General features: G+C 41.0%; 8 protein-coding genes and 1 non-coding gene across 9 annotated transcripts in view; 2 read left to right on the top strand and 7 right to left on the bottom strand.

Moving 5' to 3' along the window:
• Window positions 1-25,194: 25,194 nt before the first annotated feature.
• On the bottom strand, window positions 25,195-39,810 carry hs3st3b1b (heparan sulfate (glucosamine) 3-O-sulfotransferase 3B1b). Its single transcript, XM_088439350.1, has 2 exons — window positions 39,042-39,810; window positions 25,195-28,014 (listed from the first exon to the last, which is right to left on the bottom strand). The coding sequence occupies exons 1-2, from the start codon at window positions 39,542-39,544 to the stop codon at window positions 27,396-27,398; spliced, it is 1,122 nt and encodes a 373-aa protein (XP_088295476.1). The 5' UTR covers window positions 39,545-39,810; the 3' UTR covers window positions 25,195-27,395.
• Window positions 39,811-42,118: 2,308 nt separating this feature from the next.
• On the bottom strand, window positions 42,119-57,913 carry cox10 (cytochrome c oxidase assembly factor heme A:farnesyltransferase COX10). The gene is made up of 7 exons (XM_088439349.1): window positions 57,803-57,913; window positions 57,106-57,248; window positions 56,297-56,621; window positions 56,070-56,194; window positions 45,209-45,279; window positions 44,116-44,348; window positions 42,119-43,462 (listed from the first exon to the last, which is right to left on the bottom strand). Exons 1-7 carry the CDS (start codon window positions 57,831-57,833, stop codon window positions 43,065-43,067), a joined length of 1,326 nt encoding a protein of 441 aa, XP_088295475.1. The 5' UTR covers window positions 57,834-57,913; the 3' UTR covers window positions 42,119-43,064.
• A 27,003-nt stretch (window positions 57,914-84,916) lies between these two features.
• Window positions 84,917-112,629, top strand: LOC148409782 (heparan sulfate glucosamine 3-O-sulfotransferase 3B1-like). The gene is made up of 2 exons (XM_088438912.1): window positions 84,917-85,612; window positions 111,389-112,629. The coding sequence occupies exons 1-2, from the start codon at window positions 85,101-85,103 to the stop codon at window positions 112,008-112,010; spliced, it is 1,134 nt and encodes a 377-aa protein (XP_088295038.1). The 5' UTR covers window positions 84,917-85,100; the 3' UTR covers window positions 112,011-112,629.
• Window positions 112,630-146,343: 33,714 nt separating this feature from the next.
• Window positions 146,344-153,690, bottom strand: fbxw10 (F-box and WD repeat domain containing 10). The gene is made up of 12 exons (XM_088439298.1): window positions 153,167-153,690; window positions 152,268-152,435; window positions 151,322-151,452; window positions 151,143-151,244; window positions 150,545-150,651; window positions 150,242-150,445; window positions 150,048-150,169; window positions 149,651-149,805; window positions 149,450-149,592; window positions 148,576-148,737; window positions 148,334-148,500; window positions 146,344-148,268 (listed from the first exon to the last, which is right to left on the bottom strand). Exons 1-12 carry the CDS (start codon window positions 153,645-153,647, stop codon window positions 147,982-147,984), a joined length of 2,229 nt encoding a protein of 742 aa, XP_088295424.1. The 5' UTR covers window positions 153,648-153,690; the 3' UTR covers window positions 146,344-147,981.
• A 254-nt stretch (window positions 153,691-153,944) lies between these two features.
• trnag-ccc (transfer RNA glycine (anticodon CCC)) lies at window positions 153,945-154,015 on the bottom strand. The gene has a single exon. It is a non-coding gene; the product is annotated as a tRNA-Gly (tRNA).
• Window positions 154,016-170,415: 16,400 nt separating this feature from the next.
• LOC148409779 (glutamate receptor ionotropic, NMDA 2C-like) lies at window positions 170,416-203,797 on the bottom strand. The gene is made up of 16 exons (XM_088439505.1): window positions 203,456-203,797; window positions 203,074-203,172; window positions 201,530-201,583; window positions 192,681-192,746; window positions 192,364-192,552; window positions 191,335-191,675; window positions 190,627-190,741; window positions 189,161-189,372; window positions 184,358-184,526; window positions 181,816-181,969; window positions 181,483-181,608; window positions 179,972-180,201; window positions 178,398-178,558; window positions 177,376-177,563; window positions 175,578-175,810; window positions 170,416-174,059 (listed from the first exon to the last, which is right to left on the bottom strand). The coding sequence occupies exons 1-16, from the start codon at window positions 203,795-203,797 to the stop codon at window positions 172,536-172,538; spliced, it is 4,203 nt and encodes a 1,400-aa protein (XP_088295631.1). The 3' UTR covers window positions 170,416-172,535.
• Window positions 203,798-224,652: 20,855 nt separating this feature from the next.
• Window positions 224,653-228,306, top strand: bhlha15 (basic helix-loop-helix family, member a15). Its single transcript, XM_088439384.1, has 2 exons — window positions 224,653-224,826; window positions 226,462-228,306. Exon 2 carries the CDS (start codon window positions 226,510-226,512, stop codon window positions 227,071-227,073), a length of 564 nt encoding a protein of 187 aa, XP_088295510.1. The 5' UTR covers window positions 224,653-224,826; window positions 226,462-226,509; the 3' UTR covers window positions 227,074-228,306.
• Window positions 227,859-237,862, bottom strand: tecpr1a (tectonin beta-propeller repeat containing 1a). The gene is made up of 24 exons (XM_088439383.1): window positions 237,720-237,862; window positions 236,654-236,908; window positions 236,400-236,582; window positions 236,207-236,329; window positions 235,409-235,528; window positions 235,169-235,343; window positions 235,006-235,106; window positions 234,121-234,222; window positions 233,892-234,034; window positions 233,315-233,820; window positions 233,080-233,225; window positions 232,858-233,013; window positions 232,442-232,591; window positions 232,187-232,344; window positions 231,863-232,075; window positions 231,682-231,778; window positions 231,528-231,607; window positions 231,398-231,454; window positions 230,887-231,061; window positions 230,679-230,814; window positions 230,479-230,571; window positions 230,286-230,392; window positions 229,995-230,114; window positions 227,859-229,547 (listed from the first exon to the last, which is right to left on the bottom strand). Exons 2-24 carry the CDS (start codon window positions 236,897-236,899, stop codon window positions 229,455-229,457), a joined length of 3,480 nt encoding a protein of 1,159 aa, XP_088295509.1. The 5' UTR covers window positions 236,900-236,908; window positions 237,720-237,862; the 3' UTR covers window positions 227,859-229,454.
• Window positions 237,863-238,456: 594 nt separating this feature from the next.
• baiap2l1a (BAR/IMD domain containing adaptor protein 2 like 1a) overlaps window positions 238,457-247,500 on the bottom strand; it is a 26,215-nt gene continuing 17,171 nt past the window's right edge. The window contains exons 9-14 of the mRNA XM_088439606.1: window positions 246,613-246,736; window positions 245,412-245,625; window positions 244,372-244,431; window positions 243,784-243,922; window positions 239,756-239,796; window positions 238,457-239,671 (exon numbers count right to left, since the gene is read on the bottom strand). Of these exons, the coding sequence (XP_088295732.1) occupies window positions 239,599-239,671; window positions 239,756-239,796; window positions 243,784-243,922; window positions 244,372-244,431; window positions 245,412-245,625; window positions 246,613-246,736 (651 nt within the window). The 3' untranslated portion in view covers window positions 238,457-239,598. The remainder of the gene's footprint in view (window positions 239,672-239,755; window positions 239,797-243,783; window positions 243,923-244,371; window positions 244,432-245,411; window positions 245,626-246,612; window positions 246,737-247,500) is intronic.

Here is a 247,500-nt window from a genome sequence, read left to right as displayed (position 1 = left end):
AACCCCTTGAGCACTAATTTAAGACGCCAAAAAGTGTCACTATATTCGACCCATTTTTCTTTTTTACTCCATCTTGACTGGCAGGAGGAAAATAGAACAAAAGCAAAGGCGGCTTGCACAAATAACCTTAACATCTGGACACGTACGACAAGGCGGTCAGCTTGTTTGACACCAGCAAGCCCCGAACTGTAAAACGCCAAGTCTCTTATTCCGCAAAATGCCAGTTAGGGGGCAAAACGGGGGGGTGACAGGCGGTTGGCCATTCCCAACTCGATGCTTGCCGCCAGCTTCACGCGCAAACACGCTGACATGCCTGAGCCATGTCAACACTTGGTATAAAAAGCAACACTCAGAATACATTAAGACCGGAGTTATTGTTCTTAAATCCGCGTCTTTAAGAAGGCAACTGTGAGGATATTTAGGGCACCGGAATTCCCCAGATAAAAGAAACAAGTCCAAGAGTAAAGGTGTGTCCTATGTTCTAATGGTAGCTTTTTTTTAAGTGCCTGTTGCAGCTAATACTAGCTTGTGTTAGCTGAGGTTCTTATGGCATCATTTCCAATAAAAGAAGCGAGCAGACTGAACCACCGTCCGAGTCCATTCTTCAGCACAGACAGGTATGTTACAAAAATGTAGAGGATCATGTGAAAGTTATGGTCTGCTGATTCAACTAAGAGACGCACGATGTGCAACCGAGTGCTCCAGCTAACACGAAAAGATATGATTTGAGTTTGTTAAGTAAAGGTGCGTCTTATGTCCTAATGGTAGATTAAATATTAGATTTTTTTTTCCATGTGCCTGTTGCGGCTAATAGTAGCTTGAGCTAGCTGAGGTTCTTATGGCATTATTTGCAATAAAAGAAGCGAGCAGACTGAACCACCGTCCGAGTTCATTCTTCATCACATACAGGTATATTACAAATATGGAGAGGATCATGTGAAAGTTATGATTGACAGATCAACCAACTTCCTCATTTTTATTAGGCCTGTGCCTGACAAAACTTATCTGGGCCAAAACTGACGACATTGAAGGACAACTATTATAATATAGAGGACAACTATTGATCTAAAATTCAAGTTGTTTAATAATTTAAAAAATAAACTGGCACGGTACCTACTAAATCTCAGATATTTTGTAGAAATAAGTGTCTAGGCCAAAATCTAATTTGGAAGCACCTCCAAAAGGGTTCAAATGAATTGAAAATGTCCTTTTCTTCCCAAATTGGCAGACTTGAAACTTTTAGAGCTTGAATTTTTCCTATATTTTAGTGGGTCTACTCATAAGAGACCCCCCCCCCTCCCAACACACACGCCCGAATGTCTTACAAGACGGCGTATGTGTGTGTACGTGTAACGAGGGTCTGCAGGGAAACAGATTACAACATCAGCGCCAATATTTATTCTGCGCACTTCAAAAAGGACGATGCGGTTTTCACTTCCCGTCTGCCAGATGTTCAGTGTCTCATCACCTGCTTTAGCTTGTCTTCTCCTCCCTGATCCCCCCCCCCCCCCCCCCAATAATATACTTGGTAACAGAGACAACTGCTTGTGTGTGAGTGCATGTGTAAGCAAGCAGCCAATTAAAAGATAAGTGTACAATTAAAAGAGGGTGCTAAAGCTTCTAGAAGTTGTCCTTTATCGCCGTTTGTGTTAATTGTGAGTCTCGCTGGCTGGATTAAAAGGTCATGAGATATGCAAGGGAGGGGTGATGGAGGGCCGCGCTCGGATACAGTTGGGCGTTAGCCAAGTGTCCTCCAGAGATCCGATCGCTGTGGAGATGCTAGGATGGATGGGGGGAGGAGAACGGGAGCAAGGCAGAGATAAGAAACTCGACCTGATTCAGACAATTAGCCCGTGTTTACTTCAGGAAGCTCGTAGCGAGGCATCAAAGAGGGTCTGTTTGTGGGGGGTGCCATCAATTCTTCCAGACCTTCTAACGCGGAGGTCTTAAACGTACGGTCCACGTGCCGGATCCAGCCCTTGGGAGGTTTGATGCGGCCCGCGAGGTTATCTCATGAAGTACCGTTATTCCACAAATACTTTTAAGATGCACATGTGTATAAGACACACCCTTAATTCTGGAGTCAAATTCTGGTATTTTTTTATGTATTCAAGATGCACTAATACTTTGACAGCAATGTAAAAACAATAGCAAAACAGAATAAATCTCGTCTTCCTGAACCCTTCATATTTTTAAGAATGTTTCAGATTTCCCACATTGTGAGCGGTCAGTGAACGCAGCACTAGTGTAGCTGAATGCGCTCAAAGCAGTTTTTTTTAATCCTTCTTCTCGGGTCGAGCACAAGTTCATATTACCACAAATATCCGGTTACGCAGTATCCGTGGTCCATTGAATTTATGATTGTGGGTATATGCCAAAAGACCGCGATTGATAAACAACTTAAATGGAATACCTTTCCGTGTTCTCGAACCGGTGCATACCTTGCCAGTCTTAATTGAATCAGATGTAGACATCATAACTTGTACTGGATCGTCTATGTTTTTGTAAGATTCCTGTGCGTGAACCAGATGGACTCGGACGGTGGTTCAGTCTGCTTGGATCTTTTATTGAAACAACCTCAGCTAACTCGAGCTGCTGTTAGCTGCAACAGCCAACTGACTTCCACCCTCTAGCTTATCCCGGCAATTTCTATGAGTAAGTTATGTTTCTTAAGATACATATGGTATGATTTTACCGGGTCGGCCCGGTTGAAGACTGTAGATTCTCCGTCATGTGACCTATTGACTAAAACGAGTTTGACACCCCTGTTTTAACGTATAAGCAGGAAAAGGACCCGTTCTGGATATTCTTTTGCGTCATCCTATAAACATAGATTTCTAGTGAATATTATCCGCCTTTTTTCGATAAAGGTGGGGAAACACCGCAGTCGTATTCTTGAAAACACAGAAACGGACTTCTACGGTATCCTTATTTCTTAAGTTGCCCCTTGGGAAGTGCGTCTTTTTTTTGTTTTTTCCTAAGCGCGCGTTTAACGCATGCACGAACGCAGCCATGGATCTGTTTGGCAAACGACTCAGACGGGTGACATAAAAGGTCTGCGAAGGGTTATGGGCGTAGGGTGAGCTCGGAGATCAGACGCGAGGGCCGCTTCTGCTCTGTGTATCTTATCTCTAGTCTCTCCGCTCCCGGGGGTCTGCTGAAAGACACCCCCACCATATTCCTGGGCGTCTCCCGTAAAGCAGTATATCGGATAATTAAACGAATTAATCAGCGTAACTGTTATGCAATTGACTCTTGATTGGTTAGTGGACTTGATTTGAATAATTCCCCTTTAAATTAAACAACACATGGTCATTCACACGCGTTCCCAGAAGCGCAGCGCCCCCGCCACTCCCACCCAGACGCGCGCATGATGGTTTTTCCGACACCCCCCATATCCTAGCGTTGGCCTCGAGGCTATTTCATCGGTAGCTGGGGATGACAGAAGAATAGAAACCACAGAAGAAGACGCTCGTTTCCAATTTGTCAGTAGGCATGACAACGCGGTAATTGGGCCATCGTGACATCCTTCGTCGGTCAGTATCCGTGTCGAATTTTGCAAGCGGCGCTGGCGATTGGTTGTTTGTCATATATGTTTAACCTTCAGATCGGAAGCACGACGCCGTCAACTCTAATTCCTGATCCGAGCTCCAACCTTGAGTTGGATTGGAGTCGGGCTACGTTTTGGGACCGGAGGTCCTTTGAGGGCGTCGGCCCCAGGTTGAGTGAGGGACCTGGCCTCGATGACCCCTTAAGCAAACGCGGCTCGGGGGTCAATGTGGGGTGAGGGTCCTGCGGTGCGGAGGAGTCGAGGGGCAAGAGGAGTTCAAGCCGAACACCTTTTAGGCAAGCAAAAGTATCAAGCTTCAAAGTCGCCGTCGACCTCCCGGTCTTTGGATGGTGGGCGTGGAACTTGATATTTTAATTGATGGTCGTCTTTACGAGTCGGCGAAGAAGAATGATGGCGTTCGATGTTGATGGGAAGCACAAGGAGCGCGGGGATGGCGCACACACACACAAAAAAGGCAAAATACTGGTCACTTCCAAATTTGTGACAGTGATGAGTAATGTTGCCCCTGCTCTCTGGCTGACCCGAGAGCGGAACCCTGCCAGCGTACATGTGTGCAGCTGGCGGCCAATTTGAGAGGAGCCATCTAGAAACGGGGGCTGCACGCTGGAGTTACCATTACCTGATGAGGACTGGCAGTAATTAGCATGATGAGTGCCGCATGGAGCTCAAACACAAAGCGCCACGCACCTCTGATATTGTCCCATAACCTGGTGTTAAAATTAACCAGAAGGAAATAGTGTTCGAATTATGAATTTTTGACAGTAAATTCATTGAAGCTTCCTATCCAGGGATAGAGTTATTTCTTTTACTTATGCAAAAGGTTAAAAAAACAAAATCAGGCTTGGAAGTCTACGCTCTTACAACACTTGTTACCCAGTTTATTGGGTTGAGGATTTGCCCCAAGATGTTGGATCAAGATTAAGCCATTGAGGTACAATCTACCCGTACTAATGTTGGAAGTGACTACAAAGTGGATTACTCGATGATCGGTATTTCTATGTGAGCAATCTGCCCTACAGGGATTTGAACAATATTATTACCGTATTTTTCGGGCTATAAGTCACGACTTTTTCCTCATGTTTTGAGCCCTGCGGCTTATAGTCCAGTGCGGCTTATCTGTGTTTTTTTTTTTTTTTGCTAGCTACCAGCAATCAAATGTGTGTATCTGTTCAAGGTGAAAATTTATGGAACAACCATGAAATAGAACTGTTGCTGTTGGCAGACAATTCGAAAAAAAATTAACTAAAAAAAAAAAAAGATAAACTTCATGTACCATCATTTGGCGTAAAGATCTGATGTTATCACCTGCGTTTTGTAATCCAGTGTGCCTTATCCGTGACAAAAATCTTATTTTTTTGCTCATATTTTGCTGCTGCGGCTTATACACCAGTGCGCCTTATATTCCGGAAATACGGTAATCATAATTAGCATGAGTGAAGTCTTACTTTTCTACCTGATCAATCTACATGTTAATTATTACATGATGCAACAGTCATCGGTCAGAATCTACGTCAATCTTGATAAATATCTCTTTGAATGCTGGCATTTTTTGTGAACAAAGACTACGCGGAGGCGAGTTTCTTTCAAAGGTAAATCCTGGTTTTTAAACGCGATATAAGACGGAACCACAAAGTGTATAACATGTCATTTTTGCGGCTTTCGCTTTCTGTTCACCTTTTGTCTCAGCTGCCATGAATAATTTCACCCCCTGCACGTTTGCTTGTCAGTGACTTTAAGGCTGTTTGCCTAATAAGTCTCATTTCACTTCATTAACTTCTGGCTCGGGGGGCCGTTCCAGCACTGATGATATATTACCAGATGACACAAACACATCCATGCACACGCTGCCGGGTAGCCTGAGGTTCCGCGGCGCACCCAGCTTGTAGGAGAGCAAGGGAGCAGGGGGGGGGGGGGGGGGGGGTAGTGCTGGTAATTGATGCTGTGAGTTCTTACATAGGCTCAAATGCAGCCCTCAAAATTAGAGGAAAGATTCCTTCACAACAAATGCACAGAATGTACGACAAAAAAATATATATATATATAAAAAACTGCTCCATTTTAACATGTATTTCAGAGCGCATACTTCATCTAACCAAAATAGGCCTTCATTCAACTTTAAGAAATAAACAATTGTCCGAAAGTTCTGCGTGGGCTTCTTATCCAAACAACCGCTATTTTTTGTAGTGTCGCGTCGATCGCTGACTTGGAAAAAAAACAAGGCGACCGGCAAAGTCCCTCAAGGCGGCCGTTGCCAAAATTCCTGAGATGCTCCAGTTGCACGCGTATAATTTTGCAGCAGAATAAGAAATGGGAGCTTGCGCCGATGACAGCTTTATTACGGCGCGTTCGTTGAGCGGAGTCTTTTGCGCCTGCTCTGAGAACGCTTCTCTCGAAAAATACTGGCTTTTTGATGCGAGTTGGCCCATTAGGAGAATACGATCACTTACATGAGCCAGTTAGTTAGTTTGACTGCAGTTAAATTAAAGCCATAAAGCACCGGCAACAAAGCTCATAATGGGCTTGAGCCTGTGAAATGTTTGTTTGCTCGCATCACGTTCAACATTTTGTTTGGTCTGAGTCACTTTCCTCCCTCTTCTTATTGGCTCAAGTCAGGGATTGCCAAAGCTTTCACAATAAGATTTAATAAAAGCATCCCCCGTGCAAATTTGTAAAATACAACTCTTCGATGCAAGATGCTGGTCCGGCACATTATTTCCTGTTAAGTTGTCAATTAAACTTTTATGATGGCGGCGCTGCAGCGAGCATCTTTTATTCATCTGGCCTACTTTGAGAGCCACATCTCTGCGCTCGTATTTTTTAACTGGCTGCAGTAATATCTTAATGTGCGCTGATTGGATGGCGTCTTTAAAGAAAGGTGTAACGTCACAGTCACCTTGCATTAGGGCACATATATATATATATATATATATATATATATATGTATGAGTGCACATATTTTTTCCATGGGATACTCAGGGCTTCAATTATGGTTCTGGAACCATTTTAATTAGTCCAAAGAAGTCAGAGGTAAATTCTACGTCATCTTTTAAGAATGATACTCAGTCCAGACAGCCATTCCAAGCCGCTTCAGTAAACAAACAAATCACCTCAGAATAGGAAGATGTGAAACATGCATGCTTGGCTTTTTCAAAGGCAAGGGGAAAACTATCATAGAGCTTGCGTTGTTTGTGTAGTTTGATTAGCTATTGCTTCTCGGTTAGCTTGTGTGCTAGCCCGAAAAAGCACATTGCCCAAAAAAAAAAAACCTTCTGGCTAACTGGAAACGCTTGAACTTCCTTAAGAATATTATGTAATATTTCTGGTTAAAGATGTTTCAAATCAAATCTGTGAATGTTTTTCAAATAGGGATTGGTTTTTTCGGGGCTGTGTGGCGGCTTCGTCAAAGTTCTCCACTGGGCCGCATCAGAAAGATGCTCTAAATCTTCGCAGGTCAACTTCAGTGCACCGCGCTGTAAATTACCCCGGCTGCAGGCTCAGCGCTAGCGCGCGTCCAAAATCGCACGTGTATCGCGGTAGTCCCGTTCGCCGAGCTACGTCCCGGCCACCCAGCAGAAAACTTTTTGGACGACGGCGCTGGAAAAGCTTTGATACAGTCCAGTCCACTGTGTCGTCCCCTAAAAATTCCCATTTGGTTTTAATGGAAACCAGTCACTTCACGGCGGCAAAAGAGGCCGAGAAGTGACATGCGGTTCAAGCAATGAGGGAGAACGGGTTTCGGAGCGATGAGGCGCCGGGACCAGGGTCAGAAACGGGGACGCGACTGTGATTGTGAGCAGACATAAATGCCGGATGCGATTCCATTTTTTTTTTTTTTCCGAGAATCTCCCATTCAATGTTTTAATGAACCAGATGGTAACCACGCATGTTCAACATCAGAGGGTGCCCATATTTGGCAGATACTTCCTGTTTCCTCAACGGAGGCCTGTACCAGTTCTTAAACTTAGTCGGTTATTGTTCATTCAACTTTTAACACCCTTACTCGGTTACAAAATGATTCATCAGATCGGCGGGGGTCTTTTAAAGTACATTTTTACACACTACGGTCTTTTAAATGTCTTCCAAAAAGAAAAGCAAAAACTTCATGTCAGAGGTCAGAACAGAACTATTCGGGTCCCCTAACCACATTTTGACAGAGCTGGTCAACATCAGATGAGTTGGTTTCATTAAGCAAACTTCCTTGAGCTGGGAATAACAAGAATTTGATAACAGATATAAAACCGAGAGAGCAGATATACTGCAAAACGTCAGAAAAGTTTCAAAACAAATGGCAGAATGGTACAAGTTCACAGTGAGGTCTCTACTGACCACAAGAGGCTCAGTGTTGATTGGTCAGAAATGGGTGAAAGAAAGAACACTATGGATTCAGAAAAATGTCAGATCAGGACCAACATCTTGATCAGGAAAACCCGATTGAGCTCTCAAGTGACTGGCGTTTTTCTTCGCGAGTCCAATGACAAGTCTCGACCCACTAATTTTATTTTGGAAGGTCCCGAATCGATCAACGTTTCTCTCACACTTCCTCATTGAGAAGTTTTGTCACCGGATGTCAAATCAAGTACCCTAATCATTTTCAATCATCTCATACATAAACCGAGCTGAGAGTTTGTATCACTTGATACCCGAAGCCAGCCTGGACTTTCACTGCGATAAAGCAAAATTTCCCAATAGAGTTCTATTAACAATAAGCACGAGTTCCAGGAATAAATGCGCAGGCGAGAACCGCGCCAAAGTCGAACGGTGAAAAATCAAGATAAATATTTTTTCATCTGAAATAAAACCTTCGGGGTGATGAATACAAACACTCGGCGGAGTCGATAGCCTGATATGTTACTCTAATAATACGTGGAAGGATTTAATCAAGACATAAAATTTTGGTGGAGGAAAGAGACTACGCTAAGTGCGCTGCGGGAGACCCTCGGCGCAAAAGTTACAAATCCAGCGTGGCTCCTGCAGACAAACCCAAACATGGAGATGGGCAGATAGCCTTTTAGTCCATCTGAGGTTTCGCATGCGGGGAAAACTAAAGATTATTTCTATCCGCGCTGATCGGGAGATTACGGCGAGACGACGTTTGGTTTTGAAGCCCTGGTGGAAATACCTACATGCAAAACAATCTGCTATTTTGTTGATTTGTCATATCCGAAAGTTTCAGTTGAGCGTGGCTCTAAAAGCTCTGATGGAATTCTTGAGGACCCGGTGAGGAAGTTAATACAGAGTATGGGTCAAAGGTTTCAAATATAGGTTTAAATTACAATGAGTTCAAGTTGGAGATTCTAAACAGGGTTAGGGTTTCCAAGAAGGGTTCTAGGATGCACTTGGCAAAGGTTATGAGGTCCATTTGGGTCAACGCTGCGGTCTTGTGCAGATTCCGGGTTTAAGAGGCCTGTGACATGACTTTGGCGGCGGCAGGTGGAAACAGAAGAACGCACTTAGTTTCTGCCACCGCGTTTAAAAGCATCTCACTGCCACAATGCTAATAGATGTTAAACATTGCGCATCCATTTTACACTTGCGCTTGGCTGTCTCCTACGACAAATCTAAAGGACTACTACTTTGGCGAGACCGACAGCCTATTTTCGTCGGCCCTTTCTATTCTCGTTCCCAGAGTCCTGAAGACACCTGCTCCTGTGAGAGCTTATCAGACTATTAATGAAGCTTCTTTTCAACGTTGGCAGTGGATGGCGAAAGATCCTGAATGTTTCTGCCCTCCTAAGGAAAGGCTTATCTCAGATTTGTACCCTGAGACACTGGCAGAACACCAAGAGTATCTAGTGAGCACTTGGCTGGTCTTACCTTCTTTGTATCTCTAAGGGGCAGAAAGCGGACATTATATTATTATATGTAATGTAAATCACAGCCCCAGAGGTTGCGTTTTTAGGGATGACTTTCAATTCGACATCAAAGTGCTTCATTAGTGATTATCTTGTGCGCGGGGACAAAGATGTTTGTGATTTAGTCTATTTAGGCTGCTTCGAAGAGAGTTGTCAGGAAAAAAAAAAACATTTACAGGAAGAGGAAACGTCAACACCAGAAATCAGTAGGGTCATTAATGGTAAATTTGAGTTGGGGGAAAAAAAATGATTGGGGTTACGAAAACACATCATAGTTGAATTTCATGAGTACTTAAGCATGGGGAAAACAATGAAATAGCCCTTATTTGTATACAGGAAGTGTGTAATAGGGACTGCATACTACATATGGGTTTGAAAGGGGCAACGTCGTCAAGAAATACCGCAGACGTGTACAAACCGCAAAAGAGAAGCAGAATCAAACTTACTGTATTCAGTTTCTGACAACGACGTCAAATCTGTGTTCCGTGGCATCTTTATCGACTATAACAAGTACTTGGGTCCCTCTGTGTGACGTGGGGCTGAAAAAAAAGCACATTGAGGTGACATTAGTGAGCAGCTAAGCAAATATGGCGGTGCGTCCTTTGGCCGAACCAGGTGAGCAGACACCCGCTTGACCCGGACGGAGCCGTCACTTTTGGTGTGCGGTGATGTTTTGAAATGTGTGTGGTAAAAGTGTGCGTCTGGGGGGGTTGAGGAGACAGGTGGCCTTTGCCTCCCTACCCTCATTTACCCCCACCGCACCACACCCATAAAAGGAATAACATGCACCCAACTCCCCCTTAATATGCTGCAGGATATCTAAAAACAAATTCCTGCCTTTTCTTATTAAGACAGATGTGTTTTTTGTAAAGGCCAACGTAAACACCGAGCGCAAACATTCCAAGTCTATCGAGATGCTGACCTTTATACCCGCCGCACTCCGCGGTGTCACGGAGAGGGCCAAAGTGGCAAATAATGAACCACTATTTAAACATTAGGTTCTTAGGAGTACTAAGACATTTTCTTTGGTTACTCAAAACGTGTGGAGGGGATTTACGTATTTTTCCGGACACCGGAGTTCAGACTAAAGCTATAATTTTCTTTGGATTTTCTGTGGGAAGACACACTTTAGGGTTAGGGTTGTAGTCAAGTCTCCAAATACGCTATTTCGATTCCTTTGTATGTTAAGCACATGTGAAGTAATTGACAATAAACTTGACTTTGACTTTGACTTAATAAAATGTATAAAATAAATATTGCCTACTCTTCTTCCCCGTTCCCTCTGATCTCCATAATACGGGAGCTGAACAGACATGTGTGTACAGAACAACTTTTCTTTGACAACACGCAACATAATACGGAGGGCAGTGAGCGGCCGTTAACTCTCCTCGAGTCTGCGCAGCCCCACACCCGCCACCGTAATGAAAAGCAACGCGTATTCGCCACAATGGAAGGATTAACAAAACATTGAAACCGTCTCGCAGATTTAACTTTTGAAGAAATTTACTCAAAGATGGAGGCTCTCCATCTGTGTGCGTCTGTAATATAATTCAGGGTGAGGTCACTGGAGAGTCGCCTTGAGTGGCGTTCCTCAGACCTTTGGCCAATAGAAGGTCAGGCGAGAGCATTGAGAGCAGACGCCACGCGCCCGTCACATCGCCCGCGATCCAGATTCTTGATGGATGGCGAATGTTGTACAGGGCCAACACAAGAGATGTCCATGAAGAGAAAATGAAGGGGGAGCCAGAGTGCACAAGAGGGGGATGTCAGTCAACTGCCCCACAACAATTGTCCTATCTCTGTTGGGACTGGAAAAAAAATTATTTAAATTTATAATGTCTTGAATGGTCACAGGGTTGTGCACAAATCAAGATTTGAATTGGAAACATCGTGGAAACGTTGTCCGGATCAGGGTTTTATGCTGTCGCTTCTGAGACGATCACCAATTAGTGAGATAAATTGATACTTATGCTGTTAGAATTATTGTACATAAGTTAACACATATTTACTCTTATTGTATTGCAAAGCAACTTGTTTCAATCATAGAAGAGAAAGTTGTGAAACGAAACACAAGAAGGCAGGTGACTCATGCAACTTCAAGAAGAGGGGAGCCACTGTGACCTAACTACAGGACGGAAGGGTCAGTGGAGGACTGTTATGGAAAAAGAAAAAAAATGCACTTGTATGAACTGAGAACTGATAGCACACACCTACACACACACTCCACTATCATTTGATAGTTGTCACGTTACTTAACCTTCAAGGCGGTAACGTTTGTAAATGCGGGCTACTCTAATCAATTAAAAAGAGGACTCGAATTGTGTGGGAGATCTGTGAATGCAAACAAATCTCTATCTATTCGCCTAATGAGCAAAAAAAAAAATCTAAAGTCTCTTGTCTTCCTTTCTTGTGTGTTAATTAAATCTTCTAGTGTGACCAAACCTGACAATTGTGTTAGGACTTAGCTGCATATGTCTCAATTTTTCAGTTCACATCCTGGGATCAGCCCCTTTTATTTTGAAGGACATAAAGCTTTATGTGACATTCTTTGTAACGCATTGTTTTTGCATCCCTGTTTTAGTGATGACTCTTACTTTTTACATGTTCACAATCTAAACTCAGAGGATTCTTATTGTGCTGTTCCTGCTAACGCAAACCATGGGGAGCATCCTTTGCAAGTCGGGAGGAACGATACATTTATCCCCTCGGCGAGAGACCCATGGCAACTCTGGTTTATTTCTTGAAGTGTTTCCCAGATGTATGACAGGGTGTGAAAATGAGAAGATGCCGGCTGAAAGTCCCGGGGCGGAGATGACAGGGCATTGGAGGTAGCCCCGTCATCCACAGGCACGGCAAGAGGGTGTTATCGCCCAGAGAACAAGCCGTGAGCAGACGCCGCCGCCGCCTCTTGGGAAGCGCGGTGACACGCGGTACGAGATAGGATATGACGGGAGAGCTTCCTTTAAAAGTATTTCCTTGGGGTGGGAGGATAAGACTGAGGGGAAATTCACAAGGAAGTTACATTTCATCTCCCCGCCAGCCCCCGACCGCTCCAAAAAAACTTCCTTTAGATAAAAGCGTCCCCTCAGAACACCGTGAGGGGTGGAAGCTGAGATGTTCACAAAAAATGAAAAGGATGGTGAAAAAATGATTATGGATAACGCATTAAAGCTGCAAGCGGGCATGATGAGGTTCCTGGTGTTACTATGGCACCAAGGTTCGCCTCTAACAATACCATATATGAACATTTCCCCAAAATATACCTGTTCTTTGACGGGGTGCCTTATAGTCCAGTGCGCCTTTTAGTCTGAAAACATCTAATTCTACTTTCTAATCAGTTATTTTTAACATGCATTGGTTCGCCTGTAGGGAACTGACATGTTGCAGTCAGTTCTTTTGGTATATATTGTTTTTTTTAATCATTATTTTCAGACTATCAGAGTCTCAATAAACAGCTCTAGTTTTGGGAATTTCGATAAATAGAGTTTACTGGATTATAAGGCAGGTAAGTGCTTATTAAGAGAAAAACAAACTAGTAAAGGAAATAAGTCAACTTTCATGTTGATCTCATGAGAAAAATAAATATATATTATATAAATAAATAAATATATTTTTGGTTTTCATATTTGTAGTTTTTTGTTACTTTTTGACTTCTTCCTTTCACTTTTGTCTTTTTGTTTTGTTTTTGCATTCGAACGACGACCCAGAAGCGAATCAGATTCAAGTAGGCCAAAGTTGCGCTAATGATTGTCAAAGGGTGAAAATAAATCGACCCCCCCCCCTCAAGTCATTCCTCCTCGTCGCTCTCATCCTTCTTTAGGACATACAAGAACAATTGAGTTTGGACACTTCAAGTAACAAATTCATGCTAATTGCATCCAGAGTCGCTAGGAGCTGGCCAGTCCGGGGGGGGGGGGGGGGGGGGGGTCAGTCAGGCCGGCATCAATCACAAGGGGAGGAGGACGGCCACACAAATCCCTCTCACAATGGGGTGGGGGCACAATAGGTTGCTGACCCGGAGGGGTGGGCGTCGGCGGGGGTCACGGCATCCTGAAAGGACGGCGGCCCGCATTGACCCACGCTTTTTTGCGAGGCAGAACCGCGGCCACTGGCGGGCGCGGTGGAACCAGGAGCTTTTCCTTGGGGGAAAATATTTAGCTTCGCTTTTCAAATGAAAGTCAGTCGGACAAGCCCATCTGATTTGCGAGTGATAGTTTGCAATTCAAGGTTGATTTTATTGTGCCGGCTGGCGGTAAAGGAGACGCGGTTTCATGTTTTCACAATCTAAAAAGAAAGTTGAAAACATTTCCAGTGACAATAATGTAGCGGCTGGTTTTGCATTATGTATCCACTAGGTCACAGGTGTCGAATTCCAGTCCTCGAGGGCCGGTATCCTACATGTTTTCAAACCTTTTCCCTCAAAAACACCTGATTCAAATGATTGGGATCATTTCGAAGCTCCCGCAGAGCTTGCTCATGAGCTAATTATTTGAATCAGGTGTGTTGGGGAAAGAAAACCGGAAAACATGCAGGATGCCGGCCCTCGAGGACTGGAGTTCCACACCTATGCACTAGGTGGAGCTGCGCTGAAGGGACTGTCAACTTTTTTTGTCTTTTGAAGCACTAAATGTACTGTGCACCAAAATTTTCGCATCATCAGTACGTCAGGCGATTCAAGGGGGTTAGGACCCAGATGGAAAGGGGGAATTAAGGTTCATTTTTTATATATGTCTCTTTCAAAGTGCCATGGTCAACGAGCTCGATTGCCCCCGAACAAATATTTAGCTTTAAAAAAAAAAAAAAAGCTTCTGGTTTTCCACCCCATTTGGCAAGTGGGAGCCCACCGAGCAAGCGGTTCATCTTCAAGGCGAGATTTATCTTTGCGACGACGGACGGAGCCCAACTTTGATCTCTTCCCAAAGCTCTAGTGGCTTTCAAGTCATTTCCAAAGGGGCTCCTTGCGGAGCTTGTTTATCTTGCGCAGCTCATGGCGGCGGCTCTCCGGAGGAGTAATACTAGATTTCTATTTGGATTGTTTTCTCTCTGTAAAGCGTTCCAAAAAATTGGACCCGATGATTTCATTTGACGCCGTCGACGTTTAATCGCCTCTCCGGCGCCTGACATGATTGAGGCGGTTAAAGCGGAAGGCCGTCCTGGTGCTCAAACCCGTGGAGCTACCTCGACGTCGTCGGGAGCACCTTTGATTGGGGCTAATGTAAAACACAGGCTGCGAGTACCCGGGGGCTCTTCCAAATGAGATTAGAGACCCTCACATATGGCTCCTAATCCGCTTGATTTCAAGGGGGGCTCGGTTAAAGCGTTTCCCATGTTCCCACTTCCTGTCAACATAAAACGCCGTTGCATGTGTCTTGATAAATCCAGTTAGCGATTCTGCTGGAATTTGCTCTCGGAATTCAAAAAGAAAACAATAGCTTTTTAAGATTGTCGTTAAAAGATTTTCACAATTAAGATTGTATTACGGTTATATTTTTATCTTCTGCAATAATCATGTCAGGTTTTGATTTGATCCTTAGCTATTTGCGGCAAAAAAACTCACCTAGTCGCAAACTCTGCACATTCTGGGCTCTATGTGTAATGAATAATCAATTGAATCCCCGCTATAGAAAAGCATCGACACAAAGCAACATTTAGATACGTTTTTGGCCATGCCTCAAACAGAGGGCGCGGCTAAAGTCTGGAAAAAAAAATCCCTGCACATGTGACAACAAAAATTCAGTTGAAATTTTGCTTATTGGACTTAACATTTTTCATAAAGAGTGAGTTATTATCTTGAGGTTGTAGCTTCTGTTCACACGAGGGATTTTTTTAACTTTTTGGATGACTTTTTCTTTAATCAAAATAGCACTGTGATGCGTTGCGGTTGTTAACGCCATTAATAACTCATTTGTGCAAGTAAATAGCAGTAAACAAACAAGTAGATTTGTTTTCTTTAAAAAAAAGGAAGAAGCAGCTTTGGAGGCAGCTTTTGTATTGGATTCTACAATTAAAAAAATCAAAAATCAAAGATGCCTCAGGCAATACGAGTGTAATTTATTTGTGTAGTTTCAGACTCTCTGATCATGTACCTCCCTCTTCACCTTTTACAAACATTCCCACTCCCAGTTCACGTTGACATTCCAACTGTCTCCGTTCTGTCCGGCCAGCGTTTATCCAGTCCCAACGTCGTCTCCGCTAGCTGTGCCGTCCCCAGACTCTGAGCTCAGCTCTCCTGGCAGGCGTGATTTGAACCCATGCGGGGGGTTTATGACTTTATGGGCATTGGAGAGACGTGTGTGGGGGGCGTGCAGTCAAGTTTTATTGTTTCATGTTGAAAACCTGGAAGAAGTCATTGGGAATGACTTGTGAATTTCCAACTGACGTTTGCGTACATGTTGCAAGTCGGGAGGAAGATCCGATTTAACTGCGCCCGAGGGGTTGTGGGTCGGAAGTGAAAGGGTTGACTCTGGGAATGCGGGGATTCCCAGACTTGGCTTTTAGGGGGCAGGAAGGTCGTCCCGAGGCTTACAGGTGGGATGAATCAAGCCACCAACACGAGATGTTTCCGACGTCTGACTCAAAACGGGGATTCTGGCTAAAAGTCCCATCGGGGCCACTTTTTCTTTCATCGCCGGGGATATCGGGACGGCTATGTTGTTAAACGGCGACGACAGGTGTAGCGGCGCTTCCTTTCGGAAAGTCCCAGACATACCCGGCGGTGAACGCCGACTCCTTCATATGTTTTTATTATGCTCTTTTTGATCTTTAATCCTTTGATGCTGATTGAACTTATGTCAGAATGGTTTGTGAGGCCCATTTTACCAGATTTTTTTTCCGAATTCTGAATTCTATCACTGCGGATGGCAATTAATCAGCTTGATTAATCATTAGCGCCTGTGTATGCAGACGGCAATTTGAAGTTGTTTCGCCTTCATTATTACTGTAGGAGCCATTGTTTCTTTATATAATTATTATTGCATAAGTGGTCACCATGTGGCGGTATAGGTGGGCGGGGTAGGGTTGAGGAGATAATCGGAACATATTTAAGGACGGTTTTTACCGCAAACAACGCCAAGAACGCAAGGAAAACGCCACACAAGTCAAGCGCTCAATGCTATGCATAACAAATAAATAAACTGGAAATATCATAAGCATAAAGTCTGAATTCGAGCACATCATGAGTTTTTCATTGGAGGGGGTGTGTAAAACTACATTAATGCAATCATATACATGTTTGATTCACAAATTCTACAACTGGCCGACAGGTCTATCAAGACACTAGCTATGCTTGAAAAAAAAAAAAAAAAAACATCATCCAAAACGGCTGCTTCAACACCAAATGCCAATTTCTTGTTTAAGCGATCTAGTCCTGAAGCAAATGTGAACCATGTGAAGAGTTTCACAGACAGCCCCGTTGAAACATCCCTTCTATCTTAAAGCCGCTCCGCACTTTAATTAGCCCCTGCGCTCATAATTAATCAATCACGCAGATGCAACATTTACAACACTTTAGCAAACGTAACTGTCGTTTTGCTAACGACGCCGTTAAGCTGTCGGTCCTCGCGAGTCCTCCCGTTAGCTTCAATGTGCCGTTCGTCCTTGCTCTTATGAGGCCACGGCGCCCGCTCATCTCCATCTTGGCTCGGGCGCCGCCCATAACGTGCGACGTGAGCACGCCGGGAGTAAATTAGTAATGGAGTGATGAATCGGGGCGCGTTGGGTTTGAGCGGCCCTCTTCGGCCGGGCAGAGCGACCGTTATTATCTGCGATGAGATCCCGAGGCGAGAGAGGCCAATTACACAGCGCGCAATCCTCTAAACCAGTGGCCAGGAAAGAAAACTGATTGCGAGTGTGTGAAACCGACACAAAACAAATCCAGCCTTATGTCGGATCAAATGAAAACACGCTTGCCATTTCACGCAGAGTATTAGTCGCCGCGGGCAATGTTAAGATGTGGCGTCTCGCCATGGCTGCCATTTTTGGATCCGGGCCAAAACAATCTAGAGAATCCCAACGCTCGCTCGATTCAGGGTCGTTTTTAGCTAGTTGAGTTCGTCAGCTCGTGTGGAAAAAAAAAGGCAGGTTGTGTGTTGTAACTGGTTAAAAAAATAAATAAAAAAATCCACATTTCACCGCCCTTCAAGTCTGACCATTCAGTGTAAATGTGGACAAGCTGTCACCACGTTACGCACATGTGAACTCCGCACTTCTCTCGTAGATCACTATCACTCTGACGTCCCCTCTGATTCAAAACACCACCATGCCACCATTTTGCGTCTTTGAACCCCAACACCCTCTGATTCGTCACAGCCGCTGCGGCTGTTTTTTCCCCTCTTCTCCCATCATGACCAAGTAACTCTAGTCCACTTGTTGCCGTCATCCCTGTCTGCACCTGTCCATCAAAACCCCGTTGAGTTTCGTGGCACATACCCTCACCCTCCCAAAAAAATGCTATGAATGCTCTTTTTATGAAGCTCTGCTATGGATTAGAATATGCAAATAAATGATGGAATCCTAGCTTTCATGCATTGTAAATTCAATTTAACAAATTTCATGACATTGTTCTAAAGCCTAAAGAAACATCAACAACAAAAAAGCTCAGTAATGGGAGTCAGAGGCGGAGTAAATGACAGAGCGAAAAACGGGCTTTCGACTGACATTGAAATGAGCCGGAGTGGCCCACAAAGCAAAAGACGTGTCAAGAGATCACACGTTCCTCTTCACAAATTGGTCTTCTCGGGAAACATCTCATAAAAAGTGTTGCTTGTGAAAGAATGATTAACTGTAACATTGATTACACATTTTCTAAAATAAACTACTAAATGAAACGTTGCTGTTTATAGGTTTCGAGAAAGAAAACAAAAGTAAAAAATTCCTTGGATAAGGTAGGCGTGTATTTACTCTTGCACAGGCGGTACGGGGTCTGCGAAGTATCAAGTTGACATGACCGTTATTATCTGCCCGGGTGGGGCCAGTGCTGAGAGCGAAAAATAAGCAAGGAATTCTTTGAAATGCACCACTAAAGGAAAATAACATGCAACATGTTATACATCTCCAAAAGTTTGATTTTCACCAAACAAATCCCATTCTAATAAAACATCTCCTCCTTTATGGATAAAACAAATTAACATTATGGTATACGAGTTGGAGAAAATCATATAAAATAAAGGGAGAAAATCACTCCACTAACGTCTGGTAGCGTTCTTCGCCCCGTGAAAATAGTCACAAAGAGGTTTCTAGTTATAACAACAAAGCCACCACTGAAATTCGGAAATACCGACTTACATTTTAAACGCTATCCCACGAAATAATCAATAACAGCAATTCATCTCACAGTCCTACCACCTATTCAAAACCACCTGGAGAAGCGGGTAACGAGTTGTTTACACACAAAATGGCGACCTTTATTGACCAGGTGTATTTGCTTTCACCCGATCCATTTATTTCTCCCTGCATGTGGCAGACGTGGGCTCGGCGGTGGCGGGATCTCTCTCCCGCCTGAATCATTGATGAGCGTTCAGGCCGCCGGCGTAATCCCGACCGACACTAAAAGTCTGTCTAGATTTAGCGTCATCAAATTTTCATCGGTAAAAGTGCGGCAGTGGAACTCGGGCCTATTCCCCTCTCAAGACGCATTCTGGCTTTTACCCAAATTCTGCTCGGTTCATGCGCTATATGGAGCTACGCTAGCTCAGGTAAAGTAATGCTGCATTCAAGACCATACCAAACTGCACCGTATTTTCCACACTATAAGGCAGTCCGGATCGTAAGGTGCATCTTCAATGAATGGCCTATTTTAAAACTGTTTTCTTAAATAAGACACACCGCATTATAAGGCACACAGAATGGAAGCTACAGTAGTGGCTGGGTTTTATGCGTCCACTAGATGGAGCTAAAAGACTGTTTAGATGAATACCAAGACGAATTATGATTCAATTAGATATTAACCTTTTTTTTAAGCAAATTGCAGCCAAAAACCTTAATATATTGTTTTGTTGATAGCAGCTTCTAGATTTGATAAAATCACGCTTTATTGTACAAAAAACTCAGTTTTTGCGCATTGTCCCCATATTATTTATTTATTTATTTTAAATTGGAGCATATATAGCATATCAAAATAAAGATAAATGAAAGAAAAAAAATAATTTAAAACTGAAACGCAGAGGTAAAAATAGAAGAATTTTCATGGCGATTATTTAAAATTTTTCATCCCTCAAAAATGAAAACCCACAGTTTGTGCGATGTATAAGGCTCACTGGATTACAAAGCACACTGTCACTTTTGGAGAAAATGAAAGGCTTTTAGGTGCGCCTTATAGTGCGAAAAAATCCATAAAATCAAGACCAAGACTTTGAGGTTGATACAGCACAAAGATTGCACATATAGAATTAAAAAATTCATTACGCAAACAACACGTTTTCTTTACCTTTACAACCAATAAAAATCACTGTGATTCATTCCATTTTTTTTAAACCTAAAAACCCAATCGAAGTACAAGCGTGACTCTTAAAATACGACCAAATTCTTGTCGATTATTTATTTATTGTCTCTACGGGAGCTCGAGGAATAGATGCGATGAAGGTGAATGGCAGCTAGCTCCGAGCCGCTAATAACACCAGGCCTCTTATCGGCCAGGCCATTAATTGGCTGGCGGGGTGCAACTTGTCAGCATCAAAAGAACGGTGCGACGGGCAGATAACCCCCGACATGGAGCTAATATTTCTAATTACCACCCACTTGTGCCGCCGCCTCTTCCATTTTATTCTCTATAACCCCCATCTCCCCCCCCGGGCACTCACGGTAATGGACGGAATACGGCCGAGTCGCGCGTCTGATTCCCTCGTCTTTTTTTTCGGCACTTTTTGCCTAAATTGGACTTCTTTAGTCAAGCACTCTACACTTCTTAGAGGGAAGTTGGGCTGCGGCCTCTTTACGGCCACTCGCACCTTGTACGAGCGCCGCGTCATAAAATATGCATGGCGACACATTTTCAGGCAGCCCGCTGACTCTTAGCTAACTGGAAAAAAAAACAGTATAATTAAAGGAGAAAAATATAAGTGTGTCGTCTAAACCTGCAGGTGGACATATAGTAGCTTTTAAAAAGAAATGATAGCGTCACTTGTTTGAAAAATAAAACGAAAATACCAGCCGGGGGAAAACTATAAGAACACGGCCATAGCGTTCACGTTAGCATTAGCATCGAGCTCAGCACAGGTGAAATACTTCCATCGCCGCAAAGAAATCCACGTGGCGGGTTTCGCCATCTAGGCCGTTACCAAACATTCACATTTGCTCCGTGTTATATTATAAACATTCAAGTCTTGTATTTATTTTCAGATTTACTTCATTGACGTTTGTTTTTGACGTGACATCATGGCTTCTTTGCTCATTTTTAGACTTCTTCTGTCACGTATGTCATCACGTGGGTGCCTCCCGGTGTCCAAAATGAGACACTACAGCACCATTTTATTCGGCTTCATTTTCTTTGCACTTTACTGCACTCCTTGAAAAAAAACAAAAAAACTTTTTGCCATTCATTTTAAGCAATTCAAGGAACATTTTTATTTTATGCTAAAAGGGACCAAAAAGGAAGTCGAAATCGCTGTGAATTGGGAACAGACTGCCGTGCAATAATCTACATAAGGGATACAAATTGTTTTTAGGTTATATACCGTGATTTTACCAGTCCAGCCAATTTGGGAATAGAACCCGAATATTGTAAACTTCTTGTCTCAATAAATCTAACCGGGCTTGCTCTCCATTCTCACATGGTTAATGAACTCAAATCAGAAAAATAATATCAGACATCGCGGACAATTGTGTCAAACTCCCAAACGATGTTAAGCTAGCTCACTTGCTAGCACAGCGAGACTGTTTTACTCTTCCATCCCTTCCTCTCCCAAGAAGAAATTGCCGCCATCCGTCTGCGGATACGGCGGCCTCCGGCGTAGCCGATGATTCCCCCCGTTGATAGCATTGGCCCGATGCTCTGGCCGCGTGCATTATTGATGACCGCACGCCGCCACCATTTTAGCGTCTCAGCAGGGGAGCGGCGGGGGCGTTCCAGATAGCGAGCGCCATGGATCAAGTCCATCAAGGAACATTTAAAGTGGCACGTGTAAACAAACACACCCGAGGATTGCGTGGTAAGTGTTGTTGACGCGCTCTTATGTAAGCGGTAGCCATATTGAAGACAAGATTCTTATTTGTATTGCGTTTCTTGCGACGCCTTCGCCAACAAGAATGCTTGTCGCCGCCAGCTGTAATGCAACAAACATCTGGCCTGCTTTTTAAACGTATTCTCTTTCATCCATGCGGAGCACCTGGCGGCCACCTTGAGGGTAACGGAGAGCGAGGGGGCGCACGTGTGTGAAACTTGCTCATCACATGTGCTGACTTCTTAGCATATGAACATTTTTTTTTTTTTGGCTACAAAAGGGCATAGCATGTTTTTCATGAGAATTGAACATTATATACAATTATATACAATTGAACACAATTGAACATTACACCTATCCAGATGACACGCTACGCTTTTATAGCATTTTTATAGCTTTTTTTGTTTTTTTATATATATATATATATATATATATATACACACACACATACACACACATACATACACTATTTTTTTAGAATTTATTCCTATTTTTTTTTAATATGACTGATACAAAATTAATCAAGAACTATGATACTTTAGTAAAATAAGTACTAAAGTAGTCACATACTAAGTACTTAATTCCCTAAAGTAAATGATTATGTAGGTACATAATTAAATAGAGCAATTGATGAATTCAGTACTTGATTATTTAAAAAAAAAAGCACAAAGTAATCAATTACACTTGGCAAGTAAGTACAAAATAATTGATGACTGTAATTCTTTTACTTTTTACTTTTACTTTAGTACTTTAACACTTAACCGATTCGCATTTTAGTACCTTATGTAAACACGTTTTGAGCAAATAGTAATTAATTACATTAGCTTGATTTTTGTAGCAGCTATTATTAGAATCTCCTTTCGCCAAACTCTTACAAAAATAGTTTTAAAAGACAAAAAATAAGAAGAAATGTCAGTTATATAGGATCCTATGCTTCCTTAACCATTTTGTAACCCAAGCAAGCTTGCGTGTCTAGCGCCCGCTGCCTCTGCTATTTTCTAAAAGAATACCGAGCGTAGATGTGTAAATTATTAAAGCCCCCTCCCACCCCCACCCCGACAACAACCCGTCGCCCTTCTGCCATGTTTCCCGCCCTTACGACAAGAGAATGTTGTGCGATTTTGCGTGGCGGCGGCTTGAAGCTAATGCGATCAAACGTGCCACATAGCGAGCTGCTCCAGAGGGACGTGGGGGGGGGGGGCACACATGAATCGGTGGGCTTGCGTGCCAAGTGCTGCCAGGTGACTGTCGGCGTTCCTAAAGCGCTTGTATCCATAACAGCCCTGAAGGCATACCGGATGACGGCGCGTCATCACCTGCAGAAGCTACACATTGCCATTGTGCTAAGCCGCCATGTTTTTTTTTTTGTTTTGCTTAAGAAAAACATTTCCCGCCATCGCTTGGCAGTGTGCCCAGACCCCCACGTCGCTACCGTATCGCCTCAAATCAAGCGGCCAGATGATCGGGTTAGCCGGCAGTTAGCACAGGTGCAAGTCAAGCGCTTCCTGTTTGTTTTTCCTCTTTCGGCGCTGCAGCTGAGCAATTATCTCGAGCTGTAAACATCTAGGATGCTTGCTGAAGTGAAGGTCTCCCTTTGCTTCTCCTGTTGCGTTTTGCATATTTACAGGCGGCTAAGATCGCAAATATCGGGTTTTTAACGTAGCTTTAGCATTAGCCAATCTGGTGTGGTTTAGCCGGGTTTAAGGTTTTCAGTTGTTTTTTTCAATATGGTTTCATACATGGGTTTTGGCAGTGCGTCTAAATTTTTTGCAAAGCAACCTCCAGAAAGAAAAAACCTTTAACATTAACAAAGGAAAAACAACAATATCAATCAACTTTCAGCTGATATTAAACTTTTTTTAAACAGTTTTTATACAGGTTACATGTTAGTCTGAAACAGAAAAAAAGTGCATCAAAGTGCCTGAATTTTTTTTTTTTTTTAAATGTCCATCCTTATTTCAATGATAGAAACATCCATAACAATACAAAAAAATGTCTGCGGGATTAAATAAAATTAATAGGTAGGTATATTTAAATGAGTACTTACAGAAGCAATCTCTTATTTAGTACTTAATTAAATGAAGTAATTATTGTGATGTTTATTTTCTACCCAATATCTTTGGTGACCTTTTGCTCATTACTTGAAAAAAAATGGAAGACATCTAAATAAATACTGTACCTGGGATTGAAAGTCTTGACTCAAAAAAAACAAAAACAAAAAAAAAAAAACAATGACAAGTTTCATTGCAGTTCAAGTGTTTAAAGTGACCGAATTTATGACTGCAAACCTGATTAGTTTCAAGCTACTACTGTTGTTGCTCGTCACATTACGGAAACACTGTTGCCAGAAAATGACAATTCATTTAAAAAAAACAAAAAACAAAAATAAAAAACAACAACACCTTTACTGCTTCCGCTTTGACTCGACCGCACAGGACGAATACAGGAAGTAATAATCACCGAAACATAAACGTCACAAACCGTCACTAATTATTTTATAGTTCACGACACAACTATTAATAAGTCAACCCATTTTTTCTATACATAAAAAAAGTAAAACCAGTTTACCTTATGGGTGCAGGACGGTGTCTCCATTTTGTGGGTGGGAGTGTTCCACAGCTGCAACGTTATTCATCAACGTCCATCAGCAAATCGTCACCGAACATTTATCTCCAGATGGCCGCTCTGTTTTAGTTAAAAATAAGCACGAGACTGCAGGAAAACAAATAAACAAACAAAAACGTCAAAAACGGCATTTTAGATGACCAAGCGGTTTCATTTTAGGTTTTGCTTTGTTTACAGGGGGTGGCCAAACCCGGTCGTCAAAATCCATAATCCAGCCTGTTTTCCGTGTTTTCGCTCAACCGACACACCTGACTGAAATCAGCTTGCTGATTGAATAAGGTGTGTTGAGGGGAAAATCGAAAACAGGCTGGATTTCAGCTCTCGAGGACCGGAGTTGGCCAATCCCATTTAGTTTATACATTTATAAGCGTTAGGGTTTAATTTAATATATGAATGAATAATGTGAGTTCATCTACTGTATATTCATGCTAACATCAAACGAGAAGCATGACTTTAATTAACAACACAAGTGAATTAAATACAAGGATAAATTTTATACTTTTTTCTGCTTTCTTTTGAACATATAAAGCTCACAATAGTACGACATATTTTGACAATTGCTTTTACTTGCTTTTTTTGTTCGCAAATTTTGGAATGTGTTTATATGGTCGATAAAATAATAAATCGAAATGTTACAGTAAAAAGTACAGCGCATAGAAGAAGTCAAAGAAACACAGCAGTTTGGTAAAATATATACTTATTTATTTCTTCATACAAAGAAATAATATGAACGTTTAGTATTTAATTATCTAGAAACGGATGCTGCATTTTGCTTGCTTTGCATTGTGTGTACCCCCCCCCCCAAAAAAAAAAAAAAAAAGCCTCCGTCACACGTTTCCTTGTAATTCAAACAAAAATGGCCAGGTTGAATAAAACTCAACCGCATAAAAACAATGCAGCTGCTCACTTTTATTTAATCTCATTTCGCATGATTGCGGCGGTCCCGTTTAGCCCCCCCCCCCCCCCCCCCCCCACTCAAAACCTTAAAAATCTTCCTACGCAAATTACGACGACATGTAAATGCTTCTTCAAACATTGCACAAGATGTGAACACTCAAATCGGAATACAGAAAAAAAGAGCAACTAAAGATCGCCAACAAGCAGACAAAATGAGTGGAATTGTAAAAAATGAAGAGGCACCAAATCAGAGCTTTTTTTTTTTTTTTTGCTACATTCAGGCCTCGCGTTTTTATAACGCGACGTCTGCTAATGTACGATCAAACAAAAAACGCGCAACGAAAACCGTGCGCGAGCTCCCTTCTTGCATATCAACAATTCAAGTAGAAAACAAACAGCGAAAAGATAAGGCAGTGGCTTATGCGTAAATGTGATTTTTTTTTTTTTCGCAAAAAAAAATAAGTTGAGTTGGGGTTCGTGAGAGGCGTGAAGTTTGTTAATAAGGCGTAAAACATGTCGGTTGGATGCTAAAACAGTCGCTTAGCCTCCGCAATTCTGCGTACGAGACCATTTTTAGGGGAAACGTTTCAGATTATTTAAAAAAAAATGAGATCAATTCACACTAGTTACAAAGCATTAGCATAACAAAAAACGTTGGACGGATGGCTCATTTTTTAGCATAAGTAGATGGAAGTTAAAAAAAAAAAAAAAGTCAGAAAAATGCAATTTTGCGGATCAATGAGCCCAATTGATCCAAATGTTGGAATTTGGGAAGGTTAAGTTAGTGGTTAACTAAAAAAGAAATAAATGCAGTAGTCACATACTAGCGATCATAACGATAGTAGCTTCACTGATGACATTATATAACCCTTATGGCATTATGTTACAAATTATGGGAATTCTTTTGATTTCTTTAAATAATCTATAGGAAAAATAACACTAAGGGCCTGAAATTTCCAGCAGATGATTATACATGTAAAATTTCAAAATGCAATGATTCTGACATTTCTATAAGATTGCAGCTGGACGTGCGAGATTTTGTGTACAAACATAATCATTGTCCAAATTTTGTACCATATAATCCCATTCTAATAACAATTTTTGAGATGCATTTTAATAGGATTTATGCCATTGATTTTCCTGCGATTTTTGCAACATTACATTGAGGGGCGGTGATGTCAGCAACTAGAAAAATCTTTGTTAACTTGTGTTTCACCTCAAGACAGTAGGTGGCGGCAGAGAGCTGTGAAAGACAGCCCATACCATTTTTCAATTTCTTGTGGGTGTTATTAATAATGCTAATTGTGTGCACAAAGGTTGAAGTAAAGATACTGCCGATACAATCGTTAGATGTGATATTAGCTCTATTAGCGACACTAGCATTATTGAAACAAGTTCTAATAGTTAAACAGTATTATCTATGGTAATAATCACAATACTAGAGATTGTAACAATAGTGGCGATACTAGCAAACGTAACGATAGAAGCAATACTAGTATTAGTAGTGAAACTAGCGATACCAGTGCTAGTGACTGCATATACTTGTAGTGGCGGTACTAATGACCGATACTACCTATAGCAGCGATATCCGTTCCTATCCACAATAGCGAGACTAGCAACATTAGCAATGTTAGCAAATGTTGCAACCTAACTAGTTGGAAAACTAGCGATACTATTGTTAATATCTGAACCAGCGATACTATCATTAGTAGTACAGTACTAACGGTAATTGTGATAGTAGCAAAGCTAGCATCACCAATAGCGGTAGTATCTTTGGTCGCACTGCTAGCAAGTGTAGCAGCATTGATACTAATGTAGTATCAATGCTAGTGACAGTGACAAAACTAGTCACTGGCAATAGCAACAGCGCAAGTAGCGATACGAACCAAAAGTAACGATGGTAACAATAGTAGCGGAAGAATTAGTTTAGGCTGCTGCGAGCAAGGAGCTCTGTCTTCAATCCTTGGAAAATTGCTAAACGGAAAACCAGCGCAGGACCGTGTGGGCTGGAATCGGTCGCCGAATGGACAAGAGGAATGTTCATTAAAACCAAAGCAAACCGAGAACAAAAAAAAAAACGAGTGAGCTGGAGGTTATGAACAAATATGGTTAGGCAGCTTAGTGAATTAATTGCTTAGAAATAAAAATAAATTATTATAAAATAGATTTCTGTACATTTTACATATATATAGCAATATCTCCACATTTTGCCATTTCATTACCAGGGGTCTGACAATAATAATAATAATAGGAATAAAAAATACAGAAGTAGTCTTTTTTTTTTCTGTCCCCGCGTCAATCCCAACCAAAGTTGTGCGCGGTCATCTGATAAAACTTCATGTTGAAGGGCCGGTAGAAGTCTCTGAGGCGGCGCACCACCTCGGGTCGGATGTCGGGGTGGGTGCGGCCTTTGGTTTTGCCCAGGCAGTGGGGCTTGCTGCTCCCCTCGGCCTTCTTGAGGCACGGGAAGCCCTTGGTCTGGTTAAAGTAGAAGTGTTTGTCGGTGATGATGCGTTTGAGGCCCAGGAAGTCCTGCACGCGTCCCAGCTCGCCGGCCGGGTCGCTGATGAGCCTCTCGCCGCTCACAAACAGGATCTGCTCCATGGGGAAATACTGCAACCAGTTGTCCAGGTGCTTGGCGTAGATGCCGATCTGGATGGCGCTCCACGACGTGTCGATGAGTCCCGTAGTCCTGTTCTTGAAGGCCAGGCTCTCGAAGGACGGGATGTCCGGTTTCTTGGACAGCGTCTGGGTGTAGTCCGAGATGGCCCGGGTGACCGGATCCCGCACCACCACGATCAGCTTGGTGGCCCGCGACATGGCCGAGATCCGGGCCGGCGCCTCTTTGGTCACGAAGTAACTTGGGGTCTTCTCCATGGTGATCTGGCCTTCCAGGGTCTTGGGCATCAGATCCCTGCCGGGACGAGAGATGGGAATTTAACCATGTTATGTCATGGAATTAAGTAGATTGGGTGCGCGTCTGATCGATAACTCACAGAGCCCCACTTAGCGTTATTGGAGGTCAAAAAGAAATTAGTTAAGGTAAACCGATTAGCTAAGCACGATGGCTCACTCGGAAGACGTTTCTCGTTGCGAGGACTGACCGAGGAATTTATAAATGACCTTCAACTAAGGAAATTCGGTTGACAGTGAAGGCCGGAGGGCTTTTACCGCTAACCCAGACTAACTACCGCACACCGATTGGTTGTACCTCTCGACCTCCCGTTTGTAAGCATTTAGAAGTTGGCATGTTTTGACAATCGATGCATTATTTTAGCCTCCTATCTTTTTTTTTTTTGGTATGCTTTATTTTTTAATTACAAGTCAAATCAAGTACTTTGTCATCCTACCACCAGGGGGCAGTTTTTTCCACATTTCCAAGACAAAAGCTTTCCTCACTACATGTATATTATTTACCAGTGTGTGATGGCATTGAGTTTCTCACCTGATTCCTAATCTATACAGTGCTAGCTGTCAAATGAGACCCATTTAAAAAAAAATGGAAATAAATTGAGTTTGAAATGACAGAAAATGACATTTTGACTACTAATGAATTAAAATTTGCTTAAAAGTAAATAACGTGATTGGTTCTAAGTAGGCTTATTTTTTTCATTGGTTCGCTCACACCAAGTAAGCTAACAGTGTGTGCCGTTTGTTTGAATGATTATTTACTTTATAACTATCAAACTTTGACGCTTTGTTTATATACACTGTTAAAATTTTGCTGTGATTTCACAGTAAATTTAAACTTTCCCAGAAATGACTACAGTTATATCCTGTGAATGCTTTTACAATAAGATACTGATAAATTGATTTGACTGTAGAATAACAGGTAAATACTGTAAAATCCCAGTATTTTAAACAGGTATTCATTGTAGTATTACAGAGTAACTTACATACAACAAAACACAGTAAATTAATACAGGTAATTATTGTGAAAAGCTGGTAATTTTTAACAGTGTACTGCTTGGGGCCTAAATATACATGAATAATTGTGATTTCAATTTTGATCAAAATAATCGTGACTATTATTTTGGCCATAGTCGCGCAGCCCTACTTTGTGTGATTTTATGTTTTCTGGGTATGCTTTGCATGTCATTTCCGAAAAAAAAAGTGTAATCCTACTCAACAGCGTAGACTGCGGGGTTAGCGATTATGTCGATCGGAGCGGCACGAATCCCTCAAAGCCTTTGCGATCGCGGGAGCGTCAAACGAGAGGACGCTTGGATGGCGAAACAGTAAAAAAGTGGCGAATTCCTCAAGTGGAGGCCCCCGAATTGTTTAAAAAAAAAATTCTTCACCTCTGACTTTTTTGTGTCGCTAGAAAAGTGGAGAAAAGAGAGCGGGTGGAGTTGGGCTCTTGGGGAAAACAATGGCCATTCTCCTCCCTTGTGATTTATGAGCTGATGCTCTTAAAAGACGCTGTCAGCAAGCTCTTGTGTTTCTTTAGCGCCTTTTTAAAGCGGGGCCCATTGTACGCCGCGCAAGGTCCGAAGCGCGCACAAGAGGCGCTTATCGAGGGCCCGGAGAACTCTTTCCAGGGGCGCGCGCTTCAAGCGGAACACTCGCAAACATCCCGACGCTAAAAAACGAGAAACCGATCACGCCTTCTCTTTTGGGGACGTTGTTAAAAAAAAAAAAGGACAAAAAAGTCAAAAGCGGCGATAAGACACAAAGCGGAGGCGCTTGTCACATGACGCCATCAAACGGACCTGCACCTCCCCCGCTACCACCCACCGGTTCCCAGCTGAGATAAACACAGAGGAAGTGGGTTATTTCTGTCTGATGTGTCCGTCTTCCTCCGGTCGCGTTTGATTGGACGATAATGGCCCACCGCAGGCTGGTTTGTGTTTTGATACAAAAGCTTGTCGCTTGGGTTTGGATTCTGAATGCATTTGAATGTCAAATCGGGGCGGTTTTTGTTGGATTTGAATGCAGGCAAATAAGCGGGCGGGCTTGTGTAGCTTCGAGAAGGCGCGGTGATACTTTTGTCTTGATTTTTTTTTTTTTTTTGAGGACGCCACACTTGAATTCAAATGAAAACGACGACCGCTCGTGCCCACGAGCGCCATCGACGCTTGAGTGGGATCAAAAAGCCCGCCGATTGAGCCACTTGAGCGCCGCTATACATTCCCGCATCCCATTAGCGCTTTTCTGACCTTGCAAATAAAATCCGCTTTTTCAGAACTGATACTAGTTTTGGAGAAGTTAATAGCAAACTTCTGACACAGACTAAAATGTATTTCATCTTCAAAAGGGACGGTCAGCAAAAAAAAATCATATAAACTTCATTAAATCATTCAATGCCAGGGGCGTATTTTCACGTTTTTTTAAGAGTCCACACATTAAACCCAAGATATTTAAGTATTAAATCAATACACTTAAATATTAAATCGATACAGTTGGCTGTTAGCAGCCGGTGTCCATTGCAGCTAACAGCAGCTTGTGTTAGCTGAGGTTGTTAGGGCATTATTTTCAATAGAAGAAGCAAGCAGACTGAACCGACGTCCGAGTGCATCCTTCTTCACGCATGGGAATATTATTAAAACTGAGAGGATCATGATTCAAGTAAGAGTACACCAGTTGGAGAACACGGAAAGGTATTTCATTTGATTCGTTTATTAATTATGTTTTTTTTGGCATATAGACATAAACTTAGTTGAACACGAATGATGTCAAACTTGGGTATTCGTGGCAAAACGAACTCGAGCTGCGTCGCGAGGAAAAGGAAAAACAACTGCTTCGAGCGCATTCAACGTTCGTCTGGCGCTGCTGCGTTCACTGACCGCTCACAATGTGGGAAATCGGAAACACGCTTAACTTAACCTGCAACAAATATGTAACTTAGGGATATTAACACAAGAAAATATGAAGAGTTTCATAAGATGAGATTTATTTTGCTATGGTTTTTTATCATTTTAGAAATTTACCCGAAAATTAAGGTTGAATTTTAAACACAAGTGCATCCTATATTTGTAGAATGACGGTTTTTGGATTCTGCATATTTGTACTTTGCGTAAGTGGCAGAAAGCTGCTGAAAAAACAAAAGGTATCTGCATTCGTGTCATTTTTGGGCGCGGAAGGAATCAGGAGGAACAGCCTAGCGCCCGCAAGCGCCGTCAACACTTGAGCGTGATCCAAAAGCCACTCGAGCGCCACTCGGCATTCATTCCCTCCTCCATTGATCCCCGACATTTCCCGGCAGGCACCATTGGTCCGACGGCAAAGTGACATCTCTCAAGAGAGGAAGGAGGAAACCGGCACTGAAAGGCCCCCTTTCTTCTCCGGAGAGCCTCTCAACCTTATCCAGATCCTTCACATCAACGTCGAGCGGTGGACACAAAGACCTTTTTTGCTTCAAGGATCCAATAAGGATCTTAAACGCCACTCCATTGCTCGCATCAAACATCTCGCGCACGCTTTTAGAAGCAGACGCCCGTACTGTATGCGGTATCTTTAATGCGCGCGTTCATCATCGGAACGCCGCCGCCGAGGGCTTCTGTTGTATATTTTATAAAGTGGCACTTAAGCGCAAACGGAAGCCGGGCGTCGTGAAATAAAAGTCCGCGCCGACACGGAGTTTAACCGCCGAGAGCGGCGTCGCTCGTAAATCCGAAGCGTAGGAGACCACGCGCTTTGGATTCGCGCCCGTTGCGTAGCTACAAATGGCCGTCCCCTCATAAATTGCATTCGAATCGAAATGCCGAAGGAAGAGGACGTATAACGCTAACCCTCGGAAGCTTTGGACCTTCGCGGTATGGGGATGACGCAGGAGCGATTTCTATCGGTGAAGGTACTTCTTATGAAATGTATTTTCAGCCAAGTACCTTCTAACGAGGTCAAAGAATTTTGGAATGAGAGCGGGAGAAAAAGATTTATAACAGAATGCTGAGCTATTAGCGTTTAATTTATTAAACTTTAGCTCAAACGTACATTTCAGACTACAATCAGCACGGTAGTTACGATATACACGATAATAAATAAATACATTTTTTTATGGAAGGTAGCCGACACCCTTGGCTAATGCGTACCTAATATAAGCCAATTGAGCACTGTAGTGATAAATGTGACCATTGGATGGCAGTGTTTCCACACTTACAACACAGCTATTGCCTACATCAATTCTAACTGAAGAATGGAAGTCAATCTTTTCATATGATACATATTTACATAGACAGAACCCACAATATTTTGTCGGCCTTGAAAGATGAGTGAAAATGCTAAAGATACTGGCCCTCTAGAAGTTTCCTTTTCCGGCACTAAAAGAGTTAAAAAAAAAAATACAGATAAGCCGAACTAGACTATAAAACGCAGGGATCAAATTATAAATTGCGGATTATAGTCCGAAATTTAGGGTGGATTTGTAATAGCAAATCTGCTGATCTGGTTGACAAATGCAATGCTCCCAAACGGCGGCACGGTGTCAGAGCGGCCTGGGAACACGTTGACCCTCCGCTACAAGCCCAACCCGAGTCGACCCCGAGCGCCGCAACCCGTCCCATTCATCATCTGGCAGCAAAAAAAAACGACTGGAATAAAAAACTCCCCAGTCCGCACCATGTCTCGGAGGCGGCATCGCAAAGTAGCGAAGACATAAATAGAGAGCAATTGCACTTTTTTCAGTTTTAGACTAACCTGTAACCTGTATAAACGCTGTAAAAAGATGATTTATTTTGTTTTTTTGTTTTGTTTGCATTTTTCGGTATACAGTGATCAATCCTACTTCGCAGTCTCAGATATCACGGTCTCAGTACTTTGCGGGTTTTTCCAGGAAAAATTAAAAATATTTCAAAATAAAAAATAATTTTAAAAATGCGCAAAAATCGAAAAAAATGGAAAAAAAGCAAAAAATTACATTATACAGTACTGTATTTATCAAACAACTACATAATATTAGTTAATAACTATGTTAATAATTCTTCAAGCGTTAGAGTTTGTGATGATATCTTATTTTGAAATGCATGCTTTTAATTTGTCGGGTCAGGTTGCATTTCCGTTTCCTGTTTTACGTTCTCTGCGCGTCATTCGGCTCGTTACGGTGACGTAGTGAATGACAACGTAAGCTCATATTTATAGTTTATTATCATTTACTTTGACAACGCACCTCTTAGAAGGCAAACGATTATTTTTTTCTTTTTCTCCTCAGGAAATCGGTTCTAAAATTTTTTCACAAGTCATGGAACCTGTGACTTGCTAAGAAAAATTAAAACCAAAGAACAAAATGTGTATTTAAACATAACAAGTACACGTTTCTTCATATACCAAAAATTCATGATTGAAATTGAAAATAAAATGTATTTAATTAATGGCGCATTTTTTGCACAGTCGCCATACTGTCAGAAGCGAATATGGGCCCAGACCTGTTGCTTTCAGACAAATATTTACCGTAACACCCCGTGATAAACTGTAACGATTGTGTCATCTAAATATTTGGATGCGGTGTCGCTCTGCAAATTTCGCAGGGTCTCTGCGTGAAAAGAAGAGTAGTGTGCGTCAGCTGGGGAGGGGTTCACGGAGTGTTAACTGTGCGGATGCGACAAAATCGGTGAGCTGTGCAGTGGAGCTGCAGGTGAAGTGTGTGTGTGTGTGTGTTTTGAGTGTGTGTGCGTTTTCTGACAGATGACATGCACCATGAGACACACGGCGCCTTGATCTCACTGCAGCGAAGATGAATAAAAGATGAAAAAGCACATAGCACCTCAATCCCTCTCCCCGCACAGGAAGTGTGTGGGGGGTAGGAAATGGGGGGGGGGGGTGCTTTGTTTTGCATCACCCGTAAATGGCAGTGAAGCCAGGTGAGCAACAATGGATTTTTCCGTCATATTCTAGCTTCCACTTTGTTCCCGCCTATTTTATTTAAAAAAAAAAAAAAAGGCTTTTAAAAAAGTTTAAAGGGACAATGTGTAAAATTGAGAGGGTTTTTCATTAAAAAGGAATAAATGATCATAAACTTCAAAAACTTGCGAATAAATGCGTTTTTCAGGACCAACGGTACACTTTAAATAATCGTAAATCTAGTTATTGTGAAATGATATCACATGGGGGGGTGGCACCCCTCCGGAGACTGCCACGTCTGATACTAATATTGGCCCCTCACAGTTTTAAAATAACGAACTTACAAATTTGAAGAATAGGAAATGGTAGATTGAATCAAATATCACCCAAGACTAATTCCAGACGGTGTGTGTATTAAATTTACAGCTGTATGTATTCTCCATTGTACACAATTCGTTTTACTTTTTAAATATTTTTTTGGAATAAACACTAAGAAATGCGCGCCAATGGCGTCTCCTTGGTGAATGCTAGCTAGCCAAATGTTTCGACACTAAAGCAGCCACCGGTTGGTTCAAATACAAGTGAGCTGCTGCCGGCGTTGGGGTGCTGCGCATATTTGAGGGAGCGCATACGGACATTGGAGAGCAAGTCAGGGCTTCTAATGAGCTCTGCGCTTTTACTGCCAGGCTAATGGAAACCTCAGGAGACCTCAGTCACGTGTCTCCCGGAGGCGCTCGCCCTTCTTCCGCAACCTAATGGTCACCTCTGGGACTTAGTACCTGGGACAAGAAGTGCGGCTTTGCAGGTTGACTGTCATCCTTGACTGTTTGGTCTTTGGAGAAGGAGACCAGTCGTTGTCCTCACGTAATAATTATTAAATTGTGTGTCATGACTGTAAATTTCAGACTGTAAGCCGCTACTTTTTTCTCATGCGTTGAATCCTTTGCCTTATAAAGCATTGAAGCATATCTGCATTTTTTTTTAACCAGCCACGAGAGGGCAAGCTCTCGGTAAACAAAGCGAGACAAAAAAAGATACCATCGAAGTTTTAATTTTGAGTTTGAACTTAGTTCGCTCGCACCCAATCGCACCTAAGGACAATTTAGTATGCCAACTCGTAAACACGATCGGCCGTATTACTGTTGTGTTGGTGCTGTATTCTAAAACTATGAGTGCATCAGTGTTAGTTTGAAAATATGTTGTTCTCAAGATGCAGCCATGTTCAATCTGTTTTGAAGGCCTGATGTCACCAGGTAGTTTGGAAATAAACGAATGAAATAAAAAACATTGAAACTACCATGCGTAAATATCTGATGCTACATGATAATGCAGTCGGAAAAATACGGTATCATAATAATAGTGCAACGCCTGGGAAAAGCGGCAATTTAACGCGCTAACGTATGTTTATTTAGCAGCGGTGAATGACCGTTTACTAGAGTGTGGTTTCGGGAAAAGGGGGGGGGGGGGGGTGCACTGGCGTCTGAATTATCACCTCGTTAAAAATGAGACTAATTTGCAAGGGGACACACAGGGAGGGTTTGTGTTTTTTATTGTGGATTGTGTTAACACAAACGCCGATGTGTGTACGTGTGTGCGCAGCGGACATATTGTCCCGATCGGTGTGGGCTGGGGGGGGTCCCCCCACTTTCACAATTAACCACTTGTAATGGCAGCTTAGGCAGCAGGAGTGGAGGGGTGGGGGGGGGGGCATACATGCTGACCAAAGGGGACTTTGGGGGCACACTTGTGGTCAGCGAAGCCTGCAGGAAGAGTCACCCCTATGTTGGAGGGGTCAAGCGTGACGCACACACTGGAGGACTGTGAATGAGGGGGGAAAGGTGTGTGTGTGTGTGTGTGTGTGTGTGTGTGGAATGGGGGAAGGGACAACCTGTGGAACAATCCCACATAAAAGCAACTCGTATGGGGAGTAAAGATGAGACGGAAGCCCGTTCGGCTGAGTCGGGAACCTGCTGCTTGCGTCGCCCGACATTCTGGAGTCAGGAAGCCGACAGAAAGAACGGATGAAAAGATTGATCAAGCGGTTAAATCGCTTCTAATCGGGGAGGGGGGGGGGGGGGTATTTGGAGTGGACATAAATGATGAAGTCAAAGGGGGAATATTGTAGAATATTGTAGTGTATGATTATGTAGACTTATAAAAAATTGGATTCCATTCTTTAGCTAGAAAAGAAAGTAACATTCTCTCTTATTCCGTTCTTTAGTAATTCCTGTTGAAAATATGTCATTTCAGGGACACCAAGACATTTTGGACAAGACAAAATGAGCTTGTTTGTGTTTCAAATACTATCAACTGCTAATAACTGCTATTGGAAATACCGATACTTTGAAAAAAAATGCTAGATATCGGGTTGATACTAGATATTGGTTCTAACCCAACCCTCATTTAATACTTTTCCGATACTTCATCCAATTCTTTGACCTTTGAAAGCATTAAAAAAAAACACGAGGGAGCTGAAATTTCACTCAGACACTGACAACATTTCAAGTTTCAACATGGCACCACCACTTAGTTACCGCACAACCAGGAGTGTGTCATCTCTTGGCTAAAATACAGCGAAAATGATGTGGAAGAAAATGACCCAAAATGGGCAAAATACCGCTTGAGGGTTAAAAAAAAAAAAAAAAAAAAGACTCCCTGAAGTTAACACATTTTTAAGTGATCATTATAGGCTATTAAAAGCCATCAAAAAAAGGCCGGGGCGGTCTACGCGCTACATAAACGATGTGATATCAGGTCAATTGGAATTTGGAACGTAAAATTGTAACCTTGGTGCGTGCAACCAAAATAAAACAATAATGTGTTTTTGACACTCCGATTTGATTTGGAAATATTCTGATAGGTTTCGTGGCCCCCGATCCACTTGTCGCCCGTTACGTCCGGCGGTCAGATGGTCACCAGATGGCAGTGTGACCCCGCACACCCTCCAATCAGGCCAGGGCAGTCGATAGCTACGAAAAGCGTTCCGCACCAACGACGATGCAAAAACTCGGCGTTGGCAAAACGGCGCCACGGGGAGGAAGCGCGACGGTTTGATGCTTTTGCGAGAAACTTAACAAAAGGAGCAGGTGGCCTCTTTTTTTTTTGGGAGGGGGGGGGGCAAAGGAAGGAAGGTCACGGGCGACAGACAGTGGACGGGGGTCACCTGCCAGGAAACACTCAAGCGCACCCCGCCGAGGATGAATAAAAGAGCGAGCAGCCATCCAGGACTGTCCCGGATGTGTCACGAGGGGACGGGAAAATAGGAGTGGGGGTTTTCGGGATTTTGGGGGAAAAAAAAAAAAAAAAAACTTCCCGACAAGTCTACTCGAATCGCGAAACCGGTGACATTTGTTTAAAGCCGGCAGCGATTAAAAACATTGCTTCGTTTCACTGGGTGCACTCATACGTGGCGTCATTTTGCCATTTGTTCGCCACTGAGAATGACATCACAGCTGCTCAGGAGCCAATCACGGCTCAGCTAGTGAAAGTCACGTGACCAAACTCGGAAGAAAGGTTTTTATACCTACAAAAGGATTTTTATCATAATATCCCAGATCTCGACGATCAGTAGGCGGGCTACACGCTCAACTGTTTGCCAGCCAATCACAGAGCTCATACAGACAAACAACCAATCACACTCACCAACACACCTAGGGACAATTTGGAGTGTCTAAGTACTGTACATACCACAAATGATTTGGGGAATGAGGGAGGAAACCAGAGTATCCAGAGAAAACCCACACAGGCACAGGGAGCACATGCAAACTCAGCCAAATCAAAACCATGACCTCCACATGAGGCAGACATGCTTACGATCCACCATTCCAAGTTATCCATTTAAATAACTTTGAATACAAGAATTATAAGAATAATACGTGTACCAATTACGATCATGACATAAGGGGAGGGCTTAGCGTCTGCAGCCAATCAGATGTAGACACCAACCATTCAAACCAATGTACAATTTTGAGGTTTCAATAAACCCAAAATGTCTTGAGATTTGAACCTCAATCTACAGACCTGTGAGGCAGACATGCCACAATGTGATAAAGTGTCACGCAATAAATACACACTTGTAATACTCAATTTTAAGCTAATTATTGTTTTTTTTAGTTTCAATTGCCATCCCTTTGAAGTAAAAGTTAGTTACTCGTTTGCTCCATAATCTGTCCGAAAAAAGACTAAAATGTTGTTTGTTGTTTTCCAAAATAAAAGCAACGATGCTACATGATTATTTCAAGAAATTGCAGTGGAAATAAACATTTAAATCTACGTCGAAGCTCTACATATGAAACAAAACCTTCGAGATGTTTGTCAGTGTGTGTGAAATTTGGGCGAAAAAAAGGACAAGTAGCAAATTAAAACCCACCGACCCTGCACATCATTTTTCAGTGTAAATTCTGTTCAATAAAGTCAAGCTTAACTGTTTTCATTCGTCATTTTTTGTTTGTTGATCTAAATAAAATTGTTTTATAGTCACAGAAAATAAATGACTTACTTTAATATTCAACCGATCTTAAAAGAAAAAAAACGTAGGGAATGAATCGGGCTCAAATCGAGTGAACAGGAGCACAGTTGATTTATGATTTTAACTAATGAATTCTCGCGTTATTTTGCAGATGCATTTTTACTCCATCAGAAATTTACGGCCTTAAACCCAATCTGTTTGATACATGCAATAAAAGTGCCATTTTTTTCCCCAAAACCCAGAAATTTTCAAATAAAACGGCGTGAACCCAAATTTTTCATTTCATTCAAACGAAACACCGAAGAAAGTCTCACATAACTTCATGCAAAAGTGTTAAAAAAAAAACAACAACAACAAAAAAACCCAAGAGCTGCAGTGTTGCACCGCGTCCAATAGAGATCACTACATGCTGCACATTAAATGGAATGCACGAAAAAATAAAGTACCCCATCCGTGCCAACGTTCTTCTTTTTGCTTTACTCAAATCCTCTTGAAAGTTTACAGGGTGTTAAGATGTATTAAATTGATATGTTAAAAGATGCAAAAGTGTATTCCAAGCGTCAAATGCTCATTTTAAATTATTCCAAATTAAAACAAAGACCGAAAGATACTAAAATATTAATAGTGCCATCATTTTTTCTTTTTGCATTCAAGTGCGATTGAAAAGAAGGGTGTGCGTGTGGGGGGGTCCCCCTCACCTGTACCACTCCAGGCCGTTGTCGTAGTTGCGGTCGAAAAAGTGCGGCTCGGCCCCCACGGCCCTGATGTCCGGGTGCACCCGCAGAAACTCCAGCAGCGCCCGGGTGCCTCCTTTCTTCACCCCGATGATGATCGCCTGCGGGAGCTTCTTGCTCCCGGCGCCGTTGGAGAAGCTGGACAAGGCGCCGGGCTCCGGGACGCGGGTCTCGGGCTCGTAGCTGAGCAGCAAGTCCCGGGACGCGGCTCCGCGGGCGGCCGCCGGCTCCTCGTAGTAGTCCACGTCCTCCCAGCGGAGCCTGGAGAGCAGGTCGGCGCGCTCGCTCCTCTCGCCAGCCCCCGCCCCGTCCCGGTCCCTATCCCGGGGCGAGTCGAGAAGCACTCCCGTGGAGCAGGGACCCACGCAGGAGTAGAGCACGAAGATCCAGATGAAGAGCATGATGCTGAGGAGGAGCGCCTTCTTCTTGCGGCAACGCGGACTGGGACGCGGCGGGCTATATTCCATAAGCCTCCCCGGTCACGGGCACGTCCCAGCGGGGCATGTCGCCTCCGTCACTCCGGTGATACTCCTGGACGATTCGCGTTCATGGTTCACTTGGGCGCGTCTCGGATTTAGGCGACTTCAGGCTCGAGCGGATCGTTTAGAAGAATATATCCGACGGCTTGGACTCACTGGGGGAGATTTTAATCATTTTTACAAGAAGTTAAAAAATAAAAATAAAACAACAAAACTTAAGTTGGCAACGTATTGTTCCAAGCTGCCGATGCAGGTTCACCTCACATCGGAATCAGCAAAGCGCACGAGCGGAGCTTTATAAAGGAGCGGGGAGAATGATTGGCAGCCAAAGTAGCCAATCGCGTCTCTAGTTCATGGAGAGCACGCAGCTGTTTGTTGATAAAAGCCAGCCAATTAGGAAAGAGGAGGCGCGGCCGTAATGGTGCGAGTCATGTATGGGCGACAGACTAAGTCGAGTTTAGCAGGAGTTTGCAGACTATTTTGTGATCTATTAATTTAAAAACGGTACTTTAAAGCCTCATTTAATATTACAATGCATAAGGATTAAGACGGGTTGAAAGAAAATGGTAAAAATGTTATGAAATTTAAGTTGATCACAGTGTAAAGGCATTCTATATTAATTTTGATGCATGGCACATTATTGGAGCAGATGCGACCGTAATGTTAACGAACAAAGAAATGATCTTTAATATATTTTGACCCCTCATTAAAATATGAGCATCAATAATTTCATGGAAAAATGAACGACGCCTGCACATTAAAAAAAAAAGAAAAACTCCTCAGAGACTGCCATAATTAACTTTTAATTGCATTTAAACCCAAATCCCATAAAGATGACGAGGTAATAAACAACAGTATCAATAACAACAACAAAAAAGAAATAACAACAATTGAAAACAATCATTTTCCGTTATTTGAATTGCACTGGTTATTTGTGTGAAATGGCTGATGGTCATCCTCTTTTACTCCAAATGAAATTGGATGAGTTCATTTCTTTTTACATTTCTATATATCTATATATAAAATTGAATTTTATTACTAAATAATAGATGTGGTTTCACATATTTAAATAAGGTCAGTGATGCAAATTCATTGCCAAAAACAAAACATTACTGTATATACAATTAAAAATTCCAAGGTATGTAAAAAAAGATTATGCATTTTGTTATAAAACACACTGTGAATATGAAAAATTGATGAAAATCACAACAATCAAAATTGATTTGATATGAACACACACACACTATATATATATATATATATATATATATATATATATATATATATATATATATATATATATATATAATACAATAACACAATTTATACATTGACAAAAAAAAAAAGGTTGACATTTTAGCAACATTTTGCATGTACTCACCACGCAAACTTATTTTGGTCCAGCCATGAGTGATTTGGGGCGGAACTGCCGTTGGTTTTTCCAATCTAAATGTTCAAAGGACACATACACACAAAAGACATTGGCAACACATGACACTGATACCTGAATAGTTTTCTTTATCGGCTAGAGTAAAGAAACGGGCGGTGCTGCAACCCCTAAACACGGTCGCATCCACCTGTAAACACAAAAACAGAAATTCCCGACAAATCGCCTCAATCGATGAAATTGTCACAAAATGAAAAAAAGGAGTAAAATATTTATTGAATTTCATTTTTCTCCGTCATGCAATACTGCCTCAAAATGAGATTCCAAAATATAAGAGCGCAAAAAATACTGTCGAGATGTTTCAGTGATTTAAATTGTAATACCAAATTGTTTGTCAAACCTTTCAATTTTGCAAACAAAAACATTATGATAAAAATCACTTGAAACAGGATGCATAAAATACTATACAAAAAGGCATTTAGGCAAATCAGTTGAAAAATTCTCAGTTTTAAAAATATGTATGCTAGCATTACGTGTTAACAGCAGTCACATTCCACACTGCTGCAAAATTATGTAAAACAATGACAAAAACGTCCAAATCCGACTGACGTTCATCCTTGGATGTTGAGGGTAAAATAATACCACAATGTGACATTTTTACGCGATACATTATCGAGTACCATTCCTCATTTCTCCGCAGGATGCTGCCATCCCCGTATTAACTTCCAGTTAGCATGCGGCTAATAAAATCTGAGGAATAGTGTTGCTTTTCACACAAATAAAAAATAAAGCAAATACGTGTTCAGGCCGAGCTCGTTGACATCGGATCCCGGAGCAGGTCGGGTGTTTTTCCGCCGTCTTGTTCTTGGGATAAAAACAGCTGGCCCGCTCGATCCGCTTTCACCCTCTCGGATCTCCGGATACGATCGGGCACTTTACGAGGACGCCGCTGCTCTGGCGGCCTTGGATAAAATCCCTCGGACCACCCCTCGCATACCCCCAACTTCCCTTAACCAAATCCCAACCTTTTATGGCGGCGGGTTGGGCTGCGATCGCGATGTAACCAAACACCGAAAAGTTAGCCCGAAGGGTTGTAAAGGGCTCCTCGTGTCGACCGACAGGTGCCGGGGTGCTATTGTTAAATTAAGATTATTAAAACAGCAAAGTAGGGAAGGTCTTTTTGGCATTTTTTTGTTTAATGTGATGTCATTGAACATAAATTGCACAGAAACTCACAGCGGAGCTTCTTCAAAACACGATTTTTATCCAAGCTATATGGAAAAATTCCGCCCAGGATTCAGATATTCGGCTTTTAAGACATGATTGAACAGGTTTGCAGTTTAACACAATCAACGGGATTTGCATGAATTTTTCTTCAATCTGTATTGTGTATATGAGGTCCTTTTTGTGGACAGAAGCATTTAGTGAAGATGTGGAATGCAAGGCTAGCTTCTTGCTCTAGCTGTTAGCTAGTCTCGGTGATTCAAACCATCAAAAAAACATTGCGATCAAGTAAGACAGTTAAACATTGTATTTTTAACATCTGTTTGTGATTGAAGCACTGAGTAAAGATATAAACTGCTGTTAGCATTTTTATGCTATCCACTTGCTATTCACTGGTGTCTTCCCAATAACTCTTGAGCAAATGCCTATTTGGATCTTTACTCACCAGTTGAGCACTCGCGTCCATGTGTTTTAAAACAATACAAAACAAACAAGCATTTGTACTGTGTTTATAAATGCAGTAAACACCTATGCTAGCTTCTGGCGCTAGTTGCTACCTAGGCATCTCCCATATGCTTACCACTTGTAATAAAAAAATACAATTTCCTGTTTTACATTGGCGTGGTTTTATTGTTTTTACCATGATCATTATCAACTGATTAATGTCAGATGACTGTAAATCACGATTAAACGTTATTGAAACATTTCCTGTACAGTTAATAAAGGTTTCAAGATGGCCTAACTTTGATGTGGGTTGCCTTGAATTTTGAGACACCCACGCCTTGCAAGAGAGGTAGAGCTGGGTCCTCTTATAAATAAAGACATATTTACAGTGGAAACAAAAGCCTTTAAAACAATTTTGAGGGGAAAAAAATGAGTCTGTCACTCACGATTGTGTTAGCTTGCGCTAGCGGTGCCGTCGTCGCGCGGCTTCTTGCACGTTAGTGCTAGGAGCAGCAGCATGGGCAGATGCCAAAGGCTGCAGAAGAATAGCTTGCGGGCACTGGCGCGGTCGCCCCTCCGGTAAAATCGAAAGGCGAGCAGGGTGATGTACGCGTTGATAGGCAGTGAGACGAGTGGAAAAGTCCACGTGGTGACGCCCAACGCGGGCGCGGCGGCGGCGAGGCCGGCAAGCGCCGCGCTATGCCGCAGGGCCACGCGCCGGCACATTGCCGGGTGCGTGACCGACATCATGCGGTAGCCGCCGCGCGAATAGTCCTCCCTCAGGTTCCAGCTGAGAGCGTTGAAATGCGGGAATTGCCAGCTGTATAGGAAGCCGCCAAGCAGCAGCGCACCTGTAGTGAGGAAGAGGCGGGGCTTAGTATTTGACCGGCCGCTGCTAACTCCCCTAATTCCCCAAATAGAGGACACACTTTTTCCCCCCCAAAATGCAGGTCAAAAGCATGCGTATGTGCATTTTTTTTATTGGATGGTTTCTTACTTATCATATTTGCGGTAATGAGACAAGAGGGTGGAAGTAAGTTAGCAGCCAGTGGCGTGAGTTGCGGCTAACCGCAGGTCATGTTAGCTGAGTTTGTTAGCGCTTCATTTTCAATAAAAAAAGCGGGCAGACTGAAACAACGTCCGAGTCCATCCCCGACATTAGAGTAGCTCTCAAAAAGAAAGCAGAGCAGAGTGTTTACGAACATCTTATTGTGAAATACGGGCTTTTAATTTGAAAGGCCACACTGTAATTCCGTTTCCTGTTGTACGCTCGCCGCTGTCATTCAGCTCTTAGTGGCACTGCCGTCAACGACGATGTGCATGTACATTTCAAATTGTTCCAATTGCTATTGATGGTTTGCTGTCTTTGTTATTTTTGTTATTGCCAAATTGCTGGTGCGTCCTACACACGGTAACATAGAAAATATCAAAATTGGACCCTGAAATTTAGGTTGTGTCTACACTTCTTTCAACAGCAGAAATGAACCAATTGGATGGTAAGTACCTGGATCCAGGGAACCTGTGGCAGCCGTCCAGCCCATGATAGGTGGTATGGCGCCCACCACGGAGCCTGCCCACGTGTTGGCAATGGTGAGCCTCTTGAGCGGCGTGTAAAAACACGTGTACAAGAAAATGTTGAGGGCGCCCAGGAAGCCCGTTAGAGGGTTGACGGCGTAGGTCAGCAGCGCGACGCCGGGCACGCCGCACGTCAGCGCAAAAGCGACGGCGTGGAGGGGGCTGAACATGAGGATGACGATGGAGAAAAAGAGGAGAAACAGGTGAGTAAGTATGCGCACACACATATACAAAAGAGTCAGCAGAGCGTCTCCAAACAGGAGGTTTAAAAGAAGCTCATCTGATAAGAATTTTAGGCTGGAAACAGACAAACACGCCTTAGATCAAAACCAGAAGGGAGAAAAAAAGCCTTCAAACCGGACGAAGACTTCAGTGCCTCCTCTTCATCCACTTATCTCATATTCAAAGCAGCTTCACGTTTGCCGCTAGACACACCATAAATTAGAGAGCGCCGGGTTGACATTTTGACCAAACCAAGGCGCTTCAAAATCAAAAGCCAATTGCCTTTTTTCTTTTTAATTTTGGTGGTTGATGTATCAATGTAATTAGTGTCTTTTATGTGGCCAGAGTGGGCGATGGGGCAAAGGGGCTGTGGATCAGTGGGCTTTCAAGGAGAGGATGGGGTAATGCGTCACATGGCCTGTGGTGGCTTTGATGAAGATATCAGGTGGGTAATGTCAAAACAAACACATAAACACAATAAAAATCTGCATTTGTTATTTGATTTCCTCCCTAACAAACCAAAACATTTGAGCTAAAAGTGTGCTAACTTGTCTGAGTGCTAAACTGGAAGTGGTAACGAGCTATCAGTGTTAAATGGGTGCAGATAAACCAAAAAGATACTCACTTGTGCCCTTTCACACTCAGTTGGGTACTAAAGCCACAATTTGCACAGTTTTTTTTTTTTTTTTTTTTAAAATACAAAAGCATCCATTTGTAGCCATTTCACACTGTGCAGGTAATACGTTGTGCTGGCTTGGAACTAGAGCCACCAATTTGTAGACTGAAGCACTGGACTGTACCTGATCTGTCCTCGGACGAGAGGACGGTTCTTTGTTCGGTTCATGTTGGAGTCAAAAGGCACCTCAAAGTACTGCAGAGACAAAAAAAAAAGAAGGTGCTGATTGTTACATGAGACATACTAACACAAAAAGTGGGTGTATACATTCTAGTATGCATCTATCGCGGAAGTGGTACGACACTCCCTGTAAGTGACTGTCACTTATATTGACATAGTGCAGCCTTACTCTGCCTCTCCAAGCAACATTTATTTACATTCAAGCGACATGTCTTCAAGTGTTATTTTTAGTGCTGATAACCTCAGGAAGGGAGGACATGAAAGGTCAAGCTGCAAATTTGTGGCGCTGACTGGTTAAGATTTCCCGTTATATGACAAGTTGTCGAACATTGTTGCGAGACCTGACAAAATGTCAAATTTAACTTACCGGTGTGTAGCCACGCCCATCTATCATGCAAAGTCAGCTGCGAACTGACAAAATTTAGAAGTTGAGTTTATCTTAGACGGGCCCTTGTTTGAAACCGCTTGTTTTAACTGTACGACCATACCATGACGAGAAGAAAAATCCCTCATAATTGATCTCAATTTCATTAAAGGCTGTTTAAATCAATGCAAAGAGTTTAAGAGTATAATTATGATTGAATTAAATATGAAACTTAATTTTTTTCAGTCAAACGGCAACCAAAAACCTTAAAATATATATTGTTTTGTTGATTTTAAAACCTTTTTTGGGATCTATTTTCTGAAATCGTGCGTTACATATATGAATTGCTTCAAATTTGGAGCGCATATGGCATATCAAAATTTCAAACAGGCTGTGATGAAAAAGGACAAATCAAAAAAATAATTTCAAACTGAAAAATTGAAGAATTTTTTTCAAATTTTTCATCCCTCAAAAATGAAATTCATGCACTGTACAAGGCTCACTGGATTATAAGGCCCAGTTCCCATCTCAAAGACAAGTTCCTCTTTGAAGTACTATCAAAATATTTGATCCACAATGGTGGACTTCTGGTGTCCTTCCGGGTCCCAATTTTTTTTTCTTTTTCTGAGAATATTCTCATGTTGACAAGCCCGCCAAATTTTACACTACAAAGTGAAGCTAGCCTCAGGAAGAGCAAAAATTTCAAACAACTAAGCGGCATCGGGGTTCTTAGCGCTCAAGCTACACTCAAGTCTAAATGGCCTCAAGGTGGTAGGTGGAGGCGGCTGGGTGGGAGGTGATGCTGGTGAGTGTTGTGGGATACAACTCTGTGGAAAAACTACTTATAGTCCCGTTTTATGGTCTGCTCTGGAGAAGGCTTCAAAGTGCTCCCATGAGATTGGCAATGTGTGACTAAAACGCAAACACATGGGGTGCTTAAATACAGGAACTAGCTATTGTGCGCGTATGCGTGTTTGCTTTACTCATATTGGCCTTTGACTAATGAAGAAAACAGAATGCGAATGTGAAAAAAAAAAAAAAAAAAAACAAAAACAGCCAATCGACTAGTCTAAAAAGTTGCCTACTTGACCAAGCAGAAATTTTACCTGCGGCGATGACCATTCGACGATGTTCGGAATTTGGTAGAGCCACTAGTTATAGCGGAAATAGCGGGGGCACGAAACTACATCACACACCCACGATTGCTTTTAATGTTCCGTTCCGATCGCACAGCTGCGTACGCAGCCGTGGGATCTGGAGGTCGGGGCGGAGGTGTTAATTCTATTTCCTGGGTCAGGAAATGCGTAGGGAGAAAAACGTTGGAGCCGAGCGGCGCAGAAACAGGCCTCGCGCAGTACACTCGACAATTTGGATGTTTCGAAACAAAAGCGCCCACCCTACTATCGATCGTATAAGTGCGACGATAAAAACGACGACGTCTTCAGAATAATAGCAATAAACCATTTCTATTAACTGATTTCTATTGTTTGTAGATGACGAATTAAGCAGCAAAACAGGAAGTGGCTATTTTGCCACTTGCTGTTGAGGGAAAACTACATAAAAGTTGCTCAGGTAACGAAAACTCAGCTTGCAAATGACATGTTACCAAACTCAGGAAACAGGTGAAAGATGATTGGTCGTCAACTGAACCCTGAGCAATAGCGACGTCGCTTTCAGTAGACGGGAAGTGGCAAAATGGCCGCCCCTGGAGATGGTGGATTTCGCTGCTTAAATTCATATTCCACAAAAGCAATATTAATCAGGATACTGGGTTTCGACCTGTGGGTGTGCATAAAACATTCTAGTGTTAAAAGATAAGACTTTGATACTGGCTCTTTCAATTTATTAACGCTTTTGTAAACAATATCACACCCAAAATCTTATGTGCGTCAAAGCTAATATAGTACCTAAATGGTGAAGCACAGAAGGTGAAAAAAAAATATATTGAGGATGCCAAAAAAAAGTGTTTATGGTCGCTTGATTGAACACAATCAATGCGAAGCAAACGTCCAAGTCCATCCACCATCTTTTCTGCCGCCTCCACTATTTGTCCACTTTTGGTGTTTTATATGGTCTTTAAAGCCAACCAAGCCCATCTGGTTCGCATCATCAAGCCGCCCAGCCCATTTTCATTATTTCCGCCCGACACCCCCAGTGTGTTAAAGCGTTATTAGTGCAAAAGCGCCGGACTATTTGCTTCATTTGCATGTTGGCAATTTCAATTTCAGTGACTAATCTTGATATATATTACATAAAAATGATTTAGAAACAGTTTATTACCCCAGAAACTGCCGGTAAAAAAAAAGACTACAAAGGTGGTGCCTTACTACATATGTACACTATATTCTATGCACACTTTACTATAAATTCATATATGCACCTCACTCACAACCACTCAATTAGTCTTAAAACAAAAAAACAATGACGTAAGCAAAAATAAGCTTGAGTAAAGTCATAAACCCACACCCATACACGTACTACACAAGTTGTAATGACAATTACGCGACAGACACAGACAGAAAACAGGCGACGTGGGGAAGTTGAAAGAAGATCAGAAGATCCTTTGAGCTATTAGAGCTGAACGTGATCCAAGACCATGAAGCGGAGAGGTCCATTGATAACAGACTGCATGACAGTCTCTTCCTACACACACTCTTGACATAAACGCTTTGAAGATAATAAGGATGTTTGTGAAAGTTCTAAAATCTGGGATCGGAAAACTTAATTCAATGGTGTATTGCACTTTTGGAAATTTAATGGGAGTTGTTGCGAAGTCAAAATACCAAACAAAACACAGAATTAGTTAAGACTGTGTAACAAATAACCACTTATGAGTCAGCGCCTTTTGCAAAAGCAAAGATTTATCAGCCCACAGTATGATACGCTAATGATAGGAAACAAATTGCCGTAAAAATAATTTTTCAGAGCTAATTCTGGTATCAGGAGGGGAAAAAAAAGTCCCAGCAGGTAGCCTTGATTATAAGTGAAGGGGAAAACATCCATTAGAATCGCAAGCAAGCCAACATCTGGGACACTAAACTCCAAAACTGCCAATGACAAATATTTATTTCCCAGAAATCCAGACACTTAATACCAGGTACATATTTATCTACTTTTTTTTTTAATGGAAGACCCCCCCCCCCCCCCCCCCCCCCCCCAATGCCTTGCAGTCATTAACACCGTTGTTGATGTACAATAGTGTCAATGACGCAATAACAAATTTGAACAAAGTTTGTGTGCTTTTCTGTTTAACACCTTTTTTTATTTAAACCAGATTACTATTATAAAGTATTCTAACAATTAAACTGCCAACATTAAAGTCAGCATGTGCGCACAAAAAAAACAGACACACAGCTGAACAGCTGGAAGACTTTGGCTCCCAGAAACATCCGCCGGTCCAAACAGCGCCTTCCTCTGACTTGTTTGAAGCGAGCGCAGGTGTTGGGGCCAACAGTAAACAAGACAAAGGGACAGCGTCGACGCTTGTCAGGACATCACCTGTTTGACGAGCCAAACCTACCGGAGAAAAGCGGCGCCGCTCTCAAAGGGCCTCGTTCAAGGCTTGGAAGCGGCCCTCTGATCAGCCGCTCCACAAACAAACGCCAGAGATTTACTCAGATTAAGCTCGTCACAAGTCGCTTCAATGCTTCTGATGGGCGCGAAAACGATAAAACTAAACAGACACTCAATACGAACGGCAGAGTGCAAGGTTGCATGGAGGTGATTTTGAAAGGGCACTGCTGTTCCAATGAAACGCTTTGTAAGAGCAAACACTCGCATGTGGAAGATGTTTCAAGATAAATCAAATTTAGAGTATGAAGCTGGATAAACTGGTCCTCGTACCACCTTATCTTGGGGAAATCCTCTTAATCAGGGGTGCTCAATGTATCGCCCACGGTCTACCGGTCGAAATCTGAGAGAAAAGTGATAATCCTGCAAGCCTTTTTTCTTCCCTTCACAAACATTTCAGTATTTCATTTTGTAAAGTCATATAATACAGAGATTGATTAAACAAGGCAACAGTTTGCAGAGGTGAATTCCTGCCTAATTTATTTAAAAATGTTTTGTTAGTTTCAAGTAATCCTTTCACTTTGGGCGGGGGAATACATTTGGAGCTTTCATTTGCAGTAAGCTATAACTGCAAAAATATGCAAAATCAAGAACGTCTCTGCCAGGAGCACGTCTATAAAAATTATATGAGCTACACTGTTTGTATTGAAATCTGATGAAATCAAAGATTTTACAGAATAATTTGATAAGACGCACCTCTATAAATAAGATCCTTTTTGACTCTAACATCATGACTGCCATTCAGAACAAACCGTACAATAATACCACGGGAAAATGACTTTCTTGCTGTATTTTTGCGACTACTAACCCTATTGCCAAGAGTGTGATGCCCGTTGTCACTTGTAGCCATCCCAACAGAGTGGAAGTGCGGCCTTGATAAGAATTGTTTTTGACATGACGCTTGACAGCTCATTTCGAGCTGCCACCGGAAAACTAAACGCTCACCGCCGCCTCCCCGGTGGACATGCTAAAGAGACGCAGACGCCGCACCATCAACTTGCGTCAGCTTCGTTAAACATAAAACTCATGGATGCATTGTTGGGTTTGAGGACGGTCTAGTTCTGTATAAATTCCACAGGTGGATTTTCTGTGAAAGCAACCGTTTGAAAGCCGAAATTAAGATTGCCTGTTATGCTACTTAGTGGCACCACCCTGGCTCTTCTCTGCCCTACAATTAACCACCAGACTAAAGCAAAGTTCTGATAATAGCTATCTGTGTTCTGTGTTTCCTTACCCTGTCTTCTTCATATCTACAAGGAGCCGCCTGTGAGGCGTTTAGTGTTTACACTCCTCTTTGACATCCATATAGAGAGAGAGAGATGCAGCTGCATAGAGAACATCTAAACCCTCAGCTGCACCCAGAGACAGTTGAAAGCCTTTCAATACAGCCCGTCACATACACCCGTAAAGTTATCGGCGACTACTAAACACATGCGTTCCTCAACCATGCCTTCGAACGCGTTGGTGATACAGTACGGGTCAGGTCTAAAATCTGATCGCGGTTTAAAAAGGGCTTGGATTCGGCTTCCTGAAATCTGCAGATAGGTATGTTGTCATTGGGTAATTAAGTCATACGGCTGTAGCCTCGTTGCCTATGAACAGAAAGTGACACTGTATTAGCAGATCTTTAAAAAGGTCTTGATTAATCCTTTAAACCCTCAATGCAAGGGTCTTAAAATGCAAACAATGGCAGTAGTATTTGACAATAATTTTAAATATGGCATTAAATACCATATGTATAAAATATATTAAAATATCTTCTGTTGGAAGACAGATTAGTTTTTTTGTTTCCCTTATTTTGTTTAACTTCCTGAAGTTTGGCCTTTTTCATTACTCGCGCATCCTTTGTCAGGAACCCTCGCATCTGCTATTCATACATTTTATGAATTATGCAGAAACAATTCTTTGTTAAGTGAATTACAAAGATGTGTTTTGCATTTTAGCCTGGCAGCTGTCGGCTAGGATGGAACCATCAACAATCATTTCATAAGTCTACAATCTGATTGATTTAGCCTCAAAACATCTGAACCTTGGCTACAGGAACTTTGATACAATCTAACAAATAAAACTGATTTTACTAAAGTATCAATTAACATTGCATTCTTACAAACAGGTCCTTAAAGGTAATAACTGCCTTGGTCATACACTCCTTGTATTTCACAATTATGGCCTGAAATTTGCAGTTGATAGAATATAGTGAAAAAAAAAAAAAAAAAAAAAGGAACATTGTTAATCTGATGCTCCCCATGAACAATGAAGTCTTCATTCCCGGTATTTTCTGACCTTCCACTTCTACTCGCTATTATCAACTTTATACAAGTAGTAATACCCTAACAGTCAAGTACATAACCTGGTTGGACTTTTTTTTTTTCCCGACAGAAACAAACATAGACATATTGAAATTCAAGTTTACGTGTCATGCGCAAATACAAGAACTATTCTTAGTGCAATAGAACTGACAAATGTAATGATAAGAAACGCTTGGAATGCGTAATGAACTGCGACATAATTTATTCCCGGCGGTCGTCAGCATAACGCAAAAATAGAAATTCTATTATTTTAAGCTTGACGCCAAAAACTTTCCTTTATGTGATTGACTAGATATAAAACAAAGGTACCCTTAGATCAAATAGGGGAGGGTGTTCTAATTTTAGCTATTTTTTTTAACAAAATCTCCATGTCATGGCTGTATTTTTACACCAGTTAAGCAAGCAATCCTCAGTAGGGCTCGCATTAATTGTCTGACTAACACGAGGAGATGCAAGCACTTCACTGTGTCCTGTATAGTCTTGCGGTTAATCGTGAGCGAGCGAGCTGAACGCCTGCCAACGGCCTTTATGCCAATCGGAGCGTCGCGGTCGCTAACGGCGGCGGTCGGGAGGTCGGAGAAACTGCCTGGGCCCCATAGCAACTGTGTCGTATTTCGAGGGATTTCATTGGCCTGATCTCACTGGTATGTTAAGAAAAATCATTATTGCATTAATATGAAAGGACAAAATATATTGTGGAGCAAACGCTTTTAACGGAGCCACCATTTCAGTTCAAGGGGCTTCTTCTGCCCACTCAATCACTAAATTACAGGGCAACAATTCGGAGATAATCAGTGCGCACGAGCACGCTACAAATTAAAGTAAAATCTCAGAACTAACACGCACAGTGTAAATATTTCATCCTCAGAATTTGAATGAGTGCCACAAAGAAAAGTAAACCACACCCTCCTTTGTGGACACTTACACACCGGTCTTGCAAAAATGATTAAAGCTGAGTGGGAGTACAATAAACAACAAAAGCAACCAGTATGTGTTAAAAGCACTGGCGTGTAGGCAGGCAGGTACACTACGTGACCCTTCATTGTATCCAAATGGCTCTCCAAAGATGTCAGGTTATTTTTGCCCAGGAGAGAAGGTGAAAATTAATGCAACGTATGTAAACAAACAACACGGGCTAATTGTATAAATGGAGCGTGCCCAACAATCAGATGTGGTGACTGGTGCGGCGCGTTCTGATTTCCAGAAGTGAAACGCTTGAAATGAGCATGTGCCATTGTCTCGGGGGCATCGCTTGCACTGGCGGGTCTACTTTTCTCGATTATTCACACGTTTTAGCGTCGCCTCTTCCCTTAGGTCGAACCGCTTTCGAAAAGGGAGCCGGCCAAAGTTGAAGTACGACTGTATGCAAATGCATGCATAAAATCAAGATGACCTAAATGTGAGCCCTCGATAAAATTCAATCCTTATCTACTGTAAAATCCCAGTCTGTTTTTGTTTCTGTGTAACTGGCACAAACACACAAAAAATAGATTATATTTGAATGAAGAATCAATTGAGAATCTTTATAATTACCTTAGCGTTGAAACCTTAACTATGGTATAAATTCCAACACAAGTCATTTAAACTCATCTTAAACCAGGCACATGCATGTTATGTTTCTTCTCATGATAGGCTAAATTGTAAAACAAAAAATATTTGAGCCTAATAATGACTAAGTGAAGTCTTTTTCTGACTAAAAACCCTAAAAGACAAAAAAAAAAACAATTCCCTCCAAGGTCTGCACAGGACCTGCTAAGAACACCGACGGACTTGCAGTAAAATAATATGACAATCTATCAAACGTCAGCTTCGTTCTTTCATTACCTGATGAAAACACAGCAAAAATAACAAAACGCATCGCGGCGCGTAGCGCTTTGTTTCTGAACAGTTATTTACTCAGCTGTGGGCAAAAACAGCATCAGAGGTGCAGAAAGGTTCACCGTTCGGCTGGGCGGATCCCCCTTTCTGACTCAAGTCTGGCTTGTGTCGGCATTTCAGACGCGAGGCCTGTAATCACAGTGTTTTGTCCTCAACTAAAAGGCCAATCAGCGAGGCGGGACGCAGGGCCTCCACCTGTCCGTAAATCTTTTCAGTGGAAGGCAAGCGCATGGTGGTGACGCGTTTGCCCTGACGGGCTTGTGGCCAACTGAAATAATGTCAGGTTGAAGTCATCTTCAGTGACATAACCCTCGTCTTTGAAGGAGAGACAGGATTCCTACTTGTGTCAAAAACTCTGTGGTTAGCGACACCATCGCAAGCGTATCCAACACAAAGACATCAAGATGGAAATATCTTACTTAACATATACTAGTTAAATCATGTTAACTCATTAACATCTTGCCCATGTGGTCTAATTAGCAGCAGACTTGCTCGTATGCTAATGCGGCTAACCTTTTCACTCGCTGTAGGAGTTTTTTTTTTGTCTTTATCAGAGCGAAGCATCTGTCTACCATCTGAGGCGATTTGGGAGATTTGTACAGTTCAAATGGACACGAGACAAAAAAGGCTTTAAATAAATTAAGCCTAAAACAAGGCGGCCTCGTTAAAGATTCATCCGTGATGGGAGGGAGGCCGTCGAGGAGTCCTCTTTGCACGGCAATTAAAACAAAATAAAAGGACTCTCCGTGTGTCATCGACGAAGCCGCGAGCATCAAAAGCGCTCGAGTCAAAGATCAACGCGTTCTTTTGTTTTAGATAAACGCGAGGGAAACGACATCTTAAGCACGGCATCTGCGAGAGGAAGCGAACGCCTCGGAATTGACTCAAATATTTTTTGACATTTCAAGCTTAAAAACACCCCCACTTACGTCCACACGGGGAAAAATAGCCCTAAGCTATAAGACAAGATGGCCACCGCTGCAGGCAACGCTGAACAATAATGTGGTTATTTTGTACGTTCTGGAGGCCATTTTGAGAAATTGTATAAAACCAGTGATTAATCGCCCGTTGCTTTGTCAGTATCAAAAGCGGACGCAACAGGTTCCGGTCACCACAAAGACACTCTTTTGCAGTGACAATGCCATTGGCCATAATGGCGGGCGCTTTCAAAAGAAAACGGTGTCATTACATGACGGTGACAAAGTTGAAAACGAGAATACGAGCTGTTGAGAGTACCACAAGATTGCGTACACTGGCACGATTCTTATGAGATTAAAAAAAAAAAAAAAATCTGACATTACCAGGATAATGCAGTTTTCAGTAGTCAATGTATAGGGACTTGCATAGCAACATTTTTAGGACATTTTGTTGCAATGAATAACCAAAACGTTCATTTGGTAAATTGAATCCCAAAACGTTATACTCTAATGAAACGACTCCCTATACAAACAAGGCCCTGCCTAAAATGCAGACAGGCGGGAGGGTGAATAATGCATGCCTGAACAGGACACAATTTGGGGGCTTGCGGGGGCTCGCTCGTGCGTGCCAGACTCGCGGCGGGAGACGCGCAGACACAAAAGAAAACAGGAAAACAGAAATGACACAAAACGAGCTCGCTCCAACGCGCACCAAGGAAAACACGACGAGGCGGACTCGGTTTGGAATTACGCGGCAGGGGTGCCCATACATGTCGCCCCCCTCGAGGGTCTATTAGGCACCGGCGTGAAACTCTGGTCTAACTCAATTATCCAATTAGCTCACGTCATGGCCAGACTGCAAGGTGTTGACGGCCGGAACACCGGCAACAGCTAAACGCGCGTGTGGGGCCCCCACGCCACAGCAGCAAGATTTTTTCCACCCAGAAACAGAGAAGCTCTGTGGCAACACCAAGGTTTTACAGACGGATTCTTGATCACTACATTTGTCCTCAGAAAAGAAGCCATTAAAAAAAACAAAAAAAAACTTATTTTACAGCCTTTCAATAACAAAAACACTTTGACAAATTTAAATGAAAAACTTTTTTAAATTATGAAAATAATGTAAAGCTTCCTAAATATTATTTTTATTTTTAAACAAAATATATAATACATGTGTTGCGATAACAAATATTGACCATACTAAATTATGGTAAATACAAGAAAAACAAACCTTCAGTGAGCAACATGGGTTTTGCTCTCAAATAAATGTATCCGGGAATTCTTTCTCACTGAACACATGAAATTTTAACTGAAACGTGGGCAGAATATAAAATAACAATACTTTAAACATTCAAATTTTCAACGACTATCTGCATCAATTAATAGTACAGTGTGGATTATGTCATTTTACATTGATTACATACATTGTTCTGCTGATTGTGATTTGATGTAGGGTCCGACGATTATTTGGTTGAACACTGATCAAGTAGATAATTCATCATTATTTTGATGAGATTAACTGCTTAAATGCCATGTTTAGGTAATAATAATCCAACTAATAATAATTTGCAAATTTTCTATGCAATTCATGAAAACTATGTAGAGCTAGACGATTAGTCTATAGTAAATGATTTGTCAGGATGATTTGTTTTAAAATTGTTTTTAGCAGCTTCAGCAGAAGTGTTCATTTGATGTGCTTGTATCCATATTTTGACAATTATGGATATCTTTATATAAAATAAACTGATCATTATCATACAAGCCTACCTGGTTAATGGAATTAGCAGCACTGGAAGCAAGTCCTGTCCCCAGACATGTTGCCACGAAAACGATTGGATCAAAAGGCACCGGCGCCATGGCATAACCAGCCGCTGCAGTCGTGACCACAAGTGCTGAAATGGACCGAATTTTGATGGTACTTATCACTTATCACTTACAACTTATTCTTACTAAGTCACTGAATTTAATACTGTGTAATCTGTACGCATTTTTACCTGTAAGTTTGATTTTGGCGAGTCGGGCATAGACATCAGGCAGGTCAGCAACTTCCACTTTCAATTGTTTCCACTGTCGGTCCAGACGCTCCTCACGGGCCTCAGTCGTCTCCACCTGCACATGCGGTGGCTCGTCCGACGTCGTTGCGTTGCGGGCTGTTTCCTGAGCCGCATCCGAGGTGGATACGTCCACCTGTACGGGCTCGATAGCCGAGATTCTTTGGACCCGCCTCTCATCGTCAGCGTTCTCGTCCACATCCGCGAGCACTGCCGCCTGCTTGGGGACGGCTCGCTGCTGAAGCTCACTCGGGTTCTTTGACACATACTGACAGCAAAAAGGAAGAAAAATCAATTCATATAATTTTTTCATTTACTTTGAACTTTTACTATTTTAACAAAGTCAAACTTTGAGGACAGGTTCTTATTTACAAAGCCAAATAGACCTGACACCGAACAGCAATGACTAACTAATTACAAGTAATTAATAATTAACCAATGACAAGAGATGATACCTCGAAACTATGAACAATATAAACATGTAACAAATAATAATTCTATAACATTTTGTGAAAACTACAAGCTGAGACAGAGATAAGAGGGTTAAAGAACAGAAATAGTATAAAATCTGTAGAAATAATTAACTAAAAACAACAATATTACGCAATGTAATTTAGAAGTCAAGTCCTGAAATGTAAAAATAATTGCAAAAATAATAGCCCCTGTTTACGATAAGGAATAATTGGGAAAAAAAATGCACATATGCATCATTAAGGCGACAAAGTAAACACTGAATCTTGTGAACGAGTTACCTGCCGTTTGAGGAAGTTGAGATGCTGATATGTCATCCAGTGTGACGGATCTCTTCTGTGCAACAGAACGAGGCCACGCGCTGTCTGCTTGCATCTGGTACCACATCCCACAAGTTTTTGCTTTATGCTTACACCAAACAAACCTATCAGACAAAAAAAAACACACACACACAAAATACTTTCTTATGGTGTATATCGGCAAAATATAACAACATTTATACTGTACATATATTTTAAAGTGAGATACTTTCGGTAAAGGCTACAGGGATCAAGACTACACTTTTAATACAATCACTTGTGTCAACAATTGATGGTGGCAGTAAAGTCCACCAGTCAAAACGTGGACTTTAGAACAAAAGGCTTAAGACTTAGGTCACAATTAGTGTGAATTATCAAAATTGTAGCTGGAAAACAGGATAACCACAGTGCAAACTACTTTTAAACGCCACATATCAACGACGAACAGAAGTTAAAACCCCCGTCATTGTGACCAACCGCTGTGCATTTAATAAATACCAGTGGACGACCTCATTTGCGAGGTCAAGTCACAGACTAGCAAAACATTCTGCTATGGGTAACTGTATACGGCTAGCTTAGCTACCTAGCTAGCGTCCTCGTTGTTTTTAAGCGTGCGTAATTTTAAAACTACAAGGAGGAGTAACATGCAGCGGCGGATTGTGCGTTCAAGAGTTGTTACCTGTTAGCCGACTACATTGCGTGTTAAACATGTTCTTTGGTCAAAAAAGCCGGTTTCCTTTCGGATATCCTTCACATGCAGCGAGCCGCCATTTTGACCTCGGGATGTGGCGGTGACATGTGCTTCCGGGGCACGTGACGTCACGTGGCCAAAACAAAATCATTTGAAACGTGAAAAAATATGTCAAACGTATTGATCTTGTTGCTAATGAATACAATAAATTGATGAAAATTATTTTTTTTAAAAAAGCATCTTGGTTTTTACTGCCTTTTGTCTATGAGGTGGACATCAACAACAGATGGGCGTCATGGAGTGTGAAAACCCTAACAATGGAAAGTTTGTGGGGCCACTTTCACCCCTAATGGCCTTTTACATTTATCTAACCTCCTGGTGGTGCTTTTAGTGTGACAGCCCCCAGTTTTAGCACTTTCCCTGCTTGTCATAACAAAGCAGGTTGAGTTTTTGATATTGTTTATTTTTATTAGAAAAGTGACAACGTGCACTTCATCTTCTTAAAAACAAAATACATAAATGACGAGAATTTTTAATACTATACCAACTTAAAAACCCTAAACTTTCTTTGAAATCCTAACTTGCAACCAATTGTTGAAATCCTAATGCTTGCTATGTTCCCCCTTCATACTATATTTGATTTTGCATATTAGCAGCATATCCACTGGTACCTGTACCCCCCCCCCCCCCCCCCCCCCACACACACACACACACACACCACCACCACCACTCTAATAAACTGCCTTTATAGAATAACAGAGCCTCCTCCCTGCCCGTGTCTGTCATTGCCACATTTCATCCCCCCTGATTTACAAGTGGTCCCACAGGCTTGCAGTGCCATCTGTAATCCCAGAACGAGTGCCGGAATGGCGTCAGAGTAGCAAGCAGACAGCGCCGCATAACTCCCGAGCAGAAACAGATGCGCCGGTACTGTCCTGTTTGTAATTGATTTTCAATGGCGACGTTCTTTCCTCCGGCTGGCGCCCTGTTGCTAGTCAAGCTTCGGGTGTGTGAGTGGCTACAAACACATGTAGCGGCCCAGCCCCAAAGTGAAGGAACTTCTTCTTACCATCTTTTCTTCGGGACATGTGTCCACCAGATGAAACTGGACACATCCTATTCTCCCTGCAGCATTCCCGAGGCTCATTCATACTATTTATCGAGGAACATCGAAGAAAAAGCAACTCAAGCTGACTATCATTCAAACCTGAAGCCCAAATATTCCTGAGATTGTATAGAACTCCGGTAAAAACCATCCAAGGAAATTCAGCTGAAGCAAGGAGTACCAAAACTCCAGAAGGGACTTGAACCTTCAATCCCTGCCTTAGAAGGTCAGTGCCCTAACCATGATTAGGTCAAACTGGGGTATGAATGAATTTCATGAACACAGCTCACATGGATATTTTGGAGCCAATGAACCCTCAGCTGCCACGCCGACGCCGAGCCCCTCTCAATGGACATCAGGTATTCTGAGGCCCCTGACGTTCACCAGTGTTTATGCGTTGATCTCCGAGGCTAAGCTTCTAATTGGTCACGGCTCATCCATCACACGGGGGAGCCCCCTTTCACCCGAGACCTCATCCAAGCACAGGAGATGAGAGGGCCTCCAAAAAGGCCTGAAAGTCTGCTTTGAGACCGGATGTAAGTTTGTCTGCCATCTTTGGTTTGTAGGTCCACGCACAGTGCCTCGCTTTGCTGCGTCATAAACAAAAGTGTGTACATTCAAAAGAACCATATCCAATTCCCAGCAGCCACTGGGAATAATAAGTCGTGTCCCCCCTCCTGTCGTAAATCTCCCCAGTGCGGCGGCGGTAGCGTTCCGCCTAGGTGAGAGTAAATGCGCCTTGCTCAGTCGCACTTGCCTCCCGCTCGTAAATCCTGTGTTGTCTTTGCGGGATGTCTTTCCTCCCAGAAGTGGGGTGCACTATCTTGAAACGCTAGCTCCGACTTGAAACCCGAATTCCAAACAGGAGCTTGTCTCAATGTTCTCATTTACAACCCATATCCTTTGAAATAAACTCGAAAAACTCGGATGTAGAGTGCGAACAGTTAAGCGATTTATTCATTCTTTTAACGCTTTTGCAGTATTTGGACCATTTTGGGATCATTTTTGGGTCATATTTTTTAATATTGTCACGAAAATTTAGCCAGTAGTTGTACCATGTTGAATTTAGACATGTTGTCACCATCTGGGTGAAATTTCAGCTCCCTTGTCTCTTTTTTTTTTTAAACAAAGAGAAACTGCATCCAAGCTCTTTTTTCTCCCAAAAAAAAGAGCTTGGTTGCAGTTTTTTTCTCCAAAAAAAGAGCTTGGATGCAGTTTTTCTTTGTTAAAAAAAAGAAAAAGAGACAAGGGAGCTGAAATTTCACCCAGATGGTGACAACATATCTAAATTCAACATGGTACAACTACTGGCTAAATTTTCGTGAGAATATGAAGGAATATGACCCAAAAATGACCCCGAAATGGTCAAAATACTCTAACCCTAACCCTAACCCTTTGATCTATACATCAGAGGCATTTTCCACCAGGGAAAGCATTGAAAGAAGACAGCAGGGAGCTGAAATTTCACCCACATGGTGACATCATGTCAAAGTTAGAAATTTTATGACCAATATTATCACACATCCAGGAAAGTGCCATATCGTTGGCTAAAATACTGTAGGCAGAAAATAGATGAATTTGTCCAAAAAATGGACACAATACCACAAAAGTGTTTAAAATGATTTAAATCCCTAAATTAAAACCTTTCCTTGTGAAACTAACCCCAAATTGAGAGTGGTGGCCCCTAATCCCAAGGAGGAGGACACTGGTCTCCCCCTGACCTGCTAAAATCATGTCCGCCCTGCGAGCTTTTTTTTTTTTTTTTTTTTGATAGTCTTTGTAACCTAATCAATCATGACTTGACCATCTGAAATATTTATCCTGGGACTAAAAACTGAAAGGAAAATCTGCAAAGGCTCAAGTTCGGCAAGTCGTGTCCGTCAAAGGGGGCAAAAGAAATCCCAGTCCAGCTCCGGTGAATCAATGATTGCAAAAGCAGACATTAAGAGACAATTCCTGGTGAAGACTTCCCTCCGCTTCATCGGACGTTTATGGCTTCACAGGAGGAATAATGTCCCATTGACCTAATGATAACCCATAACCTAATCCGGCTGTGTACTTCTCAACCTGCTATAAATCCACTTTACATTGCCGGGAATCTGCGTCTCCACCGAGATTGAACCCAATTGACTTTTAAACTTTAGGAATGACAAGAAAACCGCAATCATAAAACCTCGTGAAATATTCGTACTTTGCTGCTGGTTTAACTGAAGAAGCATGTTTCTTTTTGCGCAATTCATTTTCTTCTCCTCTTGCATTTTCATGAAGGCGTTTTATTGTGATCGCTCTGCCATACAAACTGTCGGAAAGCTTAGCTATATTTGGATTTTTATATTTTATATCTTTCTGTTCAAGTGCTGGAAATGTTCGTCCGTGCACGTCCCTGCCAGAAATGTCAGAAAATGTAAAGGGGAAAAATCTCTTACTTAGGAGGTGGTACACACAACATACCGTAATTCCCCCAAATATAAAACATACAGGACACACGCGTAATTTTGGGGTCAAATTACGGTATTTTTCAGTTCATTTTGCCATAAATAGCCAACGTTATGCAGCTGTGTTCCACCAATTTATGAACATGCGTTATATACCAAAAGATCGCAATTAATAAACGAATCAAATGGAATTCCTTTCCGTGTTCTCTAACCGGTGCACTGTTGATGTCATAACTTTTACATAATCCTCTCCGTTTTAAAAATATTCCCGTGTGAGAACAAACATAGACTCGGACGGTGGTTCGGCCCGCTCGCTTCTTTCATTGAAAATAATGCCGTAATAACCTCAGCTAACGTCAGCTGCTGGCCGATATAAAAATGCACTTTTGTGCTTCAAAATTTTGCCTATGTGTCTGACATCAATCTTCCTTGAATGGTGTAAAATAAAAAAAATAATCTCGTTATCAAGTGACCGTTTATAGGGCGCGCAAATAATTTTTGCTTCTTTTTGGGGAAAAATTGCATCTTATACTTGAAAAATTACTGTATTATTGTCAAGACAATTTTTGGGTTGACTTCCCCTTTGACGTCAAGGATCAATTATGACTGAGCTGATATTTACTGTCTACAAATGCTGCGTGTTATAATTCAGTTTGTCCCAATGTACGTAAATTACATTGTAAAAACTCAATTTATTTTTATTTTTGTTTCAGTTTGCAAATTTTCAACCTATATAATTGGCGAAAATAGCGAATTTTGGAAAGTGTTGGTTTGTTCAAGGTTTCGATTTTTTGCCAAGCATTCATCAACAGTTTTAATATTTGTTCTGGTTGAACAGGATGAAATTTTCTTGCAACGAGACCTCTTTAACTTCCGTCTGATGAACATTTAGCAAACTCATGAACTTGAACGTTCCCCGAAGAGGTCAGGTGAAGGCACAGCAATCGTATAAAATCTCTCTTGGAAAAAGCCGATATGTCGCTAAAATTTCTGCTTCAATCCATTGCATTTTTGTCAATGAGTCCTTGAGACTTTGTTGTGAAGGTCCTCATGATAGACAAGTCTCTAAAATGTCAACGTACTAAATGAAACTTGCTTTTGATTACTTTCAAGAGACCTTGGAAGTTCTCTAGGGATAGACACAAAGCATTGTATCTTTAATGCTAAAATTATGCCGCGTGTTTACTCTCTTTGTCTTTCAGAAGACCTCTGGGTTCTTTACTGAAGCCAGAAAGTTTTCTTTGGGCGGAGTTCCATCGTTGTTTATGACAGCGCCAATTCTGACACCACTCCTCGTTACGGACATCCAGCGCATGGTTTTCTGTGTTGTGGCTTTGTGTGTAGCGTGTTTGTGCGTGGAGGGTGACCGGTTGGAAATTTGAGCCGGTTGGATTCATAAAGGACTTCTTTCATGTCCCCCCTTCTGGAATTGTGCTTTTTTTTTTTTTAAGACAAATGTTTTCTCCGGTAGTTGGGAATGTTCGATACTCTTTTCCGCAGGGTGTTTTTTTTTGTTGTTGTTTCACCCCATTTCTCTCCTCATTCAAAGTTCATCCAAACCAAAGCTCCGTTTATGGTATGACTGCTTCAAAACACCGCCCTTATTTTTTCCCTTTGGTCACAAGATTTTAGGACGTTGGTACCACATGGAAAAGTCATCATTGGGCACTTGCGGCACAATTCGCAGGGACGGAAGATGAAGGAGGCGGAAAAGATGGACATTCCGTACGCTCTGGAATGCTGGAATACTTTTTCAGGGCTGTTGTAATGGTCACCACACGTGTGGTGCGTTTTAACCACCGGCGCTCCCGTCAAAACAAAGGACCGGCTCTGTCTGTGTCGAGGTCGACGTGGAGACTTTTGGAAAAGATACAGAGTGTGTTTGTGTGAATGTGCGGTGTGGATTACGGATGCATTTCCAAAAGTCTGTATGTCAATAAATAACAGGAAGGGGGGGGGGGTCACGTATCGTGTTAACGTGCATCAGTGAGGACCTTGTGCGAGTAATGCAAATGTAGGAAATACAAACGCTTGGATTACGCCATTCCGAGGAAGGCCCGCGCTCTATGGCCTCAAAATGAAATCGAATTCTTTCACAGAAGCAAATTTTCGAGACTGTATTCGTTTTTTTACTTTATTATTGTGTGGAATATAAATCTGATAGGGGAAGTGAAGAGAATAAGAATTTTATGTGTAGTATTATGCGCATGACGATAAAACTCTCGAATCTTTTTTCCCTTTTCGTCATTGTTAAAAACAATCTCCTTTGGCGTGTGAACATTATCGCCGCACGATTTGTACAAAATAAACACGTCAGCAATCAAACGTGTTCAAACGGGATTCCGTGAGTGTGTATATTTTCTGCAGAAAATGAAAACGCAGATTTATGTTGGGATTGCCCTGAAAATGACAAGTAATAAGTGGCTTTGGAGAAGAAGAATGAAGCCCAATGTGTGCCGTAATAGATGCAGGAAATGGATAGTTAGAGTTGAAATTAGGGTACAGCTCACCAATATTTGGAGAGATTAGCCTCCTGACCGTCTGACGCTCTTTCATCGTTTTGAGACGTTGAGGAAATGAGGTAACAAGGAGTCAGTCCGGGACGTGTGCTGAAGGAGACATTGTACGTTTAAAAAAAATATAGAAAAAATACAAAACGATCCCTGACATCGAGGACTGGGCAATAGTAAATATTATCATTGGTTAGAATCCATCAAGACTACGAGAATATATTTTGTAACTTTTCTTTTTGTCTTACTAGGGCTGTAGCTAGTCAATATTTTGATATTTGGACAGCCCATTAAAAATTCTATTGAATAACAGGTATTCAGATAAAAATACAAATATATGTTTTTGCATAAATATACAAGACAATAAAGCTCAAAATTTCCAATTATTATACTGTCTGTTTTTCATTTGTGGTGTTTTTTTTCTTTTACTTAAATTTAAACCGCTTTGCATGGGAGTTGCATTTGTGAGGTATAAAACAAAAATCTTATTTGTTTTATGAAACAATGCGACATCAAAATCACAGTAGTTAATACAGTAGTGGATATCTAAAAAGTGATCAGTAAGAACGGGAACCAAGTGATTCACGTTTGGAAAGTAATTTTGACTGCTTTTACCAACCTATACAAAGCAGTTGTGTGCTATTAGATGCTAACACAGCTAGCATCTACAGCTTACTTCTGCTAGCTGCTAATGTTGGAGCCGCTACAAATCATTGGCGACAGCTGCCATGTAAAGTTTCAGCGCAATTAAATCTCTTGTAGGCATACTTCAATTAGCATACTTTGTGAGTGAACTTGGTTTAGTTGGCGAATGTCAAGTTAGCCATTACGCTGATTCCGATTCGGGATATACTATACTTCAAAATAAAAGTATCCCAAGCGCCATTGAAACACCCAAATATAAATCACTTGTGATTCGGAAAGTAATTGTATTCATTGTTGAGAAGCTCCCAAGATTTAAATAATTATTATAGGTAAATTATTATAATTTATTATTTATTATTATAGATTATTGATTTTTTTTGTTTTTGTGAAATTTGATGATTAATTTGAACTGTTGCCAATCCAATTTTTATTTTTTAAAAATTAGACCAAAAGAACCAATAATTCCTAAGTAGCACTAACAACTCTAATTCACCATGAACTCATCACATTTATTATTGTGATTAATATAATGAGGTGATCAATATTTTTATGCATACATAACAATATAGAACATCTGGCGGATTAAAATGGAGAGCTTTTCTTTGGCAAGCACCAAAATCAGCCATCTTGGAAGTAAGAATATGTCTTATACTTTCAGGTATCACGAAACGGTGGATTTTACCGGTTAAGCTAACAGCCGTGAACTAACAAGAAGATACGGACAAAATGGCCTCCGCGTTTGCTGCAGATATCGATCTCGCTGACCAGCATCAAGCGCTTTCCAACGCGCCTCATGAATAACTGGTCCGCTTTCCCTCATGTTTAATTCATCGGTGAGGAAGCCGTCCACGTGTGCGCTAACTGCCCACTGCACGTCGCTTTTATTGGACTTTTATCGCCGCTCAGAGATAAAAGCGCAGCGGTGTGTGTTCCCGCCGCCATCATTAAAAGGAAACAAGTGCGTCAGCAGGAGCCGGCCTGCAATTTCTCCATCGCGATCATCTTCGATTAGACTTAATTGGATTATGTCAACACGTTTGAATGTCGTTTTTAGGGTATGTTTATGCAACAGCGGTCTAGTAAAAGTGTTTTTGAGACGCTTCATGTTAGAATGACAATGTTGACCAACAGTTTTAGTGAAGGCAAAAAAAAAAAAAAAAAAACCTTGTACTTGTTTTTAGTGTTTATACGCAGATTCCATAATCCCCCAAATATAAGACGCACCAGTGTACAGGACGCACCCTTAATTTTAAGGTCAAATTCTAGTATGTTCTGCTTCCACATATAAGACTTTTTGGCAACATTTAAAAACCATAGCAAAACAGAATAAATCTCATCTTTTGTAAACTTTTTGTATTCATAAATTATATATTTGTTGCGGGTTAAGTGTGTTTCAGATTTCCCGCGTTGTGAGTGGTCAGTGAGTGCAGCGCCAGTGCAACGGCTTTTCCTCACGACGCAGCTCAAGTTCTCTTTTCCATAACTACACGAAAAATAGCAGAATCCGTGTTTCAACAAGTATAAGATTCTGCGTATATTTGCCAAAAAGACAGAGTAAAATGGATGATCTTTGCGTGTTCTCTAACCGGTGTATTTTTCATTTCATAACTTTTAAAATGATCCTCACCATTTTAGTAATATTCCTGCATGTGAACATGGATGGACTCGGATGGTGGTTCAGACTGCTTGGTTCTTTCATTGAAAACAATGCCGGAACAATCTCAGCTAACACAAGCTGCTGTTAGCTGCAATAAACACTTGCTCGTCTCTTTACAATAATTGGAAGTAAGATTAGGGGCGATATAAAAATGCACATCTGTGCATCAATCTTCCTCAAATTTCATCCAATAAAAAAAAAAAAAAACAAATTTTTAAGTCACCGTTTATAGGACTCACTCATATTTTTTACCTTCATTTTCAGGAAAAAAAAGAAAGTGTCCTCTATTTGCGGAATTTCATAATTTCCAGCATCTTGTTTTGGGGCTGCTTTGCTTCTTCAGGCCATCATCAAAGTCCTTCCCAGAATATTGTAGAACTGAAACAGTTTTGTGATGAGGAATGGTCCAAAATTCCTTCTAACCTTTGTGCAGACATGCTCTGAAACTACAGGGAATGTTTGTTTGAGATTATCCTTGCCAAAAGAGGCTAACCCAGTTATTAAATCCAAAGACTCATACACATATTCTATCCAACACTGGGATTTATGAGTCTAGCGCTGTCAAAACATGAAAACATATAATTGTTTGTGAAGCATTAGTTATAATTGAGCAAAAATAGCATTTGCCTACTGTGGTGAATTAGATCAGTGGCTCTTACTCCTGGAGGTATGTGAATGCACTCCAGGGGGTATCTATGGATTTAAAATATATTTTCAAAAGTATCATCGATGTGAAGATACTTCAAAATTAAGGACAAATATACTGTCAATTTATTAAAAAATACATTCCGTGGGCTATTTAAGTTTATAATCCCAAATCCCAGTCTACCCCATATTAAATGGTTTGACCCAAACTGTCATATGCAACCAAGCATCACCTGTCACTCACTTAAAATCTTATTAATTTTTTCTTTACTATAATCCCAACGCGGGACGTTTAGTGTTTTTAATCATTTTTAATGTGTTATTCTTTTTTAAAATGATCTTTTTCATTCCCAAATAGTTCAAGCGAGACCAAGTTTGATACATTAGGCATCTGTTTTTAAATTCCATCTAAAAATGGTTTGCGCTGTTTAGGAATAAATATTTCACAGGGGGTACATGCCAGACAAAGGAGGACTACACATCATATTTTATGAGTCATATTTACAGTCATTTAGCCTACTCCTGCGGGTTCACATATTTTTACTCGCAGCTGTATGTTTTTGCGTTCAAATTAAATCAACTCTGGACACCCAACACTCTGACTTGTCAGTTTTGCAGAGTCTCCGTGTGAAAGGGGCAGTTAATTACTCCTCGCGTTGGAAACATTTTTTCCTTATCTGTCCCTGAACCCATCCCAACCTCCACTGATTCTTTTCTGGGACATTTTCCACTCCTTCTCATTTCTCAATCAATCTAAAGCCCCTAATTGGCCACATGCTCTGGTGGGAAAGCACAGAAAGGGGAGAAAAGGGAGGAACGTGTGCAGACTGTCTCGGTAAACAGACGGCGGCGCGGGTGATAAAGTGCGTCCTTTTGGAGGGTGTCAGGGAAAAAGAATAACTCCAGCACATGAGGGAGGACTTTCCATATACTTAACACAACTCTTAGTACCCTGTGGAATTGCATGTAAATGCTGTATGATGCGAGAAGAAACGATTGAGGAATATTAAAATGGTGGATGCATGTCCACATATAGCAAGCCCTGCAGAATAAGGACAACATCAGAATGATTGGTTGAAACGTTTTGCTTTGATTTCTTTTGCTATTGTACTGATTTTTTGGCTTTCCCTAGTTATCGTAATTCATGTATATCGTATTTTTAATCCGGCGCACCTTACACAGTGCATAAACCACAAGTTTTTATTTTTAGCGGACGAAAAAATAATCGCTGTGTAAATTCTTCAATTTTTACCTCTGCATTTCAGTTACAATGTATTTCTAGCAATGAGTTGTCTCCACTTATTTTGTTTTTTTTTGCCACCATTTACACAAAAGTCACATGACAAAAGATCGGATCTGGATCGGTTTCAGGACCACATAACCCAAGTGGCCGAGGTTGCATTTGAACAAAATCAGATGTGTCATTCACGCCGTCGTTAAAATTTCAGATACAGGTGTCAAAGAGGAAAAAAAAATCGTAATTGGGTCATTTCAGACCGCTGTGAACTAAGAGTGGGACATGCTGACCGCTAGTTCTCGACGCATAAACAAACCGGTTCGGTAAGCAACGCTCGCGCAGTTGTCTAACGTGAGACGTCTTGTCGGAGACAAACATTGTCGCTTATAAACATTTCACGCAGCAGCAGCTGCGAGACGCGAAGCAGCTGCACCGCCGTTTGACGACCTCATTACAACTCTTCTATTTCGTCTTGCGAACTGGCGCCGCCGTCAGTCTGATGAGAATCCGCCACTTACCTTTATTAATGGTAACCCGCCCCCTCCCTCCCTCCCTCAACCCTGAGCTAATAAAAGTTAACACGGTCAAGACGAGCGCCCCGCTACGTTAGCATACGACACGCAAGTGTCGGTCATATTTCTAACAAGTCCAAACAAGATGAGTAAGTTGTCCTTGTCCAGATGCAGCCCGTATTAACGTGTCAGAGGAGAAGATTTATAGATTGTCCGTCCGGTGCTCAAGCTAAATGACGGGAGAAGGTTTAGCCCCCGTTCTCCCTCAAATGCCCTTCTTGCGGCGAAAACAAAAAGGACAAGCGGAATGAAGGCGATTGACAGGACAGACTGGACAGTGATACTAGGCAAAAATGAAGCCTAGTATGATTACGAAAAACAAAAAATCTACACTTATTGGGTGGCACGATTATATGCAATCAACCCTGAATTCCTTGAATTATTGTTGAATAAAACCTAATTTGTTCAATGTTATTAAAATTATTATTCAAGAAAACTGTTTTCACGACTGTTATTTAAATAAAACACACATATTATGAAATATATATTTGAGTTATTTTATTCATATTTTACTAAGGTTAGCTACTTCCCTTAGCTTAGTTAGCTTCTTCCCATGAATGTCAACAAAGTTTATTAAACACGATTCTGCAGAAACTACAGTCAGTTTATTCGTACATTATCATTATTATCATTATCATAATTAGAATAAATTACATTTCCATAATTAGGAAATTGTCATCATCGGCAAACTATATTTGGACGTTTGCAAAGCTTTGCTAGCACCATTTTGCAACAAACATACTGTCATAAGTTTGTTTGAATCTCAGCTCGATAAAGCAAAAACAAATCTCAGTAAGCTCGTTAGCAAGGTTTCGCAAAAACCACACAGACATTAGCTGCCACACAGAAACTCCGTGCCAAAGCAAATAAAAACCCCAACGCCAGGTCATTAGCGCTAGCAATGAAGCCTCTGTTCAATGAGCGGCGTCGCTCACGGCTAAGTCGAAAGTAAACTTTGTAATCCTGAGGAGATTTACGCCGCTGCTAATCCCCCGTTTTGACTCCCAAAGAACTTAAAGTGCCGTGCGCTAACCAAACAAGGATTAGCGCAGAAAAGACGCTTGAAAAAAGCGCTGCTTTAGAAAGTTGTATAAAAGTATTGACGAGGAGGCCCATTGAGTGGCCTCTTTGCAGGTACCACAGAGCGTTCTTTTGCACCCAAAATGACTCCCTCGAGTGCCCTTGATGCGCTCTAAGAGAACGAGCTAGCACAATAACATCTGCTTCTCCTGAAAATAACTCCTCCGAGGCAGCGAGGTGCCAAAGGGAGGACTTGTGAGGCTGCCAAGAGGAAGTGGCATCCACCCATAATTTACCAACCATAATATTGACAACGGAGTCGCTTGGGTATCATTTAAAAAAAAAGCATATATTTGCCTAATGTGTCCAATATCATTGAAATAATGAAACCTTCACAACTGTTAAAGAACAGTGAAAATCAGAGAAGAATTGGCAGCCCTTGTCGTTTCTTAAACTGAGTTGGGCAAAGAATTGCATGAATCAGAAAGACTATTACAGTGGACCCCCGGGTTACAACGTTATTTTCATGTTGCGTCGTGGAATACTGCGTTTTTTTATCCCCTCTTAATGGTATTTTCCCTTTTCCGCTTTGGCAACTGTCATGACCCTAGGGGCTTGGCTGTGTTGTTTCGTCTCCATCTGCAGGCGTTTTTAGGTAATTACACATATTTTCAGTTGCCGTCCCTGAACGCGTCACTACAATTCTGGTCTGCTATTGGTCGGCGTCTCCTCACGGAGATGATGGTCTGCTATTGGTCGGCCTCACTCGTTTCAAAATGGCGGAACGGGCGAGCTTTGTTTGATTGTGAGTGGTTACAAAACGCAACATCATTTTATGTGGCCCGCAAAATGCTGATTTGACTTCAATTTCTGGCTAAAATTGCACACTTGCAAGTTGCCTTAAAAAATTGAATGGTGAATGGTTTGTCTCTGTGTGCCCTGGCACCCAGCTCAGGGCGTCCCCCGCCTACTGGGATAGGCACCAGCAGGCCTGCGATCCTAATGGGGATAAGTGGGCACAGAAAATGAATGGATGGATGTTTGATACGTCTATAACATGCACATGCAATAAATTTATATTATTAGAACGACAAAACGGGACAAGTCTTGATTGATAAGACTAAGCAATTACAATCCGGCTCGTAGACCCACATGAAGAACAGCAGCTACCGCGTGACATTTTAATCTCGCCGCAGATTAATGGTACTCTGCGACAGTACGGAATATTTCCACTATTGATTTTTCCTCCCTGATGAATCAAACGCTTCCGTTCAAATGACAGCTTTAACATACATCCAGTGGCGGGGGGGGAGATTTATTTTTTCACTCTTCATTTAGTCCACTATAGCGCACCACGCTGACAGACGTTTATGATTTACGCAAGGGAATCAAAAAAGCACCTAGAAAGAAAAACAAATGTGCTGCTGGATTGTAGTCAGCGAGTTAGTTAGCGATATAGCCAGTTATCCAGTTAGTCAGTCGGTTTGTTTGTTAATTAGCCCCTGTGTGTTAATTTCAACCCGATTTGGGCAGTTGATCAGAAACATTGAACAAAGAATGAAATAAATAACACTAGGATGCTAAAATTAACGAAATTGTCAAAACATTGTTCAAAATGGCACCATTGCTAAATGCTTGCAAACAAAATTTATCTGATGGCAAAGTTTGACCGTATTTCTATTGCCACCGGGGGGTAAATTGGTCAAAAACTTGGTAGAATCATCAAACCAAATTGATGTATGTTTCTAAAGACGCATTTTTTACTTTTACTTTACTTTGCATTTTCTACTTTTTTACTTGCTTTGTTCATTTGCCAGCTCGCCCACGTGCTTCCTAACAAACATCACTGTATAAAGTAGTTAGATTGACGACCACATGGTTTGACGGTGGTTTTAATTAATTAGTGAGCGACCTTGCTTAACAAACACATACACACGTTTAAACAGCTATACTTGTGAGAACACCCTTTGACATAATGCATTTCCAAGCACTTAACCTTAACTCATTCAATGCCAGAGACGTATTTTTACGTTTTTAAGAGTCTGAACATTAAATCCCAGCTACTTAAGTATGAAATTGATACTTAAGTACATTAAGGACATTTATTTCCAAATACTTAAGTATTAAATCGATACTTAAGTATCTGGGATTGAAAGTCTGGACTCTTTAAAAATAAAAAGGTGAAAATACGTCCCTGGCATTGAATGAGTTAACTATTTATTGTCAAACCCTAACCTCAACCCTAACACAATACTCTAAAAGCAAGTCTCGACCCTCCATGTCCTCACTTGTCCAAAATGTCCTCACTATGTCAGTAGAAAAATCAGAGATTCTAAGTATAGGCTTACAGGAAGACACAAATAAAAAAACAACAATAACAAACACACAAAAAAGCGGCATGAACCAGCATGGGTGCGCTCCAGAATTAACCATCATAAATCACACTGTTTTTGTTGTGTTTTCATGCTGGTCAGACCAGTATCCTACAGCAGTCCCATTTTGGTCTACCACCATCCCAAACGGGTTCACCATCACTGCCATGCTGGTCTACCAGCATCAGATCAACACAAACCCTCTTGCACCAGTAAAGAATCCATGCTGGATTTTATTAAAAATGATTGCAAAATCTATTTTAGATTATTATCTCGCATCAACATGAAGAAAATGCAACTTTGTATTTCTGTTAATTTAACGGAAAATTGTCAGGGACAAGTGGGTCAGTGACCCTGCTGGTAATAAAAAAAAAAAAGGAGGTGGAACACCTCAACTAGTCTGTTAAGCATTGTGAAGGCAGTTTGTGTCACTCAAAAGTATTTATCAGCGCCGTTTACAGCGAAAAAAGACGTAAAAAGCGAGCTGTCGAAGAAGCCTCCCTGTGATTTACGGCACGCTTTTAATTGTCTTGTAAAAATCAAACCCGAGTTGTTTGAGGAATTCCAAAGCGCGACTCCCCTGGCTTGTTTACAGCAGGAGAGAGCCGCAGTCAAGGTCGGCCGGCAGATAGCGTACGGGAGAAAACGGAGGACAAAGAAGAGGCGAAGGAGAGGCCAACGCGATAGCAAAAAAGTCAGATAAAGAAGTCGTTACCGCCACAAAGTTAAGACCGGAGACAGACTGACTGGTTTGGAACGTTGCGGACAATCCAGGTATCTTCACTGCAGTCCTCTGTAGGATTTCATTTTAATTAGTCCAAGATAAAGCTTTATTAGATAGATAACATTATTACGTGAGAGATGAATTCATCGTTTTGTTTTACTATAAGCCGCAGCAGCAAATATTGAGGAAAAAATAACAGTTTTTGTCACGATAAGCCACCCTAGACCATAAGCCGCAGGACATTTATGCAGAAAGGTGGTACAAGGCAGGAGTTCTCAAACTTTTTGGAGTCGGGGACCCGTTTCAGAAAGCAAATTTTGCTAGCTTGTTAGCAAACAATTGTAGACGCAAAACGCTTTTTGATAAATTTACTTTACTTCATGAATACTTTCGCAATTTAATATTAAATAAAGTGAAATTAACACGAATATATACATATATTTTTGATGAATAACTCAAATTATTTCAAAGATCCCCTGGGGGTCCGCGGAACCCATTTTGGGAACCACTGGTACAGATTTTTTTCTTTTCTATTTCATAGTGGTTCCATAAATTGATACCTGGAACAAATACACATATTTGCTTTTTGTTGTGTCTTGTCTCCTGGTGGCTACGCCCCTCACCCCCAAAAAATATAGACAAAAAAAAAATACTATAAGCTGCAGGGCTCAAATCATGAGAAAAAAGTTGTGGTTTATAGGCCGTAAAATACGTTAGTTAGTTGAGGTATGGTAAAAAACGAGAAAGATGAAGCATATTTAGTAAATACGTAAGTTAGGTTTTAGCTAGCTCGCGCAAATATGCCCCCCCCCAAAAAAAAAATAAAAATAATAAAGACTATAAAGACTATAAGCTGCAGGGCTCAAATCATGAGAAAAAAGTTGTGGCTTATTGACCGAAAAATACGGAAGTTAGTTGAGGTATGGTAGAAAACAAGAAAGATGAAGCATATTTAGTAAATATGTAAGTTAGATTTTAGCTAGCTAGCGCAACTATGCCCCCCACGCACTCAGTGTGTTGTAACGATAGGCAAATATGCAGTGTTTAATCTGTGAAAAACCTCAGAAATCGAGGACTAAATACTTTAAATCCACACATATACAACACATAAAATAAATAAATGCAGGCCACACTAAGCTAAGAGCTAGCATTCTTGGAGGAGGAGCCAGATGGACAAGCTGTCACTAAGTCAGGATGATATGCACCAAAATGGTTTACTCCAAAAAAAAAAAAAGAAAAAAAAATGTTTCGTTTAGCCTTCATAAGCCTGGTGTCTGAGGTATCGTCGAAGGAGGGGCTTGGCCGCCCTTCGGTGTCAGGACAAAGCCCAGCTAAGGCTAAGACAGCCTCGAAATTAGCCATGCAAATCCTGCACCGCATGGCGGGATTACGCTCGGAATGAAACTTTTGGGATGGAGAAGACTCTTATTAGGATTTTTATTCCCTCGTAAGACCCTAGAGAGCAGTTTAGAGCTGCCTTGCAAGAACGGGGAGGGGCTTCATCAGTGTAGCGGCCATTACGGCTCCCGCTAGGCTTCTCAGCAGACTGCACACAAACACAAAGGCAACCAGCACTCTGCATGCGGGGCAGCTATGCGATGTCATTTCATAATATCTCTCTCTGGAAACCTTAATAGCGCCACAATATGCTCTATATCTCTGTGACAAACGTTGGGAAGAACCAAGAATATATTATATTAAACAAAGAGCGAGGCCAGGCTCAGCAACACTAAAAGAAAAAAAAAAAAAAACAAACGTCTGTCTGGAGCCACAAAAAAAAAAATACAAGCTTTATATATGCCTTATAATGAAGGCAACACATGCCGTAAATGTGTTTGTTGTCTTTTTTTTTTGAGTATTCGAAAAAAAACAACAAATTGGAACATCATCCTTTGACCTGAGCAACCAAACACAATAATATTCGTGTGTCATTTCAAACGTATATTGACAAGAATATGAAATCCCTTTAAACAAACGGACCATTTGCTACTAAATCTACGCCTTTGACAGGATTGTCTTCTTACCCGTTTACTGTGACTTTTGTTTTTAGACGACACTGGACAGATTCCCAACATCGGGCATGTAAAATGTTTTTGTTATTTGACAACTTTTGCAAAGCACACATGTTGAATCCTCTGCTCAATATGTTCCTTTTTTTCCTGCGTTGCGATAAAACGCAAAAATGTAACATTTTTTCTACTCACTCTTACTGCATTGGAGAACGTTACGAATATTTGTGGCGTATGTGTAAACCATACTGAAATGACAAATACATTCCCTCCAATTTATTCCATTATCATGGATTTTTCAATTAACTCCAGCAAGCCACTAGGGGCGCTAAAGTATCACATTTATCAACTCCTTTGCTAGGTCATGAAACAATTTTATAGAGTATTATATATAAAAAACACAAACCGACTACAAACATCCGAACCAGAAATACTAAACACCCGTCCACCATGCTGCGGAGGCTCAGTTGTCTAAATATTTGTTTGTGCCTGTGTCAAGCTAAATTATGCAAACAGTAGAAGAAGAAGAGCCTAGCGGGTAAAAATAGGGTTTGTTTCAGCATCAAAGTAAGGTGTGAATAATGACCAAAATGTCCGCCGCATCCTCAAAGGCGAGATGCTAAGTCGGCTGTGAGATTGACAGCTGAGGTGTGTGTGTGTGTGTGTGGACGTGCATGTAAGGGCGTGGCAGACCAGACCAAGGGAGGGGGGGGGGGGGGGGGGGGGGGGGGGGGGGGGTTGGTGCCGCCTGACTCTGGCTTATCACCAGACTGACTGTCACCTGGCGAGATACGAGCTGAGCTAGCTTGCGGTTGAAGCCCCGCGGCGAGATGAAGAGCTGATGCTACGCTAGTTAGACTCACATATTCGGACAAAAGGATGTCATCGGCGGGGAAATACATAAAGAACATGATTATAAATGTATTTTTTTTGTTTTCAGAGATGTACTGTCGTTATTTGTGACAGCTAGCTAACATTTCAGCTTGGACTTGATTTACATGGAGTTTAGAAACGTAAAATTAATCAAATTCATGCATTGGTTATAAAACTACCAAACTATCTAAAATGAACATTTACTGATTATAATTTGTAAAAGAATAAAATTAAATTAAAATACTGGAATACAAATCAACTAAATGTACCGTAATAAAAGTAGTTATTTTCGGACTATAAACCGCAGCAGCAAAAATTGAGGAAAAAATAATTTTTGTCATTGATAAGCCACACCCGACTATAAGCTGCAAGTCATAACATCAAAAACTTATGCAGAAAGGATTTTTTTTTTAAATTCAAAACTTTGTAAAATTTACACGTCATAAACTTTTAGACAAGATCTTATTCAAATGACCATTTTTATATTTTTAATACTATATTTTTAAAAGCCTTCTTGGACACAGCCATTGATTCATATTTTTTAACAAAGAAAGGGCAAAGTAAAAGCATGCGGTCGTAGCATTTTGTCTGCAACATTTTGTGACTTGGTTATGAGAATATTTCGAAAAATGTTGGTCACTGCTAACTCTAAAATCATGTCGCGTGCCATCGGAAATCCAAACGCAAGGTCCAGGGCTTTGACTTAAAGCGCGTTTGCATTTCTCATGCTGCGAGTAATCCAAACTGTGCCACTTTTTGTTTTTGCATGCCACAGACTTCTGTCCACTTTGTCAATCAGGCGTAATGCGCGATGTCATTGCATCACGCTGCAAAAACACACATTTTCCGTCCCATAGGTAGTCCTTGATTACGTCTCCTCTCCCCCTCTAAGTCCTAGAAATTTAGTTTGGGGTTATTTAAAGTCATATAGGAAAATAAACTTTGTAAACTGTATTCTGAAAAGGATGTGGATTATCCAAAACTTCCTGTCAAAAGGACAGACAATGTTGCTGAAAGGTTTAAAAATTAACTACCGTAAATTTCAGATTTAGGCATTGGTATTTACAGTAAGTTGCAGCAGAAAAAAATGAGCTAAGAACCTGTTTTTGTCATCAGATATTTACGAATTAGATATTTAATATATAACGCCAATATATATATATATATATATATATATATATATATATATATATATATATATATATATATATATATATATATATATATATATATATATTAGGGATAGGCTGATTACCTTAATGTCAATATTTTGCGATTTTGAAAGTCACGGTTATTTAAAATCGTCCAAATCTGTCAAAACAGGTAAGTGTTTTTTTTGTTTTTGTTTTTGTATATCCCCTCACACTCGTCTGCCTCAACGGGAAATTTGCAACCTGCAGTGGTAGGCTCCTCTCGATTTGACTTACGCTTTGGCTACCTCAACTAATCATGTCCACTTCCTGGTTTGCCGGCTTCAATATAACCGAAAGTTAGCTACTGTCGCTAGCGACCGCGGCTAACATGTTCATGCTCAACTTTTATAGTTGTATTACTGTAATTTAAAAGCGTTCTTCCATCACAGTGTTTAGTTTTATTTTGTTGTTGTTCCATGAATGACGCTTTGAACACAGCCACACATTTGCTTGACTGATAAATTGCCCCCCTGGTGGCTGGTAAATAAAACTGCAGTGGGTTATAAACCGCAGGGCTCAAATAGTGAGAAAAAAGTAGCGTCACATATTCCGAAATTTACAGGATTAAGACACTCTTTCTCAAATTAATCTTGGCCAAGAAGCAGCATCAAACACAAAATACAGATTTATATTTCGATAAATACCGCCAAACATTTTTACAAACAGTTTATGGGAAAGGAAAAAAAAAACACCAAATCAGAGGTAATACCAGCCGGCCCTGCTGTCAAATCCTCAAGGGCTGTTAATTAATCGTCGCGGCGGTGGATAGTTTCACCCAGACGGAACTCCCACAATTTCTCCCAGAGGGCCGAGCTGCGTGACATCACGCGGCTGCCGCGTGGACACAATGAGGACTTTGAGGGCGCGGCGGTCGACCAAAAACAATCTGACGACGTGTACGTCAACATGTGTGAATAACGCGCAAAAGTGGGGATGAGAGTTAACGTCTGGAAAAAATTAGGGAAGTGTTTGACTTCTGGGGGTGGGTGCGCTTATACATACGCGTACACACACACACACACACACACACACACGCACACACACGCAGATATCAGACAAATTGGAGGGGTGTGTAATGACAGTTTAGGTGTTTCAATATTTCAAAATAATAATTAAAAAAAAAGCAATGACAACATTTGCAAACTGTTTACAACATGAACACTGCAGTTTTTTTCTTTAAACAATTGCAACTTTAATCTCATATTAAGAGCGTTCTTGTAAAACTGCAATTTTAATTTTGGGATTTTTTTAAAAAGATTTCATTCTTGTAAAATTCAGGCTTCATTTTATGAAAAATACAAATTACTTCTAAAATATTAAGACATTTTTTTCTCAAAACATTAAGACTTATCTAAAGAAAATATGTATTTATATAATACACATAATACATTGTTTTATTTTAAAAATATCCTCAGAAATATACAAGTTTCCCCCCCCCAAAACAAACTAGAACTAAAACTACAACTTTAATCTCGTATATTTTTTCAATGATTCAATTCTTATAAAGTTCAGTCAACATTTTATGAAAAAAATATTACTTCTAAAATATTTGGACATTCTTTCTCAAAACATAAGACTTATCGAAAGAAACTTTATATATTAATAAAATCATATTTTCATGGCCCTTTCATTTGACATTTTCTTAAAAAACAAAAAAATAATGATTTCAATTTTATCTTTTTGCCAAATATGTACAATACTATTTTATTATTTTTCATTGTTATTAAAAAAAACACCAAATAAATCCTCAGAAATATACAACTCGTTCCTCAAAAATACTAATTTAATTTAAAAAGTTTTATAGCAATTTAATATCGTAATATCTAGATTTTATTTTGAAAAATATATATATATTTTTTTGCAAAATAATGTCCAGAAAAATCCTTATTTGTAAATGTTTTATCGGAATGAAAAATCTTTAATTACTTCTTATTAAAACATATATATATATATATATATATATATATATATATATATATATATATATATATATATATATATATATATATATATATATATATATATATATATATATATATGTATATGACCTAATTACCTTCAAAACCTGAAACAAGACGAATGCGGTTAGACCACAACTGTGAATATGAGACAAAAACGAGGGAAACGTTTCACATTTGTGGGACTGCACACACACACACACACACACACACACACACACACACACACACACACACACACACACACACACACGCACACACGCACACACACACACACGGACGTCCGACAACTTGAAGGGCTGTGCAATGCCAGCTGCGGGGTTTAAATACCTTCCAAACTAAAGTTTGCTTTCCTCCCAACTAGCGCATGTATTTAGCGAACAAGCAGGTGTTTGTGCGGCGAGCAGTCAGCTTTGCCTTATTAAAACGTCGTCCGGCGCAGGCACGGCCGCATATTTATGCGCCGTTAAGCGGAGCCGCTGGATACTTGGCTCGGCCCGGTCAGACGCACTGTCACCCGCAGATAAGCTTTATTACCGTGCTGCGTGCGTGTGTGCGTACGCGAGAAAAAGATGGATGCCTCCTCCATTATGATGATGTTCTGGCAAGGTAATGTATTCCGGGCTTCTTGCGACTTGTAAATGAGCGGTGTCAAACTCCGGCCCCCATCTCCGCTATCCGTACATCCGAATGAGATGGAGGAGAGCAAGGGAGGGAGGGGGGATTTTTACGCTAATTTATGGCCTTTTTGTTCCTCCTTTCGCCCTGGATGAATTCACCAGAGATGTTCCAGGAGGAGAAGGCTTGAAGTCTTTGCTTTCCATCCATCATGATGTGTTTTAGCAGTGGAAATCACCAACTAGGGCCTTGACGTTAGCATAGCGATGCTGTATTTTGCTAGCGGGCGCATACAGCAAATCCTCGCTAACTCTCGGTGAGCTAATCGGTTCCCGCCACTCCCAGTAGCAAGCCGGAACTTTCTGTGCATTGTATTGGAAGGGAGAGTTAGCAGCCGCTCTCTAAGCTTTGTCGCATTGTATGTTGTGTGTTGGAAAAGAAAATGAAATTTGCGCCCAAAAACGGACACATGCTTGTTCAGCATCCATTCTATGGTTAGGAGATTCCTGGACTTTGAGAAGAAAGGTAATCACGGATTTATTTATCGTTTTTTTCATACTTTATTTAGGAATGTTTCATGTCCGCCAGGGGGCCAATCTTACTCGTGGAATTGAGTTATCACGAAGGTTTTCCCGTTCACAATAACCATGAAAAATGAACACGGTAACATCACCTGGTCTATCCCCCCCCCTCCCCCCCCCCCCCCCCAAAAAAAAAAAAAAAATAATTTCTACAAATTTAACACATAAAATTATACTCAAATATACAGTGGGGGGGTTTCAGCTTTCGTTTCTAAAAAAAATGACTACAAAATATTATTACTTAATACTACACAAGCTTATTTCTACATATTGTCTTTTTTTTGGGGGGGGGGGGGGGGGGCTGGATGGGTTGTTAAAAAAAAAGAAACAAAATAGAAAGATGACGGTTTCACAAGCTTGCGTTGACAATAACAAATGTTCTTCATTACATCTTTTGCGCCTGACCGGCTCAGCTCTTGTGTGTTGTGAATCCGACGCTCGGCGGGCGAGGAGGTTAGCGTCTTGCTAACGGCTCGACGTTGTTGAGTTTACGACGCGAGTGACAAGGAAGGATTGCCTGGGGGACTGGAGTGACTATCGTTAGCTGGAAGCGGGAATGCAACGGAGGATTGAAGGTTTTTCAACTTGGGGGATTGTTCAGGTGTCAAATTCAAGATTTTCTTTTTGACTTGATACCCTACTGTAAAACCCTAGAACTCTTTTGAAACTCAAGTTTGAAGACTTGAATGTCTCTGGAAAATTTATTCTCAAACCCTGACTCAAATCCCTAGAATGATTTAAAAGCCCGATCAAGACTTTTAAAAACAGAATGAAAGCCTGACTAAAAACCCCAACACTGACTTGAAACTCTCTCAAACCATAACCAAACCTTGATTTGAATCTGTACTTTAAATTGTGACCCTGATTTGACTCCCTAACTTGATGCCTCTACCCAGTTCTGAAAATGTAGCTGGATTACTAACCCTAAAACTTTAAATCATAACCCAGACTCAAAACCTCAAAACATAACTGGCTTCAAACCTCATTTCGAAACCATAAACCTGACTTGGAACAGAACTTTGATTACTTCTACGGCTTGAAAACCTACTTCTGTACCCTAAACCTGGCTTCAAACCCAACTGTTAACAGAACCCTATCCTAAAACCATACTTTGAAACTTTAAACCTGAACTGCATATGAAGTTGAGCCTGGCTTGCAACCCTACTTAAAACCTTAAATCCGGCTTAGTATCAGACAGTGAAACACACCTGTCTTAAAAACGTACCTTGAAACCTGAACTAAAAACCCTAAACCTAGTTTGAAAACCCTAGTTGAATTTCTTATCTCCCATTCAAGCGAAAATCCTAACGATGGCTCAAAACCCGATTTTGAAACCTTATCCTGACCCTAAACCAGACTCAAAATCCTACTTTCAAAATCTAAATACTATTTAACTCAGGGCCGGTTCTCCCAAATTGCTCAGCATATTACTGGACTATCTTGAGTGCGGTTTCAAAATATCAGGCGTCGGCCAGAAAATCACGACGGAGTCGCCCCGGCTGCCAATTATCCCGCTTCTAATTAGCCGCAAAGTTTTGCCCGGCTCCGCTTTGGGGAGGCGCGGCGGATTCCGACATTCCTAGAAATCTTGGGTCGGGCTGGCGTGAGGCCGTCCTCGCAGCGCGTCCAGGAAAGGCGGGAACGTCTGCGGCGCTAAATGGATTTTTTTTCCAGCCACTTCAACTGTCCGTTTGTCATTAGTGGCTCGTCTGTCTCCAGAGCGAAAGCAATATCCGCCGCAGTCTTGTCTCCCGTTGCATCTCTGCACATACGGCCTTCAGAGAGTTCAATATTAGGAAGGGGGGTGCTTGACACCCTAATTTGATACCCTAACCCTTGCTTGAAACCCTACACAGAAAGCATAACTGACCTGAAAAGTCCTTTGACACAAATTCAAACACTGTGATAAAACCTTGACTAAAACTTTCTTTAAAGTCGTAACCCAAGCTTACCCTAAAACCCTACTTTAGAGTTTTGAAACCCAAAGTCTGGTTTGGGACCATACTTTTAACCTGGAAACTTCAAAGCAGGCATGGAACCCATATTTGCAACCCTAACCCAGACGTGAAACCATGATTAAAAACCTGAACCCTGGTCTTGAGCGAAATTTTGAAACCCCTCACACAAAACCCTCACTCTGCTTGAAACCCAACTTTAAATGCACAAACCAGGTTTGAAACCTACTCAGGTGTAAACCCCACAAAACAGACCCTAACACTAGCTTGAATTTTTTTTTTTTGAAACCCCAAACCCGGCGTAGGATGTTAATTTGCAACCCTAACCCAGACTTGAAACCATGATTAGAAACCTGAAACCTGGCCTTGATCAAAACTTTGAAACACCTCACAAAAAACTCATACTGCTTGAAACCCTACTTTAAATCCCCAAACTAGGTTTGAAACCCACTCCGGTGTGAATGGTTTGAAACCCAAACCGAACGTTGAAACCCCTAACACAAAACCCTCATACCGCTTAAAACCATATTTTAAACCCTAAAACCAGGTTTGAAATCCACTCATGTCTGACTCCAAATGAGACCCTAATACTACTGTAGTTTTTTAAATGAAACCTGGCAATGAACCTAAATTTGAAACACTATCCCAGACTTGACACCAATATTAGAAACCTTAACCTGGCCTTGAACGAATCTTCGAAACCCCTCACACAACGCTTCAAACCCTACTTTCAATCCCAAAACCAGGTTTGAAACCCACACTGATGTGAACCCCCAAAATGAAATCCTGATCCTGACTTCAAACTCGCTGTTGAAACCCTATTAAAAAAAAAAAAGGACGACGATGTTTCCGATTTTGCATCTTTTTTCGTGAAATTGTCGCTTGAATCGGTACGGCTGACCGTGTTGCTGAGCTAGAATCAAACACCTGATTCAACAAACGGCTTATCCGTGATCCAGTGTGTGTTTTACGATTGACCGCGGCGATTAGAAGCGCCTGCGTCGGCTGTCGTCTTTGGATCCGCAGGGCCCGATGGGTATCTTCAGGAAATGGCGGATGGGACTTCCACATATTGCTTTTTAATGAACGCGCTCTAATGCGACGCCTCCGTTGCTCATTTGCCGCTCGCCGAGATCGTATCGCCCTCAAGCAGATCCGACTTTTGCAGGTTCACTTGAAAGTGATCGCGTCAGCTATTTTGCTATCCGCTACACGTTATTGACGTTATCCGCGTGCAGATGGCTTGTATGTCGTTGAAATAAGGACTGTGATTTTCTTTTTCCAGTTTACAAGTCAAAAGATTTGAAACACCTTCAAATTGTCTCAACCCTATTGCATTCATTCAATCCCAAAGACGGATTTTTATGTTTTTATTTTTTGTTTTATTTTGATGTCTTATATATCTTTTTTTATTATTCTTTTCAAGTGTTTGGCTAAAGAAACGCATTTGCCTCAGATGTATGCTGCTAGTGCTCTTGAAATTATTTAAAAAAAAAATCAATTTCAGCAATATTACAAAATTTTGCGAATAAGACATTAAACTGAAGTATTTTTTACAAACCCAGACTGCACCGATTACAAAGCCTTGACTAATATTTTGACCGAAATATTCAAAAGTCTAAAAAGTTCCAACAACAACTAAAACGAGTTAACCGCTGATAAAAAAAAATCAAACAAAACTGCATCACCAAAGTCAAGAACTTGATTTATTCGATTTTTGACGAGCCTGTGAGGGAATGCGGGCTAATGGCGCGCTAACAAAAAAAAAACGTATGATTTATTAAGCTACGGCGAGACCTCGGGGGCACCCCGGCTCATTGTCCCCCAACCCAACAACACGGCGGCACATCTGTCCCGCCGTGTCGTGGTCTCCGTCCACTTTTCCGGCGCGCCGCCCCTCTTATTCTCATGCAAAATCGCCGCCAGGCAGGGCAACAGATGTGAAACATTTGCTTCTGTTCTCATCTACTTGTAAAGGAATAAAAGGGCCTGTTATCGCTATTTTCTTCTTCTTTGTGTCATAAAATAAAAGACTTCATGGAGGTGGAGGAAAACTTCCCTGGTGGCCTCAACTGCAACAATAAAATACTAATATATATATATATATATATATATATATATATATATATATATATATATATATATATATATATATATATATATATATATATATATATATATATATATATATATATATATATATATATATTAGGGATAGGCTGATAAAATCGTCCAAATCTGTCAAAACAGGTAAGTGTTTTTTTTGTTTTTGTATATCCCCTCACACTCGTCTGCCTTAACGGGAAATTTGCAACCTGCAGTGGTAGGCTCCTCTCGATTTGACTCTTACGCTTTGGCTACCTCAACTAATCATGTCCACTTCCTGGTTTGCCGGCTTCAATATAACCGAAAGTTAGCTACTGTCGCTAGCGACCGCGGCTAACATGTTCATGCTAGTTTTGCGGATTGTTTTATGGCAAGAAAGCATATATATATATATATATATATATATATATATATATATATATATATATATATATATATATATATATATATATATATATATATATATATATATATATATTATACACTTTTTAGATTTAGACTAACTGTAACCTGAATCAGTAGGTAGCTAATGGTTGTTAAAAGACGATTTATATTCATTTTTCTCTTGTTAATTCATAAATAAATTTAAAAAAAAAAGACACAGTTATAGGCATACTCACAATTTGTATCCATAATAATTTTATTTATAGTTGGAGTGGCGTTTGGGGGGACCAGAAAGGTTTTCTCTTTCCTGGTCAAAATATATTTTAGAGGCACTGCATTAAGCGTGGTTTTATTTTAGTTCCTAGAATGTAATTGGCCACTGTAAGCTTCTGCCTTTTTCCGATTGGTCAGCAAATCTGCCAGTCAACAGCACAGACAGTCGCAAAGAAGTTTACAAGTGAGCGCACGTGCGCTCGCAGACTCAGAGATTGAGAGGATGCGAAAGTCACCTGTCAATTTTTCAAAACACAAACTAAGTAAAGCAGTTTGACGTTGAACGCCGCAACGGGTTTTTCCCTCTTTTTTTTCGGGTTTGAACGCATCTTAGCGCAGCGGGTATTTTTGCGACGGCGTGGATGAACTCGATGTCTTCATGGCAACGAGGCGATTCGGTGCCGAGCGCCTAGCATGGCGGAGGATCCGGCGGCGGCCATCCGGGGATGGCGCTCGCCGGTGAACCGGACCCCCCAGTCCCGGAGAACTGCTCTCATGCTGGGCTCGCTGCTCACCTCTCTCCTCCTGCTGCTCCACTGCTTGGCCGTCCCGCCGGCGGCCGGCTCCGGGCTGGAACCGGAGCCGGAGTCTGTCTCCCGGAGGATGCCGGAGTGGCCCGGCCGGGAGGGGGCGGTGGGCCACCCGGCCGCCGGGCGCTCCGAGCGAGGCGGGACGTCGATGCCGGAAGCGCCGGAGAAGAGGAAGGAGGCGAAGGTGATGCGGAGGGTATCGCCGAGGCTCGCGGGTAGACTCAGGCCGCTCGGGGAGGGCTCCAAGAAGCTGCCCCAGGCGCTCATCATCGGCGTGAAGAAGGGAGGCACCCGGGCTCTGTTGGAGTTCCTCAGGGTCCATCCGGACATCAGGGCCGTGGGAGCTGAACCGCACTTCTTTGACCGCAACTATGACAACGGCTTCCACTGGTACAGGTAAAAGAAAAACAAATACCAGGAGCGTCTTATCCTCCGTGAAAATAACGTCTTTTGCACAGTTGTAAACTTTTTCTGCGATTGCTCGTTTTCATTTACTTTGACCGGATGTATTGACATTCAAATGTACATTTTCATTAGATTTATGTTGATGCATTGATTTTTGCTGTGTTTGAAAAGTTTGATTTTTTTTTTTTGCATGGAAGTTTCATAACTTCTGAATGTAATTCACCTCATATGTTATGAAGCTAACTTTTTTTTTTTTTTACAAATTTAAGACAGTATTTGAAATTTATTTTGAACATCACAATTCTACTCAATGGAGTTTTTTTTTTACACATGCTGAAAACAATCTTTCACTTCTTGATGAAGTATGGATGACATCTTTTGTTTCAGTGGAAATATTTTCATAAACAATATTTGATCAATATATCCTTTTTTAAACAATCCTCACAAGACCGCCATAGCACAGTAAAAAAAAGATCCAGAGCAAACGTATTTTTATAATGATTTTGTAAATAATTCCAAAACAAATGATCTTCCGCCCTCAAACTATCCTCATATTAAAGTATTATTTAGAAGACAATACAAAATGTGAATGATTAAACATAATCTTCAAAACAAGTTGACGTAACTCTGAGTAACTTTGAGTAATTAAAATAAATTACAGCTTGTTTTGTCAAAATAAATGCATACAAACTCAAAACAAGATGGCAACAACACAATAAAATCAACATTATTTTTAAAGTTGCTGTATTTTTTAAAATAAGTTAAAAACAAATGATTTTCTGCCCTCAAACTTTACGCATTTTAAAGAATTATTAGAAATAAAAGTGTGAATTAATTTAAAAACATCTTCAAAACAAGTTGACATTACTCTCCAGTGACTTAGTTGGATTTTAAATACAATTAAATAAAATATAAATTCTATCACAGCCTTTTTTGGAAAAAAAATGCATAAAAAGAATTTATAGAATTTTTTTTATAATAACAAAAACTCAAAACATGACGGTAACACAAAAAATATTTTTAAAAATGCATAAAAAAATTTAATAATACTCAAAACAAGGCAGCAACCCAATTAAAAAAAGTCCAGAGCAAAATATTTTTTACAGTTTTTTAAAAATAATTAAAAAAAAGACCTTCTACCTTCAAACTATGCATATTTTAAATTATTATTTGAAAAAAAGTGTTAATTACTTTTAAAAAAATCATTAAAACAAGTTGACATTATGCTGCAGTTCCAGTAATTTTGTAGTATTCTCAATAAAATTAAGAAAATAAAATCAATCAGAGCTTGTTTTAAAAAAAAAATAAAAAGAACCTATACAAATAAATACTTGCAAATACTTGCAAAATAAATGCAAATGTCAAAACAAGACGGCAAAACAATTACATTTTTTATTTTCAGTTATTTTTAAAATAACCTCAAAACAATGATTCCCCACTCTAAAATTACCCATATTTTGAAAATATAAGAAATAAAATACAGTGTGAATTATTTAAAAAAAAAAAAATCTCTGCAGTTTATTCCAGAAAGTATGTTTCCTCCATATAACAGCCTGTCTAAGTTTGTGATTAATTTGTTGGTTCACGTTTCGTTGTGGCCCGGCGGGGGAATAGTGGTATAATACCCCCCCCCCCCCCCCCTGCCCCCCTCCCATTAACTCTTCTGCGTGTCTAATGGAGCTGTGTTACATCGAAGTATTAGGGGTCACAATTAAGGGTTACCTGAGTGTCTCGGGAGGAATAATTCACCTTTTGCGCCTAGTTAACCGCCATTAACGGGCCGGACCTCCAAATTTTTACTGGCCGAGCTCCGCGCACACACACACACAAGCGGCCCTGTCTCGGCGCGCACGCGCTCTCTCTCTCACACACACCTCTTTGTTCGCCCATGAGAGTGAACATTCTCTTTTTGCCATCACTCTTTCTCACCCTTCTGTTTACCTATTCATCCATTGTGGGATTGAGGGGGTGGCTTATATCCATGAGGGTCCCATCTATCCCCAGACGCTGCCAAGATTCCCCGGAATTTTGGACCGTGCCGCCAAGGACGGCCCGATCGCCCCCCCCCCCCCCTCCGCCGCCTCCTCCCTTTTCATGCTGCCCGTTTAGAAGAGGAGCGGCCTTGAATGGCAAAGAGGAATAAATAAGTGTTAAAACAAGCAGGCCGGCTCGGCGGGAGTTCATGCGTCCCAGCGCTCGCCTTTGATTGTGGCCCCTCCCCCCACTTCAGATGGGAAGTGCTTGGCCCCGGGGGTCAGGCGGAGACATGTAAGGCTTGCGGTTAAAGCCGGAAATTTTTCTGCCTTTTTACCCAGGTCGCTGTTGGGTGTTAACATCGCTGACACGGAGGGTACGGATTGGGTCTGATTTGCAGTCTTCCGAGGTAGTATCAGAAGCCCTTTTTTGGTCTCGGTGGATTCGGTCTTTCTACCTCCGGAGCCGGTAAACTGTGACTTGGAAATCTGGTTGTTGTGTTTTGACGAAACGCTTTCGACAAAACAAGGCGAGAAGCCGGTGTCGGGTGTTCAGGTCCATGGTTTAAACTGTAGCCTTAATTGAAGTAGTAGTAATTAAAGTAATTGAAAAAAAGTAGTAGTAATTAAAGTAATTGAAAAAAAATATGATTCTTTCTGTCATATGAACAATAATAACGCACAAAACCGTATAAATCTCATCTTTGTCAATTTTTAATATTTTCCTGTGCTCATATTCATGTTGCGTGTTAAGTGTTTCAGATTTCCCACATTGTGAGCAACCAGCGAACGCCTCGCCAGTAGAACATTGAATGTGTTAGAAGCGATTGTTTTTCCTTTTCCTTGCAACGTGGCTTCATTTTGTCATAAATACCCGAAGTTGCGCACCATCCATACGCCACCAAGTTAATGATCGTGTTTATTTGCTAAAAGATCGCAATGAGTCAAATGGAAGATCTTTCCGTGTTCTCTAACCGGTGCACACGGCTCCATACCTTATTTTTAGTAATATTCCTCTGTGTGAACAAGGATGGACTCGGACATTGGTCCAGTCTGCTTGCTTCTTTTATTGAGAACAATACCGAGCTGCTGTTAACTATAACAGTCGCTGGCTGCTAACAGCCATTTGACATCCATTTATTATTGTAAGTAAGAATACAGCTGATATAAGAATGCCTGTGTGCGTCAAAACTCGCCTTGAGTAGCGGGCGGAGCAAGTCAACCATCAAAAGCCAGTTCCACATTGATCAGAAAACATCTGATCGCTATTTAATTGGAGTCCTCTGTCATCCCTCGTCTGCATGCGGGAGGCGCGCATCCATGGCGGGATCTTAGTTTATCGTCGGGGCCGGAACGGGTCGCCGGCGCCAATCCCTCCCCGATGGGAACCCGCCGACCATATTTTAACGCCTCCTAAGCTCTTAATGGGACGTGGCAGCTCCAACAGGCCTCCTTCTTGGCCGACCCCCCCACCCCCACCCCCTCGGTATCCCCGCCTCGCACTTGTCCCGCTTGTGGGAATTTCCACCTGGCGCCCCCAAACAGACGCTCGCACGCCCAAAAGCAATGATGCAAAACTCTGTCATTTGTCATAAAAGTGGATTTTTTTCCACTACATGCCGCCTCTGCTCGTTTGGCTCTTATGTCACTGGATGAGTAGATATCCTCATTTTTTTTGTTTTTAACTTAGAAATTAAAGTGCTTGGAAACATTTTTTTTTCTCAAACATCATTATTTGAGTCGGCTATTTGGAAAACAATTGATGACTAACATATGTGACATATTAAGTTCTGCCTTTCACCATTGTGTGGCAAATATATTTCAACAATTTTACAAAAGAAATAAATGCTATTCATTTTTTTTTATTAACATAAAAAAAGTATATAAAAAAGTACTGTAACTGTAAACTGTGAAATTCCAATTTTGTAATTTTTTATTTATTTTTCCAGCTTGGTTATAATTTATAATTATTTATACAGTAACATAATTATATATAATATATCAAATAAAAATAAGCTTGAATTAAAAATTAAATCCATTCTTGAGTAACTTAAAACCATTTCTAAATATATTTAAAAAAAAATAAAAATCCTGCATTTCTACATGATATGATTGTAACTTTTAATATTTTATTTTTGATTCTGACAACGTTTTAAAAAACAAATCGGTCCGTCTGGTCAATTTATAACATTTCAAAATTAGAATTTAAAATCATTTACTCCATGGCATGAATGTATTTGTATTCATATAATATTTCTTCGACAAAACTAAAAATTAGAACAAAAAATTCTTCCCCAATATATATATATATATATATATATATATATATATATATATATATATATATATATATATATATATATATATATATATATATATATATATATTAGGTGTGATCATATAATTTAATATAAAAGCTAATTAGCTTCTCTAGCAAAAATTGTTAGCTAGCTACACGGAATCACAATTGGTCACATGCGGGGCGGGACTCTTTCATAATCGTCCTGCCACGGTTCATCTATCATCTCCTCCAGTTGTAGTCCACCGTCAGAGGAAACGTGTGGCTCTCATTACCATGCAAATCCTCATCTAAAGAGAACAGGATATAATAACGGCATCAAAGAGAAAATAAGAAAGCTTTTGCATTAGCGCTACGACTCACTTGGAAAGCAATCTCCCTTCAGTCCAACATGCACTTACTGTAACAATTACCAGTGCGCAGGTTGAGATTAATCGAATTACCGGGTGGCTTTCCCGCACTCGGCGTCCGGCGCATAAATCACGGCGCCCGACGCCGCGCGGACCCTTCATCACCGTCCTCGCGAGACGTCGGGCCGAGCTGTCGCCCTCCATCTATCAATAAAGCGGTCCGGGGCGGCAAACTCATTTTCTGGCACGTTCCCTCGCTTTAATCAAGCCGGCCGGCGCGTGCGGCGAAATCTGTCAGCCATTTTTCCTGCAAACGAGCCGCATGACGGACAAGACGAAAAGGCCAAGACTGCGGCAACCCCGACGCACGGAGCCAATAGAAGATTACGACCGATGAAGCCCTGCCCTTTGTCTCACTTGCAACAGTCGTCTTAACACCTGAGGAAGGAGTTATTCGAGAATCCCACCTTGCACAACATAAAGACCGGAAAAAAAAGTCCGTGGCATGCTCGGTTAAAAGCCTGTGATGTACGCATCAAATTCATGAGCCACCTTGCAAAATAGAAATCCCAACAGATGTTACTAATGATAGTCAACGTGAACAACAGATTTCAACATAGCTAGGACAGGGGAAAAATGTTGACCAAGTTGGGTCAGTCAAGGAAAACTATCAGCTGGGACGTGTTTGAGCCACCATTTTCTTCATGGATCTTCAAAAAAAAAAAATGTACGCAAAGACCATCTTGACATATGCCCCCATTGCTTGTCTTACTGCACCACCGAGTGTTCGAATGGCTTTTGCTTAAAAGCATTATCTAATTTAGTACCGTAATTCCCCAAATACAAGACGCACTTGTGTGTAGGACGCACACTTAATTTTAGGTCAAATTTTTGTATTTTCTATGGGGACTGGGGTATGCCCCTTTATCTACGAAGATTGTAAAAATGCGATAATAGCAAAAGTAACTACACTGTATGTTTATACATTTATGACATTGAAATATTTATTCTGTCGTAATTAGAGTATTATGAATTTTGAAGACTTTTGCATGATGGGAGTCCAGGCTAAGCCAATCACGGAAGTCATTGAAAGGCTTGCAATTATCCTAAGTTGGCCGTTAGCGCCACCCGGTGGTTTTGGTGCATCAACACAAACATTTCTGTCGCGCAAATTGCCGTTGAAAGGATTAATGCAAAAATCGAGGGAAATGCATGATAAAAGATCGTCTTTCCAATAAGTCCAAAATTGAAAGTATTTCCAATTTTGAATGGCAGTAAATGAGCCTGACATGGGCTAGATTTGACACCTTCCGTTTGCAAACATTTAAAAGGGACCACAGCATGGCGTATTCAAAGTCATCATGTTTTGACAATTATGCAATATTTCACCCTCCTTTTTGTAAACTTTTCTCATATGTTTGAGAAGCTCCGTTTTAGACTGACAGAGGGACAGAAAGATCCACACACACACACACACACACGCACACAAACAGAGGTTTGCGCCTGCGGAGTTTCCGTGCGTCTGGCTTGTTCTCCGTCCCGGACTCTGCCAGGGCGATTGGCGCCGAGCCTTCCTATCGCCACACGGGCGCTTGCAGATAGCAAAACGCGACGAGGGTGCCAGCATCCGTGCCTTAGAGCGCCGTCGCCGTGGATTCTCCGAGAGGGAGAAAAAAAAAAAACTTACTCGAACAATCTTTCTGCCTGCCAGGGAAAAAAGAAACTTTTTTTTTTTCAAAGTAAATATTTAAGTTGGAAAATGGAAGATGCATGAAGAGCTAGCTTCCTTCTCTTCCCCCAAAACGTTTTTTTTTGTTAATGTAAAAAAAAAAAAATACACAATCACACACTTTAAAATAACCAAATAGAAAATAATAAAGCCTATTTATTTAATCATTTATTTAAATCGATTTTTTGCAATGCCAAAATTACTGCAGATAGTTAAAAAAAAATCTAATATATTAAAACCTTGAAATTTCATTGAAGCGACAAGATAAAACATCTAAAATTGTAAATACATTCAAAGAAATATTTGAAATGTAATCTGTTTTTAAATAAATGTTTACATGAACATCACATTATTTTCAATTGTAAACAAAAATAAAAACACTTCAAAAAAAGATGAATGTTATCAAAAGTCCTAAAACTAATGTCAAAAATTTGTAAAAATACCCTAAAAAATGATATGAAAAGGGGAATGATTAAAATGTTACAATCGAAAAAAAACCCCACTGATACCTAAAGTGAAAATAGTGATAAAAAAAGATTAAAATGTACTTGAAATAATTCTATTGTAAAAATGTAATAATGCAATTGACAATCAAGTCAAAATATTTTCAATTTGAAAAAGTTGAAAAGGGGAATTATTAAAATGTTACACAAAAACAAAACTGCACTGATGCTTATGAAGTGAAAATAGTGGCAAAAATCAATTGAATGTATTTAAACAATTTAATTGTATAAACGCAACAATGCTATTACCCTTTCTACCATTAATAAAGAAAATGAGTAAAAATACACCATTTTCTATTTTAAAAAATCGAAAAAGGGTAAGATTAAAATTTAAAGGTATGTAATAGTGATGAAAAAAAACAATGAAAATGTACTTATTGTAAAAATGTAGTAATGCTATTAACATTATGAGTATTAATGATGAAAACGAATATTTTATGGCATCACACTATTTAAAAAAAAAACATATATAACATAACAGTAAAAAGTTGTTGACGGCAACTTAAAAAAACATTTTTAAAATGTATTATATCCAAGCGATTCCTCGCGTACTCGAGCGACAATAAAAAATGACCCCCTTTGGTAATACGAATCCCAAAATAAAAGCTGGGTTAATATATAGGCTAATACCTCATAAAAGGCGCGACAGCTGCTAAGAGGACCGGAGATATGACGGGAAGGCGGGATTCTTGGCGGGTTAGGAGGGTGGGCGGGGTCACGCAGGTTGCACACTTGTGTACGCGCAATCGGCGAAAGTCAGCAAAAATCGGAATCCTTCAAACGATGAAACGCGCCTTTGCAAGCATCTGATCGTTGGACGATTGCCTCAATTCCACCGAATTTTATATATATATATATATATATATATATATATATATATATATATAGTAAAAAAAATAGACAATTAGACAAAATGCAGAAAAGAGTTCAAACTAGAAATTATTAGGCAAAATTACACAATAGACACTAAAAACACAAAATAGACAAAAATACAAAAACATAAAAAATGTATATTACAAGAAAAATCCGATAATTTTTGTAAATATAATAATATAAATATAATTTAATAATATAAATTGAATAGGGTAAAAAAATTGAAAAAATAAACACAGAATCAACAAAAAAATTGGCTAAAAACGGACTGAAAACACCAAAAAAATGTCTAACAAAAAAATCAAAATGATAAAAACATGGCTGGTATTAAAACATAAGAATAATATTAGAAAATGTTTTTTATTTTCTTTTTTTTGCTCACCACAAACCGTTTTATTCCTACTGTAGCACTTCACACACACGCACAAACACAGCCCCACAAAAAGGCTAGAGAAAGCAGCATATGGCCTGAGGCTTGCTCTCAAATGACCCAACAACAGGTCTTCTTTTAGCGACCAGTGTGTCAGGTGCTCGCCATCCAGGTGGAGCGACCCTGCACCTGCTACCTGTACCCCCGCCCTCCCCCGCGCCCCCCCAGGGCAGATTCCCCACATGCCGGAGGGCAGCTGCTGCCAGGCGCTACTTTGGACAAGCCTGCATGGGGCCTCGCAGGTTCAGCTGCTGGCGGAACGTAAGGATGTCAGAGGGGGTAGCGGGGGTCAAGGAGTTGGGGGGGGGGGGGGGTTGCATGCCTTCCCTTGGAGGTGAGCGGTCCACTTTTACAATGGCGACCCCTCCATAATCACTTTCACAATCCAAAGGCGGCTCCAGCTAGATCGCGTTACATCCGTTGTGGGTGCCCGCCCCCCCGACCTTCGCTTCACCTGCCCCCCCCCCCCCCCCCCCCCCGCCCCCACTCCATCCTACCTGCTGATCAGATGCGACGACTAGCAAAGAAGAAGGCCAGTTACAGTTAGCCTAGCCTGCTAGCTTACAAGTCACTCACACTCGACTATGGAAACGGTATGAACGATGGACAATTACAAAAGCGCAGAAGTTTCGTGTTTGAGCAGCATCCATTTGTCACGTACCGTAAATTTACGAGTATAAGTCGTTACTTTTTTCTCACGTGTTGAACCCTGTGGCTTATGGACGTATTGATTTTGAATTGCTATTTTACTCACCACTAGGGGGCGCGCTCCACTTGTAAACATCACCCCACGCATTTATTTCTGCGACTTACAGTCCAGTCCATCCGTAGTGTTGTTTACTTGCCACCAGGGGGCAATCCCCAATAAACAAAGGGAGACAGAAGAAGACTATCGAAGTATTGATTTTGAGTTTGATCACCAGGTAGCATTCTCCATTAGTAAATGCAATCAGGCATGTTATTGTTGTGTTGACGCAGTATTCTAGCAATCTATATTCAAATTGTCGCACTCATTTGCAAAAATTTGGTTTTGAGGGATGGGTAAAAGCCCTGAAAAGAACAATTTATTTGTTTTCAGAAAAAATAACAACCCAAAAGTCTTTCTTGTTAGCCTCGCTTTGTTGTCTTTTGTCGAAGCTTTCGGCCGGTCAGGATTTTCTTTGAACATCCTCTGACTTATTGATCCCATTGTTTCCTGGTGTAAAGGCGTCGACCCCACACGCCCGCGAGACTTTTTTTCCTTTTCTTTTTATGGCCTGCTTTTATGTGGAAAGCGGACACCTCAAGAACGAGGGTTAAATCACCTTTACGGTCAAATCCATTTTTCCAAGCCTCTTGTGTGTGCTACTCCTTCGCCGCTCTCATCTTTTCCCGCCCATTTTCCCGCATCCTTTCGAGCAAACATTAAATCAAGTCACCGGATTCGAGATAAATGTTGCAGCTGTGTGTTTGTCTTAAGACAGGCTGATGCAGCATGCGCCCAAGGTTAGCCTTGTTGGTCCTGTTCTGAATAACTGTACTGTAATTCGTATTTTTGATCATATTATTATATAATTAAGAACCAATAAATGAATAAATTAATAAATAAATGTTTGCTATTGAACCCTTTGTGTGGTATTTTGTCCAATTTTTGGACAAAAATTTGGCAAAGGGAAAGCATTGAGAGGACACCAGGGAGCTGAAATTACACCCAGGTGGGAACTGCATGTCAGATTTCAACTTAGTTATAAAACTACCATGGGTGTGACATCCCTTGGCAGGAATGATGTGGAAAAAATTACACAAAAATGGTCAAAATATGCTGCACAAGGTTCAAGAAGCAAAATATGCAATATTTTGCGTATATTTCATCACAATCGTAGACTTGTTTACACCTATTTGGATCCCCGAAAACATGACTCAAAAAAATACTATTGTTTACCATATCAAAAAATTCCCATCCTCCATTGACATAACACAGTTTTTTTTTTCAAAGATTTCACCATATACTGCAAATTCTATGACCTTGTACACGATTGGTCATTTGTCACTTTGACACTTGATAAGTCATTTCAACCTTCAGGCATTAGGTAGGCGTCTTCACATTGATTTGCAACATTTTTTTTCCCTGTCATAACCGAGTCATCAATAAGGGGGAGGAGCAACAGCAAAATGGGTGAGAGTGGGACGTTCTCTACCAAGACGCCACCAAGTACGGGTCCCCCAACCCGCATCAATTATTAACCCGGCCTATTAGCAAGGCTGCATTATTCACTAGGGAAGCTGCGACGGCGTCCATTAACGACGGCGCTTTCTTCCCGCGACAACGCCACGTTCGCCGACCACGCGCTAAGTGCTTTGCATTTATTTCCCCTCGAGCTACATCCACGCGGACACCCGGATTATTTTTGCATCTGATTTCAAAACGATTTGACATATGACTCGAATCATGTTTTTCATTTTGCAAAATTTGCAGGCACGCGAATCGCTTTGAAGTCGCCTTTTTACCATCGATTTAGCCGATCTAAAATAAAACTTGTTTTCCATCGCGATCAAAATTTGAACCATTCGTCACAGACAGATGGACGGCGCTAAATGGAGACGCGTTTTAAGTTTGTCAGATCTCGGCCGAGCACGTTATGTGTAACGAAGGCCCGCGGGCCGTGACTTCTCGGCTTTAATCAAGAATATTCTCCCAGATTTCGACATTTACCAAGGTTGTCGCTTGGATTTATGGCTCCTCGTATCATGAGAATTTCTTTCCCCGTTGTCCGCAGATGGCAGGACAGTTATTTGATAAAGCCCATTTATTATCATTTGCTTATCTGTGTAATTGATGTCCAACCCGCCCACGATTCCCCCGCCTGCCATTATGTCATCGTGCAAACACTTCATTGACTGTTCTTGGCCAAAGCAGCCAATATTCCAAGCGGAGACGTAGCCTAGCTACGCTAGCTGAAGAACGTCTTCACCTTTGGCGGGAATCTCATTACGTCTGCCGGGACGCAAGCGCATCGATTGCGTTCTTTTAGGATTCACCTGCGGCGTTGATTTATGGAGCTTCCGAGACAGGCCGCTGTAATTAGGCTGGAGTTGTCAAGCTCAATCCTCCCCCCCTGCGCCCCGCCGGTGCCGCCGCCACGCTTGACGACCGTGCGCCGGGTGAAACATTGCGTGAACGGCCCACGCGGACCCTTCTCCTGACACGCCATTTGTTACCGTCACACTATTTTCCACTCAGCAGCCCGCCGGCGCTAAATGTTATTTTGCACTTTTTCTGGCTTCTAATCGCTGTCGGCCCCAATCCAGCAGCAGCAGCAGCAGCAGCCGGTGCTGCTCCGTACCCGCAAAAAGCTTCTATGCCAGCTTCTTCTCTGCACACGCAAAATGGCAAAATGTACCATGGAAAAAGCCAGCAGCTAAAATTTTATACTCATTTTTTTTAATTCCGATGACCATGTTGAAAAATGTGTGAGCATGAACCTCAAGTAAAAAAAAAAAAATCAAATGAGGATCAGATCCAGCTTAATGGATTTGTCTGATTATTTCAAGCCACAGAATTTCACACAAATTCTTTTTATTAAATATTGGCAGTCCTTTTAGGCGTTTAAAGTAAAATAACTCATTCACTGCCTCATTCACTTGCATAAAAATGTATCACCCGTGACTATGACCAAAACTGACTTAAGACATTTTGACACTAGACGCAAAACCCATGATGCTTATCAGAAACAGAGATTCTAAAATATGAAAAACAAAACAAAAACACAAAAATATTGAATTTGTTCGAGGGCTAGGCAAACATACATACTGATTAAATTATGTTCGTTCACCAGGATTTTTTTTTGAAGTTTTAGTTAGCATGAACAAAGGAGTCATTATTGCATATTCAACATTTCATTTGCTATATTTCAAGATATTCCTGACCCTTTTAACCCCTTGTTGTCAATTTGACCCGATTTGGGGAATTGATCTAACGGCATCCAACACAAAGCATTAAAAAACACTAGGAGGTTAAAAATGACTATATATTGTCAAAACAGGTAGAGATTAAAAAAAATAAAGCGTATCATGAGTTAAATTCCCGCAAAGAAACAGAAAACGTGAGCGAAATATGCAGTTTTGTTTTGAAAGTGTGTTTGTGAACACTATTATTCTTTATGCTAATGTGTCTGACAGCGCTTCACATTAGCCTCAACCGTCAGGAAAACGAGCGACGTTAATGCACGTCTCGTTTGGCTTTGCTGCCTTTCTCCTCATCGCACATCCTCTGAAGGATGGCTGTTGTTGCGCTTTCCACATTGGTTGCTCTAATTGCGACGTGGACAGCAGAAACGCTTCTCCACGCCCGCATCCGTCATTCAAGCCCGACGGAGTTTTATCACGCTTCCGTGATCTCCCGGCGGAGTTCTAGCTCAATGTTAATGTGCTTTTAGGACGATGGCATCAAATATTGAAAAATATCCTGATTGATATTGTTAATTATGCGGCCGCCGAACGCCTCATTTACCGTCTCCATGGTAACGCTTAGCGTTTGCCAGTTAAAGTCATACGGATGAATCGTTGTCATCGGTTAGATTTGACTCATTCGCCTTTCGCTATGCCCCGCCCAGGAAATGCAGACAGACCAATCACTCATGTTAAAGCTTTAACTCTGTTAATTAGCTGACGCTTGTAAAACCCCAGGTAAAAACATAAAAAATGTATAAAATAGTATAGTAAGTATATATAGTATACATGTATACAATCAGAAAACATCATAACTAAAAAATATAGAAAGCATTTATTTACCTTTGAGTGGCGCTTGTTTTGGCCATATTTCCTAGTAGTAGCCTAGGCTAGGCTAGCTTAGCTTTCTTCGTATTTCTTGATTATCTCCAGCTTCGTTTCCATATAAATCACCTTCTTAACATCACTGGCAATCTTGGGACTCGGGTAACCAATTCAAGTTTGAAATAAGCACTAAAATGCTTAATAAATACAAGATTGAAAGCACTCTCACGCGAGATCAAGTCTTTAGCCAGCCATCTTTGTGACCCCGTGCGCCGACCAATAGCAGCCCAGCATGTTCGTGACCCCGTCACGCTGACCAATAGTAGACCAGTATCTTAGGGAGTTGAGACGCCGACCAATAGCAGACCAGCATTGTCGTGAGCAGTTTGACGCCAACAGAAAATAACAGCAATTACCTAAAAACAACAAAACACAACCAACCCCAAAGGTCATGACAGTTGTTGACGTTGATTGTAAAGCGGGATAAATGCCTTAAAGAGGGGACGAAAAAACTCAGTATTCCACATTGTAATGTGAAAAAAAAACAAATGTAGAGGAGAGTCTGTATAATGTAGTAAATTTTCCAATAGGTTCCTGTGTATCACTACAATATCACCATGATACTATGAGCTGTTTGTAATATTTCTCTTATTGCAATACGAGAGGGTTTGGACGCCTCTTAGGGAGTTGGACCCGCACTACACTGCATCCTTTGTCCTCAGGCCCCCGTCACGCTATTTTATTCCTAACGCCATCCGTCTCCGCGCAGCGAGGCTCGACAGGCTAAAACATTAGCACGTTGTCAGCGGCGGCTCAGACACCACCGTCCTCTGTTACACTTCATATTCAGCCTCGGGGATGGAGTTACCTCGCTACAGACTGGGAAGGAAGAAGAGGAGCCCCCCTCGCTTTCTCACAATGTGGGCGGGGGGTTTAATTGGGGGGGTCCCAGTCCAGTTGACGGCGGGCGCTGGCTCCGGTTCGGCCTGGAACATTTTTCACCTTTTTCTCACAGCGACGTTCCGCCCTGCTGGTCTGGTGTAATGTGACCTTAGACACTTTCCGACTGTTAGAGTAAAACGTCTTCGGAGAGTGCAGGCTTGGCTTAGTGTACTAAGTGCCGCTGTTTTGGTTAGCAACAGTGCTCAGAGGGGTTCAGCAGTTAAGTCTTTAACCGCAGTGTGTGTTAACTTTTGAAAAAAATGAGATTACTCCTGGAAAAAAAAATCTCATGTCCACTGTTGTGTCCATTTTGTCTCAGCAAGACCGCAACGTTAACATGTGAGACGTCATTGGAAATGCCAGGATGTCTCCTACTTAGCACGCTAGGATTTAGTAGTGTAGCTCGAATTATTACAAAGATAAGAACCAAAAACAAATGTATACCGCAGTAGTAGATTAAAGTAGTATTTTTATCCGAAAAAAAGTTGCATCGGAGGTAGAAATTTGGATGGTTACTTGAATAAACTTGACAATACAATACTAACTATTGAAGAAATAAATGGTAATACTGTAATCCGTCGTTTGTTGCCATTAACCTCGAGTTAGCGGCCGTCGCACGTTGACCAAACCGGAGACGGGAGTCAATCAAAACAAAAACAAAATCAAGACTAAAAATCTCTCTTACTTCTCTTGCGTCCTCAATGAGGTTCCGTACTCACTTCTCCCGCACAATTCTCAGTCTCAATACTCGTGAAGAGGAATTGTTACCGCTGTTTCATTTTTTGGCCAAAAATTCCCTCGTCAATTTAGAATGACGAACAGTGGTCGAGTTGAAGCATAAAAGCATTTATTTGCGGCTGAATAAGACCGAGTATTAACAGGCTGTTAGACTGGTTCAAACTTAAACTGCAGTGACGTGAGGGAACATTGTATTACAATATAAATAAAGAGTTCACAAAAATAAGATAAAATTTGAATATTTTGAAGATTTTTCGGGAACTGGAAGCTGCGAAACTCTAATAAATGCAGTCATTCTCACAAAAGAAACTTGTAATTTAACGGTAAAAATGTCAGCGGTTTCCAGGTTTATGTCGAGTTGCGCTAAGTGGGGAGCATCCGTAGTTGCTAATCCTGTCTGTGGCGCTCTCGCTGTGGCTTGGCACCCGCACGCGGGAAGCGCCGGGCGCTGCCAGGCGCTTTTTTGTTTCCGAGCCTGGGAGAAACGGGACGGGGAATGACGGAACGCGCGGAAAAGAAGAGCCGGCATAATCGCTTCCACGCTCTTCCGTGTCACGCCGGACTCTCACGCCCGCCTCGACTTTCGTTGCTTTGGACAGAAACCGGAGCCGACGGGTTTTAGCCATCTCGTAAACTTGTTGTTGATTCGCTAGCGGAGCGCACGCCTCCGTTTTAAAAGTTTTACTGTCAGATATTTGGCTGCGTTTCGAATCTCCGCTTTCATACGCAGATGAGGTTTCACTGTTTCTCGCCCTTGGCGGCCTGAGGCTTCTGATGCAGAGAACTGTAAAAAAAAAACAAAATTGAAAAAAACAAATTGAATGTACGTGGTACGTGGGAGAGGCAATTTGAAACGTCACCTCAAGACTTAAAACATAAAATGTCTCCAGAATCAACTTCAATTCACCGTCGAGACTGTTTACAGAAGAAGCTGCTGTTTTGGTTAGCAACAGCAAGTTTAAAAAAAAATCTGTACAGGAATCAGTAGATCATTTTTAGTCCATTTTTTGTCAAGTCTTTTCCGATCGAGCCACTTAATATCGAGCAAACTGAGCAATAATAATGCAAGAACCCACAAAAAGGGTAAGAAATTAGACATAAAAAGTACGTCAAAGGATTTCCAGTGAAAGCAATATGGAATAAGAAGCAAAGAAAAACGGAATGGGATTGTCTTTTTGCCAATGAAACACTTTTTGCGGCTTACGGATCCGCTATCACACTCGGGCGCTAACGTTTTGAGTTCCACTCACCGACGGGCTCATTTTGGAGCGTGTTGCTATGGTAACCGTTCCAAAGACAAAAGCTGCCGGGTAATTATCACAAGGCGAATTTGCCACCCCAATTCCAAAGCTCTATTGTGCGCTCCATCATTTTTACTTGATGTATTCAAATCAGGCTTACGCCGAGCATTTTATAACCCTCGGATTAACTCGGAGGAAAAGTATCGTCTGGCGGGGCGGCGGCGGCGGCGGTGGTCCTAATGACGCCACATTGACCATGTAAGCCAACATTGCGGGAACCACAATACGTTAAAAATAAGCTTCGCTATTAAACGTTAAGGTATCTTATCTTTCCGCTAGCCTCTTAAGCCCGCTAAAAGCTGACTTGGCAAAGGGAGGAAGTGTCAGTGAAGCTAATCCTGCTCGGGTGTCATCGCCGCAAAGTGGGTCAGAGAAGTATGAAAAAGTAATGGAAGGGCTCGGAATATGCCTTCATAGCAGGGCGCTCGAGTGCGCTTAATGGCTTGCTATAAAAGAATACTGAGCTCCAGGCTATCATACTAATTCCTCAAGTAGCAAACAAGCTATTAGCTATGCTAAACATTTGGGAATTTGAGCAAAATATTTTTATCAGGGAAGGATGAACTAAGAGATGATGACTAAAAACACTATTGAGAACAAATTTGCTGTAAATTCTTTGTTTTCGACTCTATGTTGCCCCCTGTTGATTTGGAGTTGAACAGCGATCTCCCGCTAATCAGTAACAAGGTTGAAAATGTGTTGTTATTATTGACTAAAGATTCTAAACAGTGAGAGAAAACACGAGAGCCAGATAAAAAAAAAAAAACTGAGCAAGATAAGAGCAGCATTGTATATCATCAGGACAGGAATATCAAATACTTGTAAAAATAATATGCATGTGCGTAGAGGTGAGTTGTGAACAGTTCACAAAGAAATACCGCAATCCCCCAAATATAAGACACACCCTTAAAGGGACAGTGTGTAAGATTTCGACCGTTTTTCATTCAAAAGGAATAAATGAAATGACTATAAATTTCAATTTTCTATTCATCTTGCAGCCGTTAAAGTCCGTCATCATGCCTCTTCTCTGACTGTCTGTAATGGCACTGTCCCGCCCATAGTAACATCTGATTGGTTAGCCGTACAAGACCCCAAGCCAATCAGTAGCGAAAGCCATATATGGCTTCATCCACACGCACGCAGCCAAAGTACAGACACAACTGAAATTGGAAGGTAACAGACTCTACCGAACCTCCTTGCTACCGATTATCGGTATCGTATCGGCCCTGAAAAAAAAACATATCGGTTGATGTCTACTAATACAGTTGGTACTGGAATATGCTAGTGTTATCTTCTCCCATTCGTCTCGTCCTCAATTCAGACTGGAAAATAATACGCTTCCATGTTGAGTTATGACATATCCGTGTGCTTTTATCCTTCCTCACCCGCAGCCGTCTTCCTCAAGCCGCACCTCACCGATACGCCATCCGGCTGAATAATTCACCGAGCATGTTGCCGTAAAGATAAAGTTTTTTTTTTTTTTTTTTCCTTTTTTGCCCCACTGCCTTACGCAATAAACTGGGGACTGACTGGCAGGAAAAAAATGGACATATCCTGTTGTATAAATACATTTATAAGGACGTACAGGCAAAAGCTAACTCTATAAAATTTTTACTCGGCCGGATGGCGGCAGCTCGTTCGGCGGGGGAAGAAAAATGAGGATAAACATGAGGGCAAGGTGAGGACTGTATTTATTTTTACAAGATGTTATTTCTACTGAGAGTATGTGATCCAGTATTTTTTTCTCATAGTCCATTTATAAGCCATATCTTACAAATAGCACGTCTGATTATTTTTTTTTCCTTCCCACGTCGTTTACGGGGCCTCTAATATTTGTGGGTGAGATGGAAGTTTTCCAAGGAGCCCCCAAATGAGATGGATTGCTGGGGCGAGACGCCAGAAGGACAAAATCGGCTTTTTATCTGAGTTTTTTCCTCGATGACAGAAGAAAACAACAAAGAATGAATATTTGCATAAAGACGCCACCGGACACAGTCTGCAATCCCTCGACGAGAACTGAACCAAAGTTGATAAGCAAAAAATCAAACAAATTGTAGTACCAGGCAGACCTTCCTATTCGTTTAAGCCATGTGCCCATTATCTCTACACTGCTGCCACCCTTTGCAAAAAGTTGAACCCCGATGCAGTATTTCGTCCATTTTTTGGCCATTTTCTTCCACATCATACGTCCGTCCACCCCTGACTTTAGTAGTTACATCGATCATGGTTGTCCAATTAAAACAAATGATGTGTTATTAATTATAATGACGAAATTACGATACTTTTAGAGGCATTTTTACATTGTCAATCGAGTAACCTACGAGGGGAAGGAGGTGGGGCGGAAACGAGACAAGACTGCGAGGCAATGTGCACGTAAAAAATGATTTGTACTTTCAATGCTTTATTTTTTGACACAGCTGAAATGGAGGTGTTCAAAGATGATTTGCCGATCATCTTACTTGGGATATTTTCTCAAGCTTTCTTTACTCAAGTGACGACTCTTGTAAGATCAGAGCGTAGAACGTTGCCCTTCGCTTTGCTCCATGCCGGATGCTTCAAGCAAACGTCCACAGGCTGGAGACAAGTCAAGCCATCTTTTCCTTTTCATAATGCGTCAAGTCCGGGGAAAATATTATACACACAGCCAACAAAGAGGCAAATCGGTGACGCTTGACAAAAGTGCATTTTTGAAATGTTCTGTGCAGATACTCTAAAATGGATGCGCACTATATTGAGTTAGAGGTATATATAATCATTTTAAGCCTTGTCATGACATATTACTTTTTTCGCATTTGAATAAATGTTATTCAAACACAGATATCTGGAAAAAAAATTGACCTGTTTTGAGTTATGCGGTTTCGACACCCCTAATAAGGGGATTGAAAACGAATACAAAAACCTCAACTTGTACTCGGAGAAATACAGTAAGTGGTCGTGTCATGCTGAACCTTATGTTGTCACCATCTGGGTGAAATTTCAGCTCCCTGGTGTCATCTTTAAATGCTTTCTCTTTGGGAAATGATGTAAAAATCAAAAGATTGAACACAAATAAAACGTAAATCTTAAAAATGTAAATAAAAAGATTCAAGTCAAAAAACTTTACAATAATAAGTTAGATGTGGCTGCAACTGTCTGAGCCTTATTCTGATATGTCGCGATTTTGGAATACGAATTAAAAGCTGGATGCTTTTCTTTAAATTTGGAAACTCCATTGGAACACAAAAACGACAACACCGGGGTGGCGCATGGGAACCATCCGGGAGTAGGAAGCAATTTGGAGAGACTAGACAATTACAAGATAAGAGAGCCATCATCAAGCCGAGGAAAAAACATGCGGTGACGCCGTCTTGGAGTCATCCGGCGGGGAAATGACACTTTTTTTTGTGTGTGTGTGACAAAGAAGCAAACAGAGATAACAATGTCACTCGGGCAGAAAAATGTTTCAAAGAAAAAAAGTCTTTTAGAATAACAGGAAGTTGATAGTGAGATTGATGGATACATGACGAATATCCTTTAATGTCTTAAACATTTTGAAAAATGCCGTCTGGTATTCGAAGCTTTATTTGGATTTAGCTGGAAAATCTGCTGTTGAGGGAGAAAAGTGTCGGAGAATCAACCGCTCGCCGACGCCGAAACGCGCGCGGTTTGATTGAAATAAATGGACGGGGAACGTGTCATAAATCCATTTTAATGTGTTGTGGTGACACATAACATATGTTGAAGCTATTAAGGTGAGAAAAACAGGCGCTAGCTCAGTGTCGTTGCTATTCTATGGTTGCCCGGGGGCTGGCAATGTACTGTATATATCCCATTGAGTTGGTTTTGTGTTCGCTTTTGATGATTAGGATGAATTATGTCCAGATGTTTGGGGTAAATAAAGAACTTCACAAGCCAGGAAAGCTCGCAAAATTTACATATTGAGGGTTGAGAATACTTAATGAAGTTTACTTGTAAAAGGCTTTTAATATTTATCCTCCATAGGTTGTTTTAGCTACAAAATAAAATTTGGGGGCATCAGTCATGAGTAAATCCACAAAAAGTCCAAACTTTTCCATTTTAACCCTAACCCTAACCCATTTTATGAGGTCAATCCACATTTCAAGCCAACAAGATTTTACAAAAATTCCGCCCTTGAAAGTACCTTCACTTAGTGACATAAAATTTGGGAAAAAGTCTATTATATAAAAGTCTCAAGAACCCCTCGGAAGTCCGTTATTTCAGTCTTAAATCGATGTCCAGGGTAGGGTAGTAGATTGGGGTTTTGACATCTTGTCCCGGTGGATTTGGTCCATACATCAGTTCACATGTTAAAATGGATCAGAGTGTCTCATTTAAGTGCAGTATTTTTATGAACCTTCGAAACAATTCACATCAAAGGGAATAGCATTGAAACAGACACAAGGGAGCTGAAATTTCACCCAGATGGTGTCAACATGTCAAAATTCAACATGTCTCGACCACTTAAAGATCACACTACTACAATGTTTCTCAACTATATTTTGCCAGGCCCCCCTTGAAAAGAGAAAACTTTTCGCGCCCCCCCTCAATCGATGCACTAAATATAAATAAGATTATTATTGATGAAAGTTGTGGAAGTATACCTACACATGTATCCTTTATATAATATAAATCAACTTCAACAACTGTTGATTATTTTTATCGTGTTTATACAGGTTATAGCTTAGTCTAAAACGGAAAAAAAAGAAGCAAGTGCACCAAATTGCCTGAAACTAAAAAAAATGATGACAATTATTACTTTATTGCAATTACATTCCACATGACAAAAACAAAGCCTTTTTCCTGGGATCATCTGCGCCCCCCCTGGCATCACCTCGCAGGGGGGCCGCCCCACTATTTGAGAAGCACTGCACTACTAGGAGTGCGCAATCCCTCGGCTAAAACACAGTGAGAATGACGTGCGAGAAACCGTCCAAAAATGATCCAAATTTTGTCCAATGGTGAACCCTAACCCTAACCCTAAGTCAGGTACAAGTTTGAGCGTTTAAAGCCCGGAGCGGCGGGCTTCCCCTTCGCCGCACGGCAACCATTACTCTAAATCACAGCCGCGACCCCTTCAGCTCGCATCCACTGACCTGGAAAATATGCGGCGGGGTCCGTGGCCTTTGCTTGGCCGGCAAACAGCAGAAATATTGAGCCAATTACAAGATGATTATCTGCTGGCAGTGGCAGGGGAGCGAGCTGCGGGCGTGAGTGTATTTATGCGTGCCTGGCAGGAGCAGCAGGGAAAATGAATCAAAAGGACTTGCCATGGGAGGGAGAAGCACTTCTGCCTCCTTACCGCCACTTGTCCATTGACAAGACGTTGGCGTCCATCCAAAGCTCTTCGGTTCCTGGAAGGACAACAGCAGGAGCCTGCTGCCGTATTGTCCGCGGGACCTGGTGGTGCGTGTAGGCGTTGATTTTGTGGCTTTCGGATGACGGGCGGACATGAGTCACGTTCGTTTACAAGCGGGGGAGGGAGGGGGGGGGGGGCGAACGATCCATCGAACCGCTTTTATCCTACAAAGGCAGCATTGAGAGATGGACCGCGTCGGATTTGGCCCGGGAAAAAGCGAGGGCAAGTTCTGGCGTACCGTTCGTTCTTTTCCACCTGTGACGTCAAAGTCATGACAGGTTCACAAGACCTTCCTGCGCCGGCGTCCAAATTCCTCCAAAAGTCGTCTTGTTCTGGTTGTTTTTCTTGCCCCCCCCCTCCCAAAATAAACATGAGCCAGCAAGATGTAGGTTTGATTTAAAGCGGGAAGATGAAGACATCAAAGTCAAAAATGCCGTGAAACATTTGGTAACATTATCAGCGTTACAAAAAAAGTCTCTCGGTGAGGTAAAAACTGACCTGAAAACCAAAACAAAACTATTCAATTATATTCCACTAGATGGCAGAATGTATTATTAACACAATACTTTTGGAGGTCGAGGCCAAGACAAGATCAGTACTTTTGGAAGTTGAGAGTAAGCGAAATCAAAAAAAACTTTGGAGGTCGAGACCAAGACAAGACCAAGACTTTTCGAGGTTGAGACCAAGACAAATTGAAAAAACTTTGGAGGTCTAAACCAAGACAAGACCAGTACTTTTGGAGGTTGAGACCAATTCAAATCAAATAGCTTTGGAGGTCTAGACCAAGACAAGACCAGTACTTTTGGAGGTTGAGACCAATTCAAATCGAACAGCTTTGGAGGTCTAGACCAAGACAAGACCAAGACTTTTGGAGGTCGAGACCAAGACTTTTTGAGGTTCAGGCCAAGTCAAATCGAAAAAGCTTTCGAGGTCTAGACCAAGACAAGACCAAGACTTTTGGAGGTCGAGACCAAGAGTTTTTGAGGTTCAGGCCAAGTCAAATCGAAAAAGCTTTCGAGGTCTACACCAAGACAAGACCAAGACTTTTGGAGGTCGAGACCAAGACTTTTTGAGGTTCAGGCCAAGTCAAATCGAAAAAGCTTTGGAGATCTAAACCAAGACAAAACCAAGACATCTGGAGGTTGAGAACAAGATTTTTCGAGGTTGAGAGTGAGACAAAGACTAAAACCTTTCAATGTTAATGAAGATAAGACCAAGACTTTACGTGAAAGCTCTCATAGCACTCTAGGGGATGCTGCAAAACCACAACACCTGCATTTTGTGTTTATCACTGATCACAGTGGTATTGAGCTTGGCTCGACCGGTCTAGATGAAAAAATCCAGAGTCCACACTGTCCAAGACCAAGTAAAAATGCTGTCAGTTTTGAAACGAGACCAAATACCTTAATAAGCCCTCTTGAAACCGGTTAGGAGACCAAGACTGATCTGGAAAACTACAACATAAGCAAAATATCTGCACTAACTTATGAAACAGGACAACCAGCCAAGAAAAAGGCGGAACAAAGCTTTCCTGATTAAGAGGATCGCAAGAAGCCTTGCCCAGTGTGAAGATGGTTTAAAAGGTTTAACCCGGGCCTCGATGACCCAGTTTCAGATTTTCGTGTTATACTTAGTTCTGTCTGAAAATCACAGGTGAATAAATTCCACCTACAGTTACGTCTGCATGCCAAAAAGGCGGAGGAGAATGTATCCATTTCTCATAACTGCACTTCTCCGACGCACCTGAAATGCTTCTTGTGATAACTATAAAATTTACATTGGCCCAAATACGCAGGATGACGCCGCCATCCACCTCACTGATCCTGGAAGTACCCCGCCCCCCAGAGTGGCCCTTAACGCCCCTAGTACCTTTGCTACATTGACCACAGAACAAGCGTGACGATCGCCATGAAATATGGATGCCTCCTTTGGCACAGTCTCATCTCTTTTTCATACAGCCAATAATCTTCTCGCGTGAGGTTTGCCGTCAGGGTGTTTTTCTTTAAGTTGGAGTTGTAAAAACGATTTATCTATCAGTGCTAATGTCGAGGTCGATGGGGGATTGGTAAATCCTGACCACTTGTTTTTTTTCACCAAGCATCCAGAGCCATAAAATCCATTAATTTGTTCTCGTCAGTTTTTTCCCGTCCTTCATGACATCACAGCAATAAACAGTGGACAATCGATGGACTGGCCAAATCATATCATGCTATCCCACAAAAAAATTAACAGAACCCTACAACAAGGTACAGTGGACCCCAGTGTTACAGCGTCCCTGGCTTGCGTTTTTTTTTCATGTCGCGATGGGTAATACTGAGTTTTTCCGTCCCCTCTAAGATATTTTCTCAGCTTTGCGACAAAAACAACTGTCATGACCCTAGGGGGTTGGCTGTATTTGTGTTGATTTGTCTCCATCTGCTGGAGTTTTTAGGTAATTGCACATATTTACTATTGCCGTCAAACTGCTTCCCTGCAACACGTCACTACAATGCTAGTCTGCTATTGGTCGGCGTTTCCTCACGGAGATGCTGGTCTGCCATTGGAGGGCCTCACTCGATTCAAAATGGCGGAACGGTAAAGCTTTGTTCCATGCCGAGTGGTTACAAAACCATATTTATAGTGCATTTTACTGCTTAAATTTAAGAAAGGGTTAGCCATGAGTCCTAAGATTGCTAGTGATGTTAAAGAGAGAATAAGAAGATTTATATGGAAACGAAGCTGGAGATAATCAAGAAATCCGAAGCTAGCCTAGCCTAGGCTACCCTTACTACAGAATATGGGCAAAACAAGTGCCACTCAAAGGTAAAAAAATCCTTTCTATATTTTTTATTTATGATGTTTTCTGATTGTATATGTGTGTGTTATATAGACGTAGCTCTTACTGCACTATTTTAGTACCGATTTGTAATATGTATATACAATTTTGATGTTTTTACCTGGGGTTCTAAACGCGTTAGCTATTTAATAAAGGTTTGTATTGCCCGCCATACGATGAATTCGCCTTACGAGCCCAACCGCGGAACGGATTAATCTCGTAACACGGGGGCCCACTGTACTTTTGGAGCGCTAGCCAGGAAAGGAAGTAGCTTCAGAGTTGAGTTTGGCTGCGTGCTTAGAGACCTTGGAGCAGGCCACTTTGTCGGCTTGAGTCCTCGCCTGCCGAGGCTGATAAATAATTGACACCTGCGTTCTGTACTTCAGTGAATTTTAAAACCTGTAGAGGTTCTAAATGGCAAAGAGAGGCGGTGTTAATCATTCATGGCTTGCTTTTTTACCTGCGCTTCTTCGGGTCGCCGGATGGGATGTGCAGAAAGCGGCGTCGGGACGTTTTGCCAAGAAAACGTCTAAGCGCAGCTTTGTCGGCGTAAATATTTGAGTCTGGATTTATGAAGCGGCTTTCATCAATGGGGTTTCATTTCAGGGAGGTTTGGAATCAACGGTCAGACAAATGGAACTGTTTAGCTCCCGGATTCTAGCCGACTCCCCCCTCCCCCCGCCCGCCACCTTATTTCAAATAAACCTGACGATGAAGCACAAGAAGTGAAAAAAAAAACGTGCAGGGCTGATGTTCATCTTTGGTTTAAACAGGTGATCAATTATGCCGAGAGGCCCTTTAGAGTATCAATATTTCAGAAGTGGCCCTCACATTATATGATAGCGAAGGTATCCTCTTTCAAACGTCCCCTCGGGAGTAGCCAGCTTGCTTTCATAAGCGCCTTACGGCCACATGGCGGTGGAATCTTGGAGGTGTCGGCCACAAGAATGTCCCGACATCGCCTGGACACGCCGACACCGCGAGAATCAATATTTGCTCACACCGCCCCCTCTCAGCAGACACCTGATCGAGATCAAATAAATAGAGGCAACCCTGTGTTATTCTTGACTGATTGAAGCCGCCCTTGTCACATTTCTCATGTCTGTGCGAAAGTGAGCCGTCTATTTCATAGCGCAATCTGAAAACTGAGGTTACAGGCCACTACGTACTTTCCGAATCCGGAGTGCCCGAACCCTTTGTCCCAGAAGTCATTTGCGGCCCGCTATCAGTTTTTTAGCAGTCTGTGGCGTATGCTAATCAAGTTCAAGGCCGCAAAACGGTTCCGCAATCTCGACATCGTAGTCTGTCCACGGTTGTGTCCTTTTTGTGCAATAGGAAAGCCTTCGACCCAAACACATAGGACATCATTGGAAAGCTCAGGATGTCCTCAAGTGAGGACAATAGGATTCAATAGGGTGGTTCGAATGAGTCAAAAGAAAGTTAGACCAAAAGAGAGGTCCAAGAAAGCCTTGGTCCTGGTTGTGTTCAATGTCTCCCATCTGTAAAACACTTCATTCAAATGATGAGAAACGTAATCAGGCCTACGCCGTCAACACCGGACTGGTTTTGGTTTGAACGGAATCAGCAGTAAAGAACTGCACAGTCATCCTCGCATCTTTCAAACTCTTGCAAAAAGTCAGAAGATCAGTGAAAAGATGGCTTTTCAAAGTCATGTGACTCATTCTTCACATCTCTTCTCCCGGCAGGGATCTGATGCCCAAGACCCTGGAAGGCCAGATCACCATGGAGAAGACCCCAAGTTACTTCGTGACCAAAGAGGCGCCGGCCCGGATCTCGGCCATGTCGCGGGCCACCAAGCTGATCGTGGTGGTGCGGGATCCGGTCACCCGGGCCATCTCGGACTACACCCAGACGCTGTCCAAGAAACCGGACATCCCGTCCTTTGAGAGCCTGGCCTTCAAGAACAGGACTACGGGACTCATCGACACGTCGTGGAGCGCCATCCAGATCGGCATCTACGCCAAGCACCTGGACAACTGGTTGCAGTATTTCCCCATGGAGCAGATCCTCTTTGTGAGCGGCGAGAGGCTCATCGGCGACCCGGCCGGCGAGCTGGGACGCGTGCAGGACTTCCTGGGCCTCAAGCGCATCATCACCGACAAACACTTCTACTTCAACCGGACCAAGGGCTTCCCGTGCCTCAAGAAGGCCGAGGGGAGCAGCAAGCCCCACTGCCTGGGCAAAACCAAAGGCCGCACCCACCCCGACATCCGCCCCGAGGTGGTGCGCCGCCTCAGAGACTTCTACCGGCCCTTCAACATGAAGTTTTACCAGATGACGGCGCTAAACTTTGGTTGGGACGACTGAATCTGGCAAAAAAAAAAATTACGTGCCTCACCGCGCGATGAATATCAGACAGGAAACGAGTGGATTACACTCCGCTGAAATCCGATTGTCGAATCCAAGGAAAAATGCGACATTTACTTTCAAATGAAGCAATTTGAGTTTATTTTTACGGACATAACCCGAACAAACGGTGCGCCGCGTTAAAACCTGCATGCTGAAACATAGTCGGCACCAAAAAAAAAAAGTAACATCTTCTGATTGGTCTATCACTGCTAGTTACTGTGAGTGTTTCTTCCCTTACGTCCCTGCATCAGCGGGAAATGGTCCAACAGTCAGTAAAGTGAAGGGCTTAGCACAGGCGCACAACAACATTTTGACAGATTTTGGTATTCAGCGTACACACAAGACACACCGCACTGTTGATTTGTGAGAAAATTCTAGGTTTTTAGAGACTAATTTTCAAACGGATTTAAAAAATGTACTGCTAATTTTTGGCATCGGGTGGAATCTCAGAAATTGTCACTTTTCAGGAGACACCCGAACTGGTAATGCATTAGGAAAAAGAACAAGCCATTTTCAGCACTTTAGATTGGTCAATAATTTGTAGTATATATATATATATATATATATATATATATATATATATATATATATATATATATATATATATATATATTTTTTTTTTTTTTTTTTTGGGCTGATGCCAGTCTAATATATATTGTAACATAAAATACAATTACTAATCTATAAAATGATAAATCTAACATATAATACCAATATTTACATAAAAAATGACTAGTTTTAGAAATATTCCTACCACTGAATAGCAAAGACAATTTTTTTCTTATTTTCCTTATTGTTTATAACGCGTATACACACACACACACACGCGCACACACAAACGCACACAAACAAAAACTGATGTTGACAAAGATTTAAAATCAACAAAATCCATTGCAACCTGAAACTTGAAATTGTATTTTCTGAACAGTGGCTTTTTTTTACAAACAACATAAGTGTTGAAATCTCAAAGTAATCCCATCAAATATGCAAAGAGTGCCTGAGTTTGTGAAACGACGACCAATCAAACGCTTACGGAAGAACTTGCAGTGTTTTTGATTTTTGTTTAATTATTAACAAACATACTGACTGTTTTAACGCCGTATACATATTTTCTTTATACTATATTTGAAGCGTAACATTTTTCTACCAACAAAATCTCAGTATTTTTCTCAATATATTTATTCCACTTTTATTTGAAATAACTCTGACTCTTACATTTGACTTCCACTCCGGTCTTCCGAAGCCATTTTCTTTTTTTTCACGCTCGCCGCCACCCGAGCTCCCTCGTCCCGAAGCGGGACTCCGATTTCCTCGGACGTGCCTCTGCTCGATGTCACTTTTAAAGCCTGCGGGCCGGCGTGCGCCGCTCGCCGAGCAACAATGGCCCGCTTGTGTTCCTGCTCTTGTTGTGTGCGGACTTGCAAGGAGCAGATGTGCATCAAAAGAAATGCGATCATTTCAAGGGGCTTTTTTCTTTGAATAAATGTTGGCGCAAACCATTTTCTGCATTCGTTCAATGTTCTGAAGCAGCAAAACAATCTGGGATTTGTTTGTCTTGCTGGAAATGGGTTTTGGTATGTGATTTTGGCCTTTGGTGTTCATTTTTAGAATACTTACACAGTTTAATTACTATCAAATTCATCTTAAGGGGAAGAATAAAAACAATTATTGTCGTTTCGCTAAATTATTTTCTTTGAAGCTTGTGGCAAATATTTACTTCAAGAAAATCCAGGAATTAAAGGAAACTCACCAAACGCAAGATTTCATTTCAAGGACTATTTGTATAACTTTCTTTGATCCATTGAGCAGATTTTTCAAGTAAAACTATGAAAATGTCCATCTAATGGGCAGTCAACTTTGACATCCCTAATATATATATATATATATATATATATATATATATATATATATACATTTTCTTTGAAGCTTGTATCATATATTTACGTCAAGAAAATCTAGGAGTTAAAGTAAACTCCCCAAATGCAATATTTCATTTCAAGGACTATTTGTATAACTTTCTTTGATCCATTAAGAAGATTTTTCAAGTAAAATTACTTAAAAGTCCATCTTTGTTTTTGTGCTGCCCTAATATATAAATTTTCTTTGAAGCTTGCAACAGATATTTGTTTACTTACTTCAAGAAAATCCAGGAATTAAAGTAAACTCACCAAACGCAATATTTCATTTCAAGGACTATTTGTCATCACTTTTTCTGATCCGGTGAGCAGATTTTTCAAGTAAAACTACGTGAACGTCCATCTTTGTTTTTGTGCTGCCGATGGTTGCAAAATTATGTTTTCAAATGCTTTAAAAATATTAAATTAAGGGGCAGTCAACTTTGAGAGCCCTAATATATATATATATATATATATATATATATATATATATATATATATATATGTTACACATTTGCACGGTTTTACTGTTTTGATTTGGTTGGAAAATGGATGGATGAACGTGTTTCATTTTGGTATTTCCCATAACTCTTGTTTTTTTTTTTTTCTACTGTATCTGGCTTTCTGCCATTGATCTTATGTGAATTTTTTTGTCCTTGAGTAATGGTCTTCGGGCTTTGATATTTCTTTATAGTGTTCCAGAAACCCTCGCATGGATTAGCGTTTTTCTTTGCTATTGTTTTTGGAATTTAACTTTCGGATTATGCCAGTCTTTCGTCATGGGTCCATGGTATGGTCTGTGATATTGTTTGCATATTGGTCTGTCGGGGAAAAAAAAAGATGTAATCTCTCCTGGGATTAACAGAAGCAAACACAGCATGAGTGCCGACCGGCAGTCAAACGGAGTCTTTGTTTAGGATCCCGGATCCCAACGATCCTCTGTCTCGGTTCAAGCGTGGCCGCGCACCTGCGTAGGGTCACCTGCGCTCAATTAACCCCCTCCCGGACCCCCTCTTTAACTATAAACCATCAAAATCCCTCCCGTTCATCTCCGCGCACGCAAAACACTGAGCTGGGTCTTCGCGCACAAGACGGGTGGGCTACCACCGCCCCCTAACAGCAGCCCCTCATATGACGATGACGTGAGGGAAAAGGGGGGGGTCACAGACCAGGAATGCGGCCTTTCTTTGTGACCACACGCACGCCGAAAGACTCAGACACAGCGCGGATCGCAAGTGTGTTTTCTCTCATAATCCCCCGCAGGCCGAGCCTGAGCAAATATCTCCGAAAGGCACGCTCCACGTTCAAAGCGAGCCAATCAAAACAGCCGAGCGGGGGTGTGACCCCACACCCCGGGCTCATCAAACCACATAGCACACTTCGTACCTAATATTAATCCCAATTAGAAACGAATTAAAGAAATTCCTGTGAGTCAACATTCAACGCCTTCCCTGGTAATTCCTTCAGTTAAACTATATTGCTTGGGGGGGGGGGGGGGGGGGGGGGGGGGGGGGGGGGGCAACTGTAATCCGGGAACTGAAAACAGGCCTTTTTCCCTACCCGCTGTCACGCAACTTTTAAGGAAAAAAAAGACTAGCATTCTTCTAGTGGAATCAGGAATCCCTGCTTTGCCTACAATATCAATACGATGAAAATCCTGTGAAAATCATTGTGTAAAGTAAATTCAATTCCTATTTTTTTCAGAATTATCGCAGACCATTCCGTTTATGAGGTTTTAACTTGAGCATAATTCATTCGATTTAGGCCACATGTTCCAAATATTCACTCATGCGTGCTTCTATTTCTGTATTTAAAAAAAAACGGTGGGGGTGTTCCAAAATTTTCAATCAAAAATTCACCATTCATTCCCAAAGGATGATTTCAAATTAAAAGCGTTTTAGAATTTTTAATTTCAAAATATTTACGCCAATTTACGTCATTCCAGTTTCCACATGTTCCAAATGTTCATGCATTGGGTGCTTCCAATTTTTGTACTTAAAAAATGATGCGTTATACTCAAAATTTTACATTTTCAACCGAAAAAATTCACCATTCATTTCCAAAGGGATATTGACTATTTGGGAAGCATTTTCAAAATTTCAAAAATTCACTCATTTAAACCTGTTAAACCTTATCCAACTTAATCATTTCATCCCTACAATGTAAAAGAAAAAAAAATCCTACTTAGCGGGCGGCCATCTTGGTCAATTCATTATTATTATGATTATCGGGATTAGTTCTTTGTATTTTGGTATTTTTCTTTGGTTTTTGAGAATACACTTTGCTGTTAGTCTTTGAATGGGTTCTTGATATTGTTTTTGGCATCAATTGTCGATTATTCGATTTTGGCCTTTGGTATTGGTCATTGATTGTGGTCTTCAATACCAATCTTCAGTCTTTGGTGTTGAGTTTGTCACAAGCTGTGGAATGACAATGGTAAAAATATTCCAAAAATGTGAAAGGGATACATAGCTGTCGCCTCCTACTCTGCGTTTCTTTTTGAACTATTTTTATTTTTTTTTGCGGTGTGGGTGTACGAGTGCACACTCGCAGCTGTTTCTTGTAGTTGTTACGTCTTATTTAGTGACACGAGAGGCTCGAAATATGCTACGACCGCAATAACAAACATAATTAATGAAAGGCTTTTGGTTTTTGATCCAGTTCTGGTCCAGCCGTACGTAACATGGTGACAAAGATCCCGCAGAAACGACTATGTCAGTTGCGGGAACTCCCTCCGAACGGCGTGCGAAGGTCTCGCCGCCGTGTGACTCAGAGGTTCCAGAACGGGGCGTTCGGGGTCCGTGGGGAGTTTGAATCGTGTCGCCGGGCATTTGTCAGCGTGCGAGGAAAATGTGAGGCGAACATGAATGCGTGTTAAGCGGAGCGTCAGGCTCAATCATGGCCTCGCTGAGCGGCAGCAGGTCTTCCGTGTCTGGAAAGCAACAAGTGACTTCAAAGAGCATGATTTTTATTTTTGAAATCGCCAGCGAAAAGGCTGCCTTTTTTTTTTTTATATATCGAAATGAGCAGGCGGCCATTTTCACCAACTGGGACGCCTTTGATGTGATGCCTTTGACCGCGAAAAAGAAATATTAACTCATTCAATGCCAGGGACGTATTTTCACGTTTAAAGAGTCCTAGCATTAAATCCCAGATACTTGAGTATTAAATTGATACTTAACGACATTAATTTGCACATACTTTAGTATTAAATCGATACATATATATCTGGGATCTGGACTCTTAAAACAAAAACAAAAAACGCGAAAATATGTCCCTGGCATTGAATGATTTAAAAATCAGCTATCAAAAATCATAATCAAGATTAATACCATAACATTTATGAACTTTTTGAAGTATTTTGTCTGATCCTTTGATATTTATTCAAATAAAAATGAATATATTCAAATATATTCACACCAAAAGGAAAGCATTGAAAGAAGAAACTAGGGAGCTGAAATTTCACCCAGATGGTGAAAACGTATCAAAGTTAAAAATAGCATGATCACTTTTGCGTCTATTAGTGTACTTATGAATATTTAAGTGCACTTATGCACAAGACCAAATTGGTCAAAAACATCCTTTACCTATGCAAAAGCAAAAATCAATACCAAACACAATTGCCAAGACAATCAAAGACTTTTGATCGAAAGGATCAAAGACAATGAACAAACTTGATAACTAATACCAACAAGTGTGTTTTACCTGTCATAACTTTTCACAAATGAATTTTGCGCGGCTGCAGTGCGTTGTAAAAGCAAACTGTGTTGTTGTGTATTGCAGTGAAGGTTGTAAACATTTGTCGTTTGTTCAAGTGCGGGCGGAGAAAAGAAATAAATTAGCCGGTGAAACAAATCACCTTAAATAAAACATCAGCAACTTGTTCCCGTTCACTGCACCGTGTTGTGTGTGCGCCTCATGAATAAATGACAGCTGCGACATGTTTACCTCCCGCTCATTACACTCTCACACGCACACATAAACACACGCTCACGCACAACTTTTACAAACACGTAGAAAGTCGCTCGCAGGTCGAAAGGAGCTAGCTAATAATAAATTCAAATGCAAAAAAAAAAAAGTCAAGGTGTAATTATTCATCACCACAGGGATGGAAATGACCTCTTTGGGGCTCCTGTTTGAATCGACCAATCAGATTTGTTGATTATACCATAATGTATGTTGTCTTTTCTTTCTTGCAAGAGATAATTACATGTTTGATATCAAAGTTGCACACACACACATATATATATATATATATATATATATATATATATATATATATATATATATATATATATATATATATATATATGTGCAACTTTGATATAAAATACACACACACACACATATACATATTATACACACACATATATGTGCAACTGATATAAAACACACACACACACACACGCACACACACACACACACACACACACACATACATATTATACACACATATATATATATATATATATATATATATATATATATATATATATATATGTGCAACTGATATAAAACACACACACGCACACACACACACACACACACACACATATTATACACACACACACATACATATTATACACACACACACATACATATTATACACACACACACACATACATATATATATATATATATATATATATATATATATATACATATATATATATATATATATATATATATATATATATATATATATATATACATATATATATATATATATATATATATATATATATATATATATATATATATATATATATATATATATATACATATATTAGTCACTACAATGGACATCTAATATTTTTGTGCACGCTAGCAAGCTATTCCAAAAGTTCTTTTCTCGCTAATATATTTTATTTGAAAGTTAACCATCAGTACGGCCATTTAAACTGCATTATTGAAATGCATTTTTTTTTCCATATGCATGAGTCTCGATGTCAATATTGGGTATCAGCTATTCAAGAGCTCCATCTAATATCGTGTCCGAATGTCAATCTAACTGATACGAGGGCGCACGTTTGACCCCTCCGGTTGTATTTCCCGCAAGGTGCGTGTCAGGTAAGCGACGCAGGCGTACGAGCGCGCCGGGGGGGGGGCTCGGGTGTCCCGTTTCAGGCGGCAGCTGGCGAGCGAGGCCCGACCCGGCCCGGCCCCGGGGTCACCCCTTCCGCTCCTCCCCCGCTCCCCGCCTCCTCGTCACCCTCTCCCGGGTTCCGGGCCACCTCTCCGCTCCGGTCCTGGCCCGCCGTCACCTGATCTCCGCGCGGGACAATAGAATTCTTAATTACGAGGTCCCGCGCGCTCAGGTGCCGAGCGGGCCAAGCAGCGCCGGCATTCGGGCGTGTCGCCTAGCAGGGATGGCGATAATTGATCACACCGGGGAGGCGTGTAGCGCACACAAAGGCCGCAGAGGTGAGTGGTGTTAATTTTAGCCCGCGTGACAAGCGCACATCACGCCGATGCTATTTTTAAAACAATACCTCACTTTTAGCTCAATGGGGCTCAGTTGCTATGACACAGTGGAAAGTTGACTTATGTCAAAGTTGAACATCGGTGACGACAGCCGACACTAAAAAAAAAATCATGTGAGAATTGGGATCCTCTTTTACTATTATTCAGAAAGAGTTTAAAAAAATCTGAATTTATGTTATAAATACAAAAAAATCCAATGAAAAATCCACTTCCTGTTGGCTTCCGTAGAACTACGTCGTCACATATTGAAAATTGGAATCAAAATAGCATAGTAAACGCGACATATATATAACGATACAATTGAATAAGATCATAAAAACGAAATAAAGAAAGGATTTGTTTACCTTTGAGTGAGTGACGAGCGAGTTATGGCTATTTTCCGTAGTGAGGCTAGCCTAGCTAAGCTAGCTAGCTTCCGTATTTCTTGATTAGCTCCAGCTTCGTTTCCATACTAATCATCTTCTTACTTCTCTCTTTAACATCACAAGCAATCTTGGGATTTATGGACAACCAATTTACGCTTGTATTACGCAGTAAATTGCATGATAAATACATGATTTTATTTTAAGATGTGATCCAGTCTTTAGCAAGTGGCCATTTTGGCTGTGACGCCAACCAACAGTAGACCGGTATTGTAGTGACGTAGGCAGCGACGCGTGTATAGACGTACGAGCGCGGACACATCCAACATGGCAGTCACACACGCACACTGGCCGCCATGTTGGATGTGTCGTAAGCTGAACAAAATGGCGTAAAGAGGGGACAAAAACATGCAAAAAAAATGCAAGGCATGGACGTCGTAAATCGGGGCTCCACTGTAAAATGTTTCTCAGATTCACGTAATATATAAAACGGAAATAAATAATAAATCGGCCCGGTAACAATTGACCCACGGATCAGTACCGCGCCGCAAACCGGAGGTTGGGGACCCCTGCCTTTGACGGCATATTCCATGACAACGTGTTGTTAGGGAAAATCTCTGGAGGCTTTTATAATTCATGCACGAAAGGGTAAAGTCCACCTCCGAGGGCAGGTGTTAAGTGGAGGCCCTCACATGACAGAAATCTCATCGCTCTCGGCTCGTCAAACATGGCCGCCGTTACGTACCTCGCGAGCCCATTCCGATGAGCTCACCGGCGGGCGCGCGTCCAGTTGAACAGGTTTAAAATGAACGTTTTAATGACGTGCCAATGCGGCCGGCGCATTAACGGCCTCGCCGCTCTTGCTAGGTGACCTACGGCGGCGGCCGAGCGACTCTTGCCGTTTCCGTGTTTGTTTGATCCTCGGCCCGCATGACACGCGCTTCCCGGCTTGAAATAGGGCACGCTCGCATTTCGACGTTTGCACTTCTAGCCGCGGCTTCACACGGATCTCCTGCGGGTTCACGTGGGGAAATTTCGCCGGTGGCATCTAAAAAGTCTTCTAACGTAATCAAGAGGTATTTTTTCTTTCCACAAATCATCTTTATTTTTGATTTCTGATTTTCTATTAACCCCTGAGCGAAATTTTGGCCCAATCCTTTTAGATGCGTTTGATGTGTGATATCAAAGGAATAGCATAGAAAAAACACTAGGAGGCTAAAATATCAAAACATATCGACTTGAATATGCAATCCTGCAGTCGCTTCCATATGCTTGTAAATGGGAGGTGGAGAGTACACCCTGCAGATGTCAAATTTTGCCCATGTCAGGCTTATTTACTGCCATTGAAACTTGGAAATGTAATGGAAATGGAAACTTGGAAACTTGGTGCAGTCTAGATGTTTGTGTTTAGACCACAAAACCACTGGGGGGCGCTAGTGGACAACATATGACATTTGTAAGCCTTTGAATGACTTTGTTGAATGGCTTAGCCTGGACTCCAACAATGCAAAAGTCTTGCTATGCATTGTGGGTCTTGTAGTTGACGATCAAAAACTGAACGTTGCAGGAAAGCTTTTCTTTTTGGCTCCTCAAACTCCTCATAATTTCTTCCGCTTTTTTTGAGTTCCAGATGAAGAAAAATAACCCTGAAGCATATGTATTGGACCATACATGTTTCACTGAAAAAAAGGGTTGAGAACCACGAGTTATGATTGAAAAGACTTACAATTAATTGGTGTATAAATTGTTTGGTCCCATACGATGCTGCCCACTGGTTGGGCATCTTCAGTCTGCTTTCTTCTACACACTTAAAGTCTCTGTGTCAAAATGAGTTTATTCGGTCCCCTGACAAATAAAACAGGCTTCACCGGGCTTCACTCGTGCTTTTAAAGCGTCTCCAAGGAAAATTGAGTTAGCTAGCTCTTTACTCTTTCTCCCTCTTTCTTTTCCTCCTGAGCAGCCGTCACAAAACTTTCTCTTTGAAGGCACAAACGAGGCAGGATCGACTCACTTCTGGGGGACTTACGGAGGCCTTGATCCGATTACCCAGCAGGCACCACCCTCCTGAAAAATGTCTCCGCGGGCCCCTGCGCCGCTTTTTAACCTTTTGCTCGTGTGCTACACTTTAATGTTTGGGAGGCGAGAGTCGAAGTTAGCGTCCCGCTGATGCGATTTGTAATTGGAGCAAAACACAGTTTATTTTAGGTGAGTATGTTGCCATCATCCCCAAAATTCCCGGACACTCGCTAGTTAAATTTATTACCTTTCCTCGGTAGATGTTTTGTTTGGGGAAAATAAATTTGCATATTTATTACTGTGTGTGAAAAGGGAAATGTTTTGAGCATGTGATAAGAAGAGTTGTTTTTTTTTAGCAGAATGGGACATTTTTGGGACATTTTTGGGTGAATTTGAATTCTTTTTTGACATGTTTTTCAGCATTTTAAGGAAAGGTTTTGGGTATGTTTGAGAAAGGTAGGGAAGGTTTTGCGCTTGCGATAGGCATGTTTCGGTTTAATGACTTGGTTTTTGGACATTTGGGAACATATTTTGGCGCGTCATGGAAATGTTTTGGATATTTGACTCAAGTTACATTTTGGGTATCGGAGGACATGTGGTGGAAATTATTCAGGCATCGGTCGGGAACGATTTGAAAATGTGACAGATATGTTTTGAGCATGTGCTAGACAAGTGACAGACATGTTTGGGCATGTGATGGACACATTTTGGCAAGGTTTCGCACATGTGGAAAGTTCTGGTATCGCTGGATGACGAGCGTTTGCAACCGGATCCTAGGAATCCTGTCAAAGATGCTTGCCGGGGTCAAGGTGCCGAAAGGGGACTTGATCCCTTTGCCGCCGATGAAACAAACGTCTTTGCTGATTAACGGCCGACGCGGCGTTTGGAGGAGGTCGCTAAGACTTTAATTGGAGCAGACAGCGGCTAACGATTGACTTCTCAGAGTCTTCAATGAGCTGAGGAACCTGATTAGCGTGTTTGCTTGAGCACTTGTCCCCAATCGGGAAGGTCAAGTGTGGGCGGTGGATTGTTCCCAAATGAAAAGTGATGCAGGTGCTTGACGGTTTGGGGCGACTCCCGAAGAGGCCAGACTTGGAAAAATCACATTAACCAGCCGGTTTGAAGCATCCGGAGCGACTCTGTGCAGCGGCTGATCCTATTAGAGCGATACCACCCCCATTCCTGACTCCCTTCTTCGCCATCCTTCCTTTAAACCCACAGGAAATGGCTTTTTATGAAGCCGAATTAATTGAGCATGAAACCGGCACGCTAGCACATCAGTGACAGATTATGTTCATCGCTGATTCATCACATGTTTACAGAGCGCTGTCAAATCAGGCCTGGGCGTATAGCACGGCGGGGTAATTAGCTAAAACCAGCCCAGCACAAGCTCGTATTCATTAATTTGCAAGTTCTATGATGTTTCAGGCGTATTTCGGCCGTTTTTGATTGAAATCATTTGGGTATATGATATGATTTGTGCAAGTGAAGGACATATTTTGTGTCCATACAGTGGCCTTGAAGTGCAAATCACACAAACAAAAAACTAAGCAAAAAAAAGGGAATTGCAAACAAGAAAAAAAGAGCACACAAGAAAAAAAAGGCAGACAAAGAAAGTCAAAGAAAGAAAAGGGTGCAAGTGAAGGACAGATTTTGTGTCTACAGTGGCCTTGAAGTGCAAATTACACAAACATAAAACTAAGCAAAATAAAAGGTAATTGCAAACAAGAAAAAAGGAGCACACAAGGAAAAAAAGCACACAAAGAAAGTGAAAGAGAGAAAGTGTGCCAGTGAAGGACAGATTTTGTGTCTATACTCTACAGTGGCCTTGAAGTGCAAATCACACAGACAACAAACTAAGCAAAAAGATATTTGTAAAAAAAAAAAAAAAAAAAGGAAGAAAAATAATCACACAAGAAAAAAGCATCATAGAAAAAAAGCACACAAAAAAGAGTAGACAACAAAAAGAAAGCACAGAAGGAAAAAGCACCAAAGAAAAAAGAAGCGCAAAGGAAAAAGGAAGCATGCAATAAACAAGCGCATTCAAGAAAAAATGCGCACACAAGAAAAAAGATGCATTGTTTGTGCGATTTTGCACTTCAGGGCCATCGTAATGCTGGGCATTAGAGATTTGATGGATTTTTTGGGGGAATGTTCCAGTCTGGTGATGGATGGGGAGCTTTAAAAGTAAAATATATTATTTTGGCATGTGATGATGTTTTTATGGGAAAACTAATCAATCATGTTTTTGGGCATATAATGGATATGTTTCTAATATATTTCAAACATTTAATAAAAGCTGTTTTCTATCAGATTTGAACGTGACGGCTATATTTTGAGAACGCAAACGTTTTGGGGTTGTCATTGGAACATAATGTTCAAAGTGTAATTCCACATCCACGGCACCAGGTGGTGCAGCGGCGCTCTCATCGTCAAAGTCTGTGAAGGAGTTACAAACTTCCCATGAATAAAAATGTCAATGTTTCTTTCTTTGTTGTTCTGCAACAGTGAACATCCTCACAGCATGATTCCAAAAGCTAAAATGACAAAATTAGCTACATTCACCTTACACCTGCACGCATTTAGAGCTACAAGTGTTAAAAACGCGACGTGGAATGTGTTGTTTATTTTGTTCGAGATGAGTCCCACCATCAACAGATGGCGAGTTGCGGCTCCATTAGTCGGAGACGCTCGCTCCGGTGGCTTCCGTCAACAACGAGGCGCGTGCTATCGATTCGTCGCTGAAAAGAAAATTACAACACACACCAAAACACCTACTTTGCCGCTCACGGCGATGCGACGCGGGCGTGTTTTGCTTGAGCTTGGCAGACGTGACGGATGTGCACAACAGCGGCCACCTGTGCATTCACAAGCCCAACTATTGGGATTCCAGACCTTTTGAAAAGTTTTCCCGCGTGAAGCCCCCCCTGCGGACGTACCCCATGCGCCGCCGACCGCGGGCCACTAATGGAGGCTAATGGTGCAGAAACAAAGAGTCTGTCCGAGCAACAACACACAGCTGCCTCCTGATATTAAAACAGTTTTTGTATAACGAGACTCCACACATCAAATTACAGTACTTAAACAAACAGCTTGTTTTTGTTACATTAGTAAAAATGGTTTTCTGTTCTCGTGAAGAATCATGTCTTCTGATTTATTATACTCCTATTGCTCATCCGAGTGTAATGCTACACGCCTGAGTGTACGTAACTTAATTATGTGTGGTTTTGTTGATAATGTATGAGTGGAAGGTGTTTGATTATAAATGATAGACTTGTACCGACAGACCCAATGGCTCTGCCTTGCGTCAAGACGTAACTGCACTATATTGCGCAATATGTTTTCTGTCATCTATATTGTGTATCTGTATTTGTCCGTATTGTGTTTCTGTCTGTATTCAGTACATGCAGCAGCCATTTCAAGCTGCGGGCCTGGAAGGGGGCTCCTCCCACCCGTGGTCCCTTCTGAAGGTTTCTGATTTTCCATTCCATACATTTCAGGAAAATGATGGAAACGTTTCGGGAAAGTGACGGAAACATTTCGGAAAAGTGACGGAAACGTTTCGGGAAAATGACGGAAATGTTTCGGGCAAGTGACGGAAAAACGTTGCGAGCAAATGACGGAAACATTTCGGGAAAGTGACGGAAATGTTTTGAAGAAGTGACGCAAAGGTTGTGGGCAAGTGATACAAACTTTAGGGCAAGTGACGGAAATGTTTCGAGCAAATGATGGAAACATTTCGGGAAAGTGATGGAAACGTTTCGAACAAGTGATGGAAACGTTTTGGGCAAGTGACAGAAAAATGTTTCAAGCAAATGACGGAAACATTTCAGGAAAATGACGGAAACATTTCGGGAAAGTGACGGAAACATTTCGGAAAAGTGACGGAAACGTTTCGGGAAAGTGATGGAAACGTTTCGGACAGGTGACGGAAAAACGTTGCGAGCAAATGACGGAAACATTTCGGAAAAGTGACGGAAACGTTTCGGGAAAGTGACGGAAACGTTTCGGGCAAGTGACGGAAAAACGTTGCGAGCAAATGACAGAAACATTTCGGGAAAGTGACGGAAACATTTCGGGAATGTAACAAACGTTTCGGGCAAGTGACGGAAACGTTTCGGGCAAGTGACGGAAAAATGTTGTGAGCAAATGACGGAAACATTTCGGGAAAGTGACGGAAATGTTTCGGGAAAGTGACGGAAACGTTTCGGGAAAGTGACGGAAAAGTTTCGGGAAAGTGACGGAAATGTTTCCAGCAAATAATGGAAACATTTCAGGCAAGTGACACAAACGTTCTGGTCAAGTGACGAAAAGGTTCTGTGCGGGAGACAGAAATGTTTTATGAAGGAACGTAAACATTTTGAGCAAATAATATTATAGATTTTGGGCATGTAATATACATATTTTGAGCATTGGACAGACGTGTATTGACGAAGGGACGAAAAGGTTTTGGGCGTAACCAAATTTTTGACAAATGTTGGACGTGTTTTGGGCAAATTATATACATTTATTGGGTAAGTGACAGGACATGTTTTGGACAAGCAATTGACGGTAGTGATTCACCTTTTAGACAATTTTGGTACGGGCGATGGATTTATTTCGGCCTTATTTTATTTGGTTAATTGTCAAATGCAATTTTTTTGCAATATCACTGTCGGTTTCATTTCCTGTTCAATGGCTGTCATCATGTTTCCCTCACTGACTGAGCTGGCATGCTTCCGCCAACCACAGTCTCATGCGATTTGCTGATATTGCATCCCGTGCACGACAACATTCCTGGATGTTCCAAAATGTTCCATCTCCGCGTCATGAGGAGAGGCCACGACTGGAATGTATACCAATTAGGCATCTCCAGCGTCCCGGTGTTTTGTTTTGGTTTTTTTTCCCCCATCCTCAAGTGTCTCTCGCCCAGTCCCGCCCTTGCTGTCTAGTCTGTGTAAACAATTTAATCGCACTCGGGGCCTTGCGGGCTGTGAGTTTGGCCGCAGATGTCAATCATCTGAGTTGGACTACTTTGGTGGAAAAAAACCATGAAAAAAAAAAGAAAGAAAATTCATAGTCATGTTTTAGTGAAGACTACCTGTTAACACAACTGCAGCAGATGTTTACTGGCTCCATCACGCAGATGCGCTTGATCCAAGATGATTGGTCGTAATTACAGGCTGTAAGATGATCGCGGAGGACTGACTGACTGCTTGAGAGTCACAGGGAAGAGTTGCTGCATAATAGGAACACCTGGTCCACCCGGAGGAGGACCAACAGTGATGCGTTTGTGTGACATCAGAGCGCAATTGTGTTATAGTGGGCCACAAGGGAAAATTGACGAAGATACAATAAGCAAAAGTTCCAAAATAGACAAAATCCCTCTTTAAAACCCTAAAAAATTCTCAAAACTGTAAATTGATTCCCGATCCCTGTTTTGAAATCCTAATCCTAATATATATATATATATATATATATATATATATATATATATATATATATATATATATATATATATATATATATATATATATATATATTAAATATATATATTATAAAAAAAACATAATTCTACCATGAATCCTTCATTCAATACCCTAATCCTTTCTTGAATTGAAACCCCAAATCCTTCTAATGATATAATTTGAAAATATTTGAGCTAATTTGAGATGCTAATTCATAATAAAGACTGTGACCTTGTCTTGAAATCAGGATTTAAAACCATACCCCTTGCAGTTTAAAACCACAATTTCACATTTGGAACCCGAAATTGAACTTGTTTTAAAACTCATAATTCAAAAACCTAACCCATCTTTTATTTTTTTTTTTTTTTTGGTCAGTGCAACCTGTTTGTAAGGCCTCTGTTATATTATCAAACGTATTCAAAATGATCAGGATTTCAAATTTCTATTCCTAGCATGAGAACAAAAAAAATAAGCATTGCGATGTAGTCAAAACATCTTCAAGTTTGAAGCAACTCAAAGCAGGAAGTATTCATTATTCCATGTGAATAATTTCGCGATGTTTTTTCCACAACTTTCCCAAAACTTCTGTGTCATCACCAAAGACATTACATCGACGTTTTTCATCCCGGCGTGTCCTTCGCCACGCTACAGGTGCACAAAATGGCGCTATTGTTGTCCATCTGCCCCGCCGACGACACCCCCCCCCCCAACCCCTCCTCCCATCCCACTTGCCGTTGTCGCGGCGACGCATTGCCGTCACCTTGTAATGAACTCCGAGGGCTGATTTAAAGCGCCATTAGCGTCACGAGGCGGCGGGCGGGCAGCGGGAACGACGGCGGCGGGCGCAGATGGCGGCGCGATCATCGTAAATGTTAGCGAGGAAACGATGAGCAAACTTTGTGTGGCCAATATCCCGCATCGCTGGACTGGAAAATAAAAGACAAACAAAACGTGACGCGGCATCTTTGAAAACACAACGAAAAAAGTGACGCCGCAGTCGAGTTTGGGGACTCGTGTTGTCGGCCAGACGTTTCCTTTTCATCTCGCCCGGCGGCCATTGTGGAAGGTCGCGAGGAGGCGAGGCATGCTGGGAGCCAGCAGGGGGACTTTGGCGGCACCGGTTGCTATGATACCCAGGGCAGCTGGCTGGGTAGCTCGTCGGACAGCAGCTCTAAAAATGTTCTATTACAAATAGAAAACCCCACGATTATTCTGCAAAGCGGGATTTGCATTGGAAAAATCCTCCCTGGAAAAAACACAACTGCCCTTGCCAAGCTTTCTTTCCTATGGCCAGTGTTTTTACAACACACGGTGCACCACAGCATGATAAGCGGCCACTAACTCTCACCTTAGCCCCAAACCCTACCTCTCCATTCCTCACAATGCTAGATTTCTTAAAGGCCCAGTTTCTGCCTGCGTTGCCATTGAAATTTCCTCTTGCATCCGCTCACACACCCCCACCATCCCCCACATGTATGTCTCCACGCAGCTCTCTCACTCACAGCCATAAGCGCACAGCCATTATGTAATGCCATGACGTAGAATAAGCAGTGGTTTAATTTTAAACAAAATCTCTCCTCAGCTCTGGAAGCGAAATGAAACCAAAAGACGTGGATAAGGTTGGAGTGTATTTACTCTTGCACAGGCGGGACGGGGAGGTGCGAATTGCTACTGTCTTGCTCCTGTCCTCATAAGTGCGCTTTTCATCTGCTCGGGCGGGGCTGGTGTATAATAATTAATGTTTAGAAATGCATCAATAAAGGAAAATAACACATTGAGAGTGTTAAGGGTGAGAAATCAACATTGGAAAACAATTAAAAGCTCACTTTTCATGTTACTGCCCCTTTAAATCATGAACACTAGGCTAAACCCCTTGTTTGAAAAGCCTTGCTCTGGTTTGAAACCACATTTTGGTAGCTTGAAGGTCAGCTTGTAGTAGCTTGCGAGAAAGGTGACGACAAAAAGTATAAAAATATGGTCGTGTCATTTGATTTTTCTTTTTTAACAATGTGGCGTCATAAATACGCATTTCAGCGATACATGCTCGACAGCATTCCTTGGAGCAATGTGCAAGTAAAAAAAAAAAATATTAATAGGCAGTTAAATGAGATGATCGCGACAAACGGAGGAAGTAAAACAAATGGAGCTTCTGGCCGTCTTCTTTATGTGATGGCACAAGTGCTGTGTTAGTGTCGTGATGGAAGAGAGATGATTAAAAAAATAACAAATGGCGTCACGTCGTCATTCCCAGCTGGCGCGCATGCACGCAGGCAATATGAAACGCGTAAAGCTTCGCCGTATTCATGAGCCTGTCCACATAAAAGCCGCTAAACGTTCACATAAACATCCTCTCGACTGCGCCGTCCTTCAGTTCCCATGGAAAAAAAATAAGAATAGGAGGCGAGTCTCCAGTAACTCGATAGCGAGCTCGATGAAATGCAATCAGAACAAGGTGATGACAACGTCAAAGACGCGAGGATTCCTTCCTATCCTATTTCCTCCCCCACCCCGCGTTCTCTTTATCCTTCTCGCGACACCGCTAGCCATTAGCGTCTCGCTAGTCGTCGCCATCAAGCGACGTGCTTCCCATGATGGGGAATGCACAAAATGAGCATATTCCAGCAAAAGTCGTCATGTTACGGTGAAAATGTGACCCATAGCCATCAAGGCTTTGTTTTTCCCAGCATGCAAATTTCACGCGTTAGTTAAGATGCTAACTGCCAAGCTAGGTGGATTTTGTCCCCATTTAATTGGCTGCCGTGCCACAAATGAGCATTTTTCAACTCATCTAACATAACTGTAGATTCATTTTCGTAAATTATATTCAAGCAAAATGTAAAATAGATGTATTTTGTAAGATTTGTAAGATAGTATCAAACTTAAATGTAAATTCGATTTCGTCAACACCAAATTAAAATGGTCTCACGCTTTAAGAGGGTAAAAAATGTAAGCTATTAACTGTCTTAGCCAAGATGCTAACAGCCAAGCTAGGCAAAATTAGTATTTTTAAACTATCTAATCATTACAAACTATTACTATTTCTAAACTATATTTAAATGAATTATCTTTAAATGAAATGTAAAATATATTAAATGAATTTGTAAACTCACACTTATAAGGTTAAAAATTTTTAAGCTATTAACTCTTGTAGTAACTCTCTAAGTCAAGATGCTAACAACCAAGCTAGGCCAATTTCCCCGCATTTCTAATTGTGATATTGGTGCCATAAGTTAGCCTTTTTTAAACTAACTAATCATGACAAAATATTACTGTTTTATTCTTTCTAATGAATTATATTTAAACAAAATGTAAAATATATTGAATAAAAATAATGTCTGCCATACTATCACATTAAATGGTTAAAATATTTAAGCTATTAACGCAAGAAAAAGCACAGTTATGAAATTAAAATTCCAGGCGATCAGCATCATCCAAATCATAAAAATGACTGAAAATATACCAGGTGTGCTAAAGTGTTATATGGACAAAAGGTGTTTAAATAATCTAGATGACAAAACACCGGTTATTATTAACATAATTGCGGAATAATGACTTCAGAATCCTTAATTTAGAAAAAAAGAAAAAAACACTGAGAACATATTTCCAATGTTTTGACTGGTACTGTATTTGTTCTCATCCAAATCGCATTCCTAGAAATCCTCATTTTGATTTGCGCGATCATTTTGATTTTTTTTGTGGTTCTTGAGGACTCGACCAAAAAGCTTACAGTATGTGGTGTTTGAGGAACATTCAGGGAATGTCGGGAAGGTCTTCCAGTAGCAGTCAAGCCTTTAATCAGTTCTACGGGGGCGGGGGGGGGGGGGAGTTAGGCTGTCATCCGTCCGGGGGTCCCGGTAGCCTCCTGCGAGGCAATCCGCGGTCCCGGGAGAGCAGATCTCAGCTCGGTGTTACGTTCCCAGCTGCGGCGCAATCAGCGGCCACTCATCAACACGAAGCCCCCGTTTAACCCCCGCATGTCCACCTCTCTGGAACCCGCAAGCTGGCAAAGGCTAGCGGTGTCCCGTTTCTTTGCTGCTTTAGCCTCTGAACTGTGAGGACAGACGGGAGGGGACCTCAGCGCCCCATCAGGACCTCCTGGGACGACAGATAGGTCTCGGAGAGAATGCGTTTCCATACAAGCTTTCGTGTTGTTTGAAGGCCGAGTGGAACTCTCGAAAGGAATTCAGAGATGACATCTTTTGCGTTACGTGCTGGTGATCATTCGGTGAAGGCCTTAAGCTTGGGTTCATGTTTTAATTCCAAGGAGCACAGGATTCTAAGCCGAAACAACAAATATTGAGGAAAAAATCTACATAACACCAACAAATTCATCATTTTAGAATCCTGCGCCAGCACAACAGTAACGTGCCTGAATGACTTCACTGGTGGAGGGTGCCCCCATGTGGAGAGCAAAATAACATCTCAAAATCAATACTTCCAGCCTGAATATTTAGAAATAAGAGCAGTACCAACATATTTTGAACATAATAAAACACACTTGGTTTGTGAGAATACTGCACCAACACAACAGTAAAATGCCTGAGTGTGTATACAAGTGGAGTATGCCCCCCTGGTGCTGGGAGAAATAGCAATTCAAACTCAAAATCAAGACTTCCTGCCTGAATATTTAGAAATAGGAGCAGCAAACATTTTTGAACCTAAGACAACACACTTGGATTGTGAGAATACTGCACCAACACAACAGTAAAACACCTGAGTGTATATACAAGCAGTGTGCCCCCTGGTAGCGAGAAAAATAGCAATTCGAAATCATTATTTCAATAGTGTCTTCTTCTGTCTCCCTTTGTTTATCTCAATTGCCCCCTGGTGGCTAGTAAAATCGTCATTGGTTTGTAGTATGATATTTAAGGTACTCATTGGGATTTTAGTAAGATGTAATTTGTGGTGAGAAAGAAAACATATAGTGGAATACAAAAGGCATGAAATAATTCTTCTTCTTTGGCCACACTTGACTATAAGCCACAGGGTTCAAAGCACGAGAAAAAAAAAGAGGATTATAGTCCGAAAATTTACGGGAATTGATTTCAAGTTTTGGTTTGGTTCCTAAATTAAGTATCTATTATCTTCTGGCACAATTTGAAGCATAATTCTAAGATCACGGCTAACAAGCTATTCTTGTTGGCAAGTAAATGTAAACATGTTATAAAGCGACAAGGTAGCAAAGCCGCTCCGTTCAAGCCGTCACTTCGGCCGTAACGCTGAAAATGGAAGCATCATTCATAAGTCATTTACGGCCCGTCTCATAAGATCAGCATGAGTGGCTGTTTATGGCCCGCTGTGATTCTTAGCGGCCTTGTAAAAGAAGCTCCGGCTCGGTGGAATTCACTTAAGCTAACAAGGCGCAGGCGGGCTGAGGTGAGAGAACATCTCGCATGCGAGGAACAGGGAAAACCGTACGACGACTTGTGTGGGAACGACCGTCCGTGGATACGCTTGTTATACGTCAATACCGCCGTTCTTACCTTCGTTTTGATATTTATTTATATTTATAGAAAATGGATGCATGGATGGATATCTGTTAGTTAAATAGCAGTTGAAAATCCAAATCGATACTTCAAAAGATGCTTTTTTTGTCTCTTTTTGTCTTATATTTTGTTATTTTAGTGAGCATAATAACACATTCTACATAATTCATAGACAATCATAAACACATAAATAAAATCACATATATTGTGTACTGTATATAAAATTTACACATCACAAATTTACCCAAAATTTTATACATTCTCTGATTAAATTGAGACGTTTTTTAACTCTTTTTGAGCACAGATGTGAATCAATGGCTGTCAGTTCTATTCTAGTTGTTCCATAAATTGAACACCTTGAACAGATACACACATTTGCCAAATGAAAAATTTGTTTAAAAAAAAACTAGAAAAAAACTCACACACACCGACAAAAAAAAAACAAAAAAAAACAAACAAACAAACAAACAAAAAACGCAGATAAGCCGCACTGGACTATAAGCTGCAGGGTTCAAAACATGAGTAAAAAGTCGCATTTTATAGTCTGAAAAATACCGTATCTGTCCAATCATCTATCAATGTCAAATTTTTCATTTACAAAAACAAGCAATTTACACAAGACAAATCACGACATACAGCGAAATATTTCATTAAGAAGTACCTTAATTTTCAGTTTTCTAGTGCAAAAACGTTCCTACAATACCGCTGTATGCATATGCTGTATGCAACGTGGCGCAGATTTCATTTTTTGGAGACATTTTTTCATTTATTTCAAACAAACCAGCGGCCCGTAATCTTGTCTCCAGCTGGCACGGCCCGCGTAAACAGCGCTAACCAAAAATTCCGAAATAGCGGAAAGGCCGCTTCTGGGATAGGCGAGTCGGGGAAAAACTCGAGACGTCTCCGATACGGAGGCCCGGGACCGGGACGGTCCTTCTGAACGCTCGAGTGAAAAAATCCCAAAGTGTTTACTTCTGGGAAGGTCCTCGCTCGTGACGGCACGCTATGATCCGTCCCGAACGGGCACGCCGTCAACGTGACGGAAGGTGAAAACAAATCCCGCTTTGGTATCATGTGAGTCTAACTTTTCCCACATGGGAAGACAGAAATTCCAGGAAAAGTCTGGCTCGGCCCAGAAGTCTCAAACCTGAGATTTGCTTAGTGATACTCTTGCGTTGGCAAAGAAAGTTCTGGTGTGTCCGTCCGCAAGGACAAACCTTAGTGACTGGCATTTTCAAGACAAACGTCCAGAAAGTCTTCAATCAGTGTCGTGTCCTCAGAATATTAATGTTAACGTCCGTAACTGAGGAACAATGTTTTTGTGAGATGATTCAAATCACGTGATTATGATTTTGGAGTCCCTTAAACTAGATCTTTGGAAAAAGCATGACGTGATATGCCCATTTTGGGCCTTCTCGTACGACACCTGATTTTTCATGTAGCTAACCCAAAGTGACGTCGAGTGCTGAATTTTCTGGCAATCGTAAGAAGCAGGAAAATTATCAACGTTACCCTTTAATGGTAACTAACTAATTAACTAACGTAATTAACTGCTAAGTGACTGAATTCCTGGTCTCCTTAAAGGGACAGTGTGTAAGATTTAGATCGTTCATTACGGCCAGCAGGAGGTGCTGCAGGCGCTGCATTTACCATTGTTCGTAGCTATAACAAACATGGCCGCCTCGGGAGAAGTGCCACCCCCCATGTAATATAATTTCATGATAACTAGACCTATGATTATATTTAAAACATACTGTTGGTCATTAGGAACACATTCATTTGCAAGATTTTGAAATTTACTTTAATTAAATGTATTACTTTTGAACGGAAAACAGTCTCAATCTTACACACTGTCCCTTTAAAAAAAAAAAAAACGTGAAAATACGTCTTTGGGATTGAATGAGTTAGGAGTCAATGGAAAGTTGTTTGAGAAAGTCCGCACCTGTGCAATGACAGCGCAGTTTAAGACGCGAAACCGGATGCTCGGCAACGGCGGCGGCTCTTTTTACGGGCGCGGATTTACCCGTCCACTTATCATTCCCGAGCCATCAGCGGCTCGGCTGGCCAGCGACACCGGAGAGCCATTTCTAATACGCTGCACGCAAAGCGATGACAACACACACATGGAGATTAATGGAGCAGCTCTGGATTTGTTTTTTTTTTTTTTTTTTTTTGGTTGGCCCACTGAATAGACCTGATTACCACATAGCAGTCCAGTTCCAATCCCCTGTCAAACTAAATTTTAAAAAAAATAGCATTTCGATGAACATAGTCATTGTTTGCCTCAAACTGAGGATGGAAGATTATAACTGAAAAAAAGCTTATGAAAGATTATAAAAAAAAAATAAAGCCTAAATTCCTTCCATTTTGTATTTATTTTATCTACAAAACAAAAAAAGCATCTAAAAAAATTTCGGACCCCGAAAAGAAACACATTTTCTCACAAAACATTGTTTTAAGGTTACGTTACATTTTTAGCCACAACAGAAAAAATTGCTGCTAATTTTTGTACGTCAAAATTATATATAATATAATATATATATATATATATATATATATATATATATATATATACACACACACAGTACATATGTATATATGTATACACACACACAGCAAGGTTGTACCATATTATTTTCATTGAAAGAAGCAAGCAGACCGAACCAATGTCTGAATCCATTCGCGTTGACAAACAAGGGCATTAAAAAGAAAATCAGTAGAAAAAAAAAGTCAATTACTTGATGATAAAGATTTACCAATTTTTTCCTGCATCTTTTAAATTTTTACTTCCGACCAAAACATTTTTCACCATTATTTCCACCATTATTATTTTTTTCGCTACCTATAAAATTGTCAGATACTGTTAATGTATTTTCAATGGATTGTGTTTAGGCTCCACCCCCTCTTATCCAAATATGGTCAAATTCTGTATCTCTACAGGTTATGAGCATATTCTATTCATTTTACTATAACTAAACAAAACAAAACCGGCATGTTGTTTTTTTATATGACGGTTGGCAACGGTTTAAAACGCGGCCGGCATCTTCAGACGTGTCGACGACGTTTCTCGGCGGCGCTGCCAAACAAGACGTCAGCGTTTAAGTCGTGTTTATCTCGGGGGTCTTTTCCGTCACCGTGGCTGGGCTCCAGAAACAAACTCAGTAGATAAACCTCAGCGACGGAGACAACGTGCGGATGAGGAAGAACAGCCAGTGGAAAATTTCGGAGAGCTAGCCTAGCATGACTTAGCGCTAACGCTGGGGCTCCGGAGTTATTTCAAAGCGTAACCTTTTACGTGACGATATCCAGGTGCCTGTTAAAACTGAAATATGCTCGACGCGAGCCTTCCCGCCAGGAAAATTTTATGAATAATGCCACGCACGCGCGACAACGCACGTGCGGAGCATTAGCAAAATGGCCGTCTGCTTGATTTTCTGCGGGATGCCCGCGAAACGCGAGCATCGCTCATCTAGCGCCGGCGGCCGGCTCCTTCACGCATGAAGCTGATGCATTGGCCTACCTCCTCCCCACGAATGGCACAAAAGTTGTTATTAAAAAACATGATGTAATATTAAATCTTAACGAGCAGCAGACAAACGGCTTGGCTGGACTCCGGCTATTTTTAGACACCGCCTAGAAAATAGCGAAACGGACAGAATGCCGAGCTTTGTTCGCTGGAAATATCGCAGGCCAGTAAAAACAAACACATCCCTCCAAAAGAATATAAAATGATGTATCTTTTGGAAAAAAAAAAAAGAAACATTTGTGACTTTCGCCATTATTTATCCGAGTAATCGAGAACAGATTGAATCGCCACCATGTGAAAAAAACGATCCAAAAATTATCCACCCTAAAAAAACGTTTTTATTGTTTACGTTTGACTGTGCTCAAATAAGTTTGAATTTACTTGCTAGCTAAATGCTAAAAACCTAGCATGTTTATAAGACCACCGCCTTGTGCATGTGCATACCCTGTGAAGGAATAAACACCGTATTTTTCGGACTATAACCCGCGAATTTTACCTCATGGTTTGAGCCCTGCGGCTTATAGTCCAGTGCGCCTTATTTGCTGTAATTTTTTTTTTCACCGATCAAGCAAATGCGTTCAAGGAGTCAGTTTATGGAACGACTATAAAATAGAACTGAAAAGATGTGAATTAATGGCTGTTCTCAAAAAGATTTTTAAAATACATTATTAACAATAAGATTTTATATAAAAGTTTGCGATGTGTAAATACGGTATACAGTCTATATGTGCCAATTTATGGAAGAGTTATTAAATCTAACTTAAAAGATGTAAAAAAGTTTTAAAAATAATGTCTTAGAAAAATATGAAAGACTATAAACTGAATAAGAGTTCTCTTGTATAAATATCAATTTACGATTGTATATATTATTTATGTGCTTTTTGCGCAACTAAAATTATCAATTAAACAAGTATTGATTTAGAGTTTGAACCGCTATTCAACTCAATATTCTATTGGTGATATGTTGGTAATATCCATCCATCCATTTTCTATAATTTATTTATTTATTTTTTTGCTCAGTTTTTGCCGCTGCGGCTTATATACCGGTGCGGCTTATAGTCCAGAAATTACGCTAGCAAAACAAATGTTAGCGCCGCATTGAAAATGTGGGACTGCAAGCTGTATATTGATATTAACACGTATGAAACAGCGGCATTCAAACAACTTTGACGCTCATAAAATAAAAAAAAAAAAAGTCGGCGCTTTACTTTGACAAACTTCTACAAAGTCATCATAAAAGTCTGTCTTATGGCCGCATAAAGGCAGATGAGTCTGGAGGAAGAGTGCGCTCACATTCCACTTCGCGATGATGTGTGTATTCCCCGCGACGTTTATGGCTTGCCGTAATGGATTGCGGCCCGTTAAAGATTCCCTAACTGCGCCGTCTTTTAGTGCCAAGCGGATTTGCGTTTGGCACGGCGCCTTTTCTCTCCCGAGAGCGCTACAATTTCAATTAAGCGCTACCAGTGCTTTTCCCGTCGCCTCGTAACTTGATTTTTTTTTTTTTTTCACATTTTCACGACCCGCAGTAAACCGGAGCCTCGTGCCTTTACCTGGAACAGTGTTCTTTTTTCCTGTTTTCATTTTGCGTAGTGCTAAATTAAAGCTATAGATGTACTAGCGCATTTTCCGCGCTATAACGTACACCGAAAAGCCTTCGATGTTCTCAAAAGTTGACAGTGCGCCTTATAACCCGGTGCGCCTTATACAGCGCATAAACTTCCATTTTTACCTCTGCATTTCCGTCATAAATTATTTTTTATAATTCATATTTATAACACCCTGTATGATTTTTTTTTTATTCCATATATGCTCCAATATTGAAGCAATAAATACAAAAATTGTTTTTAAATCAACACAGCATTGTATTTTCAGGTTTTTGGTTGCAATTTGATTTAAAAAAATCAGTTTAATCTTAAATTGTATCATAATTATAGTCTTTGAAACTTTTTTTTGGAATCAAGAGGTATGTTTTGCCATTCTTGAGTACTTTTCACAAATCATCTTTATTTAGTTTGACTGGCTTATCTGATTGTTTTGTTGGCCTTCCCTTTCGCGCAGCTCCATCTAGTGGATGCATAGCGCAACCCCAGCCATGACCGTAGCTTCTATTCTATGCGCCTTATAATGCGGTGCGCCTTATATGTGAAAACAGGTCTAAAATAAGCCATTTATTGGAGGTGCGCTCTATAATTCGGTGCGCCTTATAGTGCAGAAAATACAGTAATTAGCTCTAATTCAGCTCTAACGTAATTGAGATTGCTATCCCTTAAATCCTTTGATCTTAACATCAAAGACATTTCGCATCAAAGGGAAAGCAGTGAAAGAAGGCACTAGGGAGCTGAAATTTCACCCATATGGAGACAACACCTCAAAGACCACTTAGTACTTGATTCCGTTTGCTAAAGCTTCGTCCAATTATCTCCCAGAAGTAGGCGACGCCATCAAAATTCAGCAGATTTATTTGTTTAGACAATGTCATGTCCTCCATCTTGCCGCTTAGGTCAAAAGGGCTAAAAACAGACCTCCTTCTTATCCTCCCCGCATACCAAAAAGGTACAAATAAAACAAAACTGTGATTACCATTTCATTATTGTCAAAGAGACGTCAACTCAGCAAGCAACCAATCACATTCTGCGCCAGTCACGTCTACCGAGTCCCGGTCGGTTCAATCTCTGGTAAACAGTGGAATACAGTGCTATTGTTTCAACCCGTTTTCAATCCTATGCTCCGTTGACGGCGTGAAACATTCGGCAATGACGGCGTTTATGCGCCCGAAACGCAAAGCGGACATGATGAATTAGCGGCGAGGGACGGCATCCGTCGTGATGCATCACATTGAAATTCCTCCGCCGAGACTGCCGCGCCACCCGATCGAGTGGGACGTAGCGGCGGGGGGCGGGGTTGAGGGCGGGGTGATAAATGCCCCTTCTCGTCACAGACCTGAAGTGCTCTAATAGATTACGGCGGACGCCGTCTGACACAAATGTGTCGCGGTGAAAGCTCATCATTCTTTCGGTTTTGTTTTGTTTTGTTTTGATCAATACGCCAAGGAGCTTCGGACAAACAGGTTAAAAATATCATCCAATCAGTTTCTCGTACGAGACGGAGTAAACGACAAAGAAAGGAAACGCTCAGAGGCCAAGTTAGGTTGGCGTTTGAATGTTAGCTAAACTCTGTAAAAAAAATCTACTAAAAGCTGTCCCGAGTCTTGACGACGACAAAGAACCACTGAGCAACATGTGTAAGTAAGTCTCAGTAAATAGACATTACCAATCGTGAGAATGAGTCGCACATGCGACATCTGCTAGCTCCTGTGGCGTCTTGACATTTCACTTCTGCTGATCCAAGACTGAATCTTCAGCAGAGCAGCTGGAAGCAATTCGGCTTCCATCAAAACGGGTGATGGACTCATGAGACATTCGCAGCATCGGGAAAGATGGTTCTATCGTATTTTCAGACCAGAAGCCGTATAAGACGGAGCAGCAAAAATTGAGGGAAGAAAAAAAAAATCACAAATCACTGGTTACGGCGACATCCTATCTTCAACAGACTTTTTTAACACCTGTACTCCTACAAGACATGTGATTGGCTTCCGGCAGAACCATCAACCAATGAGGGCAGGAGTAGAAAATACAACTCCTGGGTGGAAGTATATTACAACTCCTGCCCTCATTGGTCGATGGTCGTGCCAGGAGCCAATCACGTGTCTTGTAGGAGTGCCCGTCTCCCTCACAAGCATAGCGCTGCACCGGAGCTAGATTCTTTTGTATACATGTGACAATAAACTCTAACGGCTTTTAGGCGCGCCTTATAAAGCAGAAAATATGGTCAATGAAAGCCTGCTGTTTACTTGGCTAAATAAAAAATCCATGATCGCAAACCTGGGAATAGACCAAAAGTAAAAATCATGAACATCTCCTTTGATAAGGTGGGTGTGTATTTACTCTTGCACAGGCGGTACGGGGCGGTGCAGAAGCGATGCAAGGACCTATTATCGTTTTATCTGTTTGGGCGGGGCCAGTGCTGTATCAGCAAGGAAGTCTCAGTGCATCAGTGAAGCAAACTAACATTTTTTGGGGTGAGAAATCAACATTTTACCATGATTAACTCATTCAATTCCAGGGACGAAATTTCACGTTTTTTTTAAAGAGTCCGGATGATCAATCCCAGATACTTAAGTATCGATGTGATACTTAAGTATCTGGGATTCAAGGTACCGCTCTTAAAAAAAAAAAACGTGAAAATACGTCCTTGGCATTGAATGAGTTAAAATCTCCAAAATGTTCACTTTTTATGATAGAGCCCCTTTGAAATACGGTTTCACCTTCATTTGGCACTCTCAGGGTTAACGTCCTTCACATTTTTTTTTTTTTTGCATTGTTTTTGTGACACAGCTCGGTCGGGGATGAGCAATGTCCCGTCTGAGATCTTCTGGCACAGGCGGTGGCAGCTTCATTCTTCACGGCGACCGCTCTCCTCTCTTCTGCACGCCTCCTTATCATTTTCCTTCCAAAAGGCTGTCACCGCTTCCCTCCCACCCCAAACTCGCCTGCGTGCTCCGTCTTCCCGTCTGTCAGCGGGACGCCGACAAACGGCGAGCGAGGCGTGCGGGCGCTTTGTGATAGGGGTTAATAGACGGGGCAGGATGAAGCTTTGTGTCCCGCTCTGGAAAAATTGCCATTTGTTTTGTGCGCCATCGGCGAGGGGATCTGGGGAGGGTTCCCGCGGGACGCGACGGGCCGACGTATCACTCCGAGGCGCCGTCGACGGGAAAACGTCCAAACGCGCCATCCACTCCACTGATTTCACGCTATTCCTGAGCGGGACAACTGCATGGGTTTAGGACTCGTTTATGTGGCTGGAAAATTGGGCGACAGATGTTAATTACAATCCTTGAGCAGGATTTGACGAGGGGAGTGATGGACAGTAAAATGGAATCCGCGCATCTTCCAGCTTTTAAAATGGAATCTCGCTTAACTGGGTTTTATTTATTGCGGCCTTATAAACAACGCGAGCTGAAACAAAGTCGATTTGGAAAAGTGCAAAGCGCCTCGTTTCAGGAGTGTCAAGTGGAGGCTTTTTATTAGTGAAGTTGAATTCTAAGAGTAGATGTAACAGGATGGATGGACGATTGGATGGATGATGGATGAATGGATGTGTCTAATGACTGGATGAAAGTTGGATGGATGGATGGGTGGATGGATATGTCTAATGACTGGATGAAAGTCGGATGATGGATGGATGAATGGATGGATGGGTGGATGAATGGATGGATGGATGGATGATTTGGTTTATGACTAGATGGATGGATGATAGATGAAAGTCAGATGGATGGATGATAGATCAAATGTAGATGGATGGATGCATGAATGGATGGATGGATATGTTTAATGACTGAAAGAAAGTCAGATGGATGATGGATGGATGAATTAATTAGCAGTTTAAGAGGATGGATGGATGGATGGATGGATGGATATGGCTTATGACTGGATGAATGGATGGATGATAGATGGATATGTCCAATGACTGGATGAAAGTCGAATGGATGGATGATGGATGGATGAATTAGCATCTTAATTTGAGAGGATGATGGATGGATGGATATGGTTTATGACTGGATGGATGGATGGATGACAGATGAAATTTCACTTAGTTGGATGGCAAAACAATCATTAGCTGTGGCCCTACACTTGATTAAAGAATGCCTTTATGACTGGATGAAAAACTCTTGGACTAACAATGAACGGATTATAGATGACTGACTAGTTATAATGACTGGATGACGTGGTGAAAAATGAATGGATGAATGATCATATTTGAAGAAGTGCGCGCAGTACGACTGGCTGTCTCGCAACCACGATTTCATCATTCTATGTACAGGTAGGGGGCGGTATTTTTCTGTCGTTGTCAACCTCGCTTGATCCCTAGCGTGTCATTGCGCTAACGGCGGCCGAATTGACCATTCCTCAAGCTGTCACCGTTTGTTTTTTTGATGCATTTGGGGAGTTAATAGAAACCACGTGAAGTTTGTCTGACGGGCGGGAAACCGCAACTCCCTATCTACAGTCAAGCCTTTGTCTGATGCGGCCTCGTCGGAACGCTCGGGGAATGAAAAGATGTTTCCGGACTATTTCTTGTGTTTGGCGAAAAAAATAAAAATCACCCTTGAATGCTTTTGGAATCTTTTTGCTTTCATTCCGGAAAGTCTTGAATTGATCTGTTGGTTCAAATTTTATTTTATACAACGTTTTGGATGGGCAAGTCTAGCGTTGTCATTCCTACTTTGCACTTTTATTGTTGAAGAAATCCAGCGCGGCGGTTTAAACGCTCACGTGCGTAAAGACTGCAGCTGCACACGTATCACTTACCATTTTTATCTCACCTGACACTTTTCCTTGACTCCAGTGAGGACCGTAAAGGTGTTGTTCTTAATATTGGATATTTTTCTACCTGACTTTGCACATTATACACTTTTTTTTTCATCTAAACCAAACAAAAGGTTTAAAAAGCTCTTATAGACACAAAAAAAGAAAGTTTCGCAATTTTGCAAGCAGTAATCGTGAGAAGAAAAAGTGGTAAATTTATGAGAATAAAACTGTATTTTTTGAGAAAAAAAGAAAGATAGTTTATGATGTTTTTTTAAATGTTTGTTTTTATTCAAAACGTTTTTTTTCACAGTTTGATTACAGCAGTGCTTCTCAAATAAAAATCTGCCTAATATTCATGGCTCATATTCGGGAGTAAAACAACAAAATCTCCAAGAGATATTTGACTTTAAAGGAGACCAAAAAAAAATGTACTTTAAAAAAAAATTATGACTTTTTTGAACCAAAATGTCTGATATTTTACGCTTTTTCAAAGCATGGTTCCTTGAGATGTTTTTTTGGGGGGGCTACTCAAGACTTTGGGGGCTTTTAAAAAGATAAAGATAATCTGACAAAAATAAAAACCATAAAATGGGGCTTTTAAGCCAAAATGGCACACTTCCTGTGTCTTTTCAACATGGCTCCCTGAGATTTATTTTTTTGTCTCCACTCATAATACACGCCCACCAAATTTCACGCTTCTAACTGGCTTCGAGGCCATTTTTTTCTCTCAAAAAACACATCATGCTCAAACCCTAATAAATATCGTTCACCCCGATGAACTCCATCATGTAAATCAGTTGACACCTTACAAAAAGATCGCACACATCTGTCAGGGCCAAACAGATGTACGCCATTGCGTCATAAATGGAGAATTCTCCCAACACCTCCGACCCCAAAAGGGTGTAAAAACTGCAGTCTTGGGTCTCAGCGACAAATAATACGATTATTTTCCTGATTTTACTCATTAGAACAACAGGCAAGATGTTAGAATGGGCTAAAATGGAAATAAAATACTGCATCAGCACAACAGTAACATGCCAAGGCAACATATTGGAGTAATTATACGAGTTAGTGTGAGGTGGTCTTATGCTCTATTTTGTCCAATCCAAGCACTGAAAGAGGACACTAGGGAGCTGAAATTTCACCCGGGTGGTGACAACATGTTAGTTTAACATGACACAACCACTTATTTACCACACTAGCAGGAGTATGCCATCCCATGGCTAAAATATTGTGAGAATATGATGCCCAAGCGTTACACAAAGCAACTAAAATACTGCACCAACACAACAGTACTATGTACATTAATACTTCGATAGCATCGTGTCTCTTTTTTTTTTACCCAGATTGCCCCCTAGTGGTAAGTAAAAAAAAAAATGCAGATACACCAGTGAACTATGTTTAAAGCGTGTGAATAAATTTGTGGCTTATTATTTTGTGGTATTTTTAAGGTTTTTCTTCCCCCAAGAGGATTTCATCAAATACTCTTTTAAAAATAGCAAAGGTTGCTAACGAAACACTTGTCAATAACATGTAAAAACTCACTTAAGCATCCAAAATAGCACCTTAAAAACTACAACAAATAAATAATGAGTCATCAACCTTACCTTGGGTGACTCCTCGACTTGGAAATGGAAAAAAAACTTTTCACATCATGGGAGATGGACTCATATTTTATCCAGATTCTGGTTAGCTGAAGCAGCTCGCAGAGATGTCATTTTCTACTTGGAAAAGTTTGCCAACTTGGACCAAACTCTCACAAACTGAAGCAGCATGTGCAGGTGAGAAATCACTTCCTGTCACATGACGGTCAACAGTTTTGCCCCGCCCCTAGAGTGGAAAGTTCTCACATCTGCAGACATTTTTGCGGCTCAAATTTAATTTATGCATGAGATTACATCAAAGAAACTCATTTGAGAATTTAAATATATTTGACATTTTTTAATATGAAATCAAAAATGACTTCCTGTCACATTTGAGTCAACACTTTTGCCCCGCCCCCTAAAGTGGAAACTTCTCATTTTCAATTGCAGACATCACGTGGGTATTTTAATACATATATTGACATATATGTATATAATACATATATTGTGCAACAAAATTACTTCCTGTCACATGGTAGTCAATACTTTTGTGGAAATTTCTCACATTTCCAGCTATTTGAATCAAGAAACGCATTTGGGTATTTAAATAAGTATGAATTTTCAAATATGAGCTTTGTAATCACTGTCATATGATAGCGCCACTTTTGCCCCGCCCCCTAAAGCGGAAATTTCTCTTGATGACAATGCGAATGACGCGTTTCCCAGTGAGGAGTAAACACTGGTGTCCATAAAGTAAGAATAGCAAAAATAAAACAATGGAATGATCGAATCATTTGGAACGATTGATTCAGAAAGCAAAACGATTTTTTGGAACGTTTGAAATATCCCCAACAGTGACCTCTGGTGGCTAAATGTAAAAATCCCATTCAAAACAAGTGTGGCCAACTCCTCAAAGACACCTTTTTGAACTCCTTTTTTTCAAGATCGCCAGAGGCCACTAGAGGTCACCAGAGGTCACAAGGACATTTTGAACATGTTTATTGACCCCTGGTGACCTTGAATGAACCCTGGAGGAGCTCGAGTCCCTACCCTACGACACTCTCCAGCGTCGGCCCCCTCGGTGGCCAGGGGGCTGTACCCCTCATTTATCCTCCATTAGCGTTAGCAATGTGGTTAAAACTCCAAAGGCAAGAGGTGACACATGAAATGTCATCCTGCTTGAGGAAGTCCACTCACCCGGCCATGAATCGCCTTCTTGTTCCACGGCGGCCTCCCCCAACCGTTCCAGCTGCACCAAATGACCTCCGCACGGGGAACTTTTACGCAGCTGCCCTTTGACTCTCACGTCCCCGCATTTACGCGTGAGAAAATAGCCAAATTATGACTAGTTAAAGCAGGACGCCGTACGTCTGGAGATGCTGGCCAATGGGCAACGTGAGCGGGCGACGCCCCCATAATCAACCCTGCCGTTACACAAAAACTCCGTCCAATTCCAAGAAATGAGAAGGAGTGACCCAAAAAAAAAGGGGGCAAATTAATTTGACAAATGAACTGTGATGCAAATGTGTGACGCCTTTGGAGACAAGAATCCACAAGAGGGGGTGCACAGAAAAAAAAAAAAAAATCCGTTTTGATCCAATGACCCTTGAGACCTTACCTGTCAATTCTGTCAAACTTTTGCCTCATGCATACATAAAAGCCGAGCCTTCTTTTCTTCTTGGGATTTTGCACTTATTATCCACGGACAAGAGCCCTGATACCTTGGTCTTTGTTGTCCCCAGCTGTTCCGATGCTGTCAAAGCAAAAGGGGGGGGGGGGGGGGGGGGGGTCGTGGGGGCCTTACGCTCCTGATCCTCAAGTCTAATGACGCCCCGGAGGCAAGCGGGCCAAGAGGGCAGCGTGGGGGGGGGGGGGGGGGGGTGAGAGGTCGCCCCATCGCTCTGATGATGACTTCACTTCATCTTCCACCAGAAGCTGAAAAGATCTTCAAAAGACGCTTTGGACGGAGAATTTCCGGTCCGGACGGCAGGTGCTTGGTGGCCGGGACAAATGATGATAAATGATTTGGAATTCTTGACGACGAACGGATACATCTGTTAAAATGTTTGAATGGAAGAAATAGAGAATGAATTTGTCGATTTTTTTTTTTTTTTTTTTAATAATGAAAGGCGACCAAAGGGAACAAAAAAAAGTAAATATATACGTAGTCCACAACAATGTGGGATTCAACGAGACACTAGTGACCTCTAGTGGCGTTTAGGTGAAACTACAGATCGTTGCTTGCGATAATAGAACCATGTTTAAGTATTCCATTATTATTCAAGCCTAAATTGATTTGAGGACATGCCAAAAACATAATTACTTTTCCACAGTCTGACCTTGGATTTTCCTCCAGGTCAAGGGCAACATTTAAATAGCAACGCTTGTTTTGACTGACAACATTTCTCGGATCCCAAAAGAGCTTCACAATATCCAGTGTCCTCTGATAAATTTGTGATCCGTTGAAAAAGGACGATGCGGTCAGGCGCCATTAGGCTGTGAAATGATCTGATTATAAAGAATTGTGTTTTAATTGCGCTTAATGGCGTCGTCTTTTTCTTGGGGAATCATAACTCAAAATGTGTTGCTTGATTGGGATAGTGAGAAATGACTTTTCTCATTTTTTCCGCAATTTAAAACAGATGCTTGATCTTACAGTTCTGTGACATACTTTTGTGGGAAAAAAAGTATTGTGCTGCTAACTCTGTTAGCAAAAACTATGGTGTAACAGAGAAAACTCGCTAATCCACCGAAACACACTTGTCAATTCATGTATCGCACATGATATGGTCAAAAACAAATTTTCAGCGTTCTGACATTGAAAACTTGTTTTGAGGTTTTTTTGGTCAGCTAATGCTAATCTACGCTAACACTACAGCTCTGCTTTTTTGGGGTTTGACATGACCGTGAATGAAACATTGGGCAGCCAATCGAAGCAATGGATGGCAATTTACCAGTGCTGACATTAGTTTGCCGACGAACCGCAGAGTAATGGTTTTATGAAGTGAAGAGCATACTGTACACAATATTGCTAAACACATTCAATGTACAGTGTTTAAGTAAAAAAACAATGTTTTGAACCGGTCAAAAACAGTGCTTAAAGTAATTAATTTGAATGAATAAATCACTTGCACATAGTTGAGCAAAACACTCTGGGTTGCCAGCAAAAAAGTCACGTCACTCCAGAAACCAATGCGCACATTGTGAAGTGATTTCACTGTTTGCCAGGAAATCCAAGTTAGGGGCTAAGAAATATAAAAAACATATATAGTATTACTGTTATAATGAGCTAGGTTCCGGATTATCTAGTAAATTAAGATCAGCGGTGCTTTTTACTCATAGTGTATGTGACAGATGATATGTATCACATGTGATTTGTGTTTTATGTTGTTTCTAAAAAAAAAAAAAAAAAAAAGACTTCAGGAAGTGCCTGTAATACAATGGTGCGTGTCTGCTCCCTAGTGGACACGACTGCTTATTGCAGTCGAGTGTTCAAGGCCAGGCAATAAAGAGAACTGTTCAAGAGTGTTTTTTGATTTTTCAGTGGTGTAAATCTTGCGACAAACCGCCGATTTGCAATCTCGTATTGAAAAAACGTGAACTGACCACGAACTGACCAGCAAAAAAATGTAGCGCTAATTGTTTTCCAAAATTCCAAAAGATAACTACAAATGTACTGTAAAGCACTCCAGTGACCCAACTATTCGTATACCACAAAATACCCTAAAATTTGCTTACTTTAAGCTACATTGCAAACCTTCACATTGTATGTCTGCCAGAGGGACGATCTTTCAGCAAATGCGGAAGTCTGGTTGGCAAACTTTGTCTCTCGGAACGCAGAGGGTTCCGGGCGGAAGTCAAGGGCCGGCAGCTGCCGAAGCTGCTCCCCAAACGCTGGCTGCTAGGCCGCTCCAGACGGACGGTTCGCTCCCTGGTGTCGGGCGTCGACGTTTGAAAGCGGGGGCCGCTGGGCTGGTCCGAGCGCCGAGTTCGCCGGCCGGCGTCGGGCGTCGACTGCATAAGTAGTTTTCTCAACTGCTGCGTGACTAACGGGAAAAAACAACAAAATGGGAGCTTGTAGAGTGTAGAGAAGACCAAACTCCTCGCTAACCTTCCTCTGTCGTCACATTTGCCCTGGCAGAGGTCGAGGGAGGCTCCGGTTTGGGTGGCATTGTGGCGTTGGATTGGAAACCCCCCACATCCGCCGGCTTGTCGTAATCCCAGAAGACTTTGGCGAACTGGTAGAGCTTCACGCAGGAAGTAGCGTTGACTAAAATGCTACAGAGGAGGAAGCGTTTCAAAATAAAGTGCGTACATGAATTATATACCATAACGACGGCGGCTGAGGCTAACTTGTTCTCGCAGAAGTGCAGCGACAGCATGCGACCGGTGGTCTCGGCCTCCACCAGGATGGTCCTCAGGCAGTCTCCCGTCAGGAAGTTGAAGATGCGGATCTTTCCATCCACGCAGCCCGTGACCACTCGTAGGTAAGCCAGCGTCAGGGATTTTACCTCCCTGGAGAAATGGTCAATTGCAGTCACAGGAGATGGAAACATCCAGTACCGATCCCAGATCGCATGTAAATAATTTGCACGGTTTTCAGGTTCAGGCAATCTAGAATATTCAATAATCACACAAGGAAGGAAGACAAGCGACTATAGATTGTTCGTGCTCACGAGGAGAACGGATAGAGATTACAGTTAGAGTCTCCTACCGCTCTGAAAACACATACTGTCCCCTTTTTATTCATTACAGTAGTACAAAGGTCGCCGCCCTAAAGGTTTTTGGGGGGAGCACACGATGGAAACGAGACAATCAACACGTGTTAGTGGTGCATATGTGTGTCTCCCCGCTATAATATGATTTATCAATTCATACAGTGGCTACTATCTTCTTGTCCAAGAACGGCCATCCATAGAACTTTCTGCCCTGTGGTTAGGTCACGGTGCCTCCTTTCTCTTTCATGATCCAAACAGGGTTATACTGCTAAATATGCTTTGCAATACAATAAGACTAAATATGGACTATTTTATAATACAAAGTAAGCCTACCTACATGTGCGAGAATTCTTTAAAGAACTTTTTACATTGTGATCAATTACTGTAAACGTGTCACAGTGCTTGACTTCAGATAGTAATCCCCGAGAAGATTTTAAAGGCTTCCTTCCTCGATAGCCAACCAGAAAATCCATCCATTGATTGGTGACCAGAGCTTGGTCAGTCCTTACTTTGGATGACTGACGGTCATGAGGCATCCTTTGGTTTCACATCTGCTGCTCCAGGCCATCACTTGACCGTTGGTGTCAGCGGACAGGAGATGCCAATCGTCTACAAACATGCATCGGACCGCGCTGCTGTGGGCGTCGATCACCTAGCGCCCGGCGTAAATTAGCATGGACCAATGAGCAAGCGGCGATGGACGCTCTCACCCTGAGCAGCGAAGCATTTTCGGCATCCCACAGCTTGACCACCCCACGGTCGCAGCTACTGAAAACGGCGGTGGCGTTGATCTTCACGCAGCGCACAGAACTACGGTGTTTGAAGTTGAAGTCCTCCAGGTGCTTCTCTGTCTGCAGACTCCACACTGGTAGAATGGGCATTAGCACACGGTCATCCAAGAATCATTCTGTTCTGTAGTTAGGTCACGATGTCTCCCTTCTTCTAAAACATCGGAGTCAATCAAAAAACTTTGTAACCTCGACGTATAGATCTGGAGTGAAATGCGTCCGACTAGGTCCTAGAGGACAAGGTCAAGTGAGTTTGTAGTGTAAATCTCTAACCTTGTCTCTTCTGGTATTTATGCTACGCTAATTAGCCAAAATTGACCTTTGGCAGTGCAGTCTTTAGCTCCTGACACCAGTCTGTCGGCATGGATGTCAAGACAGTTGATCATGCTGGAGTGACCATACAGCACCAACACACACTGGTCCGTCCTCACGCTCCAACACCTACGATACAGCAACGGTGGATAACATCGGACTGAAAAAAAAACGAGGTAAACCAGTGAGTGGACCGCCCACCTGATGCTAGTGTCGCAGCTGGCCGTGATGACCAGTTGGCGCTCGGGACATAGCAGGACAACGCGGATGCCGCCCACGTGGCCCTTCATCAGCCCCACCTGCTTGGTCCCGGACCCCACGTATAATAACCGTACGGCACGGTCCTTGGACGCCGTGCTCAGCAGGGGCCCGCCCTTGTAGTCCACCACCCGGTGAGGATCTTCGCTGAAGTCAAGGTGACACGGTTAGGCGGTCAAAACAAAATGTCCGACCCTCATTTAGAAGAAAACGTGTTGCCCGCTCCTGATGCGGAAAGGTACCCACTCGCCAACGAGGACGGAGGTGAAATACGCGCCGCAGTAGATGTTGCGCTCTTCCATCCGCACCGTCTTGGTTTTGATATTGGCGTATGCCGCTTCAAAGGGCCACATCTGCAAAAACGCAACACTAATCCGAAGACTTGTTTCGTTTTCTGACCGCGCGCAAACTAGCATTCACTCAAGTTTCGCGAAATGTACTAAGTTTTCGTTTCTGTATAATCGTGCTAACTAGCTAGCTAGATTTACCAAACCTAATTTCGGCATTCTTTAGTTAACTAAATTCATTGAGTGTCCGAATTAAAAAAAAAAAAAAAATCCATATAGGCTCAGGCTTGCTAACTAGCTAGCTAATTACTCATTCACTGCCATTGACGGCCATAGACGTCAAAGACTCACTTTTACGGCTGACAGTGAATGAGTTAATTATTCTGGCTGCACAATTCGATGACATATATATTTGCAATAATTTGCCATCGAGAAGAAGAACATTAAACTCATTCACTGCCATTGACGGCTATAGACGTCAAAGATTTGTTTTTACCGGGCTGGTAGTGAACCTCCAATCTCACTTCACTGTCATTCATCTGTTCCCGATGCCTTACGTGCGTGGACTTCACTTCCCCGTTCTCGTCCTGCTCTGCCGGAACGGCGACGTCCACCATCCTGGCGTAGGAGGGGCTGACCATGTGAACGCCTTTGTAGCGCTAAAAAAAAATAATAATAAAAAAATAAGATGCGTCAGGAGAGCAGCGAGAACAAAGGGTGGCGCCGGCGCGCGCACCTTCATCATGGCGTCCACTTGTTCCTGGTAGAGCTTCCTGAAGCGTATCTCCTCCATGGTCTCTCCTGCCAGATTCTTCCACTGCTTGCAGACCTTCATGCAGCGCTTGAGCATCATCTCGTCGAGCAGCCCTGACTCCACACACGACATCCACGTTGAGTTCAATCTGACTTTGGCTGCGAAATTGCGGCCCGCGAACTTCCATGAAAGACATTTTCTTCTGGCAGCTCTGCCGAGCAACAATTCACTGCATGTGTTGCCGGGCAACAAGTGAGCAAACAAAACTTTGAGAGCTCTGGTTTTTTTTTCAGGTTTTTGACTAAAGGAGGCTCTAAACAAATGGCTAATAGGAATTTTGAATTATGATTTAATTATTATTTATATATCATCCATTAACATTATGTATAAATTTGTTATATTTTTATGATTTTATGTTTATGTAGATATATTTTAACTTGTATTATTAAATACTCATAATTAATTACAATTTAATTAATTGTATGTGCCACTTTGAATGCGTCATTTAGGTTTTATTATTTATGAATTAAATTAAATAAATATCATTGATTATAGTAATAAATATTAAGTAAAATTAGTAAAATTATAGTAAAATTAGTAAAATTATCATTTGTTTTCTTATATTTTAAAATGATTTATTGTTTCATTATATTTATCTTATATCATTGTTTATTTAATTACGTCATTTTATTTTCTTTTGGAATGCAATGCGCCACTGTGTATTTCTATTTATTATTATTAATGTAAGAATTATTTATTGTATTTATTTTTTGTATTTATTTCTTTATTTTATCATTTATTTGTTTTTTGTTTTTTTTAATATATTTTGAATGTAATGTTCCCTTGCCACTTAGCACAGCAGCTTCGGTATTTTACATTTTTCCTGATTGATGTTCCATAAGAGTATTTTCTGTGGATGTGGACGTACCCAAAATCTTCTTGGACAGGTCAGCGGGAAGGAGCCCAATGAAGTCCCGGGGTCTGTTGACCCCTAAAAAAGACCTCGAGGATCCGGGAAGGACTGGATGAGACGGGATCGAATCCCTCGTCAAGTCATCCTTACTGGTTGGGTAGCGATGATGTGGGGAACTCCTCACTGCAAACACACCAAATTATTAAATAAATTAAATGACTCAAGTTATAACAATGTATGTTAACCCGCGTCTCTTGCTTGTTTACAAAGAGAAATCAGTGAAAAATTCAAAATTTTTAGGCTTGCAAACAGGAGTTTGAGAGGTACACCCTATAGGTGTCATATTAAGCCCATGTCAGGCTCATTTACTGCCATTCAAAATTGGAAATGTCACTTTTGGACATATTGATGTTTTATCACGCATTTCCCCCGATTTTTGCAGTAATCCTTTCAACGGCAACTCTCCACATTTTTGTGCTGACACCCCAAAACCACCAGGTGGTGCTAGCGGCCAATTTATGACATTTGCAAGCCTTTCAATCACATCGATGACTGGCTTAGCCTGGACTCCCATCATGCAAAACTCGAATTATGAAATAATAGATAGTCCTATTTCAATTTCGTAAAAATATAAATATACAGCTTAGTTACTTTTTCGATTATGGCATTTGTGGCAAAAAAAAAAAAAAAAAAACAAACACAACGACAAGAAAAAATATATGTATGGATATGGCAAATACCACAAAAAATTGAAGGTTTGAAAGTAAATCTATATTTATATTTGACATATTTGACTATATTTATATTTGACAATTTGACCGTTTCAAAGTCAGCCCAAAACGGACGGTAAGAAGTCCGGGCGAGTGAAAAATCCCCAGGCATTTAATGATTTATTGATTTATTTTTAATCTTACCGTCGATCTGCCGCTGAAGCCTGGTCACCACCACACCGACGAGGTTCTTGGCCATACTGAGCAGCTCCGGGTCGCACTGCAGCAGCAAGAGGCAAAGATAGCGCGTCTGGACCCATTGCGGACTTCCGTCGAACCAATCCCAGATCTCCCGGATCAGGCGCGACGGTCGCGTCTTGCGGTCCAGCCGCGCGTAAAGCTCCGGCAAAGTTTTCCCTTTGGACGGCGTGTAGCTGAGCAGGTTCCACGAGGTGAGGCGCAGCGAGCTCTGGATGTTCTCCAGAACCGGAACGCTCCTGCACCGAACCAGCATCCCCACTAGGAAACTCCGGCGGGACTCGTCGGAAATCTTCCACAGGTTCAGCGAGGACTGGCTCGGTCTGGACTCGGAACCGGAAAAGAGGCAGGACGGACACATGCCGCACGGTTCGTTTGCATTTTTGCACGAAGGCTGCGGGGCTTGCGAGATCGGCGAATCGGACATTTGGAGCGCTTTGTTTTGGGGCCAAGCGAGGTTACCAGGCAATGCTCGTTACTGGCGCACGAGTCGGATTGGTCTCCCGGCGGCGGGGGGCATGTTTCGAAATCATTGTAAATGACTTCATGTCAAGTTGCAGGGGAACTCTTTTACGATTACGTTCAGTTTGAGTGTCGATTGCGTCTTGATGATGGATTTCGTACACGTAATCGCAACACAGAGTGCGCAATCCTTCAAAGATGACGTCGAATTTGTTGTATGTTTTTTGTATGTGCAGAGAAGACAAAAAAAAGAAAAAAAAAGTGCGCCGCCCGGGAATCGAACCCGGGTCGCAAGAATGGGAATCTTGCATGATACCACTACACCAGCGGCGCCGTTGTCCTTCGACGAGGCGATGTTTGTGTATATAAATTAAATTAAGATTTAATCGCCTCAGCAGTATTTTATATTTTTGAATTGTCCGTACTTTTACTTCCGCGTCATCTTGGTAAAAAGAAAAAAAAAAAACTCGTTACGTCATTGACATTCGTAATCCCAATTTGGGGTCTTCGTGTCTGTTTGCACATTTTCCCCAACTAATATTTCGAAAATATGATCAGAAACGGGTAAAATACTAAAAAAAATACTAAAAAAAAGGTATCGTAAAATTGTCGTAAAAAAAATTATAGCTTTGTTTGTCAACGTAGCTGTTGTACAAAACGGTTAGTCTGACATGTTACGTAAAATCCACAAGATGGCGGTATTGTGCTGTTTATGAACTGCCAATATTTCCTTGTTTGCTTTTTCACCGGGTGCTTGGCTAAATTTATTACTTTCCATTTCAGGTCCATCCCAGCTGCTAAATTAACTTTCTTATGATTATTTCTGATTCCCCCCCAAAATTAATCAAGGCAACTTAAGTCTTCTTGTTAGTCTGAGATGTTTCACCTTCAATTTCTAGTCCTAAAATATAAGCGTGGAGAACCTCTAATTATGGTGATTGTGATGGACTATAAATTTGTGGTCAAGCTAAATTTTGGACTTCAATTTTTGCCAAGTCAAATTTCGATATTTTTAGTGCCCCGCGATTGGCTATAGTGACCAGTCAAAGGTCTCCCCTGCTTCTCGCCCTGTGGATAGTTGCATTATTGCTTCTAAGCAGCTGCAGGCCTCCCACGCAATCAATTCGAACTTTATGACTTGGGTAGCCGCCTCAAAATTTAATGTGATCGAGATGAGGCGGCAAAGTTATTTAGAGGTCGACCAGCTCAATTGTCCTCAGTTCACAGGCCAGACGCTTCCAAAAGGTCACACTTTTTAAGGGTTAATGGATGTCGCCGCGTAAAAAGTCAAGGCGTGCAATTCGAAAAATCCACGCGCGGATTGTTATTTGAGGTTTTAATTTGCTAAAGTACACATATTGTATTGTGCAGTTAGCAAAGATGCTGAGGTAATGCTGCTTTCAATATTAGTCCCGAAGATGTATTATTACAGGTTAAAAAAAAAAAAAAAAAAAAAAAAAAAAAAAAAATATATATATATATATATATATATATATATATATATATATATATATATACTGGAATTAATTGAAATAATTACCCAAGTAATCAATTGCTAGGACCTTAAGTTCTTAAGTAATCAACTGCTTTAGTACCTTAAGTAATTAAGTACTTTATTACTTGAAGTAATTAATTACTTTAAGAAATTAAGTACTTAATTACTTAAGGTAATTATTTACTTTAGTAGAAAAATACCGTGGCATTTAATTACACAAAGTAACGAGGTGTTTTAGTACTTAATTGCCTAAAGTAATCATTGTAGTACTCAATTACCGAAAATAATTGATTATTTGAGTAATTTATTTAGTAGCAGCCATTTTTAGAGCCTCCTTTTGGCAAACATTTTAATAAAAGAGAAAAAAATTATAAGAGGTATCTGGGATTAATTTTTTGGTCGAAATAAAAACATCAAAATAGCTTGAGTTAAATAGCTTAATGGAGGCACTCAGTTAAGTGTGTCTTTTAACACAATTATGCAGATCGGATCGTCGTAAGTGCAGGAAAATGCATTAATTTATGACAAAGTGTCCTAGAAATACGCAAGACAAAATTATAATGTTATTTAAGTGATTTATGACATCAGAATGGAAGATAATAAAAATTCAATGTCAAATCATAAGCAATGACAGTAAACCTATTCAAAAGTTGATATAAATTGATTGACCAACAGGGCTCTTAGTTTGTTTATCGATCAATAGATCAAACTTGCTGACAAACAAAAGCTACTTTATGTTACTTGTAATATACGTCTTCTAAATAGTTCACAAAGAAATTCGTCATCTTCCTTTTTTTCTTATTATCACCACTTTGTCGTTGCAAATGAGCGATTCGAACTTTAACCCTTGCGTTGTTCGCCGCGTAATTGCATCGGCTTTTCTCGCAAATTATAATTACTTCTACGGGTGCCGCTTATTTTTAGTCGCGGCGAATGAGCTATTCTCGAGAATAAACGGGAATACGACGTAGGAATACAACGTTTTTTGTGCGTAGAGAATTATCGTAGATCAATCAGATCCGCGATTTGGCAATGAGAAAAAACAAATCGCAATCGGTTTCACGTAAAAGAGGAGCGACATAGTGACCTTAGCTACTTTGGTTTTCTTCGCCAAGTGAGGCTCGTTATACAGCACATGAATTGGCGGGAAAGGATAAAATTAGTTGATCGTTGCTAATGGTTGAGCGCCGACTAGAATCACGCGTCGGGAAGGAAGGCACAACAGATGGTTGATGGGTAATTATCACTATGGGAGGAATCGCCGTGAGGCCAATCAGGGGAAGGGATTGAGAGACACAGATGGCAGGGGGACCAATGAGAATTCTTCTTACTTAGCCACCGGGCACTTTTGTGGTTCCAGTTTGTCGTGATGAATAACGACATTGATGCTAGTTAGCGAAACTTTGAGTTCTTATTGTTTCATCAGGTACGTTTAATCATATTGCTTCGGCTCTGATTTACAGGTTGTATGCGGTATATCTAAAAACGCAATTTGGACAATTGTATACGATACCGGGTCGAGAGAAATTTGACACCAAAATGGTAGATATAATGACAGATTAAATGGGTATTTCTTGCTCCAGTTTTATATTTGGGGATCCTTTCGGAGTAAAAGAACTCGCTTCTTGGGTAAGCTCAAGTCGATGTTGCGCCGGAAGCCAATCACGCGACTTGTGGGAGTGCCCGGGAGCCGATTGACCGATTGCGTCACCAGTCTTGTTGTTTCTATGGCCGCCCTTTGGTTCCAGCCACGAGCGGCCAATTGTTCGTCCGTTATTTACCGTATAAGTCTGTTAAAGAGACTGACTAAACAGGCAAGAGCAATCGATTCATCATCAGATTAGTTAGAACTCGGCGGAGTTAAATGTTAATGCAAAATCAAATGTTAATTCAGGCCTGGCGACCCACCGGGAAAGCACTTTGCCCAACACGGAGATGACTGACAGTTCCGTGGCACGGCGATATGCAAATGAACGCTTTTGTGGTCCCAGGTATGCTTTTGCTGTTAAGCTAATTGGCGAGTTAGAGCCCAAACCCAACCATGCGTTTGGATCGAAACGAACATTTTGGAGTAAAATAGCTACTTGTTATCGTTCGCTAATCAACAGGCATCTCTGTTTGGATTCCTGCTCTTTAGGGGAAAGATGGAAAAAATATGAATGGATTCGGCCCGATTAGATTCTTGATTAGTGCCCGAGGTGGGACTGTTCACAAGACAGATTTCCAGTGGCAGGAATCTACAAGTTCTTCCCAGCTGTGTTCGGAGACAAAACTTATATCGTCCGTCATCCTCCTCTTGGCTCATTTCTTCTCCCGTTATGTCAGCCGGTGTCTCCCGGCCCATCACCGGGCCCGACAGACTGATGGACGGTTTGTGGAGGGAGTTGCCGCTCACAGCTGTCGCACCCAACAAGCGTGAAAGGACTATTTCCCCTCATTAAGAAGATTTCCCTTCCTCGTGCGGCCCTTCGCCGTTCTCATGTGGCGGAATTTTTGATGGAACGTCTTTAATCACCTTTGAACTTTTAAAAAGGGAGAGAGGATTCCAGCTCGGTCCGATGAATTAATAACGTGGGTAGCGTGAATCGAAACAAAGGAAAAAAGGATCTCCAGAGGAGATGTGAAGGAGGAGCAACAAGCGGACATGTTAAGCTGAAACATGACAATTTTCTGCCTTTTTTTCCAACAGAATATGTGATGAGAGGCTGGCAGAAAAGGTGAAATAATTTGGACCCTCAAGACATTCAGCTGTCATTCTTCACATCTATCTCTAGGGCGCGGTAAAAAGTTGCTGTCCAAAAATTTTGTGAAACACGATGGTTGGGTTAAATAACTTGAAATTAATTTCATAATATGTGTGTAGACTTCTAATGTTCTATTCTTCTAGTCCGTGGATCAACTGGTGTTGGGTCGCACCCGAAATAATGTAGTATTTCCATTTTATGTTTGATCTGAGTCTAAAATCTCTTATTTTGAAAAACCTTTTATTTTTGAAAACAGGTCGGATTCTCTTGGACTTGTTTTGGTCACTTGGTTGTCAGAATTTCACTCATAAAGAAGTTAAACGAGTAAGAAACAGAAGTCTTTGGGAAGGGGAAAAGGCCCAATCAAAGAGACAGGTGACGAGCCTACAACTTCGAAGTAAAAGGAAGCTCAAGGAAGCAAATACAAACATTAGTGCGGCGTAATGTGACTTGAAGATTAGCCAGCAAAGAGTAGAAAATGCAATCAACCAAACGTCAAACAATTGTAATAAAATTCAAACGCGAAGAAATGCAATCGCTTATTTTGACCTAAGGAGATTAATTTACGTAAGCAACCAACCGCTAGGTACTGCATGTCATGATTGGCAGTCGAGAAGGCGGGACCCAAAGAGATTCAACACTAATTGGCCAATTTGTCAGAGACTTAGAGTGAAACCTCGGACCATGAAAAAGTTCCGTTTATTTGCATATTTTTCTCCGCAGAACTGTCAGTCATCCCAGCGTCGGGACGTAGCGCTTCCCAGTGGGTCACATGTTCTTTCCCAGTCCAAAGACCCACATAGCGCCGAGGTCTAAATTAGCATTAAAAAAAAAATAAAAAAAATCACCAGTCGGGCTATTTCAGACACATCGTTTTTGTTTGACTTCTCAGCTTGATAGCTCAAATCCGCCTGTGAGTTTGAGTCTCTTTTGGCACCAATTTGTGTGAAAGATTCTTGTTCCTGAGTGAAATAAAACAGTAGGGTGCTGGAAAACCAAACTGACCGCACTTTTTATTTTATTTTTTATATAAAACAAAGCAACCACTCCGACCAAACAAACGATAGCATTAGGCTACGCTAAATTCAATTAGCCTGAAGGAATAACTGATAGTTTCTGTGTGTGTGTGTTTGTGCGCGGACGTTGATTTGTGTGTGCGGCGAGGTAATTTAGAAATTCCCTCCAGAACTATTACGGTTAATAATGTGTCATCGGTGATTGATGGTGCGCTAACTGATAGCATGGGCTTCGTTCGTTCGCATATATTCGCGAGTGTGCGTGTTATAATTTCTTTGCGTGTACATATTTCTTGTTTAGCGAATATATGTACGTATCTATTTGATATAGCATATACTTCGATATAATTTGTACATAAAGTCATTGAAAAAGCTTATTATACTTGTTACTTATACTTATTATTACTTCTTATACTGAAATGCATCATATTTTACTTCTTGTATAGTATTAAGCTAATTTGCATTCTTCTGTTGCGCATACAAACAGTATTACGTTTTTTTTTTCACTTCTTGTGTAATATTTTGCTAAAACTGATGTTTGTACGACTGCATAATGTGATGTGCAAGACTGAGTCCATTGACATCTGTTAGAAATAAAAATGTTGAGTTAGTGTCGTCTGTTAGCTATTGACAATTTTTGTTGTTTCGTTGTTACACAGAATTAATTAATGTGTTTTTGTTACAATTGTTACGATTATTTTTGTGACAATTACCGAGGAGGAAAACGGTTCCATTTTGACTTAGGGGGCTAAAAAGAAGTTATGCGAACAATTTGTATTCATGATTAGCGTTATCCTGCTAGCTAAATAACAACCATCAAAACAATCGATAACGAAAAAATGGCAAGACACCTGTGTGAATGCATTAGGAGTTCCGTTTTTGATTCATGTCACACGGCACTTAGGCTGAAATGTGACACCTTGTTCATCACTCTTCCCTTTTGTCCTTTACGTTCGTCTCTCACCGCACGCGCGCATGTGAGTGTGCATGTCACATACATCAGATATTGACCATGTCGGTTTTGCCGACCCAAATCAATTTGGTCGTGTGTAATGAATGAGAAAAAAATCAAAAATAATCGGAAAAGGTTGAGCAGCATTGGACTGTCAGACATTATTGTTACAAATCTTTTTACTTGGGGTACAAGATCTTGAACGATGAGATACACACACACACACATATATATATATATATATATATATATATATATATATACTGTATATATATATATATATATATATATATATATATATATATATATATATGTTCCTGCAAGTTGCGCAACTTCTTTGGCTAAAGCTCCAGGTATGATACAAAGCGTAATCATCATTACCGTTATTACGGGGCCCAATCTTTCCCGCTCCCGGGGCCGCTTCCTTCGCCGTCGATCCGCTCACGTCGTCCATCACTGTGGCCGGCGGTAATAACCGCAAATGACAGCCCTGATTCATATGCTTTTGCTTTTGGCCTCTCGTCTCTGCGGCGGAAGACAGAGTTCAGTTGACATGCAGCAGGGTGTTTTTTTTTTTCTTCTGTTTTTATGATATTAATAAAATGTCATCATCGCATCAATGAATCAAAAGATTTGAGCACTGTGAGTGGTTTTCAAAAATCATTCTTCAAACACTCAAGTGGCTATGAAGTGCTTCAAAAAGTCCTTGGTGTATATTTAGTCCATGTGAGAGCATTAAAAAAGATCTTCAAAATGTATTTGAGGTCAAGGTGCGAACTAATATTAGTTTTCCTATTATAATATATATATATATATATATATATATATATATATATATATATATATATATATATAAAAAAAATTGTACTGAATCACATTCACACATTATTATATTCCAGGATTTACAGGTTCAGGATTGTTGCATACGGGTTGAGATTATGGTGAGATTAAGTCCAAAAGTCTTTTAATGAATTCAAGAGGTCTTTTTTCCCTATTGTTCAGATGGTACTTTCCACAAATCATCTTTATTTTTATATTCTGATTGTGTATTAATAAAATTTGACTGACTTATCTGATTGTTTTATTTACATTCCCTTTAGCGCAGCTCCATCTAGTGGATGCATAAGGCAACTCCAGCTACTACTGTAACTTCTATTCTATGCGTCTTATAATGCGGTGCGCCTTATATATGAAAAGTTAAAAAAATAGGCCATTGGTTGACGTTGCGCATTATAATCTGGTGTGCCCTACCATGCGGGAAACAACGGGGTATATTGTTAACGGTTAGTATTAGAGGACTTTTTTTCGTAATCTTCCAAATAGTTGTTGTATTGTAGCTTTTTTTTTTAATATGATCACTTGGGTAAGGTTAAGGGATTTGAGGTAAGGCTAAGGTTTCGATTAGGTCCCGGCAGGTGGCGGTTTGGTTGGCGGTAGTTTTCAGGTGCCGGGTCTGGGTTATGGCATGGATCCCATGGACTCCAACCAAACAAGTCAATGGCATCATTGGTGTTACATGTTGTTAACATGTGTGGGCGGGCAAAATGGAGGCGTGCGACTTTACCATTCCATCTGCAACCGCGGCTGTGTCACTTTGATCCAACGCTTCGCTGAATGCCATCATCTTTGACCTTCAGGCTGACGGATGGTCGGCGGAACATACGATATTGAAGCGGTAGCGTTGCATGATGGGAGGAGAGAGCGTCGACAAATGTTAAATGATTTTTTGCGGTGATGACATCATCAAGCAATAGAGAGCGGTCGCCCTTGGTTTATTCCTCGAAGCCTTTCAGTCATCACTGTTGTGACAAGCGCCATGATGGAAACCAGGAGGAGGAAGACGAGGCAATGGGACTTCCTCACGCTTCATCAAGGCCTTCATACATTCCTGTTGGCTGCAACATTAGGGACATTTGCAGCAACCATGGATAGTAAATATGATAAAATGATCATTTAGAATTTCATAAAAAAAAACATGAAAAATGGCTAAAAAAAACGGTCCATACGCAATCCAGAAAAAAAAAAAATCAGCTATTAACGTGTGAGTTTCTACATTCTACATAAAAAAAATCTGCTTTGCCAATTTGATATTTGACTACTAATAATGAAATAAAAATAGCAATAGTATTAAAAAGCTTCCATGGTATTGACTTCATTCATTGACCGCAACCGTACCCTGTCAAGTATATCGATCGTGACTACATCAAAATCAGTGTTTGTCGCTTCTTCAAAGGTCGCTTCAGTTTTGTGACACCTTCCCATTGACGCGTTCTAATTTGCATGTGAACAAAAAAAAATGTTTCGAAGTTGAGGTGACCTTGTCCACAAAGATTACAATGGCGTAGCGTCTCCACTGAGTTGTTTGTTGTTGAAAAAGCAAGGTCAAGGACACAATATTTTATATTTTTATTGAAGTGTTTTGTCCTGCGAGCCAACCCCCTTGCTATTGTTTTATTTCGTCGCACCACATGCCCGTGACATAAAACCATCATGGCCATCGTCACCTTTTGATTGGTTCTTCCGTGTGTGCCTTCTCTGTGTGTAGGTGTGTGTGTGCGCCCTTGGTTTTTGCAACATGGTGGGGATCAAATCACAAGTTAAACTGTACATGGAGGGACATCTCGGCCTTGTGGGGACGCTTTTAGAGTTTAGGTTTGAATTGGATTTTGGTTGAGGTTAGGGTAGGGGTAAGGGTAAGGGTAAGGGTAAGGGTTAGGCAATCTGTTGTGATGGTTAGAGGCAAGGAAATGCATTATGTCCCCACTATGACTGAAAAAACACCATGTGTGTGTTTGTATGTCGGGTTTGTCCCATCATAGAGTATTGATGGCGATGATCTTGAAGATGACATTTATCGTTTCTAGCTGACACGCAAAAGGACAAAGAGGAGGGTCTGACGCATTCAGAAGCGCCCACGTTCATTCCGCGGATGTCACGCTGTTTCACCGTGTCCCACGTTTACTGTGGAAAAAAAAAAAGTTGAGGGTGTGTTTCAGGTTCAGGTTTGCCATTAGGATGAGATATTTCACAGTTAGGGTTGGGTTACGATTTGGGGTTAGGATTAAATGGGTGTTGTGTAAAATGGAAATTCAACCTGATGGGGTAGAAAGGCCATAAAAGGCTCAGTCTTTCAAAAACTGATGGGGCTCACAACAATTTGAGAAGAATTTAATTGCAAGGACTTTAGGGATTCTATTATCGAAAAATTTAGAGAAACTTTCTACATGTAAGCACCAAGGCTGAAAACCAACATTGAATGCCCTTCAATCCCTCATAAAAATGTCGTCAGTTAGCACAAGTTTTAATAATCCGACGACGAAGACCCCAGACCCACGAACAACTAAAGTTGTACGAACGGGAAAGAATTCATCCAATAAAGCTTCAACAATCGGTGTCCTCAGTTCTGGTGAAGGTTTTTGTTTCACGTTTCTCAGGCCGTCGTCATGATTGCTTTCTTATTTATTCATGCCGATTTCATCCCGCACGCCGGGGCCGCTCGGTCCTCAAATGAACAAAGACGCGCTCATCTATTACATACCCTCACTTTGCGAGTATGTGTACTGGCAATGCGGAATTTAATACTCTTTAATTTGTCGTAATCGCATCAAGCGCCGCTTCCCGTTTGCCCCGCTCTTCTGGTTTCAAAAGTGCATCGGCTGGTTTCAACGGGTAAGTCTCACGGGCCTCCCCGTTCCGCATTCGGCGTTTGTGCCTCAAATCACAGAAAGACGTTTTTTTGATCACGGCGTTCTGGATGAGTCACACTTTGAGATGTTTTTCGGCGCAGGTGAAATCGGAACACGTTTACTATCACACGCTGGGAAAGGGTGTACAGGTCGTGCGTAAAAGTACGCCCGAGGGGTTTTTAGAGGTCACGGACAAATTGGAGGTGTGCAAACTGTCACGGAACATTTTAATGACTTTACGCTCCACATCCCTTTGCCCATCTCTCTTGCCCTGCAACCCCAAAAAACACAAAATGAGAACAGCAACAGGTACAAAATGAACATCATTGTGAACTCTACCCCTGGGACATATGTGTGCCAGCAAGCTATCGTTGATACTCCATTTCTCATTTCGTGTAGTTTCACAAACCGTTGCCATGGTTTCAATGCCTTAAAAGTGGTGCTTTAGCTTTTTATGCTAACGGTCAGCATGATATGATATTTGGGATAGCTGTTTGGTTAAAGGCACAGTCCCATTACTTATGAAGTTCCAAGTTAGGTCATCCTCGGTACTTATTCATATTTTTTACATATTTTTTTATGTGTTGGCTAAAGTAGGGTCAATAAATGGCTGATATTAAATGAAGTAACCCTAACCCTCCAAACTAATGGATTACTTTTGTACTTTAGTTTTTTTCAAGTATTAGGAGGGTCTAAAAATGCTGTCAATGACTTCATGTAATCAATCACTTTAGGTGATGAAGCATTTGTATTTTTGTACTTAATTCGTTTATATTAATAACTAGGAAATGCAAGGATTTTTTGTTTTTATTGAGAAATATTTTGATTTGAGCCATTCAGTTGGTTAGTCCCAAACATAGATGTTTAGTGTTATGCTAAAAGATGATCTAAAAATGGCTGGTAATAAATTACTTTGTACTTAGTAGCTAAATTAATGTATTACTATCACATTTGACATATTTTTCAAGTGTTTGACAAAAGGAGGGTCTAAAAATGGCATTATTTACTTTAGCTATTGATTACTTTAGGTGCTAAAGTCATTAATTCAGGACACAATATGTTTAGTACCTGCCATTTTTAGATATTCCTTTAGTCCTGCCATTTTTAGATATTCCTTTAGTCAAACATTTGAAAAAATAATGTTTAAAAACAAGTAAATACTGGGGTTGAATGTTTGGACCCCTAAAAAAAAAAAGTAAAAATATGACTTTGCGATTGAATGAGTTTAAGAAGTATTGCCGAGTGAAACGCTACGAAATGAAAGAGAATAGGCTGCTGGGAATTATTTATTACAGCTTCAAAGAACAAATATTAGAATTCAGATTGTAAATGTAGGTCAGACTGGCAGAGTACAAAGTGGATTTTCACCACACAAACAATGTTGCTAGTTTTATAGCTTCGAGCTGCTGCCCGACAGCTTCTAGCAACCAAAGCCGAAATAGATTTGTTTCCCACATCCGGGCAGTATTTTTAGGGCAGGTTCCACATTTTACAACCTTTAGGTACCAGCTCAACCAAAAAGAACAAAATTAATCTTTGGATACCGTCTAAAACTACAGCGCTGCATATAGTCATTTTTTGATTGCCGTCAGTAAGGCATTGAGCGTATCTCCGAAAAAGCAACAGCAGTGTAGCCTCTGGCTAAACGACCTGATTAAGCATCTGGACCAGCGAGTGAGACAGAAGGAGGACGAAGAGATGGACAAGTACGCAGTGAGTCTGTTACACATGACTGAAATTGGAAGAATTGGTATGATCGTGGAAATTGGTTATCTCAGACTCAAGAGATTTTGTTGTAGTTATAAACAAACTAGCATCGTAGGGAATATAAAAGGTACGGTTTAGATAAAAGTATCAGCATGGTATATAATCGGGATGAATGTCACATTGTTCCTGAAACCACTGGGTTTTAGAATCGTGTCCCCAAATTTCTAATACCCACTACTGCCTCTTTGATTTCCTCTGGGGCACAAACCGAAATGGACTTTGCTCAATATCAGTGTCTTCCATTACATGCTGTTCCTTCCTTGTCACCTACAAGGAATGCCTGCGCAGAAGATGTGAAAAAATAGCCGAAAGAAAAGACGGATTACAACTTTAAGAAGAGTTTTTCCATTGAGAGCTTGACCAGTTGCCCCAAGATTTGTCAATTATGCCAATGGTGGTCCAAGACTGTAACTAATCTGTAGACTCACAAGATAGTTTTATGTCTTGGTGGTTCTTGTGAGAGTGGATGGATCTAAGCATTTGATGGGTTTGCGTTTGAGGGGTTAGGGTTAGCTCAGCTGGTATTTCCTTTGTGGTGGAAGTGGAAAAAAAACTACTAAGGACGCAAGGAAACTGAAAGTGTTCCTGACCCTGAACTGGATCAGAAACTGAGACAGAAGGAAATCTGCTAGTTTAGAACCGGAACCGTCGAATCTGATGTGGGCTCATTACTATGTATACAGTCTATATTAAAATGTAATTTTCAGAGCCTTTTTAAACCTACATTAAATATTAATGAACGAACACACCAAATTTGAATGGAAATACTGTATGTGCACTTTGTGGAAAATACGTATAACACTAATAAAAAAATATTCACTTGAGAGAAAACCACAATTAATTTTACAATGTGAATTCTGTTATTTGTTGTTGATGCTCGAGTATTGAGTGTCATGTTAGTTAATTAAGAATACCTTGGATTTGAACAGTCATGGGTGGTTCTCTCGTAAACGTGACATCTTTTTGGGCGTGTTCCCACCTTTGGCAGCCTTCTTTTCAAGTGCATTGAGCAAACGGAATAACTTTCCAAGATGTGGTCGCCTGCTCTTTTTCAAAAGCTGAAAAATTCCCACACATGGGTGTTTTTATTAGTTCACCTTGTGCAGTTACCCATTAAGGCTGACGAAGGGGAAAAAGACTTACCCGTTGCGGCAGAAACCGGAAGTTTTATTATCATGGTATACCGACCCATGCCTAACTCCGACCAATGTTGAGTGTGCTCCCTAAAGGTCTGGACTTTGTTCGGTTTGGGTAATGTCCTTTCGTTGCATTTGTTCTACAGTACTTTGGTCCACTGGGCTCAAGGTACTGTATCTCATTCTACAGGACAACGGGTCAAGATGTTGGTGAGCTCCCTGCTGTTACGGTCACATAACGAGTGACTGGTCATTCAGACGGTAAGGGGAGTGGGATAACTCTGCCTGTGGAGATGTTGTCTGTTGTCATCCCATGAAGTGACGGTGTTTTACGGGGCAAGACGCTGTGCCGTTGGCAGCTCACCACGAGGAGCTCTGCCAAAGTAGTAGCTGCCAAAAGGGCCCCATACCCTTGGAAGGACGAACGGAAAATTAGCAGTGTGTTCGGCACGGTGTCAGGGGGTGCAACACCCGCTATTCACACCTGTGACCCATTTCCGCACGGTTATATACTTATAAGCCTCTGAGGTTGAATTCCTGGAGAGAACAGGGGTGTGTTTCAGCATTGTCTTTTCGGGTTTCCGGCTAATGATGAATTGCTCCGGATGGGGAGCGGCACCTGGATGTGACGGGGTAGAATTGCTCCGCAGGAGCTCATCGGAAAAGTAGTGGGCCTGGAGATTGGAGGGTACAGCCTAATAGAAATTGTGACAGTGGTGACAGGATGAAAAATCAGACTGAATGGCAAGCTGATGAAAACGGCTTCACGAGGTGAAGACGCTAAGCAACACCCGTTCGCTGTTTACCTTCCGGCGAATGTTTGGCCTGATGAACGGAAAAGCGAGAGGTTGTGATGTCATTCATACAAAAACAAAGGGCTTTGATTTGTTAATTAAGATGCAATCTGTCTCATTAAGTCACTTAGGCTCTCTTTAATTCCCTGACAGAAACAATCCCCGCCGAAGCCTCCATTATCCATCATCACCCCGGCTATTTTGGAGATTGCAAAGGACGTTTAATATTTAAAATCTCATAGGGGGTGGGTGAGGGGGTGTTTCTCTGGATTCCATCTTTATTGTTCCGCTTATTTGATTACATTCTTTCCGCCACCCCCGCCCCCTGAAATCGGGTTTCGATGGAAGGCAGGGCCTGGTTTCCGGGGCTGCCTGAATGGGCCGAGCGGCGGCGAGATGGGAACGATTGCGCCTGAATTGTGCCTGAAGATTGGCCAAGTAATTAACGTTCCTGCTGGCTGGCAGATCCAATCGTCGCGGATTGGGAGACAAGCTGGGCCTGAGCCTGACACACATACTGTACAGGCATGCACCCACACTTCACAGAATTTGGCATTCACAATAATAAACCCTTGATCATACCCCCTGATTCCAATCCTTATTAGTAATTGCAAGTCCAAACTTAAACCCTCCAACACTAACTCTAACCTCATTTTTTAACCTATTCCAAACCTTTAACCCTTTACCCTACAGCCAACCCTAGCCTTATCCCCCTACCCGAAACTGAATCTCTAACAATGAACCATTTACACAATAATTAACCTGAACTCGTAACCCATTTACTAGAACTCATCCTTGACCACTAAAATTACCCTTAACTCTTTCTAACTCTTCACCAAACTCTACCCTAACCCTAAAAAGTACCAGAACGCGAAGGGACGTGCACATCGTATTATAGCTATCGTTTCTACATCTAATATTTTTCTGGTTCTTTTTAACTGGTTTACTTCAGTCAGGATTAATTGTCATGCTGTAGCAGAGGACCGAATCAATCTGTCCTTGTTGTCTGTGACCGCTGCCCCATTTTTGTGGCAGCTTGCTAGCAAGCTCCCTCACCTAACCGGCTAATTCTCATCAGTTCCCTGTCTCATTTGGATGATTTTGATGTCATTCTGTGATCGTTCTACTCACCTTTGACATTTTTCCATCTATCACACAGTGGTAGATTCTCGTTCACGTTCTTGGCTTTACCGGTACAGCCTACATCCAGCTCCAGTATTTGCTCTTTTACAGTTTTGGTCATTGTTTTTTTGTGTGTCTCCTCGGACTCTGGCTACCGGACACTTTTTCCTGCAACTTCTCTTACTGTTAGTGCTTATTTGTACACATAATACTGTCAAGTGTCACGGCGCTCAGAAGAAGAACTCTACAAACCTGATTTACTTTTATAACAACCTTTGATTCAGGTGGCATGGTGGTAGACAAGCTAGCATGTCTGCCTCGAAGTACAAAGGTTGTGGGTTCACTTCTGGCCCAGGTCTTCCTGTGGGGAGTTTGCATGTTTTCCCTGTGCCTGCACAACATTTCTTCGGGTGCTCCAGTTTCCTCCCACAATTCCAAAACCATGAGTGCCCTGCGATTGGCTGGAAACCGCTTCTGGGTGTACCCTGCATACTGCCCAAAGGCAAGGATAAACGTTTTAGATAATGGATATATGAATGGGTTGACCCCCCCAGTCCTTTTCTTAACCTCTAACCCCTTAACTTTTCACTTTTACCCTATCCCTAATCTTCTTCTTTAACAAAAAACTCACTGACCTAAACCAAAACCTCACTTTTACTCGCGCCATTAATTGTCAGATCATACTGTGAAGAATTCTTTGCAACCTGCAGACGTCACGACGATAAGACGGTCTGCCACGGACGTCACAATTTGACTTTCATCTTCTTTGACGAACGAGGTTTCCAGACACCTTTGCAGGGATTTCCACTCAAACGTCTCCCACGTTTCCTCAGTATTCTCTCATTAACACCCTTCGTCTCACAACCATAGAAATAGATCTCCTGCTCACTTCCCCACCCGTTCTCGTATATATCTCACCCTCCTAGCACGGTTCCCTTTGCCGTCCTATCTCTACAGGCCTCGCTGTTGTTATCTCCCCCCTCAATGTCACCTCGTCGTCTCCACTTCTCTTGTGCTTTTGATCTAATTGTGCCCTTTGCCCAACTGTCTTCCGTCGCCATTGCTCCAAATTTTTTCACCCAGTGTCATCCCACATGTTCTTATCTACTTCCCTCCTGCTTATTTCACTGCTCTCCCACCCCATCGCATTTTCATCCGCAAGCCTTTTGTCTCAAGGTGACCCTGCGCAGCTGTTGACTAGACGTGAAAAGTAATTTATTCGGACCTCTAACCTTTTAAGGTTGACACTTGTTTGTGTGCATACAAACGTATCGGAATACTTGAGAGTCCACAAATTAGCTTGAGGAGGTCTTTGTTTAGTCTGCTATATCGACCTTTGCAAGGACATTTGTTAAGAGTTGAAATGTTGAATTGAAAAGTTGAACGGTGGAAAACTTCACTCCGTTTTCGTTTAGTCTTAAGCGGCTTAAGTAACAGAAAAAGGAAAGAAGTAGGAAACAAGCAGAAGAAAAACAACAATCCTCGCTCTTTCTTAAAATTGAATCGTAACACTGAATTCTAAACCGTAACTTGTAACTTAATCTTTACTTTTAACCCCGACGCCTACATTTAAACTCCAATGAAAACTGCAAAGACAGACTTAGCCCTAGCCTCTAGCCATACTAGCCTTGCCCTCAAACCTAATACTAACGCCTAATCTAAAATACTTAAATAAATCTAACCCTACCTCAATTTTTTTCTTAACCCCTGCGCGGTATTTTATCCAACTCTTTGATCTTTACGTCAAAGGCATTTCACATAAAATGGAAAGCATTGAAAGAAGATGCTAGGGAGCTGAAATTTCACCCAAAATGGTGGCAAAATGTCCTAGTTTAACAAATCATGACCTCTTTGTTACCACGATAAAAGGAGTCTGCCATCCCTTGGCTAAAATGGAAGAAAATGACTCCAAAATGGTCAAAATACCGCAAAAGGGTAAGTGTAAAGTTCACGTGTATCTTGATCGCGTGAATCAAAGTTAACCGGGCTATAAAAATAGACTCGCATTTGTAGTCATCCAAAAAAAGCTCTTTAATTGATCTAAGTGATTAATTACAGGGTGAGGCCGATGGGTAATACAGATAGTATAATAGCTTTCAATCACCTCATTTAAAAATTGATCATTAAGCAATTAGAAGTGGCGGGAGGAAAGCGGGGACAACAAGGGAATACAAAAGAGTGGAAAAGACTGATGAAAATCCTAAGAGGCAAACTGAGCGCATAAATACAATAGTAACAAATATGCTATCTTGACACAATGTGCCATGTGATTAAAAAAATGCGTGAGCGACTATAAATTCTTATCATAAGTAGATTACATGAATGACACTCAAATAACATTTTCTTTTTTTACTGATATAACATTTTTGAATAAATATTCCAAGTATTGTGAGGCCCTTGTGTGTTCTCTGTGCTGAATTATGGCCCCACAAGGAGACCCAGTGAAGAGCCCATGGTTTAATAATAATAAGACACCTTGTGCTGGTCAGTGCTGTCCAGGTACCATCCTTGCAGTATGTGTTCATGTGGACTGCGTTCACAATCTATCTTCATGGATTTGCACCCAAAACACGTTTGATCATTTGGCGGCAGTACAGCTACATTGTGTTTGAATAGTTAGCAAAATGTTGTCAAGTCATTTTGTGTCCAACCTCCTTAGTTCCGTTTTTTTTTTCTTTTTGGTCTCTTTCAACCCCTGAGGCATATATCAGGCTATGAAGCTGCTACATGCGCCGATAATTCGTTAGCCGCTAACTGGCAACATTCGCAAGGCTACCCACAACACGTATAAACGAGGCTAAGCTAGAACCGATCAGAACAGATCAAACTGCGATAGGCTGTTTGCTTGTTAGCAGGTTACTTCCTAACATATGTGCGGTGAGGGAATCTTCTAATATTTACCGTAATCCCCCAAATATAAGACTGACTTTTTGTTCCCCGAAAAAATGAAGGTCAAAAGTATGGGTGCGTCTTTATATAAAAAAAATTTCGTCACTATTTGAGGAAAGTTGGAACCTAAAAACAGCTCATGTTAACTGAGGTTACAGTATTACTTTCAATAAAAGAAGCGAGCAGACTGAACCACCGTCCGAGTCTATCCTCGTTCACGACAAGAATATGACTAAAATGGAGAGGATCATGTAAAAGTTATGATGTCTCCATTTTAAGATCAGCACAAAAGAAAACATGAAGAGTTTAGGAAGATGAGATTCTTACCTTGTTGCCAAACTGTTGGTGTATCTTATGAACGGTAACAAAAAAATTACAGAATTTAACTCCAAAATGAAGCATGCGTCTTATACATCTATACCATATTTGGGAAATTACAGTTGTAATATTTGGACAAAAACATTTATGGATTAGAGAATGTAAAATTTTAGGGTTAATGTTATGGATAAGGATAGCGTTGGATTTTGGGGTTAGCTTAGAGGTTACAATTATTAGCCTGGGGCATGAATAAGGAAAATAAATGCTACGCCGTGAGTTGACCATGGTTTTTCGGAACCTGTAGGGCTTTTTGTTGTTTTTGTGTAAACCTGCCAACAAACAAGCTATCTTACCAACAAACGTTTTCAACACAGCTAACGATAAGCTTAAACAAAGCTTAGGGATCTGTACGTTTCCACTTCTCCGACAATAATAATCTGCACTAATACATTGTTATAAAAATAGCCACTTTGAAGAAGTTACCTGATGTCGGTTTGCAGATGTCTCAAACTGATTATGTCATCTCAGCAAAGCGCCGGCCTGTCAAAATTTTCGGGACTCTTTACATGTGCATTCTTTCATGACGCGTTGCTACAGTGGCAGCTTTATGTTTCGTTTTGTTTTTGGTGACAGTTTGGAAAAATGTGATCCTTTAATCCCTGCCGCTATCTCCTCACAGCTGGCGACATGACACCGGAGTTTGAATCCCATCCACAAAAAAATATCTACACCACGAACATCACAGTATGACAATCCCGATTATACTTTGACCAGGCGCCGCCACCGCGGACGATTCAGTGCACGCAAAATGCACAGGCGAGATGATCCGACATTCAGTTCCACTTTTAACACATGATCTTTTTTAAATAGAAGATACGCCAGACTTCTCCACAGTGGTCAGTTGTAAATTTTGGAAATCTGGGCGATCTTCGGTTCACACCTCTGACTCCAAGCTTGACACCCGTCTCCAGGGTTGGAGCACGCAGGGGCTCCCCGCTGCCTGGCCAACTCCTCCTTGACCTCCATGTATCTCCGATCCAGTCTGGGAACTCTGATATATCCCGTAACCTCCGTACACGCTGTCCTGGTACAGCAAGGCCCGCTGACCCCTACATCGTCCCCCGCCGCAGGCCAGCAGCTGACAAACGGGGCTGGCTGTCGGATGATTACCCGGGGTCCGGTTGTGGTTTTGCAGGTGGAGTGGCGAGTGGTAGAGTGGTAGCCCAGGATAGGAGTTCAGGTAGTGGGCATATTGTCTACTGAGCAGGCTGGTTGCTCTCCGTACCATCCCCCGCCCTAAGCCGGCACCACACCGCACCGCTTCACCATACGTCGGGAGATGGGTGGACTGGGAATACCTCAGTCGTTGTCCTTTACGGCCGGCGGGCCTCCTGTGATCCTCCCTTATGTGGAGGTAGGTCTGATTTCGCGGGAGGCAGAGGTTGTTCCGGATGTGGGCCGGGTTGTGGGCCTTAGCAGCCATGGTCGGCGTTAGGATGCATGGGAACAGGTCGGGGAGTGTGGCGGGCGACTGGCTGGAAAGGGACGACTGGGACTCGTCTAGCTGATGGATCTGCTCGCTGCCCCATGTCGCTTTCAGGAATGAGGGGCGGCGGCGTCTACGTCTTCCCCTCAGCATGAGGTCCTCCGGAGGCCAGGATCTGTAGTTCTCCACCGGAGGACACGTCCCCTCCACTGAGTAGATGCTCTCCATGCTGGGGGCGGAGATGTGATTGCCCTGGAGGTTGTTGGCTTTGAGCTCGCTGAGGCAGATTCTGTTCTTCTCGTGATCCATGTACTTTCTTCTCTCTGCGTCGCCATCCCCGCACTGGAAGCTCTTGGACCTCCGTTTCCTCTGGTGGACGCCTCCCTCTGTGTGCTGGTTTTGGGGCAGGGGGACAGGATGGGAGGTGTAGATGTCCGGTAGCTGCAGATCGGTATATGAGATGAATCTAGAGTGTGGATGGGTGTCAACATAGAGTCTTCCGGTGGTTTGGTAGTGGTGGGGATGCTGATGGGGGAGTGTTTCGCTGACCGCCAGGTGCGGGCTGCTCAAGCTGGAAATGGGAAGCGGGCGCTCGTACAGACAGGAAGTAGAGTGGGTTGGAAGCGTGTAGCGCAGCGGGGTGGGCCTGCTGACGCACCTCTGCGGGGAGATGGATTGCTGCGGGTAGGGCGCGTGATTCTCCATGACATACGCAAAGCCTCCAGGGACAGATTCGGCCGCGACGTGCGGGACGCGGACGGGCAAGACGCCGCCGCTGTGTCGGCTGAAGTGCTCGATGGTTTTGGTGGCATTGTCCAGGGAGCTCTCCACATTGGCGGTGGAGACCAGGTCTTTGGCGGTTCGCAGCATCTTCAGCATGTTGGCTTGGGCATAGCTGGATGTTAGATCGGGTTTAGCCAGACCGGAGGAACGGCCGTGATCCTCCACACCCTTGAAGCAACTGTAGATACCCTAAGAGACAAAGATACCGAATGAAAAGTCCAAAATAGTATCCTTGGTTTTTAATCATATCCGATTCAATTTCTGACAGTTTTCCTTCCTTTTTACCAGAGTAACCGGTGACCTGCTAACCAAAGACCATTTTTATGAATACTGGATCTCCTTGTATAAGCAAGTGACAACCGGGCCCCCAATTCATGACGCGTTCCCCTGGGACGCAAAGAAAAAATGTTTCGGCTAAGAGAAAAAGGAAAAATGGTCCTCCAAACTCACAAACGAGACAACGCCCACAGAACAAACTGCCGGTAACGCTCAGTTAAAAAAAGAAAAAGAAGCTAAATTTAATTTGGCCCTCGGGGGACGGATTAACGATCTGATAGTCATTTAGCTGTTAATCTGATAAAAAGAACCCTGATCCGGGCTCAATGGTGTAATTACACAGCAGAGTGTTTGGAGTCCATTGACGTCTCAATGGTCGCATTCCGCAAAAGAGCGAGTGATTTACGCTGATTGCGAATGAGACCTGAAAGTTCAACGCTGAGCAAACATCCGAATTAGTGCTTTTTTTTTTTTTTTTTTTTTGCTTTCTCCTCCTTACTCTACCGTGAATATTTTTAATCACGCCATGCAAAACATCATTTTCAGCTGATGTATCACGCTGTCAATTGAACTTTCAATGGAGCCTGGGCCATCTTGTGTTTTGTCAGAAAACACTTCCTGTGATAGCACCAACACAGAAACTGGACAACATAAGTTAAAAAAAAAACAACAACAACAAAAACACAAACAAATAAAGCATCAAACATGACATTGATCTTCTATGAATCTTTACAAAATGTAATTTAAATGGACATTTTGAACTCCAACTATTGGCATTTACTTCTCTAAAATGGGTTGAATTTCACTTCCTAATTGTATTATAATTGTAATTCTTCAAGGGTTAATCTGCAGAACCTTGAACCTTACATTTGCTTTTACAAAATGAATTCCTACACAATGATCATTTTTTAAAGGGGTTTCACATAGCATGACATGCTTACATTTGATTTTTACTCTAATTTCAGATTAACACAAAAAATATTTCTATATATTTCTATATATATTTCTAAAATGATCTATATCAAGATGTCCTCAAACCTTAAGATTTTTTTAAACCAATTTTGTGCTGCTTTCATCTAAAATTGAGGCATTTATTTTAACAGTATTTTCAAATGGTGTCTACAAGCATAAAATCTTATATTTGAATAAATAATTATCATAATAATATTCCGAGCTGTTTTACATTTGATATTCCTCAAATATCCGTCAAATTAAGCATTGGTGTCCAAACTGTGGCTGGGGGGCCATTTGCGGCCCTCTATTCAATTTTAAGTGGCCCGCGGCATAAACAAAGAATGACATACTATATAACAAGGCCCCAATTTTAATAACTGTGTCATATATTGCAGTGTTACGACTCCGTCTACGAAAACAAATTGTCACATCACCCCCAGCGGTTCTCGAACCCGACTCCATTTTACCCGGCCTTACCCGACTGATGGCCAACAGGAAGTCCAGCTTGTGGGATTTGTGGAGCGAATGGCGCAGCTTCCAGTAGAGCAAGTGCTCCCAAGCGAAGACCAGCAAGCTGAGGCCCATCGCCACCAGCAGCATGTAGAAGACACCGGCCATATTGTCGATGTCCAACTTGCTGCTCATCACCTCGTTTTTCTCATTCTGGCAGATGCCCGAGAGCCACACCGTTTCCAGGCGCTGCGTATCACCTGAAATGAGGTACAATATCTTGAAAAAAAAAAACACGGCAGCCGCATAGGTTATTTTATCGCTCGGTTGTCTATATGCATTATTATGTCGTCATGCTAAGCACGAGAGAATGTTTACGGATATGGATTGCGACTTGAAGCTCTCCGCCAAGGTAGGGATATTAACTCCATACCGGCAGCCTTCATGGTTTGTTTGCGTCGATGTATATTGTGCGCGTATGGGTGTGTGTATATTTGAATAATGTAGATAATGGCACGCTCTCGCCATTCCTAAGGATTTCATTCTTCACAGAATGCCTGCCTCCCTGCTGCATAAAAAAAAAAAAAAATGATGCATGGAAATAGGGATAGTGCAGGCATCCATATCTTTCCCTTTATGCCAGGGGAACAAAAAAGAAACAGAAAAACACACTATACGTCATATTTTTTGAGATAGAATCCTAATGCGTTCGCTTTAAATGCCATTAAAATAGGAACATTTGTGACCAAAAGTATGTGTATTAAACTTTCGTTCTAGATTTTTACTATAGTCATATTCCATAACTGTAGCGCTGCATGTCCTGAAAAATTGCAAAATTTGGTGGAGAAAAAGAGAAAACATTTTTATGAGATTGATAGCCAATGATAGCCCTTCCAACATAGCCAAAAATAATCGATCAAATGGCCGATATTTGCCGATTACTTTTTCACATTTATTAATTATAACCGTTTACAGCAGTTGTATGCAAGCAACAATGATGTCATTATTTACTACACATAAATCTATACTATAACCTTGTATACTTAAATATATACCATATTAGGTTATTTTATCAATATTTTTTATGGACCCAAAACAAATATCAATATTTTTTATGGACCCAAAACAAATATCAATATTTATAAGCAGTGATTTGGTGAACTATGCAAGGAATCGACGTAAATGTCACTATTTTACACACAATCTAAACTCGGTTTGTCTAAAAAAATAAAATACAAACATCAAGCAAGGTAAATCAAGCATGAATGTGCATGCTCTGGACTGCGGGGAGAGTTTGCGGCCGCTCACTAAGCTCTGATGCACTGTGTGTTGTAAAATATATATAAATATATTATGCAATATATAAAATTAAGTTTGCACTATGGTTAGGAGATCACATGGCATGGGAAAGAAAGGTAGGCAAAAGTTTTAAACACATTTCATTCTCATATCCTCCTTTGTGGAATTCACTTATCGCAAGGGTTTTCCGGTACCCCATTAACCGCGAAAAACGCCGAAACACTGTAATCTATATCGCATCCTACAGGAAAGGGAGGTTATTTAATTAAAATGAAAGCAAATCAAGTAACATATCGAATCAGAGTACATTTTTTTTAACATGTATAAAATCACGACTGTAGGTTACCAATGGCAGCGTGCAGGAAACGCAGCATATACCTTGCTCATTTTTAAGCTGCGAAAGTGTCCTTTAAAGCAACAACCCCACTGACAGGACATTGACATTCGACAAACCGAGCAAGGCAGGAGTCCACAACTTCATACTGGACACAATGGCGTTACGTAAGCTTTTCGATCGGTCACCCACCGTCGCCGAGGAACTGCAGCAGCGCCAGGTCGATGAGCCTCTTCCAGCGCGAGTCTTTCTGCAGGGCGATGCCGTAGCCGGTGGTGGCGAAGACTTTGCCGCTGCCGATGGTCACCAGTTTGCAGCCTTCGTCCTTGCCCGCCATATAGTTGAGAACGGCCGCGTCGTAAATGAAGGCGTCCAGTTTTCTGAAAACGCACGTTTCTTACATGTTGAATGAGCTTTTACTGGGAAAATTGGAGTTTATGTCTGACTACCTCGAGGGTGCGAAAACGTTTTGACTCAAGGGACACAAAGGGCTTCTAAAAATTGACAAAAGATGCGGACTAGGAAAAGACGGATGGAGTGTTTTGAGAAGCCATCTCATCAGCGAAAAAAATGTGTGATACTTGGAAAAATGGTGCTTTAATTTCAATAGAACATCAACACAAGCATTACAAGTGTTTTTCAAGTCCTATGTGTTTGATTTACCATATTTTCCGCACTGCATTATAAGGCGCATAGAATAGAAGCTCCAGTAGTGGCTGGGGTTGCATTATGCATCCACTAGATGGAGCTGCACTAAAGGGAATGTCAAAACAATCAAATGAGTGCGTCAAACTTTATTTTTTGGGCTAAGATTTACTATTAATTAATAAACCTACTAAAACTCTGACTGAGTAAAAGACTACTTCAAATGCTTTGACATTTTCAATTGCTCTTATTTGTATACGTTGAAAAATATACATCGCTCCATTTTTTTTACTATTTCCTCGAAAATTCTCCCGAGAAGATTGATCATCTATCTTTTTACTCTCCCAAATATAGGCCATCGGCCCTCACTCCACTCCTACCACGAAAAATAGACAGCACTTTGAAATACAAATGAAGCGATTTTCTTAATCTAAAAATATATCCACCACATTCCTGAAATATGCGCCGCTCCAAAAAAAAAAAAAAAAGTGTCATCAAATGAAGTGGCAAGAGGGCGAGTTAAAAATAAGCCTTTTTGTGCGATACGGGACAAAAAACAAAGAGCGTACCCCGTTTTGAGGCTGTCGAGCGCCTCCTCCACCCCCTTTTGGTTGTACTTCATCATGTGCGTGTGCATGTCGGGATAGTTGCTGCGGATGTTGCGCTCGGTGCTGCCGTTCGGGACCGTCCCGAAGCGGAAGGGGGGGTAGTGCTCGTGCGGCTTCTGGAACTGCGGGGAGACCAAGGAGACGTGATGACGGGATGAGAGGAAGAAAAAGGAGGAGTGGAGAGGAAAGAAGAGGGACTGACGGGAGGGAGAGTGGCAAAAACAATACGGAGTGTGTGAGTAGTAAAAAGACATGTAAATGAGGAGGGGGGGGTGAAGTGAGGACTCTGAGGAAGAATGGAGGTGAAGGCGAGGGGAGGGGGGGGGGGGTGAGGCGCTTCTCACTTTAAATCCAATTTTAGATGCGGATTTTTCTTCGTCATCAAATCGGACCAAGGATTTCATGACGGGTAAAACGCGTGGCTTCGTTGCACGGGGTTGCGTGACGAGTTCAACCAAGCCGTTTTTGAAAAATCATATTTTGCAGGCACTACGAAGTAAGTAACAAACCGGTAACGGATGACGCAACGATGCGCGTATAAAAAGAGAGAAAAAGGAGACAGTCAGGTTTTCAAGAGTAAACAGTTTGCATCTGTTGAGAAAAAAAGATTACAAAAAATATGACTGCTCTCAAATAATCTTAAAATTTGCAAAATTTTCAATATAAGACTTGGGATAAAAGCAAATAAGTTTGTTTTCAATCCAAAAAAAAGTTATTTTTGAGGGACGTTGGACATTTTAGAGAAAAAAATCAATTTTAGGGTCGTATGAAAATATTCTGAAGAAAGATGCTTATTTTTGCCGGGAGAAAGTCACCAATTTTGACAACAGAATTTTTTTCAAAGATTTGATCAATGCCAAGATAACAAAAACTTGCATTTTTTTCACCTTGTCCCCATATAATTGAAGTCATTTATATGAATTACATTCATTGTATAATTGTATATTATACACTATAATATACATCATTTATGTGCTTTTTTTTTATTATGATCAATTTTAATTATGTGGTATATATTTTAAAGAAAACAAAGGTGTCTTTTGGAGATTGTCTTCTAAGCTATGGTCGCAGGCTACTAATCTCGACCAGGTGCTGCTTCGTGTCTACCAGCACTAAAACGGACCGAAAAACACAAGCCGGAAGACGAACGAACGTATGACTGAGATTATCAAAGCCGTTCTGAAGTTTATCAAATAAATATTCCAAATTGCACGCTTCCTCATCACAAAAAAAAGATAGAATAACAAATAAAGCGGCTACAGTAACTACCAAAGGTAAAGAACGAATGTGTGTGTCAAGTTAGGTAGCGGTAATAAATAGAGGCGCTTATGGGAACGGAACGCGTTTCCTTATTGAGCGCAGGTGACATTTAGCGCGTGTATTTTTCCTGAAGCCAGATGAAGAATGCAAGCGCACGGCGGTGGAATATCGATGGACAAACACTCTCCACAAAAGTCCAGGTTTTGATCAAAGTCACGGATCGATTGGCTCCAGGAAGCCGCCGGGCTCCCCGCCGAGGCGTTGGAGGCTCTCACCTTCTTGTCGGAGAGCCCCGACACGGTGTCGATGTACTGCTCTTGGATCATGAAGGCGGCCAGGTTGGCGGTGTACGAGGCCAGGAAGATGACGGCGAAGAAGGCCCAGATCAGGACCATGATCTTGCTGGTGGTGCCTTTGGGGTTCTCGATGGGCACCGAGTTGTTGAACACGATGCCCCACAGCAGCCACACCGACTTGCCGATGGTGAAGGTGGGGCCCCCCGGAGCTGCGCGCCAAGATGGAGGATTGACCATATGACATGAGTCACCGTACGGTTTGTAACGCCAATAATAAAGGTCATCAAAACAATAAAAACACAAATTTCCAATCAAATTGCGAGTCGCTACGATTGACGGCAACTACGACACGATTCACACAAATTATGTAATGCTCACATAACGGTATGCTTCGTTTTAATTATGATTTGCAACAGTACTACTCACTCAAATGAAGAAACAAAACGGGAAAATTTACCCAAATGAAAAATCGATAAGTTTCTCTCCAATTTTCGATGCGTGGCAAATTATTTCGATTCAGAAGAAATATGACCCACCCCGTTGATGGTATAATGGGATTCATTCCGATTACATTGGAATTCAGGACGATGTACAGAAATCACAATAGGATTCACTCCAATTCCGATATGATACGATTCACTCAAATCACGTCATGCACAGATAACAGTATGCTTCATTCCAATTATGATTCGCAACCGTACTGTCCACACATATGACGATGCGAAATGAGAAAATGTACCCCAATTACAAAACAATCCAATTTTTCTGACTAACGTGTGACAATTCACTTCAATTCGGAAGTGATATAACCCACGCCGATCACGATATAATGTGATACGTTCTGATTATAACATAATTTCATTTGCTGTAGTGCAATTGCGATACGACCGGAGGTTGACGTTTAGTATCATTTTTTTGCTGGTCCGTCATTTCTATTTTGAATACAATGACAAACAAAATCTCCTCCATCTTAGTTCATCGCTTCTATACGGTTACCAGCAATTCGGCAAAACCGGTGTCCGTCAATGACGAACCGACGGGAATCCCACGTCTGGAGACAACTCACTACGGTTACGATAAAATTCCCTCCAATTAAGAATCTCGTGAATTCCAATGCGATACGCTCAAATTAGGATAGGACCCATTTCAATAACGATAACATGGAAATACATCATGTGATGCATGAGCTCTCGGCTTACGCGAAACATTCATCGTTTTTACCCTCTTGGTAGCAAACTTCCATTGTCTCACATTTTCCATCACGCCGCAAGCTGTGCTGGAGCCGGCGCCGTCATCCATCTTACCTTCGATTAGCGCGTCTGACGAACGCTAATTAAAAAACAAGAAAATGACCTTTCGGTCCTGCGGAACCGGGCACACGTTGTCGGGAGCGCGTGCTGGGATTGATTAGCCGCGGCCGCCGAAGCCGACGCGGGCTAGGGCATGCAGAACGAGGTTATCCGGAATGGGTGGCTTTTTCGAAAACTCACCTTTGGCGCTCACCAGGCTGCGGTTGTACCCGACTGGACTGAAGTACTCGAACACGAACACCGTCACGGCCACCACCGTCAAGCACATGACGAACATCATGACCCACACGGCGGGACTGTACGGCTCTGCGGGAGGAGACGGGCGTCAGTTTGTGAATATAACATGAATCCGTTTCGCATCTTGTTTGGGACTTGGTACGGGGGATTTGGTTGTGGTCTCCAGCTGGCGGCGGGATAAAAGCTTAATAGAAAGTTTTCCCGGGGAGCGGAGGCGGGCTGTTTTTAAAAGTAGGCCATCCCGGGAGGAAGCTCGCGAGCCGTCCGCGTCCTCACCGAGGAAGGCGGACGGGGAGACGGTGCCGTTGCTGCGGGCGACCATGACGCTGATTCCCGTCTCCACGAATGGCACCGAGAAGTCGATGATCTCCGAGCGCTCTTCGTTGATGGTGAGCGAGCCGATGGCCATGTCGGCGCGCCTGTACACAACCTGGGAAAACATGTTGAGGTCTTTGGTCCGTCACTGTTTCATTGAGGACCGGTCGTGACGCTTCACTCACTCACTACCATTGACGGCTTTAGACGTCAAAGCTCCATCATCGCAAATTACCGCACGTGGTTGGGTCGTTGTCACTCTTACTCGTCATTATGTGCCAATCATTACATGCAGGACTCTGTGATTGTTTGATTATATAACTCAATCTTCATGGATACTCTACGGAGGGGGTGTAAGCATTTTTGGACCACCCACTTTCTAATCAGGTGAATGAATAAAAAGCTTTGTGAAATCTTCATGCATGTGCAAAATATGTGCTCCCTTTGTATACTATTTTTGATTATATACTTTTCAATGCATCACAATCAGCACATATATATATATATATATATATATATATATATATATATATATATATATATATATATATATATATATATATATATATATGTATGTATATGTGTGTGTGTGTATTTTTATAGTCACAAAAATAAACAGGGATAAACATTCAGTTTATATTTTGCACGGGAAATACAGTAAATAAATATTTCCAGAGCAAATGCCACAGTAATATTTAGCCATCTTTATTGTGCGGTATTGCAACCATTTTTGGGTCAATTTTTTTCTACATCAGTCTCGCAGTATTTTAACCAAGGGTTCTCATACTCCTGGTAGTGTGAGAACCAAGTACTCAAACCATGTTGAACTTTCACTCGTTGTCACCTTCCGGGTGAAATTTCAGCTCCCTACTGTCTTCATTCAATGCTTTCCCTTTGATGTAACCTGTCTAACTGACCATAATGCATATTAGTAGCAAATATATTTAGTCCATATGCAGTATATATATTTACTCATCAATTGGCTCGTCAGCATGTCAGTCATTACAAGAAACCCCAGTGATTGGTTGACATCACTTCCTGCTTGTTGATCAATCCACATCATTACACTGCACCAATACCTTCGATACTGTTTCATTGGATATATTTTCAGCACCACTTCGAATAAGTGGGACGTGTGTTTTCAGGGAAGCGGCGAGGAATTATTTTGTCACCACAGAATATGCAAACACACACACAAGCCAACACACGTGCATATATACTCACACACACACACACACACACACACACATTTGGAGCAGATGTACATGCAAGGCTCCTTTCTCGAAAAACACCTGCTCGCACCGCCTTGCTCTCACATGCAGCTGTTTGATGTGGCCCATATGCATGTGTGTATGCGGCGCCACATATGTGCGTATGTACGCTGTCACACCACTGACCCACTTTAGAGTCCATCAAAGAGACGACACCGCAGCGAGGCAGGTGTCTGTTGGGAGCCTTTCAGCGCTAATGGCGCGGAAGAAGACAACATAACGCATATATTAGAAGTTCATATCGATCGGTTCCATCCCCAGTTGTGAAAATCTTCATTGGCTGCGCCGTAGTCGGCGTGAAACGATTGCGACGCTGCAAAATGGGCTGGACCAAACAGAAGAAAAAATAGGCAAATTTCTTGTTTGAAGCAAAGATTTTTTTTTTAACCTTAACCCTAAGAAAACATACTTCAAGTCTTGTTTTTCCGAATGGTTTTAAGAAGAATCTGAGTGCGAAAACAAGGCAAAATTCTTCATTTAAGAAAGTTGCAATTCAAATTCAAGCAAATATTTCCTGATAAGGTAAAACTTTGAACTTGGAAAAATAAGAGCATATTTCTTATTATAAGCCTTTTTTGTTGCTTTGTTTGCAGTCAAAACACACTTAACGCGCAACAAATATATAACTTTCAGATATGAACACAAGAAAATATGAAGAGTTCAGGAAGGTGAGATGTATTCTGTTTTGCGATAGTTTTTACATTGGTGTCAAAGTCTTGGTGGGTCTTATAAACGGCGACGCTGAAAATATCAGAATTTGACCCTAAATTAAGGATGCATAGGATTTGTCTCACCTTTGACCAATCAAGACAAAATTGGATGCATGAAAAACTCTGTGAACTCCAAATTTGAACAGGAAGTCGGCCATTTTGGAAATGCATTAAATGCAAAGGTGTGAAGGTTGCTTCTTTTTGATAGAGATTTTGTTTGTTGTGCGATAGTCATAAAACGTCATCGTTCGCTGTTAAAACCGTCTGATAAACGCTTTTCAGCAACGTCAAAAAGTTGCTCCGTCACTTCAAAGATTTCAAAAGTTCTCCCGAATGACAGCTTTCGAGTCTGTGCGCTCTCGACAGCAACTTGTGACTGGAGGCGGGTTGAAAGATGCAAACGCTTGTTTTGCCCGCAGGTGAAAGCGCGACAACACTGGAGGAACCCGCGGCAAATGTTTTTGTTTTGTGGAATCCGCAACTTTAGAAGTCGCCGTAAAACTTTCGCACGGGAGCGCTTACCTCGCCGATCATACCGTTCCAAGTGCCGCGCACCAGCTTGCCGTGTTTGCCGTTGGTGACCAGGTAGAGGTCGTAGGAGAATTTGATGGTGCGGGACAGTTTTTTCAGGATGTCGATGCAGAAGCCCTTGCAGCACAGCTTGGTGTACGACTCCGAGTGGCCGATGATGCTACGGGAAATAAAGAAGATTGCTGGTTAGTTATTAACAGTCGGTTTTTATCGTGTACCCTGAAGTTTACCCAAACCGTAAGCGTCGGTTCATTGGTCCTTCAGACAAATATTAACAGTACTTCCGTCATCACTTCGGTTGTTCCCCGCATAGAATACATGTAAACAAAAATCTTGACCCATTAAACATAATCAAACCTCAAAACGAATAAACATCAGAAAAAAAACAAAGTATTACGTAAAAATATAGACCGTACTCTGCACAGCTTGGACTAAAAAAGAAGCTAAACTCTACAGTCTTCACTTCAATGACTCCATCCTCGAAATAAAGAAAATAAGACAAAAAAAACTAAACCCACTCAACAACGCCTAGCATGCGGGCGACAACGTGTATGCTGTACATTGGTTTAACGTGTTCCCTTGGCAGGAGACCGCAATAAGCAACTATGTCCACTAGGGAGCAAACACATTCTTGTGTTTCAGGCAGCCTTCATTCTCTGGAGTTATTTTCATCATTTTGTCATGTCATTATTGGTTACTTGGATCAGTAACCTCGCAGTTGCCATGGAAAGGCACCCCAGATCTCAGGTGACGATAACAACAACGGACAAAAATGACGGACGAAACCCGTCAGTTGTTCCGTCGGTCGGTCTTAGTCCATGTTTTTTTCAAATGTTTTCCAGCAGACTAGCCACCATTGGCTGTTACTTGTATGGTATAATGGTGCTCTGCTACTAGAGATGCCTCCTTCATTTGAATGTTTTTCAATCAAGCTAATGGTGGGAGCATTTTTTAGGAACATACATTTAACCACAACAATCATGGTTGCTTGAATCAGGTGTAGCGGATGAGGGTTTCATGAAAAACAGTCTGGACACTGGCTCACAAGGACCAGACTTGGGCACCCCTGATGTAGATGATGAATAAAAGCGGACCTAAGGTGGAACCCTGGGGGATCCCACAAAAGGGTAGTGATGGCTTCGCTTAACCTTGGGCACAAAGTTTGACTCAAAGTGAGATTTAAATAAATCGACAGCAGTGCTTTTCTTCTTCCAGATGATTTACGATGCTGCGGTTGATGAGAAAGCCGTGGTCAAGGACAACACAATGGACATTATTCAAGAGTCACCGGAGTCCACAATATTTAAAGCAGAGTGAAATTTCGCAGTCGGATACTGAGTAAACATTTTTTGAAAGCAAGGGTAGGGTAAAATTGAGGGATCAAAGGAAGGTTTCTTTTTAGCAAAATCCATCCGTCTGAATAACAGCTTTCCTGAACAAAGTGGGAGGACTATCAGACAGGCATGTCGGCTAACCGCTGCAGTGCATTTGGGGGTTGGAAGAAATAATCCACAGAGTGTGGGAAACTTTCAAGGTGAGGTTCATTTCTATCTGTATTAAGGTGCTGGTGAATCTTGAGGTTCTTATTTATCTTAACTGACTTCACTGGTGGGGGGGACCAACTGCTGATTTGATCATTTTGAACAGATTTGAGCTTTTATGACGGTCGTTATGAGAGAAAATATTTCTTGCATTGGTCATGGGTACATTATGTATTTTAAGATGTGTTGCTTTACTTTGTTTGTCCTTTTTCATCGCCTATCAGTTGTTTTCAAATCTTTATGTTGTCACTAAGCTGAGACGTGAAGAATTGAGGGATTATTTCCACTATCAACTGCCAAAGCCATTTTTCAGAAGTAGTATAAGGTTGAGATAAAAGAAGGGACTGGAAGTGAATTTAACTCGTTGGATTCCAAGGACAAATTATTACGTTTTCAAGGCATGAATTCGCTGTTATTTAGTGATTTATTTTCAAACTTTTTCAAGCGTTTGGCTAAAGGAGGGTCTAAAAATGGCTTCAGTTGCATAAATAATTGTTTTTACTTGAATAAAAAATTAGTTATAATACTTATGTACCTAAAGCAGTGGTGCCCAAACTATGGCTTTTTAATGGCCCACCAGCGTATACTAAAATTATACAAGTGACAAAATAAGTGGGTTGGCATCGCTTTTAGTTGTGTACATTTTGGAATTAGCGCCTCATGCTAACACATGAACTACGTTCCAATTAGCTGGATACGTACACATTTCCGGTAGCTGCTGATGTGAGGATGAGACGTATGGTGCCTTTAATTGCAGTTGGACATTTCAAACTCAAACAGAAAAAAGGCCATTTGTACAAAAAAATTATAGGAATTTTAATGATATCATATTGTTAAATAAAAACCATCTGCAAAAAAAAAAAAAGCTATTCAAATTAAGTCAATAATTCAGCAAACATTGTTTTTGTAAGTAAAAACAAATGAAAAAAACAATAACATGGCCCTTACATCTTTCTATTTTTCTGGAAAATGTTTGGACATCCCTGTCTTTAAGTAATCGATTCATTCAGTATATAATCTTCCAAAGTACTCCATTACTTAGAGCCAGCCATTTTTTTTTAACCCTCTTTTAGCCAAGCACTTTGAATTGAAAAAAAAAAAAGTGCGCAGGATGAAGAGCTGGACTTCTTTTTCTATTTTTTTTAAGAAAGACAACAAAAAACACTGAAAAGTTTTCTGGTGTTACACTTCGGTGCTGTTATTCAATAATGAAATTGCGACTTGTAAATTATTAATAAGCAAGAGGGCGGACATTCATTTAGTTGATTGTGTAGGTAGAGCTAGCACAACATTATCTTATCCTATGAAGTGTTAGCGGGATATTTTGTACCATTACTATCTGGATGAAAACCTTAAAAAAGCCAGCTCAAAATGAGTTAAAATTACCAACAAAAAATATTCCGGGGAAATTATCTATCTTGTTGTGTTTCATTTCCTCATCCAATTTAATCACTTTCACCCTGAGGACGGATGTGGCGAGTAGGCGAGTAATTAATTGATTAAATGAAAAAAAATATATAATACAAAAAAAAAAAATCAAGTGGTTAATTGGCCCTGGTGCGTTTGTTCGAGATGTTGGCAGCAGCTCTGACAATCGCTGCATCAATTAATTGCGGTGGGTAGTGGAGACCACCTGGTGCGATTAAACATGCTAACGCGCGCACACACACATAACGTGCGCGCACACATGCTTAAACCGACACACGCAGGGTGGAATGAAAGTCTTCGGAGGATTGCAAAAGCCTCACGGGTGATCTCCGCCAAAATGGCCACGGCGCCACGCAAAAAGCTTATTATGGGATGTCAGGGCAGCAGCTAAAAGGAGGGCACGTGGATGACGATGATCAAACCACTTGAGGCCTCGAGTACTGCTGAAATGCTAAAGTGCTGCTGCATTTGTGTTCTTAGTTTTTGTCGTTTTTTTTCAATTTGGCTCGAAGCCATAAACAATAAAGGTTACAGAAGCGTCAATCCGCCATGTGAAGTAAACATTGACAAACACATTTTTTGAATACATTCATAAGTAAATTCAAACTTCCCTGTAAATAATGCTAATATCATCTCATGTTTTTAGCATTTAGCCCACAAGTACGTTTGAATGTTTTTTAAAATGCGTGACTGAAGATATTTGGAAATATGTTCAAGATGTACTTGGGAATGTTTTGTATGGATTTGAACATACTTGTGAATACGTTCGAACGTACAAGCTAATGTGCTCGAAAATCCTTGTAAGCTAAATGCTAAACATAAAATAAAATGTAAAAAATAAGTTCAAACGCGCTTGTAGATATGCAGTTATATACATTCAACCGTACTTATGAATACATTTAAATATGCTCAAAGGGCCTTATGAGCTAAATGCTAAAATATAGCATTTTTTTCACATTTTGTGGCATTTTGGAAACAAATGTTATATTTTTAGCATTTAGCCCAACAGGACATTGGACTGTAGTTTAAAATGCAGGAAAGAATATATTTGAAACTATGTTCAAAATGCGCACGTGGATATGTATTTATATCCGTTCAAACGTACCTGTAAATACATTTGAAAGTACTCGCAAACGCGCTCAAACATCATAGTAAGCTAAATGCTAAAATCAAAGCATTTTATCCCCACATTGCATTGTTTTTAGCATTTAGCCCACAAATACATTGGACTGTATTTTAAAATGTGCTTGTAGATTTATATTTATAAACATCCAAACATACTTCGAAATACATTTAAATGTACTTGAATATATGCTCCAACTTGTAAGCTAATTGCTAAATTTCATTTTTTCCCGCCATGAGTCAAATCAGGAACAAACACATTTACATATATTTGTATTTTAACAAGTTTTGTTTTTCCATATCTTTCATCTGACCAATCAGCTCTCTACCAGACTTCAGGCCCCGCCCAGATGTCTCTCATTCATCCACACAATTCATTAATGTTGACTTGAAAGAAACCTCATCATAGTTTACATCACAAAACAAATTGTCACGTAGTTATCCCCATTTTGTCCCGTCCAGCTACCTATCAAGCGGTTACATAAAAACGTCTGGCATATTGACTCCTAAGAGGCAGAAGTTCTCCAAAACAAGAACTCCGTGCATGCCATTTGCATAAAACTGCCAAATTTAGATTCGGCTGGCGAGCTTTTTGATCATCGAAACAAACAAGTCAGCTCGGCGGCTCGCTCTTGACCTTGCAAACAAACAAAACATCATCTCGCCTGTCGTCGCGGCTACGGAAATAAGCGTCTGCGCGTACCTCTCGGAGTGATTGGATTGGCGCCTGCAGGGCACCGTGTTGCGGACACACGTGCCCGTGCCGGGGTCCACGTTCTCCACCATGACGAAGGGATGCTCTTCCAGCGTGGCCACCGTCAAGTGGCGGTCATCCGTGACGTGCTCCAGGAAGTTACCGTAGCGCGGCCACACCGGGTAGCGCACCTGGAGGATGCCCCGACCATACGTGCCCACCTGGGGAGGGTTGGGACGTATAAGGGGGCGGGTGGCATGATCACTGTTGATTCTCACTTAATATCGCAGAAAATTAACGATACAAATCAAATTTTACAACGATTGAAGCTAGCTAAATGCGTGCGCGCTAGTAGGCAAGTTTTCATTGATGTTAACCTGTTACTCGGCAGAATAAAATGCCCCCCCCCAAAACCAATAATGATATTGTCATGTAAAAGTCATGAAAAAAAATCGGGAACGTACATGTTCATATACACACACGATGGCGAGTCAACAGTAGGTTTGGCCGGTTGGTGACATTGATGAATGAGCTTGCCTCCGTAGCGGAAATAAACGATTCCAAAAGTGCAGCTGAGATTACGTTTTATGCTGAAAGGGTTTCGGGACACCCCGGGGCATTTACACGCATCGTTGTGTGTGTTCCTCAGTGTGTGTTCATCAAGTATAAATATATAATTACCTATCCATACATATAAATAAAAAAAAATTAGGGGGGGGGGGGACACACACACTTACACCCCCTTTATATACAAAGTACATAAAAGTAACTATGCTGTATATTTACACATTTATGAAATTGAAATATTCATTCTGTCCTAGAGTATTATGACTTTTGCATTATGGGAGTCTAGGCTAAGCCAATCATTGAAGTCACTGAAAGGCTTGAAAGGATTAATGCAAAAATCGGAGGGATGCATGATAAAACATTGGGTTATCAACACATGCAAAATTGACAAGATTTCCAATTTTGAATGGCAGTAAATGAGCCCGACATGGGCTAAATTTGACACCTATCGGGTGTACTTCTTGATCTCCCGTTTGCAAGCATTTCGAAGGGATGGAAGCATGGCATATTAAAAGTCATGTTTTGACAATCATTGCACTATTTTAGCCTTTTGTATGCTTTTGCTTTGATATTACAAAATACATATAATCAAAAAACATCACAAAGCCCAAATTGGGTCAAAATTTCCCCCAGGACATCAATCAATTAATAATGGGAGACAAAACTAAACCTTTGCCACGATTATTGCATTTTAAAGTCCTTTTGCCTAGCCAGCAAACAAAAAACATGCTGGATTTACTCATCGTTTCCCCTCAAAATCTTTTGTGACTTTGCTTTTATCTTCACAAGAATAATATATGAAAGTTTCATCATGCACATTAGCGTAAACAACCATCTGCAGCGATAACATCTTGTCAGGAAGTGGCGAGATTTACGAGGGAAAACACAAATTTCTGCCTCGCGCTTACCTTGTCCCAAACTCTTTCACGGTCTAGAGCGATGATAACCATAGAAGGGTTGGAGAGGAAGCCCCTGCTGTTGAACGACAGATCTCTCCTTTCCCACGTCACGTTCAGCATGTGCCTGCAAAGAGTCACGGCGGGGAGAAAAACAAAAAAAAAAACGGTCTCGTTTTGCAATCAAGAAACTTTTAGCGCGTGGCACGAGGGAATTTGCATATTCATTTGTACGCTCACAATCATCACTTTCTAATTAAACCCGCAGCTCCCCCAGGAGGCTTCAATCTAATGGCGAGGAACTCATTAGGGGATAATAGGAGGCCGGCAATGTTGTTGCGACCGGGCCCATTTCCGCCGTTTGTTATACGGCGAACGTACGATGCGATGCGGACATGACAGATCGGCTTCTGAATAATAAATCAAGGTTAATTTGCATGTCGGGCCACAGGCAAGAGGCAAAGAATAACGCAAGTCAAGGGTTAAAAAAAAAACACATGAAGAGCTTAAAAAAATAGGAAAACGAAAGCTGGTGTGTTGTTCGCCAACAAGCAACGGAAAAAAACTAAGATGCTTCACAATTTAGCATTGTGAGTCACTTGGAAGAGGGAATACAAAAATAACCTTGGGCGAGTAGCCGTACGCTGTTTTAGCAACTCTCAAGGCACGGAGAACTTAGCAAACTTCTGAAGTAACTGAGGTGGGACCGGCGAAGCACACCTGAAAAGCGTGTTGTTGCCGGATTGCTTCGCGGGCTTGCTGCAGTCGCCGTGTCCTTCGGGGATGAAGCCGTGTTGCTTCTTGAAGCTCTCGGCGCCTTTGGCCACGATGGCCACGCCCTCGCGCACCCGCTGTCGCAAGCTCTTGCGCCACTGCTCCGTGATGACGCCGATGACGCCCACGGGGAAGCTGGTGGGCGGCGGCACCTCGGGGTTGCCCACGGCTGAGCTGGGCAGGATCCAGATGTAGCCCGGCCCCACCAGGCCCACTTCAAAGGCCTGGCGGAAGAGGAAGTGCGCTTCCTCGAAGGAGCAGTACACCAACAGGACCTGGGAGTCCACCTGAGGACAATGTATGCTTAGGGTCTTTTTTTTACTGATATGAGCATCAGGAAAAACACAAATGCTGTGTTTGAAATCACCCCATCTCTCTAGATCCATCCATCCATCCATTCTCCCCAACCACTTCGTCCAGATTCTCCAGTTGGATCCCCAGGTATTCCCAGACCAGCGTTTCTCCAGCGTATCCCGGGTCGTCCCCCGGATTACCTGGTGCACGGTACACCGCACCAGGGAGCTGTCTAGAAGGTATCCAAGCAGATACCCAAGCCACCTCAACTGGCTCCTTCTCGTCTCGAACGACTGAGCTTCTCACCCAATTTCTAAGAGAAAGCCCGTAAAGCCCATGGAGGAACCCAGTTTCGTTTGGTTGTATCCGGGATCTCGTTCTTTTGGTCATGATCTACAGCTTGTGACCATGAGTGAGGGTAGGAACGTAGATCGATTTGCCTCTGGGCTCAGCTCCTTTTTTATCACGACCGGTAGAGCCAGCATCACAGCGGACGCTGCAAAGATCCGCGTGTCAATCCCGCCTTCACTCGTAACCAGAACCCTGAGATACTGAAACCCCTCCCCTTGGGGTAGGACCTCATCCCCGAGCCCGAATAGGACGATCCAAACTTCACCAAAGTCATGGAATCGGACACCCTATCAGCAGAAAATATATTTTCGTCCAAATTTGGTACCGTACCTGCTGAAGAATGCGCCTAGTCCTTACGTCGTTGGCCCCGACGGACATTTCCATGGTCAGGACATCCTGGAGGTCCCACATGAAGTAGGACGTATCAGTGTAGGCCTGAACGATGTCCACAAAGGTGTCGTACCCCGGCAGCAGGCTGGTGATGATGGCAAACTCGCCCCAGTCGTACTCCTCCATGATCTAGCAAGATTCATTGTCATAACTTGACCAAAATTGGACAAGGACAGACTGTTTTTAGACCATATTGAGATCTTAATTATCTTGTTTTCTTGAGATCTTAATCCAATTCTTCAAAACAGCCGGCATACCTTGAACATGCAGAGGACCTGCTGCTCCAAAGACGCTCCCATCTGTAGGAACGAAGATCCCTCAGCCTAGAAAGACAACCAAGGAGTTCATCTTCTCGGGTTCTTTCAGGTGGATACGCTATATTATTAGCATATTAGGAGATTAGTTTTGACTTGTTAACGAAAATACGAATCTTCAATAGAGAAAATACGTCCCTGGCAGTGAAAGAGTTAACAAGTACAACATCACTATTGATCATAAATTCACACTACTATTACTCATAAAACATTTCAAGTTTCTCATTTATAAAAAAAATAATCCAGATCATTTTTATACTTTAAAGGATCATTTTGGGGGCCGGATTAACCTCATTTGAGGGCCAGAACTGTCCCGCGGGCCGTATGTTTGACACCCCTAATTTAATGTATGTGTTGTAGGTATGGCAACACTGCCATCCGATGGTCACTGTTATCACTACAGTGCTCAATTGGCTTTATAATAAGCACCAGTCAAGGATGTTAGTTACCCTCCATAAAAAATAATAGTAATAATAGTAATAATAGTAATATTAATAATAATAATAACGAAGTGTATAAAAATAAGAAATTAGAGGATACCGAAATATAAATGTGCCAAAACTTTAAACAAGTTTTTCTCAAAATGTTTCTACTTGGCGGCAATTATTATTTATTTATCATTCTAAAGAGGATTAAGTGTCGAATTAGAAAACATCAATATCTCAATTTTCATGTTAGGACACATAACCTGATACGCATCACGCAGATATATTTAGTACCGTAATTATATTTTAACTTTTTTTTTTTTTACTTAAGTTTTTCTTTTTTTCAACATGACATTTTAACTTATGAAAAACAGCCTCCAGCACATCGCTTTTTGTCGGAAATCTAACCAAATACAATGACGTTTGACATTTTATGTATGCTCATTAAGTTTCCGCATTTGCTCTCAAGTGTGTGAACTAGCTGTTCCCTTTCTGTCACCGCCTTGCATGTGTGTTAGCATTCGTTAGCATATCATCTGTGCGCGTGTGTTTGTGTGTTAGCATACATTTGCATACGCATTCGCACAAGATGGGACGTGATCTTTAAAAGCGGCATATGCACTGATTTGGTTTTTCTTGTGACATCCAGATTACGACCTCAATGTAACATCATGAGGTGCGTGTTATTTCATATGTTGTGCATAAATATTACATTTGACAAATTTGGCTTCGTCATTTCAGACTTTTGTCACAGTGTTTATTAATAATTAATGCGTTGAGACGATGCTCGTCATAAAGATATGAGACCATCAGCATAGTTGGTCCAATTGTTAAAAAAAAAAAAGCTAAATACTGCTTGAATATTTTTTATTAAATACATTGTTATGGTGAAAATCTTGGTAAAATTTCAGCTCCCTAGTTTCTTTAAATACATTTGATAAAAGACTATATACGAGATACTATACTATATATTATTATACTACTACTATTCTACTACTCCAGAATATAAAATGTGCTCTTAGATCATAAAGAAAAATATGAACATTTTGCTTTAACGGTTGTGGAAAAAATTTGACCATTTTGGGTCATTTGTTCCCCCACATAATGCTTGCAGTATTTTAGCCAAGGGATGGAACACTTTTGGTAGTGTGATAACTAAGTAACATGTTGTCAACATTAGGTGAAATTTCAGCTCCCTAGCGTCTTTAAAATACTTTCCCTTGAATGCAAAATGCCTTTGATGTAAAGATCCAAGGATTGGACAAAACACCACATAAGGGTTAAAATTACGTCTGACGTTTTGGGCCAAGCGTTCCGATGTGATTTGTAATATTTGGGATGTCCAAAGGAGCCTGTGATGTAATCAGGTGCAAGAGAGTCATCTTTTCATGCAAAATCTTCACCATCTGATTTGATAGCTGCTGCAAGAAGGCAGCGGAACGGAGTAATACGGTTTCTATTTTAACAGCGGTGCACTACAGGCCGTACATCTACAAGATGTCTTGTCACACATGTTCGCCGATAAAAAGTAGCAAGGGCGGCTACGCGTAGTGTTAAACTGTCAAAGTGCCTTTTGGGAGCTGACTCTCCGGGACTCGTCTCCGAGGGCGAAGAGCTGTCATCTGCGCACCCCTCCTCTAAACGCGCCCCCACCCTTGAGAGCACTGAGCCTGAGGAACAACCAAAGAGTATCACAGCCAGACTCGCCGTCATTCAATTTAATCTCAGTCTGGGGTTGTTTGGGCTTCGCCCCGGGTGGCTGCTTTGTCGCCGTGGCATAGAGCGGGCCTTAAAAATAGCGCCTAAGTGTGTTCGCCTGTCGCCAAAGCGCAAAAAAAACTGAAAATCAAAACGGAGACTTGGGACTGCATTCTGACTGCATTAACCTCCAAATAAAAGGTCAAGTTAACCCTAACTGTAACCCTAATCCTTGCCCAAATCGTGGGATTGTAACATCAGATATTTACTCAGAAAAATAACGCAGCACTTTTTACGAAACAGCCCGTTTACAGCAGGACCAACATATTTTCAAGGACTCAGATTGTTAGAGTACTGCACCAACACAACAATAACATGACTGCTTGTGGTCACTAGTGGAGATTGCCCCTGGTGATGAGTGAAATAGCATTTCAAACTCAAAAGAAATACATCTTCTGTCTCCATTTGTTTACTGAGAGATTACCACCTGCTGGCGGATATAAATATTGCGGATAAGCTTCACTGGACTATAAACAGCAGAGTCCGAAGTGTGAGAAAAAAAAAGTAACGTCTTATACACTGAAATTTAAGGTAAATAAACGCAAATTCAAAATTAAATCCGTTGTCTCTGCACTGAATTTTTTGATGAATGTGCCGAAACCATGCAAAAATGGACGCCACCCGGGTAAAGGACTCATTTCAAATATTTATAAGTTATAACATTTATTGACAAAAAAATCAGCTCATTTTTAGACTATACAAAATCATTTTGCGGGCCAGATTAAACCCGTTAGCGGGTCAGAACAAGTCCGCGGGCCGTATGTTTGACACCATATATATATATATATATATATATATATATATATATATATATATATATATATATATATATATATATATATATATATATATATATATATATTGATCTAATTATATATATATATATATATATATATATATATATATATATATATATATATATATATATATATATATTGATCTAATTATATATATATATATATATATATATATATATATATATAAATAAATGGAACAAAACTGACATAAAAGTGTAAAAAAATGACGTCTTTTGCAAATCACAATGGAGCTTTTGCTGCCAGCTCGTCTTCATTTAAGTCGCGAGAAATTCGGCCACAAACGAGGAAAACTGGAAAACACAAACAAATTGGCCAAACGGGAGCATGACACCTTGCGCTCCACTTTCTGTCGAAAACACCTTGGCGTAGTCACAAAGACGTAATTAGCAGTCCCACCGGAGCGTATGCTAACACGACAGGCCAACCGCGGCTTTGGCAGTAGTCGCACCTGCGCCGCGTCAACAGAGTGGCGACAATCTGGACAAAAAACTAGCATACAACTTTGACATAACGCATAACAACACTTCACCTCTACCTCGACCATCACGCTAAAAATAATGAAACCCAAAACTCAAATCTAACATTATCCTAGCATGATGCTAAACCTATGCTAGCTTTAGCGGTGGTCAGAGATATCAATAATAAGAGACTGGAGAAAAGGTTAGTCTTTCTCTAACGTTTTTTCAACATAACATACTCAGATTGTTAGAATAATGCAGCAACACAACAGTAACATGCCTGATTACGTTTACCGGTGGAGAGTGCCCCCTAGTGGCATTTAAAATAGCAGTTCAAACTTATTTTAATATTTAAAAAGTGCCTTCTTCTGTCTCGGAGAATTCCCCATAGTGGCTCGTTAAAAAAAAAAAAAAAATGCATATAAGCCAAAAATTATCTTTTGCAAAAGAGGTCGGAAGGGACAGCTACAAGTTTCACAATAATACAATATAAAGAACTGTATACGTATATATACGTGCGTTATTTAATCACAAGTTCACATAAAATTATAAATATAGTTAAGTATTATTGAAAAATAAAAACACAGTAGTGGGAGACATGGTGGAAGACCGCTTAGCACGTCGGCCTCACAGTTCAGAGGTTGTGTGTTCGATTCCTGCTCGGGATGTCATGTGTAGAGTTTGCATGTTCTCCCCGTGCCTATGCGGATTTTCACTGGGTATTTCAGTTTCCTCCCCCGAAAATTTGAGATTTTCTTGGCGTTATCTGTAAATTCTAGCATTTTCTTTGAAGATGTTCACCGGAGCACTCCAATTGTACCAATTTTGATCCGTTCGATGTCATTTTATCGAGAGAGAATTTAACTGGTGTGCGAAGCAGGTCGTTTAACTCGAGATTCGGCGTGTAACGCGCGGCCAATTTACCAACTTTTTTAATCGTATACAAACATCACGCAGTCGTGAGCGATGTTTAAGTCGGACATAAAGGCGTCTTTGAAAATTTGTTCGAATTTGAGGCCGCTAGCGCGATATTGGCAGCTGGCCGCACTCAAAGGGTCTCGCCGGATCACGGCGCCGTTTCTTTTTTGAGGCTCGATTCATGTATTTTTAACGGGACGGTTTGACCCGCTTTCGCCGTTTGTTTTTCTGATGGCTCACTTCTGGCCTCTTACGAAAAGGAGGCCAAGCCCCGAAGCCCAGCGGTGTTCCGGTCGTGAAAGCGATTCCATTTTTTTTTTTTTTTCTTCGCCCGGAATGAAGCTTCATTAATTAATTGCAGCCCGCCTACTGACTTCAACACGCCGGCCGGATAATTTGACAGAAAAGGCGAGACGGCATGTGGTCAGATGTGGCCCGGAATGGATGACCTTGACACCACTTGTTGCTAAGGCACAAGAATTTTTTTAGGAGGTGGTCAGGACTTTAAGTGGGCCAAGTCACGGCTGTACGATGCACCGCCATTTTTCGACATTTTATACACGAGACTTCGTACGGGCTGGCGTATTACCTTTGTGTTAGGGTTAGCGGCTAGATGCTAACGGGAGTGTTGACCTCTCACGATTAGGTGCATTCAAATGCATTCAGACATTTCAAATTGGATTACATTGTCTCTATTATCGGTTTATTTATTGATTATTTACGGAATAATCTGTTGCTATCCACTGCCAAGTTTAGAAATTGTTGATTAACGGGAACACTGACACGGAAAAAAAATCCGACTGGAATTTTCAACTTTTTTCTCATGGCTTGTAAGTCCGGTGCGGCTCAAGTGCAATTTTTCATTTTATTTATTTATTTATTTGCTAGCCATCGGAGAGTAGTCCAACAGTAAAACAAATGTGTGTATCTATCTGTCAATTTGTGGAGCAACTACGAAACAGAGCTGAAAAGATGTGAATCAATGGCTGTATTCAAAATGTTTTCAAAGTTTGTGATGTGTAATTTGATATATGTATATATATGTATATATATATATATATATATATATATATATATATATATATATATATACACAAACATAAAAAAAATGATGAAAATGATAAAAATTCTTATTTTATTGCAATACACCACATATATACATGCATATGTATATATATATATATATATATATATATATATATATATATATATATATATATATATACAAACTAAAAAAATGATGAAAATTATGAAAATTCTTATTTTATTGCAATACACCACACACACACACACACACACACACACACACACACACACACATATATATATATATATATATATATATATATATATATATATATATATATATATATATATATATATATATATACGTACAAACTTTAATAAGTGATGAAAATTGTTATTTTATTGCAATACACCACACCACACACATACACACACACACACACACACACACACACACACACATATATATATATATATATATATATATATATATATATATATATATATATATATATATATATATATATATATATATACAAACTAAAAAAATGATGAAAATTATGAAAATTCTTATTTTATTGCAATACACCACACACACACACACACACACACACACACACACACATATTATATATATATATATATATATATATATACGTACAAACTTTAATAAGTGATGAAAATTGTTATTTTATTGCAATACACCACACCACACACATACACACACACACACACACACACACACACACACACATATATATATATATACAGTCGAACCTCTACATAGTGAACTTCAAGGGTCCGAGGAGAGAAGTTCACTATGAAGAGAGATTCACTTTATAGAGGTTTTCCTAAAATGTTCAGAATTCATTGATGAAATATGTGAATAATTTTTTAATAAATATGTAAATAATTTTATATACGTTTTTTTAAAAATAAATATGTAAATAAATGTACATTAAACAACTTAAGTTGTTTAAACACTAAAATCTAATGCGGTAAAACTAATGTAAAAACATTTTACATTGAACAAAACTCTTTATTATTATTCAACAATAGTTAATGAATACAGTATATGATCATAATAAAACATGATCAGTGCATGTCATCAGCGCGGAGAAAGTAACTGTCAATACGAGGTTGCACGGTATGCCTCCACTCGCACACTTCCGAATTATGTCGCACTTCTCCTCCAACGACAAAGGCTTTCGCTTCCGACTTATAGATCTAGCATCCATACTTTTCACGGCAGATTCCGACATCTTAGAATTTTCGGAGGGATGACCAGCGGAGAAACGCGTGCGCAGTGGACGGCGGACGAAGTGAAAATGCAAGAGAAAGTCGCGGCGCGCGAGAGCGGCTAGGCAGGGAGGAAATCCCGACAGTGCGCCCAATTTTACAACTTCACAATTTTCGATAAGTTCAGATATTCACAATATAGAGGTAGATGCTGTCAAGGGACTGACTAATAGCATCACTATGAAGAGATTATTCACTATGCGGAGTTTCACTATGAGGAGGTTTTACATACACGTTAAATATAGCTGTTTTGCAAGGGACCGTAAAGATTCGTTCACTATGAAGAGAGATTCACTTTGTAGAGGTTCACTATATAGAGGTTCGACTGTATATATATATATATATATATATATATATATATATATAGTCACAAAAATAAATAAAGCCTTCACCCCCCCCCCCCCCCCCCCGGCCCACTATCTGAGAAGCACTGATTTGGCCCCATAACACGGCTGGAAATGGACCTTATTAGATAGTTGAGGCGTACCTAATGAAGCGTTAAGTGTTGAAGCCCTCATAATGGGAATGACGCACGCCACATCTGGATGGCGTCCGTACACACAAACACACAAAGGCCCTAACCCGGCCTCACAGCACTTCCTCCCCTGCCTTCCGTCTTTGTTGTTAAGCAACCCGGTCCGGGGGGGACGGGCGGCGGATGGGGGGGTGCGGGGCGACACTGACGCTTCTTTTTCCGAAGCCATCAAAGACGTTCGTCATAGCGGGTATTGATAATCAAGCGCCATTGAGGCGAGGAGAATCGGGCCTTCCACCTGCACCATTGTGTCCGACGCCGTCTTTTTCCATTTATTTCCAAAAAGAAATTTGAATACTGAATGGATGCTGCAAAGCGGGTGCGCTGAATGGGAATAAGGAGGGGAGGGGGGCAAAAAAAAAAGTTTGGGGAGTTTTGAGGTGACGGATAAGAGCTGCGGGGGAGCCGAAGCCTCCTGAAGGGTCTCATTAAGGCTTTTAATGGGGTCCTGCAGCTCAGGGGTAAAAAAAAAAAAAAAAAAAGTGGGCGAGCAGACGCGTCCCTAATTGAATTCCACACACGAGAAGCAAGGGAGGAAGGGGACGCTTGGAGATACCTACAATAATAAATACCATACAAATATTATATAATAGAGCATTCGTGTCAAACTAGATTTTGGTAGGAGGCCATTTTGTACTTACATCACTGGGTGGTTATGATGAAGAACTCAAGGTGAAGTTCCCAACTTTTTTCTCATCATTTGAGGCCTGTGGTTTATAGTCCAGTGAGGCTTATCTGCAGTTTTTTTTTTAAAACTAACCACTATGGGGAATTCTCCCAGACAGAAGACACTTTTTAAGTATTGAATTAAGTTTGAACTGCTATTTTACATGCCAACAGGGGGCACTCTCCACAGGTAAACGTAATCAGGCACGTTACTGTTTTGTTGCTGCACTATTCTAACAATCTGAGTATGTTATGTTGAAAATATGTTGGTACTGCTCTTTCTAAACTTATAGTCCATTTGCAAGTCCCTCTCCTATGTGTAGACTATGTCTCTAATTTCACAAATGCAACATTAACTAAACTAGCTAACCACAATGGGACAGACAGAAGAAGAAGCTATTTAAGTATTGAATTAAATTTGAACTGCTGTTTTATATGCCACCAAAGGGCACTCTCCACAGGTAAACGTAATCAGGCATGTTACTGTTTTGTTGCTGCACTATTCTAACAATCTGAGTATGTTATGTTGAAAATATGTTGGTACTGCTCTTTCTAAACGTATAGTCCATTTGCAAGTACCTCAGCTATGTGTAGACTATGCCTCTAACTCTAACTCAACTAGCTAGCCACTAAGGAACAGACAGAAGAAACGCTATTTAAGTATTGACTTAAGTTTGAACTGCTATTTTACATGCCACCAGGGGGCACTCTCCACAAGTAAACATAATCGGGCATATTACTATTGTGTTCCTGCACTATTCTAACAATCTGAGTATGTTACAGTATGTGCCCTTTCTAAATGTATAATCCATTTGCAAGTACCTCGGCTATGTGTAGACTAAATGCAACATTAACTAAACTGCCGAAGACAAGAACATAGAACATCGACTTCCCCGTTAAACCCTAAACCACGTATGGAGAACATCACCATTGACTCCAAGCGCTAATGGGCAAGGCACCCACCCGACTCACGACCGCTTCTCCCACTGTATGCTATTAATGTGCGTGTGAGTGCTTGTGCCTGTCTACATGTGAGAGCGTATGCTAAAAATACAAGGTGTTGATGACGGCGCTTACACAAAGAAACGAAGACGTGTGAGAAGACGAAGACTCGCTTCCCCGCTAAAAGCCGAGCAAGAACAATAAAAGACTTGAACGTTATGTCAGGTCTCTCGCCTTCATCCGCCTTAAAACCATCACGTGCTCGCAGATGACTGACGGTAGACTCCTTCATCGTTGTTGTTTTTTTTTCCCCTCCCAGCATCAAGTCCTTCTACTTCAAGCATCCGTAGATAAGAGGATCTGAATCAGGTCAAAGGCTGCCATTAAACCTGACTTGAGATGCCTTCAAACCACGCATTGCTTCATTAACGCTGTTTTAATGGGGAAGTCAACCCAAAGTGAAAAAAAAATTACCCAAATGTTTCTTTTTACCAAAATATGCTCCATACGACTCCATTTATCCAAAAACAATTAACATAGTATTCGTCAGATATTAATTAAGCAGCAGAAACCAATCATTTTTATCCATTTTGAATCAACAAGTGGCAAATCGCCTGCCTCAAGAAATGGATAAAAATTGGTAGATCCTTCTACTTTCAGTGCAAAGGACGAGAATTCTTTTTCAAAATAGAAATACCGATAATAAATAATAAAATTCTCGTCAAATGTTTATTAATGGCGTGTAGCTGACACCCTTGACTAATCCTACCTAATATAAGACAAATGAGCACTGCAGTGATAACTGTGGCCATTGGATGGCAGTGTTTCCACACAAACAACGCAGATATCACCTAGATGAAATTCAAAGTCAAAATTCGAACTACACTTCTCGTGCAACAAAAGAATTAATTAATCGCTGTGATGCCACTTTAGGTCGGCAGTAAGTAACAAAATGGCCGCCCCCCCCCCCCCCCCCCCAAGATGGGTTAAAATGAGTGGATTTTGACGCTTTTAAACACATAATTTTGAGACGCACCATCATCTGACATCAAAATTTGAGGGTTCAAATGAACTCATTCAATGCCAGGGACGTACTTTCACATTTTTTTTTTAAGGGTTCGGACATTAAGTTACATTTTTTTAATTGATTTATTTATTTTGGATCAACCCCTTAAGATGAACCAGCATCCAATTAAAAAAAAAAACGCAAATCCCAGACAATTAAGTAATAAATCGATACATTTTAAGTATCTGGAATATCTTGACTCTTAAAAAAACGTGAAAATACGTCCCTGGCATTGAATGACTTAAAATTGGTTGATGTTCATTTAAAATTTTAATTTTAAATGGTTTCTGAGAGGGCACATATTTTGCTGATAGGAACAAATATGCAATTTTTTACGTAGTTTAGAAATATTACAATAATTTGAGGAATGCGAAAACACAAAAAACTTGACTGTCCTTGAACGTACATCAGAAATGTTGGCCTACCTTGTACGGGATGACCACGGCCGATCCGCCGCTGATGCCCACGATGGGCAGAGCCGTCTGCGTGGACAGGAAGTCCAAGATTTGTGCCACCTCGGTCACCTGAAGACCAAGTGGAAAAGAAAAAGTTCTAAATTGCATCAATGAATCTAAACCCTCAATCAATTCTTTCAATGCCGCAGTCCCGCGCGGCGCTCGATATAAACGCCTTCCATTGGCTGATTGATGACGAGTAAACGTTACATCGCCCAGTAAAAGACGAGGAATAGGGCCGGTTTCCCGTAAAACAGAAGACCATAAGAAATGAGATAACTTGTCAGGTAACATGAAACTCTTGCGAAATCACGACCACGAGGCCCCCCCAAAAAAAAAAATCACGACTCACCTGCGTGCTGGCACCCGATCCAACGTCATCCTCAAAAACCACGCCGTGCAGCTTCTCCGTCGCCATGGTGTCGCACAGACGGGTGAGCAGGTCTCGCGGGTTGGTATCGTTGACCAGCACCGTGACGGGGCTCACCACCACGGGGAGGTCCACAAAGTTCTCGCCGCTCAGCCGGCCTCGGACCTCGCTCTGGTAGCTGGAGCCGCTGAACACCACGGCCACGTTGATGGATGAGTGTAAGAGGAGGGGTCTGGCGTGAAGGGGTTGCCGGGATGCGATGAGGAGGACGAGGAGGAGCGGGGGCCAGGGAGAAGATGGAGGGTTTCGCCTTGGAGAGGCCATGTTGGCGCCCTACTTCCTGTGTGGATCAGATAAGATTGTTATCGTTTGTAACGTCGTTTCAAAAAGATAAAATTGCTTCTTTTTGGTTTTTTTGCCTACTTTATTATTTGCTCTATTGTGTGGATTGCAAGTTTGATCAAGGAAGTGAACAGAATAATTATTTTACTGTGTAGTGTTACTACAGAATAAAACTCTTCAATCTTGACACGCAGAAGTCGCAATTCAACTCCATCCCCACTGAGGGGCGAACGTTGGCGAGTATGGTGGCTCTTTTGATTTTTTTCCGGGTTCGTTCGGGGGGCCTTCACGAATCCAGACGAGAACGTTCACTTGAGTAAAAGTATAGATTGAAATGTATCGTAAAATTCAGACCATACAGTAAGCTGCTACTTTTTTCTCATGTTCATGGTCCAGTGCAGCGAATTTGCATTTTTTTTACTAGCCACCAGGGGGCAATCTCCCGGTAAACAAATGTAAACAGAAGAAGACGCTATTGAAGAATTGATTTGGAGTGTCAACCGCCAACCACCAAGGGGGCTCTCTCCATGAGTAAACGCAACCAGGTTTGTTACTGTTGTGTTGGTGCAGTATTCTAACGATCCCAGTCTGTAGGTGTAATGTTGAAGGTGTGTCAGATCTGCTATTATTTCTAAATATGCAGAGAGGTTCAATTTTGCTGCTGTAACCAGGCAAAAGAAATAGTAAAAACAAAATTTTTAAAAATGTCCCCATACTATCTTTCTGCAAAAATATCTGATGTTACAATCTGAGATTTATAATTTTGTGTAATGCTCAAAACGCTTTCACTGCCAATGACGACTATGGACGTCAAATATCAATTTTTAATGGGACTACGTTCTTTTATTCTGTCTTTACGTTCATTTATTCTGTCTTTAGCTTCATTCATTGCCAGCTCAGACAAAAACAGATCTTTGACGTCTAAACAAAATTACCCAATTATGGGACAAAAAGGGACTGACACAATATTTGGCGAATTTGACTAGATTTTCTGGATCGTTTTGCACAAAAGCCAAAAATGTGTTGTTTCATACAACCTCAAGACATCCCCCCCCCCCCTTTTTGACACATTTGGGTTATTTTTTATCCAACTGTTTAAAAAAAAGCAAAATTAGATCAATAAATCCATCAATGTGTGGAGATTGAAAAATAAAAAAATAAATAATAAAGACTAGTATGTTTTCAAATATCAGGGGAAAAAGCAGAAAGTCTCCTTGAAAACAAAAACAGTACACATAAGTACGCTTACTGGTAAAATCCATTTAAAAACAGTAAGTATTTGTTCTCACGCTGCAAATGTGAATGTGAGTCCGTCAGTGTGTGTAATCCGCCTTAATCCTGCCCCCAGTGTCATGGCGGTAATCATCATTCTATCGCCACGCGTCTACACGGGTGACAGACGAGCCGAGCGGCGGGTCACTGATCCTCCAACGGCGGGATTTTCTTAACGCCATTGCCCAAATATTCATCATTTGAAGATTTATAATCGCTCGCTTATTTATTTTAGGCCATTTAAGCGCAAATTTTAAATTTAGACTTTCTCACCTTTGGTGTTATGTCGAATGACGTAGCGTAATTAAGATCTAGAAGAAGAGGCAGAGAAGGTCCCCTTGTAAGTTTTTGCTCCTACAGAAAATACGCTTTGGTCGATAATTGTATGTTTGTCAGCTCAAAGGTTTTTGAAGGCTTATAATTAGCATAATAGCTATGCTAGTTTTGATGCGCGTTAGCATCCCTGCTGATTATGCTAATAATAACAAAGTTTGATATTTGTTCAAAGGCTTCGAGCAGACAATTATGAAGCCCGAAGCCAGTACGGGTAAAGCATTATCGCTCCTCTAGGCATCAGCGAAATCACGCGTTTGATGATGTGTTCAGGTGCAGCACTGTGACAACAGACATTTGCACCAGCTGAGCCATGTAGCTTGACACATTTAATAGGTAAATTGTAAATTATTTCAGGATTGTGTTTACATGCGTGTTTTGTTGATGTTTCGTGCTGTTGAAAATACTTACTGGAAAAAAAAAGGGTGTCAGTATTAGCATTACTCTGAATGTTATTTGCGAGGGATTTCCGTATCCTGATCACAAAATTTCAGTTGACTGGAATTGAGCAAAAAAAAAAAAATCGTGTTTTAAACGTTTTTACCGTATTTTCCGAACTTTAAGGCACACGTAAAAGCCTTAAATTTTCTCAGTTTTGTTCAGTTTTGTTTGATGCATAACGCAAGCCCATCCGCGACTGTAGCTTCTATTCTATGCGCCTTATAAAGCGTTGTGTCGTACTGTATATATGAAAGCACTTTTAAATTTTGCCAGTTATTGAAGGCGCGTCTTATAATACGGTGCGCCTTATAGTGCTGGAAATAAGGTATTAGTGTTTTAAGTAAAAACATTGCCAAAGGAAAACGTAGAAACGTGATTCGTTTTCACAAATGAAAATGAACATGCAAAATTAGATATTGGTCTGACGTTGGCATAGTTTTGTTATTAAAAAAAAACACTTCCTTCACAACACCTTGCTGAGGTATCGAATCAGAACACCATATTGTCAGATCCTCAAAATGGTCATTAAAACTGGAAACCTGATAACAAAAAGTAGAAATCCAATTTTTATCCTATATCAACGATTACATAAGAGCGACTTTACAATCCGAAGGAGTTTCCTCTCAGACCTTTGACTTGAGGCCCGCTACGCAAGACAGGGCGGTTCATTCAATATTCAAGAGGTCGGCGTCGGGGTTAAATTGTCGACAGGCCGATCGAGTGGCGCTTTCCTCATGAATGTTAACGATTCTGACCGACCTGACGTGAAAGGACTCCCGGGGAAAGTACGGCGAGCGGAACAAATTAACCCTAATGAGCTTGAAGCTAAACGTTTTAGGGTCGTTAGTGTTACGTTCTCACCTTGCTTGTTATACCGACATGCATGAGACAAGTTGAGAAAGTGACCCTTCTGGATCAACAGTGAAAACATGATGAGTAAAAAGTTTCGCTGGGATAGGCTCCATCTTAAGAGCGAGAATAATAACAATAATTATAATTATACATCGATCCCTTGTTTTTTCACAGTTACGTATATCCCGTTGTATAAACCGTATCGGATTATAAGGTGCACTTTCAACGAATGGCCTATTTTAAAGCTGTTTTCTTACACATAGTTGTATCGCATTATAAGGCACATAGAATAGAAGCTACAGTAGTGGCTGTGGTTGCGGTATGCATCCACTAGATGGAGCTGCGCTGAAGGGAATGTCAACAAAACAACCATACGTCAATCAAACTTTTCAATCAGAAATTAAGAATAAAGATAATTTGTAGGGGCGGCTCGGTGGCGCAGTGAATAGCACGTCCGCCTCATAGTTCAAAGGTCCCGGTTCAAATCCACCTGGCTCCGGCCTTACTGTGTGGAGTTTGCATGTTCTCCCCGAGCCCATGTGGGTTCTCTCCGGGTTCTCTTCCTCCCACTCCCCAAAAACATACATGGCAGCTGATTTGGACATACTAAATGGTCCTTCAGTGTAATTGGGCGCATGATTGGTCGTTTGTGTGCCCTGCGATTGGCTGGCAACCAGTTCAGGGTGTCCCCCGCCTACTGCCCGGAGCCAGCTGAGATTGGCGCCAGCAAATAGCGGCTACAGAAAATGGAGTGTATGGATAATTCGTAGAAAGTACTATCTGAAGAATGACTGACTCTCCCGAACACTAAGCCTAAGTTTTCTTAAAGGGCCAGGTTCAGTATCTGTTGGCGTTCCCTCATGCACCCGCTCACACCCCTCCTCTCCCCCGATGTACGTCCCCGCACAGCTCTATCACTCACAACTCACAGGTTTAGTTTTAAGCAAACGCGCCTTCATTTGCGGCTGAACGAGACCGAGTATTAACAGGCTGTTAGACCGCTTCAAACTCAACGTGGGAGTGATATCGCAGGATAAGTGAAATCTAGAAAATCGATGGCTGGAAAAAGAAACGGCGCTTGATGCTAAGCTCTCCGTTTGGTGGTCACATGACAGCGTCAACATTTGCATGTTCTTTAAACGAAGGTCTTTTGAAGATCTTTCCTTCGCGGATCAATAGCTTTGATACGGCGCATCTCTTTTAATATAACGCAGGTGGGCCCTCTCACAACCAATAAAGACTTGCCTCCCACTACTTTGATAGTCCACCCAAGTGTCGGCAACGTCCGCGGCCATCAGAGACCTCTGGGATAATTAACAACACATCGCCCGCTTTGATTCAAAGCAACGGCGGAGCGGGTTAAGCACGTCCTCGCTACTGTTGGCGGGCTATCAATCATTCATCTTAATAAGGTTTTGATGCTCGCGGGCTTTGAGGTGCGCGGCGCCAAAACAAAGCGGCGGTTATTAGCTGCCAGATCAGCTCTGAGGGGTCACGCTTGGGAAAGATGGAAGGAGCCTTTCATTTGGGTTTGGAAACGGCTACTTCGCTCTGCTCTTGAACGCTACTCGTGCGAGATGATGCAATCGCTTTGGAAAAAATACCGTTTCCCGCAAATAATATATCTTTGATCTTTCTACGTCGATGATATACGGTGACTGAACATTTGCATCGCTAGCTGACAGAAGGTCCAATCAACCTATTTCACAATGAGCATTTGATGTATTTGATGGATAAAAAGCGGTGGAGACACTGATAATATAGCCACACAATAAGGCATATATTCTTTATCTTCCGCAAAGAACAAGTTTGATTAATTACTGAAGCTTTCCGGGGACTTGTAACCGTCTCCATGTTTGTCTACGTTTACATTATACTGCGCACAGGTGGCCAAGGGACGCAAACGAGAAGGAGCAGCACAATGTCCACTGAAGTCAAGCTAATCTTATCGAGTGCAATTTGGATTTATAAAGATCAATAAATCCTATTTTTGGCTGGAATAATATTATTTCGATTTATCTGTTGATTATTTTGCAGGTTAACTGATGTATCAGATTTTTGAGAAAATACGTTTTTATTTACATCCATTAATAAAAGAATATGGAAAAACCTTTTGATTTGATTGCTGTCAATAATGTCAGAAAATTAGCAAAAATAACGATTATGGTTTCCCAAAGTATAAGCAGATGTTTGCAAATGTTTGATCTGGATTCAAAACAAAGGTAACTTGAAGGAGCGGCACAATGTCCATTGAAGTGGAGCTAATCTTATCGAGTGCTATTTTGATTTATAAAGATAAATACATCCTATTTTTGGCTGCATTGATGAGTATTTCAATTCATCTGTTGATTATTTTGCCAGTTAATGGACGAATCCAATTTTTAAGATTTTTTTTTTTTTTTTTGATAATTTACATCCCTATGTAAAATAGGGCTTATTTTTCTTCAACTTGACGAATGGAACATTTTTTTTTACTTGATTGCTGTCAATAATATCAGAAAATTGGCAAAAATGTTGATGATTGTTTTCCAAATTAAATGCAAATATTTTATATATATGCTTTGAACAAAAACTAAAGGAATGTGTGAATATTTCCAGTTGAGAGACTGCAAAATTCTGAACATGGCGGTTATGTTCCATCTCTAACTAATTCAATTAATGACTAAAATGAAATGATTTCCTGAATAATTCCTTAATCATTGCACCTCTAATCCCGTTTGGATTTATTCTTTTGACTAAACTGTATTGTCAATGGACTTTCTATTCACTTCAATGGAGAAATACGATTTGAGATACAAGTGTTTTGAGTTACAAGCACGCCGCATTCCAGTTATCTGCTCAGCGCAATCTCTCCTCTTTCTCGTGAGGGACGAATTAGAAGACGAATTAGAATAAGAATAAGCAAATAAATGCTGAGTGTGGGAGTGGAGCACAAAGCCTGCGAGCGGATCCAGTGGTCCTTTAACAGTTTAATCTCTGCTAGATGATGCAGATTATTGCTGTGTGTGTTGGTGTGTGCGCGCTTGTCAAAGGCGCTCGACGGATAAGCGGGACTGGAACAGAAAGATATGCGGCATAGAAAGGATGTCATTGTGTATGTGTGCGTTTAATCCGATGTAAACAAAGCACATAGGATGGTATTTTATAACCAGGTTTTGGGATTAAAATAGCAGGGAGGAATGAAGCCGCGTTTATTAGCAAAAGATGACGAGGTCGCTTTTGAGAATTCTGATATTGATGCTAATTTCACAACACGAGATTTGCAAGTCATTTCGTAAAATTTTTTGTAGGTAAGTCTAAATAAATGTCTCAGGAGTCTTAAAAACAACATGGATTCTGCCATTTTGCTTTGAAATTGAAATGTTAGGGTCAGTTCAGACAGTTCCAGCTGCCCTTTTATGATTTTTTTTGTCATTATTAGCATTTAAGCTAACTCGCGTTGAAGCTAACGATTAGCGTGTTAGCTCACAAATGTTAGCGTGCTAGCTTGGTTTTTATAACTAATAGGCTAAGTAGGGCACAGCATTTTGTTGTATTTTATTTTACGATAGCACTTTTCAAAGATTTTTATCCTTTTTGTTGGCTAGCCAACTTAAGCTTGAATCGAGCACTAAAATGCACAATAAATTTGATATTATAAGCACTCACACAAGCTCAAGTCTTTAGCATATTGGCATTTTAGTGACACCGTGACGGGGACCAATAGCAGACCAGTATCTCAGTAATGTGTTGCAATGAACAGAAAATAAGAGCAATTACCTAAAAACGCCTGAGGAGGGAGGCAAAACAACATAAACACAACCAACCCCATAGGTCATGAGAGTTGTTGATGCTGTAAAGGGGGAAAAATCACTGTAAAATGGGGACGAAAAAACCTAGTATTCCACTTCGTAACGTGAAAAAAAAACAAAATCCAGGGACGCCGTAACTTTTTTAACAATGACACAAAGAAAAAGCAATCTAAAAAAACTTTCAACAACTGTTAACTACTTTTTACAGCATTTATACAGGTTAAAGATTAGTATAAGGCATGGGTGCCAAACATACGGCCCGCGGGCCAGTTCTGGCCCACAAATGTGTTTAATCCGTCCCACGAGACGATTTTGTAAAGTGTAAAAATGATAATAAACGAAAAACTAAAATAAGTGAAATGTTTTGTGATTATTAGCACTGTTCATGTTTTATGATGAATAGCGATGAACCACCGGACTAAACAAACTCCGTGCCCGAAAAAGCCATTTTGATTTGAAGCTCCCATTTCCAGTTATCTTTCAAAGACAAACATGTCCAAGAGATTTCTGATTCGAATTCCAGAAAGATGGACGAGACATTTAAGATTTCACCGTAGTATGCGGGGCGGAGCACGGCGTCAAACTTGAATACGTCGTCATAAAAGATTGAATTTCTAGTAATTCAGTTCCACGAGGTCCGCGTGGCCTTTGCAGCCTCTGCTTTTACGCGGTGACAACCTGTTGGAGGGAAATGCCAGCAGACGTGTTCGGTAAGCGCCTCGTGGGGGACACACACTCCACGCCGCCGCGCTACACAGCAGTCAAGTCGTTTACGCGCTAAGCTGCCATGTGATGGAGTCCTCATGCTGAGTTCCCGGAGGGGAAATGAGCGCAGAGGATCTACTTGACGGGATGAGCGCCACCATCGAGATTTATCAACATGTGGTGCGCGGAACATACTTTGACCGTGACCAAAAATGGTGAGTTTTTACAATGTTTTCTCTCTTTTGTGTTATAAAAGTCAAACCAAAAAAAAATCACAGGGCCTGTGACTTCCTAATGGAAGTGGGGATGTTTTAAACAAATTTTCCAACCAGAATAGCGTGAGAATTTTGAGTATGAACAGAAAATGAAGTGCGAATTCTGAGAATAAAGTAAGAATTTGGACTTTAAACTCAAGCAATATAATAGATTCTGATTTTAAGTTTAGGATTCTGACAAAGCGTATATTTTGACAATAATGTGAGAATAAATTTTGGTTTTTGACTAAAAGTGAGAACTTTGAGAATAGCCAAAATTCTGACGCTACGATTTTATTGTTCTGGTAAACACAGAATTCTTTATGAAATTCTGAGACAAAAGGGAGAATCCCGTCATTTTTCTCATATGTCATAATTCTCTTAGGTAAGTAAATTGGTCAAGAATCAAACGTGAGATTAGACGTACCTCTGTCTTACTGTTTCTGGAAGGAGTAGTACACCATCCTGCCACCGGGTGCAGCACTGAGCTCAATGTTGCCAAGCGATTTATGATCGATTTCACCGGGGTTAAAACATCCGTGCGTGGTATAATTTATGACTTTGCGCTAGCCTGTGACCGTCATTACGGTTAATGTCCAAATTGGCCTTAGGCTTCCCGTTTCGTCTGTAGTCCCCGACGGGAGTTCTCATGGCGGGGAGTTTGGAGGGGAGGGTGGGGGGGGTCTAAATATTTCCCTCCTAAATTGGCTCAACCGCTTAACGACTCGGTGGGAGATGAAGCGGGCTTCACAGCCAGATCACACGCATCTAAGAATTCATATGCAAATCGTAATATTCCGCACAAAACTGTTTGATTGGACCACATACAGTTAGATGACAGTTTGCTGATGTCTCCTTTAACCGCTGTGGAGTATTTTGACCATTGTGGGCTCATTTTCTTCCACGTCATTCTGGCTAGAGTGATAACTAATTTAAACTTTGACATGTTGTCACCATGCGGGTGAAATTTCAGCTCCCTGATGTCTTCTTTCATGTTTGATGTAAATATCAAAGGATTGGACAAAACGTGGGTTTGAGTTTTCATTGAAATTGGAGAAATATGTTGATTTCATGGCAAACACAAATCCCCCGCCCCCACAAATGAAAAATTGACTCAGTTGATGGAATATTAACTCTTTTAATGCCAAACGTTAGCAAAAAAGTAAACTTCTAGAGTATATTTAGCATTTTCACTCATCTTTCAAGGCCGACAGAATATTGCGTGCTATGTCTATGTAAATTTGGTGGGATGATATGAAAGATTTCCAATCCTTACTTTGAATTGCATGTAGGTAATATATGTGTTGTAAGTGTGGAAACACTGCCATCCAATGGTCACATTTATCACTACAGTGCTCAATTGCCTTATATTAGGTAAGCATTAGTCAAGGGTGTCAGCAAACCCCCATTTAAAAAACGTATTTGAGGAGAAATGTATTATTTATTATTGTTATTACTATTCTAAAAGATGAAAATTCTCGTCCATGGCACTGAAAGAGTTATCCAATAGCAGGTAGACGGAAAAATTGCACACTAAAAATCTTTTCTTGAAATTGAAGAAAATCTGACATTCCGGGACTCGTACCCGACAACCAAATTTGCCAACTGACATGAATTTTGTTGGCTAGGTTTATGATAGCAAAGCTAAAAAGATCCAGAGGACCCACAAACAAACCAACAGGAAGTCGGCCATTTTGAAGTGAATTCCAACGCCCCTACCCGAACGAACACTTACAAAGACTTTAGTCCAATTTTGTCATAATTGGGAACGCTAAAATCCAAAACTTTTTTCCCCACTTTTACCATTAAACACTCGCGACTTCAAAATTTGCTGATCATTCTGAAGATTTTAAACTTCTCGCAGTTCATGTGCAACCACAACGACGATACAATCTAACAAATAACCAACGTGACGATCACTTCACTTACCAACCGGCACATCCCTCCCATGCTAATCCCCGCATTAGCAATCACAGCTAATCTTTTTTTGCGTACAAATTGTCTCAAAATTTGAATATGCAAGAGCGTGTCACCGCCTCGGCTTATTACGCCGACGTCTGCTGCCGCGCACATTTATCACAATTAGCATTTAAGCGGCTGCCGCGATATCCCCCCACCCTCACCCCCCCCCCCCCCGGCACGGGGAGGGGGGGGGGGGGGGGTCGCTCGTGACGATTTTGACAGCTTAACAGGAAATCGTTGGCGGATGCGCAAGATGAGTGACTTTGAGGGGACAATTGGCTTCCTGACACTCAAAAGAAAATTGACAGTAGGAGTGCTGCTGTCATACATAAACGTGTAAATCTTATGGGGATATATTCGTTCCTAATTTTGATGAGATTGCACTTGGAGTCTTTATATAGCATGCTAGCTTCCATGAGGTACAGGTGACCAAAATTTCCTCCAAATTTTCCTACTTTTTTAATACTGTTTTAAGAAATGAAGAGATTACTTACTTTCTGCAACTAAAGAAATCAGTTACCCTAAAAAACTCATTTCGAAAGCTGCAATGATTAACTCGTTCAATCCCAAAGACGTCTTTATACGTCTTTATAGAGTCCAGACAGTTAATTCCAGGTTTTTTTCAAATATTAAAGTAAAGGAGGGTCTAAAAGTAGCTTCTGTAAAAATAAATAAATAAATAAATAAACCTGGCATTGAATGTCTGAATCTCTTGTAAGATATGTAAAAATACGTATTTGGGGTTGAATGAGTTAATAAAGCAATCAATTAATTAAGGTTACAAAGAACTAAAGTCATTTATTGCTTTAGGTAACTTTTGCTGAGTAATTATTAGAGCTGCAACGAATAATGAAGTAATTGATTACTTTAGGTGTATAGGTACTAAAGTAACTGATTACTTTAGGTAAGACACATTTCATTACATAGTTTAGTACCAGACCCAACTTTAGCCTGACATTTGAAAAAAATATAAATAACTGGACTCTTAATTGCTTTAGTCACTTCCTGTTTAGGAGTTTTAGGAATCCATGCTAGATTTTAAGTGGCCTCGTCTGGCCACACCTATTAACATTTCTGGAGGCGCTGCTGGTCAGCAGAACGTGCTAGCAAAGTTGATGGCCACTATAGTAAGTAGGAGTAATGCTTTTATTAATATTTCCTGAGCGAGTGGACCATAATGGAGAAAAATGACGGCTGTTGGGACAAATCAATGAGCTGAGTGGGACAACCGGCACATGCGAGAAACATTATAAGCGTGTCATTCATCAGTAATCCACAATAGTAATGGGGTGGGGGGGTGGGGGGGGGGTGGGGGGGGGATTCTAATTGTGTGTGTTCTACCTCACTTCTGTTTGAATTCCTCAGCTGGTGTGTGACGGATTAAGTGTCTACAGCAGTGATTAACCAGTGCGCTGCAGCACATTAGTGTGCCGTGACAGATTATCCAATTTCTCTCAAATGCTCTAAAATGTTCTGATTCACAACAAATAATGAGGCTTTCTTCATGTATCCATCTCTGCCTCCATACATATACATATATATATATATACATATATATATATATATGCATATATTGTGTATATACTTATTGTATCTACAGTATGTTCACACACACACATATATATATATATATATATATATATAGTGTATATACTTATTGTATCTACAGTATGTTCACACACACACACATATATATATATATATATATATATATATATATATATATATATATATATATATACATATATATATGTGTGAACATACTGTAGATACAATAAGTATATACACAATATATGCATATATATATATATATATATATATATGCATATATATATATATATGCATATATATATATATATATATATATATATATATATATATATATATATATATATATGCATATATATATATATATGCATATATATATATATATATATATATATATATGCATATATATATATATATATGCATATATATATATATATATATATATATATATATGCATATATATATATATATATATATATATATATATATATATATATATATATGCACAAATTGTGTATATACATATACATACTGTATCTACAGTATGTGTGTATACTATAAATATATATACTAGATACACACATATATGCACATATATGTATATATACATAGACACACACATGCACATTCACACATATACACACACACATTTATACATATACGCAAACATAAAACCACAGACACACACACACACACACACACACACTCACCTGGGCTTCCGGCGGCCATCCAGCATAAACTCCCAACGCTCCATTCCCGAATCGGTTCCCAAACGGTCCGACGTTGGAGCTATCGAACTTCAGCGTCCCGGCAAGTGCGTGCGGTCACTCGCTTTGGAATTCTCGACTGTCGGTTGGCAAGGTACGGACAGGACATCAGCATACGTGCGCGCGTGTGTGTGTGTGTGTGCGTATCCCAGGATGAGCGAGGATTTCAAGTGGAAGACTCCTGCTTAACAACTTCCTCGATTTCCTCCCATCTCGCCGTCCGTCGGTCAGAGCGGGCTCCTCGGGGCTCGGGTGTCCGAAAAACTTTTCCGTCTCATACTCCGCTGGGACAGTGAGCTTCCTGAAGATGGGATGAAAGAAGAATGAAAGCAAAGCTGGTCCAGATGTAAGCGTGAAAAGTGTGCTGCACTAGCAGGTCCACATCCTGTTGATTTCTTCTTCTTCTTTATTTTAATTTAATTTTTTGGGGAGGGTTGTAGAGTTTGGTTCACCTTCACCTTTTCATCTCGTCTCGGCGCGCTCCGTCACAGGAGGGGGCTGCATGTGAGTCGGGATAATAATAGTGTGAGGATTTATCCCGCTCGCTCCTCCTACTCCTCCTCTTCCTCCCCCTCTGCCGCCACTCACTCCGCTCCGCATTTTTCACGGCATTTTTCACCACTTCTCATCCTGTCAGTCCGTCCCATGTTGAGTTTTTTTTTCACGCTCAATCACCTTCGCTTCCCGTGTCATCAACAGGTCTGAAATAAATGGCATGAATAGGAATGCGCCCCAACTACCTCCAGGCGGCCATTTTTTATCAGTGTTGCGTTTCTTTGAATTCAAACTGATGGAGATAATAAAAGCGTGCTGTACATTATTGTAATTTTTATTATTACCGCATTCAGTACGGGCCTATTTTAGACCCCCTCAAGCCCAACACAACAAATGAAAAAAACAGTACCAAAAACGTAAAAAAACGTCTTTGGGAGTGAATGAGTTATATTTGTATTAATGAGAGATATTTTATATATATTAAAAATGGGATGAGCACGATATCAAGGGGGGGGACTTGTTGGGCCACAAAAGCTATGGGATGCACAGCAGATTGTGAAGCACTGTCAGAATGATGGCAAATTTTTCTACATATTCCTTTCTTAACTGCTTCTCAACTTTGTATCAACTAGAAAATACTAAATTCATATTTCATGTTCACAAGGTGTGAATGACTTTGGCCAACGAGAGTCACGCCGCTTCACCTCGTGTCAAGAAAAAAGACAATGTAGTCTGATCACATGTAGCAAGCCTTCATCTGACCCAGATATACGCATCATCTTGACTCTCTGAAAATCAATATTCTGGAGCAAGCAGCCCCTTAAGGTTTAACGAAGGTCGTTTTTGAGTGGCACTAAAAATACATCTTTTAGTTTTTGTGAAAAGAATAGATATAGTGTATAGAATCCTTTTTGGAGGACACCAATCCTGTGTACACTCTCTAATATATATATATATATATATATATATATATATATATATATATATATATATATGCGCCTAAAAGTTGTCATTTGGCTGAATTGGTGTAGCAATAAATATGCATATACATGGACAAGTATATTATGTGAAAAAAAAAGAACATACATATATATATGTGCAGTCTAAAATTTTTTCGACTTCATCTATTCCATAATATGTTCAAAATCTTATTCTGATTTTAACGTCTCATTATCGTTCCAATTATTGCCCTCTGACAGTTTTTATTGCTTACTATTGTCTGCTTTATTATTTGCTCTATTGTGTGGAATGTATCTGCGGAATAAGCATTTCATTACCATGCATATGACAATAAAACTCTCGAATGCTGAATACAGTAATTAAATATTATTGAATACAAATTTCATCGCTAATTGCTGCGAATTGCTTTCAGGATTTAAAACTTGATAATGCTGCTTTTGATTCCCATTGTAAAGACACATTTTTTGCCCCTTCTGTTTGAATCCAATAAGAATGCGCAAACGTCAGTTTGGAGATGAAAGGTAAATTATCTAGGACCAAAAAAAAAAAAAACCCAAACATAAAACAACAAACAAATCATTATAATAATAAAAAAAAAAAAACATTCCATCACAATAGCAGCTATGGCGGCAAAAAAAACTCAACGTGTTTTTTTCACAGTTACCAACAAGCGTGTGTCGTTTTTACGTTAGTCGTACCTGTCACGCTCACGCCGTCCGACGGGCGTTTTGATGGTTTTTAAAGAGTCGCATCTGCTGATGAAAGCCTCGCGGCGTGGTCAGGTGACAGGCCTTTTTAGCTATAAATACACACATGCCAGCTAAAATAGAGTTTGGGCCAGACAGACGCCGCTTACACACACTCATTTAAGTCATTAAGAGATATAAAATGACGATTTTCCGTGGCTGCCGTTGTCATTGGTATTGTGAAACCTTTAGCTTCAATATTTCTGTTCTAATGAAGTAATTTAAGGGGAGGCGGAGGAGGCGTTGATGTCAGCACTATCATCAGCAACTTCGCAAAATGCTCCCGGCAAAAAAAACAACTACTCTGCCTTCCCAAATGGCAATCCGCCCCTGTTTCCACCAAGAGTTAGCCACTAGCTAAAAGACGGCGAGCTAATCTTAAAAGTCATTAAAGTCGTGCATAGGCACATTTCTCACTTGGTAAGTTTAAGACGGGGGTCACTCAAAGTGTCACGCAAGTGTGTGTATGTATGAATTTCAACCCTGGAGTGACCAATGTTATTATATAACATTGCAATCAAAACAAGATGATTACTGTCATTTTTTGACTAGAATACAAAGGTGATTAGAAATTGCAATGTTTATACAGAGTGATGGTACGTGGAAGTTTTTTCTTCAACAGAACACCGACACACTCGGGATTGTTAGTTTGTTAGATAATACTGCACAAACACCACAATAACATGCCTGATTGTGTAGTGTCGCTTGGTGGCAAATAAAATAGAAGTTCAAACTCAAAATCAATGCTAGCATCTTCTTCTGTCTCGAATTCAGTTTAGCGCAGCTCCATCTAGTGGATGCATAACGCAAGCCCAGCCACTATTGTAGCTTCTATTCTATGTGCCTTATATTACGATGTGCCTTATATGCGAGAACGGTTTTAAAATAGACCGTTCATTGAAGGTGCGCCTTATAATGTGGGTGCGCCTTTTAGTGTGGAAAATATGGTAGTTTTATGGTATCGTTTCAAGAAAATTCTTCGTCCGGCAAAGGACTGGTTATTAAATTAGATTATGATTTTATAACCATGTTTTGCAGAAATACCGGTAACTCAAAAAGTTTCAAATACTTTTTTTTTCCGCGAATGATTCACATTTTATGAGGTTATACGTAGGCGTCTATATATTTATGTGTTATGTAAGAAAATATTTGTTAGTTTTTCATTAGACGGTGTCAATATTTTAAAACAAAAAACTAGAGATTTGCTTCTTTGCATTTTCACACTGAGCTTATTTTTTTTTTCTGTTTTGCATAGATTTTTCAAATTAGAAGTAATATTAGCTAAACACAATATGAGTAGTCCAGTATTTGATTTTTTTTTAAAGCCAAGAACGACCTTTGGAACTACATTTGTTCTGATATCTCCAGGTGTATTAATATTCACAAAATACCCCCTGTAACAGCATTTGTTTGATTTCTGCCACTATTGACAATTCGAATTTAGCACTAAGTCATGTTCGAATTAATTTGCTAGCATGGCATTAAAAGCCCTTTACCTACAACCGGGTGGAAATCTACCTTCATTTGAGAGCTACTGACCTTCACTTGTTGCCAGGCTGAGAAAGATTGATTATTTATACGGCGCTGTCAAACGCTTCCATCTCAATGGAAAAAGAAACAATTCCGCCATCTGCTGGATGATATAAAGCATTGCCTCCAAACCCCACAACCACCAAAAAAAACCAACCTCCTTTTACTGTTTGTTTTCTGTTACATTCACAGGATAATGTTAGCCTAGCATTAGCATTTAGAAAGAAAGTTGTTTATTCGCCGGAATCAAAATATAAATGGGCAAAAAAATCCCAAGCGCTGTTTTGAAGGGGCAACTGCGAAGGCGCGATCACTGTCCTTCGGGACGACTAAAAGCATTTGGTCTGTAGACTGGGGAAAACAAGATGGAGTCTAAAAGCTGAGCCTGTCTAAAATAAAGAGAGGTTCAAGGCTATGTAAAGATTTGAAAAGCAATACAAGGATTTTAAAAAGGTCACGGGAAAGGAACAAGAATCTGGTGAAGGGCATCCAGAACTTTGAGTGATGTTCTCTCATTTATGGGTACCAGTTAAAAATTCTGCTTGAGCTGTACAGCGTTACAAGAGTCGAGGTGAGTCGTGATAAAAGCACCAATTACTGTTTCAAGGTCCGGAGATGTTAAAAACAACTTGAACTTTTGACAGTTGTCTCAGTTGGAGGAAACTTGATTTAAATGGCCTGTAAAATGGCACCTCAACTTTTTGCACATTTTAACCATGCAAAAATGTTAATTTCTCATGCTTATACGTATATATAGATTAACAAAAGTTTTTTTTTATGCGGTGGCGTTGAAACCTATTTTTGTTCGCTTTACAGCAGTCCTGTTATTGCAAAAAAACAAGGATGGGATCTTTTTTTTTTTTTAATTTACAGCACATTGTTGCATTTGTTTTTTTTTTCAGTTTTAGACTAACCTGTAAGCTGTATGTCAAAAGATTGATTTATATTGTTTTTTTTCTTTTGTTAATGCAAAACAGGATACAATTTTTTTATAAATAATAATCCTCTGTGTAGTATGCGCGGCAATTGGTGAGGGCGCGAAAGGTTTTCTCGTTCCTGGGTTTGCAAAATAAAATTGAGGGGGCGGGCCTTAAAGGGACAATGTGTAAGATTTAGACCGTTTTACATTAAAAAGGAATACATTGAATGATTATAAATTTCACAAACTAAATTTGTTCTTAAGGACCAATAGTATGTTTTAAATATAATCGTAGGTCTAGTTATTATTAAATTATATTACATGGGGGGGTGGCACTCCTCCGGAGTGAAATTAAGTTAGCTAAACTAATTATCGCTTGTTACCAACCAAATATCAAGCCCGTTTGACAGCAAGCATACAGTACTGACAAAACTGGGTCAATACCGCCATCTGCTGGATTTACTGAAGTACTGCGACGTTTTTTTTTTGGCCTTGAGGTTTTCATTTATTTTCACTGGGTTAAGAGTTTTAAATACACAAACAACGTTTACGCGACACATTAGAAGCGTTAAACGTAGTTTGTAGGCTGACAACCGCGCATTCGTTGGCGTCGAGTCAACTGAAGTGGCAGATCGTCTCCTGACCTGATAATCGCGCTGGTTACCTGTGCGTGCGCGTCCATCTACATCCTTTACGTCACAGCCGCTGTGAGTCAGCTCCCCTCTGCCTTTCCTGAGTCACTCATCCAGCGGTTGCCTGGTTACCCGCGAGAGGGGAAAGTTTCCGATTGCGTATTTGTTTCCGTAGATAGATGGGGCCCTGATATTTATTCAGGGACAACTGTGACCCAATAACGCATGTGTTTGTGTATCATCTAATGGACGAAAGCTGACAAATCAGTATTAGAACATCCTGTTGTGCAGCAAGAGCTGTGTGACTTTTTTTTTTTTTTTTTTAAATAGAGTGCCATTCAAGCTAGGAGCGCTAATGCTAATGCGAGAGACGTTTACATAAATGTAAATGAAGCACTTGGAATGGTGTTTTACATACGGTTGGATGAGGCAGTGGAAAACCAGAATATTTTCTCGGATAACTTGAATAGCATAGTTAATATAATCGGATATTTAATCGGAATAAAATAAAATAAATGATTTTGGACGGCTGAAGACTTGCCTCTGGTTCCAACGAGCCAACAAGGAAGGCCGGAGGGAATGTCAACACTTTGTAGGGATTATTTCAATATGCACGACTTTTTATATGTGTTTTGAAATTTTGTCAGAACTGCTACCTGTTCAATATGGAAATCCTTTTAACGGACGTTAAAAGAGAGCGTTATTTTGAATGAGGGTTGTCATTAACTGCATGAATGCCATCATTCGGTAAAAATGAGGCTTGCATTACAAATGTTAGCATAAAATCAACTGAACCTTGACGCTGCAGGCTATTGACTGATTTTCTCACTAAACCGTGTGTGTGTGTGTGTGTGTGTGTTTTGCACCCGCAGCTTTAACTCTTGTGCAGCATTTTAACCAATTGTCAGATCCACCTTTATCTCAATATAATATATATATATATATATATATATATATATATATGACGTCTAAACACGTCCTTGGGATTAGATGAGTTTTAAAAAAAAACCTGCAAATGTGGACCAGCGTGCCAATAAAATGACCAATCTCAGACAATTGATGAGTCATGTGAGGTTCCTAATGCAAGCCTGAGGGCACTGACTTCCGATGAAATATCTGAACGATTGTGACGTTCAAACACGTCTTTGGGATTGAACGAGTTTAAAAAAATGCATATGGGGATCAGCACGCCAATAAAATCTGACCAATCCCGGACATCTGGTGACTAGTGAGGCTGTCAACGAGAGTCAGACGGCAGATTTCATGTCTGGACTCAGTCACGACGTATATACACGTCTTTGGGATTGAACGAGTTAAAAAAATGCATATGGGAATCTGCATGCTAAAAAATCATCAATGCGTGACTCGTGAGGTTGGCAATAAAAACTTGAGGTCAGATTCAACGTCTGAACTCAGTCATGACGTACAAAGACGTCTTTGGGATTCAGCGAGTTAATACCTTGGCAGTAGCGGCTTTCTTTTCGAATTAAGAGCAAATAAACGTGAGGTTGGCAATAAGAACCTGAGGTCGGATTCAACGTCTAAACTCAGTCCTGAGGTCAGATTCAACGTCTGAACTCAATCATGACGTACAAAGACGTCATTGGGATTCAGTGAGTTAATAACTCAGCAGTAGCGGCTGTCTTTTCAAATTAAGAGCAAATTTCCGTGAGCTTGGCAATAAGAACCTGAGGTCGGATTCAATGTCTGAACTCAGTCATGACGTACAAAGACGTCTTTGGGATCCAGCGAGTTAATAACTCGGCAGTAGCGGCTTTCTTTTCAAATTAAGAGCAAATAAATTACAACATGACGCAATTGTGTGTGTGCAAGTGTGTTATAGTGACTTTTGCAAAATTCACTGGCACTATAAATGCAGTCCTAAACTAACAGACACTGATGGCTCATTTTTTGTCCGTTTTTTTTTTTTTTTTCCCCAAAATGCTTCGCACTGGTTGGGGGTAAATCATTGAAAAAAAAAAAAAGGGTCGCAAAGCAAATGCTCACACGCCGCCCGCCTCCATTTTCTGTCAGCGCGGCCCAACGTGCCGAGCGCACTTGTTTTCCTTTTGGAACCTGTGGCCTTGGCCTGATGGAAAAAGTGACAAGCGCTGCAGATCTTTAGCCCCCTAATTTCTCCTCCCGCCTCCTTCGCTCTTACGTGATGAGTCGGGGGCGCGGCTTTTTTTTTTTTCGCTCCCCCGTGCCGTAATGGATGGGAGGCACCCGTCGCCCGCGGCGTCGCCGCCGATACGGTATGACACGACGGCCCAATGATTACACAGCGGCTTGCGTAAGACCCGCTGGTACCTTTCCAGCATCCAAATCTACCCGACGCCAACTGGTGTCCTTGGAGCCGTGACATGACCCGGCGGCGGACGGATGAAATTTTGCCGCGCTCGAACCGGAGCGAATTTGCGGCCGCTGTTTGCTAGCCTGATTACTGAAAGTGTATTGGGCTCGGGATTTATCAAGGCGGCGGCGGCGGCGGCGGCGGCGGCTAAATAAACAGCGCAAAGCCTTCGGGCCAAGCAAGTTAGAAACTGAACAAACTCAAACTAGGAGATAATGTTTCCACACTTCTAGCATCAGCGAGTTTGGGTTGATTAGATACAGTGTACCTGGGGGGGAGGGGGGGGGGGGGGGGGGGCCTGGCAGGACCAGTCTAACACACACACACACACACACACACACACAAAAACACACACACGTGTACTTGTATGGCTATAAATGTGAGGACGTTGACTTTCTAAACTTGAGGAAACACATTCAGTTTAAAAATTCGCATGAATGTTATTCCAGGATTTTATTTCTTTATTATTGAGGCGTGGAAGTGCCAGTAAATATTTTTGACTGAAGTCGTTGTTTGCAAATATGACCGCATATGTTCAAAAAGGTTTTTTAAAAGTATGCTGAGACATATTTACAAGTAAATATTTTTGACTGAAGTCGTCGGAAACGTGTTTGCAAATATGACCGCATATGTTCAAATAGTTTTTTTAAAGTATGTTCAAACATGAGGATGTATTTTCTAATTCTATTCTCAATGCTAAACGCGTGTATTTTTTTTCCCATAATGCTATGGGGTATACTCATCAACATGGGAACAAAAGTCATTTCCTAGCATTTAGCCTACAAGTTTGTTTGAACATATTTGCAAGTATTTTCGAAAATATTGTAAATATCGATTCGCACATTTGCACACGTTTTCCCGATAAGCTATGAGGTATACTCGTCAAAACCCCGTGGCATTCTGGGAAAAAAAATGCTATATAACCTTCAAGAATGTTTGATCACATTTGCAAATATTTCTGACGTATTTGTACTGCAAATACACTTGAACGTAAGTGCAAATTCGTTCCAATGAGTTTGCCCATACAAAAATGTTTAATCCGCTTTGGCAACTCCACATTTCTATAATTTATTACACGTGTGTGTATTATCATTATTATGTGGACTATTTGAAGAAACTCGACAAATATTCATAAAAATGAGAACTTTATATGGTAGAATGAAGTTGCAGGGCCCTGTTGTAACGGAAGCGAATGAAGAGCTGGGGGCGGAGCTTTTGTTTGCAAGCTGCTCAGCGATTGGCTGAGGAGCGCTAACGTGTACCTCATTCTGCTCCGGGTCCCTCACATGTGACACTGACATCTGTGTGCGTCTCCTGCACGGTCATGCACCGCTGCTTTCTCCACAAGCCGCTCATCCACGTATGATGGTGCGTTCACTGGCTGTCGGCAAAGCCACGTTTTTCCTGTGAGCAGCCATCGGAGAAAAAGAAAAAAAAAGTTCACTTAAAAGGTAAGTGATTAAGCTGGGCTGTCGTATCATCAGTGTTGTTTTTTTTTTTTTTTTAAACTTAAAAGTGATTGTTTATTCAACGTTTTTTGTCAAGTTCATTCGTTAGATTTCACTTGGCAGGAATTCTATCGGAACATTCAAAATAGTGCAAAAATAGAGCGATGGTTGAAACGGTCGTTTGTTTGGAGTGTTGTTTGTGAGTCTAACCTTGAAATTGACATTATCGCTCAAGCTGAGGATAAGCCGGGCCGACATCGTGCCGTTTTCACACTGCAACTGACTGATTAGATACAGAGGGGATGCGTGCCTGTTTTAATTGGAGACCGACTCAAAAAAAAAAAAAAAAAAAAAAAGTATACACCCTTACAGGAAAACGTACCTGCACCATATTGGTCGTGGTAGAAGTCCAAGCAGTTAAAATTAGAGTCAAAAAATGAAATCCTACAATAAAAAAAATTAGCAGTGGAAGAACTTAGATCGAATAACGAAGCGTCTCGTTATTTGTATAACTTAAGTAAATATTTTGTCAGCCATTGCTCTTTCCAAAAGAAAAAAAAAAATAGTACTTTCACCTTCGGGGATACACGTTATTGTCAAATGTTGTTTGTAGCCCTGACACAATTTAGATTCACTTTCTTTTTTAATGAAAAAGTATTCATTTCCACTTCAATTTTTCTGAGAGTTATTACCACGCATCTTTGTTAAATTATTGATGCAAAGCCTTTTTTTTTCTTTTGTCGTGGGCCACATTACTTATATTACATTTACAGTCATAACAAATAGATGGTTTTTAAATCAAGAATACGAGTTTGTTCAATTATAGTTCAATTTACTGGTTATAATGCTTGCAGTATTGCAGCGTTATCAAATCATTCAATCTCAAAGACAAAATAATGTTTTGGTTTTTTAAATCCAGGATTCAATCAAATAATTTATACTTTTTATTTTTTTTAAAGTGTTTGGCTAAAGGGGGGTCTAAAATGGCTATCTTTCATAGTACTACATTAGCTAATCAAATGTTCGATTACTTTAGATAGCCAAAGGAACTGCTAAAGTAATCAATTACCCAAGGGTAATTTAGTATAGTATTTATTAGTATAATATTTGTCATTTTTAAACCCTGGTTTAAAAATTGAATGTCTATACTCTTAAAACAATGTTTAAAAATAACGTCTTTGGAATTGAATGAGTTAATTTTTTTTGATATAACTGGCCAAGACCTTACAAGTCACATTTTGGTGAATTTCATATTTTTTTCAAAAAATTTTTTTGGGTGTTATTTTCATATATATATATATATATATATATATATATATATATATATATATATATATATATATATATATATATATATATATATATATATATATATATATATATATATATATATATATGAATAAAACACACAAATTAACATGTTTGGTCAGCTTTGGCGGGCCACATAAAACGATGTGGTGGGCCAGATTTGGCCCACACGCCTTAACTTTGACACCAATGTTGCACCTTAACAAACAGAACAATTTGCTCTTCCACTAGATGATAGAAAGCTTTTGAAGCACGCCATGAAATTCTTTGTAACCTAATCTGACGACGTCGTGTACTTGAACGCACCGTGACATCTCTCTGTCCTTCTAGAACCCCCAGACACCGTGACATCTTCATAGACTTGGGCGCAGAAGCAGAATGAAGTCCAAGGGGAAAGCTGTGAAACCATCCAGAAGAACCTGGTCCGACCCGGAGCCAGATCTCGAACCAGACACCGAACCGGAAGCCGTCTCCAGTGAGCAGGAAGACTCCGAGGCCTCTGAAAGGATCGGCTCCTGGAGAGGTTCCTTGAGGAACCGTGAGGGCAAACGGCAAGGGGGGAGCAAAGGTCGCCGGCGCCGCCAACACAGCTCCACCACCAAGGAGCGCAGCATCCGGCGCCTGGAGAGCAACGAGCGGGAACGCCAGCGCATGCACAAACTCAACAACGCCTTCCAAGCGTTACGCGAGGCCATCCCGCACGTCAAGACGGACAAAAAGCTCTCCAAGATTGAGACGCTGACACTGGCAAAGAACTACATCAAAGCCTTGACCTCCATCATCCTGGACATGTCGGGGGACTGCCTCCCCGCCGGCGAGGTCCCGGCCGGGGCCAGCGCCGCCAAACTGCTCCAGTGCTACCAGAAACACCTGGAGGAGGAAGGCGAGGAGGGCCTCACCCAGTACCTCACCCACATGCACACTTTAAGCCAACATAGCTAGCGGAGAAAGAAGCTGCTGGACTTTGATCAGCACGGACTTGGGAGGGGGCGTGGGGGGGTGAAAGCTAGTTCCCGCAGGTGCACTGCTGTCGGATCCAGTGAGGAAGGATGCGTTCTCTCGGAACCGCGTTGATTTTACACCGCAGCTCCTGGAGATGCAAGTATGCTGCCCATCATGTGAAATCGTGGTCCATAACCTTTTTATCACTCAGAAAAAACATTAAAAAAGGAATAATTATTTCCGGTACGGCCGGTGCCATTTGATCCAGGGACCGGTACCGGGCCGCGGACCTGTGGTTGGAGACCCCTAGTGTGAAAGGAAGGGTGAGCTCTTTGGACTGTCCTCTTTTTAACTCATTCAGAACCAACGTTAGACCCTCCTCAAATCCAGGACAGAAAAATTAAACCAAAAAAGAAAAAACAAATAATTACCTGGCATTGGAATTTCTGGATTCCTTAAAAAAAAAAAAAACGTATAAAAACGTTTTTGGGAGTGAACGAGTTCATTTCTTTGCCCGAAAGATGGGAAATCTCCTTTTTCGTGATCATGCCTTTTTGTCAGTTGAAGAAAAAAAAAAAAAACCTGCCAAGCATCACCTTGAGTCATAACTGTAAAATTCAGGAAGAGAACACATGCATTTAAATAAAGTGTTTGCTCGCCATGGTGATGATCCCCCATCCAACCCCAGAACACAACGGACCCGTCTGACTTGTCTGCAAAGATATTGTATCAAGAGTTATGATATTTGTCATGTCCCGAAGCGAGATATTATACTGAACATGAGCTATCAATAAAACATGTATTTATTGACTGGTACTTAATCATGCACTACATGTATAGAATGCACCTCATAACAGTAATATTTCTATATAGGATACTATTGTATTTTTTTTTCCAAATATGTGCAAAATATTCTAAATAATCTGTAAACATAACAGTCAAATTCCTATATGGATATTTGATATAAAAATATTTTTTCCCCAGTAAGCCCAGTAAAGGAATGAAATCCAGTGAAAATTTCCCGATTATACATTGCACATGCTCCAAAAACAATAATAATCAAAATATCTAAAAACAAACACTAGACAGCATCTTGTTGAGGGTAAGAAGTAACCACCATGGAAATGAGACACTTATGAAGTGAAGGATTTGGAGGGTGGTGACGAGCGACCCACCCATCGTAATGACTTTGTTTATTTAACTCTTTACACAATTAAAAACTTAAGAACTGTGCTTAAGGGTGTTTGTCTTAACTTCAAAAGGTGTCCCGTAAGACATGCTGGCTGCTTCTGACACATTTCAAAACTTAGTTTGTGTCACTTCGCAGCACCCGACCACCAATAAAAATAAAAAAATACAGTGTGACCTCGTTTTTCGCAGCTAACTGAGACAAAAAATTAAAGCGCGTTAAGTGAATCCCGCAATCGCACGTACATAAATAAAAAAGTGTGAAATGTGTTTTAATAAAACCTTGCCTTCTTTTACAACACGCGGTGCGCCAGAGCATTTTGAGCCGCCGCTAACTCTCCCCGCATCCTCCAAGCACGACACCCTCTCACCCATTCCTCACAATGCAAGTTTTCTTACACCTGCGTTGTCGTTCCCTCAAGCATTCGCTCACACCCCCTTTCCCACATTTATGTCTCCGCACATCTCTTTCACTCACAGCCACAAAAGTCGTAAAAAGTTATTCCCGAACACCACAATGTCATGCAATGACTGCGTCGATAACCAAAGACAAACAGTGCTTTAGTTTTACGCAAAAGTGCCTTCATTTTCGTCTGAACAAGACCCAAAGACAAACAGTGGTTTCCTTTTAAGCAATAGTGCCTTCATTTGCGGCTGAACAAGGCCGAGTATTAACAGGCTGTTAGACTCCTTCAAACTCCGGCGCTTCTGTAAAGTGACGGTCTTCTGAATAGCCGCAAAAAGTGAGGCGCGAAGTGGCGAGGGAACACTGTATACAATACACAGCGTGACATCAGAGGAGGAATCTCAGCATTCTACAAATTACCCGAAGCATTTAAGTTCTGCTTTTTTTGTTTCATACAGAATACTACACACTTCTCTATACAGGATCAATAAACATCTCTACCACGGTACAAAACTTGCTGAAATGTGGATGAAGATAAGAAAAAAAAACGTATATATATATATATATATATATATATATATATATATATATATATATATATATATATATGGGAACTGTGGAGCTACTATTTGTGCTACAGAAGAAAGAAAAGTCCCACAAAGGCAGAGAGAAAATAGGATGACTATGTGAAGGTTTGTGTGTACAGTAATCGCACGTTTAAAAACATGGCCGACGAGTGTCACAACATCACCTAAAGTTGACGTTAAGTTTTTTTGCCTGTCACAGTCTAGCTCTGTTCAGAAGTATCTGCAGGAGCGGGGAAGCAGAACCGGGGCGGCTCCATGGTATTCCCTCGAACTGTGATGTGCTCCCATCCGCCCTAGGTGACAAAAGAAGAGCGAAAAATAAATAAAAATCATATTCTGACATCCTATTTAATGCAATGCGTTTTTTTTTTTTAATAAAACGTTTTTAGTTTTTTTCATATTTTTTTTTAGTCTAGAAATTCAATACAATTTTCCATATATATAAATATATATATTTTTTCATATATAAAAAAACCCAAAAAACGTTGAATATATACATAGTACATATTTTGTGTTGTGCTTGAAGTGGGTCTAAAATAAGATAATAGTGAATTATAATGTGTGTAAACATTGCTTTTCAAAGCCAAACCCAATTTTTGCATCCCAATGTCAACAGGTTGTTAAGTCTTACTATTTTTCCAGTTTTGTTTTGGGTTTTTTTTTGCATTTGAATCTAGAATCATTTGGGTTCATGAAACCTCACTTTATTCCTGATAAATAAAGCCAAATGTGTTCATTACCCCAATGCCGTAATCCCACGACTGGCCTTTGGGCTCCAAAGGATGGATCCCAAGTCGGTGGCACACTGTCCCGCGACTCAGACTCTGACTTCCCTGGACCTTATCGGCTATGATCCAAACCTAAAATCAGAACGCAGCGTGAGTCATCTTCCGACTGCCGTTACACAAAAAGTTTGACAAAAGTACAGTAAAGTTCAATTATAGTGTTATTTTTTTATCATTGGCCTTCTATCTTCCGTTATGAAACCTAAATAACAAGAACACAAATATTTGTGGAATTCTGGTACCAACCTGGTCAAAAGGCCCAACGGTAACCTTGCGTACATTGTTAGAAACATACTCCCATGAGGAGCCCTGAGGGTAACTGGGGGTCAAACCCTTCCGGTACCATAAGTTATCTAACCGGGATAAAATAAGCAAAGAATTAAAAGTAAAATCCATAAAAAAATGCCATATGCGGTAAATATGTAAACAAATTCCTCACCATTGTCATCAACGGCATAGACTGATGTTCTTCCAACCGACACCTGCTTCAGCTTCTGTTTGCTTGGGGAAGGGATGTGGTACCAACACTCACCTGCAGAGGGAGACAAAACACAAATTATATCATTAATATTCAGACTACAAAAATAGCGTAAATATTCAAATCTGTCCATTTTCGACCCCTAAATTCCCTCCACCAACCTGCGGGAGTCTCAGGAGAAACGGATCCCCTAAAAAAGGCAGAACCATCCCTGGCGATAGCCCAAACTTGGCTCGCAGCCCCGATGGAAATCGATTTAAAGGGCTGATCGGTCCCCACGTGAAGCCACGAGGTTCCCTTCAGAATGAAAACAATGCTTTTAAATGTTGTCATTAAAAAAAAATAATAATAATAATCTTCCTTTCTCACAGCAGGAGTGAGTGCAGTGACTCCCAGTCGACAGAGCACGTCTCCCTTGCTGCTGATGGCCCAAACGGGTACCAGATCCGCGCCAGTACCGAGGCTGCACGGCAGGATGGTCACGTCGCTCAGTTGAATGGGCGGGACTTCCTGCCAGGGACCTGTGGTGGTCAGCTTGCATTTCCTGTTCAAAAGAACGTTTTGTTACTGACCAGTAACCACTGCTGTTCAAGAATATACATCAATTGTTCTAGCCTTTTTTTTTATTTTATTTTTGAATTATGTAACAATGTTTCATTTCTGGCTCACCTGTCACAAAATTACATCTGACAAAGTGCATCTGTAGAAAACTTCAAAGGCATACACCCTTTCGCAAAATTGCCACTATGACATGATTTAGCTCCATGTTCCAATTAATTTGCTCTTGATTTGAAAATAAAAAATACTGTTTGGCGGCATTGAAAAGCATTTAATTACACTTCCTGATACTTGTCACGTAATTCCACGTTTTAAAGACTACCTGGCCCATCTCCTGCGTCGAACAAAGTCCTTCATGGTTTTCTGGCCATGGTACCATCTGCATGAAAAATTGTAAATAAATCCCTGTCACTAGCTAGTCGCTTGAACTCAAAACGACTCCTGAAACTCACGCTGGGAAATCAGCAGCATACTGCCAACCCTCTCGGTCCGTCCCGCCGGAGACGCCGTAGTCGATGGCCCAATCGGACACCTGAAGACAACCATTAAGTTAGGACGGTGTCCGTCCATTCGCTGCCCGGTAAATAAATGAGCTAATGTACGTACCCATGTCCACTGAGGGGATGGAGGCTTGGTGCTTGTCTTTGTGCGTTCGTGCAAACCTGAGGCGTCACTCCACATGTAGCGGTCGGTGGGAAGCCGCCTAAATGCATTTCGGAATCAAACGGGATTATTGTAAATACTTACAGACAATATAGAAACAAATATTGCCAAGCCAGCACTGTACCTGCTGGTGTAGCCAGTGACAGGGTTCCATCTTTGGTTCTCATAGATGTAGACGCTCTTGACATCAGTCTGTGTGTAAACGTGGTCGTTGTAAATCGTTCCGCCGTAGCCGCCGGCATAGACCCAAGCGTTGTGGTCGTAACCGATCCCCCAAACGATTCCGACACTGTTGGATTCCACCATACGCAGGTGACCTCCAATTTGACGCCAGAACCTGCAAGAACAGGAAAAGTCCTCATTCAAATTATAAAGAAAAAAAAATACTGTAATCCTCAACTTTTTTCTCATGATTTGAGCCCTGCAGTTTACTATTTGGATTGTTTACATCTGGTCGCATGGCGTGGGGTACGGCATGGCCTCAAGGTTGGGGGTGGGTTCGCTGACAAAGATGTCTCCTTTACAGGTGATGGACCAGATGGCTTGTTTTGAAGGAGGACCCTGAATGCCTCTGGAGTCGCAGCATGATGAGCTCAAGAGTGTCAGCTGGAGGTAGGACAACGTAGGATTCGAAAAACCATTCAATGTTAAACGCGGATCATGTTAGCAAGACTTTCGGAGTCCGTCGAGAAGGTCTTCCTACCCAATCGTGCATCTCCTCTTCTGTGGCAGCCGCCACTCGAATGGGCCACCTCTTTTTGGTTCGCTCGGGTGTGTAAATGGCAAAAGTGTGTTTGTCGTCATTGAGCACAGGCACCAGGATTGTCAGCTCGTTGATGAAGGCGTGCAGGTACTGCAGTGGGAAATTAACAACCGCATTAACCCTTGAGCAGTATTTTGACCAATCAAATGCACTTTCCATTTAAGAGTGGTTCATTATGACTGCCCTTATTGCCCTATTCCAGTTTTTGTTTTATTGCCTACTTTATTATTTGCTCGATTATGTAGTCTGCTCAGGGAAGTGACCAGAATAAGAAAATCATCGTGTAGTATTACTATGCATATGACAATAAAACTCTTGAATCTTGACAAAGAAGCAAACACCCAAAAATGACTAACCTTCTTCTCCTCGTGGTAGCTATAATAGACGAAAATGATGCCGTCCTTATTGCCCTCTGGTCCTGAGAACTGCTCAAGCGCAAAGTGAACGTCGACCCACTTGTGGGGCTTCCAGTCTCTCCACCATTGCATCGTACCCTTCTTTACCCACACACACTAACATGGAGAACGTAAGAAACACATCCGAGTATGGACGCCATGAAGTTCTGCAGGCCTCCTTACCTGCTCTATGGCTTGTTCATAATGTCGGAAATCATCCACCTCCCTCTTGCTCCTCTCACTGAGTTGTTCCAAGATTTGTTTCCGCCAGGTGGCCTCCTGGCCTGGTGTGACCGACAGGCTCAAGGACTGGAAGGACTGGGCTAATACTGGGGAGGATTAAAAAAATATCAGAAGATAAATGAATAACGAGAGATGGGGGAAAAAAATGCTTCAATGGCTCGGCTGTTTGACCCACGTGAGGCGTTCGAGGTGCTGTGGAACCAGTTCAGTTGGGAGTGACTGTCCACGGAGCAGCCCCCACCACTGACCCACGCCCACAGCGGGTGACCATCTACCCCATAAGGTTCCTCCATGGCGAGGGAATATGTGGCCACAGACGACAGGCTGCAGGTGTCTGCATTGTCGGACAAAATCCCAGTCTGGGCCTGCTGGCTTTGCGCCACCTCCAGATCCACATTACTCCACTTGGGGTCAACGGGGTCACCCGGAGTGCGACTATCTCCTTCCTCAGGGATGCTCTCTTCCTGTGGGACAGCAGTAGAAGCTGGCTCCTTGTCAGAAACCAGCTGAGAGATGAAGCTATCGCTTGTGACTTTTGGAATGTGAGCTTTGGGGGCGTCAACTTTCTGCTCAGAAGATTCTAGATTGGAACAGCTGACTTCATCCGTGGATACTTTTTCTTGATCGGACTCCATGTCGCTCACGGACGGAGGATGCAACTCACTGAAGTAACAGCCAGCACTGTCCCACGGAGGAACATCGTCACGAAGAAGAAATTTGACTTGTAAAAAGATCTTAGCCTGCGTCCTCACCTCTGCTGACTGCTGGCGCTGGAATGAGGTCGCTCGCCATCTCGGACGGCAGTGAGCGCCCGCCATGTTTTCCCGCTCAGTTCACTCGACGTCACGCCCTGGCGGAGGTACACGGCCCGGTCCTCGCTACCAATAGCCCACACCTGTGTGATAACAGCGTACATTTTAATAACGCTAATCAAAAAGAGCTTTTACGCAACTGTTTGCGTCGTGGTCGTTTGTAGTGGACCTGATCGTTGAGTCCGACGTTGATCACGACCATTTCGCCGACCATGCTGATCCAGCCGGAGCCACGGGGATTGTGGGGGTTGACGCCACGCCGGAACCACACCTGTTAAAGCATTGGACCAGTTTAAACCTTTAACTAAGCCAAACAAAAAATATTCTTTAACACTTGTCCAGTATTTTGGAGGAATTCTTCTGTATTCTACTTGCAGTATTTGAGTGTGATAACTAGTGCTCGTGCAATGTTGAAATTTGACATGTCGTCACCATTTGGGTGAAATTTCAGCTCCTTGGTGTCTTTTTTCAGTGCTTTGATGTAAAATTCAAAGGATTGGACAAAGTATTCAACAAATCCAGCGGGTGGCGCTAGTGCTGGCCCAAATGTTCTGCACTGTTTGTGGTTAGCATGTCTGCCTCATAATTGAAAATTGCGTTGACATGTTTATGCTTATGCAGGTTTAGTTCAGGTATTCCGACTCCCCTGATTGGTTCATTGCGTTTATGGAAAAATGAAGCTTCACGATGCAAATGTGATTTTTTTTTTTAAATCTTTCAATGGTGCTCTTGTTTTGGAGATAAATACTAGTGCAGTCGAAATCTAGCAAACTTCCACTGCATCAAATCAAGAAGTGTCCAAAAAGTCCTTCACAAAGCTTCATTTGTTCATCACTATCTGCCACATGTGCTTTGTGATTGGCTGCTGACCAATCTAAGGTATAAAATGGATAAGTATCCAATCGTATGTGTGTTTATATCCAAACTGTGAGCTGGGTTGTCCAGTAAACAATTTCTTGCATTGTGCACCCCCATCTAAGGATCACTAAATTCAGTTCTCCATTTGTCCCAGTAGACTAAATCTGAAAGAACAATGAAAGCTCGTTGGACTTACTTTGTTATCTTTGGTCAGAGCCCAGACAGCATTAACTCCGACTGCCACATGCATCACTCCTACATCTGGACTGGGAGAGTCCACCACAGACCAAGAGCTACCTGGATAGAAGAAAATAGGAGTCCCAAAAACAGAAATGTAAAGTTGATACCAACAATCGTACCTTTGGGATTGTCTCGATTGACGCCCTCCCTGACAATGAGCTGGCCTTCCCACAGCACAGCCCAAACCAGTTCCCCGGGACCGCAACTGATCTGGACCACCTCCCCAGGGACGGAGATGTCATTCCACCAAGAACCTTCAGGATTGTGATGGTAGATTCCTTCTCTGAACCACACCTGAGAGAGAAGATGAGTGTCATGCGACCTTAGCTGTTTAAAGGACAGGAAGTGAGAGGTTGTACCTTCCCCTGTAGCGATACGGCCCACAGTGAGAGGAGGCCAGGGGGTTCCTCGGTTATCTCCCACCCCCCACAGCTGATGTCACTGAAGGGATCTTGCAGAGAAGTCTTCTGGGAGGGGATCTATCAGGAAAAGAGATGCAGGTGAATATCTGGAGGTTAAGGTGCACACAACAGATGCAGTGCAATATTATGCTTTATTTAAGTTAAAATTGGTTCTTATGCTAGTTTTCTATGTATTTCTTTTCGAAATGCTCAATTGATTATTTGTCCAGTGCTATGTAAAAATTAAAAAATGTCACTAAGTTCTAATGTTACAGTTCTCAAATGCCTGTTTTTTCACATTTCTTCCAATACGATGTACAGCAATATCAAAATAAATATATCTGAAAAAAGGTCTTTTATTTTGTTGATAGATTTTTTTTTATATTAACTTTTAGTTTTTTTTATTAGGTTTTGTTACTAGATTTTATCGGCAGAATTTATTCTCATTGCAATTGTAGTTATAATAATAAAAACCTTTCGCGCCACCCCCCCCATTCACCGTGCCGACTATAAATACAATCATTATCTATAAATTATATAAATAGACCCAAAACTAACTCCTTTTAACATTAAACAAAAGAAAAATACAATATACATGAACTTTCAACACCTGGTAACGATTTATTTTTTAACAGTGTTTATACAGGTTATACGTTAGTCTCAAACTGAAAAAAAAAACAAAAACATTGAAATAAAAAAATATAATGGGCCCCAACCCATTATATGAGAAGGATTGACTATTATTTGCTCATATACCTCAGCCCAAGAGTCCGTGGCTTTATATCTCCTGTGACGGAGCCATCGCCTGCGACGGACACAGGAGTTCCATTTTTTGTCCTTGCTGTAAACAGCTGGAAAGTCAATGGAGTAAGTCCATCCCTGTAGAACACATCCATCATAAGAAACAGTCAGGATGAAAAAAAAAAGGACAAAATAGAAAGGAACTCACCTCTTTCTCCGTGGGTTCCCCCTCAAAGTTCTCATCCACGTACCAGTCACCCTCCCACTCCCAGCTACTGGACGGGAGCTGGAAACTTGAAGGAGGCTGGTGCTGCAAACCGGTGACATCACTCCACGGCCAGCGGTCGCTTGGCAACAAGCGCTCGGAGAACCCATCTACAGGATTCCATCGCTGACAAGACAAACAGACGGGGCTGTGAATTGACTTTTTCACACCGGGTACAGATTTCTGCAAAAACCAACTTGATTCTCATAGGTTTCTTCCTGGAAGCGTATGTGCACGTCAGAGGCGTGGACGTTCAGGTAGATCTTGTTGTCGCAAGCGATGCCCCAGCAGCACTGCTGAGCGGCGGCCACCCGCTTAAACGCCAACTGAGCAGAGTCGCAACATCGCTCCCACTGCTGGCCGGCGGTGGACAGGCTGAAGACCCGTCCATGCACATCCACTGCCCAAAGCCGGGAGGTGGGCATGACTGCACCGGGGACCATAAACTGGACCTTTGTGAGAAGAAGAATCAACTGTTGGTAAAATTCAAGTTGACAACTTTTGCTTTGCAGCTTCTATCGTTCGAGGAGTTTCTTTGTTGACGCTAACAGCATGGCTGTGACTAGAGAGGTGCTCATTTACAAAAGCACAAGCAATATGATTACTATCGTGTATTCGCAAAATAAAGTTTAGTTTGTGCAAAGAAACAGACATGAATGCAATTGGTCCATTGATACCAGTGATTCATTACGTATTATTAATATATATAATATTTGGCGGTCATCTAGCGTCACCTGTACAACTATGGCATTAAATTATTGGAAATTAAAATGTTTATTTGTTTAAGGATTGCGCTTGTATTTATATTTGCACGAAAACGTGTATGCATGTGTATCTGTTAAAGACGCAAACGTAATAAATATTTAATACAGACATCTTCCTTTCTTCAAAGGAAACTTAAACGTTGCATTTTTCCACAGTATTACTACCATGCATATTGAATATGATTCGTCCAGTTTTGTACCAAGAAACATCCCATTCATATGTTGTCCTCTAAAATGTACTATTTTGTGATAATAAGAAAGCAAAGCCCACAACGTGATAGTACTTAAAATGTTTGGTCGCTATGGTGACAAACGCGATTAAACTAGCGACAGACGGAGCGTTTTATGCGTCATTTTTTTTAGATATTAGCAATTTGATGTGTTTGCATCTTTGCATCTCTGTTTGCAAATTACAAAACCGTTTGTAAATTCTATTTAGCGTTGGATTACAAGCTTAACCTCCTCAAATAACACGTAAGCAACACCACAGTGTACCCACCTCAAAATTTCACTCATCAACCGTCACGGATAAAACTTCCACTCCAAGAATCCCTCGAAGAATTAAGATCAAGATGCAGAAAAGAAACCATCGATATTGATCGTTGCTATGATTATAATGACAAACACCTTCAGTCTGTGCAAACCCGGAAGCGCTGGTCTGTTTCTTCTTTCTCATTGGTTGCTTCAATGGTGCTGCTCGTATATGACGGTGGCATCCAGCAGAGGCCGCTGTTGCCCGATGTTTCACAGTCGAGAGCGTAAATACTTTTTACGTGGCGCTACTCGTATTTGGTGGCATCCAGCAGAGGCCGCTGTTGCTTCATTTTTCACATTCGAGACAGAAAATCCTTTAGTTTCAAATATTACTTTGCTCGCTCTTCAAATAAACCGACTTGGTGTTTACAAACTGGATGATAAATTTGATGCTAATTAGAGGACACACCTTGGTTGAACATGTCCCGACGTTCAAGTTATTTTCCACATTTGTCCACGTCTTTTTATAGTTCTGTTGAAACACAGTATAAAAAGCAGCCTGATTTGAATGAATTACTTTTCATTTAATTGTTAATAATTGCTTTTGTCAGAGCGAAGTAATTTATATGAATGCAGTGTTTTTATTTTGCATCACCGGGGATACAGATTATTTTGTTCACATGTTAACATATGCGCACACACACACACACACACACACACACACACACACACACACACACACACACATAAACATGAAATATCTTGACTCTATGATTTTTATTAAGGAAGAAAGGCTACATTGTCAACACAATGGCAAGGTTCACTGAAGGAGGCACTGAGGAATAACAAAGTATGATCTCTTCTCTATCATACAATACACATTTTGTTAAGCAAATACGTGTCCAAAAACATTCATCTCCTCACAAAATCTACTTTACATATTTCAATAATGTGACCAGACATATTACCAGACAACGCAAATGTCAACCAATAAAGGAACGGCATTAGAATATTGCATAATCTGCACACCTGCCAAAAAATCACAAAGCGTGAAAAATATTCCCTTCATCAAAATGTTAACCATTTAAAATACTGAGTCAAACCAAAAACCAAGCTTGGTTCGAGCACATCTTGGACATATGCGGGACAATTTATTTAAATATCTCCTACAAATTTCCTGGTTATAAATATAAAATCTTATTTCGGATGGTGACGTACTTCATTGCTGACTCTCAAACGGCAATCTTTTGATCAACTCAGCACGTTTCCTTCATTCTCAAAACCTCCGCGTAACTCTTTTTTTTTTTTTTTAATTCAGTATATTAAAAATAAAAACGTAAATGTTTTCCTTTTTATGAGTTTTTCTGTAAGTCAGGAAGCTGGGCATTCTAGTCAGGAAGATGGCAAAACAAATGCATTTATCACTGCAATAACTGCAGCGGCAAAAAATGAAAAAAAAAAAAAAAAAAAGCTTTTTTCATTTTGGATAATGCTTATCCTCAATTTCTCCTGCAGACAACTTCTTTCTCCTGATATATTCGACTAGAAGGAAAAAAAAAAGATGCATAAAAACAACCGATGTAAAACATGCTTAAAAAATGGCTGGAGGACATAACAATAAAAATATTCGGAGATTATTTCTAACACTTGTTTTCTGGTATTCGGTAGTTTGAGACAGCCGTGTATTTAGATGTTTGCGATACAATAGTTGTCATTATGAGTGTTATTTGGAATTACTTGACATGAACACAGACTGGCTTCATAAAGGTTACACTTTGGATTATATGTCCATAAAAACACATTTATGTTAGGTTCCCTTGTATGAATTTTTGCAGGTGAGATGTCCAGTTGGCGTACAGTTTTTAGGTGTCTTGCAGGGGTGACACGATTTCCCCGTTTTGTGTTTATATGGCGGGGGCTGATCGATCATTGGTGACGGTGGGTCTCAGCTTGACCGTTGCGAAGGGATTTCCTCCTCTGCGGTGAAAAAAATGAAAATTAATAATCAGTCAAAATTAGGAGGAACACTTTGTGAGACATTAGATGTGGTCCATCACTCACCCGAGAAAAGGAACTTTTGCTGTCCCGTTTTCCAAAGTAACCTAAAGTGTGACAAAAGACAAAAAAAAATCAATGTTAGAACAAATGGGGGTACGGATACCCCTGGGAAGGAAGTCCAGGGGGCAATCAATTGTTTTAAATAAAACAAAACGAACATGTGAACCCCTAAAAATAATGGTTGAATTAAATTTTTATGGAAAATTCTCCCCCACACAACAATGGTTTGACCCAACTTGCCACGTGCCTCCTCTCGTTACCTGTCAAGTTAATGATTTATGTTTGTGAACAGATCTCTACTATCATCCCAAAAATTTCATATTTTCCTGATGGCAAATACTTATTTATATTTTTTTTTCTTTTTCAAAACGGATTTGGCATTTTATGTTGATCATTTTTGGCGGACAAATAATAATGAAGTTATTGATTTATTTTTGCAAACAGATCTCTAATCACAAAAAAGGACGCTTTATATTTAATATATTTCTGTGCAAAAATATTTATTAATAATTATTTCTTCAGGTCTGTCACTATGTTGATTTTTTTGTGGACAAATATTTATTTATAATTATTTCTTTTTCAGACCAGATCTGGCACTTATACGTTATAATATAATGAAGTTATTTCTTTTAGATAACATGTATGTTGATTATTTTTTGTGGACTGATATAAATTGAGAGGTTCTAGACTTTATAGATCAAATACTGATGGCATGTTTTAAGTCTATTTTGTTTTTAACCAAAAAAGGGCTGAAAACATATTTCACAGGGGTTACATCCCTGAAAAAAGGTAGAGAACCGCTGTCTTAGAGGATCTCTCGTAAATCCACGCAAATGACTCCGGCTGTGAAAAAAAGGCAGCGTTACCAAACTGGTTGGATTAGATTACTCATCGACGATCGTCCTCCAGCCTGTCGGTGCCACGGACACTTTTGACACGTAAGCGTACAAACTAAAAGCTCTCTGTTTGGAATCTAGCTTGTCTAGAAACACCTGTGAACGCCAACACTCACTCCGTTGATTCTCTTGCTTGAGCGAGGTGATGATTGTCTTATGAACATCTCAGCTATGTTGCTGGGGGGGCAGAGTAGTGTTTTAAGTGGCGGTATTTGCAAGGTTGCAATTTGTCAGTTGAAAATACTGCATTGTCAGGAACTGTAGTTTGTTTTTGCCTATAGCGATTCAAAATGAGGATCATCTGTATTGTGGTTTGCGTACGATAAAATAATATAAGACACAACAAAAATATGTTCTATGTAAATAAAATTGAAAGAAAGTATAAATCATTGGCTGGAACTGAATGTCAGGACATTAAAAAAAATCTCACTTTGGGATGGAATGAGTTAATGTTACAAAAATGAATCACAATATCGTGTTTAGGTAGGGGCGCACAGTCCATATTTTTGGAAAAAATACAAGCATGAGAAAATTAATTTACAGTATACAGTGGACCCCCGTGTTACAGCGTCCCAGGCTTATGTTTTTTTCATGTTGTGTTGTGAAATACTTTTTGTCTCCTCTTTACGGTATTTTCCCCCGCTTCGCGACAAAAACAACTGTCATGACCCTAGGGGGTTGGCTGGATTTGTGTTGTTTTATCTCTATCTGCAGGCGTTTTTACGTAATTGCGCTTATTTTCTGTTGTCTAACGGCCTCCATGCAACGCGTCACTACAATGCTGGTCTGCTATTGGTCGGCGTCTCCTCACGGAGATGCTTGTCTGCCATTGGTCGGCCTCACTTTCAAAATGGTGGAACGGTAAAGCTTTGTTCTATCGTGAGTGGTTACAAAAACGGATTTATAATGCATTTTACTGCTTAATTCAAAGTTGAAAGGGTTAGCCATGGGTCCCAAGATTGCTAGTGATGTTAAAGAGAGAAGTAAGAAGATGATTTATATGGAAACGAAGCTGGAGATAATCAAGAAATCTAAAGCGAGCCTTACAAGGGAATATGGGCATAACAAGAACCACTCAAAGGTAAATAAATCCTTTCTATTTTTTTTTATTTATGATATTTAATTGTATACATGTATATTATATATACGTAGCACTTACTATACTATTTTGGTACCAATTTTTAAAATGTATGTACAATTTTGATGTTTTTTTCCTGGGGTTCGGAACGCATTAGCTATTTAACATAGTTTTGGATTGCCCGCCATACGGCGAATTCGCCTTAGGAGCCCAACCGCGGAACGGATTCATCTCGTAACACGGGGGCCCACTGTATCAACTTGTGTAGCGCTTTCACAACAGCAACAGTTTTACCAAAGTGCTTAATGGGACGCGTCGTGGTATATTTTGAATGATCCGTTAATTTTCTCGATACCCACTCCGGAGTAAAATGGCCGGTTACAAATGAAAATTTGCAGCGATAATGCTAGTGACAAGGTCCACTTTTGTCCTACAGCCTCATAAACAAGACTTAATGGGAGCAGTTAGCTTTCGACCTTTCCTTAAACGACGCTCATGACATTACAAACATATTTCATAAAGTAGTACTGTTGGAAAATGAAGATAAATGGTATCTGGCTTGGTGACTGGAAAACCCTGAGGCAGCAGCTAGAGGACATTGAGTGCAGACACCAGGCCGTGCCTGGACTTGAACGCTGTTAGCTAGGACACGTTCATCCTCTATCTTCAGACTTATCACCAACCCGTGTTGCGACTGGACCGTCTTGTCCTTTCTGCCTGCCGCTGTCGTCTTCCCGACGACTCATCGTCACGAATCGGTGGTGGGAACACACGTGCTATGGTAATCTATTACATTGGGTACTGAAGTGCCTAATGCAATATACATTATCTACAAACTAATTTTCACTCTAAAGTAATTATTTATTTTAGAACTTAATTGCCTAAAATAATCTATTAAATTAGCTACCAAAGTACCTAAAGCAATTGATTACTGTATATAATAATAAATTACTTTAGTACATAACTACCTAAAGTAATAGATTTTAGTATCAGCCATTTTTTGGCAATTTTTAAGCAAAGACTACAAAAAATGTGAATTTGGGGATTGAATGAGTTAAGCACACCATATATGAAGTGCATGTGCCTCAACACATTTTTTGTTTTCATAAACCACATTCTTATTAATCATAATCTGGATAAATATGATGACATATGTAATGACTGGCTGGAAGGAATGATTTTTCGAGCTGTGCCTCATTCAAGGGCGTGGTGGACAGGAGACAGTTAATCAGAGTTGAAAATGTGTCATGACATTTGTGTGTGGGTTGGGCACTGATAATGGAGCAACGCTGCAAAAAAAAAAAAGGCAATAAAATTATTGCTACAGGAAATACCTCGCGTGATAGGTGGGACTCAAACATAGATACAGGCCTCTCCAAAATCATAAATACGAATTAAGAACACGATTCAAGTTGTTCTGAAACCTCATTTAGTATAGCTCAGCAGTTCTAAAATAAGGGCACAAATAGACACTTAAGAGGTTATACGTGACAGTTCAATCTAAATTAAACCTTTTTAAATGCCGGAATAGGAAAAGTGCAACTTTCTTTTCAATTTAAGCAAAAATTAATTAGAACAACAAGCAAATTATTGGCAAAATTTTATAGCGACTTCTTTACACAGCATTGTAAGCCTTTAGTCAAATTTGACGGCTGTTCTTTTCAAATTAAGAGCAAAACAATTGGAACATTAGGCAACTTATGGTTAAATTATGTCACAGTGAGTCTTTTTAAAAAGTCGTATGCCTCTTGCTGTCAAATTTAGATTTGGCATATGATTTATCGCAAAATAAAATTCCCCAGGAAATCCCATTAATATTGTAATCCTAAATCTTAATAAATCAGGCACAAACGAAACAGCACTTTTTTTTTCAATACGTTATTTCCTGTACTCAAAAATCAAATCAGAACAGATAAGATGAACTGAATTATAAGTCACAGAGAAAAAAGTTGTTGACATAGTCCAAAAAATACAGTAACCACATATTGGCACAACCACGCAAAATGCCACAATATTTGACAAATGCGTTCATAAATATATTTCATAATGGGACTGACCATATTCTGTTGCGATTGCCTTGATGGAATGGCAGAAAATGTATCCGAGTAGTCTGGCGGCGGCAGAAGGACGGGCTCGTCCTCATCCAGCTCAGGTAGACTTGTAACACTCGGACTTCGCAACGGTGTCCCTAAATTGCTGTCACATGACGTGCCACATTTAGCATTCAAAAATCGCCTATAATCATTTGAACTCATTCACTCCCAAATATTTATATACATGTTTTATATGTATATAATGATTTATATATGATTACAACGTTCCATTGCAGCGCTGCTCTTTCTTGGTCTCCCTTGGTGTCTACCTAAGAAGCGTGAGTGATTTTCATGAGGGAGATAGGCAGGAGTTGTAATCTACCCCTGTCCTCATTGGTCAATGGGAGCCAAATCACGTGTCTTGTAGGAGCGCCCTCAACTTTTCGGTTTTTCACTTGAGGGGTTCTGGTCCCCATTAAACGTGAAAAACAAAGGATGTATGATGTTGTTCCATTGTTCCTTACTGCTGTTTGCATCACAAAAATAAGTCGGTGTCGTACGAATATTCCATACGGCAATCGATTAGAGCATTAAGGAAATTTGCTTTCTTACCTATTCGATATGAGAGGTTCGGCGTAAGGTCTGCAGTAGGATGAGGGGAACCAACCACGCCTAATACACAAGACATACGCCACGATATTAGAAGCAGTTTACATCGTTCGTGTACCTGCATAAATGTCCGTGGAATCATTTTTATTTTCATAAAAGGAAAAAACACGCTGAACATGAATTTATATGATTTATATGAAAACACGAGAAACTTTTAAGTCAAGATTTGTGCTTCTACGGTGAAAATATTTTGCCATTTTTACGTATCTTTCAAGGGTCTTTGTTTCACTTGTAGTGTATGTGAAATTTGGACAAATGTAGATAATTGTTAATGAAACTGTCTTCTATAGTTGTAGGGCAGGCAGTTACAAATGAAAACCGGCATCCAGCATTTGAGAGTCATGTAAAGCCATGATAACGCCATCCAGTGGACATGATTATGAATTGCACTCTCTTCCTCTGTATTAAAAATGATGGTGTTTTATAGCCTAGGGTTAAACTCTCTAGCTGGCTTTTTTTTCGTGTTACACTTATATTACTGTGTTGCGGGAAGGGGGCGGAGCTCTGACGAATGTCGGACCAGCAAAAAAAAACTGGGTTCCCCACCTCTGAATATTTTTTTTGGAACGTGTTTTAGGCAGGGCAAAGAGTGAGCAGAAGAAGTATTGCTAACGCAAACATACCTGAAATTTTCACGTGTTCCTACACTGTATAATAAGCAACCGGGAAAAATGCGATTGTCAGTTTAGCGGCGCGGATGTTAGCATGGGTGCTTTACTGGACAATGGCGACAGCATTTCATAAACTGAAAGGTATGAGAAGAAGGACGACAACACATTCTCCAGCATGAGAGCAGAATGGTTGTTTACAAAGATGGAACAGGTTATGTCAGACTTAAGAAGCCATCAAAAAAAAATAAAAATTAGGTAACAGCCTAAAACAGTCCTTCTCAAATAGTAGTGAGGGCAATGCGAAGCCATTGGACTCTTAAAAAACATAAATTATGTTTTTGTTATTGAACGAGATAAAAAAAAAAAACTTACTGCCGAGTCTTTTCCAGCTCGCCATAGAGCCAACCATCTTTCTCTTCCTTAATGAGCATGGTGATCACGTCGCCCTCATCAAAGCTGAGGAGCGTGCCGTTGTTTCCTGCCGAGTGGGGAAAAATGGTCTTGACCCGAGGCTTTTTGGTCACGTTGGCGCCCGAGAACAGCGAGGTCGGCCGGGACGGGCTGTCCTCGCTCAGGCTGCCCTGGTCTGCAATGGAAAAAGACTCATTCAAGAAGATTCCATTTCGCTTGACGAAAATTTACGTTGATCCAACTGAGCTGGCTGCAAAAAAGAAATACAAAAAGGTTTATAATAGGAAATGTCTTCCTAGATTATGTCTAAAAAGGAAAAACATCTTTTAAACATAAAAAAATCTGAAAAAAAATTTGCTTATTATGTTTTCTTTACTCAAAATATTTATATTTTTTCGTATATGTTCAAAATATGTTCCATATTATGTTCATATGCTCTATTCTGTCATTAGTGCTTTATTATTACTGTCCTTATTGCCCTATTTTTTGTTTTTATTGCCTACTTTATTATTTGCTCTATTGTGTGGAATGTAAGTCTGCACGTGGAAGTGAACAGAATAAGGATTTAATTTAGTGTTACTATGCGTATGACAATAAAACCCTTGAAACAAGATGAAATGATTTTGAAATTGTCTTCATCTTGAGAAAAATACAATTTTCTCTAAAAAAAAAATGACGGTCTTATACAAATTATGCATTGGAATTATGTTTACTTAAATCTACAATATTCTGGTCATTTTTTATTAATGAAGTTGTTATTTTGGGGTTGTCTTGTTTAAAAGTTATGGATTTCATGGGTATAATTTTCAACAATATTCTAATTCATGACTAATTTAAGAAAATGCATCTAAAAAGTGCTTGAATCTAGCAAAACTGGATACAAAATTTAAATGACTAAGAAAATATTGCTTACTTTTACAGTATAACAAGACTATTTGCTTAAATCTGAAAACAAAATTGAAATATATCTAAAATAAGGACTATTTTCTTATATTTTACTTTATATTGAGAAATATTTTTGCACGCAGATTGTTAAAACCATTAAAAAAAAAGGCAGGAAAAAAAAATTCAGCCCATTGCATTTTTTTGCAGCGGAAATGTTGTCAGCGGTGTCACATCATAAAAATCGTCTCATCTACGCTTTCAAGTGTAAGATCCGTACCTGAGTGATTGTCCAATGAGGAGCCGATTGGAGATCTGGGCTCGGGGTTGAACATGTTTGCGAGCGGACTCGTGTGCGCCTTGAGCGGGGGTGCGGGGGGCGGTACCATTGGCTCAACGCTGTTCTGAGGGGGGAACACGGAAAACTTGATTCCACTTCAAATGCTAATCGTCGCGCGTGGGTCCAAACGAAGTTGAGTTGGTGACACTCGAGGTGATTATCATCTTATCTGCGCTCTTCTATGTGGTAATACAAACAGGTGGCTTTATCAGATGGAAACAAAGCTGGAATCTTCAAGGCTGATAAGCGAGTCAAACCGCGCTTTACGCAAACATCTGACGCATCAGATGGCGTACATTTTTACTTCTTCATTTTTATTTTGATCAAGACGTACATTTCAGAGAGTTGTGCAGGGTGAGCAGCGTACCTTATAAAATTAACTCACTCAATGCCAAGGACGTATTTTCACGGTTTTTTTTTTGGTTGTTTTTTTTTTTACGTGTCCAAACATTCAATTCCAGATATTTTACTCATTATTTTTACTCATTATTTTTACTCATTATATATATATATATATATATATATATATATATATATATATATATATATATATATATATATATATTATTTCGAGTACAGATACTTAGTCTCAGGTATTTAACTACCTGGGATTGAATGTCTGGGCTCTTGAAAAAATAAAAATAAAAAACGTGAAAATACGTCCCTGGCATTGAATGAGTTAACTGGCGATTTAAATCGTTCTCTGCTGTCATTACACAATTGGTATGCATATTATTTTCTGTTCAAAGCTATATAATTATTCAGGAAATAAGAATTTGGTTACCCTTTAAAAGAATTCTTTTGAAATGCCGCAAAACTTAGAACAAA

This window comes from Hippichthys cyanospilos, chromosome 17 (assembly GCF_059441005.1).
Source record: "Hippichthys cyanospilos isolate Australia breed blue-spotted pipefish chromosome 17, RoL_Hcya_1.0, whole genome shotgun sequence".
NCBI classification, from domain to species: domain Eukaryota; kingdom Metazoa; phylum Chordata; class Actinopteri; order Syngnathiformes; family Syngnathidae; genus Hippichthys; species Hippichthys cyanospilos.
The sequence above is the reverse complement of the archived record's forward strand: the minus strand, read 5'-3'. Positions and strand labels throughout refer to the sequence as shown.

Excerpts from the sequence above, each read along its gene's own strand:
- hs3st3b1b (XM_088439350.1), bottom strand. The coding sequence starts at position 39,544 with ATGGAATATAGCCCGCCGCGTCCCAGTCCGCGTTGCCGCAAGAAGAAG. Across the intron at positions 28,015-39,041 it reads AACGGCCTGGAGTGGTACAG|GGATCTGATGCCCAAGACCC; the intron begins GTGAGGGGGACC and ends TCGTCCCGGCAG.
- cox10 (XM_088439349.1), bottom strand. The coding sequence starts at position 57,833 with ATGTTTAACACGCAATGTAGTCGGCTAACAG. Across the intron at positions 45,280-56,069 it reads CTGCTAATTCCATTAACCAG|TACTTTGAGGTGCCTTTTGA; the intron begins GTAGGCTTGTAT and ends TTGTCTCTGCAG. Across the intron at positions 44,349-45,208 it reads CTCGTCCGAGGACAGATCAG|CCCCCTCCACGCCGTCGCTT; the intron begins GTACAGTCCAGT and ends CCTCATGTTCAG.
- LOC148409782 (XM_088438912.1), top strand. The coding sequence starts at position 85,101 with ATGGCGGAGGATCCGGCGGCGGCCATCCGGGGATGGCGCTCGCCGGTG. Across the intron at positions 85,613-111,388 it reads AACGGCTTCCACTGGTACAG|GGATCTGATGCCCAAGACCC; the intron begins GTAAAAGAAAAA and ends TTCTCCCGGCAG.
- fbxw10 (XM_088439298.1), bottom strand. The coding sequence starts at position 153,647 with ATGTCCGATTCGCCGATCTCGCAAGCCCCGCAGCCTTCGTGCAAAAAT. Across the intron at positions 150,652-151,142 it reads GGGAAGTGAAGTCCACGCAC|ATGTGGCCCTTTGAAGCGGC; the intron begins GTAAGGCATCGG and ends GCGTTTTTGCAG. Across the intron at positions 149,806-150,047 it reads TAAAGACTGCACTGCCAAAG|TGTGGAGTCTGCAGACAGAG; the intron begins GTCAATTTTGGC and ends CCATTCTACCAG.
- LOC148409779 (XM_088439505.1), bottom strand. The coding sequence starts at position 203,797 with ATGGCCTCTCCAAGGCGAAACCCTCCATCTTCTCCCTGGCCCCCGCTC. Across the intron at positions 191,676-192,363 it reads CTAGGCGCATTCTTCAGCAG|GTGGACTCCCAGGTCCTGTT; the intron begins GTACGGTACCAA and ends CATTGTCCTCAG. Across the intron at positions 174,060-175,577 it reads TCCTGTTGGCCATCAGTCGG|GGTATCTACAGTTGCTTCAA; the intron begins GTAAGGCCGGGT and ends TTTGTCTCTTAG.
- bhlha15 (XM_088439384.1), top strand. The coding sequence starts at position 226,510 with ATGAAGTCCAAGGGGAAAGCTGTGAAACCATCCAGAAGAACCTGGTCC.
- tecpr1a (XM_088439383.1), bottom strand. The coding sequence starts at position 236,899 with ATGGTCCCCGGTGCAGTCATGCCCACCTCCCGGCTTTGGGCAGTGGAT. Across the intron at positions 231,779-231,862 it reads GTCACTGGCTACACCAGCAG|GCGGCTTCCCACCGACCGCT; the intron begins GTACAGTGCTGG and ends AAATGCATTTAG. Across the intron at positions 231,608-231,681 it reads CATCCCCTCAGTGGACATGG|GTGTCCGATTGGGCCATCGA; the intron begins GTACGTACATTA and ends GGTTGTCTTCAG.